This window comes from Anastrepha ludens, chromosome 3, assembly GCF_028408465.1.
Source record: "Anastrepha ludens isolate Willacy chromosome 3, idAnaLude1.1, whole genome shotgun sequence".
NCBI classification, from domain to species: domain Eukaryota; kingdom Metazoa; phylum Arthropoda; class Insecta; order Diptera; family Tephritidae; genus Anastrepha; species Anastrepha ludens.
Genome location: NC_071499.1, coordinates 34760120 through 34978481, shown reverse-complemented (window position 1 = coordinate 34978481; position 218362 = coordinate 34760120). Strand labels below are relative to the sequence as shown.

The 218362-nt window shown below is 37.4% G+C and overlaps 8 protein-coding genes across 11 annotated transcripts; 6 read left to right on the top strand and 2 right to left on the bottom strand.

Annotated features, from left to right (window-relative positions):
- Positions 1–5296: 5296 nt before the first annotated feature.
- On the bottom strand, positions 5297–78932 carry LOC128857393 (carboxypeptidase M). 4 transcript variants are annotated; one of them, XM_054093135.1, is made up of 10 exons: positions 78627–78932; positions 75443–75581; positions 23659–23912; positions 17349–17681; positions 17098–17285; positions 16771–16800; positions 16318–16613; positions 16072–16248; positions 12826–12918; positions 5297–6186 (listed from the first exon to the last, which is right to left on the bottom strand). In XM_054093135.1, the coding sequence occupies exons 3-10, from the start codon at positions 23829–23831 to the stop codon at positions 6037–6039; spliced, it is 1440 nt and encodes a 479-aa protein (XP_053949110.1). In that variant the 5' UTR covers positions 23832–23912; positions 75443–75581; positions 78627–78932; the 3' UTR covers positions 5297–6036. The 4 variants fall into 4 exon arrangements, with proteins under 4 accessions (XP_053949110.1, XP_053949111.1, XP_053949112.1 ...); XM_054093138.1 differs by lacking the exon at positions 5297–6186 and adding an exon at positions 10723–12480; XM_054093136.1 differs by lacking the exon at positions 16771–16800 and having other exon boundaries at positions 5298–6186; positions 16318–16628.
- Positions 31493–32684, bottom strand: LOC128857397 (serine protease SP24D-like). The gene is made up of 2 exons (XM_054093141.1): positions 32408–32684; positions 31493–32323 (listed from the first exon to the last, which is right to left on the bottom strand). Exons 1-2 carry the CDS (start codon positions 32641–32643, stop codon positions 31798–31800), a joined length of 762 nt encoding a protein of 253 aa, XP_053949116.1. The 5' UTR covers positions 32644–32684; the 3' UTR covers positions 31493–31797.
- On the top strand, positions 39740–40751 carry LOC128857394 (trypsin epsilon). Its single transcript, XM_054093139.1, has 2 exons — positions 39740–40025; positions 40121–40751. The coding sequence occupies exons 1-2, from the start codon at positions 39793–39795 to the stop codon at positions 40662–40664; spliced, it is 777 nt and encodes a 258-aa protein (XP_053949114.1). The 5' UTR covers positions 39740–39792; the 3' UTR covers positions 40665–40751.
- Positions 44223–45752, top strand: LOC128857399 (trypsin alpha). The gene is made up of 2 exons (XM_054093143.1): positions 44223–44528; positions 44710–45752. The coding sequence occupies exons 1-2, from the start codon at positions 44305–44307 to the stop codon at positions 45233–45235; spliced, it is 750 nt and encodes a 249-aa protein (XP_053949118.1). The 5' UTR covers positions 44223–44304; the 3' UTR covers positions 45236–45752.
- Positions 50799–51744, top strand: LOC128857398 (serine protease SP24D-like). Its single transcript, XM_054093142.1, has 2 exons — positions 50799–51044; positions 51135–51744. Exons 1-2 carry the CDS (start codon positions 50812–50814, stop codon positions 51658–51660), a joined length of 759 nt encoding a protein of 252 aa, XP_053949117.1. The 5' UTR covers positions 50799–50811; the 3' UTR covers positions 51661–51744.
- On the top strand, positions 58989–60044 carry LOC128857395 (serine protease SP24D-like). The gene is made up of 2 exons (XM_054093140.1): positions 58989–59264; positions 59334–60044. Exons 1-2 carry the CDS (start codon positions 59029–59031, stop codon positions 59857–59859), a joined length of 762 nt encoding a protein of 253 aa, XP_053949115.1. The 5' UTR covers positions 58989–59028; the 3' UTR covers positions 59860–60044.
- Positions 78933–103028: 24096 nt separating the features above from the next.
- Positions 103029–104054, top strand: LOC128856353 (serine protease SP24D-like). The gene is made up of 2 exons (XM_054091651.1): positions 103029–103929; positions 103987–104054. The coding sequence occupies exon 1, from the start codon at positions 103069–103071 to the stop codon at positions 103891–103893; it is 825 nt and encodes a 274-aa protein (XP_053947626.1). The 5' UTR covers positions 103029–103068; the 3' UTR covers positions 103894–103929; positions 103987–104054.
- Positions 104055–169248: 65194 nt separating this feature from the next.
- LOC128857392 (septin-2) lies at positions 169249–179308 on the top strand. Its single transcript, XM_054093134.1, has 4 exons — positions 169249–169474; positions 176181–176539; positions 176604–176704; positions 176772–179308. The coding sequence occupies exons 1-4, from the start codon at positions 169471–169473 to the stop codon at positions 177433–177435; spliced, it is 1128 nt and encodes a 375-aa protein (XP_053949109.1). The 5' UTR covers positions 169249–169470; the 3' UTR covers positions 177436–179308.
- The last annotated feature ends 39054 nt before the right edge of the window (positions 179309–218362 follow it).

Below are 218362 nucleotides of genomic sequence, written 5' to 3'. Positions count from 1 at the left end.
TAACAGTAGGATCGGAATATAGCCATTTGGCACTTCGCGGTTGGTCTTTTGGTCTTCGTTAATAATTTTTTTGACAGAGAAACCCCATCCCAGGCGCTTAAGGTGCTTAATATTGTTTAGAAGGCGTATTGACCGGATAATTCGCTGTTCTCGTGTTTGCTCCGACATAAACTATCTTCTGTGATTAACGTAGGATTTATACCAAAAATCTTCATGGACAGCTCGACGGATAAGACCATTAGAAATATTAAGCTCGCTCGGAAGACCCCTCATTGATTTTGAAGGATTCTCATCATTGATCGCTTCTTCTTAGTTAAAAAATTCTGCAGATCGGACAGTGTCCGCACGTTCCGCACGTTCCGCGTGTTTTTTGCGTTTTGTAACAGAATCTGCATCGCCGTCTGATGCTTCCAACTCACGGCGAAAATTATGAACGAATGAACGGTTGCACAGAAGAAACTTAGAGTTTCCTAAATCGGTATGATTTGCACATATAGCGATTATAGGTTAGGTTAGGTTGAAGCGGTTGTCCACTGTGGGACGCACTCAGGCTCATGGCCCATTGTAATCTCGCGTGGGAAACTAGCCCTTATCCCTCCTAAAATCAATGTGTACTTTTGAAAAATTTTGTAAGATCCTTAATTTCGACAGAGCCGAGATCTTCCAATTCATTAAGGGATTGTATTCCCAAAATCACGAATCTACGTCTGGATAGAGCAGGACAGTGGCACAGAAGGTGCGGGATCGACTATTTCTCGTCTAGACAACTTCTGCAGAAGTCATGTGTTTGCGCACAATTTCTCTGGGCGTGCCTGCCGATTATACAGTACCCGGTTATAACTGAAATCAGTGTGTTAAGACTGTGCTTATCTCTTCTTAGTAGAATTCCGTGCGTTTAGCATTGAGAGTCGGCCACAGCTGTCGGGCGATTTTGCAAGTGTCTTCATTACGCCATCTTTCATTCGCTACTCTTACAATTCCTTCGAGGATACGTAGTGGGCATGTTTGCAAGGATATACCTATATCATTGTCTATGTACACATCAGTCAATTTGGTACCGATTTTCGCTAGTTCATCGGCTCTTCAGTTCCCTTCAATGTTACAATGGCCAGGTACCCATATTATCCTTAAGCGAAATGACTCAGCCGTCTCGTTAAGAGATGCGCGGCATTTCATGGCTACCTCGGAGGTTGTGAACTGCTTTGTGATGGATTTTATCGCCGCCTGGCTATCAGTGAAAATGTAGATATCATCTCCAGGTATCGCATCACACTGTACCAGTGTGACGGCATTCATTATTGCCATCAGTTCAGCGTGAAACCCACTACAGTAGTGGGGAAGCCGAAAACTAAAGGATATCCCCAGATACTCGGAATATACACCTACGCCCACCCTGCGCTCGAGCTTTGAGCCATCTGTGTACACAAGGATGGACTCGCCCTGTCTTATATGGCGATAATAACTGTATATGACTTTATTTATTCAATTAAGTTGTAGTCCGTCAGGCCTTATCTGAAAAATTGCATAAAGAAAAGTAATCGGGTTTCTGGAAGTTATCGTCACATACGTCCTCAACTAGCGCATGCATCTTATTGTGGTTTTTAGGGGGATACCGAATTAAGATATCGCGGCATATAGGCAAAAATTCAGACAAGAAGTTTGAAAACGAGGCTATTCAGATATTTTTTCCTGGATTCCTTTAGAATATTCCTTACTTGTTGTCTATATATACCTACGAAATGAGACTTTTTTCAATTTTAAACGTTTATTAACAAAAAATGGTTACAAATTTAATCTTCGAAATAATAGCCATCGCTAGCGACACATTTTTCCCATCTCTCAGGCAATTTGTGGTCTCAGGTTTGTGGTCGTAAACCAATCATCGAGCCATTTTTTGGGTTCTTCGTGAGAATTGAAGCGCTGCTCGGAAAGTGCGTGGCCCAACGATGCAAACAAATGATAATCGGAAGGCGCCAAGTCTGGTGAGTAAGCCGCATGCGCCAGCCGTTCCCAATCGTACGTCTCCATAAATTCCCGGGTCCCTCTTGTTCGATGTGGCGGTGCATTGTCATCAAGAAAAATTACTTTCTGACGCCGTCTGTTTATGCGACACCGACCTTCCGGCTTCCGACCTTTAAAATCATACCCTTGTCTTTCAAACGTTTGGAAATCGCTTTTTGGGTCACTCCCAACTGCTCTACCATCATTTCTTGCGTTTCACCATCATCTTCATCCAACAATGCAGGCAATTCGGCGTCCTCAAACTTATTCGGTGGCCGGCCACGGTCCTCATTCTCCACGCTAAAATAACCGCTTCGGAAACCACTTGAAGCACTGTGCTCTACTTAGAGCATGGCCACCATAAGCTTCTATAAGCATTTGATGAGCTTGAGAACCACTTTTCTTCAATTGATAAAAGAAAATCAACAATGCCCGCAAATCGTAGTTTGAAGGCTCGAAATTCGACATTTTTAAGAGCGACAAAACTGTATTGTTGTATGAAACGTAACAAATAATGAACTGAATATTGTTGACAGATGACAGACGAAAAAAACAAGACATTTGGGAAGGTTTAAGGTTTATAGAGTGTTATGCATGATGCTTGACGTCGCTCCACAATAAAATCGCCAAAATTAAAGTAGCGGCTTTCGGAAGGCGGCTTCTTCTGTATTCGCTATAAATTATAAAATATTTATTTCATAACAAAAGGATTTACAATAATCGTGTAAGCTTAGCAAAGCTAGCAGTCGTAGTCATCTCCCAGCTGGTCCATTTGTAAAGAACTCCCACTAACCAATTCTAATCGGATGAAGGTGAACTTCACACTTAATTGCTCTTTACTGTTAACTGCTCTGTTCGCTCTCACAGCAGCCGATTCACACTTGCATAACAACTGCGGGCGATGCGAATGATGTTCGCTGTTAACTGCACTCGCTCCCACAGCAGCCGACGCACACTTGCCTTGTAACTACATGGGATGCTTTAGAGTCGTATGTGTACGGTTTTCGCTAGTTGGACAGCAGAGAGCATGTTCGTTTACGTAGGTGACCAGCAGTTATTTCTGCTTAACCTACAGTTAGTAACAGAAGTAAGTATACACCGGACACGATTTCAATTTTCCCCCAATCGATTCCTTCAAACAACCTTAGTTATAATAAAATTGTGTTTTATTTACATGAATGATATACAAAAATCATATTTGATCCAAATAATGACAAAATTTTAAAAAGGAACAAAATTATAGCTTTTTATATTAAACTTTATAAAAACTCATGTCTCAAAAGTAAGTATACAGTTCATCATACTAATAATTTGTGAAATCAAAAACATAATTAAAATCAAATCCTAGTATTTGGTAGGAGAACCATTGGACTTTAAAGTCACTTTAAGTCGTGATGGCATTGAATTCAACAAGTTTTCAGTTACAGCTGGTGGTATTTTATTCCATTCCTCTTGATGGACGTTTTTCAGTTGTTCCTTATTTCTAATCGGATGTTTACGTATTTGCCGCTTTAAATGTTCCCATAAATGTCCGATTAGGTTGGTATCCGGGGACTGTGGCGGTGTTTTCAGCTGTTTTCGCACATTGTATAACAGCCACTCTCGTACAATGTTGGATGTATTGGATGATTATTTTTCAAAATATTTAAATAACCATATCGGTCCATAATATTTTCGATAAATACCAAGTTTCCAACCCCGTTCGCAGCCATACATTCGCAAACCATCACAGAGCCCTCTCCATGCTTCACAGTGCCGGTCATTTTGTTTGGATCCAATTTCGTGTTAACTTTTCTCCAAACTTTTTCACGGCCATCAAATCCACATATACTGAATTTACACTCATCAGAAAATATGACTTGGTTTCAAAACTTTTGGTTATATTTTTCATGATCTTTTGCGAATGAAATCCGTTTACTCCCATTGACACTACTCACGAAGGGCTTTTTCCTAACGTTGCGCCCATGATAACCAGCACTATGCAAAACCCGGCAAATAGTTTGGGTGCCAAATTGTTTTCCAGTCTCATTTTCAATTTCAGATTTCAATTTAGGGGCACTTATTTTGGGGTTTGTCCTGATTTTCGGTACGACTGAGCTTTTTTATCTGGGACTTAAGCGGCGGGCGCCTACAACGCTCTTTATTAGTGGTGTTTCCCGCACTTTTATATTTATTCACAATCTTTTGAACTGTAGCAAAACCCATATCTATCAAACGACCGATTTCTCGCAATGATTTATGTTCCTTGTGATATTTTATAATCAGTTTTTTTAAATCATCAGAAAGGTCTTTTCCTCTTGGTGCCATTACTAAAAATGTAGCAAAAAGTAATACAAAACGTACTTCCCTAAATTTTTGTACTCACTTTAATTATTTCCTTTTAATAGCATTAACTTTTTTAATCAATACGTAAAAAAAATGTTATGCTAACTGAACAATCGTTTGCTGTATACTGACTTTTGTGACATAAATTTCGCTGGCATCAAAGACAGAGCAAAGCGTGGATAACGGTACCTAAAATTTACAGCTAAATTAAGGCGCATATGAAAGCTTATCCCAGTACACAAATAAAGAATATTGTCAAATATTTTGATTACATTTTAAGGAAAGCGTTAGCGTCAAACACTTCTATAAATCAGACTCCTGTATACTTATTTATGTTACTAACAGTATACAGGGTTGCCAATATTCAACGGACTTATCTGGCAACCCTGTACCTTTTGACAGAGACGTCAGATCGCTTAATGACATACCGCGTTGGAAGTGTCAGTCCAAGCTTATTTTTACCATGGAACAGTACACGCCACGCGAGCGCTCCTAAATTGTCGACATTTACATTCAACAAAAGAAGTCAATTGTGAAAACTCAACGTGCGTATAAAAAATGAAATAATGTGAAAAGTGCGCCTTCTAAGAGCACCTTTAAACGTTTGTACCAAAGGTTTTCGACTGGTGATGCTCTTTCTAATCCAAAGAGGCCAAATCAAAACCGTCCAAGGCGATCGGATGAGATCGCAAAGGACATCCCAAAATCGCCGTTCTCAGCAGTTGGGCATTGCTCGGACCACTTTACAACGAATTATCCGCATTGATTTGATTTTATTCCCGTATAAGATTCAATTGATGCAAAGATTGCTGCCTGGAGACAAGAATCGTCGATTGGAATGGGCCCAAAGAGTCATCGGGTCCGTCGAATATGGGCAACCCTATATATTGGTTCTAAACCTATTTTTCCTTCTGGGCACCAGTTGTTTAAGGTTGTCTGAGTAAAAGAAAATACCAAAAACGAATGTGTCTTTTTTTTGTAATAAATAAAAAAGATGTCACTTTATTATTCGGAATATCTGTTAATACTTTTTATAAAACTACATATTTACGTAAAATAACAACAGTGAATTGAAAGTAGTTCATAATTCCTACAAATGGTAGAGATGTACGAAAAATCTTGTCACTAAACTAATATTAAATCTTTTAAACGCTATGTGCTGGATGCAATAAATATAAATATAATGCTTTGAAATTCAGTTATTGTCGCTTATGAGTACCTATATAAATACGCACACTACTAAAATAAGAATTTCCAGCTCGCATAAATTGTTTTTGCGCATACTTGTAATTTTGAGATTTAGTCGAACGGCTTTCAAACTATTTAATAATACATACAAACATACATATGCATGTCCATATGTATCATCTCCATTTTATGAAAATATTATTAGCTATTGCTCCTTTGAACAAGTGAAGTATGTACGTTAGAACGCAGATAACCTTATTTATTCTTTACACTTTATGTAGGCAGTGTTTTTTCTTTCGCCGTTTATTCTCACAATTTGTACGCTACTACTACCCCTACAAGTTATAGACTGCTCAGGCCGCCGCATCTCTTTCGTATTTTTCTCTCTTTGCGCCCCTTACATTATGGTCAGTCGAAATCCGCACGGCTAGCAATATGAATGATGGTGATAATGATGAAGAACGTCAACAACAGAAAAGCCAATTTCATATCGATGAAGAGAGCAAGTCAAGAGAGCAAAGATCAGCCGAAAATATTTGAGTACAAACTGTTAAGGCCATTGCTGATGGTGGAGAAAATGCCGCTATCACTGTATGTGGGGCTAGCGGGACGATAGTGTTGCTGTGGTATCGGCAGAGGGCGATAGAAGGGTAAGCTGGTGCCTTCGATGCGCTGTGAAGAGGTGAAGAGGGCGAAAATCATTCGTTACTTAGGTGGACAAAACAAGCTTAGTGCCAAATGAAATGTGTGTGTGTGTGGGATGGATATTGGATGATTTGAGTCGCGCTGTGTGCACACAGCGCCCCAAGGTATGCAATACTTTATATGCTTAGCGCTCAAATGTACACGGTGAAAAATGATTGCTTAGTTTTATGTGCGTTGGTGAAATTAGTATTTTTGCTGTTAAGTTAATAAAATTTTAAGTAAAATAACATTTTTATAAAAAAAAAAAAATATATTTACTCTAAAACAGTGGCATTTACGATATCTAGTGCAAATTTTGTATACCAATACCCGGTTTCGATATACAAATTTAAAATTTTATCTGCTGTTAAAAAACACAAAAAACAAAGTCTCGTATTGAAATTTTACAACTTTAAGCTAATAAATTTTAAAATTGATTGGTGAAATCAGGCTTAATCTACAGTGCACTCTCTCCTAACAGACACCTCCCATAAGCCAACACTTTCTTCAGTACCAAAAAACCCTTAAGAATTTTTAAAAGTATTTTTCTCTTCAGCGGACAACCCTCCAACTCCCATAACATATTATCAACTTTTTTTACACTTTTCTCATAAACGGACACCTCCCAAAAGTGAACCAATTTTTCAGTCCCTTAGCTGCCCGCTTAAGAGAGAGTACACTGTAATTAAATTGTGAAGTTTTAAGTTTTTGGACTATTTTTAGTATGTATTTAGCATAAATGCAGGTGTAAAATATATGTTTTTTAGTGTGTTAATAAAAATGCTAGATATTAAGAATAAAAGGTTATTCAATGATTATGAAAATTCTTTAAAAAATGTTCAGTTAAATTGAAAAAAGTAAACTATACAAAGAATAAATTGACTATTCGCAAAATTTATATTTCTACAATACTTACTCATAAGAACTACAATTGCAAACGAGTATTTTGAGGGGGGCGTGTTCAAGCAGTATATCCAGTACCAGCGTAGGGCAAACAAAATTCGTTTAACAGTGGTTTTTTGTTTACAAAAAAAGTTAAATTTAATCTCAGGCAGAGAATGTTAATGAAATTGTACTAAAAATAATTACCAGTAACATTTTGCGCCCGCTCATTCCGTTAACATTCTCTGCTTATACTTATAACTAAAAGCATTTTGATATGAGGGGAGTTCGAAAATTGTTGATAAATCAAAATTTAAAAAAAATAAAAACAAAACTAAAATAAAATAAAATAAAATAAAATAAAGGAATTTAAAAAAATATTAAAAATAAAATGAAAGTAAAACAGATAAAATAAAGGAAAGAAAAATTTAAATATGCTCAACTAAGTCAAAATAAAATAAAATTACATCGGAGTAAATAAAAAAATTTAAATAAATTAAATAATATAAAATAAAATAAAAATAAAGGAAAAAAATTAAGTACGAAAATATAATAAAACTAATATACAAAAAAGTTAAATCAAATAAAGTACAAGAAAAAAAATAAAAAATAAAATCGAACAAAATAAATAAAAAAAGAAAAATATTAAAAACAAAAAAAAGTGAAATAAAATAAACAAAAAAATAAAATAAAAATAAATAAAAAAAGAAATAAAATAAAATTAAGATAGGGGGAGTGAGTAAGAGGTGAGTTCGGATTTGTTTTATAATTCAAAATTTCAAAAAGTATAAAAAATAAAATAAAATAAAACTAAAAACATAATACCAAAAAAATTAAATAAATAAAAAAATGAAATAAAAATAAATAAAAATAAAATAAAAATTAATAAGAAATAAACTACCTTACAAAAAAAAAAAAATTATTAATTTTAAATTATTAAAAAAATAAAAATAAAAAATAAATTAAATTAAAAAAAAAACAAAAACTTATTATGTATAAATTCAAACACACAAAATATAATAAAATTCAACAGTGGAATAAAGTAAATTATATAAAATACAACAAAAATAAACTAAAAAGTAAGTATATAAATCAAAATCGAAAAAAATTATAAAAAAAACTAAAATAAAACCAAGTTAAATACAGTAAAATGTAGCAATTAAAAAAAGTATTAAAAATTAAATCTAATTAAAAAAGATAAAATAAAACAAACAAAAAAATTAAATATAATAAATGAAGTCAAAATAAAACCAAATTACATAGAAGTAAATGAAAAAAAAATTTAAATACATAAATTAGTACGATATAAAAAAGTAAAATGAAATTAAACAAAATAAAAGCAAATAAAATATAATGAAACTCAGAGAAAAAAAAATAAATCAAATAAAGTACAATGAAAAAAAGAAAAATAAATGAGAAAATTAAATTAAAAATAAATAAAATACGATACCAAACAAAAAATTAAATTAAATTAAATCAAACAAAATAAATAAAATAAAAACAAAAAAAGTAAAATAAAATCAACCAAAATAAATAGAAAAAAATAATAATTTAAAAGTGAGTGAGTAAGAGGTGAGTTCGAAGTTGTTTTATAATTCAAAATTTCAAAAAGTATAAAAAATAAAATAAAATAAAACTAAAAACATAATACCAAAAAAATTAAATAAATAAAAAAATGAAATAAAAATAAATAAAAATAAAATAAAAATTAATAAGAAATAAACTACCTTACAAAAAAAAAAAAAATTATTAATTTTAAATTATTAAAAAAATAAAAATAAAAAATAAATTAAATTAAAAAAAAAACAAAAACTTATTATGTATAAATTCAAACACACAAAATATAATAAAATTCAACAGTGGAATAAAGTAAATTATATAAAATACAACAAAAATAAACTAAAAAGTAAGTATATAAATCAAAATCGAAAAAAATTATAAAAAAAACTAAAATAAAACCAAGTTAAATACAGTAAAATGTAGCAATTAAAAAAAGTATTAAAAATTAAATCAAATTAAAAAAGATAAAATAAAACAAACAAAAAAATTAAATATAATAAATGAAGTCAAAATAAAACCAAATTACATAGAAGTAAATGAAAAAAAAATTTAAATACATAAATTAGTACGATATAAAAAAGTAAAATGAAATTAAACAAAATAAAAGCAAATAAAATATAATGAAACTCAGAGAAAAAAAAATAAATCAAATAAAGTACAATGAAAAAAAGAAAAATAAATGAGAAAATTAAATTAAAAATAAATAAAATACGATACCAAACAAAAAATTAAATTAAATTAAATCAAACAAAATAAATAAAATAAAAACAAAAAAAGTAAAATAAAATCAACCAAAATAAATAGAAAAAAATAATAATTTAAAAGTGAGTGAGTAAGAGGTGAGTTCGAAGTTGTTTTATAAATCAAAATTTCAAAAAGTTATAAAAAAATATAAAAAGAAAAATAAAATAAAACTAAAAACATAATAATAATAAAATAAAATAAAAAAATGTAATAAAAATAAATATAAATAAAATATAAACTACCTTACAAAAAAAAAAAAAAATAATAAAAATCAAACAAATAAAATATAATATAATAAAATTCAACTTAAAAAATTGTATCAAATAAAGTGCAATAAAGTAAAATAAAGCACGAATTAGGACTCTGAACAGTCACAAACAAGAAATAGACTATTCTACTCCTAGACTCACCTTCGACAAGCTCTTCAAGACAAGTATACCGTCAAGAAGGGAGTGGTAGACACCAAGGCCATGGAGAAGGGGGGAACTAAATTTTTATACAGATGGTTCCAAGCTAGTCGATAAAGTTGGCTATGGAGTATTTTCGAAAGAATTAGGACTTGAACTATCCATTCGACTACCAGACTACTGCAGCGTCTATCAGGCAGAGGTTCCAGCCATTAAAGAAGTGGTTACATAGCTAAGTGCATGCCGTAAAAAAAACGACTATAAATATATTCTCGGATAGCCAGCGGCCATTAAATCAAGGAATGCGGCTATACTAAGATCAAAGGTTGCACAGGAATGCCGAGCAGCCCTAAATGATATTAGCGTCGTATTCAAGGTCAGCCTTATTTGTGTTCCGGGACACAGAGATATTGAGGGAAACTGTAGAGCTGATGAGCTAGCCAGAAAAGGTACTGCTCTTCAACTGATCTGTGATAAAAGTACCATTGGAATACCTTTGGCCACGAGCGGGGTCACCCTTAAACCAACCAACCATCCATAATAAAATTGAACAAAGAAAGAAGTAAATTAAATTATAAATAATAAAACAAAAATAAATGAAAAAAATTTCAAATTCCAAATTATTTAATAAAATCAAACAAAAAATAAACAAAATAAATCAAATCAGTAAATAAAATAAAAATAAATATAATATAAACAGTAAAGTATAATAAAATGCAAGAAGAAAATAAAGTAGATCAAAATAAAATAAAATAAAAATAAATGAAAAAAAATACAAAAAAGAATTACCCTACAAAATATATGTAAGTTCAAAAAAAAAAAAAAACAAAGAAAACAAAAAAAAGACAAATAAATAAAATTGAAAAAAAATTTAATAAAAACATCGAAAGAAAACAAAAACAAACAGAAAATATAATAAAACTCAACTAAAAAAATGTTTTACCCTAAATTAAGGGTATTGAAATTTTTTTATTTAAAATACTCTGATCATCAGTATGAAGCTTCAAACCCTTAGAGGTGAGATTCAGATAATTGACATGCAAAATGTTCAATACAGATTCAAAAGAATTTTGTACAAAAAAGTGTTTGCCGATAAGTTTAATAAATCTTGTTTTATTTTTTTTTTTTTATTAAGAATAGGAGAGTATATTTTACGTTATCCAGAGGTATCTACGCATGTAGATCTCTCTTCGATCATAAAATTTACAACTTAAAAAATTACATATTCGGTGAAGTACTAAGCCCTGGGATTGATTGATTAGGGGGACCCGGTGGTCTAGAAATTTCTAGAAAAATTGATTGTTTTTTTTGATATTTCGAAAGTATAGTATCTTAAGAATATACTGTGAAATTTTCATGCGGAAATTCTCAATATTGTAGCTTCTACAGCCCACTAACTAGGTAGAGAGCGGCCAGCGTGCTCCTGTACCTCAAACCTTTAAACTCATTTATCTGCTGTTGTCCTAAAAAAAAACAAAAAAACTACTATTCAACTGAATCGAATTTTAATGAAATATTAAAATGTTGTTCACAACATCAATGGCTATCGCCCATACTAGAATCATATTATTATTTCAATCATTTCTTATTTTTTGTATAGGGTTATTCAATAGGTGCGCTTCAACTTTTTTCCGATAGGGAGGGCGAACGACGCAATATTTTTTATTTTTCGCTTGTCATTTGTAAACTTCATTAGTATACATTTCATCATGGAACGCTACACACTTGAGCAACGATTGCAAATCGTGCAAATTTTTTATGAAAATAATCGTTCTGTTGCTGCTACTTTAAGAGCATTACGGCCATTTTACGGTCCATGTAACAAGCCGCCCCGTTTTGGGGTTATGTGAAGTCATTGGTCTACAGTAACAAGCCGGCGACGATTTGTGAGCTCAGAGCCAATATTGAACGCGAAATTGCTGGAATTTCGGCCGATTTATGCAAAAGAGTGATCGAAAATTGGGTTCAACGATTGGACTTCGTAAAACGTGCACGCGTTGGTCATGCAAAAGAAATCGAATTTCATACTCAAATGTATATGTTCAAACTCGATAACAAAAAAAAAAAAAAATTAGTTAAAAAAGTCAAACCGTTTTATTCTAGTACGGGACATAGGTACAGTCAGACAGATTAATAATTTTTTTGGTTTTGTGTTTCAGATAAATAGAAGAGTTAAAATGGACAACAGCGTCCAGTTCCAATTTTTCGAGAGGGTCTACTTCACCGAAATTTTTAAATTTATTAAAATTAAAAAAAAAATTGTTTCAGTTTTCTAAGTAAAAGAAGTTAAGTGAAAAACCTAAAAATTTAAATATCATTTTTAATTTTTTCATTATAAAAAAATTCTGAAAATACCCTACATTTTCGAGCTCTAGACCACCGGGACCCCTTAAGTTAAATATAAAATAAAAGAGCTTTTGAGCTTAATGATATGTACATATATATTTACACTTACAACTTTTAGGCAAAAAAAAGCCTATGTACAGCTACTACTTTAGGAAAAATTTAAGTAGCGTTTTTTGATTATTTTCTAATTTTAGTAACTGGTTATTTTTGGAAATTTTTCTAATGTTAAAAGCTATTAGTTACTAAGGAAAATTATCCTATCATTCCCAATCCTGTGGTTGCTCTCAACTGTTGTTATTTTACTTGTTGTGGTTGTTGTAATTGTTGTTGTTGTAACAAGCAGCTGAAATCGCAATATATACACACAAATATAGTAGAAAATCCAACAAAAAAGGGGGGAAAAAATAAATATTGGTAAAAGATTAAACCAGTGACGAAGAAATAGAGAAATTTGCATACAAAAGAAATAGAATAAATATATAAAAAGAGAAGAATATAATAGAATAAAAATGTGTGCTTGATAAAAAGTAGAAAATTCAGGTTAGATATTTAGTTTTTTGTGTCTATTACTTCAGTGCAGCATGCGGCTATTTTTCTTTTGTTGTTGCGGAATATATATTTACAAAGCGGAAAGGGTTCTTTGGCATTTAAAAGAGACGATAAAAATGAAAGCGAATTAGTTACCAACCTTTGATGGCGTCAGTGTGACATTTAGCAGCGTTGGATGCTGCTCGACGACAATGAATTCCACTTCACGTGGAGCAAAGCTTTCGGCGAATACCTGAAATGTAAAATAAAAAATTATTAAAATTTCTAAAACAATAAATAAAGTAAATCAAAAAAAAAAAAAATAAATAAATAAAATGAAAAAAATTAAATCAAGTCAAATAAAATGAAATAATAAGAAATAAAAAAAAATAATAATAATACAAAAATTAAGGAAAAAAATAAAGTACGATACAAAAAAGACGTAAAATAAAATCAAACAAAATAAAAGCAAATAAAATATAATAAAACGTGAAACAAAATTAATCCAAATCAGTAAAATAAATGAGAACATAAATACGATATAAAAACGCAAAAAAAGAAGTAAATAAAATACAATAAAAATCCAGAAAACCAAAAAAAGAAAGTACATCAAAATACAATAAAATAAAACTAAATGAAAAAATACAAATATGAATTACCGTACAAAACAAAAAAATTATAATTATTCCACAAACAATAATTTTTAGCAATCATTTGTTCTAACCTTACTCTTCTGGCGGATTTTTTTTATAAAAAACTATAAATAATAATAAAATAAGTGATAACACAAAAAAAAAATGCGAAACATAATATATAAAGGGTATTCCAATCAGAGCTGTTATTTTGATATTCAAAGAAAAATGCTATTTTTTAATATAAATGATCGAATATTTATTTCATTATAAAGAGGAAGGTATGCCGTTAATAGTGGAAAATAACATTAGGCAAATGACCACCACGCTTACAGGACAATATCCTTTTCATGAAATTTTCCATAACCGAAATGCAAAGTGGCTGCGCTATGTCCTCGATAGCCTCACGAATTCCATCTTTGAGGTTTTGAATCGACCCTGGGCTGTTGGCGTAGACCTTCTCTTTTACGTGATCCCAAGGAAAAAAGTCACAAGGTTTTAAATCACAAGATCTCGGTGGCCAGTTGTGATCACCTCTTCGAGAGATAACACGGTCCGGAAACTTTTCCCATAAAAGATCAATGATTTCGTTGCTTGTGTCGGCCGTAGAGCCGTCTTGTTGAAAATAAACGTTGTCCAGAACAATACCATCCAATTCCGGTCATAAAAAACCGCTAATCATCTCTCGATAGCGATAGATAAAACCTGTTATTGGAAAACCCTTTATATATAATTGCCGCTTACACTCTTTTTTGGATGTGTGGCCGACCTCCTCCTTCTACATATTTGTGGCGTGCGTCTTGATGTTGTTCCACAAATGGAATGACCTATAGTTTCATGCCGACTCCGAATGGCAGATATTTTTTATGAGGAGCTTTTTCATGGCAGACATACACTCGGAGGTTTGCCATTGCCTGCCGCTATTAGAAAAATGTTTTCCTTAATTTTGGTGTTACACCGAGATTCGAACCTATGTTCTCTGTGAATTCCGAATGGTAGTCACGCAACAACCCATTCCGTTCCGGCGGCCGCAATATAATAACAGAGGAAAATAACTCGGCACCTTAATTATATAAGGAAATCGAATTGCAGAAACCCAAGTTAGCTTGCAGGGATCCTCATTTATGACAGAATCTGAATTTTAGAGTGCCACATTTACCCTCAGGTGAATATCGGAAATGGCTTATTAAATGATTTTAATATTGAAATCCAGTCAACCTTTTCAGAGCTACTCTAAGGATAATTAAAAACAAAGTTAGCGGGAAGACATTTAATCCACCGAATGGCTGAGGAACACAAATATAAAGTTAGATGCGATAATTTTCGTAAGTTAGAAGCCAGTTGCAATAATCTGAAGGTATTCTAGTGACGCTTCCGTAGCCAAATTACAAGATTTATTTCTTTTTATACAAGCGAGCGCCGAAAGGTTCCCTAAGTGAGTTTTTTTCACAAGCCGCTATCCGCCTATCGATCGAAATTTTCATGAAAGGCTTCTCTGGATGAGCTATTTAAATTTTCAGGATTTTAATCAGCTGTAATATCCAGAAATTACAGCATAAGAAATACCACATTGATCAAAAAGTACCCGGAGCATATTTAAAGAATTCAATAAACAATTTTATTCCTCAAACGTGAATAATCTTCAATGGCAATAATCTTTAAAGTACCCCCTTCAGTTGCAATGCACTTGTGCCAGCGTTTGATCCAGTTCTACAAACATTTCTTGAACTCTATCTGCGGTATAGCCATTCGCAGAGACGTCTTCGATTTTCACATTACTTACTTTTAGCAGTTGAAATGCGTTCTTTGTAGTGTTTTTTGACTCAATCAAACAGAAAAGGCTCGCAAGGAGCCATATCAGGTGAGTGCGACGGCTGTTGTATGGTATAGGGTGGGCGATGTAAAATTTGCTTTTTGAATCGGCTATAAAAAAAAAAACCTAATCAATATCTTTTCAAACTTTTTTTTTTATTTTGAAGATTGAGCATTGTCATTTATGAATGAAAAATAATATCGTTCAAATTACTGCCACGACTGGCTTTACAGTAGGCCATTCGATCAATCCAATTTTTAAGCACATTTTCGATTGTTTGGGCTCCAATTTCATGAATGGCAACTTCGATTTCGTGTTTTAAAGCATCAATCGTCTCTGGATGGTTCGCATAGCATTTGTCCTTAACGACTCCCCACACAAAATAGTCCAACGGGCTTAAATCATAGCTCCGAGGCGGCCAATTGATATCGGAATTCAAAAACGGTAGCCAAAAGTTCGAGTGTAACTTTGGCAGTGTGACAAGTTGCACCGTCCTGTTGAAACCAAATGTCGTCCATGTCATCCTCTTCAATTTTTGGAAACAAAAACTCGTTGAGCATGTTACGGTAACGCTCGCCATTTACTGTAACCGCGGAAGAAGAAGAAGACTCAAACAGAATAAAAACTAACAACACTCAAATCAGTTTACTTGGAGCGTCTCCTGGCGGTTATTCCGACAACTTTTTGATCAAGGTGTTATGTTCTTTAACTAATGAAAAAAAAAAACGCAATTCACATATCAATTTTATGCATTTTCGGTTACGTCAGATGGTCTACTGGCCATATCTAAGCAAATTACATTATTAGTTATTAGTTTCACTTCGAAGAAATGCACTTTAGAGCTACCAGCATCAGGAAAAATTTGATTACATTTGAGAAAGTTTGCTTTAATAATGAATGCCCTGGGTCATCCTCATGCACTAAATGATTACACAATTACTTTCTCATTTTGTTCACTCACCTCCAGTTTGTAGTATCCCGGCAGCAGTATTCTCCAGAACTCACCATGCTTCGTCGTCTGAAAACCAACATCACGTCCCTTGATTTTCAGCGAAGCGCGCTCAATTGGTGCGCCGGTGGGATCCAGCACGAAACCTTGTACACCACGATGCGCCTCGGCCAAGAATTTAATCATGGACTGAAGGGTAGACAAAAAAGTTTTTTTTGAGCAAAATCTGAAATTATTTATTTGCAGCTCTCCACTCACCAATTGATTATCCTCCCAATACTTTTTCAATTCATAGGCGGGCGGATATTTGCAACATGAAATTTCCAGCGTCACCTCCATGCAGCCATACCAAACGTAATTGTAATCTTGCATGCCCCCGGTGAGTGGATACCAGGCAGCGCCATTTGTAATGCCGTTCTCGAAAGCGGGCGTCGCCGATTTACAAGCTACGCCACGTGACATCTTCGCATGATTTTTCGCGTAAACGAGTGACAAATGCTTGAAGACATCATCGTCGGGCGTGAGCGAAGGAGCGGCCGAATAGGTTTGGAACACTGCGCCCAAGGGACATGTTGGCGGCAAAAAAAGGGGGGGACAAAAGAAAAAAGAGTTGAAAATGTGTGTACGGATTGGTGTTTATGTGAATAAATTGCTGTGTTTGTAGGAATGGTAAGGCGCCTGCAAATCAGCACCGCTGCAAAAGCTACTCACTCGCGCATAAAGCCGATGATCTACATATTCCTTTGAGCAGCCATGTTGTCGGTAGGAAATGGGAAAGGAAGTCGGTAATACAAGCTTATAGATCGGCTAGTTTTGTACAATAACAGCAATACGATGAGAATGTGTGGGTGACTTTGGGAGTGTATGTGTGAATATAATGAAATGAGAGCGCTATTGGGGCATATGGGATATGATTTCGGTTGACAAAAGGATGTTGTAATGACCGCGACTTTTATTTGATGAAAGACGATCTGTGATGCCTTTTCATGGTATTTAAGGTTTCTTATGAGTTTTTGTTACCTTTTTATATATACTTACTAGAGTTGGGCGTATTGTCGTAAGGATAACTCGCCACCAAGGCGCCACCATGCAGACTGCCGCTCAACACAAACTGTATTTTCGATATCCAATCCTTGACGGCATCTGTTTCGGGTTGTCCCCGCTTGTTGTTCTGCTTAAAGTAGTCTGGAAAATTGCGATTCAAATCGAAACCGCGTGCATTGTATCTGAAGAGTGTGCCAAAAAAAGTATGAGTATAACTCTGAGAACTTAATTAACGCTTTTCTCACCTGCCCTGCCCACCATCACAGGCGCCTTCTTTGGACACCGCATAGCCATCCGGATTCATTGATGGCATAATGTGTATGCGTGTATTGTCCAACAACCATTTGACATATTGATCGCTATTGTAGCTAGTCACGAAGTACTGTATGAGATGTAGCAGCAGTTCACGACCCACCGGCTCATTGCCATGTATGTTTCCCACATACTTGACATCCGGCTTACCAACCATATGCTCGTAGGGGGATGACGAGACTACCATGACCCAAAGATCGCGTCCTTGTATGGATTTACCAATGGAGTAAAGCGCGGTTAGGTTGGGGTAACGTGCGCTGGTGGATCTGGAATAAGGATAAAAGTTGAAATGAGGTGTACTAAGAAGAATATAAGGTATTGATGGTAGTGGGTATTTTCCTCCATGCCCATGTAGGCAAAATGTCGAGCATTCGTCAGCGAAAAATGGTTTTCAAAAAGCCACTTCAAATTTGCATATCTAGAAAAATTGCAGAAATCTGGTTCAAAAGTTGAAAGTTGTGCTGAAATTTTGCAACATTTTTTACAAAAGTTGATGTTACGCGGACTTTGTTGCAGTATTCACTATAGTTTTTGTAAGAAAATAGTGGTGTGCTTATAATTTTCTAAAAGGGTGCATACGAGGTTTGTTTAAAAAATAAGGTAAATTTTCAAATTTCGCGGGCTACGTATATTCGACTTTCGATTATCAATATATTATATATTATGTTGGTTCAATCGTCTAGGTTCTATGTTCACGGTTTTAGCAATATAGTCTGTTTAGTTTGTTTGTGGGAAGCATAAATAAGACAAGTGTTTTGCGCGTTCGGCGATTTTCTGCTATCGACTTTGGCTCTCCTGGACTCTTCCATATGGACGATTGGACTTTGGTTTCACTTTCATAACCATATACCCATGATTCGTTGCCAGTTATGCCCCTCTTAAGTAAAGCTGGATCATCGTTGACGTCATTCAGTAATTCCTGAGCTCATGCGGCGCTGTTTTTGGTAAAAATTCAGCAATTTTGGAATGAATTTCGCTGCCACGCTTCATGCCAAAAATTGCCGAAAAGATTGCATAGAATGAGACAAACCCAGCAACTTCTCTAATTGTGATTCGACGATTCTCCATAACAATTTTCTTTACTTTCTCAACATTTTCTTCGGTTGTTAATGTGCTGGAGCGTCCAGAGCGAACGTCATCATTCACATTATCTCGACCTTCTGTGAAAAGCTTGTACCTCTTTTAAACATTTTTTTGGCTCAAGTACTCTCACCGTATGCCACTGTCAACATTTCAAGTGTTTTTAGCATTTCATTCTATTTTTTACACAAAATTTGATGTAACTTCTTTGATCCATTTTTTTCGATACTCATCTTATTTATGCCTCTCACAAACAAACTAAACGGGCTATATTGCTAAAACCGTGAACATATTTTCGAGTCGAATGTACCAACATAAAAAAAAAAAATAATCAAAAGTCGCATGAGCGTAGCCCTCAAAATTTGCAAATTTACCTTATTTTTTAAACAAACTTCGTATGAGAAGAAATCGAAATCCCAAGCGAGGGGTGCGCCTATTTTAGAACTATTTAATTTTTGAATTAATTGAATTCTACTTCTTATTTGAGTAAAATATATTTATATTATATTTTTTATATATTGCCCGCCCATGAGAAGCTCGCAGTCCTCGAATGGGTTGGTGCGTGATTACCTTTCGGAGTTCATCGAGAACGTAGGTTCGAATTTCGGGGAAATGAAGAAAAAGTTTTTTCTAATAATGGTCGCCCCTCGCGCAGGCAATGGCAAACCTCCGAGTGTTTTTCTGTTATGAAAAAGTTCCTCATAAAAAATATCTGCTGTTCGGAGTCGGCTTGAAACTGAAGGTATATGTGTAACAACATCAAACGCATGCCACAAATAGGAGGAGGACATTCAGTTGAGGAGTTCGCGTCCGCTCAACAGAGGGGTTTGTTTGATTTATTATGAAAAAAAATCTCAGCGTGTCAGTGTCCGCTTTAGAAAGAGTAATTTGTTCTGAAATTTTTATAAGTAATTAAAACTTGGTATAGGAAGAAATGTCCGCCCAAGGGAGATGCCCGTCTAATAGAGGTGTCCGTTAGGAGAGGTTTCACAGCATTTTTGTATGTATGTATTAGGTAAGGTGAGTTTTGTTGAGATGAGGGGACTCACGGTGAGGTGTGACGTTTTGAGTTCTTAGATCTGTCTAAGTTTTGTTTCTGAGGGAAAAAATAACGCGCGAGAAATGAGTTTTATTTGCGATTAAAAATATAAAACTCAAAAATAATATTTATTTTTGATGAAAAATTTAAAATTCGAAAAACTACAATATTATTATTTTTTATCAAAAACACAAATCCCTAAAGAGTTACCCTAAATAACTCTAGAAAATGAAGTCTTATTGTAATTTTGATGAAAAAATATAAAAAAATACCTGATTATATTTATTTTCTGGACGACTAAATAAAAATCGAAATGTGATGCTTAATATTTTTTTTATATTATAGAGTTTTTTTTCTTGTCCACTCTTCTCGGGAGCACAAGGCCTCGACAAGACATTTGTCTTGCGTTGGTTCCGTTAATCTACTTGATTTCTGACAGGGTAGGTGATTAGCCTGTCGCTCAAAATATCGCTCAAAAATGTTTCAATCGTAAAAAAAAAAGTTTTTGGTCGCTGCTAAAAATAAACTAGAAGTCTTACCCTTCTATGTCTATTGTGAGCGATTACTATTAGAAATCACGAAGTTTCTTATTCAAATGAAATCCGGGGTCGATCGTATCATATCTTATGTTTATATCAGCGCGCTTGTGCAAAAGGGCATTCTAATTTTTTTCAGATAATTTTCACATTATTTGTGACAGTATAAAGGAATATCCACTAAGCAGTTAGTAAAAATGTTCTAACAGTCAAGAAAGTAAATATTTACTCCGACAGCCAAGCGGCAATAAGGGCCCTCGGGTCTATGGCGGTGCATTCGGAACTGTTCAAGGAATGCTTGACCTCACTTTCGACTGCGTCCGAATTCTTTGACATGAGCCTCATCTGGGTTCCTGGTCACAGCGACATTGCAGGTCACACCGACAACTGTGAGGCCGATGAACTGGCCAGACAAGGGACATGTGAGGTGATTTCTCCGCGAAGGGAGAGAATTGGCATCCCCCTGACTACCTGCGGTCTGCTACTGGAAAGATCAACGAGCGCTGGGCAAGTACACAAACGTGTAAGGTCGCGAAATCCTTCTGGTCACGTGTGGACTGGAGGCGCTCGGGCGATCTTCTGAGGCTGACAAAATATCAGCTCTCTAATCTCATGGGTTCTCTTACAGGTCACAATGCGCGAGGAATGCATGCTGTGAGACTTGGAATCACCTCGAGTCCTTTTTGCGCTGGATTTATGGAGGATGAAGTGGAATCATCTCAGCACCTTCTCCTTAGCTGCCCTGCTCTCACGGGGCTAAGATTCAGACATCTCGGCTCTTACTTCTTTGCCACGCCTGCTGATATAGCTGGCGCTGACATTAATAATCTAATGAATTGAATCAGCAGCGCAAAGCGGTTGACGCAAACACAGCATAGTCATCGTTCGTAATCCACACGCTCCTGACCATCCCAGCACCACCTCTCCCCGCCTTCTCCCTGCATCCCATCGGTCTTTTTCCCTTTCACCTCACCTCCTTCATAATGGTATCACAAAGGGCGAATCCTTTTCTTCGTCCAAGGATGCTCATTCCTTGGACAACCATACCAACCTAACCTAACCTAGTAAAGATGTTACTTTTAGCAATTAGTTTTTTCTTCTATCTTACTAGTTCCAAAAATAGTAAATGTTTCCCCATTCTGCCTGAATGGGTCACTATGCGCTTGATCTAAGTTTAGTTCGAAAACTTTCTAATCCCGAAGTTTTTTGTTGGATGAGATTCTGTGGCATCCTAGGAACACTTTTTCGCCAAAATCCACATCGGTAACGGTCCCATTGCGAGAAAATTTGATTTTATTATTGGTGACGTATTACATATGGTCGAAATTCTTTCAAACAACCAATCTGACCAAAAATTCGCGGTTAGAAAGCTTTCAAATTAAACTTGGTTTAGGCACACTTTGGGATGGCGTGTCAAATTAGCGCCCGTAGCGCTTTTAGACTATACATTATAGTTCAGATTTGCCTGCGGTAAGAAAAATCAAGAGACAAAATGGTTTTTGCTACTAAAACTTCTTTGGTCTCTCTAAAAACATAAATTACTGCATTATCTACATTCGTGCAGAAATATCTACTCTGATCTTCAGAGTTCGTTGTTTTTAATGTAGCCGCTTATCAAGCGCTGCCGGGTGCGTCACCGATGGTTATCGCCAATCTCATCTAACAGTAGGCACAAAAAAATCATGTTGGAGACTTTTCATAAGCCCCATAAGCTGCGAATATCATTAAAGAGCTCCCTTAAAAATCCTAGCATGTCGGGTCTCTGCGTCAGATGTTTGGTCGAGCTTCTCCTCCAATTTGAGTTGAGCCTACTGATGTTGTCTTACAAATGGAAGCGCCTTAATATAGTTTTATGTCGCCTCCGAATGGCAGATGTTTTTTTATTAGGCGGTTTTTCATGACAAAACATACACGCGGAGAGTTTTGTCATTCACAGGGGCGAGCTGATCGTTATTTGAAATTTTTTTTTCGATAATTTCGTGTTTCATACTTTCACACTCGGCTTCTAGCAAACAATAACTAACACACGTGGAATAATAGTAACAATTTTAATAATTGATTCATGAAGAGGTATTTCTTGCTCTTTTTGTTGATATGGCTACGCAAATGTGGCTAAGTGTACTCGCACGGTGCCATTCGCGCGTGTTAAGCCGAAGATATTTTCCATACACAGGCAGTTTTTGATATAAAGGGTGGTTAAATTTGGGCCGATGTTGAATGTGAACCACACCTAAACGTCAAGCTTCTTCTGCATTTTATTTGACATTTTTTAATTTCAGACTAAGTCAATTTGAACCATGGAAAGATACATAATCAAGCAACGCCTTAAAGTTATTCAGGCTTATTATGAAAACGGGAGTTCAAATCAAAATGCATATCGCGCACTTCGTGATTTTTTCGATCAATTTAATCGTCCAAATGTGCGTACAATCGGAAAAATTGTGCCAAAGTTTGAGCAAACAGGGTCTGTAGGAGATGTGAAAACACCAGTGCATGCTCGTACAGCTCGAGCTGCAGAAAATATTGCTGCTGTTCGCGATAGTGAGGTGGAAGAGCCGTCCACTTCAACTCGTCGTCGAGCCCAACAATATGCATAAAGACTTGCATTTACACCCTTACAAGGTGCAATTGACTCAAGAACTAAAGCCTCTTGACCATTTCAAGCGTCGTCAATGGTCAGAATGGTGGCAGGAAATGGCAACAGTGAATGACCAATTTTCGAAGAAAATCATCTTCAGTGAGGAGGCACATTTTCACCTCAGTGGATTCGTCAATAAGCAGAATTGCCGCGTTTGGGCGAATGATAATCCAAGAGTGATTGCCGAAAAACCAATGCAGTCACAAAGAGTGACTGTTTGGTGCGGTTTATGGGTTTTTTCCAAAATGAGGTCGGTCAGGCAGTTACTGTGAATGGTGTTCGCTATCATGAGATGATAACGAACTTTTTATGGCCCGAATTGGAAGGTTTGGATGTGGACGTTATGTGGTTTCAACAGGATGGTGCCACTTGTCACACAGCTAACGAAACAATGGCTCTTTTGCGCGAAAAATTTGATGGCCGAATAATCTCAGGTCGCGGCGATGCCAATTGACCGCCAAGGTCATGTGATTTGACACCGTTGGACTTCTTTCTTTGGGATTATTTGAAAGAAAAGGTGTACGTCGATAAGCCAGCAACAATTCAATGAGACAATTCGGCACATTAACGGCATAGAACCTCAATTATCCTCAGGGTCATCGAAAATTTAGACCATTGGATGGAGGTGTGCCGCCGAGGCCGCTGCGGCCATTTGGCCAATATTTTGTTTTGTATGTAATTGAGCTGTATAAATATTATCATAATAAAGAGAAATGACAATATTTTTTAAGAAAAAGTGTATTTTATTCAAAATCAACACCGGCCCTTAAAACTTAACCACCCTTTATTTGCCATAGCCACGGGTGAGGCAATCGACATCTGATTCCATATCTAAGTTTCAGTATGAACACTACATATTTTCGATTTATTGTTGTAATAAAAACAATTTCTTACTGCTACTCACTCATTACTGCTACTCACTCACTCACTTTCACTAATACTTAACTTACCTGAGGAATCTTGTCAATTCATCATGGTCGTGATAAACAAAGTCCAGAAACTGTGAATCAGGTATATAAGCACGTGGTTCTGGCAGTGCTGCATCGAGTTCATTGGTCGACTGAGCGAGGCAATGATAAGTGTACAGCAGGAAAACTGAAATGAATGCGGTTCGCAGAATCATGTTGAGTATTATGACGTTACTTTCCCAATGTTGTCGAGAAGTGCTCTTGAGTAGTCGCTCTCACTGATTAATGAATGGGTGCTGCAAAAGAAATGGAAATTTATGTTTGGTTTTATTTAGAAAATTGTCCATATACGAGTGTCATCTACTAATCTGAATACGAACACGTAAAACACAGTGCAACAACCGTGAAAGATCATTTTGTTATATAAACAAGGCAAGCAAGCGATCGCAACCACAATCAACGTAACAACTTGGCTTTGTGGCTTCATAATTTTCTAATTTATTTGCAGCCATTGATTGGAAAATGACTTTTGTTAAGCTTAAGACGTGATCCAATTGCGATTTTCCTCTACTTAGTGTGAAGAAAGCAAACCATAAATGATAATTATGAGCCAATGTGATTAAAAAAAAATCGAAAATCCAAAAATGAAAAATGAAAAGACTGCAATTTATTACTATTATAAAACATGAAAACATAGCGGGACATTGCACTTTATAAGCAGCTAAAAATAACTTCAATTAGTGAAAATTTTCGACTTACTCGCGCAAGTAAAAATATAGAAAGAATAAAAATATATGGAAAGAGGATGGGTTTAGTATAGTTTCGAAGATGATGAACGATGGCTGTGTTGCGGTTGCACTAAAAATTGTATGCTGCTGATGACCTTAGTACCTTAGCGCTTTTCACTAGGAAACGCAATATGGAAGGACTGTTACTACCCACATTGAAAGGGGTAACACTGCAACTGTCTTCTGATTTTAAATATTTAGGACTTATCTGATTTTAAATATTTAGGACTTATCCTAGATAGTAAGCTTACCTGGAAGAAGCATGTCGAGCAGAAGGTCTCTCGAACAGTAAAAGTCTTCTGGCAGTGTAAGCGAACCTTTGGCAAGACATGGGTTCTAAGACCGGCGATAGTACACTGGCTGTACATCGCCCTGATTAGACCCATTATTATATACGCTTCTATAGTTTGGTGGAAAACCACAATGGTTAATTCCAGAGTAAAACCCCTAAACAGGCTACAGAGAAGTGTGTGCCATGAGCACAACATCTGGTGATGCCCTTAATGCCATTCTGAACTTGCAACCTCTAGATCTTCAAATTCTACAGGAAGCAATGAAGGCGGCGTACAGGCTCAAGTTAAACGGATTCTGGGGAAATGAAGTAAGCACTGGCCACTGTCAGATATACCACCAGTTGCCGGAGCGGTGCGCACTGTTCTCGATGCCGGCGGACAATCGGGTGCCTGTCGTTGGCTTCGGTAGGAAGTATGATGTTTTGATCCCAGATAGAGACCAATGGTTAAGTCCAGAGAACCTATTAACGGGATATCAGCACTATTTCTACACCGATGGATTCAAAACCAGTGACAGTAGCTGATCTGGATGGTACTTAGAGGAAGACACTAAGTACTCCTATGCCACAGGACAGATGGCCACGGTATTCCTTACGGAGGTCTATGCCATCTTGAATATGGCGGCTGGCTGGAATACTGGCTAATTGAGAAAAAGTGGCGGGGCAACAGTATTGGAATTTGTAGTGACAGTCAAGCTGCACTGAAAGCCCATGCTAACCCACGCTGCTCTGCGAAGTTAGTCGGGAATGTAAGACAAAGCTGAGCAGTGTTGCAAAACACAACAAAATTAGTCTTATTTGGGTGTTTGGACATTGTGGTATTACAGGGAACGAGTTAGCCGATAAATTGGATAAATTGGACAAAGTTCATACTCTTCCTCTTTCGTATTTCTTAAAATTCATCAATGAATACAAGAGATTTGTGGAAGAGTGACCTCAAACTAATTTATCCGTTTTACCATCCACTTTTTATCTTTCCTATCTCTATTCTTTCTACTGATATCTATCCGGGTGTAGTACAATGGTCTACTGACTGAGTACTTAGACTTGTCTAACCCCCCACAAATCTAATCTAATCTAATTTTATGCTGCTGATGAAGTTCAACAGATTTTTAATATCAAGGCTAGCTATATCAGCAGGATTAGCAAAGAAGTAAGAGGCAAGATGTCTAAATCTTAGCCCCGCGAGAACAGAGTAGCTAAGAAGCAGTTGCTGAGATGATTCCACCTCATCTTTCATACAGTTGACGCAAAAAGGACTCAGGGCAAGTCAAAGTCTCGCAGTATGTACACCTCGCGGATAGTGTCTTGTGAGAACACCCACGAAGTTCTCAAGCTGAGACTTTGTCAATCTCAGAATATCGCTCGAACACCTCCGAGCCACACGTGACCAGAAGGATTTCGCGTCCTTACAAGTTTGTGTACTTGCCATCCAGAAGCAGACCGTAGTTGATCAAGGGGATTCCAATCCTCGTCATTCTGTTGAAACTGTTGCTTCTCCGCAGTTGTACTGTATGAGTTTATTTTTCGATTACATATCGAAGGATATGACTACCGAATAGCAAAAATTAAATTCTGCGCATGAAAATAAAAATTATTAGTATTTTATCAATACAGCAGCCCCATTTGATATTTCTTTAGACTTAATGTATCGTGAAGTACTCTTCCGCCTTCTCTATTTATGTACGAAGAAAATATTTTAGACCAATAATCTAAACTCGCGAGGTCTCTTATTTTCTGAAAGTCATATTCAGAATCGTGCAAGTTTCGTTGCAATAAAACTTACATACCCTATGAACAGAAATTACTGGGAATGTGACTCGTCTGAAGCAACACACATGTGCCAATGTTTAACCCAGTCCTTCATGCACCCCTTCTAGGCCAACGAAGGGATGACCTTCAGCTTCTTCGTCGCATTCTCTTTGATCTCCTCTATCGACTGAAATCTCCTTCCACGAAGTGGTAACTTTAACTTGGAAAACAAAACGAAGTCGCACGGGGCCATATCAGGTGAATACGGTACTTGCACGATGGTATTTACTTAGTGTTTGGTCAAATAATCCAGCACAATTCGGGCTCGGTGCGATGGCGCGTTATTATCATGCAAAATCCAAGAATTGTTTGTCCACATTTCCGGCCGTTTGCGACGTATAGCATTTCTCAAACGCTTCAAAACGGGTAAATAGTGACAGATGTGTGTCTTACACTCCTACCAACATAAGAAAAAAATATGGGCCGGTTCCCACGTGCGCGGTTCGCTTAAATTAAACATTCCCGGTACTTTTTAATAGTACGGTATAAAGGACTAGCAACCCGGGCCATGCTTCGCAGCGCCTCAATCTACTACTATTAAAGGAAAATAAAGTACGAGGGTTAGAAGGTAGGGCTTGGGCGAGCATAAATGCGGCTTGAGACCAGCGGGATTTGCAATATACTAAGTTTTTTCCTCAAACACAATCTAGGGAAATGCTATGAATACGGTTTGGAGGTTCATATGCGGTTTTAGATATCAAGCCAGCTTGTGACAGTTTCGTTTGAGAAAAAATCCCACAGGTATTTACTGCGCTTGGAGTCAACAGAAAGTTTGCTAGACTCGCAATGGCGTCCGTAATGGAAACAAAAGCAAACGTCGCAATTCAGCTGGAATGAAGTTAAATATTCAGCATCAGCACCGAATAGAGGCAAGGAGATCGCTTATCCGCAGTAATCTTTAGCTTACGTCCATGCAATTAAAAACTTCACCACATCCGGAATCGTACTCCATCGGTCAGATCTAATAATTCCCTATGTGGACGACGATTTATTCGAAAACATAGAGACCAAAGCAGGGAGCAGCTAACTGAGCCCAACGGTCAACCGACAAAAAGCTAAGTATTTAGAAGCATTGAGAGAAGAAAGTCCATGACGGGTTCGGAAAGAAGAGTCTCTCAGAATCCTTGAGAGAAATATACTTAGGAGGATATATGGTCTCAGGCTAAGCGAGATACGCCAGATTATATGGTACGAACAAGCGAAGAGTCACATTCATCAAAGCACAAAGGCTAAGGTAATAATGCTGCACAAACCTTTGATAATGAGAAGTAAAGGTCACCCGCGTAGGGGACTAATGGATTGCATAGAAGAAAGCCTACGAACGCCTGAAGTAACCAACTGGGAATATCTAGCGAGAGACAGAGAGGCCTGGAGGAATATGGTAGAGAAGGCTAAAACCAACCCCGGGTTGTAACGCTGAAAAATGATGATGATGAAGTACGAGGATTGCTATAGATTTTTCTAAACTTGGGTACTTCTAGTTTGGTCAGGGGCCATCTGACGTTTCTTTTGGAATGTTGGGCATATTTTATTAAAAACGCACTCAGAACATTTTGATGTATGAACTCATCTCGGTAAAAAAAAGGAATTAAATCGCGAACATTTTTCCGCGATTATTTTCCACAATTTTCGACTTGGATTAACACCACAAGAATGCATTGATGAACTAAAATCATGCGGCCAGCAAGCACCATCTTTTCTCTTCTTCTTAATTGGCGCTATAACCGCTTACGCGATTTTGGCCGAGTTTAGCAAAGCGCGCCAGTCGTTTCTTTCTCGTGCTAACCGGCGCCAGTTGGACACACCAAGTGAAGCCAAGTCCTTCTCCACCTGATCTTTCCAACGCAGAGGAGGCCGCCCCCTTCCTCTGCTACCACCAGCTGGTACCGCATCGAATACTTTCAAAGCCGGAGCGTTTGTATCCATTCGAACGACATGACCCAGCCAACGTAGCCGCTGGATCTTTATTCGCTGCGCTATGTCTATGTCGTCGTAAAGCTCATACAGCTCATCGTTCCATCGTCTGCGATATTCGCCATTGCCAACGTGCAAAGGTCCAAAAATCTTACGCAGAATCTTTCTCTCGAACACTCCAAGCGTCGCTTCATCGGATGTTGTCATCGTCCACGCTTCTGCACCATCTTTTAGCACCATAAAAAACTGATACAATTAATTTTCCCGTGGTCGCTGTTCACTCAACAACAAATTCCAGTAAGGTCGTCTAAGATCACTTGCCTCACGAGAAAATATCGATGTTGTACGTAAACTGAATGAAATCGTCAAATCCCATACGGACATTTGTATGGGTGTGAAGTGCACCAAAAAAATTTTGCGTGATCTTCTTATAGTAAAACAATGTGTTCGCGCTACATTCCACACAATTAAAAAAAGACGCCTTGGAAACGAAAAAGCCGTCTTTCACAAATTGTTTCAAAAGAATGGGCAAATGCATTGATCATCTCGGAGAATATTTTGGAACACAATTATGCTTTTTCCAACCCACAATATTATTTTATTAGTCAGAAAACAAAAATAGCAACAATCGTAAAAGCATTCCAGTACATAAAATCGTCAAGAAAACCTTGTTATTGATGTTGTAACAGCATAAAAAAAGTAATACTGGTTTGACAGTTCCTCCTGGATATAAATCCGATTCGTTCAGGTGGTGTACAAGAAAATAATATTTTTTTGTTTTGTAAAAAGAAAAATCTATCCAAAATAAAATAAAAAGCTCTCCGCAAGCCTTTGATCAGGGGCTGAAGAAGGAAAACGAAAATGAAGCACTAAGTTCAACTGTCTATTCCATTCCATTTCCCAATGCAATGCTTCACATAAAAATATTTGTCTTTTATTGTAAAGCTATAGTTTCACTAAATTTTCTGTTTGCTCGTTTTTGGAATAATATGAAATTCGGATAGTGTACTGCCTCTGGAGCAGGCGAATAATGTTTTGAAATTGAATAAAATCGGACCTTAAATACGAATTTTAGAGTTTTCTCGGCCATAGCGCCATCTGAAAATATAGCAATTTTCTTCTAACTCTCTTGACAGCAAACATGTCCTCTGATTTTGAGCTCAAACGACTGGCTACTTTTTCGGTTTAGCGGTCATAACCTATGCGGAAAATCGGCTTTTGGAGTTTAAGTTTTTACGACCAGTATTTCAAATTTTACAGTAAACCATAAAAATATTTTAAAGTAACTTTCTTCGAGTACTTATTTTGCATGTTTCGCTTATTCCAAGTTAAAATAATTCCAAAAGACCACAGCGTTGATGAAAAGTATTTCGGACCGAGTAAAGTTGTTTATCGCTGAGCAGAAACGGTTAGAAATAAAACTGGTAGTTCGATATTTTAGAAAATGATGCCCCTTTTGTTTGCTTGCTTCTACATTAGAAAAAATGGTGTGAAAACGCAACTGGACAAGGACCTTCAAAGCTCCAAAGATTCGAATCTCCGTGCATGAAACAGTAAAATTATATTAGGTGCGCAACTACGTTCCCGCTGTTGGTCAATAGATGCCGCCAGCAGTGTGTGCTAGTCGATTCTAACATAACCTAAACATCATAAACCAAGCTTAGACATATCGTAAACAAACTGCTTCAACATATTAGTGATTTTACTTTGGTATCATTTACTTTTGGCTTTGTGAAAATGTCTAATTCTGTGCCGAATAATCGTCATTTGCGGGAAGAGTTGATTTTCCTCTTTCGCTCGAAAAAAACGGGTGAAGGGCATCGATAGCTACAAAAAGTTTATGGAGATGCTGCTTTACGTGAAACAACGTGCCGAGATTGGTTCCGTCGCTTCAAAGACGGTGATTTTAATGTTGACGATCGTCCCGTCCGCGTAAAGGAAGGCGAAATACCTTCGAAGACGCTGAATTGGAGACATTGCCCAATGAGGATCCGTGTCAAACGCAAGAATCAGAATTAGGAGTTACCCGCCAATCCATTTCCAAGCGATTGCATGCTTTGGGAATGATTCAGAAACCGGGGACTTGGGTTCCTTATGAGTTAAAATCAAGGGATGTTGAACGTCGTTTTTTCGCCTTTGAACAACTGCCACTGCTCCAGCGGCAAAAAAAGGAAGGGGTTTCTTCATCGCATCGTGACGGGTGATAAAAGATGGATTCATAACAGCAATCCAAAACAAAGAAAGTCATGGGAACTGCCCGGTCATGCTTCTACGTTATCGCCTCGGCCGAATATTCACGCTGCGAAGGTTATGCTATGTATTTGGTGGGATCAAGTTGGTGTTATTTATTATGAACTGTTAAAACCAAGTGAACTCATCACTGGGGAACTGTTCGACTTCAATCGATGCAATTGAGCCGAGCACTGCGCGAGAAGCGGGCGCAATACGCGGAGAGGCATAAAGAAGTGATTCTACCGCATGACAACGCTCGGCCTAACGCGCCCAAACCCGTTAAAACCTACCTGGAAACACTGAAATGGAAAGTCCTTCCCCACCCGCCATATTTTCCAGATATTGCGCCGTCCGATTATCACCTGTTCCAATCTATGGCTCATGGTCTAGCTGACCAGCAAATCCATTCATATGAAGACATCAAAAAATGGCTTGATTCGTGGACAGCCTCAAAAGATGAACAGTTTTACCGCGACGGTATACGAAGTCTACCAGAAAGATAGGGAAAAGTAGTAGCCAGCGATGGGCAATAGTTTCAATGATTCACTTGTAACCATTTTTTTAGAATAAAGTTGTATTTTCATCAAAACAACAGCGAGGACTTAGTTGCGCACCTAATAGAAACAGTTTTTTCTAATAGTGGTCGCCCCTCGGTAGACAATCGCAAACCTCCGAGAGTTTTTTTGCTATAAAAAAGCTCCTCATCAAAAATATCTGCCGTTCGGAGTCGGCTTGAAACTGTAGGTCCCTCCATTTGTGGAAACCCATCAAGACGCACACCAAAAATTGGAAGAAAAGCTCGGCCAAACATTTTATTTTTTTATTTATTTATATTAGTCGACCAGATCGTCAGACTTTTTCTTTTGAGGGCTTGCTGGAATTTCGCACAATAAGCCACAAATTTTGTAAGTTGCTGGTCTTCAAAGCCAGTATTGAAGAAGAAATCATCAACTCACAGCCTATAAATTTGCCTACATACGAGTATTTTTGCTTTATTCTCAAAGATATAACACAAATTTTTAGAGGTCAATCAATTCTTGGACTTGAAGTTGCTATCACCCCATGGAGTTTTCAAAAAGCATTTATACATTAATTTTTTCATTTGCTCTTTTTTTTAGTTTACATGGTCTTCCTCCCACTATTTTATGCGCCAATATAAGATCTGATCCAATCGCGATGATAGGCCACTTTAGCATACCCGTCTGGATAAGTGCTTCCACAACCATTCACCACAAAACCGGCTACACCCACCAATTTACCCTCGTAGGTGGCTGGGCCGCCAGAGTCACCATTGCAAGCGCCGTTGTCAGCTTGATGGGCTAGACAAATTATAGAATCATGTCCCATCTGAATTGATGCGTCGCATTCCTCGGTATTCAACGCCTTCAGTGTGTTAAATTGCAGACGATGTGGAATTGGGCCGCCAGTGTATAAACGTCCCCAACCCGAGATACCAACATCTTCACCAGAGGGCACTTCCTCACTGGCCATTTCGATAGCTTTTATATTATCGGTGAAGACCAATGGTTGCTCCAGTTCCAAAAGTGCTACGTCATTCAAGAAATTGCCGTATGTCTTGTTGACGATGATGCGCTTCAATTGTAATAATTTTCCACCGGCTGCACGTTGAATGCTGCCGACGCGCACTTGGAAGTACCTGGCGGGGTAGCTGCATGTGAATGTATAGAGAAAATATCCATTTAAATATATGTATATGAATTTGTGCATTGTGAAATATCTTTCGGCCACTTACGGTTCAATGCCATTACCAACAACAACACAATGAGCTGCTGTTAGAATGAAATTTTCGCTTATGATAGAACCGCCGCAGGTGTGTGATCCATCTTCACGTTGCAGGGAGACCTGATGGGGAAATTGGCCTATATTGGCATCCGTGCCACCAACAATGCGTCCATTCGGAGCTGCACTGCCGCTGCTAATAGAAGACAGAGTCAGGAAGGCAAAAATTAGAACGAGGCGCGCCAACATTATTCTTACGACATTCGGTATCGGGTAAAAACTGAACTGACTGAAATTGCTACTTAGATTATGGGGTGGTTTTATAGCCCAAATTTTATATGGCTATATAGGTATGTGTGTATGTGTATAGGTTGGTACTTGAATAGTTTTATTATAAATTAAGCGATTTACAATAGTAATGATATGGTGACCGCCACAATCGAGTGGATTTGTGTGTGAGTACAATTCGCTTGGTTCCGAGTTCGATGCCCATTTCGAGCATAAAACACAAAATGATGGAAAAAGTATTTTTTAATGGCACTTGGTCCGCGTTAGGTAATGTAAAATCACTGTGTATTTCCGCAATGAATAAACTTCTCAAGAAAACCATCTGCCATTCGTAATCGGCATAAGATTCTAGGTCCCTCCATTTGTGGAACAATAGGTATATGTAAAACCACAGACCACAAATTGGAGTAGAAGCACGGCCTAAGATCTAATTAGGAAGCGATGCGTCCATTATAGGCATATATGTAGCTGATAACAGCTCGGCCATATTTAACTTCTTCTGCGTGATACACCGGTTAAGATTAGTGTTGGGAAATTTATGGGAGCAAGAAATTTGTAAAGAACTACTGATTATTGCAGAGATAAGTGTGTTAACTTATATTTAGAGGGTACGAAAACAAAAATTAGGAGCAGCCGGACCTTAAATTTTCCAAATGAGCCACAGAGAAGTAAACTGAAGTTACTATATTTAGTTCGATTTATTCAACTATCGTTTGTCCTTTCCGTTTAAATTAATAATTATTTGGAGAAGTTCGAGTTTCAGGCAGTAACTTTGACAGCATATAAAGTGGTACCGCGGAAGTCATTCTACAGACATAAAAATTCTGATTTATAATTTTTGATTAGATAATTTCTGAGTAATTGGTTATATATTAAATGACGCGATCTAACCGTTTTCGAGATATCCGATTTTAAAGATTATTTAAAAAAAAATGTTTTGATTTTGCTGTACGTGCACTATTTTTGAAAGCTAATTGAAGGGCTCGTGTAGGGGAACTTTCAGAGAAGAAGGCTGTTGGGTTCGGCAAATCTCTGTCCGGGTTCGACAGTTCGACGATTAAGGTCACTGGATGCTTCTTTCTTCGACAGTCTGGGGCAGTGATCCAACCTAAATCCCATCAACCTTCTCCACTATATCAACAGCTCTGGTTGGCTGCAGACATCTGCCTGTTAGAAACGCAAAACGGAGCTTTAGTGCTACTTGGGGAGGGCCAGACAGGTACTTCAACCATTTCCCCTACCTGAAGGCTTCGACTCTTATTCTGGTTCAAAAGAAAAGGTATATCAATTAGTAAAAATCAGCAATTAAATTTGAATCAGGCCTCGACAGTTAAAAATAGCTGCTTAATAAAGTTTGAAACTTCTGATTTTTCACAAGTGTTTCATACTTAAAAAAATGTTGGATGAAAACTGTTGTATAAAGTATTAAAAATTTGGTACGTTTATTAGTATCTGGTATGTTTTTTTGCTATTCAAAACAGTGTAATACTCATACTCTAAGAATACTGTAATTGAATAGATTCAGCGGCTTGTCCAACGTAACGAAACATCGATTCCAAACACTTCGTGCTTAGTACCTGGCATAATTTTGACAATCCTAAAAGGTAGGGAAAATATTTTTTTTACAGTCGGGAGATCCTGTATGTATGCGCGCGTTAGTGTTATTTTGTGCTCTGTGGCACTAGCGGCATCATCACCATCATCATTCCTTGGTTTCCGTCGCGGAGCATAGGGCCAAAGTAAAATTTTTCTATTTTGTGCGATTCCCGGATATATTTTTCTCTTTCTACCAGGTCATTGTTTTGTCCACGGCTTTCTATTCCTCTTCGATGCAGCGTCGCCAAGAGCCCCTAGGTTTGCCTCTTCTGCGCTGTCCTTGGGCGTTCCAGTCCAGCGCTTGTTTGCTGATTTCAGTGCCACCTTTCCGTAGGGTATGGCCTAGCCGTCATTTACGTTCTCTTACTTCAGTTGCGATTGGTTTTTAATGGCATCGTCGATGCAATTCGGTGTTAGATATTCAGTTGTCTGGCCATCAGATACGTAGAATGCGTCTCAAGCAGCGGTTCACGAACACTTGAAGCTTCTGTACAATTTCCGCAGACAGACACCATGTTTAACAGGCGTAGAGTAGAACTGATTTAATATTCGAGTTGAAAATCCGTAATTTTGTTGTAATGTGCATTTGCTTGGACAAAATGGTGAGAGTAACTTCGTGTCTGCCTCGTCATCGGGTACTCGGTAGCAGAATTCTGTCCACACATTTTACACGAATTCTCACACTCGTCCAATCAGTCGTTGCTCAGACGACTACGAAGCAATAAGAGCGGAGGCTGTGTTAATTCTTTTTGTATATCACTAACACAATCTTAGTTTTTTCGAAAACAAACCTATATAATATTCTTTCAATTTCGCTGAGAGCTAATTAACATTATGATGCTGACCATAACACCGTATCCTGTACATCATGAGGGAAATCATGGATCTAGCAAAATTTTTGAAAATTTAACACTAAAGATTAGCTCCCCAAGAAACATCACCATGAGCCTGAGTGTGTCCATAGTGTACAACAGCTACAACTTAGCCTAACCGAATGATTGGAGGCTCTCGGGCCTATTAAGCTAACGCTATGTGATTTTGGTATATATTTCTTTTTAATGTGTTTAAAAAAAATTTTATTAATTTTCGGTATATTTATTTTTAAATTAGTGTCGTTCGATATAAGTGACCTGTAAGAAACAACTGTTATTCAAAGGTGTAATAAAGGACACTCCGAAAGAAAACGAAATAAGCACGAAATACTCGAAACAATGTAGACTCTAACACGAAATACCTCTCATAAAATATCTTGCAGCTTGCATACGGTTCTGAAGACATTGGAAGAACTGGTTGATTCTGCTATAGCAGTTGGGTCTAGCTATGTTACAAAAACAATTGGATCTACATCTGCTCAACGACCGCCATTTTAAAAACATTGTTGAAAATGTTATCATTTTGGATCTACTTGTTCGCATTTTGAATTTACTTCTTCGCATTTTGAATTTACTTTTACGCATTTTGAATTTACTTTTCTTCCTTTTGAATTCGTATTTATTCGTATTTTGAATTTACTTTTTCTAATTTTGAATTCACCTTTTTTCATTCTGAATTCACCTTTTCTCATTTCGAATTTACCTTTTCTCATTTTAATCTACACTTCTCAATACTAACTTATATCTTCCCAATACAATTTAAAACTCTCTCATTTTGCATTACATTTTCTTATTATGAATTTACAGTTCTGAATTTAAATTTACATATTCTCATTTACATTTACACACTCTTAATATAATCTTACATTTTCTCATTATGTACTTGAAAAGGTGTAATGCTCTTGGTGAGCACTTTTCAACAAGGATCTCACGATACAGTCAATGCGTTGCCCATTCAATAGTTTATCCATTTTTTCAACAAGGCGACTCTCCTGAACTATGGCAGCACAAATTCCGCCTTTGCCTTGGCGCTACTAAAGAAGTAATTCAATTTCATAGGACAGGAGAAAATAACTTTTCTAAAGCAAATTCCGCAATACAACATAAGGAAAGCAAATCAGCTAACGTTCGAAAAGCGCCAAAAATTCAAGCTGAATTTAGGTTGCCTGAAGAAAATTCAAAATGCTAAAGGCTAAATTATGGTATCTGAGATCTGTAGCACAAATTTGTCAGAATAGTGAACCAAGAAAATACGAAGAGCCTAACTACCAAGCAGGATCGAGTTCACTTTACTCGATTATAATGAAGCGCCATGAGGCGAGGAGCGACTAAAGAACAACAGCAAAAATCGGATAGACTGCTGCACAGTGCATGACCGCCATGCACGAACAGGCGTGACGTGACTAAAGCACCGCAGCTTAGTGGAAAGTTTTAACAATTTTTTTTATAGTTCATAAGGGGTTTTCCCATAAGAGGTGTTATTTTGGTAAAAGATCAATAGTTTCGTTGCTTGTGTAGCACGTAGCGCCGTCTTGTCGAAAATAAACGTTGTCCAGATCAATACCATACAATTCTGGCCATAAAAAATCAAAAATAATCTCTCGATAGCGCAATCAATTCACCGTAACTGTTGCTCCAGCTTCATTGTCCAAAAAGTAAGGCCCAATGACTCCGTCGGACTATAAACCGCACCAAACAGTCACACGTTGAGAATAGAGAGGCTTTTCAACAATAACTCTTGGATTTTCTGAACCCCAGATACGGCTATATTGTTTGGCGACGAAGGCACTGAGGTGGAAATGGGCCTCATCACTCAAGATGATTCTTTGAAGGAATTCTGGACCATTTTCATTCATTTCAACGACCCAATCAGCAAAGACACGATGTTGTTGATGATCGGCCGGCTAGAGTCCTTGTGTTAACTGGACTTCATAAGCTTTAAGACCCAAATCTTTATGCAAAATATGGTGTAATGACGTTTGTGGAATGCCTAATTCCAAAAAACGACGAAGAATGGACAAACCTGGGGTTTGTTCAACACTTTCGGCTTCTTGAGCGACGTGCACGGGTTTTAGCCTTCACATCACTAACTTGTCCCAACAGCTCGAATTTATTCACCAATTTCTGTATTGCGGTCCGACAAGTTGCTTCACGATTACCCGAAAATGTTCGAGTTTTACGAACCGTCTTTGCCAAATTTTCGTCATTTTTATAGTGAATTTTAATAATTTGTAATCCTGCGTATTCTGAATTGATCTAAAAGTTCTGGAACAACTTTTTTAAATTTTAAGATAATTTTATTCATTACTTTATTTATTTTTAAATTTGCAGAAAGTTTGTAATGTGGACTTATAAGGCTTTTATAGCAGAATGAACTATATTTATATACATTTTTTTATAATTAAATGAGAAGCAAATAAATTGTCAAATTTTGCAATAAATCCCTTGCTACAGTTATGAAACGCACTCCAGATGTGGTCGAAAAGTGATGAAATTTGAGCAAGTTGGAAGCCTCATAATTTTGAAAGGAATTTCTATAACTGAAAAAAAATTGCCAAAAATAGATTTGTATAACAAAACTAATGGATAAGGAAGTTGGATTTCAAAACTTATTGAACTCGAGAACGATGAGGTTATAAACAAAAAATTAATCATCCAATGTTGCTTTTTAACTAAATAAATGATTTTGTTTGATGAAAATCTTTATTTTGGCCTTTACGCGTCCCATTGCTTGTCTCTTTCTATGCTGCATCTGTTTAGTTCACAAGTGTGAAATATTATTGACACCATTTGCAATAAATATACAACTTTCGATAAGGAAGACTTAGACATTGAAGCCTCGTTGTATTTAGAACATTGTCGTCAATTCTTTCAAAAATAGGTTTGTTTGTAGGCTTCAGTATAATAAGAGGTAAATTGACAAAGCTTAGAAAATTTTTTAAATAATTTATTGGTGAAAGTCTTTATATAGTTTTTTAAAGGGAAATATTTGAATAATTTTGTTAGGAAATTGGTTTATTTATAAGCTCGATTGTACTAGAAAACCTAAAAAAAAGTTTTGAAAAAATTTAAAATTTTTGAAATTTATTCAGTGGTGAAAGGTTTGGTATAGCCTTTTTAAAGTAAAATATTTTAATAGCGCGAATCCCAAAATTTTTCTGAAAACTGGTTTGTTTGAAAACAGGCTTGAATACAATAAGTGCTAAATTGAAAAAAAAAATGCAAAATTTAAGTTATTTTGAGATTTGTTCAAAAGCTTCCCCAGCTTATCAAACGAGCTATCCCTTCCTGTTTAGCAATGTTTTATAGGTTGATAGTTACAGCATGAAAGGCTCCACTCAACTAAAGACACTGTCCTTTCATCGCTTTGGCAATACATAATTGCCCCAGGGTGCCAAAAGAGGTGAGTATGGCAAATGGCGCAAAGAAATAGTTTGCCTTTTTGTAAGAAATTCACTCACAACTTGTGAATGATCGATACATTTTTTTGTCTTTGCTCAGTTTGAATGGAAAATAAATTGAATTGAGCTTAGGCAGATTAGAAGTCTTGGTCGAAAATGTTATATGTAGTTGCCTGAGGAGACATAGCGCGGCGAATAAAGGTCCAGCGGCTCTGAAAGTCTTCGATGTGGCACCAGCTGGTGGTAGCAGGGGAAGAGGAAGGCCTTCTCTACGTCAGAAAGATCAGTTGGTGATGGACTTGGCTTCACTTGGAGTGTCCTACTAGCGCTGGTTAGCACGAGAAAGAAACAATCAGGACGCGCCAATCAAGAAGAAGAAGAAGTTGTCTGAGGACTCTCCAATAAAGCTTAAAAGTTTTGCATACAAAACTTAAAAATTTTATTAACGAAATAAAAGTAATTAAATTTTTGAAGCAATTTTTCATTTTGGGATTGCTTTGATAGAATTAAGGGGGAATAATGCAAACATTTTCGCTACAAGATTTCCTGGAAGTAGCCGTAGCAGAATGCGTTGGTGCGTAACTACCATTTAGGAGGGCATAGGTACGAATCTTAGTGCATGAAACCGCAAAATGGTAGAAAAAGTTTTTTCTCCTCATAAAAACATAAACATTTTGCGTTCGGAGTCGGCTTAAAATCGTAGGTTCCTCCATTTGTGGAGCAACATCAAGACGCAAGCCACCAATAGGAGGTGGAGCTCGGCCAAACACCTAACAGAAGTGTTTGCGTAAATTTTGTTTTATTTCCTTTTGTAATGTACAGTTAAAAAAATGGTACTGACTGCCAATTTTTCCCATATAAACTATCCCAATAAATGCAGATGTTTAGCTTTACTGACCTCATTATTTTTCACCCAACTGTACATACGTACATAGCGCCTGGTCTAGTAATAAACGATAAGACTAATAACGAAGTTTTATGGCCCGTTACTCCACACGTCTCCAGCCCGATTGATTAGTTAGCGGCTAAAAAAAATTTCGTCTAATCAAGTGAACTTGACTTTATTTCCTACCGAACGTGGGTATCAGCAGCAATATTCAGATATTATATTTTCACCATCTGCGGCGTTCTGATAAGTAAGTTTTATGTTGATGGCTTCAACTTTGTAGTTGAAATAATAAATTCATTAGTTTCTTGAAGACGTCAGTTCTTCTGTCGTGGACAGTAATAATTTCGTCGTCATGGCATTTACACGCATCAGCGCTCTAGCCACTATTTTGGTCATCTTCTACGTTTGTGCCACTGCTGCCTCACCCAGCGGGCGCATTCTGAACGGTGATGATACTGCAACCGGTCAATTACCTTGGGTAGCCTCGGTGCGTGTGGACAATGCTCACATTGCTGTGGGCAACATCATCAGCTCAAACAGTGTTCTAACCTCAGCACATGGCCTTTCCGCATTGGCCACTACAGCGTGAGTAAATCGAGAATATACTCGCCCCATATGCGAGATAGCTTAGTAACTAAATACGACTAATTTTGCTTTCCACTTCTCTCTTGTGCAATTAGTATTGATGCTTCGCGTGTGTCGGTGCGTGTGGGCAGTATTAATCAATATGCTGGCGGTCAAATTGTCAGCGTCAAATCCATCTTAATTCACCCATCGTTTGGCAATTTCCTCCACGATATCGCCATCATCACTTTGGAGCAGTCATTGAGTTTCACCGACAAAATTGCAGCGATTACTTTGGCCACTAGCGAAATAGATGGAAATTTAACCGTGGGCACAAATGTTTCGCTGGCCGGTTGGGGTCTACAGCAATCGGGTGCATCGCCCTACAAATTACAACAGACTACATTGAAAGTGTTGAGCCCGAGTCTATGTGAATATGAGGCTGGTTATGGCTACGATTCGGTCTTGTGCTTGCAACATCCGGTCAATCAGGGCATCTCGCGTGGTGATGACGGTGCTGGTGTAGTAGCTAACAACACATTGGTGGGCGTGGCAAGCTTTTTCTTTGGCGCCGGTGGCACCAAATTCCCCGATGTGAGCAGCAGAGTGGCTTACTATAGTGAATGGATCGCGGCCAATACTGCCACATCGAGCGCATAAGAAAATAAAAAGAGTTTTTGAATATTTTAATATAAGACAAATGTGTGTTTTTGAAGAGATAAGCAAATAAATGCATTGACTTTGCAACTAGGGTTTACAATAATAAAACCGCTAGAATGGCAGCCTCGCATTATGACTCATATAGGAGCTGTAGAGATGAGGTAGAAATAAAGTATATTCAACACTTTCCAGCACTACAAAGAACCAAGGTACCATTTTTCAACAATCACTTCTTCATCAATTTCATCAGTTTAAATTACAGTTTTTGGAGGAGCTATAATATTTTTTAAGAACACATTTTTCATGAATCTTGGATACGTAGATATAATTCTGCTTGACTACTTAAGAGGGCCGCTCCTCCAGACAACGAGTTTTTCAGTCATATTTTGCGTAAAACCAAGAGTATTTATTATCTTAAAATAAAGTACATAATTCATAAATTCATGCTTATGTGAATATACAAAAAATGTTTGAAAAAAAAAAAAATGGTGGTTGCTCAAACGTGGATCCTTTCATTTGCGCCGTGGAACGTACAGCCTCTAGCAATCAACCAGACACATATTTTTTTATTAAAATAAGATATTCCGCTGTGCTCTTACCTATTTTTAACAAAAAAAAAAAAAAAATAAAAAATAAAAATTAAAGTTTGAAGTGAAGAGGAAAAAAATTACACTTTTTTTATAAACAAATTGATCAAAACAATATTTTTAGTGATAATTAATAGAAAATTTGAGATAAATGCAAAGGCCAATATGATAAAGAATATCCCTGTAAAGTTTTAAGTTGATATCTTCATTACTTTTTGAATTATATTTGACAGCGCGAAAACAAACAGATTTCGAGAAAAATGCGATTAAAGTTTTCGTTCTCATTCATCTTTTGTTCGGCGCTCATTACTTCACTGGCTGTATAAGGACTTTTAAGACTTCCTATTAAGTTTAAAACATTGAAAAGATATTCTTTATATTCTTATAATCGATTGTAAGAGAATTTTTGAAACAAAAAAAAAAGGAAAATGTTTAAGTGCTGGAGGAGTTACTTCCTTTAAGAGTGTAATAGTGTTCCTTTTTTAAACGAATTGCAGTGGATTTTTATGTTCATTGAATCCCCAATTTTTCGAAGAGTTGAAAAGCTTTAGATATCCCATCTTTCGGGTGCTTAGTGTCGTAGACCTTACTGGATTTGCCAAAAATCGAGGTGATTTTGAGGTGCGTAAGGTTAGGGTTGTTCACGTCACTGGTCGTTATGATTTCGAGGTTGTAAGAGACTTCGTTTATCCAGGAACCAGCATTAACACCGATAACAATGTCAGCCTGGAAATCCAACGGAGAATCTGAGAATTGCCAACAAATACTACTTTGGACTAAGTAGGCAATTGAGTAGTAAATAAAGTCCTCTCTCGACGAACAAAACTAACACTCTAAAATGCTCTCATCATGCCCGTCCTAACGTATGGCGCAGAAGCTTGAACAATGGCAATATCCGATGTAAAGGAAAGGAACGTCTCTTGGAGTGTTTGAGAGAAAGATTCTGCGCAAGATTTTTGGACCTTTGTACGTTGGTGACGGCGACTATTGCAGGCGATGGAACAATGAGATGTATGAGCTTTACGGCGATATAGACGGAGTGCAGCGAATAAAGGTTCAGCGGCTACGTTGGACTCAGTCCCGTCGTCCGAATGGAAACAAACGCTCCGGTCATGCAAGTATTGGTTACGTTATTTATTATATTATTTATAGCATAAGAATACACAGATGGCTCAAAGCTCGATGGCATGGTCGGCGGAGGTGTGTATTCCGAGCATCTGGGGATCTGTTTCAGTTTTCGGCTTCCCGACTACTGTAGTGTCTTTCACACTGAACTGATGGCAATAATGAAAGCCGTGACACTGGTACAGTGTGATGCGATACCTGGAGATGATATCTACATTTTCACTGATAGCCAGGCGGCGATAAAATCCCTAACAAAACAGTCGACAACCTCCAAGGTAGCCATGAAATGCCGCGCATCTCTTAATGAGAAGGCTGAGTCATTTCGCCTAATGATAGCAAGGGTTCCTGGCCATTGCGACATTGAGGAGAATTGCAGAGCCGATGACCTAGCGAAAATCGGTACCAAATTGACTGATACATGATGACAGTACATAGACAATGATATAGGTATACCTTGCAAACATGTAAACTACGTATCCGCGAGGAAATTGTAAGAGTAGCGAATGAAAGATGGCGTAATGCAAAATAGCCCGGCCGACTCTCAATGCTAAACGCACGGAACTTCTACTAAGAAGAGATAAGCATAGTCACACTGATTACAGTTATTACGGGACACTGACTAATCGGTAGGCACGCCCAGAGAATGGGTGTGCAAACACATGACTTCTGCAGAAGTTGTCTAGACGAGGAAGAGACGATCCCGCACCTTCTGTGCCACTGTTATGCCCTATCCAGACGTAGACTCGGCATTTTGGGCGGACATTTTTTCAACGAATTAGAAGACCACGGCTCTGTCGAAATTAAGGATCTTGCGAAATTTTTGAATATCACAATGGCTCTCAATGGCTTTCTGCCATGAATAAGCCATCTGCTATTTGAAGGCGGCATTAAATTAACCCTCTGTTGCAGACCTTTTTTTAAAAATTTCCGTTAGGCGCACTGGCCTGATTTTTTTCGCCCTGTTCGATTATATTTTTTTAAAGGATAGAAAATTAAATTTAAGGAAGCTACCGGGAAGCTCAAGTCGTTAGCTATATTAAAAATATGTTTTATTCACATCCAAAGTCGAAAAAGACTGGCCAGATCCGGGTGCGGAGCGTTAAGATGCCAACCAAAAATTGGAGGAGGAGCTCAACCAAACACACAAATAAACACCTTTTCTAATATCGTTTGCTCCTCGACAAAGAATCGTAAAGCTCTGAAGAAATTTGTCCTGTTAGAGAAAGCTTCTCATGAAAATTGGCTGCTCTTCAGAGGGACAAACAATTGTAAGATCTTTCATTTGAGGGGCAACATTAAAAATTAGCGAAGAAATTGGTATATGCCAATAACCTTAAAAAGAGCTACGAATATAAAGAAAAAAATGTATGTATTAAAATATTCTTAGTATGTTAATTTTTTTGCCCTCAGAAGGAAGCAAATTTTCAATCCAAAATAATTTATAATTTCTTTCACAATTAATGCGTAAATCTACACCTCATTTTCTTGGAAAGTAATAAAATATATATATCAAAATCGTCGATGTGAGTAATTAAAATTGAATTCTTATCCTTGATACTTTTTTTTTAATTACCGTACTTTATCATGCAGCAACCTTTAGCTACCATACACGTATACGATAAGATTAGTCAGTCGACGAAAATACTCACATTCTCCATAAAAAGTAAGCACCAATATATGTATGTATGTATGTAAACACGTACGTATGCACGTAGGAAAACAATAAGCGATTATTTGATACTACTGTTCGACCATGCCTGTACTTCCATAAAAGTGGGTCATAAATTCACCACTTCAACGATTCAAAAACAAATTCACCGTGATCTCAATACCAGTACGTATCGATATTCATATCAGCCTGGATTTCAAGAGCGAGTATACAATTTAATTCAGTTCACACAGTTCATTTCAGTATTAGCACAAACGCAATGCATTCAACAGTTATTTTTGTGCTCCTCGCTATTGTCGTTGGCACCAGCCGCGCCATGCCGCCTTCCGGGCGCATTTTGGGCGGCGAGGATGCTGTGTCTGGTCAGTTTACTTTCGCCGCTTCAGTGCGTGTGGATCACACGCATATTTGTGGTGGCAGCATTATAGGCAAGCAGCAGATATTAACTGCAGCGCACTGCGTCGTCGATGACAACAACAAAGTGTGAGTAAGATAAAAAGTGAAATACTTTTACTGCTTAAAAATGGTAATTACTTTATTTTACCTATACAAATACCCGCTCATAAACAAAAAAAAAAAAGTGAAACACTTTTACTGCTTTTTACTTAAATTCACTCTCTTTCTTTCTCTCTCTCTTTCTCCTCTTAATTTCGTTTGTTTTCAGTGTCTCAAGTGATAAAGTCTCTGTGCGTGTTGGCAGCATCAATCAGTTTGCCGGCGGTAAGATCGTTTCTGTCTCCGCCATTACGGTACATCCCTCCTACGAATACATTCTTAATGATGTTGCTGTGTTGACGCTACAGAGTGAGCTTGAAGTGAGCGATAAACTCTCTATAATTGAGCTGGCGAGTAGTGCTGCGCAGCAACCAGCGGTTGGCACCAATGTCACAGTTGCCGGCTGGGGTGAGCAATCATCTGGTGCCACACCCTATAAATTGCAATCGACGACTTTCACTGTGGCCAGCGATGCGGTGTGCACCAATGGCTATGCCAATCATGACGAGACGACATTCTGCCTGGCGCATAGCCTCAAGCAGGGCAGCTGCACTGGTGATGCCGGAAATGGCGCTGTCTACAATGATGTTTTGGTTGGCATCAGCAGTTTTGTAGTGGGCGCTTGCGGATCGCGTTATCCAGATGTATTTGTGAATGTCACACACTTTGCGTCATGGATTGAGAGCCAATTTTGAGTTGGAGAAGTGGAAGTGGAAAATAAAGAGCAAGTTGATCATGGAGTAAATGTTTTTTTTTTAATAAATTATTACGGCATAAGGAAAAATTTCAATAAAGGTGGTAGGGTTGTCGAATAAATTGGGCAAGCTTTTTGAATAAATGTATAAACAAGGTGGCGCAAAATGAATCGCCCAGTTCTGTTTTAACTTCTTTACTAAACAAAATAAAAACAAAGACTTTGAGTGTGAGATTTTGAGTTAAATATGATTGACGCCACCTTGTATATATACTGAATCATTAAATTTTGCTTTAATTTTTTTAATAAACAAAAAAAATGACTTTGAGTGTGAGATTTTGAGTTAAATATGATTGACGCCACCTTGTATATATACTGAATCATTAAATTTTGCTTTAATTTTTTTACTAAACAAAAAAATGTTTTGAGTGTGAGATTTTGAGTTAAATATGATTGACGCCACCTTGTAAATGTAATTAATCATTAAATTTTGTTTTAACTTTACTGCTAAACAAATAAAAATACTTTGAGTGTGAGATTTTGAGTTAAATATATATATATATATATATATATATATATATGTATACTGAGTCCTTAAATTTTTCTTTTACTTTTTTACTAAATAAAAAAATAAAAATTGTAGTGTGAGTTTTTGAGTCAAATATGATTTGACGCCACCTTGTATCTTTGCTGATACTTGTATATTTGTAGGTATGTATGCATGCTCCAAGGAGTAGGCCAAACCGATGGGCATAGGACATATACATGTACATATATGTATGTAGTTGGCGCGTATACCCTTTTGGGTGTTTCGCCGAGCTTCCCCTCCTATTTACGGCGTGCGTCTTCACATTGTTTCACAAGTGGAGGGACCTACAAGTTCAAGCCAACTCCGAACGGCAGATCTTTTTTATGAGCAGCTTTTTTCATATCGAAGAAACATTCGGAGGTTTGCCATTGTCTACCGATGGGCGACCGCTATTAAAGGGTTGTTAAATTTCAAGGGCCGATGTTGAATGTGAACCACACCTAAACGTCAACGACACCGTTGGACTTCTGTCTTTGAGATTATTTGAAATTAAAGGTGTACGTCGATAAGCCTGCAACAATTCAAGAGCGGCCATTTGGCCGATATTTTGTCCCATACGTAATTGAGCCATACCAATATTATCATAATAAAGAGAAATTATAATAATTTTCTAAAAAAATTGTATTTTATTCTAAATTAATACCGGCCCTTGAGAAAAAACTTTTTCTTCATTTTCGTCTTTCACCGAGATTCGATTTTACGTTCTCTCTGAATTCCGAATGGTAGTCACACACCAACTCATTCGGCTATGGCGGCCGCCAAGAGCATAGTCGAATGAAATTTTGGCGTAGTGTCGTCATACCACTCGTATTTTTTGTTGATGGGGTGCATAAAAGTTGGCTAATGCAAGGAAATGTGATGATAGAACGGCAGATTAGGTGCATGAGAAAACATAATACCCTACCATACTTAGAAAAAAATGTGTTTTTCTTGATACTGATTGGTTACAGAGATCTCCCACCCGGTCGTCGGCAACACCCTGACTGTTGTTATAGGGGAATTGCACAACTTATTTCTCACGAAAGCACCGATGAGATGGCGCTCCATTTTTTCGTGTGGTCTTTCGGAAGTGCTATGGCCCCAGTACAATAGACGAAGGACGCAGATAGTGCAGGGGACCCCAAGCCTTCAATTTCCAAACTTGTAGCTGTGCTTACCGAGCTAGGTTTACCATTTAATCCCCATTGCAGAATTTGTGGGAATCTTTCAGAAAAGGAGACTGTTGAGCACTTTCTTTGTAGATGTCAGGGTTTGGCAGCCAGACTATTAAGATCATTGGGTGCTCCATTCTATGACAGCCTGGGCAGTGCTCCAAACTAAATCCCATCAACCTTCTTCATTACATCAACAACTCTGGTTGGTTGTAGATATCTGCCCACTGAAGGTCTCAAAATAGTATTAAAAAGGAGCTTCAGTGCTACTTGGGAGTTCCAGTCTGCTACTGGCAAAAAAAAAGAAGTTTCTGCGCTGCCGGCGCACAGTGCGGCCGATTCCCAAAAAGCTGGCCAAAAGTCGAAAAAAAAGTTTCTAGATAGAGTTTTTTTGTCTTTGGGTTGGCTACAGTAATGCCTTGAGTAGTGAAAACCGTTCATAGCAACGTCCTGTACCCTAAGTATCCTCTGTATTTTCAGTCGCAACGTGGCTTTCGTTTGAGCATCGTATTACTGTCGATGAATAGTGAAAGTTGTACACATTTGAAAGATTTTGTAATGGAGTAAATTGAACAAAACCAAATGGAATCATCTTCGGAAGGTTAGTAAAATACGAGAAATCTTTAGTACATATCAATACCTCGACACAAAATTTTTAGCTGCAGCAATACGTAGATACATTTTTTGGAATTTTTTTTATAAAATTTGAGTTTTCAAACTGTATAGTAATACAACGCCGTCATATGCTGCTTTGAAACCTATTAAAGGTTACTCAAAAAAGTAATGGTTACTGAATAAAACAAGATTCAGCTGCTACCACTTGCTACCTTGCGACCCCGAAAACATATAAATTTACATGCATCTTGATTATGTTCTTGAATATACGCTATTTCACGTGAGGGGGTGGCCAATAGGGGTGGAAGGGGGTGGATTTTCCAAATTTTAAGATCAAATTCGTAATCAGCTACCCCGACAACCCCCGAGTAAGAAATTTTGAATCAATTACTTAATTTTTTGAGTTTTGGCCAGCTTTTCGGGAATCGGCCACACTGTGCGGCGCGCTGAAAATTACCCTTGAATTTACATAGGGAAAAAACCTCCTTTCCGTAAATTTCATATCGAATGATCGATATTATTTAATGCTCTCTTTTAATTCCTCTTCAGAAATGTCGAATAAAATAAATGAGAAGTAAAAAAAACCGAAATAAATGAAAATTAAAAAAACAAAACGAAATAAATACTTTTGGTTTGTTTTCGTTTAAAAAGAAAACGAAATAAATACATATTTTCCTTTTTTTATTTTGAATTTTTTTTTTTGCAAAAGGAGACAATCGATTTATACTTTGTTACAAATTACTTTTATAAATCAATATCTTTTCTTTTTTGAACCTTTCATTTTATTGCTAATGAAATTTCGAGAAATACCTGCCTTAACCTCTATTAATTCGTACCCCTACGATTTCTTCTCACATATACCCCATTGTAAAATTATATACACACCTTATGTGTTTTTATAAAACTATAGTTCATACTACAAAAAAAACCATAAAACGCAAAGTTTAGGATAACATTTTTAAAAACTTCGAATCTTCAAAACTTTCAACTGTATAACCAGAATTTTTCGAGGTATGCAATTGCAGTAGTGTCAGTTTAAAGTGTCTAAGAAATACTGTTAATTTGTAGCAGTTTTTTTGTTTGCTGACGGTGCTGGGCTCTCTTTTCCATGCAAAAATATTCGAACATGTACACGGGGTCCAGTGGCAGAATTAGGAATTAAAAGCTAATTTTAAAAAAGAATTACTGTTTATTTTTTAACTTGTTTGCTCTAAGTGCTGACCGTTACGTAGGATACACTCTTAGAATCTGGCCTCCGTACTCCGTGCCAGTCGCTGAGGAAGTGATGTCGGAATTACATGAACTTTTTCTTTTCTTTTAGTGCTGAGATGATCGCCGGGTTTGTTTCATAGACTTTACTTTCGATGCACCACCACAGAAAGAAGTCCATAGTGGCAAGATCGGGAAACCTGCGTTGGCCAGAATATGTTATCGAAACGGCGGATCAGTTTGTTAGGGAAGAAATTACGCATTATCGCCATGGTCTCTTTGGCCGTTTGCCACGTGGCTGAAACCATGTGAGTGTACTGAAGAAAGAATATTCTCTCAATATTGGCAAAAAATAATCGTTCAGCATACACCGTTAAGGGGCACCGTACACAGATTTTCAAAAACTTTTGGTCCAATTATTTCCCTGCTTGACAATGCGCATAAACCGTAAGTTCTGTCCTGTAGGTGACCAATGGCGCAAATTTTGCTTATTTCCACTTGCATTTATATGAAAATGGTGCTCAAAGGGGAAGCTCTTGTGATTTCGGAAGAAACCAAGTACTTGGGACTAACCATAGATAGGAAATTGACTTGGAAGTCAAACATCATGGAAAGAGTTAGGAAAGCGAGCCTACCCTTTTATGCCTGTAAGAGAGCTTTAGGTAAGACCTGGGGAATTAAACCTAAGGTTGCTCATTGGCTTTATACTGCTGTCGTCAGACTGAAAAAACCTGTTATAATTTATTAAATAATCTGCAGAGTTAAGCGGAATTTCCAATATATAGCGTTATTAAAACCACGCCATCCATGGCTTTGGACATAATATTACATCTGCCTTCCCCTGCCGGCATGTTCTGCTTTAAGGCTCAGAGCGAGCTCACAATGGAAGATTGTTGGACATGGACATTCAACCACCTTATATCCTATACGGATATACCCAGTGATTGTGATAATCACCCTCCCATTCTCTGTTTTGAAAGGAATTTCTCAATGAAAATCCCTTCTAGACTGGAATGGCTTCAAGAAGATCCATCACCCAACACACCCGTTAAGATCTACACGAACGGATGACTTTAAACTACCGGATGACTGTAGTGTTTTTCAAGCGGAAATAAACGCTATTCATGAGGTCTAAAGATGGTTACGTCTGTCCGGGAATATTGTAAAATGAGTAGACTTCAAATTAGGACCTTAGTAGGGGCCCTAACAGGGCATTATCTCATAGGAAAGCACGCAAACAGATTAGGCCTTTACATGCAGGATTTCTGTCGTAGCTGCAGGAATGAGGAGGAGTCGGAAACAATTCAATACCCTTTTTGCACATGCCCGGCTCTAGCCAGAAGCAGGTATCGATATTTAAGATCCTACTTCTTTAAGAATATAGATTATCTATACACTTTACGCTTTAACCAAAGCTCAGGATAGTTCAATATGGAAGGGGAAATGCAGCCCAGCTCCTGCGGCTCACAACAGACAAATTTCGTGGTTTAAGTGGCATCGCTGTGTCTATGTGCGATGCGGCTGCCAAACCTAACTTAACCTATTGTCCGGAGGGTAAAGACCTTATTTGTTTTGACATCTTTGGTGTCTTTTGGTGGTTATAGATTTGGCAACTTTACTGCCTACCTGCTACTGAATATAAGCGAAACTCTAGAAAGGCGCGTGGAAGGTAATTTCGTCTTTAATCGCTATGTCTGCGTATTATATGGTCGCTACACGTAACCGGCAGTGGAGTGATACAAGTTTAGTCATAAGGGGAAGAATGTCGCTGAAGAGTCGCTTTAATATTTCATTGACAGTAGTCGCAAATCTTACTGAGTTAGATAAGCAAATACTACAAAGATTAGCAAAAACTAAGTAAAACCAACAACTTGACAATTCCGATTATCCTTATACTGATTGATTTATACCAGTCATTGATAAAGTTGGCCAAATCTATGCAAGTCACTTTGAATATAAAATTATGAAATCTATCGCCATTAGCTTTATTCTCCTTTGGTTACCCGTCTTGGCATGTGCTCACTAATGGCTTGCTTGTATTTTTTAGCATTTTTCGCAGTCGCTTTGGTGACTGTCACGGCAAATCCTACAGGTCGTGTGGTGGGTGGCTATGACGCTGTACCAGCAGAGTTTCCGCATCAAATTTCACTGCGCATGGAGCACCGACATATTTGCGGCGGTTCGATCATTAAATCCAATTACATATTAACTGCAGCGCATTGTGTGGTGGAGACGGGCACAACACCGTGAGTACTTATCAAGAAGTTAAAATATTATATTTGGCATTATTTATACTTATATTAAAAACGTATCCTTCATTTTACACTACACTGCAGTTATGCCGCTGAGCATTTCACTATTCGCGCTGGCACACACAATCGCATCGCCGGCGGTGTAATCGTCCAGGTGAAGCGTGTTGTGGTCCACCAAGGCTATAGTTCATACACAAACGATTTGGCTGTGTTGGAATTAGCGGAACATTTGACTTTCTCTGCAAAAATTCAACCTATTCCGTTGGCGTCTGCGGAAGTGCCTGCCGGCTCCGAAGTAATCATTTCCGGCTGGGGTCTCCTCAAAACTAACGGTGACACTTTACCTATTATATTGCAATGGAACCGCGTAGAGGCGCTTAGCAAGAGTCAATGTCTGCGTAAGATTTTAATATCTTCAGATGCTTTGATTTGCTTAGACCACCCCAGTGGTGCTGGTGCATGTAATGGCGACTCAGGTGGCCCGGCAACATACAATGGCGAGCTAGTAGGCGTTGCTGGATTTGTAGTGATTGGCTGTGGAACTTCGCGTCCCGATGGTTATGCTAAAGTATTCTATAACCTCGACTGGATTCAAGAGAACATGGTATGAAGCGTATAAGTATAATATGTGCGAAATCGGCAGAAAATTAATGTTTCAACTAACAAAACAAAAAAAAAAAAACAATCAATAAATGAAAGCAAAAAAAAAATCTTGTACGTCGAGAATTTAATTTGAATGAAGGAAAGATATAAGTCTAGATTGTTGATACTGTTAACCTCTACTTGAGTTAGTCGTTAGCGATGGCACCAAAGCGCCGTGGGAATCCGGCTTGAAGGAGAATGATGTGCACAGTGAGAGTTGGGGATCCAGGTAGAGAGGAGGGAGAGAGACAGAGAGTGTGGTGAATTGAGTATAGAAGGTTGCGTCTTCCCAGAGCAGTTACTTTATTTTTCGCAGTTTTTATAAGTCTGACGTCAGGTCCCTTACCAATACAAAAGAACCGAACCAAACAAACAAACTGAGGAGAAACTAAGCAAACTAATGAAAACAAAGTGCCGCGTGTTAAATTGTGAAAGCACAAATTAATATAAGGCTTTGAAATGCGTTTTTATGCGGAAGACGCCGTGGCAAGATAGTATGCGTGTGTGTGTGTGTGCGTATAATTTCTTGTGCTTGTTTCTTTCAATTGCTTTCGCCCACTCTCCGTCTTCACAAACAAGTAATTCCTCTTCTTTTTGTTCGTTTACTCATGACCGCTGACGGCACAGGGAATTCGGAAGACGCAACCTTGTATTAGGTTGAGGTATGGAAGTTAATATGCTACGTGTTACTTGCTTACTCACTTTACATTTAAAGTGTGAGAGGCCTGTAGCACACACAGCAAAGAGAATACAGAAGAAGGTGGCGATATCAGCCAGCTGTTCTCCTGCTCTCTCAGTGAATTTGACAGCATCTGCTGATTTTATGACGTAATAATCTAATAATAGTTTTCATTTTATTGCTGTATTGTTTTTAATTGTTTTATTTTTATTAATAAGCGAATTTCCTCCACTGTTATTTACTTTACTGTTTATTCAATAGCTAAAAATACTCTTGCGGAGGTCACAAACTTGTAATTTATCATTTTTGGTTAGCGCAGTCTAATTTGGTGCCGCCAACTAACATATCTCGAATGTATTTGACCTTACGTCTTGGAGGGCTCTCGAGAGGAGTCTTGTTCTTATGGGGCTGAGCGTGAAGTGTCATATAAAGCGTTTTTCAGTAAGAGCGCTTCAACTTTTTTTTTGAATAAAACACAAACGGTTTGACTTTTTTTACTAATTTTTTTTTTATTATCGAGCTTGAACATATACATTTGAGTATAAAATTCGATTTCTTTTGCATGACCACCGCATGCACGTTTTACGAAGTCCAATCGTTGAACGCAATTTTCGACTGCTCTTTTGCATAAATCGGCCGAAATTCCAGCAATTTCGCTTTCAATATTGGCTCTGAGCTCACAAATCGTCGCCGGCTTGTTACTGTAGACCAATGACTTCACATAACCCCAAAGAAAATAGTATAGAGGCGTCAAATCACACGAGCGCGGCGGCCATTCGATCGGTCCATTTCTGGAAATAATGCGCTCATCGAACTTACTCTTCAACAAATCAATTGTAGTGTGTGCTGTGTGGCTTGTGGACCCATCCTGTTGAAACCACATGTCGTCTAAGTCCATACCATTCAATTGCGGCCAAAAATAATCGTTTATCATGTCGCGGAATCGATTTCCATTCACAGTAACGTGGCGATCGTTCTCGTCAACGAAAAAATATGGGCCAATTACGCCGCCGGCATGGAAACCGCACCAAACAGTGATTTTTTCGGGATGCAACGGTGCCTCATGAATCACGTGTGGATTGCTTTCTGCCCAGTAACGCATATTTTGCTTGTTGACAAAGCCATTGAGCCAAAAGTGAGCTTCATCACTGAAGATGATTTTTTGGAAAAAATCTGGATTATTTTTTTTTTTCTGGACGATTAATTTCATAAAAAATTTGCACGATTTGCAATCATTGCTCAAGTGTGTAGCGTTCCATGATGAAATGTATACTAATGAAGTTTACAAATGACAAGCGAAAAATAAAAAATATTGCGTCGTTCGCCTTCCCTATCGGAAAAAAGTTGAAGCGCACCTATTGAAAAACGCTATATAGCTTATGGGTTCGACAGGAAATTGCGCCGCTGCGCCCCACGTACTAGCCTACGGCAGCCCTTACGTAAATTCCAAATATATATATACTTGGCGCTTACACCCTTTTTGGGTGCTTGGCCGAGCTCCTCCTCCTATTTGGGGCGTGCGTCTTGATGTTATTTTACAAATGAAGGAACCTATAGTTTCAAGCCGACTCCGAACGGCAGATATTTTTTTTAGGAGGAACTTTTTCATGGCAAAAATTCACTCGGAGGTTTGCCTGCCGCTAATAGAAAGAATTTTTTCTTCACTTTCGAGATTTGAACCTACGTTCTCCGAATGTCGAATTGTAGTCACACACCAACTCATTCAGCTACGTTGGCCGCCTAATGAGTTGTAATAAAGTTAGTGTCGAGAAAGCCGCATTAATTCGAACTCTTTTTCGTTTTATATTTGAATTAGGACCAATTTACAGTTTCCCAGATTTAAAATTCAAAAAATAGTTCATTAAACTTTTAGAAGCTCATAGATTTTGGAGAAGTTGTGATGCTATAATTGAATAATGGAAACTCCATATTATTAGCAAAATTGTAAAGAATTGTGTTTAGCTTAGGTGAAGCTGAGGTGACTTTAAGCAAACACCTTAAAGGAATCGTGGCAGATCGCTAGGAAATTTTAATCATGAGACTAAATGTTTAAAACGGCGTCGCGGAGCTCATGTGAAAGAAGTCATGTACTAAGGGGCAAAGTTAAAAAGTTTGCGGAATGAAGAGAGAGAGAGAGAGAGAGTTGTGAAATTTGATATGATTCGATTTTCCCTTTTCTAGATGTTATCCTGCAAGCTGGACACACTTCTTCAGATCTTTATTTATACCGTCCGAAAATATTTTTCTGCAAAATCTTTAAAGTAGGTAAAAATAGCCAATTTCATTGCATAATATAGTTGAAACTTTATCTGCGTCCCAAAACACCGTTGTTGGTTGAGGGCGGGAAGTATTTAGGTGATGGCAGTGCGTAGGCTCTTGTTTTTACTGTTTATAGATGCATAGCATTGAATCTCTCTTTCACCCCCAGGAAGGGATTCAGGCCATAAATGTAACTTGTAATCGGTACACAGGCATGGATATTCGTTCCGCTGTTGCTTCTAAGCCGGGCATCTATATTACAGTTGATCTTAAATATGGCAAGATGGCCGTGGATGATATCCAATAGTCATTCAGTCCAAACATTCGTCCAACAAATTTTTTTATCCAAGTGGATCATTCAGAACAAATTCTTCGATCTATGCAACCTCAGAGATTGCCTGTCTGCCTAACCTGACAGCTAGTCCATTGCTCGGCAAAAGTGCCGCAATAGGTCGCAACTTTTCTTTAATGATCTGCACAGGTTTTTGCTTAGTAAGAAACTTAATCGCGTCACGAAACTCAGGTTTATCATAGTTGATATTTTCTTCTCGACTGACTGATTTATCTTCGGCATAATCCTAAAGGTTAATCGATTTCTATGATACCTAGTATTTGCAGTTGCACTGGGTCATCAACTGTACTAAGTGCTGTGTTAAGAAAAAAAAACTCATCCTACCTTCTACTACCTACCTTCAATTCGACAAGCTTTTACAGCTTCCCTCGTATTTTTCGCAATGAAAACCCGTTAATATCTAGCACTGAAAGTAACACTGTGTCTAAACACTTCGTTGCTTTTTGAGTTAAAAGATGCGATAAGTTTGTTTCCAGTTGAGTTACCCTTATAAACAAATTTCATAAATCTTCAATCAATGAAGGACCAAAAAGATCTTACAAGATGAAGCTAGGAGGCTTTTAAATATGTTCTACAAAAACAAAAAGATGAAAGGAATAAATGTATGCACAATATTTCAAAAAAATAAATAAATAAATGGAGAAAGAGTCCGATCTATTTCGGATTTTTTTCTTATACTTCAGATCAGATATTTATTTCTTTAATAATTGAGTCGAAAAAAATTATTAATAGTCTAAAAAATACAGTATTTCATACAGACTATGAAAACAGATTAATGCTAAATAAATTAATTAAAGTAAAATTAATCTTATAATTAACTGGTTTTAACTGTAATGAGTGAAAGAAAAAGATAACATTTCTTATAATTTACAGCAGAGGATTATTAGATAATACTAAGAATTTAGTTCAACAATTCATTTGGTACCAATTTTAAGTGTTTTTTTGTGGAAGAAAAATCTCCTTAAGTTCTAGAAATCAGAGCATTGGGAACATAATTAGTTCTTACCATCACCATCATGATTCCCTAAACTGCGCTGAGGAATATTGAAATTGACTTTCTCAAGTAGCAATGGGGATTTAATAACTCCGTTTATTAAATCGAAAAGGAAAGTAATGGAGAGAATAGTCCTTACAATATCTAGCGATTTTAGATTTATGAGCAAGCACCGACTTTTAAAGGATGGAATTGGATCAGTGAAATTTAAAGAACGCAAACCACAACGCACAAAGGCTTTCTAGACACATTCGAGCTTACAAAAATGACAAGCTTGATAGGGTCGCCAATAAAGACGTCGTATTCCAACTTCGAACGCACCAGAGACTTATATAACAACTGTAGAGTATGTGGATCAACAGGGTCTGAACTAAAACGTCGAATACATACGCAAGTACGGAAAAGGACTTTGAAATGGTGTAATTTAAATGCCTTTGAAAAGAGAATTTAGAATCAAATACCACACCAAGATCAATAATTTCACTTCGATTGGATAAACTAGATGCACAAATGTGGGAGAAAGTGGGTATAAGAGAACAAGATTTAGAATAGGAAACATAAAATGACTTGCTTATATTTAAATTAAACTTATTTCTATTACACCAAGCAACAGTGTTAGCTAAATCATATTAATGGTTTAAGGAGTCCACTGTACTTGCTATCCCCGAGTATATCTTTAAATCATCGGCACACAAGAGATTTATGTAAATGATAATATTACATTAATAACTGCATTGAAGCCATTTTTTGCCTGTTAACAAGAAACAAATTTTCTAAGAAAATATCAAATACTTTAATATTAAAATTTGAGCAAATCTGGGTTAAGTGCACAAACAAAAAAAATTTAATAGCCCAAAAATTTCAGCTCAAGCCCACTGTAACCAAAAACAAAAAAGAAAAATTGTGATGGGATAGCGCAAAATACACTTTGAGTTTGGTTCTGACCCAAGAATGTCGGCTCTAGGCAAAATTATACCTTTATGAAGGAAATGTGGCACTCTGGGTATTTCCAAAATATTTGTCTCATTCCGAAATTTAACTGGAACTGATATTTTTCAAGTACTTGATAGTGTTTGAAGTAGTAACAGTAAAATATTTACCATGCGTTGTGTTGATACAGAGTTTCTTATCGCCTTTACGTTTTCTTCTTAAGTAATAAATCTATTGTAACGGGTTTTTTGAACAGGGTAGTCGTTAGTGACGACAAACGAATGGATACAAACGCTCTGGCTCTGAAAGTATTCGATGTGGTACCAGCTGGCGGAAGCAGAGGAAGAGAAGGGCCTCCTATGCGTTGAAAAGATCAGGTGGAGAAGGACTTGGATCCACTTGGTGTGTCCAACTGGCGCCGGTTAGCACTGACGCACTTTGTTAAACTCGGCCAAAATCGCGAAAGCGGTTATCGCGCCAATTAAGAAGAAGAAAAAGGCGTTAGAGGCTGGCTGGATTATATTTGACTTTCTGCTAAAACAACTTTGAGCAAAATCCTTTTGCTGTTTAGCTACATTTCATGGGTATTAATGATTAGAATTAGTTTTGACTGATACCCTAAACAATAATCTTTAAATGGTTCTAACGTGTTACGAGGGTTGCCGCTAATATTTTATGCCCAATAATGAAAATGGCTTTATTGCTTTCCAAAATATTCTCTTTCTATGTCAATACTCTTCTGCATTTGCTTGAACCAATTTTCAAAGAATCTACTTTTGCAACTAAGAAGTGAATGGCTCCAAAACAAGCAGTTTAAAGCCTTCAAAAGCTTCTTCAGGCGTTGCAAAACATTGACCACGTAATTTAATTTTGATGTTCGTGAACAAAAAGATATCATTAGCTATATGTAAATCAGGCCTGTAGGGCGGATGACCCATTAATTCGGTCTTTTGAGTGCTTAAAACTCTCTTGTTTGAGCCGCTAAGTAAGAGCACTCGTATTCTCTTGGTGATAATTCTGGTGAAAAAATGGTTGCGTATCACTCAAAATTGACTGTTTTAAGTTTCTCTAGTGGTACAGTTGCAACATAACCAGATTTTCTGAAGAATCAGGTGATCGATTGCTTTGAGTTGCTTTTTAGGTGAATATCTTTTGTTGGATTAAGCTCGTCTAGGAACCGTACTATTGATTATTGCTTCATTATCACGTAATATGCATACTATAGATCCAAGATTCATCACGTGTTAAGATGTCATAGACGGCCAGCGTGGCTGATTTTCTTCAACATTTCTTTACATCAACCGACACGAGTCCTTTTTTAGGCAAATGTCAAATGATGTGGAATCCAACGGGAAAAAGTCTTGACTACTAAATGTTCATGCAATATTGAATGTACGCTGGCTTCACTAACGTCCAAGTGTGTCTCTATCTCGCGTTATGCCAAATGACAACCTATCGTCATCAATTGACGCACCTCACCGATTGTCTCTGGCGGAACCATCGTTTCTGGACGGTTTTTGCGAAATTCATCAAGGGAGGATCGACGGCCACATTGGAGCTCGTTGTACCAGCGCCTCATAGTGGCTAAGTATAGATCTTCAACGCCAAAAGTCCACGTAAGTTGATCAATGCACTTCTGTCTCGAAAATCGTAATGAATCATCGCACGAAAATTCTCAAGAGTTAATCCCATCTTTGTAACGAGATGAATTTTTCAACTGAAGTGAAAACGGAATATGTAAGTTTATGCAAGAAAACATCAAATTTTTCGATAAAAATATCGAATTAGAGCTCGTCACACTTAGTGTTGCAAACAGTGCGCAAAACATATGAGCCAACCCACGTATCGAGTAATAGTGTCAAACTATACTTGTTCATCTACCGCGTACCTACGTATTCGACATTGTAAATAACTGTATAATTTTTCTAATATCGCTCCATTTTTACTATCATGCGGCATCTTATCTCACGCATTGGCCATTGCAATAAATTAAAATAAAATTAGTTATCAAACTGTTTCGCATTAAAAGCTTTAAACTCGCTTATCTCAAGACAGTTTATTCCGATTGCTGAATACGTCAAAGTTTAATTCAATATTGAACTTCCTTGTGTGACGGTCCAACATGTCGAAATTCGTGCTCTTCACTTTGGTGTGCTCAATTTGTGCTGTGATCGGTCAAGCTGGTCCCACGGGACGTGTTGTAGGCGGCATCGATGCCTATGAGGGTCAGTTTCCCTTCCAGATCTCGTTACGACGCAACGGTTCTCTTACTTGTGGTGGATCGATCATCAGTCGGAATTTCGTGTTGACCGCAGCGCATTGTGTAGGCACCACCAACTCCACAGGCGACTATTACACGTAAGTTCTTCCTGCAAGTTTCTCATACACAAATGCATATGTAGATATATAATTTCTTATAACCTTTAGTTACGATCCCTCCGTTTTCACTGTGCGCGCCGGTTCAAACGATCGTTTCCAAGGCGGTGTGGTGGTCAATGTTCAAGAGATTATCACCCATGAGGATTATGGGAATTTCTTGAACGATGTTGCGCTGCTTCGCTTAAGTCAACCATTAATCTTTTCAACTAATATTCAACCTATTGAATTGGCAGATAAAGAATTACCCAGCGGCACGTCGGTCATCATCTCCGGTTGGGGTCGCCTAAAGGCAGGTGGTGATTTGCCACAAAAGTTGCAGTGGAATACATTGACAGTCATTTCGCAAGCTGAGTGCAGAGCAGCCATAAATTGGGATAGTGATACGCTCATCTGCTTGGCTCACGCGGCTAATAATGGCGCTTGTAACGGGGACTCAGGTGGTCCAGCCACATACGACGGCAAAGTGGTGGGCATAGCTGGATTCGTTCATGGCGGTTGCGGCAATATCTATCCAGATGGCTATGCTAAGGTCTATTATCATGTGGAGTGGATCAAGAAACATGCTGGCTTGTAGGATGATATTTTAGCGGAAATGGAGCCACGTTATTTTGGTTTAGAATAATAATGCGCGTTCGATAAATGAAATGTGGTACTAAATTAGGTTTTTATTTTTGGTTATCAAATGCGGGTCAAATATCCAAAGTCTCATCGGCATATGCAAAACAAAAACCCAACAAAATATAGAAAGATTTTAATTTACGTTCACACTTTGTTTTTCTAAACCTTCTCCCTCCTACATATATTTTATGTTAGAAGTATGTTCGAAATTTTAAGTCGAATGTAATACAAGGGCTGCTATTTATACAATATGTCAAACTTTGCAATGGAAACATCAGATGGGGACTGACAGCACTAGGAATGCCAGAAAACAAGGGAATTTCAAAAGAGACGCCTAGATGTCAGTAGTGAATAATTCCTAGACCCGATACGCTTGCGTTGCTGGGACATTACATTAGCCTTTAGACATTTCTGAATTGGCTGTTTGGCAGATTTTATCTGCGGACGTGCTCACGGTGGACATTTAAAAAATGTAATTTTCGCATATTTTGTCAAAAGGTATAGGTATATCTTTAAATTTTCTTTGCTGGAATGTTGGTACAACTGCCCTCTATAATATCGCAGAGTTTGAGCGTCATCTGTCCATTAGCTTGTTTTTGGCATTTAATTATATCAGTCAACCGCAGGTGTGCTCTGCGATTTTCACTATGAATAAAAATATCGAACAAAGAATTTGTCTTAAACCTTGTTTTTGAACTGGATTTCGTGTGCCGAATCGTTCAAAATATTGCAGAAAGCCTATGGCGAGCGTGCTTTATCAAAAACACAAGTCTACGAGTGGTATAAGGCTTTTGCAGAGGGCCGAGAAGTCGTGGAAGATTTGCCCCCATATGGTCGCCCATCGTCGGGTCGTCTTCAACGCTTGAAAACGTCGACAAAGTCAAGGAAATGGTGCCGGAAAACCATTATATAAGTTTAAGGGAGGTAGCTCCTGACCTTAGCGTGTCTCACGAATCAATTCGCAACATTTTACGCCATCAATTGGCCACGAGATGCGTGGCTGCTCGACTCGTTCCAAGGGAGTTGAATTTCTTTCAAAAAATTCATCGGAAGAAGGTGGCTGAAGACATGCTTGAGCAAGTGAATTCGGACCCAACGTTCATCCAGCGCAACATAACAGGTTGTGACACGTAGGTATATGAGTTGGACATGCAAACCAGTCAACGGACGGTTGAATGGCGCTATCCAGATGAACCGAAACCCAAAAAACTACGTAAAAGTCGGTCAAAAGTGAAAATCATGCTACTCGATTTCTTTGATTATCATGGTTTTGTGTACTTGGAATTCGCTCCAAATGGTTTTATGGTAGATGAAGAATATTATTTAGAAGTTATTCAGCATTTGAGAGAGAATGTGCATAGGAAAGGGTCTAATTTGTGGACAGAAAGCTGATGGCTCTTGCACCATAATAACGCACCGTCTCATAAGATTCATATTGTGAACACTTTTTTGACCAAACACTCGACAAATATCATCCAACAACCACCGTATTCGCCGAATTTAGGCACTGTGACTTTTTCCTTTTCTCAAAACTTCAATTGCCAATCCGCTTTGAGTCGATAGAGGCCATTAAGGAGAATTCGCTGAAGGAGCTGAAGAAGATCTCTTCAAACGCGTTTAAAAAATGCTTTGATGGCTGGACTAATCGTTGGCATATGTGTATTGATTTGAATAGAGCCTTGAACTTTTCTGGCCGTGGACATTTTTTGTGTTTCCAGGCTCCATCTGAGGTTTCCATTGCAAAGTTGAAAATGCTTTACTATATTATTATTATTATTGGGCTACTGCGCACTGCGACCAAAAGAGATCTATTGTGCAAAGCCTGCTGTGGTACCCTATATTTTAAGGCTTTAAAATTTTTTTATCACATTCTGGGGTTTATTGTTGCATAGCTTATATGAATGCGCGACTCTACCACTAAGGTAGTGTAGCCGTTTTCTGCCTAGTAGGGGACATTTACAAAGAATGAGTTCTGAATTTTTAATGTCCTTTTCACAGATGATGATGTACTCAGAGAGACCAATTTTGTTTAAATGGCATCTCAGGCCATAGTGGCCTGTAAAGTAACCAGTTGAAAATCTTAAGGGCACTCTGTTGAGTGAAATTTGCTTAACAGAAATTTCTCTCCCCGGCGTTTTCGCTGACCGATAGAATTTTGTCAGTGTTTAACGAATTTCCTCTCTTCTCACTTTCTGATAATTTCGTTAGTGTGACCTTTTGTAAGTCCATAAAAATATCCTGAGCATTTTTTTGCTAGCCATTTCCTCATATCCCTCATGTCCAGAAACCCATCCTAATAATACTGTGTTGAAGTTCCCTAGCAAGTTGAAAAGGTTCATACAGTCATATACCATTTTTCAGGTGATTACAGTTAACAGAAGGGATTTTAAAGCCGTCTTATTATCTGAAAGTATGTATGTAAATGTGGGTTCATCTCATTTTTCTATGGATACATTTCCTTAACATAAATTGTTAGCCCTAAACTGATAATAAAAATATAAGAACTCTGTTATATCCATACAACAACGTACTTCCGAGTAGATGCAGTTCAATAAGCTTATAAGCACACATACATACGCATAATAGGTATTTACACACCCTGTGATTGCGGGCGCATTACCGCTCGTTGGTGTCAAAGTAAATAGAGCGTGGGAGTGATTTAACATTAACGGTCTGTTGAGGCATAATTTTATGAGGTTTTAAAATTACACTTTTTGTTGTCGTGTTTCGTTCAGGTAAATTAATTTTTTTATGTTGTTGGAATACATTTTATTTTGTTTTTTTTTCTTGCTCTTATTAACTTTTATAGTTTTTTTTAGACAATTTCACCAAAATGTAACAAAAAAGTTAGCTGATGTCTGTATTTACCAGTTTAATAAAGGGTGGTTAAATTTCAAAGGCCGATGTTGAATGTGAACCACACCTAAACGTCAAGTTTTTTTCTGCATTTCATTTGACATTTTTCAATTTCAGACGAACTCAATTTGAACTATGGAAAGATACACAATCGAGCAACGCTTTAAAGTTATTCAGGCTTATTATGAAAACGGGCGTTCAAATCAAAATGCATATCGTGCAATTTTCGAAGAAAATCATCTTCAGTGATGAGGCACATTTTCACCTCAGTGGATTCGTCAATAAGCAGAATTGTTGCATTTGGGCGAATGATAATCCAAGAGTGATTGCCGAAAAATGCCGAAAGAGAAATGACAATAATTTCCTAAAAAAATTGTATTTTATTCAAAATCAACACCGGCCCTTGAAACTTAACCACGCTTTATATGAATGAAGGTTACGTTGTTAAAGAAAAAGTGAAATTTCAGCAATTGGATTTGTCAAAATATTCCTCTACGGATGGTAAAAAAGCGTAGTGAAATGAATGTAAAATATGTTCAAGCAATTAAGTTTACATTCAACTTTACATTCGTTGAGCTATGATTCAAAGTTTTCAGCAGCTGCCTCTCTCCATTGCAAGAGGAATTCAGATTGGTTTCTCCCCTTAACTTGCTTTCGTTACTCACCCAGGCATGCCATATTGAAAAAAATAGTTTCAAGCCAATGCGTCAAAGGCCTAAAACTTCAACTTGATTTAAAAAGTTCGCCCATGACCTGCATAACCTAAAATAACAACTGCCGTAAATATGCGGACGCAAGATATACTTTCTTTTTAGCATAAATCCCAACTAGTGAAATGAGTGGTTCAACTCTGACCCGATTTTTCTAATTGCAAACGACTCGCTACTAGCTCTTTTTTTCCAATCCAGGAGTTGGATATGGAATGAAGAGACGACAAACATTCTAAAAAAATAAAGTCTGAGAGCTTTTCAAGTTTAGCAACAAAGAATAATTCTCGTTAGTAAGCACCGATGTATAACACATGTTGAGCTAAGAGTTTCTGAAGTCTAGATTGCGGTTTGAGTATTTAAGCGAGTTTTTTGGAAAAAATGTCTGATTCACTATGACCAAAAATTTGCAGTGTGGTGGTGCAGACCCTCAACTATTACGCTCATCATGACTGTAAGCCTCTAAAAGACACAAGCAGATGGACGAGATGCGGCAGTCGTTGCTAATGGTAGCGAGATGAAGATGCGTGCATAATTTGAAAGTTCTTAAAGTATAAAAAAATAAATAAAGTTTTCTTATTTTGTATTCAGTTTATAGAAAACTTACTGCAAAATTTCTATAGACCCCCTGAGATGGCTTCACAAGCCAAAGTTAGGTGGCGATTGCGCTCCAAAGAGAACCCTTATATAGAAGAAGGTGGAACTGGATACTGACTCACTTGTGAGAATACTGACTGACTTTTTTATATGATTTAAATAACTACAATCAATTGGTATAATTTTTCTGTCTGGATTTATGCTTCGCTCGCCTCTTCAGTAAAGTCAGGTATAAGGCCTTTGGAACGAACAACTCATCTTCCTCCCTCAAACAATCTACTCAAATTTACTTGTTATTTAGAAGGATTTGAACCAAATAGATATATATTTATAGTGAAGGTCTCTGCACCTTATTTTCATCAAATTAATCAAGTGAGAAAAGTGCCCGTTCACACATTTTTTTCTCCAAGATTTGATAAAAATAAATCGTTTTTTCAATGCATGACAAGCTGGGAGAAAAAATCCTCAGTAATGTAGGTAAGCCGTAGACCGGCAGCCGCCGTAGCCGAATGGGTTGGTGCGTGACTACCATTCGGAATTATAAAATAATCGAATTTCGGTGAAACATCAAAATTAAGAAAAAGTTTTTTCTAATAGCGGTCGCCCCTCGTCAGGCAATGGCAAACCTCCGAGTGTATTTCTGCCATGAAAAAGCTCTTCATGAAAAGCATCTACATATATAATGTCGGTAAGCATAAGGAGCTGTTCTCATTAATTTTAAACTTAGGTTATATTAGGTTAAGTTTCCTAAAGTTTTTCCTAAAACCAATGTGAACTTCTACAAAGCTTTAAAAGATCCCTGACGGTCACAGTACTGAGATTTTCCAACTCATTAAAAAATGTCTGCCCAACCCTTTGTCTACCGCAAATAAACTGCTATAGCATTAACCTACCATTCGGATGGTAGTTCCCCCAGAAGGTTTGTATTAGCAATACCAATTTTTAAAGAAAAAAAATAGTTTTATTAGAATATTACGACATAGAAATAAGGCAAGTAGTGGTTGAAGTACTAGTTTGGCACTCCCCAAGTAAAACTGAAGCGCTGTTTTGATACCATTTTGGGACCTCCAACGGGCATTTACCTACAGCCATCCATAGCTGTTGATGGAGTGTAGAAGGTTGATGGGATTTAGTCTGTATTACTGCCCTGGGCTGCCGAAGAAAGGATTACCCATTGACCTTAATTGTGTAGCAGCCAAACCCGAATATTTACAGAGAAAGAGCTCATAAGTCTCCTTCTCTGAAAGGTCACCACAGCTTCAGCAATGGGGATTAAGTGGTAAACCTAGCTTTTCTGTGTGTGTGCCGATCAGCCAATGAACGGTAAACACAGCGACGATTTGGAAAATTAAGTGGCTTAGAGTCCCCAGAGCTTGATGTGCCCTGCGTCTATTGTACTGTGGCCAAATGATTTTCGAAGTGAAAAGAAATAAAGCGACAAAGTTGCAGAGTTTAGAAGTATCAGATATTGATATGGAAATATAATAAAACCGTCTTCGGGTTAATTGAGCCCGGATAGTGATAAGGAGATAAGTGGGGAATCTTCGTTTGGATAGAGCAGCACAGTGGCCGTATTTTCTTCTTCTTCTGCTTCATCCAGACTGCTTCTACAAAAGTCATGTGTCTTCGCGCCTTTATCTGGACGTGTTTGCTTACTAGACAGTGTCCAGTTATAACCGAAATCAGTGTGCTAAGACTATGTTTTTTTTGGCTCAAAAAATATTCTGTGCATTTAGCATTGAAAGCCGACCACAATTGTCGGGTGGTCCTGCATTTGGGTTCGTTCGACCATCTTTCGTTCGTTATTCTTACGAATTCCTCAAAATAAGTAGTCTACCTGTTTTTGAGGAATATCTACATCATTGTTTATGCACTCGTTAGGCCGTTTGATGCCGAGTCTTCTTAGTTTATTTGCCCCACAATAACCCTCAATGTCGCAATGTCTATGAACCTATGTTCCATTGGAGAGAAATAGCTCAGCCACCACGTTAAGAGATGCAATCTTAGAGATTGCCGAGTGCTTTGTGAAAGACTTAGACAATATCTCCAGGTATTGCATCAAACTGATGAGTTTCACGATCTAATTATTGAACTTAAAGCTCAACAAAAAATTATTCTTTACATATTTCGGCCCAACTAATTAAGAAGCTCTTGAGAACGAATATGTGTTTAACGGCTATGATAAAATGAGCTTTACTATTAGCGTCTAGTTGAGAAAAGCGCCTTTAGACAACAAGCACGTAAGGGTTAATGGTATCTAAGTTTGAAATCGATTAAATAGTGATTGCGCATTCCCAAGGGTCGTGACGTCAGTATAGAAAATAGGCAAACGAAAAGTAGTAGAAGAAGAAGCGAAAGTAAGTGGAAAGCCCTGAAAGATAAAATAAATCGGGCATACGTACACGAAGGCTTGTTTATTCTTGTATTGATGTCACCTAAAATAGTAGCGTTTTTGGCATGGCGTCAACGTTGTATTATTTGTATCGTGACATTGAATGATAATAAATATTTAAAATTCCTCCCATTTTTATTGTAGAACTGTTGGGAAATCACTTAATTACTGATAGATTTACATAGGTAGGTATGTATGTGCATACATCAATCTTGAAAATGTTAAAGTCACGAGCGATTTGGCAACAGTTGCCTGTCTGAGCTGTCGGTTATTCATTTCTAGCCGTTCTAAGGCCGCACCTATTGTTTGGCAATGCATAAGCAATAAATTAAGTTTACGCTTTGCTGGAGCTGCATACACAAGGTGGCGCACAATGCATCACTCTGTTGGAAGATGCTTAGAGTTTTCACTTTGGCAGTTAATATAACTGGCTGATTTTCCATTTGATTGCTGTCATTTACGGAACTTATTGCGTTTCAACAGAATGCAAAAAAGTAATTTCAATACTTTACAGAATAGTTCGTCAGTTGTGCGATTCCATACCAACTGATTGGACGTGGCCTAACATTATTCTGAAAATTGGGTTTTTTACGCAAACCTAGTTTTAAACGAAAAAATTTCGAAAGAAATTTAATGATTTTGAAAATTATTCAATTTTGAAAATATGAACTGATATCCAGTTTTTTAAAGTTAAGGTGTTACATACATCCAGCAGCACCAAAAATGCGCTAAAAGCAAAACTGTTTTTAGAAGGGATAACAATAGAAATAAATATAACAAAATTTTATACATTGTTTGTTAGTACTTAAACTTTATAAAAAAAATGTATTTTAATTTTTTTTACAACAATTACTATATAAAAAATCACGTGACCCAAAGTGCAATGAAAAAAAAAAGTTGCTTCACGGTCTGCATCATTTCTCCTTGAAATGTTGATGGATCTGTAAAAAGTAAAATTTTTGTAAAATAAAGTTGTAGTTATAGTCTGTCGAGCCGCATTTTTGAATTTCGAAAAATTTTGCAATTTACGGCATTAAAAAAATGCGTTTTACGTGATAAATGTCACAAATTTAATTATGTTTATAAAATTTTTAAATAAAAATATCAAAAATTCGGCTAGACAGATTATAGAGAAAACACTTTCGAATATTACAAACAAAAACCGCATCAAAAAATATTAAAACTGTATGAGTTATCCTGCAGACCGTGCCGGAAAAAGTATTAGGCGCGCAACTAAGTTCTCGCTGTTTGTCAATAGATGCTGCCAGCAGTGTGTGCTAGTCGATTCTAACATAACCTAAACATCATAAACCGAGCCTAGACATATGGTAAACAAACAGCTTCGGCACATTAGTGATTTTGTTTTGGTATCATTTACTTTTGGTTTTGTGAAAATGTCTGATTTTGTGCCGAATAATCGTCATTTGCGGGAAGTGTTGATCTTCCTCTTTCATTCGAAAAAACCGGCGGCTGAAGCGCATCGAGAGCTACAAAAAGTTTATGGAGATGCTGCTTTAAGTGAAACAAAGTGCCGAAATTGGTTCCGTCGCTTCAAAGACGGTGATTTTAATGTTGACGATCGTCTCATCCGCGTGAAGGAAGGCGAAAAACCTTCGAAGACGCTGAATTGGAGGCATTGCCCAATGAGGATCCGTGTCAAATGCAAGAAGAGCTTGCTTCAGTATTAGGAATTACCCGCCAATCCATTTCCAAGCGATTGCATGCTTTGGGAATGATTCAGAAACAGGGGACTTGGGTTCCTTATGAGTTAAAACCAAGGGATGTTGAACCTCATTTTTTCGCCTGTGAACAACTGCCACTGCTCCAGCGGCAAAAAAGGAAGGGTTTTCTTCATCGCATCGTGACGGGTGATGAAAAATGGATTCATTACAGCATAACAAAGAAAGGAAAGTCATGGGAACTGCCCGGTCATGCTTCTATGTCGTCGCTTCGGCCGAATATTCACGCTGCGAAGGTTATGCTATGTATTTGGTGGGACCAAGTTGGTGTTATTTATTATGAACTGGTTCACCAAGCAAAACCATCACTGGGGATCGGTACCGACTTTAATTGATGCGATTTAGCCGAGCACTGCGCGAGAAGCGGCTGCAATACGCGGAGAGGCATGAAAAAGTGTTTCCTCAGCATGACAACACTCGGTCTCACGGTCTCCAAACCCATTAGAATCTATCTGGAAACACTGAAATGGGAAATCCTATCCCACCCGCCATATTCTCCAGATATTGCGCCGTCCCATTATCACCTGTTCCGATCGATGGCACATGGTCTAGTTGACCAACACTTCCATTCATATGAAGACATCAAAAAACGGCTTGATCCATGGATAGCCTCAAAAGATGAACAGTTTTACCGCGACGGTATACGAGATCTACCAGAAAGATGGGGAAAAGTAGTAGCCAGCGATGGGCAATACTTTCAATGATTCACTTGTAACCATTTTTTCAGACTAAAATTCTATTTTAATCAAAAAAGCAGCGAGAACTTACCTGTGCACCTAATAGTTTCGAGAAGAACGAGTTTAAACTTTCCAGTGCGCATCAAACTGTCGTCGCGCAGTTACATTTTCTTTTGTATCTATGGGAAATTTTTACAATCCACTTCCACAGAAATACGCCGTAAACTAAAGGGTTTTTCAATTGGCGCGGGTCGATTTTGGCGCCCTGTGGCAGCCATTTTGTTTTGGTGACATCTGTTAAATCTTTTGTTTATTATTCAGTTGTTTATGCCAAATCATTATGGCAAGTTACACGATTGAACAGCACATTCAAATGATAAAATGTTATTATCAAAATGAGTGTTCATTAACGCAAACGTTGCGCGCATTGCGCCCATTTTTCGGTAGACGTGGTGGCCCTTCCAATTTCTTATGGCCCATATTGAACCATATGGACCTAGACGACATGTGGTTCCAGCAGGACGGCGCTACGTGCCACACGGCAAACGCCATTTTATTCCGTTTCAACATCTACCCGCCCTTATTGAAAAACCCTATATAAAGAAAGTCTGTAAAAAAATCGACTTTTTGAAAATGTTTTTTATTTAACTTGATCCAGACCTTGCTTGAGGGTGCAGTGATGTCTTGGCGGAAATTACTGATTTGAGAAGTATAAAAAAACATAATTTTATGTAATATAGCTGTATTTATTTGGTCGGCTGATATTTGTGCCTCAGTCTGAAGCCATCTATCATTCAGTCTGGACGACTGGAATTACAGCAAAAGTAAGTGAGATGATACTTTTTGCGCCACCTTGTATATTTTTATGTACTTATATATATGTAAAATTAAAAACAAACAATGAGCCATATAAATGCAAGCTGAAAAAAAATTTAATTACATACTTTGAGGGAATTTTTATAAGACGCGCTTAAACGAGCAAAGTACAATTTTATGAATAAACCAGAATTGACTAAACTCGAAACGACTTGAGCACTTTTTCAATTGTACTTTTGTTGTTGTTCGTTTTTTAAAGCCGTTAATACTGATAAGCATTTTGCAACAACACTTTGACCAATGACAAATGAGTCGATTAACATCTTCTACAAGCAGATCTCGAAGATCGGCACACAGAACAAGTACCAACAATAATTAGCTGCACAGTTAACTGGTAAGCGCAAACTCTAGGTCACTGGGTTAAATTCTGCTCTGAATCACAAGAAATCTACACCACACCAACAATAAAAAGACAAAAGAAAAACACAACAACAAACACAAACAACTGAAAAGTTGTGAATCGCCTCAGAAGTGGTTAAGTGGCATTTGCTTGAGGAATATAAATATTAAATACTTTGTGCCATAGAGGAGTAGCCGCAATTGTAAGAGGCGGCCTAAAATGACAGATCGGCTGTCGTCAAACATATGTAGGTACATAACTGTGAATAAATGCGTGCATTTGTGTGTATGTAAGCACTGACAAACTGCTAGGCAACCAGTGGCTGATGAGCATTTGTTGTTGATACGAGTAAACGTTTAGCGTTTGGAAAACTCGTTCGCGTTGCACGCTACCAACTCAACCAGTTTTTCTTCTGTGAAATTACTTTCCATGGAAATAGAAATGAGAAAAAACGTACGGCTACAATACATGCCGGCGAAGGCGGGCAACTAATGGTTTGCAGCTACAAAGCCATCGGGGGAAAGGCAAGTGAAAATGTGTGAAATTGTGCAAAATTAATATGTTAACAGCAATGATGGCTTTTATGTTAATATGACAGCCATGAAACGCGATATTGTTGTTGGAAAAATTTGTATATTACTTATCTATGCAAGGACAAAATGAATGCGCAGCAACGATGCCGGTATTTGAAACACAGAAAACAAATAAAAAATCTAAATTTTGGTGGTACGAAATTTTGTATACCCAATTCACAACATCTGCTTCTTCCTGAAAAGGAGAGCATCCACTTAAGCGACATTAGACGGGTTTAGGTTAGGTTAGGTTAGGCAGGGCTTGGCTGATCCTGTAGATCGCACATTGAACAGAAATTAATACATAGTGGTACCAAGTATTTATGTGCCGGGTTTAACAAATGACGTTTCTCACTTTTGGTGCTAATAGGCGCCTATAAGGAGTTGGTTGGTTGGTTAAAGTAATGATTCATTCGGCATCCAACTACCCCCTCCGCACCATTCTCTTTACAAACTTGTTTAACGGTTATTTGAGGCATGACTATATCCAGGCTGCCGTTTTTAAGAAGTTTATTAGGTTGTTCGAGAATATCAATCAGTGGTTTTCCCAGGGTTGACATTCTCGCCTTCCATAAGGTAGGCATTCACAGAGGAAGTGAAAGATAGTTTCCTTTTTCTTCTTCTTTGTAAGTAATGGCCATTTTGGCTGCCAGCTCTCCTATACACCAGAACCCAGTTATGACTGCTGTGAGTCCCCAGGCATCCAGTCGTTCCATGTTTATCAACGTTGAGGTTTGTTTGAGGATGCAGGTGGGCCATAACGTGCTGCTAATTTTGCACATCGCCCGGTCTCTCCATCTACAAGCCGCGCTCTGGAGGTATTTCGAGGGAATTGTATTCTTCATGGCAGATCTGCCTTATGCCAGTTCGTCCGCTTTTTCGTTTCTTTCAATGTTCCGATGTCCCGGCATCCAAATTAAGGTAACTTTATGGTTTCCACTTCAGGCGGTAAAGTTATTCCTACTTTGTTCCACGAGTTTAGAGGTTGTTGTAATCCAGTGCCTCGATTGCAGCTTAACTATCCGAAAGAATATCGAAGTTGCCATAAAAAAAGAGAAATCTACTTTTGTGAACCTACAAGCATCCCAAATTGCTAGTACGAGTATTTTCGCCTCGAAGCCACTGCAGACAGTTGACACTGACGTACCGATTGCTCAATTTTGAGCCTATGAGGATATATACCTGCTCCAACGCCACAATCCATTTTATAGCCATCTGAATAGGCAGTAGCGTCGAAGTTGTTTAGTGCGAATCCCTTACTCCATTCTTTCTGAGATGGAAAGAGAGTGTCAAAGTTCTTATTGAATGTTACCGTCGGGACGACGTAATCAGTCCTCTCCAAGGTGTACTGAGTTTGTCGGAGTAATATATTTGCATGTTAAAAAGTTTCATCTTTCCCGTGGACCAAGAATATATTATTCATATATTAGTGGAAAAATCTACAGTTTTATGGCAAGTTTTCCTAATAGCAGACGATTTTTTATGAGGAGTTTTTCATTCCGGAAATTCACACACAGAGTTACCGGTGTATACAGAGTAGAGAACGCTATTAGAAAACATGTTTATCATATCATTTGGTGGATTAGGATTTCATAGTCATTATTTTAATAAAGTGTTGGAAGAAGAAGAAGAAGAAGAATAAAGTGTTAGTGCGGCTTGCTTTCCTTACCTTGGGTGGAGGCGTCTTCTTCATCTTCTTCGTCTACTGGGTATTTCAGGTGAATAACCTCAAACCATAGTTCATAAACCACCCGCCCTCGAAAAAGTCTTGGGTTTCTTCCGAGAATTTGTTTTGTTTTTCAATGTAAGTTGGCTTACGTGACACATCCCACGCATAGCGCATAACTTTTTCTGGGGTAATTGTTACAATTAACATTAGAGTGGTAATTAAAAGTGATTAAAATGACATTGGGAATTGCATCCCGAACTAGCCTCTATTTTTCAACTCTTTGAATGCATCATTAAAGAAAAGCTTTATTCTTCTGAAAAACAACTGATTAGTACCAAATCAGCAAAGGTCGGAAGATGGGTGCCGCATGAACTGACAATGTGACAATGCACCGCCACATCGAACAAGAGCGACCCGGGAATGGGTGGAGACGTACGATTGGGAACCGCTGGGGTATGCGGTTTACTCACCAGACTTGGCGCCTTCCGATGATCATTTGTTTGCATCGATAGGCCACGCACTTTCCGAGCAGCGCTTCAATTCTCACGAAGAAGCCAAAAAATGGCGGCCAAAGACGGCCAATTTTTGTGACGCGGCATCCACAAATTGCCTGAGAGATGGGAAAATGTGTCGCTAGCGATGCCTATTATTGTGAAGATTAAATTTGTAACCATTTTTTGTTAATAAAGGTTTGTAATTGAAAAAAGTCTCATTTCATAGGTATATACCTTACTTCTCTACAGCTTTTGATTTCTCTAAAGCTTCTCATACAATTTCCCACAATTTAGTTGCTAAATGGGAAAATTTTGGTTTTCATTCTATCTTTCTGGATTGGATTGAATCGTATGTTGTCAAGAGGAGTTCTAGTGTTGTTATTTATAGTATAATATTTCATCGAAACCATTTAGCGGCTTCACAGGCGTTCTCCAGGATGGCTTCTTAGGCCCATTATTTTTTATTCTCTTCCACAACGCCGTTAAGAAGAAGTCTTCGCAGCTTCGATACTTTTCGTAAAGGTTTACTAGCAACTCATCAGATTTTCCTACCGCTACTCTAGACTTTAGATTAGAATTTAAGGTAAAGTTCGCCATGCGAAAGGTATGGGATTTGAATTCAGTAGTCAAAGTGAATACTCGTGCAACTGCACTTTACACTGACGAATCCAAGATGGACTGCAGCGGTGGCGCCGGTGTATATTCGAAAGACCTCGAAACTTCCAAGTTTTTTCGCCTGGGTAATTGAAATAATATCTTCCAAGCAGAAGTTCTCGGGGTAAGGGAAACTTGCAGTATAATTAGAAACCATCCGCAACAGCTATCCAAAGTATGTATTTTTTTAAGCTAGTCAAGTCGCTGTCATAGCTTTAAAGTGCTTGGCGCGCACTGCGATCATCGCACTATTATTGAAACAGGCCGTTAACAGATGGACTAACGCGGATACCTGCAAAATAACTAAACAAACGTAGCCCAATTTCAAGAAATCCAGAACTGGCAAGTTCTTAAGAAAGCCACGAGCAGACATATTCAGAATGACGTCTCCAATAACCGCCCCATGAAGAAGCTGCAATCAACAAGAATCTAAGGAGACATTCTTTCACTATCTTTGTGAGTACCCAAGTCTGGGTGCAGGAAAAAAAATAGACAACATAGTCAAAGTCAAATCAAGACAATATTTGTTTTGAATAATTTTTTTAATAAACTTTCTAAATAAAAAAAAATTTAGTAATGAAAATCTTTATTTGGATCTTTGCGCGTTCCCTTCCTTGTCCATTTGTATACAGCAGCTGTCTAATTCACAAGTGTCAAATATTATATGATAGACGTACGACGTTATTTGCTAAAATTATAAATCTTCCTATAGAGTGATTAATTTTGCGCCACCCTGTTTTGAGAGACATTTCTTCGAAGCGTTGACTCTAATTTTAGCAAAATTCTGATGTTATAGAAAATTTTTATAAAAAAAGGGTAAGGAAATTCTAGTCATATTCAAAATAAAGGGTGGTTAAATTTCAAGGGCCGATGTGGAATGTGAACCACACCTAAACGTCAGTGACACCGTTGGACTTCTTTCTTTGGGGTTATTTGAAAGAAAAGATGTACGTCGATAAGCCAGCAATAATTCAAGAGCTAAAGGATGAAATAATTCGGCACATTAACGGAATAGAACCTCAATTATGCCTCAGCGTCATCGAAAATTTGGACCATCGGATGGCAGATATTTTATTTCATTCGTAATTGAGCCATATCAATATTATCATAATAAAGAGAAATGACAATAATTTCCTAATTATATTTTATTCAAAATCTACACCGGCCCTTGAAACTTAACCACCCTTACACTTTTCACAGGATAAAGTTTTATATAACAAGTTCCAGGGTAACTCTTTCCTAAATATTGTAAGTCTGATTAATTGTGGGATGCACCTAATATAAAGCTGACTGTAAAAAGCTCCCCAGGCGTTTAAGCTTTTCTGTAGCTTTCTAAGCACTCACCTAGAAGTATAAGAGAAGACAAGTGGCTTGTTAATTAGAGCGATGCATAGAGCAAAAAGAGCGCAATATGCAGTGATTTTTTGTGTGTGTTTTTTTTTTTTTTTGAGGCATGCGCACAGCACCCATTTCTATTCTGAAAAAATTGTTGTATGTAAACAATGAAAGTTAGTGTTTTATTTTTAATTAAAATTTACGAATTGGCTGTCTATATTTCAAAACATAAAAATGTCTTCGAAAATTCAACATTAAATTGGAATCTGTTTTGGCGTCCAAATCTAAAAACTTCTGTTTTCATATCGTTTTTATACGATGTTTCCCCTTTGCAAATTGCATATAAGTTTGGGGCAACAACAATTCACACTATCACTCACACTCTTCTCTCATTGCATTGCTTGCCGTACACATCCACTCCCACCTGTACGCTGTTCACCTTCACCTTGACTGCATGCAACTGGCCGATGAACAAGCGTGCGAGCGAGCGCATCAATCTGCACATCCTTGCCATTGACATTGGCCGTGAATGCTGCAATCGCATCTGTGTTTTATTACACTTTGCACTTTAAATTTCATGGCATTTAGATAAGAGAAATAAAATTGTGGAAAATTATTGACATCGACTTACCCTTCTAATGTATTGAGTGTTGTGAGCAGCTATAAAATTAATCTATTGTATAATCCTCTCTTTTATGATTAATTTTACTGGTTGTTTTGCTCAATGCTTCATTTGTATATAGTCGATTTAATGGGCGTTTATGTTTTCACTGTAAACAAAAATCAAAACAAAATAAAAATTAGATTGCTGAATGTAATGCACGCATAGCTTATCATTAAATGTTCATAGGAAGCGTAGAGTTAATCAGCATCACTGCAGAGATTCTGTTTTAGTTATTATTTCTTTGGTTTTCCGCTTTTGCCGGGAATTTCTATTGTGCGTTAAATATTTGGTTTACATAACTGAATATGAAGTGAAAGAAAAAGCTACATACATATGTACAGTGAGTGATATAATAATAAGGTCTCCATATATGTATAAAATTTTGACTATATTTTTTCCCAATTTATTTTTGTTAACCTTACAACCTTAAAATATGATGTAAATTCTTAAACATTCATCCTATTCCCATAAAAATTTCATATTTTTCAGAACTTTTACAAAATTTTTGGGTATACAGTCTTACAGCCTATTTAATTCTATTATATAACGTGCAAGTTTGAAAAACCTCAAAATTCTGCTTGATTTTTCATAAATTTATATAATATATAACGAATACAATAATCTTTCGTTTACATAGGGAAAATAGGTACACAACACCGTCACGAAAAAAATGACCCAAAAACACGAAAATATTAGGTGCGCAACTAAGCTCTCGCTATTTGTCAATAAATGCCGCCAGCAGTTTGTGCTAGTCGATTTTAACATAACCTAAACATCATAAACCAAGCTTAGACATATGATAAACAAACTGCTTCGACACATTAGTGATTTTGTTTTGGTGTCATATACTTTTGGTTTTGTGAAAATGTCTGATTTGGTGCCGAATAATCGTCATTTGCGGGAAGTGTTGATTTTCCTCTTTCATTCGAAAAAAACGCCGGCTCAAGCGCATCGAGAGCTACAAAAAGTTTATGGAGATGCTGCTTTAGGTGAAACAATGTGCCGACATTGGTTTCGTCGCTTCAAAGACGGTAATTTTAATGTTGACGACCGTTCGCGTGAAGGAAGGCCAAAAACCGCCGAAGACGCTGAATTGGAGGTATTGCTCAATGAGGATCCGTGACAAACGCAAGAAGAGCTTGCTTCAGTATTAGGAATTACCCGCCAATCCATTGCCAACCGATTGCATGCTTTGGGAATGATGCAGAAATAGGGGACTAGGGTTTCTTATGAGTTAAAACCAAGGGATGTTGTCGTTTTTTCGCCTGTGAACAACTGTCACTGCTCCAGCGGCTAAAAGGAAGGGTTTTCTTCACCGCATCGTAACGGATGATGAAAAATGGATTCATTACAGCAATCCAAAGAAAAGAAAGTTATGGGGACTGTCCGGTCATGCTTCTACGTCGTCGCCTCGGCCGAATATTCACGCTGTGAAGGTTATGCTGTGTATTTGGTGGGACCAAGTTGGTGTTATTTATTATGAACTGGTTCACCAAGCAAACCCATAACTGGGGATCGATATCGACTTCAATTGATGCGATTTAGCCGAGCACTGCGCGAGAAGCGGCCGCAATACGCGGAGAGGCATGAAAAAGTGATTCTACAGCATGACAACGCTCGGACTCACGTTGCCAAACCAACCTGGAAACACTGAAATGGGAAATCCTACCCCACCCGCCATATTCTCTAGATATTGCGCCGTCCGATTATCACCTGTTCCAATCGATGGCACATGGTCTAGTTGACCAGCACTTCCATTCATAGAAGACATCAAAAAATGGCTTGATCCATGGATAGCCTCAAAGGATGGACAGTTTTACCGCGACGGTATACCAGAAAGATGGGAAAAAGTAGTAGCCAGCGATGGGCAATATTTTCAATGATTCACTTGTAACCATTTTTACAGAATAAAGTTCCATTTTCATAAAAAAAACAGCGAGAACTTAGTTGCGCACCCAATAATATTTACGAGATTTGTTGAACTAAAGGTCGAAAAAATCCACATGGGTAAGAAATATTCCAGAAGTTTGTTAAGCATTTAGTGAGAAGGGAGAAGTCTCGTTCTTTTTGATGGTAGAAAGCGGGTCCGATGCCTTGGCATAAGAACCAATAAATTCCTGTATAAAAGCATATCAAAACCATTCATGCAACGTTGCCTATTTTTTAATGTATGGATAGGTAAATGTCAGGATAATAAATAGGATAGCCATGGCACTCAGCGATTCGTACTTCTTCCAAAAGAACTAGCAATGACATAATTGTTAACCGAGACAACAACTTCTTGTGGTCTAAACTAAGTGATATGGATGCAAACAACACAATTTGAAGCTATGCACCTTCAGTCCGAAAATTGGGCTTCATCAAACCGTGACCACCAAAGAAAACCACAAAGGGGCATTTGAATGATGTGGCTTTCGACACTTTCTGCCACAAAATGTTCTTGTGTGGGATACACTCAACCGAATCATTTAAACAGCGAGCATTCTTATTAAAATACCCTTTATAATGAGGAGGCATAAAAGTTAATAAAGAATACATTTTCACAGCCCTTTCAAGGCAAACGCTGACCTGTAAATTTCTCTAACCGCACTAAAGTGAAGTAAATATGAAGAAGGCACGCATACAACAAATATTTATTCATTAACAAAAATAAAAGTATAAACAAAGCGAAAAAGCAAGAAACACTAAGTAAATTTTAGTCCACTCTCAAGCAGTTCAGGGCTGCGCGTTAGGGAGTTAAGCACATTCACGCGATTTTTTTGCACTTTTAGTTAATTTGTGTATATGTATGTAAGGGTGTTTGTATGGTCGAGTGTATGTTTTCAACAATGCTTTTCTCATAGTTGTTGGCCTGCTGTAAATTGTTTGGCTTTTGTATCATTTTTGCATCTTATGACTTGAACTTTGGCTGCTGCCTGTCTGTAAAGGTTTTTACATGCACATACATACAGACATATTATTATATTTATTTATTTTTTTTATGTGACCAAACTAAAGATAAATATTCAACTCTCCGACTTTGAGCTGCTCTGAGGTTTTACTAATTGACTTTTTTCGAGCTTTTGACGCTTACGAATACTTGTCTGCTTATACATACATATTTACTATACTTTCTTTATTAACACATTTCTGCAATTATGCTTGAATATACCTTTGACAATACTCGCGTTCGACATATACGAGTATGTATGTATACGGGGGCACACACGTACACTTTTCAAGTCACACAAATTGTGTCGCCGTCGAAATTCACTGTCATTACCAATGTCTCCTTTCTGATTATTAAATATTTATTTCTCTTTATTTTTTACTTTCTTTTGGTAAAGTATTTTCAGTTTATATGCTTTAACGCTACCGTATCACAGAGTCGTCTGCGAGCATCAGCACAAGCACATGTACACGCACGAAATCGAAACGAAAGCGCAGTGATTTGGAACCGAACCGTTTGGTTGTAACGTTGCAGCTCAACTGAAAGCTGAAAGCAATTTTCACTATGCTTTGACTGCGTGCAGCACTGAACTCGACTCCAACGAAGTGGGTGTGTTGTGTGGTGCGTTGGAACTGGTGTTGTTGTTGATGTTGATGTACATGCATGTTGTTAACATGAGCGCGGACGCTGTCGCTACTGCTACATATTTCTGTTGCGTTAAAATCATTCCGTCAATGCTGCTACTTGTTATTATTTGTTTTTAATGCTTGTCGTTGGTCATTGCTACTGATGTGACTTGTCACTACGAGTGTAATGAAGTACAGTGTGATTGGAAGTGCAATTATTTTGTGCATATTTTTTCCTACATATTTTTCATGTGGTAGTATGAGCACATAGCTTTAAAAAAATTGTAAAATTTGCTAAATAGACTAAAATTTTAATATTGGTAAATAAGCACAAATATTATAATTAAGTTACAGGCATCAAAGGAACACGTAGGGTAAGGATAAGCTTCAGTGGTATCTCAATGGAACTGCGAAAGGTCTTATTGTGTCTTTATGACAACCACCCTACCTACCTACAGGCATCTTGGAGAGTAACAATAAAAAAATAGCTGAGCTTGTTGATGTTGATGTTCTTTATTTAATATTAAATTCAAATAATTACAATGGCATAATAATAAATAACAGAACGTACGACTGTAACATAAGGCGTTAGGCGTAGCCAGAATTTTCAAAAGCTTGCACTCTTTTTTTTGCACTTTCTTAAAGTATAATACCTTAAAAATATTGTGTGAAAATTTTAAGTGATTCCGACAAATACTTTTCGAGTTATTTAACAATTAACAAAGGGTGCTTGGGCGCGCCGGAGCTTTCGAGAGCAAGTAGCTAAACCTTGAATGCGTTTTTCTCCAAACTATGTTTCTTGAACTGGTGATCACTGTAACTTAAAAACCACTTGGTAGATTTCAATAAAATTTATACCGATTTTGATTTTTCGTGCCTGAACGAAGGATTTTTTTTTCAAAAATTTCAATTTTTTGTTAACAATTATTCGTCGGTTTTTTTCTCGAAAACCTGAATATTTTCTGAGGCCGCCACATTGTTAATTTTGCGAGACACAAGATTATCTATTAACAAAACTTATTTCTCTTGTCCGACGGATTTTAGATGAATCTCCAAGGGCTTGTGATGATCACCGCAAGAGACTTGTGGAGAAACGGGCTCCACACAAACAGCGATAACTTTTACAATTATTATTTTTTTTCGACATTTAGCTAAAGCCAAGTCGAAACATGATGTATTAATACTGTTTTTATTTTTGTAAAATAAAGCAATTGACTAGTAACCTCGAGCCTCTAACAACCCCTAATCCCATAAGTTGTCATTCGGGGGTATAATAAATAAAAATAATCCTAAAATGAAAATATAAATTAGTCAGTGCACAACAAATAACAAGCAAATTACGAGAATTCATTAAGAAAAAGCTCTCTGTATTTTAGGCAGCAGGATAAGAATTTGTACAGAGTACGTTTGTGCGTTGATAATCACAACGAAAATTATATAGATACGATAGGTACCCATGACGCGCTGAATATTTGCTGAGACATCCAAGTTACAAACTGGACAAGCGGCAGAAGTTACTTTTTAAAAGGCTTTGAATTGATAAGCCCTCTCCTTTGGACGAAAGATCAAACTTATAGCATAAGCAGGCAAGACAAATAGTTGATGTTTGTAAGTGACAGACCAGGAGGATATAAATCGTTAGATGTAGATTTTTTGGCTGACTTTAAAAGTACTCAGAATTCTTTGACATATAGTTTTTCTATAAACTGCGGAATATATGCCCTTAAGGAAGAAGAAGAAAATACATTTAGGAGACATGGACGCATATTCACAGTCTGCGATAAATCTTTCACCCTTTCCATCAAATCGATTTTTTAACCCAGTGTACACCAGGACGCACAGACTCTTTAGCAAGGATATACGGAGTCTGTCATTGGGCAGAGAAAAACAGTGCAAAAGATAATAAAAATGAGCTTAAGAGTATGTAAATATTGCGAAAGAAGATTGGTTTCGATGTGAATCAGGTAATTCGACATGTTTGCAGGCAAAAATATCAGTTTTCGAATAAAAAAACGCAAAAGTCTCCCTACTGGTTCATATTTTTCTTCACCCTTCCAAACCTGTGCACCATTAAACAAAATATTTATATTCAATGACAGCCTCTATATTTTCATCGCCAAGCTTCCAACTGCTACGAAGCAAGAATTCTGCTGGACTTTAGAGCCTCAACAAAAGCTGTAATCTCGTATTGCATCGATGATATCTTGCAACACGGGCGGAGACTCGGACAGAAGCCGTACATTGGAAGCTTAAGGTGGAATTTTCAAAAATCGATTTTTTTTTTGATATTTCTAAAGTATATTCCTAAAAATACTGTCAAATTTTTGGAAGGATATTCCCAGTATTTTCGATTCTACAACCATTTTAGCAGGTAGAGTCAGATCAGTCACGCGGCACTCTCAAAATTTTAAACTCAATTATATCAAAACTATTTTTTTCGGCCTGATGTTGTAAAAAAAAACTATTTAACCGAATCGTCTGAAATTTTCAATGGCTATCGCCCGTACTAAAATCATATTGTAATTTCAATTATTGCGTATTTTGTTTTATTATTAAAAAAGTGAAAATAAACCAAGTTTTATAGTGTCAAATTCAAAACTGGTCATTTTGACAAAGTTTTTTTTTTATTTTAGTACATAGGGACATAGCTATAGTCATACTGATTAATAAGTTTTTTGGTTGTTGCGTTTCAGATAAATAGAAAAGCCAAAATGGACAACACCGTCCAGGTCAAATTTTTTGGGAGGGTCAACTTCAACGCCATTTTTTAAATTATTAAAATTAAAATACATTTTTATATGAGTATAAAGTTAAATTAAATATCGTTTTTAAATTAAATTAAAATATCTTTGTTAATTTTTTTTATTGTTAAAAAAATTACTGAAAATACCCTAAATTTTTGAGCTCTAGACCCCACCCCTTAATGCAACGATTAGCCTCATATATTCCATCCGGTAGAAATTCGTTCAAATCATTTAAGACAGACAAAACAATATCGAACTTAACAGACAACCTTGCCCAACTCCTTGACAAAAATACAAAATATCCTGTTTACTTTTTTGAAATAAAAAAATAAATAAAAGAGATGTACTAACTCAACTTAACTGGTATAGCGGTGCCAGAGGCAAATTTAAATTATAAAAATTCAAAAGCTTATTTCGCACAAAATGCACTTCAAAAAATTGTTTAGTGCTGCCAAAGGCGTTACCAGTAATCCTGAATACAATAAAATTGGTAATCAAGGTTCTACAACACTCACCTTTGACCGAAGTCTGTTTTCACCAGACCAAGCCAGATATGCTACATCACTCCGAAATCCGCATTAAATGACCACTAACGGCCACCACTAAGTTATACGAATAGGTTCAATAATACCCGTGTTAGGTTAGAAATGAAGACACCATTTTTCAATTTTTTATTGTTTTTCAACGTATTCCTCTTTTTGAAAGATACACTTCTCCCAACGCTCCGGCCATTTTTTCACCCCTCTAAAAAATAGAATTTGTCGAACTTTCCAAAATACGCCTCTGCTTTGGCGATGACTTTGCTTTGGCATGTGTTTGAACTAAATTTTTTTCCCGCGAGCAATTTCTTCATGTTAGGGAACAAGAAAAAGTTGCAGGGAGCTTGATAGGCGGAATACGGGATATGCGGCAGCAGTTCATAACACAATTCATGCAGTTTGACGGCGACAACTCCGGTTGAAAGTGCTGGTGCGTTGTCGTGGAGAAGTAGCACCTTTTCTTCCGCCAAATGCGGTCGTGTCTGCTTAATTTTTTTGTGAAAGCGGTCCAATATCTCACTGTAGTATTGCCTAGTGATCGTTCTTCCCTTTTCTAAAAAATCCGTTCGCATCGCAAAAAATCGTCACCATGACCTTTCCGACCAATGGGACTGTCTTCGCCTTCTTTGGAGCAGATTTACCGGGAGAAATCCATTGTTTTGATTGTTGCTTGCTTTCTGGTGTGTAATGCTGAATCCAGGTTTTATCAACGGTGACAACTTGACCCCAATATTCCTTCGGATCTCTCTTAAATTGCTCCAAATACTTCTTCGAACTTAACAGCCGCATCCGCTTGTGAGCAATCGCGGCACCCAAAGGCCCGACAATTTTTTCATCGCCAATTTATCATGTAAAATATTAATTACCGTTCAGGTCGATACACCTATGATCTCTGTTACTTCGTGTGCTTTCGTTCGTCGATCAGCAGGAATCATGTCCTGGACTTTTGGAATGACTTCCTCTGTAACCACGTCTGCCGGGGATCCGGTCGCTCCTCATCAAAAACGGATGTTCGCCCACATTGAAATTCGTTGAACCAACATCTAACTGTGGTCATAGATGGCGAAACGTCCCCATATACAGCATCCAGCTTTACTTTTATCTCCTCGCATTTTTTCCCATCCAAAAAAAAAAAAGTGAGTTACCGAACGATACTGTTTTTCTTCCATCTTAGCGAACATCACGAAACACGTTTTACTCGAATAGCTGCCAAATCCAAACTAACCTATCAATCAGTCTGAAATGTGTTTTGCCGTCTTTTGATAGATGACAGCACACGATGCTAACAGCAACTTCCCTCAGGAATGCCCTCTGACATCAAACACGGCTACTTATTGAATCGCCTTCGTAAATGAAGTAATATATGAATCTATCTATCTATTTAATAGCGATTCTAAGTTGCCGCCCAGGAGCTGCGTTTAGATTCCGCTACATTCCTACTTTTAAGGAGAAAATTGGACGAGCCAAGAAATAGAGCCCGAAACCGTCAATATAAAGTGTTTTCCAATAAGAGGTGTGATTTTGATATTCAAAGAAAAAATGCTATTTTTTTTATAAATGATCGGATGTTTATTTCATTATAAAGAGGAAGGTATGCCATTAATAGTGGAAAAGTACACGACCACCCTTACAGGACAATATCCTTTTCATGAAATTTTCCATAACCGAATTGCAAAGTGACTGCCCTATGTCCTCGATAGCCTCACGAATTCCATCTTTGAGGTCTTGAATCGCCCCTGGGCTGTTGGCGTAGACCTTCTCTTACACGTGGCCCCAAAGAAAACAGTCAGAAGGTGTTAAATCACAAGATCTCGGTGGCCAATTGTGATCACCTCTTCGAGAGATAACACGGTTCGGAAACTTTTCCCGCAAAAGATCAATGGTTTCGTTGCTTGTGTGGCACATAGCACCGTCTTCCAATCATTCCATCCAATCATATATATATATAATTGGCGCGTACACCCTTTATGGGTGTTTGGCCGAGCTCCTCCTCCTATTTGTGGCGTGCGTCTTGATGTTGTTCCACAAATGGAGGGGCCTACAGTTTTAAGCCAATTCCGAGCGGCAGATATTTTTTATGAGGAGCTTTTTTCATGACAGAAATACACTCGGAGGTTGTGCCATTGCCTGCCGAAGGGCGACCGCTATTAGAAAAATGTTTTTCTTCATTTTAGTGTCTCACCGAGATTCTAACCAACGTTCTCTCTGTTAATTCCGAATGGTAGTCACGCATCAACCCATTCGGCTACGGCTGCCGCCATCCAGTTCCGGCCATAAAAAGCCGTTAATGATCTCTCGATAGCGCAATCCATTCCAAAATAACACCTGTTATTGGAAAACCCTTTAGTTTTTAAATATTAATGCGAATGACAAGACGAGTCAGTTATTTTTGTGAAATTATTTTCCACGATTGCATCAAAGATTTACTCTTTTTAGTAAAGTCAAAATTATTGCAAAATACTTAACGGTGATATATATAAAAAATGATTCCACGAAAAAGTACCCTTTTAATGTGCTAAGTTGTCGGCATTTTCTAGCCTAAAACACCAATTCTAAATTGCTCCTGCGATTATCCGGGGTTATAAACGAGATTATAACAATAACTATCATCGATGCAGCTCAATTATTTTTTAACAAATAAATCGTCACACTATTTGCTGCATGAAAGTACGCAGTGCAGCAAAACGTACAGCAAAACCACTTCAATGCATTTACATATGTAACAAATAACAGTGGCAGCAGCGTCACTGGAATTAACCGAACTCTGTTAGAAAAGCAATTTCCATTCCGCGCAGCTCAGCCAGAAAATGTTAATGCAGAGAATGTCCATGAATGAATGTTTTCCGGTTAGTGCTTATTAACATTATCTGGTACAGCGATAAAAAGTTATCAACAGCTGTTAAGTGCCTTCGATTTACATAAATGTTATTGTATATAACTTTTAACAGCTCAATTTGGTGTAGTGTGAAAATATTTCATATGATTGCAGTAAATCATTTAGTTGTATGCAGTTACCAGTTTTTATTTTTATTTTGGCTTCGCAACACACAGGTTTCTAAGCGTTTTGCTCTTTTATTTTTTATATTTTTTGTTTATTTATTAATTACCATAAAACGAATGCACAGCATACATATTTTTTATTTATTGGTTGCCATAAACTGTGGCCAATGTCAAGTTTATTGTCCTGAAACTGTGGTTTCCTGCTCCAGGCTATTAGTTACGCTTAACAGTTGAGTTTTCAACATGTCATTAAATTTTGACTTTAAGTACTTCCTTGTATAAATATATATACAAGTAAATATGTAGTATGGTATTCCCAGATGATTGAGTGGCTACAGAGTGCGTGCAGTTCATTTACACGTTGCTGCACTCAGCTATTGGTGATTGGTGGGTAATCAGTTAAATCGATAATTGATTATTGATTGATTTTTTTTTAAAGCAGTTCTTGTTTTTTAAGCAGGAAGACTTACATATGGATGTGATCCAACAGAAAAAAATATTAGGATGACGATTGGAAATAAAATTTATAATTGTAAAAATAAGAGGAGCCAACTTTGCAACTCGGAAATTTGAAGGCATGAATGAACTTCCTGATAATTGCGAAATGCGCTGAGGGGTACATAAAAATTTTAAAATTCAGAACAAAAATTCCAAAAGTTTCTCTTGTCTTAACGAAGGCATTTTCCCAAAGATGTGGAAGATGCAAGCCATTGTGCTATTACCGAAGGGTATCACCCAAGGGTAATATCACAATGGTCGCCGTACCCGAATGAGTTGATGAGGTCGCCTCTTGGCAGGCAATGGAAAGCCTCCGAGTGCATTTCTGCCATAAAAAAGCCTCTCATAAAAATATTTGTAGGTCCCTCCACAGCTTGTGGAAACAACATTAAGACGCAGGCCACAAATACGAGGATGAGCTCGGCCAAACACCCAAAAAGACTGCACGCGCCAATTATATATGCAGGGTTGCCTATATTCGACGGACCCATCTGACAACCCTGTATCTTTTGACAGAGACGTCAGATCGCGTTGGAAGCGTCAGTCCAAGTAGATCTTTACCATGGAACAGTTCACGCCACGCGAGCGCTCCCAAGTTGTTGAAATTTACATTCAACAAAAGAAGTCAATTGTGAAAACTCAACGTGCGTATAAAAAATTAAATACTGTGAAAAGTGCGCCTTCTAAGAACACCATTAAACGTTTGGACGAAAGGTTTTCGACTGGTGATGCTCTTTCTAATCCAAAGAGGCCAAATCAAAACCGACCAAGGCGTTCGGATGAGATCGCCTCACGAAATTCAAGAGCAGTGGCGGCGCTAGGCGTCGGCGACGTCGGCCACCGCCGACGGCCTCGCGTCTGAGGGGGCCTCGCAGATAAGAGTTACCTATTTATTTTCGTTTCGCCAATCATCCTGGCTTTGCCTTTATGAGCGTTTTCACACACACTGCCCGACACGATATCTTTATTGGGTGAAAATATTTGTAAGTAATGTGTATGGAATTTATCATTTATTTATTGATTGAATTCATGGGTGCAGCTAAACCTATGAATGCAATAAATAAATCAGTTATACGTGCAAAAGATCTTAGTTTAGCATATATACAAACATAATGTGTGTGTGTCCTCTTCATTATGAGCGTCCAATGCCAATATCGAGCGCTCGATTTCGCGCACGCCGCACGAGACTCTGGACGGGGAGTCCCCGTGTTGTTTAGTTTATTTATCTGTATTTCATTTGTCTGTGAGAGTAGTTTTCTTCATACGGCAACTGGCAGACTCGCAAGCGCAAAGTTTCTTTTTATTGTATTGTAAAGTCATCACCCCGACGTTCTAGTGGATAAAAGTTTTACGGTATTTGTTATTAATTTCATACCTTATGTTAAGGTAAGTCAACATCAACTTTTTAACGACTTTAACGATAGTATCTTACAACCCAAGGCCAGAAAGTTGGATTTCCTGGCGGGTGTGAGATGGTGGCCGAGAAGAAGCCGAGCCGGTCACGAAAGTCTTGTAATCCGCTAGAGCGCGCTGCAGCTCGAGCAGGCCTCAAAAGTCGCTCTTCCTGGAGTCAAATGCGGCCAGACACACCGTACTTTCGGCAGAGTGATCAAGAAAAATTATTTCGTCAAAATCAATAGTTACCTATACCTTTTATAAGTCGTAAATACTCGTAATATTAGTAAAGAAATAGATTCATATTTATATTTACCTAGATAAGTAAAGTACCTACCTCCTTATTTTTAAACTTGCGCTAGTGTTTTTTCTCGAAATAATAGAAATATTTCGTCTCCCGACCAATGCCTTCAAGTATATTTTGTATGCGTCAAAATTCGTAACAATTATTTTCACAGAGTTCTTTTTTCATACATACCTACATCTCTTGCGGTGTTCCTACAATAAGTACAAAATCATATGAATGAATAGGTACCTACAACGAATTATTTCACTTCTCCATAGAAAGACCTTGCTTATAATAAGTTTCTTCTGCATTACGTATTCAAAAAAATAAGTAGGTTGGTGCTACTTACCTTTGCCTTCTTAATAATATAATATATAATAATATAATAAAAAAATAATAAAAAAATAAAAAATATTCGATCTGTGGCATGTACGTACATACATATGCAGGGTGGACATGGATAAAGTGCAAATACCATTGAGACCATAGGCCCGCGACTGATCAAGGTGGCGCTCTTAGGGGAGGCCAATATCCAGCAGTAGATGCCTACCGGTTGAGATGATGATGATACAAATTGGCAGCTGACTCGTAAATTTTGTATAGTCGTTTTCTTTTCATTTTCGACAAAAAGTTTGACAAAAAATGTTCCGGGTATGTATCGTAATCCATGGTTTTCGAATTTTCACTTTATCCAGGACCTCCCTGTGTAATAATCATCAACCAACTCTTATAATCTGTATCCTGTAACATTGCGTTCTTACCAAACTGAACTAAAAAATATTTAAGGTTATCATGTCTGGAGGACCCTCTAGAGACAGAGATGTAGGGAGAAAATGGAAATCCGGTGCGTCAAAAAGAAAAAGAAAGGCTCAAACGGTTGTATCCAACCAAGCTCTGAGTTCCAGTATGATGATATTTCTTAAAAAGCCCTCTTCAGGTGCCACTGCTTCAGAGTCACGTGATGAATCTGTATTTTCTGAACCAGAATCAGCTACATAGTTCAATGAAACCTTTAGTCAAATTTCTGATACAACTATACCTTCAACATCGAGTGAATCTGCTGTGACCCAAATTTCTGTATGAGTCAGAAAATCAAGAGCAAGAAGTTCATTTAAGCGAACCATTAATAGACCTAGATCCGGGGAAGTGGGTATTGCCACTAAATGATGCGCAGCGCCATCTCTTAATTTAAAAGGGTCCCGATCAAGACCTAGAGAAATCTGATGAAAATTACCCAAAAGACCAAAGTAAAAGACATTTTTCTAAATTTCATTATACTAGAAAATTGAGTAACGGCGAAACGCAACATCGCAGATGGTTAACTTACTCCATGTCTCAAGATAAAGTTTATTGCTTACCATGTAGACTTTTTTCACATTTGCAGACACAGATAGTAAAAGAAGGTGTTGTGATTGGAAGGATCTGAGTCGGATACTGCAAAGACATGAACAAAGTCAAGGACACATGGAGTGAAGAATCAAACACGGTAAAACAATAGATAAGGATGACGAGAGATTGATTAGGGAATCCCAAAAGCATTGGTATAATTTGTTTGAAAGATTGATAGATATAATAAACTACTTGGCCTAACACAATTTGGCATTTAGAGTTCATCGAGAATCCTTGAAATTGAACAATAGTAAAATTTGTGGCAATTTTCTAGACTTAGTTAAGTTGTTATCTAAATATGATCCGACATTACGGGAGCATATGCAACGTATTAATAAAAAACAACTTAATCAACATTATCTGAGCCACGATATCCAAAACGAGTTAATTACTTTAATGTCTAAATAAGTTATTAACGATACACAGGGTTAAACAAGCAAAATACTACGCCATCTTGCTCGATTCTACCAGGGACGTAAGGCGTGTTGAACAAATGTCAATAATATTAAGATTTTGCAATTTGTCTACTGGCGCTGTAGAAGAACATTTCATTGGGTTTATTGACGTCGCAGAAACAACAGGAGAGTATTTAACAAAATCAATATTGCAAGAACTGGAAAGAAATGATCTAGATCTCCAAAACTGTCGAGAACAGGGATATGATAATGGCGCCAATATGGTCGGAATTAGAAAAGGTATCAGAACAAGAATACTCAATATAAATCCAAGAGCATTCTTCACACCATGCGGATGCCATAATTGGAATTTACTTTTGATAGATGCAGTTAACTCTTCAACGACAGCCAAAACATTTTTCGGCTTTATCAATAAAATCTATGTGCTGTTTTCAAAGTCAAGGAAGCGTTGGGCGATAGTAAAAAGTAAATTAAAATTGACTTTACAAACTCTGTCTGAAACGAGGTGGGAGAGTAGAATCGGAGCAGTAAAAGCAATATTTTTTCAATTTAATGATGTCATCGAATTTGTGAATGAACTGAAAAATAAAACTGATGATTCCGAAACTCTAAGCGACTGTGAAGCAGTCCTAAAGGAAATGTTATCTTTTGATTTTATTGTTGCATTACACGTGTGGTATGAGGTTTTGCTACGTGTAAATAATATAAGTAAACTATGGCAATCGGTTCAAGTCAACTTGCAAGTCGCTATTGATACTTTACGTTCATTTTGTAGCTAGATTCAAGAATTTGAATCAGGATTTGAAAAAAGCGTAACAGAAGCTAGATTATTTGTGGAGAAAAGTACTTATGAAATTCAGTCTCAATTTAAGGAAAAAAGAATAGCCAGGAAAAAATGAATGCTTAGTTACGAACATACTGATGAACCAGTTGAATCTCCTGAAATACAGTTCAGAGTTATTTATTTTAACACAATGGTATAATATGCTATAATAGTCTATACCGAATGTCGATTTACAGCGCTCAATGAATATTTTGAACAATTTGGTTTTATTTATGATATCAATTATTTGAAATCTATGCCAAAAGAGGATCTTCTCAAACATTTGACTGATTTAGGTGCAACACTTCGGGAAGACGAAAACAGTGATATACAGCCTTTTGAACTATAAGAAGAGCTTCAGCTTTTAAAAACTAATTCACTAGACTCTATCAACGACGCGAAACAACTCATCCAATACATTTTAGAAGAAATATATCCAAATGCTTATATTACAATTAGAATCTTGCTCACAGCTTCCGCTGACAGAAGTTTCTCAAAGTTGAAATTGATAAAAACCTATTTGAGAAGCACAATGAGCCAAGACAGACTATCCGCGTTATCAGTTCTGTCAATCGCAGCTGAAATAGCGGCTAAAAGCCGAAAAGTTCGACTATTTTAATTTTTTTGTGTAATTATTTTTTGTCATCATTTTATTAACAATAAAACTCGTTAAACTCATAAATTGTTTTATAATTTGGCTCACTTAATTTAACGGTTTTTTTCATTGCGAAGTAAAGAGGCCTCGCGAAGTTGATGTCGCCGACGTACACATTTGGTCTAGCGCCGCCACTGTTCAAGAGGTACCTCTTTACGACGAAAAAGTCACTGTTTAGTGCGGCGTTAGTGCGAAAACGATTATTGGGCCGTTTTTCTTCGAAAATGAAGATCGTCAAGCTGTTACCGTCAATCAGGAGCGTTATCGCGATATGATAACCACTTTTGTGTTGCCAATTATTCGTCGAAAGCGTATGAGGCAGTTCTGATTTCAACAAGACGGTGCTCCTCCACGCACCACAATCGATTTTTTGAAGAAATTGTTTCCTCGTCGTTTGATGTCGAAAAATGGCGTTTTGACTGGCTACCGCGTTCGCGTTCTTGTGGAGATATTTAAAATCAAAGGTTTATATTAATAAGCCAAAGACCATAAAGAGCTCAAGAATAACATCCGTGAGGAAATATCCGCTATTCCAGCCGAAATGTTAGCTAAAACTATGGAAAATGCTGCAAAACGGGCACAATACGTCGTGCAGGCTCAATGTGGTCATTTGAGAGATATCATATTCAAAAAGTGATGTCAACATGTCTATTTGAACCAAATAAAATGATTATTATCGTCAACATCAAAAAAATTGTGTTTTTCTTTGATTTAAAAAAAACACATGGGTCCGTCGAAATGGGCAACCCAGTATATATATAACAAAAGGCCTGGTGAAGCCAAGTCTTACCGACCGCTATGCTTACTGGATACGACGGGAAAATTTTTTGAGTGAACTAGATATTTTGGCCAGGCTATCATCTTTTGCAGAAAGTTAACGTATTTTATTCACATACCCTTTCGCCTTCAGAAAATCCCGCTCAACAGAGTATGCTATCAAATGCGTGGCGGAGTCAGCAACAAAAGCCATTGAGGGCAAGAGATGGTTTGACGGGAAACAAGATTACTGCGCTGTGGACGCCCTGGACATTAAAAACGGTTTTAACAGCATATTCTAGAAGCTCTCACTAAAATAGGACATCTACATAGTAATATTACCAGAATAATTGGGATCTTTTTCACGCACCGTAAACTAAGGCTTAGAATCGACAAAGGCGTTAAAGAGTTCAACTCATCAGCATAGGTCCCCCAGTTTTTGGCCCACCACTATGGATCTTTATATACGACGGAATTCTAAGACTGAATATGTCTCCTAGAAGCAAAATCATTGGATTCGCGGTTGACATCGCGCTGGTAATGGTGGGAAATATTTTCAAAATCTTGTAAGGATCGCCAGCGGATCAAGGCGTGGTCGACGTCCATGAACCTGGAATTAGTTGAACACAAAAGTGATGTGGTTCCAATAAGCAGCAGAAAGTCAGTAGAATTTGTGAAGATAAATGTTGGGTGGCCGCCGTAGCCGAATGGGTTGGTACGTGACTACCATTCGGGTGTGTGTAGGCTCGAGTTTCCGCAAAATGATAGAAAAAGTTTTTTCTTATAGCAGTCGCTCCTCGGCGTTCGCCAAATCTTGGAAAATACCCACGAAAAGAGCATCGACACACACCATCTTTTCGTCAATTTCAAAGCTGTATTTATTCGCAAAAAGTTCCGGATAACGTCAATCATATAGGGCCCGGCACTGAAAGCTGTCTGTTAGTTGGCTGAATGGCAGCCCGGAGTATTGTTTACAAGCGCGCAGAAGCATTTTTCCGAGAGTAAACGCGAAACAAGAAAATCAGTAATAGGTTTAAAATGTAATAGCGTGATTGCATTATATTTGGCTGAAAAATCACAACAGGCGATTGTTCGTGAGCTCGAGCACCTCAGAAGAAATAAAGTTTTTGTTTATCGCACCATTACTCGTTACAACCACACTGGTAGCATCGCGAAACGTCATGGAGGTGGTCATCAAAAGACTGCAACGCCGCGTGAAATAGGTCAAAAAGTGAAGAAGCGACTTGAGCGAAATCCCCGACGAAGCGCCAATTAAAAGGCGAAAGAACTTAGAATATCTGACCGTAGCATTCGCCGCATACCGGAAAATGATCTCAAAGTCAAGCCGTACAAGATCCCAAAGGCGCATGATCTCACACCACAGCAGCAACAAGTCGGACTTGAGAGGAGTTTCTACGCTTGGCTGAAAGCGGTCAATTTCCGTGTTCCGAACATTGTGTTTTCTGACGAGAAAGTTTTTCGAATTGAGCAATTCGTAAACTCCAAAAACGATAGGGTTTATTTGATCGACCGTTCATACGAGAATTTGAGTCATCGATTGAGCACCCGCCACAGACAATGGTTTGGGTCGTTGTAACCGCAGATGTGCGCTCTCCAATCATTTTCATCGAGCCTGGCGTCAAGCTAAATCCGAAATATTATCGGGAAAGTATTCTGGAGGTTACTTTGAAGCCGTGAGCAGACAAATATTTCGGCGGCAGACCATGGACGTTTCAACAGGACTCGGCACCGTCTCACAAAGCTCGACTGAACCAATAATGACTGAAAAACAACGTTCCGAACTTCATAACATCCAAACAGTGGCTCTTAAATTCACCAAATGGGAGTCCGATGGATTATTCTCTTTGGACCATTTTGGAGAGCAAGGCCCGAACTAAATATAAAAAAAACATTCACTATTCTCGAGGCGCTAAAAAAAAGCCATTGTCCGCGAGTGGGACAAAATACCTGCAAGTCACATTCGGGCAGTTTGCGATTCGTTTCTGGACCGTCTCAAGGTCATTGTCAAGGCACAAGGTGGTCATATCGAGCAAAAGTAAATTTATTCTTAATTTTGTTTAGTTTTCACCCATTTTTTACTTTGAATTGACTAAAAGTAATTTTCCAAACTAAATTTATGGCCATTTTAATTGGTAATTTTACATTTCGAATGCCGGACCCTGTATTATTGGCTGTACAACTAATTAATTTCATTTTTTTTTTGTTAAAAATACCATTTATTTACGTATAAAAGAGAAAAAATATTTTATTCAAAATATTTTACATGGGAAGCGACAACTTTTTCCCATCTTTCAGGCAATTTATGGATTCCATCCCAAAAAAATTTCTCATCTTTTGCGCCGAGAAAGTCATCAAGCCATTTTTTAATACCTTCAACATTGGTGAACTGTATTCCAGAAAGGTGATTCTGCATCGACCGAAACATTTTGATAATTTTTAATAGGACTATGAATAAGTTCGTGCGGTTTTACAACAGATGGCGTAACTTGATTATTATTCCATCGATCCACATTTCCAAACATTCATTGGAGAGCTACTGTCGTAAGGCACAAACGTCAGTATAAGTTTTTTATTTGAAGCGTAAACAACAATATTTTTACCACACTTGAAAATGTCGAATTTCGTGCCAAATAATGTGTTTTTGCGGGGAATTCTTCTTCATTATTTTAATATGAAGAAAAAAGCAGCCGAAAGTCATCGTATCTTGGTGGAAGTTTATGGTGAGCATGCTCTATCTGAGCGAACGTGCCAGAAGTGGTTTGCACGCTTTAAAAGTGGTGATTTTGGCTTGGAAGACGAAGAACGCGAGGGTGCGCCGCCAAAGTTCATGGATACCGAATTGGAGGAATTGCTCGATCAAGATCCGGCTCAAACGCAAGAAGAGGTTGCAAAAACTTTGGGAGTTGATCAATCAACCATTTCCAAACGTTTAAAAGCCATGGGAATGATCCGAAAGGTAGGCCATTGGGTGCCGTATGAATTGAAGCCAAGAGACGTTGAACGCCGTTTTATGGCATGCGAACAACTGCTTCAACGGCACAAAAGAAAGGGTTTTTTGCATCGAATTGTGACTGGCGATGAAAAGTGGGTCCATTACGACAATCCAAAACGTCGGGCAACGTATGGATACCCTGGCCATGCTTCAACATCGACGTCGGCGCAGAATATTCATGGCCTGAAGGTTATGCTGTGTATCTGGTGGGACCAGCTGGGTGTTGTGTATTATGAGCTACTGAAACCGAATGAAACGATTACGGGGGATGTCTACCGACGACAATTGATGCGTTTGAGCCGAGCACTGCGAGAAAAACGGCCGCAATACGCCGATAGACACGACAAAGTTATTTTGCAACATGACAATGCTCGGCCACATGTTGCACAAGTGGTCAAAACATACTTAGAAACGCTCAAATGGGATGTCCTACCCCACCCGCCGTATAGTCCAGACCTTGCGCCATCCGATTACTATCTCTTCCGATCGATGCAACATGGCCTGGCTGACCAGCACTTCCGTAATTACGATGAAGTCAAAAAATGGATCGATTCGTGGATTGCGGCAAAACCGACCGAATTTTTCACAAAGGGAATCCGTGAATTGCCAGAAAGATGGGAAAAAGTAGTAGTAAGCGATGGACAATATTTTGAATATTAAATTTGTAACCATTTTACGTCAATAAAGTTTCAAATTTCGAAAAAAACCGCACGAACTTATTCATAGTCCTATTACACTGTGCTCGGCTTGGTTGTCTACCTTCGGAACCGCGGTATTTACAGGTTGGCGACTGTGAGAGTTCATCGTGTGCCAAACTGCAGGTTCTTCTGATGCTGCTACACTTGCAACAAAAATGTTATAAAAAAATGTTATTAACTCTATTTTTGTCTAGGCTTGATGGTAAATTGTGTATCTTGTTCAATTGAATATTGATTAAATGCACAACAATACAACAACAATATTGCAATTACAGAGATATTTGAAACATTTTCGTTTGCGGATGTTTTTTTGGCTGCAGTGCTTAGTTTCCAGTTATGGTTGACAATTTCGAAATGTTTTAGGCTTTTACAAATAGAGTTGGATGTATACATACTTGTATGTGTATGAAATGGAAACGAAAAAGCGAAGCGACACATATGAAAACATCAAAGAAATGGAAGCGCAGGGAATAACTCGTACAACTGGTACGTTACGTTTAAGTCGACAAGTTTCGGTGGCTGTGGTTCAATGTCAAGTGGACAGTGCAACGACATGAAAATATGTATAATGAAAAGCAACGTTGTTAGATAGCAGCAATGCATACAAATACATATGCCTACACATATCTCATATATATGTACATACAAATACAAGTATCCCAGCTAAAAGAGGTGGAATGAAAGGCGCTTTAAGGAAAATCAAAGTGGCTGATTCCTACATCGACCACTTCGAGGGAAGTGAAATTTTATGGTTTTTAAAATGTGGCAGAGGTGGTAAAAATGCAATAATTGTGTAATTAAAGCACCTTGTAAACAGTTTTGAAAAAAGTCAGCAAATTTTTTGTAAAGTTCAATGTTTTCGTTTTCAATCAAATAGGAAGAACTGGGCATTGCTTTTTTGATATTTCAGTGAAATGAACTTTGCACGCTAGGCAGATTTTAAAGACTCTCAAGCACACTGTTTCTTTGCATTTAATGCCAAAGAGAGGCATAAATGGAATAGAAAAGTGGTGAATCAAAGTATGGGACATGCCCATCCTCCATATAGGTGAGGTTGGAACGGTTGCCCAAGGAATGAGCTCTCTGGAATGAAGATAAACGGATTCGTCCTTTGTGATACTATTATGAAGGAGGTGAGGTGAGGTGAAAGAGAAAACAACGATGGGATGAAATGAGAGGGGGGAGAGAGGTGGTGGTGGGATGGGTAGGAAGATGGGTTTAGAGTGTGTGGATTATGAACGATGACGCTTTGTGCTGCTGATGAAATTCATGAGATTTTTAATGTCAACGCCAGCTTTATCAGCAGGCATAGCAAAGAAGTAAGAGCCCAGATATCTGGCTGGTGGGGGAGAATGATCGTTGGACCTTCGCTTTCCACAAGAAACCGGTCCCAGTTCGCTGGCAACAGCGGTGCAGTCAACATCGCTCCGCGCGTGAAAGCTGTTTTAAAAGTGTTTTAGGATTTTGCAGTGGCGAAAATGCAGCGATCGTTGGAACAACGTTACTCGATTAAATTTTGCGTAAAACTAAACCAAACGAGTACTGAAACCATTGGCCTACTCAAGGATGCTTACGGGGACCAATCTCTGTCCAGTGTCCAGGTAAAACGGTGGCACAAGTCGTTCAAGGAAGTCCGGGAGGACGTCGAAGACGAACAGCGATCTGAAAGACTCTCGACGTCGCAAACAGACGAAGATGTGAACCGGGTTCATGAATTTTTGAACATTGACCGTCGTGCTAGTCTACGTGAGATCAGTGAAGAGTTAAATTTAACTTATTACAATGTGCGGGAAATCGTGACCGGAAAACTTGAGACGCGACTCCATCGAGGCGATCAAAAAAACTGTGACAGCCGAATTGAACGCGATTCCGGCGGATGAGTTTAAAATATGTTTCCTGCAGTCGAAGGACCGTTACCAGCGGTGTATTGACGCTCAAGGGTCCTATTTTGAAGAATATTAGTTGTATAAGCCAAAAGGTTTAATGAAACTGCTTAAAAAAAATAAGGCTCATTACTTTTCAACCAAACCCTGTAAGTCTCACAGCACGCATTCCTCGCGCATTGTGTCCTGTGAGAAAACCCACGAGATTCGAGAGCTGATATCTTGTCAACCTCAGAAGCTCGCCCGAACGCCCCCAATCCACATTTGGCCAGAAGGATTTCGCGACCTTACAAGTTTGTGTACTTGCCAACGCTCGCTGAGTTGGCGCGAGGCCCATCTTGCCAGGAGCAGGCCGCAGGTAGTCAGGGGGATCCTAAATTTCTCTCTTTGCGGGGAAATCACCTCACATGCCCCATGTCTGGCCAGCTCATCCGCTTCACAGTTTTCCGCAATGTCGCTGTGACCAGGAACCCAGAAGAGGCTTATGTCAAAGAATTCGGACGCAATCGAAAGTGAGGCCAGGCATTCCCTGATCAGTTTCGAATGCACCGTCACTGACCCGAGGGCCCTTATTGCCGCTTGGCTGTCGGAGTAAATATTTACTTTCTTGATTGTTAGTACGCATGTGAGCAGCCAATAGCTGCTTCCTTGATTGCGGCTTCTTCTACCTGGAACACATTGCAGTAGTCCGATAACCTGATTTTGGGTCTGATGGGGAGCTCCTCGCAAAAATAACCCCTCCGCCAAACTTTCTTTCCAACTTCAATCCATCCGTGAACAAGTTCACCAGGCCGTGCCCCCAAGTGTAGCCCCCCCACTCTTCCCTTGATGGAATATGAGTGGAGAAAGTTCCAGTTGGACCAAGCGAGGCGATGTTGACCTCCAGTCCGACAGTGCCTGCCAGCCCGACTAGTTTTTCGCTTGCATGCCAGACAGTTTGTGAGAGAGGAGGCAGATGTCATCGGCGAAGTTCAGGTCTTCAAAAGTCTGGTGAAACTCCATACGATGAACGCCTTCTTAAAGTCTACGAACAGTATGTAGAGCGGGGAGTGCCACTCAACTAATTGTTCTACTATAATTCGAAGTGGGTTGACTTGGTCAACACTGCTTTCGGTGAGGGCGAAAACCAGCTTGCTCGTCTCTTAAAGGCGTTCGATATCTTTGAGTTTGCTTTGTATGATTACGGCTACAATTTTATAGATGGTATTAAGTAGGGTTATTCCTCGCCAGTTGCCGCAATCACGCAGGTCGCCTTTCTTGGGCAGCTTCACTATGATGCCTTTTATCCAGGACGGAGGCAGCTTTGCATTGCTCGAGACGGCGGTAATGTGTGTATGAAGAATTTGCGTTAATATTTGCGGGTCGGCAGTCATTAGTTCAGGCTGTGTGCCATCTTCGCCCGCAGCTTTGTTGAGCTTCAGCTTCTTAATTGCATCCTTAATTTCCGCTAGACTGCGGAAGGATGTTGTTATTTTATTGCTGGTTGTTGTGCTGCCCTCTTCAAAGTCAGGTTTACTGCTAAGAGCAGAGTTGCTAGGTGCTTCAAAGTGTTCCTTCCATCTGCGGATCTGGTCTTCAATGGAAGTCTGCAAAGCACCATTCAGATCTCTGATCGGCTGGTTGCTGTTACTCCGCTGGTTAGTTAGGCGGCCAACTATGCGCTACAGCTGTCTCATGCTGTTTACTTCTGCTGCCGCTTCGACATCGCTAGAAAGGTCTTCAACGAACTCTCTCTTTTCGTTTCTGGCCGATTTCTTTACTTGCTTCGCCATCCCTCTGTAGGTTGCCCGAGGGGAGCTATCGCTGATAAGTTGCCTTTTAAGTTCGTCGATTGTCATTTAGTCTAATAATTTTTTTTTTTTCAGATAAGTGCGCAAATCACCATAAGCTGCTGTTTTAAATTCATTCAACAAATTCATGACGATTTCTGTTAACAGTGGCTCATTAGAAGAAAATATGTCTTTACTCTTACTTAGGGAGGCCTGGTCAATTGAACACTTTGAAGCCGTTTTCCCATAATTTTTTTTTTTTTTTGAGTTAAGACACTTTTGAAGTAGATGAATGATATGTACGGTAGCGCTACACTCACATACATATACACATGCATCTTAGTGCTACCATTTACATATATATTACAAACGACAATGACAAATAACTATTTCTTTGCATATTTTTTGGCGCTTATTCAAAAAGAATTCGCTGCCAAAAATTGTGAACACAAAAGCAAAACAAAAACCACTGCATCTGCAGGTACAGGTACAGACGCGCGCACTCACAGCGCCAATGTTTTATAAATCCTTTGACGTCACAGCTGAGTACAGCTTATATTCACCACACTACTACTACTATACACTAAGGTTCACTATTCCTTATCTCAGTGAAGGAAACGGCAGAGAAATGCTTGCTTATTTACAGATTTGGTTGGTTTTCCTAGCTGCTTGTATATATACACACATATACATATATGTGTGTAGGTGTGTATTTTACAAAAAATAGACTGCCTTGAAATTGAAACGTGATGCGAGTTCAATGTCATGTGCTCGGTGTTCGAAATTAGCCTAGAGTGAAGAGGAAATTAAACAGGGAATAAAGCCTGCACACAATTAGAGAGCACAAAGGTGAAGCGGAAGGTGATTAAGAAGTAAATTGAAAATATCCCAAATAGTTTGAGTATTCAGGAGCTGAAGAAAACTGAGTGAAAAAATAAAAGTAAATGGATTTACTAAATGCGGTAATTAAAAGAAACTAAACATAATAAATTATTTAACATTTTTTAGAATATTTCAATTTTTTTAATTTAAATTGCTTTTTTTTTATTTTTATTTAAATTGTATGCTTTTATTTAAATTAAAAAAAAAATTTTTTTTTTTTATTTTTCTTAATATCCCCAATACCACTTTCTGCGTATTTCATTTAACGCTCATGCCACTTTAACTTATTCCTCTGCACCGTAAACTTCCATGAAATTTTTATTGAAATGCAGCAATTAAATTACATTCAACTTCCACACTCAGCCATTTCATATTACACTTCCCTCGTAAAATTCAAGATCAAAGGACATTAAAACTACGGAAACTCATAAGGTTTGAAGGTGAGATGGCAAAAACAACAAAAAGACTCATCATCAAACTCGCCAAGGACAAACTTTGAGGATGAAGTCGATGTACGCACCAACTATCCTTAGCGGCATAACTATAAATTTCCTGTAGAATGAGCAAAATTTCGCTACTTAAGCGACCAAAGCGAGAGAGAAAGCTGCGCTCGGTACTCTTAGAAAATTACGCTTTTGTGCAGAAAAGCGGCAAATGAATGAATTTCCTTAACATTCTTTGGTTTGTGTTTAGAACATAACGGGTGTGTGTGCTTTTTTGAGAGCTTTTTCCAGCTTCGACAATTTGAACTTTTGATTGGTAACTTCACTAAATATTCCATAGTCGATTTACATGATTTTATTGGCCTCAGTGGCCTCCAAATATTTAGTTTCGTTATTTTTATTTAACAGCACCAGAAATAAAGGCTTGCCAACTACTTCAAGATTTGCATTTTGTCAATCAAAGTTGAAATAATAATAAAAATTAGTTGCTATAGCTTCAGTTTTCAGCCGTCGCCTTGACTAGAAACCACGTCATTTTAACTCCCGTGGCGCTGATTTCATCAATAAGACTGCGCCTCAAAGAGCCTCGAGGTCGTCCACTTCTACGCGATCCGCTTTTATTCCAATCGAGGGTCATTCTCCTGATTTCGGAAGCAGGTTTCTGTGGCGTAAGGACTATCCATCTCCATTTGGGATCTAAGTTTTCCAAATTAATCGGTTGTTGTTTACTGCGCCTGAACAATTATTGGTTTGACACCCAAGTACTTGGCCACCAAATACGAAGAATGACTCAGAGACATCAATTGATGAATTTTTGAAGTTTTCTGGAGCTTTCAGCTGACATGTTTCATGTTTCGCTCATGTAAATAAAGGGTGGTTAAGTTTCAAGGGCCGGTGTTGATTTTGAATAAAATACAATTTTTTTAGGAAATTATTGTCATATCCCTTTATTATGATAATACTGGTATAGCTCAATTACGCATGAAACAAAATATCGCCTAAATAGTCGCCGCGGCCTCGGCGGCATACCTCCATCCGATTGTCCAAATTTTCGATGACGCTGAGGCATAATTAAGGTTCTATGCCGTTAATGTGGCGATTTATCTCATCCTTTAGCTCTTCAATTGTTGCTGGCTTATCGAGGTACACCTTTTCTTTCAAATAACTTCGAAGGAAGAAGTCCAACAGTGTCAAATCTCATGATCTTGGCGGCCAATTGACATCGCCGCGACGTGAGATTATTCAGCCATCAAATTTTTCACGCAAAAGAGCCATTGTTTCGTTAGCTGTGTGACAAGTGGCACCGTCCTGTTGAAACCACATATCGTCCACAACCATATCTTCCAATTCGGGCTATAAAAAGTTTGTTATCATCTCACGATGGCGAACACTATTCACAGTAACTGCCTGACCGGCCTCATTTTGGAAAAAATACGGCCCAATGATGCCGCCGGCCCATAAACCGCACCAAACAGTCATTCTTTGTGGGTGCATTGGTTTTTCGGCAATCACTCTTGGATTATCATTCGCCCAAATGTGGCAATTCTGCTTATTGGCGAATCCACGGAGGTAAAAATGTGCCTCATCACTGAAGATGATTTTCTTGACGAAGTGCGCGATATGCATTTTGATTTGAACTCCCGTTTTCATAATAAGCCTGAATAACTTTAACGCGTTGTTCGATTGTATATATTGCCATGGTTCAAATTGAGTTGGTCTGAAATTGAAAAATGTCAACCCAGGAGTATTGTTTTTAAGTCACTGCTGGGTGGGCTGGGGCGGGAGCTTGCTGGATAATCTCACGCTCCCCATTGAAGAGAGTACTGCTTAACTGCTTCACCACGACCTCTTAGAAATCCTCTTGGTACACTTTTGCCCTGGCCTTAACCTCGTTTTGGCAGAAATGAAGGGATGTAACGCCTTTACAAGACACTTCCCACCAAACCATTACGGAGGCTGGATGGTGGCCACGCTGAACCCTTGGAAACCTTGGCGGCTACCGTAGCTGAAGGGGTTGGTGCGTGACTACCATTCGGGAGAGCTCGAGTCTCGGGCATGAAAATAAAAGAAGTTGTTTCTAATACCCTCCTAGTGTATTTCTGCAGTGAGAAAGCTCCTGATAAAAAAAATGTCACGCTCGGAGTCGGCTTAAAACAGTAGGTCCCTCTATTTGAGGAACAAGGTCAAGACACACGTCACAAATAGGAGGTGAACCTTAGCCAATTGTAGCCAAGAGATTGTAGAACTACGATAGGAGTGCCAACGGGACATAGCCCAGTAGCGGCGTATGCTTATAAGACAGGAATCTCGGACAGCGAGGAATGTAGAAAGTGTAGGCAGCAGGACTCAAGGGGAACCGTAGAGCATATCTGAGGGCACCACAGTTTGACGGATTGGAAGAGATCTCAGCAGTGGGGTGAAATAGAAACAGGCATCATGCGGGTGGACCCATATAACTAATGAACTCCATCTGGACCGAACCGGTCTATGCGCGACTGCAAGTCAACCAGTTCAGCCTAACCTAACCTAAATCAGTACTTTATTATTTTACCTATATATCTCATAAACGTTGTTCTTATTCCAGTGAAACGTACTGTATGAGTGCATCACACATTGTAGTTACTTTCAATTACAAGTCTGGTTCAATTAAAGTAAAGAATTCCGAGCACTTACTCTTATCTCACTTTGCAATAGAAATAAGCAAAGCCGATGTTGGCAATAAATATTCAGGGCCAGCACTTTGAATTCTTTCATGAATATGTATTTACACGTTCTCGTAGATAAATGAAAGTGTTTGGAAGAAAATTACCATAATTCCAGTTTGTTTTCTTCACGAACTCTACTTGAGCATGAAAACTAGAAATGTCTCCAACAAACCGACTGCCATTATTTGGTCATTAGCTGTCTTAATAGCAGCCGTAGCGCTCATCACAGCCGATTTGAATGCAGCTGAGACCAGTGCAGCTGCTACTCCTCATGGACAACTTCAAACTCGCATTTTTGGTGGCCGAACGGCAGCAAAAGGACAATTTCCATATCAGGTGGTGGTGATTTGTGATCGAACAATTTTCGTGCAACTTTGCGGTGGCTCAATCATTTCCCCAAACTATGTTTTAACGGCCGGGCATTGCGTTGACGACAGCGCTTACGAACCATGGCTAATAAGCATTCGTGCGGGTACAACCGTTTTCAATCTAGGTGGGGTTGTAAAGTACGCTTCCGCGGTGATAATCCATCCTCAGTATTTACTCACTGGGCTTGCTAGTGATATCGCTCTACTGAAACTGGAGAGCTCACTACAGTTCAACGACGTAATCAATTCCATTCCACTTCGTAAAAAGGAGATACCTGAAGGCGGCGCAGTCATCGTCAGCGGTTGGGGTCGCGTATCCGAGAGCAGAACAACTTATCTATTGAAATTCAAGTTTGAGTTCGCTATAAGCTATGACAAATGTATTCGAAGAGTAGGTCCATTGCCAGACTCAATGAGATGTTTAAACAAGACTGTGGGCAGTGGCTTGTGCTTGGGCGATTCTGGTGGTCCGGCCGTGTACAATGGCCAATTAGTCGGTGTAGCTTCATATGTGGTAAATGGTTGTGGTAGCGAATTTCCGGACGTATACACGGATGTGGTTGCAAAAAGGAGTTGGATACTGAAAAATATGAAGGAGTAGTTAAATTTGTTCACTTTAAGACTGCTAAACATTCATGTAAGTGCCTTATAAATAAATAATTGAAATTAGTAAACTTAGGTGAATCATTCGCAGTCACCGAAATGTGGATGGAAATAACTGCAGAAGCTTTACTTAAAGATTAAAGCATCAAATAATACAGTGTTTTTCAAAAAAGTTGGTATCATTGCTTTCAATTTAAAAACTATTGAATACTTAGAAATCTTCATTGGCTTTGTTCATCTTCTTCTTCTTGATTGGCGCAATAACCGCTTACGCGATTTTGGTCCAGTTTAACAAAGCGCGCCAGTTGTTTCTTTCTCGTGCCATCCGATGTCGGTTAGACACATCAAATGAAGCCAAGTCCTTCTGCACCTCATCTTTCCAACACAGAGAGGACCTTCCTCTTCATTTGCTACCACCAGCTGGTACTGTATCGAATACTTTCCGATCCCGAGCGTGTGTATTCATTCGCACGATATCACCCATCCAATGATGCCGCTGTATATTTATTCAATGCGCTATGTCTATGTCGTTGTAAAGTTCTTACAGCTTATTGTTTCATCGCCATCACCAACATGCAAAAGTCCAAAAATCTTTCGCAGGATCCAAGGGACGCCTCATCGGATGTTGCTAGGGCGAGCATGACGGGAGCCAACGGGTTAATTGCAGCGAAATCAGACTGAATTCTTACCTGCCCTAGAAATATTTCACTAAACTCGCCATCACCGACATGCAAAGGTTCAGAAATCTTTTGCAGAATCCAAGGGATGCCTCACCGGATGTTGTTAGGACGAGCATAACGGGAGCCGAAGGGTTATTTGCAGCGAAATCAGACTGAATTCTTGCCTACTCTGGAAATATTTCACGATACTCGCCATCACCAGCATGCAAAGGCCCAGAAATCTTTCGCAGGATCCAAGGGACGCCTCATCGGATGTTGCTAGGGCGAGCATGACGGGAGCCAACGAGTTAATTGCAGCGAAATCAGACTGAATTCTTACCTACCCTAGAAATATTTCACGATACTCGCCATCACCAACATGCAAAGGTCCCGAAAACTTTCGCAGGATCCAAGGGACGCCTCATCGGATGTTGTTAGGACGAACATGACGGGAGCCGACGGGCTAATTGCAACGAAATCAAACTGAATTCTTGCCTACCCTAGAAATATTATATTTAAGATTTGGACACTCGAAAATTAATCGCACCCTTTCGGGTACGCACTGGCTTACACCATTCACAATTTTGTTTTGAACATAATTTCTTCACACGAATCCCAGAAAGATGTGAATGGGATAACCCAGGTTTGGTGGCCATCTTTACTGACGGCTAAAGACTAAACAATAAGTCCAGGAGTGGCATGCACTGTGCCTAACTACTAAATCTAAGTCAACGGCTACCTGCCTACTGCAGCGTCTTTCAAGTTGAATTAATTGCCATAAAAGAGGCTGCATTGTGGGTTAGGAACTAGTCTGTTACAGCCCAAGCGATCACTATCTACTCTGACAGTCAAGCTGCCATAATACTTCTCCCAAAGTAGCAATGGAATTTAGAGCTATTCTTAAGGGCGCATCGCGAACGGTGTCTGGATTCCCGGAAATTGCGCAGCGGATGAGCCGGTTAGGAGGGAACTGAACTTCAATTAGTTAATGTTGCCCACTATGCGGGCATCTTTTTATCTCTAAGCAAGCTCTGGGTCAAGTCGGTCTGGATCATGCAAACGGACTATAAGTCCACTTGTGGGGTAACTAGACAGGTTTCGGCTTAGAAGGAATGAGCACAGAACTAGATCTCTAATCACCCTATAAAGACTTTACATTAACCTTAGCTAACCTAAGACATTTCGAAATGGTTGGTATCATCTTCGGACATAGCATAGTGAGAATGGATGTGAAACGTATGGGAATTCCCGTAATTGTTTTCTGTCGCAGCTGCAGGAACGAGGAATAGGTGGAGAGCGTTAAATACTTTCTCTGACCCGTTCTTGCCAGAATGCGATATCGCTGTATAAACTCTTACATCTTTGGATATCTCGCAGGCACAGATTCGGCGGTCATGCACAGTATTTTATCGTTTATTCGAAAGACACATTGGGAATTAGTTGTCAAAAGGGCGAAAGACCAAAATGAAGAAAAAGTTTTTTCTAATAGCGGTCGCCCCTCGGCAGGCATAGGCAAACCTCCGAGTGTATTTCTGCTATGAAGAAGCTCTTCATAAAAAATATCTGCCGTCCGGACTGGGGACCGAGTGCGGAACCCTGTATATATACAAGGTGGCGCAAGTAACCTTGCGATGTTTTTTGGCTGTAATTTAAAAAAAAATGAAAAACTTTGATTCTTCTTGTGGATTATTTTTATTTGGTCTTTTAATTTTTTTTACATCAAGTCGAGAATATGCTGCCATGTAAATGGCCGTCGCCACAGTTGATTGCCATTTGAGCCCTTTTTATGGTATTTTCCATCACTTTGGCCAAAACTTCCCGCGATAGGTCCTTACATTCTTGACGGATATTGTCTTTAAGAGCTGCAAGAGTCTGAGGCTTGTTGGCATAAACCCGCGACTTCAAAAAGCCCCACAAAAAGAAGTCTGGAGCGGTCAAATCAGGCGATCTTGCTGGCCAGTGCAAATCACAAAACTGGAGATTAGGCGCCCGGGAAATGCATCCTTCAGCATATCGGTTGTGGCACGTGCAGTGTGCGCTGTTGCACCGTCCTGTTGGAACCACATGCTTTCCAATCCCAATTCATCAAATTGCGGCAAAAAGAACTCGTTGATCATTGCTCTGTAGCGCTCACCATTCACAGTAACCGTTTGGCCCGCGACGTCTTCGAAGAAAAAAGGTCCGATGACTCCTCCAGCGAAAACAGCACACCATACAGTGACTTTGAGCGGGTGTAATGGCTCTTCGTGGGTTACACGCGGATTTTCAGTGCCCCAGAAGCGTAAATTTTGCTTTATTTGCCCGCTAAGATGGAAATGGGCCTCATCACTCATGATTATTTTTGTCCAAAATTCGGTGTAAAGACCGTCGACTGATACCCATTTGCGTGGCACGTCGTCTGGTCGATGTCGACGGCGCTTCCATGACATCCTCGGCTACAGCAGCAATATTCTCTGCAGAACGGCTACTCCGGGGTCTGCCACGCCTGGCAGTATCTCGTGTTGTGCCAGTCTCTTCGAGGCGAGCGGCTAAACGTCGCAGTGTTTCACCAGTAGGCGTTGGACAGCGAGGGAATCTGCGACGAAATTCACGTTGTGCCAAAGTCACCGACCGATTATTGGTCAAATAAATAGTCAGGAATATTCCGCGTTCTGGAGCAGTGTAGTGTAACATTGTTTATTAACGTGTATTTCGCATGTGTTTACTACACAAATGTTAAAACAGAACTGACATTAAGGGCCAATCGCAAAATTTATAGCATTTTCTGATAGGAGGATTACTTTAGCGCCACCTGTTATAATTATTTTTTAATTGAGCTTTTAATTTCTAATTTCGTCATCGCACACACTGTGTCATACCTACGTACAACAATCTTTGAACTTCAACTCGTCCCCTTGGACTCTGCCGTGTACATACGTATGTATGTATGTATAAGAAACTCGCATTTCATCTGTATGTCTGCCAGTCCATCGAAATCGCGAAACCAACAAAATTTGCAATTGCGCACTTCACATTGACGCTGCAATTGCAACATTTTCCAGGCGCCATATAAATAGGTCACTGGTGTGTACATACATGATGCACTAATACACACACGCACGCATATGTACTTGTATATGTAAGCATTGTCAAATATAGTGCACATCCGGTGGATACATCCAATCCAGCGAACGCGCCATGAAAAGTGCAATGGAAATTTGTGAGCGTGAAATGGCGTTGAAGAGATGGCGAAGCTACTGGTACACATACGAGTCCACTCGTTCGGGAGCAACAAATATGGGTCAGCATTTACAACAATAAGTATTCCCTCAATTAAAAGTAAGAAAAACAATATCAGAAATTCGCTCAATTAATAATATTTGTCGTGCCATTATTGACAAGACAAGAATGCATCGTTGAACTAAAATCACAGTACAGCGAGTAAGAAACGTCCTTTAGTACCGTAAACAACTGGTACAATAAATTTTCTCGTGACCAGAAACCTTTGTAGGCGTTGAACAAATTTTTAAATTTAAATGTTTTCAATGTTGCTGGAATTCATAGTAAAGTGAAAGTTAAACTCACATACAAAATATTAAAGCATCTGGAATCACTGAAAGACATCCTTCCAAATATAGATTTACTTGTGAAAAATGAAAATAAAAACATTTTAGAAATTATGCACATAATATTTGATTGAATAAAATTTTCTTTACTGAGCTATTGAAATGCTATACATTTTTGAGGTCCAGTGTGCTAACTATGAAAAGTTAGGGGCATGAAAACACGGATAGACAGGAGGTGGAATAATCTAGCCACTTGTAAAACCGCGAAAATCATGTGTACGCAGAATGCAGAATACGCCAGATTCGTGCTAGCTCTGTCTCGAAAGGAAAGTAGAACTATCGTATACTGACCGGCCACAATTTATTAGCGGCGCACGCATACAAGATGGGAATTGCAAACATGAATAGCAATGAACTAGAAGAGAGAGAAACTCTTGAACACCTTCTATGTTCTTGCCGTGCATTGGCTAGAAGCCGAAGGAAATGTTTAGGAGCTCTACACTATGAGAGGTTAGAATGTCTCTCGGTGTTAGAGCTTCAGAGCATACTGAGATTCGCAAAAGGCCTATTACAAGAAGCCTCCTACAGAGAAACGTAAGGGTCTAGCTCCATTTGGTACCGCAAAGGACCAATAAGTGTATGTGATGGCTTTCAGCCAGCCGGGCCAACCTAACCTAACCTAATGTAAGAGGCTATATTTAATATATAACATGCTTTATATTTCCGCAAATGCACATAAATTACTCCGGAGATGAAAATGCTTGCGCCTAAGAGTATGCAATACTCGTTTTTGGGCTCCCAAATGGCCATAGAGGCACCGATGTGTATACCGACTGTACTACCACAACGACAATAGGTTAAGTATACATACGTATATAATATACAATAGTTTTTTTGTCAAATGAAAGGTGGCACAAAATTAATCACCCTATCAAAAGATCTATAATAATAGCAAAAGTCCACTCATATTTGACACTTATAAACGAAACAGCTACAGTACAAGCAGACAAGCAATGGAGCACGTAGAGAGCAAAATAGAGATTTCCATCACTCAAAAGAATTTTATTTTTTATTTAGTAAAGAAGTTATTCAAAAACAAAATTGATGATTCATTTTGCCCCACCTTGTAAATATATATTTTAAGACTGTTAACACTGTTGGGAAGAAACGGAAAAGGCACGAAGAGCATACTAGTACAGAACTATCGAATTTCGTACTAGTTTCGAACCATAGAATTTCGTACTACTTTCGAATTACCGAATTTTGCACTAGTCTCCAAATATCGCGTTTCATACTAGTTTCGAAAAATCGCATTTCATACTAGTTTCGAACTATCGAATTTTGTCCTAGTTTCGAATTACCGCATTTCGTACTAGTTTAGAAGTATGGAATTTCGTACTAGTTTCGAAATATTGAATTTCATACTAGTTTCGAGTTATAGAATTTTGTACTAGTTCCGAACTATCAAATTTCGTAGTAGTTTCGAACTATCGAATTTCATACTATTTGCGAACTATCGAATTTGGTACTAGTTTCGAACTATCGAATTTCATACTAGTTGCGAACTATCGAATTTCGTGCTACTTTCGAACTATCGAATTTGGTACTAGTTTCGAACTAGCGAATTTCATACTAATTGCGAAATATCGAATTTCATACTAGTTTCGAGCTATCGAATTTCATACTAGTTTCGAACTATCGAATTTCGTACAAGGTTCGAATTATCGAATTTCATACTAGTTGCGAACTATCGAATTTCGTGCTACTTTCGAACTATCGAATTTGGTAGAGTAACTGCGGGTATTGTGGTATACCCATTTTATTTTCGTCTATAAAATCGTTAAATTTGATTTGATTTGAATGAAAATTTATCAATAATATGCTACCGTTATTAAGTTCAAATAAACCTAGCTTCAAAATCCTTAGAGCCGCGAGTTTCAGAAATATTTAAGAAAGTACTGCAAAAAACGGAAACAAGCCCTTGAAGAAATTGGCGGGTAATGTGGTATACCTTATTCTGGTAATGTGGTATAGTATACCACATTACCCGCATATGATGCTTTTAATAATAAGTCAGTTACTTTTGATTGATAACTAAAATTTTATTGCGAACCATTTAAAAAAGGAATATGAACTGAATTAAAACATATTGAACAAAAATATTTTAAGCTTCAATTGACAAAAAACGCAACAATAAAATTCATAGCACTTGTAAGAGTATTACTTACAATATTACTTACAAGAATCGCAAAGAAAAATAGCACTTCGATTGGGAATACACTTTTCGTGGGCCCAAATTTGTTCGCATTGCAGACAAGAGGTCCAAGGCTTCATTATTATATCCTGCCCATAAATTTTGCCACAGTAGTTGCAAGACGATTCTTTTGTTGGTGGAACATCTGGAAACTCCTCTTCACTGTCACTTGAATGCGAGTCAACAAACGATTTGGTAGAAATATTTTTTTTATTAGAGGGTTTTGGGGATGGCTTAATGTTAATGCTTTCAATGCTCTGTAACAAATTACACTTATAAGGCGAAGTTGTTAAAACAGTTGCCTTTGTTTTCCGGCCTTTCCGATTAGGTGGTGGATCTCGTAGCTTTGGTGGTGGAGATATTTCCCAGGAAGTAACGAGTCTTCGGCTTGTGCTTGCTTCTATAAACAAATTAAATAGCGTTCCTAAAATTTCCATAGATTTTATTTCGAAACTTACGAATTTCAGGCTCAATTTCCATGGCTGATGCGCTTGGGGTTTCTTCTGTCGTTGAATTTATAGTTTCAACTGGATCCTCTGAGAAGACAATATATCTAGCAAGATTTTTTATATTTAAAACTGAATTGTACCTGATGATGATGAGTTCCCAGCTATAAAATCTGCATCTGTGAAAATATGTTTATCAAACGGATAAATTCCCGTGGCTTTAAAACCATTTATTGCAATTTGTCCAGTTTGAACCCTCAAATAAGCCTTAGTAAATAGTCCTGTGATATCAAAATGTGTAACTTTTCTGCCCTGTTCACGCATAAATCGTCTTATTTCGTCATTATAGTATTTCTTAAAAGGTCCTATAAAAGCCTGATCCAACGGTTGAAGTTTGTGTGTTGAATGGGGCACAAAGAAAGTATAGTCACATTGTGTTCGCGAGCTAGATCAATAACTTCTATATTGCGTGTGTGGCTATAATGCCCATCTAATATAAGAAGCAGAGGTTCAGACGGAGATGGTTTCGTTACGCTTAAAAAATGCCTGAACCATTTCGTGAAGATGGGAATCTGAACCCATCCAGACAAATGGCACGCCGAGCTTGAGCCAGGGGGAGCGTCTTTCATTAGAAGAGGGTTATGGTTTTTTCGTGGAAAGATGAAAAATGGTGGTACGAAACCACCTCCTGCGCTAATGCAAGTGATGACTGTAACAAGCGATCCTCGCTCAGCTGAAGTCATTGTTCCAATCTGTTTTTTTCCTTTCGGAGCGATTATTTGTGCCTGTTGCGAAGGAACTACTGATATTCCGGTTTCGTCAACGTTCCAGATACGAGAAGGCGGAAAATTATGTTTTGCAATTTGAAAAATATATCAACATTTTCTCGAGAAAAACCACGTGCACGGTCGACGCTTGTTCCAGTTGGCTTTCGAAAACTCAAAACATTTCGGTGTCGGTTACAGAAGCCTTTTAGCCAATCCTTGCCAGTGCACTCTTTAATAACGGAGAACTTATTGGGAATGTTGTTCCTTGCGGCAATTTGATAACACAATGACCGCATGTCTGCGCGTGTTAGTCCCCAGTACCTTGACTCCATTTCTAGTAAATATTTAACTAAGTCATTTTCAATTTCCGCTGTTAAAATCGGAGCCCGGCCAAGTTTAGTTGTCAACAGCTCCTCGATGGATTTCTCGATTCTTCCCATGCGCTGCAGAGTGGAATGGGGGACACTAAATGTCTTGGAAGCCAAGAGAATACCCATTTCACCTTTTCCAACCGCTTGGACAGCTTTTTTTCATATCCTCTGCTTCCCATTTTCGTATTTCACCTTTCCTCGGCATTTTTTTGATCGAGAGGGGTATATGGTACACTATACCACTTTAGCCGCCTCTACCTATACCACAATAGCCGCATTAGAGTTTGAACAAATTAATTTTGAATAATTAAATATCGACCAAATATACAAAAATATTGCTTATATGCTTCACTAGTATTAAACTCACTTATTACTTCCCGATGGATAAATGCAGTTTAAAGCACAGGATTTTAATTTGCCAGAAATTTTCCACTGAGCACAAAAAAATGTCAACCACACGACCACGCGATTTTTTTACAACTGACTCATTGTATGCCTTGCAAAACACAAATCAAATCACGCGTTCTTAAGATTCTGAGAATGCCGAAATATCTAACTTGGTCCCGTTATTTCCACGACTTTAGTTTTCGAATAAAGCTGCTATACCACATTACCCGCCTATACCACAATACCCGCAGTTACCCTACTAGTTTCGAACTAGCGAATTTCATACTAGTTGCGAAATATCGAATTTCATACTAGTTTCAAACTATCGAATTTGGTACTAGTTTTGAACTATCGAATTTCGTCCTAGTTTCAAACCAATGAATTTGGTACTAGTTTCAAACCATTGAATTTGGTACTAGTTTCGAACTATCGAATTTCACACCAGTTTCGAACTATCGCATTTCATATTAGTTTCCAACCATCGAATTTCATGCTAGTTTCGAACTATCAAATTTCGTACTAGTTTCAAACTATCAAATTTCTTACTGGTTTCGAACTATCGAATTTCGTACTAGTTTCAAACTACCGAATTTCGTACTAGTTTCGAACTATAGAATTTCATACTATTTTCGAACTATAGAATTTCATACTAGTTTGGAAATATCGAATTTCGTACTAGTTTCGAATTATTTTATTTTGTACTAATTTCGTACCATCGAACTTTGTACTAGTTCTGTAGCATCAAATTTTGTACTAGTTTCGAATTAAGACTTTTTCCGAGCCCGAGAAAAGAGAAGATATCCAAGACATGGTTCCAAACTCATTCGAAACGCACCACTTTCATACAATATGGCTGATTTCCCTTTGGGGAAGGGCCAACCGTATACCAATAAGCATGATTATTAATAAATTTGTTTACTAATAAAGAATTGATGGAAGCGCCAAGAATGGTCATTGTAGCGGAAGTGGCAGCCAAACGAATTAACGGGTTTCAAATTCAATTAGACAAAACATCCGAAACATACATGGATCCGATATGTTTATACACATGAAATGTGTTGAAATTTTGATACCCAATACGAACATACGTAGTTGCATTACATTACACACCTACACACACGTACTTCCATATATACAAACAAAAGAGTGCGCAGTCACTTTTATGCTGCACCTACACAAAAAACTGAAAAGCTGCACAAAGCCTAAGCAACTTTCCGTCTGTTTACTTTGTATTTGTTTTTGTGTTCAATTGCACAAGTATGCAGGCCACGGACCCTTTCAATGTAAACAAAATTAACGCCGGCATTAACATCAGCAAATCTGGTCTTTTGTTTATCTTTTCATAATTCTTGTTAATATGTTTAGTCAGGAGTTCGATGATCTTTTCAAATGAATTGAGTGGCGATTACCTCCCGCATATTAAATAAATTTTTAATTGTAGAAGAATTATGTAAGAATAGAAAATTATGTGAATTAAATATTGAACAGAACGGGTAACGGAATTGAAAATTCAAACTCAGATTATCTTAACCGCAATTCTCTTTTGAAAAAACTTAATTTTAAACAGAGAAAAGAAATCTATTTGGGGACAAAACATTCTTAAGCTTAGCAATAATATAAGAGTTAGCATAGCATTTTTGTTTTTCAAAATGTTCGCCTTTGAAGTCAATAAACTTTTGTATTTGCTTGAACCAATTTTCAAAGCACTTTTACCACTCAGAAGTGGTTACCTCCAAAAAGAGCTGTTTAAAGACTTCAACAGCATCTTCAGGCGTTGAAAAACGTTGACCTCGTATTTTATTTTTGATGTTTGGGAACAAAAAGAAATCATTTGGTACCAAATGACGGTTGTAAGGCTGATGATCCATTAATTCTATCTATTGAGTGCTCAAAAGCTGTATTGTGCGAGTCGATACGTGAGAGCTCGAATTGCCTCCGGCATGTGAAGGCACCCCGCACGACACTAACCACCTTTTCACATGCCCCATCAAACCCACTCATCTAACACCCCTATCCCTACGGACCCAACCTGTCGAAACAGCAAGCAAGTGAGCGCTTTGAACGCTGTAAGATACTTCGTAAGGGAAAAAGGAAAGAGAGATGTTAGCCATATTCAATAATACAAAATACATTTTTGAATCATGATTTCAACTATAAGCTGGGAAAACATAGTGCGATTTTTTCATTTAATAATAAAAATGTACAAGATAAGATGCCAATCACACCAACGACGCAAGTATTGGATGCGCGAATTATATTTAATATATATAAATATATCGACAAAAACATGGGCACTTTCACCTTTGCGCAAGCTTGCAAGAGATGAGCAACAGTTCAAGAATGATATATACATACATCTATGCTTTTCAAAGGTATTTATTAAATTTTTTTTTCAAAAATGTTTGAGAAACAAATGTAAATAAACAATCTCTCTAATCTCTAAAATCGACAAATGCAGCTAAACCAAATCAAATTAAATGACAGACAGGGGTGTTCAGTTCCTAATGTGGAAAGCGCTGCAAATATAACATTGAGCTATTTGAAACTTCGCCGCTATTTGAAGCGCTTTAAGCAAAGTTGCCATTTCGTCGCATTTCATACATTTCAGTATTTAATTTTTGACAGTCATCGAAGCCAAGCAAGCAAAGCCAGCCTGCATTGGGCCAGCACTTTTATACACTTGTGAGAACCAATTTTATTAGCCACCGCTGTACTTCGAATATTGCTCAAATACTCAACATCGCTAATTGTGCCGCTCTTTACTCTCTTTTTCTCCATGCATTTTCCAATGTTTTCCCATAAGCTTTCTGATGCATTTTCCGCGATGTTTACTCGTTTCTGTTTTGAACGCTGCATTCGTTGGTACATTATTGTGGTTGAAAATATCATACATACATATCACACACATATGTATGTATATCACAAACATACGAGTATATGTATATATGTATGTACATATGTACGAGCATTGCAATTATTTTGTTGCACGAGCATTAGTGGAGCTCGTGCGCCTTCTAAATATGTGCTCGTGCCAATGTTTGCCATACTCTTATTGCTGCCCACTGCTGCGCCGGTGATGGAGTTGTGTGGTGGACTACAATGACGCCCCCTATTGCTTTATCGCTGATGCATTGACGATTCATCGACTTCGTTTCTCAACGGCGGCGCTCTACTATTCGTATGCTCAGTTGGCAGCTGCTGCTGCTGTTGCTGCGGCTACTGAGCATTTTGCTGTTCGTCTATTGTGCTGGTTGGCGCAGTGGCCTCAGTTGATTCGGTATTGTTGAGTTGTTTACACGTGTTTATTTAACTTGCTCTGTTACTTACTGGCGGAGAGGTAAAGTACTCATCATTGCTCGGTTATACTCGCACTACAACTCAGCGCTTACTCACTCCATGATAGAGAATACAACAACTTCATCTAATTGTAACGTATTGCCACCCTTTAGGCCGGTTTAAATCCCGTAATATTGTTGATGGTAGTGATGGTGCAACGCATATTGTGACAACGACAACAACAACAAGCAAACAACCCCTAGTAATATTTATTTTGCAGTTGCTTTTTTGGTGGCAGCGTATCGTGATATGCGAAATCGTGAAATTCGTACTCATCCATCGCACATTTGCTAGTCAAGCACTAGACTGGGGTAGGCCAAGGTGAGCCATCAACGTTTCGCGTGAAAAATGCGTTAGTGTGAATAGTGCTTATAAAAAAAAAGTAATAAATAATTAATAATAATTACAAAAAAGTGAAAATAAATAACATCTCAAGTGTTTAAGCGAGTAAAAAAAAAATAAAAAGTAGTTAAATAAATACATACATGCAAATCAAATATCATCAATCTGGTCATAGTGTTGTTGTTTCCTCTTCATTTATTGTTTGACAGCTGTTTGGCTCAAGTAAATAAGAGAAGGCGTATAAAATATCGCCATAGATAATTTTTATTATTTATTTAGTGTTATTGTGTGACTAGCATACATACATACATACATGCATACATAAGGAAAAATATATTTGTGCAAGTGTAAAAGTGCTCAAGTCACAGTTCTTTTGAGTTAATGCGACTATGGATCTTTCCGCATACATATGCGCATAAAAGCTGTGTGTGTGTGTGTGCGTTGGATATGTGCATGTGACAGGCTAGTGATGCATCCTGCAAGTGGAATATTTGAGTCTCCTATTGCACTTACAAATATACATACATACATTCATATATACATAAATTCATACACAGATATGCATCACATGACTATTGTTAAGATGTGTGCGCAGCTTTCAAGGACATTTGGGTGCTTCATAGCATGCAGATATGTATGTGTGTGCTTGCAACATACACGCAATACGTAAATACTGTTATGCAAAGTGCACACTTGCCATATGTTGACTGCAGAAAATTTAAATTGCGAATGAAGATTTTGGAAAACTATGAAAAGTTTTCTTTGTACTCAAGTGTTAAAAGTTACTCGAAAACTGCTTGTGTACTTACTAAAGCTCTTCAAAAGTAGGTTACGGCTTCTTTAAATAATTACTAGTGTCTGTATAAGTACATAATTTACGGCCAGGGGATTTTTCAGTATGGGCACCTTACTTTTATTTAGATAACTGCTAGTTTGCTGGCTAAAGTGGGCGTGGCGAGTCACATGCGTATACATCACAGACATAGATTTACATATGTATGTATGTATGCACATACATATACATACAACCTAGAACCTAAGGTAGCGGTCTCCCCTGCTTGACAATAACCTCAGTCGAATTATGCAAAGTAAATCATAAAAAAAAATGTTTTTGGGAGTAACCGCGTATTTGCTTCAAGCTATATAAGGTTTTCCAATAACAGGTGTTATTTTGATAATCAGAGAAAAATGTTATTTTTTTTTATATACAGGGTGATATGAAGTGTTACCTATTTAAAACACCATCACTTTTTTGTGCGAAATTAATTTTTATTGATTTCAAAGACGAAATTGTTCAAAAATGATTACAATTTTAACATCTATTCATTTTAGCTCGATATGACCACCTTTTGCCTTGACTATAGCCTGCAAACGGTAAAAAAATGAGTTGCATGCTGCACGAATGTGATCTTGAGATATTTTGGCCTATTCTCGTATAATCGCTTTTTTCCTCACCTTGCTCTCCACAATGGACCAGATGGAATAGTCCATCGGATTTGCGGCTGGCGCATTCGAAAGCCATTGTGTGCACGAAATAAAGTGTGGAACATGATTTTTTAAGCATTCTTGGTTCACACTAGCTTTATGAGACGATGCCGAGTCCTGTTGGAACGCCCATGGTCTACGGCCGAAAAGTTTGCGTGTCCACGGCTCTAAAGCAGCTTCTAAAACATTTTCCCGATAATAAGTCGCACTCACTTTGACACCAGGCTCGATAAAAACGATTTGAGAGCATCCATCAGCGGTCACTGTGGCCCAAACCATTACTTGCGATGGGAAATTGCTTCGAGTGGCCATACGTAGGCTCAAATTCTCGTATGAGCGCTCGGTCAAGTAAACACGATTGTTTTGAGTGTTTATGAACTGCTCAATTGGGAAATTTCTTTCATCAGAAAATATAATGTTAGGAAATTCGCCACGTTCGTGCAAGCGCAACAACTCCTTTGCTCTTTCGCCCCGAACTTTGTTTTGCTGTGGTGAAAGATCGTGTGCTTTTTGGAACTTGTGAGCCTTGACCTTGAGCTCATTTTTAAATATGCGTCGAATGCTGTCTTGCGATAGTTTCAGTTCTTTGGCCATTTTTCTTCCACTTCGACGTGGATTTCGTTCAAGTCGAGCCTTCACTTTCCGAACCGTTTCTGGGATCGTTGTTCCCCTTTTTTTGGCCAACCTCCATAGCGTTTTGCAATGCTACCAGTATCATTGTACCGTTTTATAGTGCGCTACACAAACATTTTATTCACTTCGAGGTGACTGGGCTCACGAACAATGGCTGGTTGTGATTTTCCAGCCAAGTATAACGCAATCACACTATTACGTTTGAATTCCATCACAGAAAAAAAATCAACAAAACTGAGACGCAAATGCTTTTGATGGCTTATAAACCATATATTGAACTGTGATTAGAACAATTTTGATATTGATGTTATGAGCTGGTTTACAGATACAAGCAATTTGAAGTTGGTAACACTTCATATCGTTCCCCCTGTAAATGATCGGATGTTTATTTCATTATAAAGAGGCAGGTATGCCGTTAATAGTGGAAAATAACATCAGGCAAATGACTACCACGATCACGCTTACAGGACTATATACTTTTCATGAAATTTTCCATAACCGAATTGCAAAGTGGCTGCCTTTTGTCCTCGATAGCCTCACGAATTCCATCTTTGAGGTCTTGAATCGACCCTGGTCTGTTGGTGTAGACCTTCTCTTTCACGTGGACCTAAAGAAAAAAGTCACAAGGTGTTAAATCACAAGATCTCGGTGGCTAATTGTGATCGCTTCTTCAATAAGTGATCAATGGTTTCATTGCTTGTGTGGCACGTAGCGCCGTCATGCTGAAAATAAACGTTGTCCAGATCAATACCATCCAATTCCGGCCATACAAATCGTTAATCATCTCTCGATAGCTCAATCCATTCACCTTTACTGTTATTCCAGGTCGAATGGCTCCGCCTAACCATAAACAGTCACACGTTGAGGATAGAGAGGCTTTTCAACAATAACTCTTGGATTTTCTGAACCCCAGGTCCGACAATTTTGCTTAGCAACAAACCGAGGTGGAGAAGGACCTCATCAGTCAAGACGATTTTTCGATGGAGTTTCGGATCATTTTCATGAATTTCAACAATCCAATCAGCAAAGACACGACGTTGTTGATGATCGGCCGGCTTGAGTTCTTGTGTTAACTGGACTTTATAAGCCTTAAGACACAAATCTTTATGCAAAATACGGTGAAATGACGTTTGTGGAATGCCTAATTCCAAAAAACGATAAGGAATGGACAAACCTGCAATATTTTCGGCTGTACTTTAGCGACTTGCACCCGTTTTTTTCTTCACATCACTAACTTGCCTCAACAGCTCGAATTTTTTCACCAAGTTCTGTATTGCGGTCCGACAAGGTGCTTCACGATGACCCAAAAATGTTTGAGGTTTACGAACCGTCTCTGCCAAATTTTCACCATTTTTATAGTGAATTTTAATAATTTCAATGCATTGTTAAGACGTGTATCGTTCCAATGTTTTATTAATGGCGTAGTTTCTACTTGTCAAATATCAAAAAATGTCAGTTTCAAAAGTGACATCTACCGAAATAGCGGGGTATTCAAAATAACACCTGTTATTGGAAAAGCCTTTAGTATGAACTATATTATTACAAAAACAAAATAATTTAAATTACAAAATAAATAAATAGTCTAGGTTTGAAGTGACAACGAATAGATACTCCTAGAGGGTATATGATTTTTAAGCCTTCAAAACTAAACCTACCGAAATAGATTAATCCTAGATTTGCGCGATTTCTTAATTTGCACATTTTTGTTTAGTAGCTTTGCATGCCTTGCAAGACCGCATTTTCGTGCGTTTGGAAGTCGTTGAAGCCTTAAAAGCCAAATACGAAAATAGCGTGACTATTTGTAGTTCTGCTTGTGAAGAATGGACATGAATGGCAAAACTTACATACGCAATTTACTACTTTGAGTTTCACAAAATTACGCAGTTGAAGAGGCAAAAATGTTGTTTGACTGAATGCGATTGCGACCAAAAAAGGGCGTAAACCGAAACTAAAATAAAAAGTGGACGAGCAGATAAATAAATACAAATCGAAAAGCAAGATAAAGCAGCTTATCAACAAGAAAAAGAAAGAAAAAGAAACTAAAAAAAACACAAAAAATAAAAATTTAGCCGCATTTTTTATTAGATATAGCCTGGGCGTTTAACTTCTTTGGAAATTTATGATGTGTGATTTTTTTCATATATATGAACAATAAGGCCGCCGTAGCCGAATGGGTTGGTGCGTGATTACCATTCGGAATTCACAGAGAGAACGTCGGTTCGAATCTCGGTGGAACACCAAAAATAAGAAAAACTTTTTTCTAATAGCGGTCGCCCCTCGGCAGGCAATGGCAAACCTCCGAGTGTATTTCTGCCATGAAAAAGCTCCTCACAAAAATATCTGCCGTTCGGAGTCGGCTTAAAACTGTAGGTCCCTCCATTTGTGGAGAAACATCAAGACGCACACCATAAATAAGAGGAGGAGCTCGGCCAAACACCCAAAAAGGGTGTACGCGCCACTTATATATATGTATATATATATGAACAATAAGTTATTGCGTACCAGAGAACTGCACCGGCTCAGTGTAAAACATTCATACGCTTCGCTTGAACAAAAAAACAGGCCTTTGCGTTCAAACGATCGAACTTGTTCAAATAAGTTATTGTCATTGTTTATTTCAGCTCAATCAAATCATGTGCTGCGTTTTAGCTCTCCGATGTTATCACCAATCGTCTTCATAGCAGCCGTTTCGGGTATTTGCTCGTTCGGCTATACATTCATTTTTTTGAGCAAGAATAAAAGGGCTATAGCGCCAAATGAGCCGGTTTGAACACGTATGATCCCGCATGAGTTTTTGCTTGTAACTAACGATAGCAAAGTAAAAGCAAAATTTTAAAGCAAAAACACTATATTTTCATATTTGTTTTTTTCTTAAAACTTATAATAAAACACGAAAGAAAATAATGTAAATAAGGAAACATTGCTGAAACCAACTAATCCTTTCAAATACGAAACGCAATTTACAGCGTACATTGTACGCCAACGCTCGAACATGTGCTATTTACAATAATGACAATTACTTCTTTGAACAAGTTTGATCGTTTGAACGCAAAGGCCGATGCTATTTTCATTCAATCCTGCTTTTTGTTCAATGATTAGATTTGAGCCGAAGACATTAGATCATACGTGTTGACAGAGCTGAACTACGCGTTCGCCTGCATGAGCTGACTGCACTTGACCAAATATTTTGGTTCAGTTGACTGAATGTGAGCAAGAAATTTAGCGTATGAACAACTCAAGAAAACAGTGAGCCATGCAGGTCTCTGTTGCGTGCACGATCACTCTGAGAGTTCGCATATCTCGATCGCATATTTGCTCCCAAGTTTCGTGGCGTATTCATTGCATTTTACCTTTAGGGGTAGGCCCGAGAACCTTATCAGCACAAGTTTTCATAGCGGCTTTGATTGCGCTCTACTGCGACGGCACTAGTTCATCTGCACTGCTTGCATCTCGTTGCGAAATTGTTCTCTTACTGCGGGCAGCGTGGGATGCTCTAAGGGGTGGTTAAGTTTCAAGGGCCGGCCGTGGCCTCGGCGGCACACCTCCATCCGATGGTCCAAATTTTCGATGACGCTGAGGCATAATTAAGGTTCTATGCCATTAATGTGCCGAATTATCTCATCCTTTAGCTCTTGAATTGTTGCTGGCTTATCGATGTACACCTTTTCTTTCAAATAACCCCAGAGAAAGAAGTCCAACGGTGTCAAATCACATGATCTTGGCGGCCAATTGACATCGCCGCGACGTGAGATTATTCAGCCATCAAATTTTTCACGCAAAAGAGCCATTGTTTCGTTAGCTGTGTGACAAGTGGCACCGTCCTGTTGAAACCACATATCGTCCACATCCATATCTTCCGCCGGTCTATAAACCGCACCAAACAGTCACTCTTTGTGGATGCTTTGGTTTTTTGGCAATCACTCTTGGATTATCATTCGCCCAAATGCGGCAATTGTGCTTAGTGGCGAATCCACTGAGGTGAAAATGTGCCTCATCACTGAAGATGATTTTCTTCGAAAATTGGTCATTCACTGTTGCCATTTCCTGCCACCATTCTGACCATTGACGACGCTTGAAATGGTCAAGAGGCTTTAGTTCTTGAGTCAATTGCACCTTGTAAGCGTGTAAATGCAAGTGTAAATGCTTAATGTTCATCAACAACGAGCGTGAGAGGTGCAATTGTTGGGCACGATGACGAGTTGAGGTGGACGGCTCTTCAACCACACTATGGCGAACAGCAGCAATATTTTCTGCAGCACGAGCTGTACGAGAATGCACTGGTGTTTTCACATCTCCTACAGACCCGGTTTACTCAAACTTTTGCACAAGTTTTCCGATTGTACGCACATTTGGACGATTAAATTGACCGAAAAAATCACGAAGTGCGCGATATGCATTTTGATCTGAACGCCCTTTTTCATAATAAGCCTGAATAACTTTAACGCATTGCTCGATTGTGCATCTTTCCATGGTTCAAATTCAATTAATCTGAAATTGAAAAATGTCAATAAAATGCAGAAAAAAACTTGACGCTTAGGTGTGGTTCTCATTCAACATCGGCCCTTGAAATTTAACCACCCTCTATATGGTATTTTCAAGCGGCCTGTTTTTTCGATGCTTGCGGGGCATAGGCGTATTGTTGCCATGACAAGATGGTGATCGCGAACAAGACCTGTACCTGCGTCTCCTCTGTTTTGCACATGAAGAGCTATTAGTGAAACGCAAAGGTGTCAAAATACACTTTTTGGTCGAAATACATTTACACGAAATGATGGTAGAAGTAGTGTTAAAAACATTATTTCTTTTTACTAAGAATGATCTTGAAAGAATAAAAAACTGTAACTCTTTCTATTTTTGAACTGAGAATTAGTAACGGTTAGCCGTTGGCTCTATTAGTATATAGAAGACGAGCGGTTAGTAAAACACGAGCGGTTGGTCGTACGTGCACGAGTATACCCACTACTCGTTTATCAAGCGACAACAAATTTGCAATTCGATTATTCCAATATGCCAATATAGTGGTTGTTGTTATTAGCTCTTCGAGTATGTGATAGGCTATGATAAAATTGCAAGTGCTGCCTAACTGTCCTTGAGAGGTGATATAAATCTACACGCTACTCGCAGCTTTTTTTGAGGCGTGGGAGACGTTAGTTTTGAAAGAGAGAACGGGTTGAGTATTTTAATTTTACTGAATATAAGGCGCAGTATTCCAATGAATTTGAAATATTGACATACATAACTGCAATAAAAGTAAGAAAGTAAAAAATGCAAAATATGATATTACTTTAAGTTCTAAGAAAAGTAGCATAACCGAAAAAGTGGAATTCATATGAAAACTTCCGCAATTGGTTACAGATTTAAAGCACAAAAAATGAGAGATTGGAAAGAAAAAAGAAGAACGGAAACCAACTTCAAAAGATTAGTGTGAAATAGTGAATTTAATGCGAAATTCAGCAAATTGCGAACAACGCATACAGAATAGGTATTAAGCGGCGACACTGAAGTGGTAATAAATATACCAAGAGAACACACACATGCATTTATGCACTAATGTATAACTATGTACATATATATTCGCACAAAACTAGGCAAACATATGCACATACATACCTAGTAATCGGAATTGGTAAACAGATCCGCGAACAAATGTGAATTAACTGTTGCTGCTGTTGGAAATTTAATGAGCTGTAGAGTTTAGCGATACGTAAAGCAAACCAAGTAAAAAAATTAAGTAAATGAAAACAAAACAAAAAAAAGCAAATATTAATAAAAATAAAAACAACAACAACAACCAGAAACAAGCTGTTAACACAAGAGCAACGTAAATATTTAATTGCAGTCATTCGAAAAAAAGCAAAAAAATAATAAAAACAACTATACAATATAAAGCAAGTACGAATAAAATAAACACAAATGTGTAAATAAAAAAGTGCAAATAATTTGTAAACAACAACAATAACAACAAGACGTGCATTAAAAAATCGCGCAAAATCAAAATCAAACACACAATTCCAGTAAAAATCAGTAATCAGAAATCTGTTGCGCACCACAATCGCCTACAACAACATCGACAACATCAACAACAACAACATAAGCAAGAAAGAACGATAACAACATCCCTACCCGCAGCACATCAACAAAACGGCTTTCCTACAGCAGCGACGCCTCTTCGGTGGCGGTGCCTTGGCATCGTCGCCGTCGACTGGCGGCAGCAGCAGCAGCACAGTCACCGAGTCGGTATTGCACCGCTCACAATCGCAACAACAGCCATCGGAGAGGAGCAGCAATTTCAGCTTGAGTAGTCATCACAGCAACAGCGTTGGCAGTGCTGGTAGTGGTGGCAGCAACGGTGGCGTCGGCGACAGAGGCAACAATGGTGCCAATGCCACATTGACCAACGGCAATAACAACATCGCCAACATTATCAACAGCATAAATAGTAATAATAGTAACATCAGCAATAGTGGCAGTGCTGGCAGTCATAATTTTATTAACAACGGCAACAACAATTGCAATGGCATCAACGGTGTAAACATTGGCAGCAGTAGCGGCGGTAGTGGCCGATATCGACCGCCACTATTTCCTAAACGTGAGTACTCAGAGAAAGACGAAGGTGAATGTGTGTTTTGAATTTTTCTTTAATACACTCAAATACTTTTTATAAAATTTTTTGTTCTAAAGACATTTCAAACTCCTTATAAATACCTTGAAAAAAGGTTATTGATATTTGGAATGCATTTTGAAGAAAGTATTTAGGAATTGAATGAGGAAGCAGCAAATGCAGCCTCAGAGGTCTCAAGTTACTGGATTTTATTCTGTCGACAGATTTGGTTTAGAACTTTGGTTCTCACAGTATTCTTGAATACGCTATCTTAGCGGAATCCATTGTTTCTGACACCTAAGGACGTCTTATGCCCATAGCTTCATTTAGAAGGAAATTTGATGTCGAATTTCCATGAAACGATCAGTGTCGTAATCTAGAGTGTATCGTATTTAAAAAATTTTGATATTTTTTTGGATATTTTCTTTACCGATGGGCCAATGAATGAAATAAATTCTGGAGCCGAATGGTAATTAAACGATAGAGATAAGTATCATTACGCTATGGGAGGAATGGCAAACTTTTTCAAACGGAACTTTTTGTTTTTCTGAAAGTAGCAGAGTGGATAATTAAGATGACATGGAGCGGGAAACAGATTAGTGTCTTTTGTAATAGTCAAACTGCACTGAGAGCCATGGAGAATGCGAAGAAAACCTCAAAGATTGTTGAGGAATGTAAGAAGAAGCTTAATTCTGTTGCAAGACAGAGCAGGCTTGTACTTACATACAGTATGTCAATTAATTGTTTGCAACATGATAAAAGCTTCTTAAATATGTTTTAATAACTTTATTTTACCAACTTAAATAACATTTTCGAAATTTTAAATACACATTATTTTTGTCACTTTTATTTTTAACATATTTAAGGCAGCAAAACTCAAAACTTCAGGACAATAAGTAAGAAAAAACATAAAACTCTGTAAAAAAGTAAATTCTGTGCTGTCAATTAATTGTTTACATTTTCAAATATTATGTGACTTTTGTAAGGAAAATAAAGGTGTGTGATTTTAACATTTAGTGTGACGGCCTTTAGCTTCCATTACAGAATGCAGACGACGGGGCATGGAATGTATAAGGTTCTTCAGGTCGTAAGTCTCTGGTATTGTCTGCCATTCAACCTGAATTGCGTTGATGAGAGCGGTTTTATTAGATGGACTGTGTTTGCTCACTTTCTTCTTTAAGTACGCCCACAAATTCTCTATAGGGTTCAAGTCGGGACTCTGGGGCGGAGTATCAATGACTTTACTGCAATTATAAAGTAGCCAGGTCCTGCAAAGCAACGACTTGTGTTTAGGGTCGTTATCCTGGTATAACTTGTATTTTAGTTTATTAGGGTTTTCTGGGTCAACGAATCCAAACTTCATCGCGCTTCTTGTCAACTCATTTTTGAGAACGTCAAGGTAATACTCCTTTGTCATTATATCATTAAAAATTCGCAGCTCACCCACACCATTCGACGAGATGCAACCCCATACCATCACTGAAAGTTTGCCAAATTTTACTGTGGGTATTATATTTTGTTGTTGCAGAGCTGTGCTTGGCTTTCTCCAAACTTTACTGGGTCCATCATGACTATACAGCATAATTTTTGTCTCGTCACAAAAAATTACGTCATCCCAATATTCCAATGGCTTGTCTATATGGGCAACAGAAAAACTAAGCCGCTTTTCTATATTAACTGAGGACAGTAATGGTTTTTTTCTGGCTTTTGCGAAGAATATTTGTGCAGTCTTAAAACTTTCCGGACAGTCTCATGACTTACAGTTTTTCCACAGTCATTTTTTATATCAGATGTCAACTGCCTCAGACTCGTTTGAGGGGATTCGCTGATCTTTTTTAAAATTTTTGAGTGATCTCGTCTAGAAAGCTTTGGTGGTCTGCCTCCTGAGTGCTTTAATTCAAGCCTGTTTTCTTTTTCTGCGCGTTCAATAATATTATAAATAGTTCTGAGCTTAATTGAAAACATTTCCGCCAACTCTTTAGCCGACTTCCCCTTATAATAGTTAAAATAAACTAACTGAATAACATTTTCATTAATTCGTTTGGCCGGCATTGCTTAACTGATTAAAATGTTCACTTTTTAAAAGCATAAGTCATACTAAATGTGTGCTAATAATGAACGACTACGACACGCGTTTATTTGCGTTCAAAATAAAAGTACCGTTAGCTAGCTTCAGTTTAATTTCAAGTTGTGTTTGCATTTTGTAAAGAATTAATTGACAACACAATATTTGCCGAATTGTAATGCTGCTTGTTTATTTTACTGTTATATTTTGGTTTTTGTATATGTTGTACGTAAAACGGGTAACGAATATTGCCTTTATTAATATTGTAAAAAAATTGTCTAAGAAAAAACATTTTAGATGAAAAGGCGTAAGCCTAAATATGAGCTTATAGAATTTTTTTCATTTTGCAAACAATTAATTGACATACTGTATATGGGCTCCAGGACACCACCATGTTCAGGGAAATAAAATTGCCGATGAATTGGCCAACTGCTGATCAGCAAGTCATGCCTTCAGCATATGACTACCATTGGAGTCATCCGGATAGCATTGAGCATTTTCTCTGTGAGTGTTGTGCCTTTGCTAGAGCAAGACAACGAATTTTGGGCTCCTATGTCATGAGAATGAGTAATATTTTTTCTCTCAAACTGGAAGATATTTTCAGATTTGCCAAATAATTCTTACAAGACTAGATATCACTGTCTCTGTCCCTCTCTCTATTCTATTCTATCTCTTTCTCTGATACTTTTCTCCCTTACTCCTTGACTATCTACCCTTTTATTTTCCAGATTTACGTGTTTTAGGTTTTACCAACCTCTCGGTGCTTCTTGGCTCGCCTTTTTCAAATATTTAGAATATAATAAGTGTCGAATTGCCTTCTGTTTCACAATTTTTACGGTTAAATAAATGTTTAGAGGACTTATGATTACAATTAACTGGTTTAGCTCTGTGAAAATCTGCAATTTTTAAACAGTTAAAATGCATTCCGAGCAGACTCCAAATCGGGCAAAAAATAACAATTTAAGGAAAATATCGACTCCAGCGCCATCTATCGTGTAATTTTTTTCCTAAAGTATTTCTTGTTTTCCAAGTTAATAATATTCCGAGTAGGTAACAAATCGTACCATAAATTCGAGTTCTGTAATTGTATCGATCACAGTGCCACCTATCTAGCCAAAACAAACTTGTTAACCCTCCACATGCTCACAGCAACTATGCAAGTTAACATTTTTAAGTAAAATTATTTAAATTATGCAGCCATTATTAGGTCTCTTAATGAAATTAATAGAATTCTTTATAGTCTCGATCTCGATTTTGCCCTACCCAGATCTCCACTTATATCTAAACTGGAATCAAAAAGTGTTTATGTCTAAGCCATTTTGCACCCCTAGTCTAAAAGTTTTTGTTACCATAGTCGTAATAAATGATATACCATAAAATTAGCTGGCAAAACTTGTCTATAAACTTATTCTAATATAATAATTGAAAAAGTATAAGGTTCCTACGGTATTGCTTGCATCGCTTCAGAAATAGTTTAGAATGCATCATTTCTGCTTTCTTGAAGTCCAAAATAAGCAATATTGAGCTAAAATAGAAACGGCAGGAGCTTTGTTCTGATAATTTCGAGTTTATTTATTCAGAGGGGACTATTTCCTCTGGCCTCGATACACTATTTTGCACGATCTAAAACCTTCAGGATGTCGACAAAAGCCGTTTGGATGGCCTCTGCGGACGCAAAACGTTTTCTTTTCATGCCAAATGCAATTTTCCGAATAAGTAGAGGTCACAGGGAGCCATATCAGGTGAATACGGTGAGGGGTTGATGGTTAAAATGCGATTTCTAGCCAAAAAATAAGTCACAAGAGTGGATTGATGAGATCATCCATTACGATGCAAAAAGCGCCAGCTTTCTCCTTCGCGGTATTCAGGGCGAATTCGACGAATGCGATGCAACAAACGCTTAAAAATGCCAAGATAGAAAAGTTAATTGACGGTTTGGCCCATTGGCACGAACTCCTTGTGGAAAATTCCCTTGGAACCAACCCTTGTAAAAGCATCGACTTGATTTTTGACTTCTCCAAACGCGATTTTTTGGGTGGTCGCTCATCTGGGGTCTTCCATTCGGCACTTTGACGCTTAGTGCTTAGTTTCAGGTTCATGTTGGGAACACCACGTTGCATCACCAGTTCCAATGTTGTAATGGAAGTTCTCGTCTTTTCTCGCCTCTTTAATGAGGTCTTTCGAATGTTGAATTCTGAGCAATTTGGGATCCTCAGTGCGGAATGAAATGTAACCTTTCGGAAGCCCAAATGATCAATTAAAATGCGATAAATCGATGTTTTGGAGATATTCAACACCGATTTCATGAATTTCTTTTATGATTTCGGTTCATTTTTGATAAATTTACCAACAACTTCGATGGTTATGATAAATATACCTACAATTTCGGTGATTACTGATTTTGTTCATGGTCATTTATGGCCTCACAACCATCTCTGAAACATGTAAAGCACTCATGAACTCTGGCACGAGATAGACAATCATTGCCATCAACTTTTTTCATCAATTCAAAACTTGCGACAAACGTTTTACCGATTTTAAAACAAAATTTGATATTAGCTCTTTGTTCGAAACTCATTTTTGTACCGATGACACAAATACACTGACCCTTTAGACGCAATAACTTCGCTTCCACTGAACCGAATGTCACCAAGCTTTCCCTGGAAATTTGAAAATTCCCGCGAAATTTGAAAAGCCACCTTATTATTTGACCACATCTAGTACATGCATAGTAAAGGGTCTTTCAAAAGTGGCACTCAGATGTTAGTAGTGAATAATTCCTAAACGGCCCCTTTTTTTTAATGACATCTTTGACATTTGTCAAGTAGAAAGGCATATAATTTTAAACGGTGATCAACGCGTTAAAATTATTGAAACTTATTGGCGAAATAGCCAAGGAACAACCTATCGTAAAATTTGTGATTTTTTTGGTGGAAATAATCGTCCGAATGACTTGACAACTCAAAGGTTGGAGAAAGAATTTCAGAAACTGGTGTTGTCGAGGATAGAAAAAGGACTGGCAGACGCAAAGTGCTGCTGAACAGGCTTTAACTTAAACTTCCTCTCAACGTTCTCAAAAATTAGGCATTCATGAAGCGATTGTTTGGCGGATTTTACCTGTAGACGTACTCATGCTAGACATTTAAATGATGTAATTTTCCACATAAACTTGAAAGAATCCAAATTTCTGCATGTTTTGGTTTAACACAACATCTGCGCGCATTGTAGTCGAATTGATTGGTGCGTGATTCCCATTCGAGAGTGTGTAGGCAATCCTCTGAATGTATTTCTGCAGAAAAAAACCATTTGCCGTTCGAATCGATTACAGTTTGTGTCAGAAAAAAGGAACCGCGATTATTCATGAAGTATAAAAGATATATATTTAAAAAGTGTTTTACATGAAAGTATGTACACAACTATGAGTCGCAATTATTCAATAAGCCGTGTAGTCTTCAAAGTTTGTCGAGGATAACCTGTCATTTTCGTTATGCTTTGAACCAGCTTTTCTGCGTAGCTCGTCGACAAACAGGACTAGATTTTGCGAACTTGACGCACGAGTTGCTTTATCACGTACTGGCCTTCCAGCAAGATGCGTTTTCATAGTTCCCCACACCTTTTCAATGGCGTTGGCGTCTGGAGACTGGGAAGGCCAGTCCAATACTGAGACGCCATTTTCTTGTTTTGTTGTTTCTCAATGTGTTTTTCTGAGAGCAGTGGTTTTGATATGGTTTGGATATGTTCGCCTCCTTCAGTCGACGTTCGATGGTGTTCATACTCACATCTATGCCCTTTTTAGCAAGAACTGATCGTGCTTGGCGTATTCACAAAGAAGGGTCCCGCTTAAAAAGTTGGACGATCACACGATCACACTTTATCTTGCTTTTACTCGTTACCCGCTCCAAGCCGCGCTCGGTAAAGTCATCAACATTGTACACCTTATACCGCTGATTCGACATCACACAAAACTTTTTTGATTTTTTAATCACTTTTGCAGCCGCTGCGTAAGATAAATTCGGCCCTTTCGAATGCGTGCAGAAACGTTTCGGCTCTTTCGGAACGCTTCGCTTACTTCTCACTCATATTTGTTTGGTTCCGTTTACGGGAAAGTTTCGAACGACACTAACCTGAGTTAACGCTGGCGTCGTAGCCCTTGAGTGGGACTATTATGCGGCAAAAAGCAGAACGAAATACATTTTGAAGTTACAAGAAAAAACCGGTTCTTTTCTTTGACACAGACTGTAAAACTGTAGGTCCCTCCATTTGTAGAACAACATAAAGACGCCCGCTACAAATACCAGGTATATACCTATGAAGTGAGACTTTCAGCTATTAGTCCATAGATGTCGCTAGGAGTATTTTTAAACCTTCCCAAACCTTCTTCTGTCATCTGTCAACAATATTCAGTTCATTGTTTGTTACGATTCATATAACAATGCATTTTTGTCGCTCTTAAAAATGTCGAATTTCGTGCCTTCAAACTACGATTTGCGGACATCGAAAAACCGCTTGTGAAAAGCTGTTCTCCCGGTTCAAAAGGAAGTCTGTTTTGCATCGAATCGTTACGGGTGATGAAAAATGGGTGTATTTCTCCAATCCTAAGCGTAAACGATCGTATGGTCCGCCCGGCCACAAGCCAAAAACAAAGGCCAAACCAAATCGCTTCGGACGCAAGGCAATGCTGTGTGTTTTCTGGAATCAGCGGGGTATGATTTGGTACAAGCTATTAAAACAAGGTGAAACAGTTGACGGTGCACGCTACCAACGACAATTGGCCGATTTGAACAGCGCTATACACCGAAAACGCCCAGAATATGCTGATCGGCGTCACAAAGTAATTTTTCTTGATGACAATGCACCGCCAGATGGAACAAGAGCGACCCGGGTGGAGACGTACGATTGGGAACCGCTGGACGTACGATTGGGAACCACTGATGCACGTGGCTTACTCACCAGACTTGGCGCCTTCCGGTTATCATTTGTTTGCATCGATGGACCACGCACTTTCCGAGCAGCGCTTCAATTATCACGTAGAAGCCAGAAAATGGCTCGATGATTGGTTTGCGGCCAAAGACGACCAATTTTTTTGGCGCGGCATCCACAAATTGCCTGAGAGATGGGAAAAATGTATCGCTAGCAATGGCTGTTATTTTGAAGATGAAATTTGTAGCCATTTTTTGTTAATAAACGTTTGAAAAAAGTCTCATTTCATAAGTATATACCTGGTAATAGGAGGAGATCTGTAAAGCACCTAACAGAAATCTACGCGCCAATTACTTGTTTATTAACTTTTTATTTATCTAGACGCGGCTTTTGAAAGACCCTTTATAATACGATGTGTTCTTCCATCACTAAGTAAACAAAGATTTCCCTGCAACAGTCGCTGGTTACTTTGTCTGTTTGATTTCCCTTTTTTGCACAAAGCTACTTTTTATTAATTCCGTTTTTTGCTGCTTTTGTTTTTGTTGTTGTTGCAGATTTTTTTTTCCATTTTTCCTGCTTGTTGCTATTGTTGGTGTTCTCACATTTGAACACATAAATGCCTTTCAGCGCTTTCCTCTGCACGAATCGGCCATACATCGTTCACCGCCATTGGCAGCCGCAAAACCTGCCAACAACATAATTTAGCCACGGATGTGCGACGACCAACAATAACAGTAGTTGACATGTCGTTAACGTTCGCAGAACATTTACGAGAATGTATGTCGACAGCAATGGCACTCGTATAGACGAGTAGTTAGAAGTTGAAGTAACAATAACAAAAACAAAACAAAACGATTTTTCCTAAGGTAACAATCGCTGAAGCAAAAGTTGCAATCATTTAGCGGTGCTGGTGGTGGTGGTGGTGCTGCTGCTACAAGTCCGTAAATGGAAGAGGCCGTTGTCGTGGCTTGCATTTGCTTTTTTCTAGCCATAGTTGCTCCGCAACAACACTTCTATTATTACCTTTCATATATTCATATTACAGGAGAGAGGGCGAGCGGCGGTGGTTTGGGGCGCACATAGTATTTATTTTAGTCAGCTGTGGCTTTTGAAGCGCCTCTACAAGCGCTAGCCTTCCATATGACCTGGAGCTATATGCGGTTACTAATGTGTTTGTAATGAGCTGCCACAACCATAAAAACAATAAAAAGCTATAAACTAAGCCAAACAGCAAAGGAAAATAGAAATTAATGCAATGTTCAATTGGAGAATAGAAAATAGGCTGCCAGTCAACCAGCCAGCGAACTATTGGCGCTGCGGTGGAAAGAGAAACCTAGACCAAGGTACTTCGGAGCTGACTGATTCAGAAATTGTGCGGCTGTAGGGAGGAGTATTGGCGCGAAAGTGCGGCCTTAGCAATAGGTTTGCACTTTTTTCATTTAAAATTATGTGGGGTTTATTCAATATTCTGCGGTTTTTGTGGGGAAAAATAGTCAAAGCGAAAAAAAATGGCCAGCCATAAGCCACTAACCAACAGATCATGATTCATCACGTTTTTCTATGCCCGCACACTGTTTTATGTTTTTTAATTTTTGTGCTTGCAAAACTTGTGAGAAAAGAAATTATCTGCTAATTTGCTGTACTGCAAAGTGAGTGGCGATATTGGCAAAAATAAGCAAGAGGCAGAAATGAAAGGGCGTGGAGTGAGTGGAGTTATTGCACTGCTCGCATACTTTGCGAAGAAGAGTTCAACTTTTCTGTTTTCCAATAAATCTTAGACACTCGTGCTTCATTGCGAAGTTAAAATGTCAATTGTGATAAAGTTTTATTTTACTTGTCTTTAAATAGCGCATTTCTCCAGCTTTCTGGGTCATTGTAACACAGTTATAAGTACGATCCAAGCCATGCAGAGTAACTATGATAGGTGGGTTGCCACTTAAATTTTGAGATATGGCAACCTCAGTGCGAATATGTTAAATCTCTTCTGCAAGAGTGCCGCTCATTTAATGATCGGTAAACACAGCTACAAATTTGAATCCCATGGGGTCCCCAGAACTCTAAGTCCTCCGTCTATTGTACGGGGGCCATAGGACTTTCGAAATAGCACACGAAGAAATGGAGTTTTAACTCATGTGTGCTTTCCTGAAAAATAAGTTGTGCAATTCCACTTTAATTTTTGATTGCATTTTTATTTACTTTTTGTTTTTTTGGCAAACGATCTTGCTGGAGTAAAGCGCGAAAAGCTGCCGATTAAAAAGAAAAATAAAAAATAAATAAAATAAAACATTTAAATTAACGCAATTTTGTAGCCGCTTAAAACTTGGGCTCATCCACTCGATCACAAAATGGTGAATATAAACTTTTTATTTATACTTGTAACTACAATTATGCCAAAAATGAAAGCAGCAACGCAGCTACGGATAATCAGACATTGGTTTACATTCGCTCTGCCATTAGGATCTCAAAACAAAACAACAACATTAGATAGGACAAGCTGAAAACACCGTATTCAGTTCCTGTGTAAGCTTCATTATCGATACTTGAAATAAATTTGATAGTTTAGCATTAAAGGCCAGTTACTGCAAGTTGTTTAGCCTGGAGCTTTCTCTTTAGAATGCAGTACATCTCGCATCTTGCTAACAAACCAAAAGACATGGACTTCGTTCACATTAGAGTTTTTGTTTTGGCAGAGTTTTTGGAAAAATGTTCATTATGATCATAACAATTATAGCTCGGGGTGAGCCAATCCGCCCGCGTTCTTGGTGGCCGTCTGCACTTTCTGCTGCACTCTCGCAGTCATCTTTGAAATTCTGTACAGGAACAAAAATTCTCCTCAAAGTTTTACGCTCAAAATGTAAGAGATAGTGCTGTATATTAGTAGTCAGCCACGTTTCACATCCGCACGTTGCTATTGGCCTTATAAAGGGTCCTATAGATCTGTATCTTACATTTCCCTATCATTATCTTTATCTCAGTTTGAGATATGCGCTTGCAGTCTGTCGTTTATACAGGTTTTTGGGTTAACGAAGGTTTCTATTTTTTGAAATACTTAGAGTCCGACTTACAGTTTACCGTTACGACCCTTGCTTCGCGATCTAACCAAGTATTTAGTCTTTTCGATATTGACTTCTAGACCAACTAGTTTGGCATTGTTAATTAGAACGACAGTATAGCCACAGATCTGGACGCTCCTCCAGAAAATAGTCGCGTCGTTGATACAAAACTAAGTTAAAAATTACGGCGAACATTGAAAGGGTCAACGGTTTTTTCTGATACCATCACCTTAGATGCTGTGCCTGTTAGAGTCATAGTAACTAGTGAGGCGAGCAACCACTTTTTTGAAGTAAAGGGTAAGTTTCAAGGGCCGGTGTTGATTTTGAATATAATACATTTTTTTTAGGAAATTATTGTCATTTCTCTTTATTACGATAATATTAGTATGGATCAATTACGCATAAAACAAAATATAGGCCAAATGGCCGCGCGGCTTCACACCTCCATCCGATGGTCCAAATTTTCGATGACGCTGAGGCTTAATTGAGGTTCTATGCCGTTAATGTGCCGAATTAGCTCATCCATTAGCTCTTGAATTATTGCTGGCTTATCGACGTACACCTTTTTTTTTCAAATAATCCCAAAGAAAGAAGTCCAACGGTGTCAAATCTCATGATCTTGGCGGCCAATTGACATCGCCGCGACGTGAGATTATTCGGCCATCAAATTTTTCACGCAAGAGCCATTGTTTCGTTAGCTATGTGACAAGTGGTACCGTCCTGTTGAAACCACATATCGTCCACATCCATATCTTCCATTCGGGCCATAAAAAGTGCGTTATCGTGTCACGATAGCCCACGGCCCACTCTTTGTGGGTGCATTGGTTTTTTGGCAATCACTTTTGGATTATCATTCGCCCAAATGCGGCAATTCTACTTGTTGACGAATCCACTGAGGTGAAAATGTACCTCATCACTGAAGATGATTTTCTTCGAAAATTGGTCATTCACTGTTGCCATTTCCTGCCACCATTCTGACCATTGACGACGCTTGAAATGGTCAAGAGGCTTTAGTTCTTGAGTCAATTGCACCTTGTAAGCGTGTAAATGCAAGTCTTTATGCAAAATGTTCATCAACGACGAGTGTGAGAGGTGCAATTATTGGGCATGACGACGAGTTGAGGTGGACGGCTCTTCAACCACACTATCGCGAACAGCAGCAATATTTTCTGCAGTACGAGCTGTACGAGCATGCACTGGTGTTTTCCCATCTCCTACAGACTCGGTTTGCTCAAACTTTTGGACAATTTTTCCGCACTGTTGTACGCACATTTGGGCGATTAAATTGACCGAAGTGCGCGATATGCATTTGATTGTGTAGCTTTCCATGGTTCAAATTGAGTTAGTCTGAAATTGAAAAATGTCAATGAAATCTAAAAAAGGCTTGTCGTTTAGATGTGGTTCACATTCAACATCGGCCCTTAAAATTCAACCACCCTTTATATAAAAATACAGCGAATATCGAGTCCACACTCATTGAAATTTTCAAGAAATTGTCAATTTACGAAGCATTGTTGATCTATTGGTTCTTAATGGTGTTAATCGTGGTGGATACAATTATCCAGTTTGGATGACAACAAGTTCGTAAAAATATTTATTTGTACTTTCACCATGGAAATGAGCCCAACTGATTTGAAAGGTTAGAATCATGATTTCTTCTTCTGATTTGGAAATTTTCGCGGGAGCCCAAAAGCCCAAATACGTAAATCAATATTCATAGCAAAATCATTATACTAATATTTCGTTTTTTCGAACAAATTGTGCAGCTTTCCTGGGTTCCTGAAGGTCGATATACTAGTTAGCATTACCACATTCACGTTCTGACTGAATCTCGGGGGAGAAATATGAAAAAGCGACACTAGGTTAGGTTAGGTTATGGTGGTAGTCGGTCCGTATGACCAACTCACTTAGACCACACAGATCCATTGTAATATCACTGTGCGATACGGAAACCTTGTTTATTTACTTTTATAAAACCATTTTGAGGCTCTTATGAAGCGCAGGATTGGTCTAATCCCCGCGCCAGATAGTTCTGTAAGAGAATTGAAAAAGTGTTTGCCTTTGCAACCTGTTCTGTTTTAGATAAGGCTGGACAATTGCTACTGTTTCTTCCTCTTCCTCATCTTTACAGATTCTACAATATTCATGGGAGAATATTCCTAGTCTCAAGAAATGCCTTCCAAATAGCCAGTGGTGACACAAGCCACGACCTTCGAGATATCTTCTAAGCAATTCCTTTGGCTTTTTCTTGTTTATTTGCGGCCATAGTAGCCTAGCAGTACCTTTTCTTGCTTGCTCATCAGCTCTACAGTTCCCCTTAATATCTCTGTATCCCGGAACCCAAATAAGACTTGGATACTACGCTAACATAATTTAGGGCTGCTCAGCATACCTGTGCAACCTTTGATCTTAGTACAGCCGCTTGGTTATCCGAGAATATATTTATAGCCGTTTTTGTTACGGCATGCATATTTAGGTATGTAGCCACTTCTTTTATGGGTAGAACCTCTGCCTAATAGACGCTACAGTAGTCTGGTAGTCGAACGGATAGTTTCAGTCCTAATTCTTTCGAAAATACTCCATAGCCAACTTTATCGACTAGCTTGGAACCATCTGTATAAAGATTTAATTCCCTCCTTCTCCATGGCCTTGGAGTCTGCCACTCCCTTCTTGACGGTATACTTGTCTTGAAGAGCTTGTCGAAGGTAAGTCTAGGAGTAGAATAGTCTATTACTTGTTTGTGACTGTTCAGAGTGTGCAAAATACAGCCAAACCGCTGTTCTTTCCATAGCGCCATACTTTTGAGTGTTAGCGCCGAGGCGGCGGCCACGTGTTTCCCTACCAGATTTAGGGCAGGTAATTTGATTAGCACTTCCAGCGCTTTGTTTGGGGTAGTCCTTACAGCACCAGAGATGCATAAAAGAGCTGTTCTTTGGACCTTACTCATGATTGTTAGGTAACTCGTCTTTAGAGCAGATGGCCACGATACAAGTATTCCATATATTAAGATTGGTCTAACTACCGAAGTATACAGCCAATGAGTAACGCGAGGTGTTAACCCTCATTTAATACCAACCGCTCTTTTGCAAGTATATAATGCAACGTTGGCCTTTTTTACTCTTTCCTCAATATTAGGTTTCCATGTGAGTTTCCTATCTAATATGAGTCCTAATTACTTGACATTCTCTTTTATAGGAAGCCTATGTTTATTTGTGAAAATAATTATTTCAATTCTTGCGGGATTTATAGCGAGCCCCTACTCTCCAGCCAGCTCCTAAGCGTGACCATGTTAGAGCGCAGAATGTCCACGAGGGTGCTAGGATATCTGCCTTTAACAGCAATTGCTAGGTCATCTGCGTATGCAGTGACGTGGCAACCCCTCTTTCCAGGGTCAGCAATAGCGAGTTTACCACCAAAATCCAGAGGAGTGGGGAGAGGATACCATCTTGAGGTGTGCCTCTGCCGTTCTGTCTGCTTAGAGTAGTGTTGTCTAAATTTGCCGTTACCTTCCTTCTGACGAATATTGCTTCTATCAGGGCAACAACGTGTGGTTCAACTCCAAAGTCTTCTAAAGCATCTACTATAGCGCTCGCGTTTATATTGTTGAAGGAGCCTTCTATATCTACGAAGGCAATCATGGCAAACTTTTTATCTGATAAACATTTTTCCACCAACCCGACAAGCGAGTGTAAGGCGGTCTCTGTAGATTTCCCCTTAGTGTAGGCATGCTGCGCCGAGGAGAACTTATTTATTGGTACTTTTCAATCAAACCCTGTATGTCTCTCTCCATCCTAGCGGAATGTAGCCCATGTTAAGACAACTTCTAATGATAACTTTAATAAACGGTGGGGCAATATCCCGTGATTTCTGCAATTCCACAAAAGCGACGCCAGCTGTAGAAGAATTCGTGCTAGGCCGTCCGCTCTTTTCGTCGCATCTTGCATTTTGGGACTTCTATAGTACAATAATTATCCAATTTTATTTTTGAATAACTTTTGTACTAAATAAAAAACGATTTTGAGTGTTGGAAACCTTTATTTTGGCTTTTATGCGCTCCATTGCTTGCCTGTTTATGTACTGCAGCTTTCTAATTCATAAGTGTCAAATAGTGTTGCAACTATGTGTGTATGTATGTGACTAATCCCATGGCCACGTTTTAAAGCTACAGTTTTACGATTGTTTTGAAAGCAAGCATCGCCATGAAGTCATCAACGAATTCGTCGCTGTTATTGCAAATTAACCGCAACTTATTGTAGTCATCAGCAGGTGGTGCGTTGAAAATAATTCTTGTTTTAGTATTACGAGTACGCCGTCTGAGCGTGTTGAGTGAAGACAATTAAGATAAGCAAACATGTTTTAATTAATTTTTTTCATAAAACAAACTACAACTTAAAATATAACGAAATATTCTTAATTTTTTTTCTATTTGTGTTTAGCCAAAGCTGAATTGTCGCTTTTGTAATGAAATCCGAAAGTTAATGGCACTTGGCCACATTCCTAACGTGTTTTATGTACTTGCCGCCATTTAAGGTAAAACAGAAAATTATTTTTTCAACCATAAAAAACCATAAATAAATATGTATGGATGTACATACATACAAACATGCATACATAAGTACGTCGCAACAAGTGGGAAAAGAAATTATGCGCCCAAGTACAGTAAGAACGTGATGTCCGTTGTGGCGCTTTACATAATCGCATAATCGGAAAATGAGTCCCAGACAAATGGGACAGCTCACATGCACAAATACATAAGTAAATACTTATAGTGTATAGTATAGCCAGTAAGTAAGCAGCGATGGGAGGAACTGGAGGCTCTACAAATTTATTTTATTTATGCAGAAAGTGACATCAATACAAATGGAATAGGTGACTGAGCGTGAAATAGCAAATTATTCCGATGAGTTGGGAATTGTCAAGGGTCTGGGGAGAACAAACTTAAATGTGCTTGAACTAGGGAAGGGCCGGTAAACACGTGCTCGGCTAAATATTTGACGATTTAATGGAAAATAAATTTGTGTACTTCATAAAAAATTGTATGCATTTAAGTATTATTGGTTTTTAAAATTAAGAACTCTAAAATCTGTTGAGGGAGGGAGAAGAGAGTTAAATTTATCAAAAGTACAGACTGAGGCGTGAGAAGCAAACTGTTTCAATGCAAATCGAACTGAAGTGCCACTCCCGGTGGTCATGAAAACATTTTGGCAACAACAACCCTATTCTGCTCCTCTTTTTCTTCATTGGCGAAATAACCGATTAAGTAGTTTTCAAGCCAGGTGTCAATTCTCGTTCTGTGTAAAGGTGAAGTGGCTGACTTCCAGTGAAAGCTTGGTGACATTCGAGTCAGTGGAAGCGAAGTTATGGGCCGCCCAAAATCAGTAATCACCGAAAACTCTATAGAAATGGTTCATAAATTTATCAAATGAACCGAAATAATGGTTGAAATTCATGAAATCGGACTTGAATATCTCCAAAGCATCGATTTATCGGATTTTAACTGATCATTTGGGCTTACGAAAGGTCTGTGCACGTTTCTTTCCGCACAAGTTAACTGAGGACTAAAAATTGCTCAGAATTCAACATTCGAAAGACCTCATTAAAGAGGCGAGAACTTCCTTTACACCACTGTATCAGATGGTGTTTCCAACATGAACCTGAAACTAACCACTGAGCGTCAAAGTGCCAAATGTGCCAGATGAACCACCACCCAAAGAATCGCGTTTGGAGAAGTCAAAAATCAAATCGATGCTCATTTGTTTTCACGATTCCAAGGGAATTGTCCACAAGAAGTTCGTGCCCATGGGTCAAATCGGCAATGCGATTTTCTGTCTTGGCGTTTTGAAGCGTTTGCTGCCCTGAATACCGCGAAGGAGGAAGCTGGCGCTTCATGCGCGATAATGCACCACCTCATCGATCCACTCTTGTTTTGACCAGAAATCGCATTTTAACCATCAATTACTCGCCGTATTCGCCTGATATGGCTCCCTGTGACTTCCACCTATTCGGAAAATTGCACTTGGTCATGAAAAGAAAACGTTCGGTGGGACATTCCCAATGTCAAAACAAATGTCAAGCTAGGCAAAAGAGTTCGCGATGAAAAAGGGTAAGATAATAATTTTTAGTAAATTTAATCCTATTTCGATAGTAACGTAATATTTATAGGAGTTTGTTGAGAGTGCTGAGACGCTCACTTCGAAATCCCTTTGAAATCACCATCAACGATGCAGTTTGTTTAGAGGACTTTGAGGAACCCGAAGCGCATGTTGGTTCCCTTATTAATATTTCAAGTTATGATATTTTGAATATTGCAAAAAGACAACGTTGCAAATAGTGGAAGATGTTTTTACATTTGGCTCAAAACTTTGTGCTACCAAATCATAGTAAAAAAAAATATAATTTCCAGTGACTCCTGCATTTCAATCGCCTCTTCAGCTATATTACGTATTGTTGCAATGTGGTTGACTGTCGTGTGTGTGTCTTATTTGGTCTGAATCCAGGTTGGTGCATGCGGAGAATGCGCAACAAAATGATTTTAAATAAAACTTGTAGAAATGTGCTTAAAAGTACTGGGTATAGTCTTAGTTATTAATGACAAAAATAAGAAAAGGAACTGAGGGTTGTGTTTTTCACAAAATACAATACAAACAATAAAAAAATTTTCTAAAAATTTTGGAAGAATAATTTTATTTAAAACCTGAGGTTTGCGTTTTTTTTTGCAATTTTGAAAACACATTTTTGTTTCTAATTGGTTTTTCAAAATGTTTTCCTTTTATTTTGTAAAAAATATTGCAAGAAAATTAAAGAAAAATTAGTTTTTGCAAAGTTTTTAAAAAAGTTGTTTTTGTTTTGTATTGAAAAAAAGGTTCTCAAAATTTTGCATAAAGAAGTGTTTTTAATTTTCCTTCCATTTTCCGCAATATTTTTGGAATTTTTTTTTTGTTTCTTATTATTTTCATACATTTTTTTGTTTTAATAAAAGGTACTAAACAAAAAAGATTGTCTAAAAATTTTGGAAAAACATCTTTTTTTAAAAAAAAAATTGGTTTTGCTAAATTTTTAGAAAATTTGTTTTGTTTTGTATTGAAAAAAAAAATCTCAAACAAAAAAACAAAATTCCAAAAATATTGAAAGAATATTAAAAAAAATTGTTTTTGCAAAGTGTTTAGAAAAGTTTTCTTTGTTTCGTATTAAAAAAAATTTTCTCAGAAACAACTGTTTTTAATTTTCTTGCAATTTTTTGCAATATTTTTCGATTTTTTTTGTTTTGTTTTACATATTTTGATACATTTTTTAAGAATTTTTTTGTTTTAATTGAAAGTACTAAACAAAAAAAAGGGTCCAAAAAATTTTGCACAAGCATTTTTTTGTGTCTTTATATTTTTCAAAAAAATTGGGTTTTGCTAAATTTTTAGAAATTGAGAGAAAACAAATATTCTAAACATTTTGTAAAAACAATTTTTTTATGTTCATACAATATTTTGTGAAAAAAACGCAAATCTTCAGGTGCTTTTCTTATTTTTGTCTTTAATCACTAAGAATGCATTCAGTAATCCCTGAAAGTTTCGTAGTGGTATTCCATTAACATTCCAAACCCGGAGCTTTGTTTTTAGAGAAATAAAATTTTTTTTTTAAAAAGTGCATATATACATAACCTAAAAATTTTAAAAAATTTTAAAAAAACTTAAAAAAACCGAAGATATAACAAAATTTTCAACATTGAATAAATTTCAAAATTATAAAATTTTTAACTCAAACCTACAAATAAACGAATTCCTAGAAGAATTGACGATAGTACCCAGAATACGTTGATCACTTGCCATGGCATCGTTCGCTTGCCACTTAAGATTTGTCACCTGGTGCACATCCGCAGCGACGTCATTTTTCCAGTAAACGAAGTTTCGAAGATAACAAAGTTTTTATAAACTCCATTTGTTCCAATTGATTCTCAGCAGTTATTGGGGTCACAGCTTTTTCTCTGGTTTTCCCTCAATAAATGCTGGCCGCGCTCTAACTAACTAAATAACAGACATGTAGCTGAAACGTAGCTCAAATAAGTAACGTCCCGCCCAGTTCCGTACTCCGATTGACAGACTTTTTTATTCAAATGCTATTTCCAATATACTCCTATATTCATTTGAGGGTACTTTAAACCTTAAGTTTCCCTGCATAAACACAATTCATTGGCCGTTGAAGGGCTAGCATCCCATCACAGACGCATTTGTATCGCCATAATTTGAAAAAAAAAAAAAAACCACAACAAAGTGGCAGAAAATTGTAGCTGCCTGCCACAAATTCTCAAGTTGAATGAATGCAGCTATAGAACTAAGCTAACAATAGCAAATGAAAACAGCAACAAGGCGAGCAACCGAAACTCTTAGTGCACAAAAGTGTGGCACAAAAAAATGGAAATGAAAACAAAAAAAAAAACAGCAAGCGAACGAAGGAAACATTTTAATACAAACATATTTTTAGTTAAAATATCAGAAAATATGAGAGTGCGGGGACTAGTTGAAAGAGATGTCAGGGAGCACTTAACGCTCACTCTATCTCGGGAGCGTTACAGCCCACAAGCGCACCCATGACCGGCGAAGGGAGGGAAGAGCGCAGCATGGCAAGATGTGGGGCGGTGTGGTGAATGTGATGAATGCATTTGTATGTGACATGAGGAAGCGAATTTGTTGGAAAATATGTCAACGGTGTGCTAGCACAGATTTTTCATTGCAGTTTAGTTGGTTAAGTGCTCTGTGTCCCTCACTCGGCGACGTGCCGCCGTCATCACTTCTCCACTCGCTTTGTCATTGCCGCCTTGGTGGTTGCTGTGATTTATGTTGATGGAATTTGGTTGTGATGCTCGCTTTGTTTTTGAGGTAGTTTCCATTTTTTTAATGCTTTGCTTATGCTTTTTGTTGGTTTAGTTTTGCAAAGCTATTGGTTTTTTGTAGTTTTCTGCTTTTATGCTGCTCAAATTTGTGCGATAAACTGCAACCAACACAAGGGAGATGAGTTGTTGTGGAGTTGAAACTATTTTTCGTTTTTTTTTTTGTGAGCGCTGCTAGATAGTTTTATGGCAAACTGTGATTAGTTTGTGTTCCAGTTTTTATTGCTGCAACTAATTGATGTTAACCTAGAGTGTTGGCGGGTGCAATGAAATATGTGGGTGATGTTGCAACCTGTGAAAAATTGTAAGAGTATGGCTTTTATTTTTTGCTATATCAATGCAATTTACGTTTGAGTGGAAAAGGATTAAATTTGTGGCCAGAAATTTTCTGTTAATAAGAGAATTCGCTACTAAATTCTTGGAAAATGCAACGAACGGAAATTGCAGGAACCGGTATCCTTTCCGGGGAGGTCATCAGAAATTTTATTTATCTCTAGATTCCTATGTCCTAGAACTCAGATCAGAGAAATTCTACCTCACGGCTAGCTTCCATCTGCACCATGGCGTTGTCGGAGTCTTGTGTCTAGTTTTTCTTATTAGCTGCTCATATTGGTCATGACTATTGTCGAAGAAACCTGATCAATTACGCCGCTCAGCACAAAAAGAGTGGCAATCTACAGAGTCTTGACTACAGTAGACACACCCCACAAAATTGTAATACGAGGCTTGTTTTTAAAGTAAAAAAAAACAATACTTTACTCTACTTTTCTCCATAATTCCTATTACTATTGAGGCATTTATAATATCTTGGAACCAGCTTTGTGCCATCGTCAAAGAAGATTGTCGCCTGATTAGACAACCACTGCTTCAAAGTCGTTTTCACTTCGTCATCATCGGAATGGCGCTGCCCCGCCAGATGCTTCTTCAAGTGCATAAACAAATAGTAGTCGCTCGGCGTTAGATCGGGACTGTATGGAGGGTAGTCCAATTGTTCCCAGCCAAAAGAAGTGATAAGGCCTTGCGTTCGATTTGGTGTGTGTGGACGGGCATTATCGTGGAGCAAAACGACACCTATGCTCAGCATGCCACGCCTTTTGTTTTGAATTGTGCGGCACAGTTTTTGTAAAGTCGCGCAGTACGCTGCTGCATTGATTGTGTCGCCGTGAGTCAAAAAATCGACCAGCAACACACCCTAAACAAAAAAAACAAAAACAATCAGAATTGTGAAAAGACAAACCATGCATTCCCTAACCATCTCATTCCATATTGGACAGTACTCAGAAAGAAAAGAATAGCCCCGCGCTTGGAAAATATGAAGAAAACTGCTCATATTAATTTTATTCATAATAATATCGAGCAAAACCTAAGATAGACATCGCGAGCAGAAGTGTATGCTTCCACTCATATAAAAGTAAATGGCTAAGCAAGAAAAAAGTATATGTTTCAAAGCGGTTGAGTTAAGTCAGTAGCAGACTCATCTCGGTTTTAAGAGGTTGTATTATCCGCTTCTCAGTACGATGGCAAATGCTGTGAGTTACATACACTTGCGAACTGGCTATGAGTCCTCTAGTGCCTAATTTATATTGGAGATGATTTTTCTGTAAAAAAATCTCTTGCTGTTTGCAGGGCAGAAAATGTTACTATGATACTTATGTTTATGCTAAGAGCTCCTATTTAAAAATTTTCAAATGCTAGCAACAACAACCGAAGTGACCTGCGGTCTTGCCATGTGCTGTTGCCTCTGCTATTCGTTTCGTTCAAAGCTCTCCTGTTCAGTCACCTGTTCGTGCTGTTGTTACTATTTTGTTTTTAAAGCCAAAGCACAGACCAAAGAACTACTCCTGAAAATATTAAAATAAAACGATCATAGCAAAACGTAGGACTAACTGAACTTGTTAACTATTTTATATATTTGAGAGCTATAGAACACCGAACCAATTTATCCATGCCATTGCTACTCTCCACCTAACTAACCTTTTTCACATTTAATGCCAATTTTACGGAAAAGTGATTTTTTCCCATGTGAATTCATAGTTAATTTCGTGTGAAAATAATACTTACATATATACTAGAGACGGTTCAGAAACGAATCACAAGCTGCCCGACTGAGACTTGCAGTTATTTTGGCCCACTCGCGGGCAATGGCTTTTTTCAGCGCCTGGAGACTAGGGAGTCTTTTAGATCGGACCTTGTTCTCCAAAATGGCCCACGGACTTGATGAATTTAAGAGCCACTGTGTTGACGTTATGCAATTCGGAATGTTGTTTTTTAGCCTTTTTTGGTTCACTGGAGCTTTGTGAGATGGGGCCGAGTCCTGTTGAAACGTGTATGGTCTGTCGCCAAATGTTTGTCCGCCCACGGCTTCAAAGAAACCTCCAGAGTACTTTCCCGATAATATTTGGCATTTATCTTGACAGCAGGCTCGTTGAAAACGATTGGAGAGCGCTCATCAGCGGTTACGGCTGCCCAAACCATTACCTGTGGAGGGTGCTGCATCGTGCTGGCTAATCGATGACTCAAATTCTCATATGAACGGTCGGTCAAATAAACCCTATCGTTTTGAGAGTTTACGAATTGTTCAATTTGAAAAATTTTCTCGTCAGAAAACACAATGTTTGTAAATTGACCGCTTTCAGCCAAGCGTAGAAACTCCTTCACTCTCTCAAGTCCGACTTGTTGCTGCTTTGGTGTGAGATCATGCACCTTGTGGATCATGTAAGGCTTGGCTTTGAGATCATTTTTCAGTATGCGGCGGATGCTACGGACAGATATTTTCAGTTCTTCCGCCATTTGATTGTCACATCGTCGGAGATTTCGCTCAAGTTGCGTCTTCGCTTTTTGAATCATTTGACGTGACGTTGCAGTCTGACAGAGGTGGTCATCCTCCATGACGTTTCGCGATGTTACCAGTATCGTTGTAACGAGTAATGGTGCGATAAACAAAAACTTTATTTTCTTTAAGGTGCTAGAGCTTACGAACAACGGTTGTGTTTTCCAGCCAAATATAATGCAATCAGACTATTGCGTTTGAAATCCATTACTGATTTTCCTTCTTCGCGTTTACTCTCGGCAAAATGCTTCCGCGCGCTTGTAAACAATACTCTGGTCTGTCATTTAGTCAACTAACAGACAGCTGATGCCCGTGGATCAGCTGCGCGAGCGGTCTGAAGTTGGTTTCACTTCGGGTTCTGAACCCTGTAATATATATTTTATAAATCTTTTTTATAATAGTCCAAAGCAGAAAAATACACTTCAATTCTCAAACTCAGGCATAACCAGAATTGCATTCGAGGAGGCATGCAGCACAGCTAAGTCGGTGAAATTAAATGTGATTTTATTTTAATTGAATTCGGTAAATTTTATTTGTATACACTTTTTATGAGCAAACAATCTTTCAGCACATTTCAGCCTCCTGTAAACCGCTGGGTTCACTATTACCAACTCCTGCTAGTGGCCTCCATTCCATGCGCATTATGCCAGCAACAGCTGATTTATTTTCAATGACAGTGAAATGTCAACACTGAATGCTCAGCCAATGGAAATTCCCATGGAAATTCTAAAACGTCAATTGAATTGCATTGAGACTCAGATGGGACCACATGTCCGTGCAAAAAATACACACACAAACGCCAGCACATACACATACACATACAGCTACCCATGCTAAGAAAACTATGCGACTAAAAACTATTTATGGCGAACAGATATCTTTTCAACTTCCACCAAAGGTATTCTGTGTCAATGGCAACACATCTTGCTGGCAACAACAAATTGTGGGCACCAGTAAACGCAACGATTGTTATTGCATTGAGAAAAGCATTGAAGCAATAAGAAAAAGAAATTCTGCCTAGATGGGAGAATAAGTTGCCCCAAAAGGCTACAGCGAACGCAAATACTTGCATACAATTGCTGCTGCAGAGGAAGCTGGCATGGAAGGAAATGGTTATCGCTTGGAAAAGTGTTGGCTGGGTTGTTGTTCCTGGGTTGTTGTTCCTCTGCTGTTTGTTTGTTTGGTGCTACCTTCCTTCCTCACTTCGTAAGCGCATTTGCAGATCATTGCGATCGTCTATCGGTAGCTGGTGCTACTGTGTTGAGAGGTGGTTGTTGTTGCTGCTGCTGGTGTTATTGGAAAAACCCTGTGTTCTTGCTTTTTGTTAACAATAGGTTTGAGTACAATAACAAAAAACCCCGTAGGCGATCCATTTGCTAAAGAAACCATGTAGAAGTGAAATCATTCGAATGGTTTTCATGCCGTTTCTTTTTCAACTCTTCGCTGATCACTTTGTTGACAGGTTCGTTGTCGATAATCGTATTTGTTTACATCAATGCACAGTAGTCGGTTTCACGAAAAGCTTTAGCAAAATAATTCTGGCTTCAATTTTATTTAGTTTTTTGGGAACTCAAATGTAGATATCCACTCGATGACACTGAACCGTAATCGAATTTGCAGTTTTTGAGATAAAATTTTAAATTGTTTGGCTAATCAGAAGCAATAGAATGATTAGCAAATATATGTATATATTTTTTATCTATTTATTTATATAATCCACGAAATATTGTCGTTGGCTACTAAGATAGCTTTAGCTAAAAGATATTTAATTTTCGTAAGGAAAGAAATGAAAAAGCAGAAATCGATTTATAGAAAATTATTTCTATAAAATGACTTTAACTTCTTTTATTTTCTCAAATTTTGTGAAGATTTAGTTTTTTCCCAGCACCTAAATATTCCATGTGAGCTATTCTAAGTCAAATGATCTACGTATTTTGCACATTGACGTAATTTTTTTTTTTTGAAAATTTGTGTGTTTACAGCCTTAAGTATAAACAGAAATAAACTGGAGACATTTAGGAAAAAATTATTAATTTTTATATATATTTAATATTGAAAATTTTTGTATGAAGTTTTCAAAGTGAAATATCTTCGCTTCTTTTTAACATATAAAAATAATTTATTTTAATTTTCAAATCATTGTTTTTTAATTTTCAAATGATTTTTTTTTATTTTTTATGATAAAACTTTTAATTTTTTCTATGATAAAAAATAATATTAAAAAAAAAATCAGAAAAAATTATATAAACATACTATTTTATTTTGTTTTTTTAATTTTCGGGAAAATAGGGTTTTTGTTGTAATATATATAAGTTTAGTAACTTTTAAATTTTGTTTTGAATTTTTTAAGATAAGAAAATTAAAAAAAAAAATTTGAACTTTTAATTTTTTAGGATAAAATATAATACAAAAAACAAAAATTTGGACAAAACTAAAATTTGTTTGTTAAAAAATTTTGGAAAAATTTTAATTTGGAATTTAAAAAAAATTTTTTTTTTAGATTTTGAAATACAAAAATAGGATTATTTTTTTTTGTTAATGTCTATAAATTGGTTTTTTAGTTTTTGATAAACAAATTTGAGGATTTTCTTTTTGTTTCATTAATAGTTGTGACTGTTTTCACTGGTTTTATTGTAGGTATCTGAATACAACTTGAAAAGTTATGGGAAACTCACTATGAAATTTTCAAAAAGTATTGATCTTTTTCTCAGCTATTAGTAAAAAGAAAAATATGAGAAGAATCTGAAGGGGAATGTTTTTCTAAAATTAAAAATTATTTTATTCTCACAAATTTTTAGCATAAAAACATAATTTTTTTATAATAAAAGATAATATTTCCAAAAAAAATTCGGAGAAAATTATGCATTATTTTTGTAATTCACGAGAAAATTGTTTTTTTCTTTTACTTTTCCATGACGTTTAATGTAATTAATTTAATATTTTTGTTTTATTTTTTAGGATAAAATGTAATATTGTATAAAATTTTTTTTTTGGCCAAAATTAAATTTGTTTGTTAAAAATGTTTGGAGGTTTTTTTTTCAATTTTAGGATGTTTTTTTTTTTAGTTTTTGAATATACCTACTCCTAGAGAATTTTCTTGTTTTTATATTAATAGCCGATACTCTTCTCACTGCTTCGCTAAATACAACCCAAAAGTTTATATGAATCCCGCTATGAAACTTTTAGGAGTTACTGAGCAAAGTCTCAACTATTAATAATAGAAATAAGAAACAAATTTTTGGGGGTGTATTTTTACCAAATGACAAAAAATATTTTTTCCCAAAAAAAATTCCAATATTCCAAAAAAAAATTTTTCCAAAAAAATTTCCCCAAAGAGAAATTCCAATTTTCCAAAAAAAAACCAAATTGTTTTCATTTTTACTTTTCCAATAAACATTATTTAAGTATCTGTGGGGGTTGTAGTTTGAAAAAATGACAAAAAATATTTTCCCTAAAAAACTGTTCAAAAAAAAATTCCAATTTTCAAAAAAAAACTATTTATTTAGCTGTGGGAGTCTCAAAAATGGCAAAAAACGCTTTTCCCAAAAAAAAATTTTTTTTAAATATATTTTATGCTAAAAAAGTAAAAAGAAAAAAATTTAAAAATGTTAAACATAATCGAAGACATTTCATTTTAAAAAGTAATTCGAAAATTCTCAACATTGACTAAACCTCAAAATTTTCAATTTTTCTTCAAAAACTTTCTTCTTATAATATTTAAGTCCACAAATAAACCAATTGTCAGAAAAATTTGCGAGAATGTCCAAAATACTTCAATGGAATCGCTCATGTGTCGCTTTACAGTGAATTTCTCAAGTTGTTATTGCTTGCATTAACGTATTTTTGTATTGTTGTTGCGCTTATGAAATACGATTCCTATCGCTTTTATTATTAGTCATCTTGTCATGCTGTGATTTGCTGTACTCTGAGCATCTGCTGTTGTCGCTGCTGGGATTCGCTTTATTGATTGTTCGCATTGTTGCAGTTGTTGCAGTTGTTGCAATAGGCCATTGTTCTTTTGAACGCAATAAAATCTAAATTGAACTTAATTGAAGCGTAGCATTTCGAAAGCAGTCGCAGTAGCATCAACAGCAGCGGCATATTTTGCAAGCGTAAACTCAACGATTAATGATGCGGATGATGCTGTTGAAGGCAAATATCTATAATAGCTACAAATACAGTAACTGCTCACTGAAGTAGGACCCATGTAAAAACTGAGAAATGTTTACTTTGCAATTTAACTATTCATGTGCTCGTCTTCGTTTATGGTAGCCTTTATTTACAACTTCAAGGCATTCACACTCTCTTTTAATATCGGCTTCGGTTGACAGCGCTGTATGAAACCATGGGAATTGCTCCTTGAGATAATTTGGACTCTAGATTATTTGTGTTTTTAAAACTTAGTGTACTGATCCGAGCCCGTTGTTTCAACCAGGAAACAAATTTTCTCAATAGATTCAATGGTCAGACTGCTCCAGATCAATGCTACGGTTGGGTTTTCTTCTCTCCCCTTTTCTCTTCAGCATGTTATTGTTGATATTCGTTATTTCTTTTCGGCAGTATTTATCACTAAATCTTATCTAATTTCCTTGAAATTTTTTTTTCCAGAGCACATTTCGATTCTGCAAAGCCTCCCGTGTTTTAAACAGTCTCTTGGTGTGGCTTTTCATATATCGACAGTTGGGTTTTTTTACTTATATATTCTACATCTTTATTTTTTAGCGCTACGATGAGATTTCAGATGAAGTTTCAAGATAGACTGGTAAAAGTAAATATTTATAATTGCAACTGATTTTTTTGTTTTTAAAAATATTGTCCAATGAGATCAATATTATTAGTCGACATCATTTCGTTCTTACGGATGTTTTGCCTGCGTTCCGTCAAGCTCCACAACCTACGCCCCATACCGCGTTAAGGCCACAGCTACTCTCGAAGTCGGCCAGGTATTCGAGAGGGAAACTCCGTTAGCAATGCACATATTTTGATTCCTTACACCATTCAGTCCTCGGCGCGATTCTAGGCACACTTTGACTTGGGAATTGGTTGCATTTTAGTGTTCGAAATCTCTCCAAAGATCTATCCAATATAGCTGAACCTGAGATGGCATAGCTCCTTGGTTCATTGACCCTACTTAAGCCCTTTCGCCGCGTCAAGGTGGGCAGCCGTCGAAAGGGGAGATCAATATACTTTTGTGCGCATTTAGCACCATGTTTCAATTTCTGTAGGAGCTGTAGAAATGTGAAATAGGCAAGTCCGAACACCCTGTAACTCGAGAAGTGCTCATCAGATGTGCATGGTTTAAGGATATGCAGCGATAGGATGAGGAAAATCTTTGATTGGCGCTACAATGAACATTTTTGGTCATCGAGTGAACTCTCTTTAAGAGTAGGGTGTCTTATCTAAGGTTGCAGACAGAGTGTATGCAAAGCCGAATACAAAGACGAAGATGAAGGCGAAGCCGAGGAAGAAAAACAGTACAGTAGCAAACATATAAAAGTGATCAGAATGCAAGCGAAGACGAAGATGGAGACATTGCACAACCGGTAAACTTGAAACTGTGCGGTACTATTTTAAAAGATGAATCGCTTGCTGTAGAGAATTGTTTACACTTCATTTAATTGTTGGCAGATTTGATATAAACGCGAGTTACTTTTAGGAAATGTATAAATGACAATTTAATTAATTAAAATAAACTATTCCGGATTTAAAAAGTACTGCGTCTGTACTGTCTTATTTTCAAATGGGTCCAAAGGAGGAATCACGTGGCGGAAGCGTTACTTTTCTTAAAGTTAGGATACTGCTTTTATGTGCTTCCTTCCGCCAACTACCCGAAAAGCTGTTGAGAAATATGTCAAAATTTTCCATTCGGATATCTTCCTTAAAGTCACAAACATTCGTTCAGCAACTATGATTGGGATTTTATTGAGATTTTTCCAATGTTTCTCAATAAATGGCTCAATTTTTGGCAAAATGTAACGGTGAAGCTTAAGGGATTTGCAATTATTTCTGTAACAAGAGGGTTTGAGTGCGATTGGAGTCGGGTGTTGAGTGATGTGGCATATTTTTTTATTTCTTCAATTATTCTGGGTACTTCGAGATTACGTGAATTTGGGCGGTTTGAGATCACTCAAGGGTTGCCGACTGGAATCTTTAAGATGTTTCGATATTGGAGTTAGCTGCAGTGCCCCAAGGTTGAATGCCATATGCCCATATTGGTTTCAAGATAGCTGAGTAAAGTGAGAGCTTACATTCGAGAGAAATATGGGGATTTCGATGCAGCAACCAATTCAACCTTCTGAGTTTTATTCCTAGAGCCTTCCGTGTAGTGAAAATATGGGTTTTCCATGGGAGTTTCCTATCAAGGTGCATGTCGAGATATTTCGGGTCGTTTCTTTGGGTATAATTGTATTATTGAGCTTAACGGGTGGGCAAGTTTTTCGATTTAGTATATAAGTGACTTGAGAAGATTTTGTCTCGTTTGGCTTAATGCGCCATTTTTTAAACCAATGAGTTATTTCATCAAGTTCTTTCTGAAGTTTGGGAGGCCACACGAGGGTGGGAGTCAATTGTGAGTACTGCGGTGTAATCCGCGAACGTTCCAACTATAGTTTCTTCAGAAGCTGGTAGATCGTATGTGTATAGCAATTGCTTATCTGAAGACGAATCACTTTTAACTGTTTTTGCATCGCGTTCGTCTTCCACTGTGAACACTCGCCAGTTTGGCAGCAACGCAAGCAATTCGTCTTCGGCTCGTCTTCCACTCGCTCTGCAACCTAACTCCTGCTATATTTAATTCAACTGCTAATCAATTAGTTTTCATAGCCATAGCCCCTCTCCTTTCTGCTTTCAAAAGTGCGTGTACAAAAAAATGTAATAATTAAATAGAAAAACAATAAGGAACATATTTCAGTGGCCAGTGACTGTATCTATATGGATACTACTGCGTCTCACTGCTGGCGGATATGGCAGACATATTGACGCAGTAATGCGTGGCAGCAACGTGCACGTATAAAAATGGCACAAAAGGTGCGGGATGCGCGAGCCACGTACATTAGGATGGCGAAAAAAAATGTTCTTTCTTGAATTTGTTGAATGGCTAAAAAAGTTAAATACATATTTTTTATATCTTATTTGATTAATATTTAGCCATGCCGGGTGTTTCTTGAAAATTACCATTGAGTTTCCATGGAAAAATGCAATAAATTTGGTATAATCTTTGGTATATCCCTTTAAACCATTTTTAATTTCCCTTTATAAATGTGGAAAAAATACTATCAAAACTAAAGGGTGGTTAAATTTCAAGGGCCGATGTTGAATGTGAACCACGGCATAGAACCTCAATTATGCCTCAGCGTCATCGAAAATTTGGACCATCGGATGGAGGTATGCCGCCCAGGCCGCGGTGGCCATTTGGCCTATGGCCATTTTGTTCCATACGTAATTGAGCCATACCAATATTATCATAATAAAGAGAAATGAGAAAAATTTCCTAAAAAAATTGTATTTTATTCAAAATCAAAAAAAAAACCTTATTCATATTTTCGGTTTTTGTTTTTATTTTTAATATTTCTTTAATTAAAAACAACAAAAATATTTTTTTGTTGTTATTTTCAGTATAAGTTTTTTGTATTTTTGATATAATTTTTGTGCAATTAACAAGGGACAAGGCAAACTTAACGCGGATATTAAACAACATCGATCTGTAAACATTTTATAGGAAGCAGCATCAACAAAAAAATTTTTTTGCGCTATCCTAATGTATTCAGATACCCATACATCTGCCTACTTCAGTTCTCCAATAGTGTTGCGTTAGATCGCCTAGCAGCCTACACATGCAGCTGGTTGTGCTGATTGCTGCCGACCCAACCTCAAACCAGCGCCAGCCGAGAGTCACCCACTGCCGGTCATCAACTTTTTAACGCATCCACTTTGCGCTTTAGGTCATTGAGATGTGCTAATAAAGTTATTAGAAATTACAAATCGAGCGCTGCAACAGACACGAGCGAAGTTTGCAATAAAGCACATTTGTAGAAGAAGAAGAAGTAGAAGAAGATCACGTACATACAAAAACTCATATTGGCGGCAGCACAGCCCTCGTTTGCATCATTGAAGTGTCGAAAGCAGGTCAACACTTAAGCCATTCCGGCATGGGAAAGGTTAGCCAAATGAAGGCAGCGCATGCAAATGAGGCGAACGAGAAGAAAACACTTTAAATTCATAATTTCATTGTATGTGGCAATTTGTATGAATAATTTCTGGTAGATAAGTTTACGTAGACGTGCCAGCTTAGCGTTAAATTCGCAGTGTTAATTTATTGCTCGCTTCGACTTTCTGTACAACTACACAAATTTAGCACAATTCTACTAGAACTGCGATCAAGGCGTTGTGCACTTGACTGTAGCTCATATCTTAGCCACAGAGATACATACACGTGGACGCACATTTATATATAAACACATACGTACATACATGCATACAGACAGATGTGTGTAATAAAAAACCTTGCTGCAAGTGACTAATTCCAACGCTATCTTATCGGCTTTATTATTATAAGAAATTTTTGTGAAATCGCTTAAGCGTAAATTGTCTATAGAAGTAGATTTTCTTCATTTACTAGTTATGATGGAATATTTTTAGTTCGATTTACTGGCGCAATCTCACTTACAAACCCCAGCGAAAAAGTGGTGATAACAAATTTTTAATTGGTGAACAATGCGTGCTAATTGTTACGGTTGGAGTTACTAGTATAAACACGCCTATACATACATATAAATGCACATATACATATAAATATACATGCACATATACATGTATGTCTATTATTCACGAATATATGCTGAGTTTTACAACACAAAAGTCGGTATCCAGACGTTAGATTCCGGTCGTGACCAATAAATAAATTTATATTGAACCAGCTGGCGCTCACGGCTTCACTTGCGTGTAAAATGAAATACTTAACGCTTAACTGCCGGGAGCTTTTTTGTACGAATAATACTCGCCCATAAGACGACGAAAGGTTATGTGAAATTCTAAAACGTTTAAAAGGTCGAAAACTTTAACTAAACATTTAAACAGATTTATTTATGTAGATATGAATTCAATATATTTACTTGATTTATAATAGGACTATGAATAAGTTCGTGCGGTTTTTTTTCGAAATTTGAAACTTTATTGACGTAAAATGGTTACAAATTTAATATTCAAAATATTGTCCATCGCTTACTACTACTTTTTCCCATATTTCTGGCAATTCACGGATTCCCTTTGTGAAAAATTCGGTCGGTTTTGCCGCAATCCACGAATCGATCCATTTTTTGACTTCATCGTAATTACGGAAGTGCTGGTCAGCCAGGCCATGTTGCATCGATCGGAAGAGATAGTAATCGGATGGCGCAAGGTCTGGACCATACGGCGGGTGGGGTAGGACATCCCATTTGAGCGTTTCTAAGTATGTTTTGACCACTTGTGCAACATGTGGCCGAGCATTGTCATGTTGCAAAATAACTTTGTCGTGTCTATCGGCGTATTGCGGCCGTTTTTCTCGCAGTGCTCGGCTCAAACGCATCAATTGTCGTCGGTAGACATCCCCCGTAATCGTTTCATTCGGTTTCAGTAGCTCATAATACACAACACCCAGCTGGTCCCACCAGATACACAGCATAACCTTCAGGCCATGAATATTCTGCGCCGACGTCGATGTTGAAGCATGGCCAGGGTATCCATACGTTGCCCGACGTTTTGGATTGTCGTAATGGACCCACTTTTCATCGCCAGTCACAATTCGATGCAAAAAACCCTTTCTTTTGTGCCGTTGAAGCAGTTGTTCGCATGCCATAAAACGGCGTTCAACGTCTCTTGGCTTCAATTCATACGGCACCCAATGGCCTACCTTTCGGATCATTCCCATGGCTTTTAAACGTTTGGAAATGGTTGATTGATCAACTCCCAAAGTTTTTGCAACCTCTTCTTGCGTTTGAGCCGGATCTTGATCGAGCAATTCCTCCAATTCGGTATCCATGAACTTTGGCGGCGCACCCTCGCGTTCTTCGTCTTCCAAGCCAAAATCACCACTTTTAAAGCGTGCAAACCACTTCTGGCACGTTCGCTCAGATAGAGCATGCTCACCATAAACTTCCACCAAGATACGATGACTTTCGGCTGCTTTTTTCTTCATATTAAAATAATGAAGAAGAATTCCCCGCAAAAACACATTATTTGGCACGAAATTCGACATTTTCAAGTGTGGTAAAAATATTGTTGTTTACGCTTCAAATAAAAAACTTATACTGACGTTTGTGCCTTACGACAGTAGCTCTCCAATGAATGTTTGGAAATGTGGATCGATGGAATAATAATCAAGTTACGCCATCTGTTGTAAAACCGCACGAACTTATAAATAGACCTATTAATTTTATAAATGAAATAAATTTTTATAATTTTTAAAAGTATGATATTTTTCGAAGCAATTGCCAATGTGTAGTGATGGAGTTGCGGGTCATGTTAAATAATATGTGGTTGTTCGTTTACGCCCGCCTTTAATCTTTCTATCGGAACATACTCGACAGTTTTTGTTACTTCCAAACCGAGGAATATACAATTTCCCATCAAGTCGATTTTCAGTTTCAGAGGTATTACATTTCCCTTGGGGTTGAACTGTTCTTCGAAAATCTCCTCTTAGTTGAAGAATTAACTTTTTAATAAACTGTAGATGAGTCATGGGCTTCTCATTTCTTTGTACTTCAGTATCTTTATAAATAATGTATGCATTTACTACGGATACTTCCAATTGCCAAAAGAAAAGTTTACGCCACCATTTAAGACTTTTCCTCATAAACAGATAAGAAGCTGCATAGTGATCTGCTCGATCGACACCACTCATATTTTTGGTATAATCTAAATCTATGGTGGGTTTTTGAATAGCCTGAACATTATCACCGCGATTTATTCTCGTAACAGTATGCATCGTCGCCTATTTCCAAGTGTTGAGCGCAGTGACTTGTCTTTTATTCCAGGCATTAGGTAATAAATTATTTTTACGGAAAAAAACAGATTTTCTAGAAGTAGGAAATTTGGTTTTTTTATTGCTGCAGGTATCCCCTTCCTATTACATTTTATTGTACCATTTAGATAACATTTATTCTTCAACAATTCTTCTGCCAATGGTTTACTTGGGTAATACCTATTAGTATATATAAATATTAATAAATAAATTATATTTAAATTTTACGACAGATTCATCGACACTGATATGTTGATTTGGTATAAAAAAATGGAAAATTTTTCATCTAAATATTCTAGATGTAAGCGCATTCTGTAAGCGCATTCTCAAAGATTTGGCAGCGGTTCGTATTTGTTTTAAGTGAAGTGTCCAAAAAATCATGTAAAGGTATTCGCATAAAATGGAATATGACTTGCTTCAGTAGTGGACCAATATTCGTCTAAATTGCATAATGGCATACCCTTTAGAATGGTTGCTATGAAAGCAAGAAATTCAAGTACCTCCTGTCTTCAAATAAGCAGTCGGTGCATTCGCATATCGGCACCCACGTCACTGTTGATAGTTATGATTTCGTGGATGTAAAAGACTTCGTTTATTTAGGAACCAGCATTGACAAGGATAATAATACCCGCCTTGAAATACAACGTAGAATCTCTCTTGCTAGTAGGTAATTGAGTAGTAAAGTCCTCTCTGGACGAACAAAACTAACACTCTACAAGGAAGGCTCTCATCTGACCTGACACAACGTATGACGCAGAAGCTTGGACAATGACAATATTCGATGAGGCGTCTCTTGGAATGTTTGAGAGAAAGATTCTGCGGAAGATTTTTGGAGGTTTGCATGTTGGTGATGGCGAGAATCGTAGGCGATGAAGCAATGAGCTGTAAGAACTTTACACCGACTTAGACATAGCGCATTGAATAAATATAAAGCCGTTTCATTGAATGGGTGATATCGTCCGAATGGATACAAACGCTCCGGATCTGAAAGTATTCGATGCAGTACCAAGATGAAGAGGAAGACCTCCTCTGCGTTGGAAAGATCAGGTGCGGAAGGACTTGGTGTATTTAACTAGCGCCGGTTAGCACGAGAAAGAAACGACTGACGCGCTTTATTAAACTCGGCCAAAATCGCGTAAGCGGTTATCGGGCCAATCAAGAAGAAGAAGATGCATTTACTCAATTTTTTTTTTCGTTTTGTAAAATTCATAAGTCAATGCATAGAATCCACTCATGAAAGGTTAGAAAGCATTTCTAGTTACTTATAAAATTAAACAATTGATTTCCATATGCGATGGTGTGCGTGTGTGTATTTGTTCAAAGTATTTTGTATGCAAAAATTCCTCGCATATTTCAAGTGTAGAAGTAAGGCAATGGCATTTTAACTCTGTTATGCTTTGAAATCAATTTTTGCTTTTTCCTTCTGGCAGTCCTTTGCACCCTTTTATGAGTATTGAAATTTACATTGTAACAACACTTCGCAAAAACACTTTAAGTGGGGCGTTCAAACAAAAAATGAAAAAAAAAAAATTAAATCGAGGGAATTTCGCTCTAAAACACTGAAGAGGTTTCAACATTCCATTTTACTGCTGATGCTTGATTTTGAAATTCCTTCCCCTCAGCTACTGTTTGTTTGTTGTTGCACTTGCAGGCCATGTCATGCCACGGCACTTGGGTGTGCGTGCTTTTGCAACGAGAAAAGGAGGCGAAAAACACTTGAGAAACACTTCGCAGCTTTTGAGCGAATGACTGAGCGACTGAGTGGCTGGTGGCGTCACTGGCAGTGTAATGCTTATGTGTTGGTGGTTGGTGGTTGACCCTCGCGTGGCAGACAGGTGATATGACGATATGTGCGGTCATATTGCCATTCCTTGTGCAGCTAAAAAAATGCCTGCCAGGCGATCAGCCCGTCAAATGCTGTTTGTGTACTTGCAACCGATACGATATTTAGTTGGGCTTGCTCATAAATATTTTTATTCACTTTGCTATACATAAAAGTTAAAAAAAAAAAAAATTCCAATAAATCTGTCATTGCACACATGCAGCGTATTCGCGTTGGTGGAAATTCTTTTCAAACACAAAATAGAGTAAATTTTTGTATATAAAGCAAACCCTATTAAATACAATCAGCGCTTTGATTTAATTCATATAAACGCTATCTGCATTGTTGTTGCGGTTGTGCAGGCATTTCTGTGAATGTAGGTTAATCGTTGATAATATTTAAACCAAATGAAAGAGCAAATAAAGTGGAAGAGTGGAGGATAGAAAAGTAGAAAAAAAGTAATGAAATTCTAAATTTAATATCGAGCAATTTGAGCTGAGTTCTGCTTTCGACTTTGTTGTTGCTGTCGCTCCACGCGAGTATATTGAGCCATACCCGTTGAGGAACATGAGATTTCCGCTGAGTTCACTTCGTTGTTGCCCACTTGCAGCAGATAGGTAGAATAGGGCATCGCTTGCCACAGAGCAATATTTGCACCCACGCTCATATCAGCGACTCATTCGTTGCCGGCATGGCTTAGCGTAGCGTTGTTGGCACTCACTTAATAACGATACGGCCGCCTTTCCACCTTCACTTTTTCTTCTTTCGTTTTGATTTTCCGTTTGCATCTCAATTTACTCGCTACCATCTGGAGGATTATGTTCCGCGTCGCGTAGTAGAGGTAGCGGTGAAAAATTTCCAAGTGTTTGCTGAGTTGTGTGTATATAATGAGTTATACGAGTGCATATCTATGTATGTGTAACGATACGTGAGGTCCATAAATCTACATTAGAATTTATTGCGATGAGTGTTAGCTGAAAATTTTTAAATAAAAAAGGTCATTCAAGTCACTAGAGACATTTCTAGGCTTCAAGTCAGCAGCGCCGTATTATAATTATTTCATTAACCGAGCGCAAAAGTCTGCAAGCTCAACAGAAGTATTTATTAAAGCATATCCCTACCAAACATTGAACTGAAACATACCATAGGTAGGCAGGTAGGTTAGATGGCAAGAGTACCCCACTATAAGCAGCACTCACGTGCCGTTTTGATACCATAATGTGGGCCACTACTTGCGAAAAGATTTAGGGAAGAGAAAACCATCTACAGCCATCCAGTGCTGTTGATGTAGTGGAGCAGAAGAAAGGGATCTAGGCTAGAGAGTTTCCTCAAGTCATCTCCAAAGGGCACGCTAAGGAATCTCAAGCGCCTAGCCGCCAGAGCCGGAGATTTGCAAAGAAAGTGTTCAACAGTCTCTTTCTCTACAGGATCCCCACAGCTTCTGCAATAGGGGTTGTATGGAATTCCAAGCTTCTCCGCAGTGACCAGTGAATACCGCAATGAGTTGGAAATTAAATGTCGGGGAATTTCCACCACCTTAAGCGTCCTGTTTCTATTATAGTGCCATAGTGTTTTCAAAATAGCACACGATGAGACAGACCTCCATCTGGTTTGCGCTTTTTGTAGAAAGAAATTGTGCAGTTTCCCTTTAACAACGGTCAAGGGGACACCAATGTCTGAGAAGGGGACAACTGAAACCGGTTCTGTCGACCCCTTCCTGGCAAGCTCTTGGGGAATTTCATTTCCCTTTATATTCCTGTGCCAAGGAACCCACATAAGGGACATGTTTCCTGCGCGTTCGAGACGTTTGAGTACTTCCTTACAAGAGTTTACCAGAAGAGAGCTGCAATACGGCAACGAAAAAAAATTTTTAACAACCCATTTAAAACCGGCTGAAATTTTTTTTGTGTATTGTTGACATTTAGTAGAATACAAAAAAATAGTCAGCTGCGCCGTAGAGAGGGGGAAATACGTCAGCTGAACGCAATGATACATTCTTGCTTCGGCTGACGGTCTTTCCACCGCTATAAACGCATCAGACCATAATTATGGAAAACAAATTTCTATCGGCATAAAGTAGTTTTACTTTACAATTTTTTGTACAAGTTCACCTGTTCATCTGACGTGTCTTCCCCCCTCTACCGCGCAGCTGAATATTTTTTTTATTCTACTAAATGTCAACAATACACAAAAAAAATTTCAGCCGGTATAAAATGACTTGGTAGAAATTTTTTTTCGACACGTTTCGTATCCTCCCACAATCACATCCACCGCGGGTGCACCAGCTGACGTTCACTTTCGTTATTCATGAAAGCTAAATCACAAGTATAGTCAAGAATTTAGCGGTATAAAAACGCAGTCCAAAATCGACCCCTGGCTCCCGGACTATAATAGCGGTTGCCCCTCGGCAGGCAATGGCAAACCTCCGAGTGTATTTCTGCCATGAAAAAAGCTCCTCATAAAAATATCTGCCGTTCGGAGTCGGCTTGAAACTGTAGGTCCCTCCATTTGTGGAACAACAACAAGTTGCGTGCCACAAATAGGACGAGGAGCTTGGCCAAACACCCAAAAAGGGTGTACGCGCCAATTATATATACATATATAAGCCAGGTGAAGCTTTTTCGTCACTTTTTAATGGAAGGGACATCAAGCGCAGGTAAGCAAAGCTTTTTCAACACCTGAAGAAGCTGTTGAAGTCTTTGAAGTAAAAAGTGCTTCAAAATTGGTTCAAGAATGTTTTTGAAAAACAAAAAAGCCATTTTCGTTATTATTTACTATGTTTTCATTATTGAGCGCAAAATATAAAAGGCAACCATCATAAGAACTCTCAATTCGCATTAGTCGCTTTGGTATCTATAGGAAAAAACTTCTAGTGTCAGCGCCAAAGTGATTGCGCTTAAGAAGAGGCGCCTAAAATATTGCTTTAACCTGTTAACCGGGGAATTAGCTATTGCTCAACTCGTTTCAGAATGGGGACTTTTTCTTCGCAGCGATAAGTAATATCACACCTCAAATAATAAAGGAATATCGTTTTTAACTTATGCTTTTTATTTATAATATTTTGATAAAAATTTTATAATTCAAATGTATTCAATATATATAACCACTTTAAGATTTAATAGATAAGAACAACGTAGAACGTAATGCGTTCAATATATTACGATAAATTTCCATGACGAAAAATTTCGTCATGCCCATTGCAGAAGGCTTTTATGTATGACGAAATATTTCGTCATACCCAGCTAACAGGTTAATGAAATTAAATAAAGGATGATTCACAATGTCGAATTCCTTGTTTAACCATGAAACTAAAGGCATAATATAGAAAGCCTAATACGCATGAAGACATAATTGGCAACTAATAGGCTCAAGAACGTAAAGCCATTTATTAAAGCCGTTTAAAAAAATGTCCACTGTATCAACTTACTTCTACTTTCGACATAATATCCTTAAATATGTACTTTCAACTGCCTTGCGAGCATGTGTCGTCCCCCTGATATGTAATTTAATAAACTCCAGCTATTGAGGGAGTCAAAATGACTTACAATGCAAATTTAACACTTGTTTTGAAATGGATTATCCCCCTTAGCACTCGTTCCTAATCAAAAAAACTTCATAAAATTGCTATGCAAAACAGATATACCACCACATTTCAAAAGGGTGTCTCATTCTGGTCACATGTTTTGACTTTGGTATCATAAAGAAATACATGAAATTGTGGAATTTTGCAGCGATGGTTCGAAGATGTCATTGCATCGCGTCAGTGCTTTCTGGTAAGCTTCAGTGCTAAGTGACCAAGTTTCTTTGCATTACCAAACTGGCTGATACGCAGTAAATATTTCATATTATAAGACAGATGGGACTAGAAATTTTTAATTCTATTTTTCGCCGCAGGTAGTATTGTTCACTTACATGGAATGAAGAGAATTAGCTAAATTAAAATAGTAAAAAGGCGATGCATCTACATAAAACATTACCCAATTTACATCTTTATTTATTTATTGTTTTAAATTTATTAATTTAATTTCTATATTTAAAATAAAAGTACTTAAAAACTCATACAATTAAAAACACCCATAATTTATGTACATAAAAATGTGGAATATTTTAGCATCAAAAATTTTGCCTCAGGCAGACAGAACGTGCTTTAATTAAATACACATAATTAGAATCGCACCCTCTTGCGCAAAATGTGCATATATTTCTTTGCCCACACATATTTCTTTACACAACATAAACGTACTAACCACCCCCATTTAAATTGTAAACGAATAACTGTAACCATTCCATTGCAATTGCATTCAAAACGTATAGGTCACCCTCAACACTGTGCTCACATTTACACATAACAATATTCACACACACACACACACACAAGCAAACATGTAGATGGAAGAATAAAAATATACGAAAAGCTGAAAATCCCATGCGTGCCAAATGGCATTCGGGTTTAACGTCAAAAACCTCAAGCAGCTCAGAATAGTCGACCTTCTGATTCTTTGTCATCTCCACCCTTTTGTTATCGATAACTTTCAACCAGCGAGAGAGTGGCAGTGAGAGCGCAGTGCCGGTGTGACTTAAACTGCCTCGTAGGAAAGGAAAACAACTCGAAAGTCAATATTTGCATTAAAACGAGAGAGTGAGGAACTTTTTCAAATCGTTTGTTTCCTTTCGCTTCATTGGAAGTTCTCGAAGCTATACACCCATTGGAAGCTACACATTCGAAGCTATAAATTGAAAATCGGTTGCTGACTTCCGCATAACTTTCTACTCTTGCAAATCTATCTATAATGATTCAAGCCACAGGTCGTTCTCTGGTTTAGTGGGAAGCTCTTTGGAAGAGCTAATAATATCACTAAATTGGGGAGAGCGCAAAGCACTGCTTGTATTGGCTTGAATCTTATCCATATTCAGTACATCGTAATCCAACAGCCTAAGTCTGAAAAACGCCGGAAAACATCGGAAAGCCACAGAAAAAATGATCTGCATTATAGTCAATCTAAAGTCAGGATAGACATACTGGGTCGCCCATGATTCCCATGGTAGCCATAAGCTGACCACAAACGTTGTGCCCTATGAATAAACCCACCACTAGTATCAGGTCCTTCCTACTAAGTTTTAAGAGAAAGGTCGCTAATTTCCTGTGTGCTTCTTTCATAAAGCACTCCATTCTGCAGGAGCCCAACTCAGACAAACGCCTTCTACGGATAGACCTCATGAAGGCGCCAATCCATAGTTGAATAGATGCAGAATTGACACCTCGAAAGGGCTCAGCACCAAGAGGCATACTTGCAGAGCCTTCATTAGCCAGTTATCAGCTAACTCGTTCCCTGCAATACCAAAATGTCCAGGCGCCCAAATAAGACTAACTTTGCTGTGTTTCGCAACACTGTTCAGTTTTGTCTTACATTCACCGACTAAGGCCAACAAATTCCAAAACTACTACCCCGCCACTTTTTCTCAATTAGCCAGTATTGAAGATGACATATACTTGCGTTAAGAAAACCGTAGTTATCTGTCCGGTAGAGTAAGGGTATTTAGTGTCTTCGTCGAAGTACCTGCCAGATGCACTACCATCACTAGTTTTAGATTCGTCAGTGTAGAAAGTGCCCCAAAATCCTGTTAATAGGTTCTCTGGGCTCTTTTGTTGGTATGTTTGCATTTTTTATTTAAAGCATTGTTAGCCAAGACTTAGTTTTGACTTAATTTTTATAGAAATTTAGAAACTTACGAGTATTTATTCAGCACATTATCTCAAATACACCTGTGATATTTTTCACTGCCATATTTTCTTGGCAATGTAGTGGCACAAATTCTTCCACTATGATCAATTGAAAAGAATTGTAAAAAAAAAAAAAAAAATAATTACTGATTATATATATATAATTGGTGCGTACAGCCTTTTTTTTTTTTGGGTGTTTGGCCGAGCTCCTCCTCCTATTTGTGGTGTGCGTCTTGATGTTGTTCCACAAATGGAGGGACCTACAGTTTCAAGCCAACTCCGAACGGCAGATATTTTTATGAGGAGCTTTTTTATGGCAGAAATACACTCGGAGGTTTGCCATTGCCTGCCGAGGGGCGACTGCTAATAAAAAAATGTTTTTATTAATTTTGGTTTCACCGAGATTCGAACCAACGTTCTCTCTGTGAATTCCGAATGGTAATCACGCACCAACCCATTCGGCTACTGATTAACCGTCTAAAAATATTTGCATTGCATTTTTATTCCAATTTATTCCTTGTAACGAGGACAACCCGGCTACGCTTTTTTCTAAAACAAATATCTTTTCTTTTTTTTAAAAGCTTGAGAACTTGAAACGATAATACAAAAAGAAATAGTGCTGGAATAATTTTTTTGTTGTTATAACCTGGCAGATGGCATTTAATTTTTGAATATGATATCCGGCATATGTACGCTGCGGGTCCTTCCTCATTTCGAAAGAAATAAGAACCGTGAATGCCGCCAGTGCTCTATGAATTCCGCGAATAGATTTATTTTTTCAAAGTAAGTTTCCATAATTTGTGGTGTTGCGTTGTTCTAGGATTAAAAAATTCATTACGTCTTGCCAAACTTTTCTGAACAGAAATGTCAACTCAGTTTGCAACCTCACCTGTGAAACTATAATTATCGATATATATCCGATATAACAAAATATTTCAAAAGAAATGTAAGATTGAAGCCTTTGCCTCCGATTTGCGTATTATATTATAATTTTTAACTAAAATGAAAACTAAGGAACTTCAGAATTCATTTTAAAGGAATGATTTCATGGACATTTTTCTTAAGAGCTACCAGACAATGAAAACAAATTTGGCCCGCCCTACTGTACAAGTATCTGCTTGGAGGGAGGTTATGTGAGTTTTGAGTTTTAACTTTGTAACACATGGACCGACAAGTTCCGCGCCTAATAAATAGATGGCACTAGTTTTATTGCATTCACCTCTTTTTTCAGTTAGTACTAACCTCAAAAAGACAGCTGTTAAAATTTCATGATATTTCATTCATTAGTTCGTGAGTTATTATGGCAAGAGTCACGCTATTTTTGTTATTTTCAAAACAATGGATCAAAAAGGTTTTCGTGTTTTAATTTTAGAAGTATTTTAGAGACTCCTCTCCATCACCAACAACAATAAAACGATGGTTTGCTGACTTCATAAGTGGTCGTACAGGTGGTAACACCAAAAAACATCAAGCAAATCCAACAAATCAGACCTTAAAAATGCTTGTCGGTAAGAAACTGAGGTCTATTTTGAAGCAAAGCATAAATCGTACAAAAGTTGTATTGAAAAGCTTGGACGGCGCTGGAATGATTGCGTTGGAGTGATTGTGGATGGAAATTACATTGATGAATAAGCTAATTTTGAAAAAAAAATCGTGTTTTCTTTCCTTGGCTCGGCACTTTTCAGCCTATGTGTTATATATCTGACAAAGTTAAAGCCCAAAGCTATGAATTTTATGACTAAAAACTGTTTCCTTGATTTTTGATTGGTCGGAAAACTTTAAGCGATTCCATGACAAGTAATCCAAGTATTTTGGGCATTTTCGTCGAAATATAATAAGAAATAAAAGTGAAAGACGTAAAAACAATTAATACTTTTAAGATTTATGCGATGTTGTGACGTATTTTCGGTACTTTTCAACACTTTTAGAACTTTTTCTTAACTTTAGAGGATAAAATATACTTAAAAAAATGTTTTCAAAGAATCAAAAAAAAAAAATTTCCAAACAATTGAAAAAAATGTTTTTTCAACAAATGTTAGGGAATTAAATTTTCTGGAATTTTTTTGGGAATTTCCTTTTTTCAATATTTTCATAACTTTTTCTTAAATTTTAAGAATAAAATATACCTAAAAAATTGTTTCTGGGATTTTTAGGAAGAAAAAATTTTCAACATTTTCGTAACATTTTAAGATAAAATATGTATTTTCCGGAAATTAAAAAAAAAATGTTTTCTGGAAATTTTCGTGGGAAATAAAAAAAATGTTTTCTGAAAATTGTCGCGGAAACAAATTCTTTTTCTGTCATTTTGAAGAACAGCCAGCAAATAATTTTTTTTCAAAAAAAAAAATCTATAGGGAATTAAATAACAAAAAATTTTGTGTAACTTTTTGGGGAAATTTTTTTCCAAAGTTTTCGTAACTTTTTCTAACTTCTAAGGATGAAATATTCTAAAAAAGTTTTTTGGGGAATTTTTTAGGGAAACATTTTTTTTCAACATTTTCATAACTTTTTCTTAATATTTTTAATAGAAAATATACTTCAAATTTGTTTTTTCTATAAAAAAATGTTTTCTGGGAAATTGTCGTTGGAAAAAATAAGCGTTTTCTGTCATTTTTGAAAAACAGCCAGAAAATAAATTTTTTTCAAAAAATTAAAAAAAAAATCTTTAGGGAATTAAATAACAAAAAATTTTGTGGGATTTTTTGGGGAAATTTTTTTCCATATTTTCGTAACTTTTTCTAACTTTCAAGGATAAAATATTTTTATTTATTTTTATAACTTTTTCTTCATTTTTTTAATATAAAATATACTTCAAATTTGTTGTTTCTAAAAAAAATGTTTTCTGGAAATTTTCGTTGGAAATAATAAGTGTTTTCTGTCATTTTCGACCTCAGATTTTTTCTTATTTCTTTTATTAATGGCTCAGTAATTAATGCACGTTTCATAATGAGATTTCCATAACTTTTTGAGTTATATATTGAAATTCGCCGAATGTCAGGGGCGGCTTATTTTTTTTAATGTTGTCTTCTTTAGGGGCATTTGTATATATTAAGGGAGCAATTTTGCTTTTGTCTTCAAAATACAATTTCTTTGCAACCGTCTTTTTTCTTAAATTTTTAGTTTGAATTTAAGTTTTATGAAGAAATGCTACACGCATCTGGGAAATGGAATTTATTTGTGAAGAAAAAATGCAAAGCGCCAAAGTCACGCTGAGCAAATTGCACGAAAACGTGAACTGCTTAAGTTCTTAGTCTATTCCGTAATATTTCAATTCTGCCAGAATAATTTCTGGCACTACCAAACTTATCCAAGAAATTATTAAGCCACAGCCATCAAGTAGACCTTCCAATATATGCAAAAAAAGTACAGGGTGCATTTTCGCATAACGGCTTTAAATAAACGTATAAGTAATAAGTAAAAGGTGTAATTGATTAACCTTTAAAAATTTGTATTAGTTTCGAAAAATGTTGTGTGGAAGTAATATTTTTGGTTTCTATATTTCTTAGCCATTTTTTAGCCACAAGTTAATTTTTTTTCTGAGTTGGAAGTTATTTACTTAGTCCTGGTCAAATATTTGCAGCTCTAAAGCCTCATAAAAACAGTGAGAGCATGAACGTGTTCAAGCAGGGAGTTCAAAAACAACAAAAATAAGCGCATGCGCCGAATCCATAACAATTGTGATAACAACCCGAAAGAGGAACATAAGGCATTGCACAAGAAAAGCAGAAATGTAAAGTGAGCGACAAATGAAAATTCAACAAATTAGCAGCAAAAATAGCAAGACATTTTAGTATTTCTGTTTTAATGTGGAACGATAAAAAATAATTATTTTAAATAATTAAATTTGAAACGTTTGTTTACGCCACTCGTGCAACTTTCCATTAAAAAAAGCGAATACTTTAATTACCCAAGAAAAAACAAAGCAGAAAATGTGAAGTGAACGCAAGGCAAAAAAGTGAAATACGCAAACAGATGCAAATCGAGCACAAAAGCAACAAATACGACGTCGATAGTAGCAAATTGTGTGGAGTACATTGACTCCACGAAAATTTCGCACAATCATAATTTCAAAATTAACAATAATCACCGATTACGCAACACAATCTAACCAAAAAGTGTAAAGTACAAGAAGACAATAATTTACAAAATTACAAAAAAAAAATATTAAAATAAAATAAACACAAAAAGGCCAAAAGCCACAGAGAAGGCCAAAAATATAATCAATTACTCTGCGTGCATAGGACCTTTGCAGGCACTTTGCCAGGATACACACAGCGGGTACCACCCGAATAAGTTCATAGCGAAAAAACTGCCAACTAAGAAATTGCCGCTAGGCTGCTCACTGACAACTCAGCGAGGGGCTCATCAGACATTCAGCAAACAGAAACGTTTTTTGTTTTGTTTTTGCAGTATTTTAATGTAAATAACGAATAACGAACGCAAAAATTCTACTCTAAACAATGTGTAAGTGGTTTTGTTGCTTTGTGTGTTTCATTTCTTTCGTTTTTTCGTTTTAATTTGGCGGTGGCTCTTGAGGGCAGTGTAAAGAAATGCGCCCACACATACATATGCATACAAGTACAGCATTCCGTCGCCAAATTGTGTAACATACTTTGAGGCGCTGCACCCACAACAAACCGCCGACTGTTTTGGCATTCACTAACGATTTCCGCTTTGGGACAAAAAAGTTTCGAAGGAAACGACACACTTCCTGCACTTAACCTCCTTCTCGAGCACAACAGACACAAGGATTTGCATATGTGATATTATATTCGAAGTATTATTGTTGTTGTGTGCTTGAGTGTGTGCAGACACACACTTGGTGTAGTGGAAACAAAACAGGCAAAAAAATGTTTACTAACCCCAGCGCAATGCTATTTATTTTCCAACACGCATCTGCATTGCTGCATGCAACTAATTAGGGGTTTTTGAAAAACAAAAAGAAATGTGTAAATTTTTATGCTCTACAATTATGCTTGACAGAAAGAGAAACAAAAGCAGCAAAGGGGTGCGGTTGTCACACGTCACACCTCACCTATTTTTTTGGGCTTTGGGGGGAGATCAGCACTCAGAAAAAAATAGAGTAAAATTAAAATTTTTTAGCCAGATCTCGCGTGCTAATTAAAAAAAAAGTTACAGGATGGTTGGAAAGTAAGAACGCAAAAACAAGAGATGTGAATGTTTATTATTTTAAAGGGTTTTCCAATAACTGGTGTTATGAATGAATGGATTGCGCTATCGAGAAATGTTTAATGATTTTTATGGCTAGAATTGGATGGTATTAATCTGGACAACGTTTATTTTCAACAAGACGGCGCTACGTGCCACACATGCAACGAAACCATTGATCCTTCACGGGAAAAGTTTCCGGACCGGGTTATCTCTCGAAGAGGTGATCACAATTGACCACCGAGATCTTGTGATTTAACACCTTGTGACGTTTTTCTTTGGGGCCAAGACCTCAACCTCAAGACCTCAAAGATGGAATTCGTGAGACTATCGAGGACATAGGGCAGCCACTGTGCAATTCGGTTATGGAAAATTTCATGAAAAGGTTATTGTCCTGTAAGCGTGGTCGTGGTGGTCATTTGCCTGATGTTATTTTCCACTATTAACGGCATACCTTCCTCTTTGTAATGAAATAAGCATCCGATCATCTATATTAAAAAACAGCATTTTTCTTTGAATATCAAAATAACACCTCTTATTGGAAAACCCTTTATTAAAAGACAGTCCTTAGCAAAATTTTAGCAGAATAGCTTTAAAACCGAGTGAGTTATTCGCAAAAAAATTTAAATTTAACATTTTGTTAAGCAAAATATCAAAAATAAAAAGAAAATATTAGAATATATATAAAAAAATCCATTTCGCATCGCATGTTATGTACACATTATGATTTAAATGGTTTTCTCATTTCAAAAAATTTGAAATGGTTCTTTCTAAATGAGCTTTAGGGTGATTTGAAAAGTGTGTCAGAGAAAAAGGTTATGTTTAGTTAGTAGCATCTCTTGGAAGAACACACACCAAGTTTCAGCCAGTTCGGCCTGTTTCTTTGTGTTTGGCATTCGTTTCAATCGAGAAATTCAAGTGATTTTCCTTTTCCATCACTTTAACCCTACAGATGGCCTAGAAATATCTGACATATCTACCCACGAGGGCAGTTCAATAAGTACCTGTTTTAGGAATGAAGACACCACTTTTTCAAAATATTTCTTTTTTTCAATATAGTCCCCTTTTAGAATGATAAACTTCTTCCAACGCTTCGCACCATTTTTTCACCCCTCACAAAAATAGGATTTGCCGAACTCTCCAAAATTCGCCTCTGCCTCGTTTGTATTAAATTTTTCTCCCGCGAGCCATTTCTTCATCTTAGGGAACAAGAAAAAGTAGCAGAGAGCCAGATCGGATGAATACGGCGAAACGGCAGCAATTCTTAATGCAATTCATGCAGTTTGGTGGCGACAACTCCGGATTAAAGTGCTGGTGCGTTATCGTGGTAAAACAGCACCTTCTATTTCGTCAAATACGGCCGTGCCTCATTTAACTTTTTGTGAAAGCGATCTAATAACTCACTGTAGTATTGTCCAGAGATCGTTCTTACTTTTTCTAAAAAATCAATGAGGACGACGCCGTTCGCATCCCAAAAAAGTCTATCCCCTGCACTTCCTTTTCTTTGGAGCAGATTCACCGGGAGAAATCCATTGTTTTAATTCTTGCTTACTTTCTGGTGTTTAAAGATGAAACCAGGTTTCATCAACGGTAACAACTCGACAAAAAAATTCCTTCGGAACGCGCTTAAATTGCTCTAAACATTGCTTCGAAGTTAACAGCCGTATCCGCTTGTTGTTGCTTGTGAGCAATCGCGGTAACCATCGGGCCCACAATTTTTTCATCGCCAACTTATCACGTAAAATATTAATTGCCATTCCGGTCGACACACCTACGACCTCTGGTACTTCACGCACTTTCGTTCGTCGATCAGCGATCGACTTTTTGGACTTTTTGAATGATTTCTTGGGTAACCACGTCTGTCGGGCGTTCGGGTCGCTCTTCATCAACCACGTTTAAATTCGTTGAACTAATGTCTAACTGTGATCATTATTCCTTTTATCTCCTCGTATTTTTCCCCATCCAAAAACAAAAAGCGAATTACCGAACGATACTCTTCTTTTTCCATCTTAGCGAAAATCCCGAAACACGTCTTACTCGAATAGCTGCCAAATCCAAATCTTCTCAATCAGTCCTAAATTTGTTTTTCCGTCGTTTGATAAATGGCCGCACACGATGCTAACACCAACTTCCCTCAGGAACGCCCTCTATCATCAAACACGGGTACTTATTGAACCGCCCTCGTATGCTGATGGTAGCATTTTTGGTCTAGTCCGTAATAAACATGCACGCTTCTTATCAAGTTGCAACGAATAGTTGAAAAACTGGTTTTATTAATCATTTCAGTTTCAATTTTTGTATGTTTTTTATTTATGGATTAAATTTTCACTGTACATTAATTTAAATATTTTTTTGTCATAAAAATAAATTGTTTGTGTTTTATAAATCCTTTTGTAATATGGATTCCATTCTTACTACTTTTCTACGGTTTTTGGGGAAAATATTTTAAGTTTTTTCATATTACACAATTTTTTTTAAAGCTGTGGAACATAATTTGGTGACCATAAGGTCGTTTATTTGCATTTCTTTTGTTAAAGCTTTAAATTGAAAATAAATAAAAAATATGCCTGCAAATTTTTGAATACTTCTTGACAAATAGTAAAAATATTCTGGATAAAAAGTAGAAACAAAGAGTCGGATGAAGGTGGCTGCTCTAGGGGCCGCTGAAAGAAATGCCACTTTCGAACAATCCATAACAGTTTTTGAGCTAAGTCGAGATGCAACAGAGGAGACCATACTGAAAATCGGGAAGATTAAGTTTATAAATGGGTAATTGGGTGATATATAAGCACTTTGCCAAATCGGTTTTACCAAAATCTAAAAATTCGTATCTCCTTTGACAAGTGCACTAATAATGTCAATAATGCCAGGCAGTCCTGTTGACTAAAGGCGACAATTTCCAGCTGGATATTTACTGCAATATTTTTTTTCCGTGTATTGTGTGTGGATAGATTTCTTTTGTTTTTGGTTTTTTACTTTTCTCTGTTCTCGTCGCCATAAAATCTATTGTAAACATAACACACAATCAAATGTAGGCAATTCTATGTAGGCTCGTAGTATATCATCGGGCTGTGTCCTTCGAGGACATTCTTTGATTGTGTGATTGCAATGCGGTATTTTTGAGATTTTTGAGCAATGTGTGGTAATTTTGGTTTTATGTACAAATCGTACAAGGTGTGACTGAAGGATGATTTTTGTCTTAAATGAGTGCTTTTGAGTGCTAGCATTGTGTGGCGAGAAGTCAATCAAGCTATAACATAGTATTTACTTATAATATTTTGTCTGCAACTTTATTCAAACCTTTTCTTAAACTCAACTACTTTGTGGATTTAGAAGCAAGGGTTTTTGAATTGATTCATGAATCAATCTTATGCAGAGCTTCCTAAATTTGTTGTACAGTCGGATTAGACAGATTTTCTTTGGTAATACAAATGACTGTCTCTTTATCTTCTTCAGTTATTCTTCTTCTTTGTTGGCGCAGTTACTGTCTAAGCGATTTGTTTCAAGCTCAATGAGGAGCGCTAGTCGTTTCCTTCTCGTACTAGGTAGATAAGTTAAATGGCTGAAGTACCGGTCTGGCATTCCCCAAGTAGCACTAAAGTGCCGTTTTGATACCATTTTGAGACCTGTAACGGGCAGATATCTATAGCCAACTACAGCTGTTGCTTGGAGCAATGCCCCAGGCTGTCGAAGAAAGGAGCACCCAGCGACCTCAATTGTCTAACTGCCAAATACGAACACGTAGAGAGAAAGTGCTCAACAGTCTCCTTCTCTGAGAGGTCTAAACAGCTTCTGCAACGGGGATCTCTGCATGTGCGTCGACCGCCCAATGTACGGTAAACACGAGTTTGGAAATTGAATGGTGAGGTGTCCCCAGAACTTTTTGCATCCTTAGTCTATTGTACTGGAAGCATAGGATTTTGAAAACCACACGAAGAAATGTAACTCCATCTTTTCTGAGAAATAAGTTGCGCCATTCCTCTTTAACAACAATGAAGGGGATGACAATGTGTACGTGAGGCTACTGAGACCAATTCAGTCAACCCTTATCTGTCAAGTTCATCAGCAATTTCACTTATTTCTATGTTCCTACGTCCTGGAACCCAGTTGAGGAAAATGCTACCTGCACAACCAAGAGATTTGATCTCCTCCTTACAGTAGTTGACCAGTTTGGATTGGCACCATGCCGTCATCAGTGCTTTGATCGCAGCGTGACTATCGTAAAAAATGTTGATATCTCCTGCGCTCTCGCTTCTCTAAGCATTCTGCATGCCTGCAGGATGGCAAGGACTTCTGCCGGAAAAACACTAGCGATATTCGGCAGTTTTAAAGAAATGCATAAATTGCTCTTGCTCCGACTCCCAATTCCATTTTGGAGTCGTCAGTGAAGGCACCAGTTTCCCTCACGACCCTCAAGTTCCGGTTTGCGGATCGAGATATCTGTCCGAACTTCAGAGAAGTACGGTGTTAACTGCTCAAGAATGCTGCCATGCCGTTTGAGAGATCGTCTCCAGCGACCAACCTTCTTTAATCTGATTGCAGTTTGAACAGCGATGGAAATAACGTAAAAGTCGATGGGAAGTAAGTGCAAAACGACATTCATGGCAGCATTGGGACAGGTTCTACATCATCCGATAATGCCAATATAAGCAGTCCTTTGCACCCTACCTAATTTAGTGATATTATAGCCCTTTCGAAGGGTCCTCCAACCAAACCAGGCATCCATAAGTTAAATATGGCAGAACCACTTCGTTGTACATACAAAGAGCAACTTGTGGACATCCATTTTTTGATGAACATAGGTTTGTAGGAGTAGAAAGCTATGCTGGCCTTCTTCACCTGATTTTCAATGAGTAGCTTCTAATGGAGTTTGGAGTCAAGTATCAATCCAAGATACTTAACTTGCGATGAAAGCGAGAAAGTCTAAAGTGCTAAATGATGGCAATTAAAAACGCCAAATCAAGCCAAGTTTTGATCCACGCCGTCTTTCCATACAGAGGAGACTTTTCTTCGACTTGGCCTAGCCAGTGAACCTCCTAGATTTTTGTCGATTTACACAGCTAGCTAACGTTAAACTAAACTTTTACAGCTAAACGTTTTCTCGTCTGGATATTTGCCTTCACCAATGAATAAGGAATTATAAAATCTCAGCGCAATCGTTATTTTGCCTCCACCCTCGACTCTCACTTCTAAAAATCGAGCAATGTAGAACCCTCCAATGATAGATTATTCTATCGTCACCTTTTGCAGAACAGAACACATGGAGCTAATGTGAACTGAAACTCAGATTGAGCACTTTACTGTTTAGAGCTCCATTTTAATTATACGAACAATATAAGAGCCACACCTTTTATTAGGGTTTTGGTTCAGCTGCTTTTCCTATTTATGGTGGGCGTATTGATGTTGTTCCAAAAATAGTAGAACGTACAGTTTGAAGCCGAGCTCGAACAGCAAATGATTTTTAATGAAGAGATTGTTCATTGTCATTGCCTGCCGAGGGGCCACCGCTATTAGAAAAGAAATTTACATAGTTTGATGTTCATGCACGACGATTCGAACCTCTGCACTTCCGAATAATAGGCACGCACCAAGCAACTCGGCTACTAATAGCGCCTTTATAATCTTTTTACAATATCCGAAAGCATTCTCTGCGGTTAGATGACTTAAAACTATCAAGTACGGCAGAGAAAAACATTTAACCCCCTGGTCTCTGATGATGAGGAATTGGTATACCATTCCGTTGAGTACCTTTGCTCTTCAGCTATACAACTTTAATTCCTCTGTCTTCTTCGGTATATACCTACTGTCCTAAAAGTGGGTTTCCCAGACCGTGTCGTCCTTATGAGTCCTTTGTAGGGATTATAAAGCTAATCTAATGTTCCCCGAGATCTAGATTTAAGTTAACTTCCGACTATGGTTAAACATCTTTCATACGAACTTTCTTAATATTTTATGCCATGAGAAGCTGCTAAAAATCACACACTCCTCTCTCTAATTTCAGCTAAAACACCATCATTCGACAAAGATCGCGATTACATCGGTTTTGCAACGCTGCCCGAGCAAGTGCACAGGAAGTCGGTGAAACGTGGCTTCGACTTCACGCTCATGGTGGTCGGTGAATCTGGACTGGGCAAGTCAACACTGATCAATAGTCTCTTTCTGGGTGATCTATACAAGAATCGATTTATACCAAATGTCGAAGAGCGACTCGAGAAGACGACGCGCATTGAAAAGAAAACTATGGATATAGAGGAGCGGGGCGTGCGTCTGCGATTGACAGTAGTGGATACACCAGGTTTCGGTGATGGCATCAACTGTGAAGATAGTTGGCGCGTATGTACCGCATACATCGATGAACAGGTGAGCGCACTGGCGAGAGATACAACTGAAGAAAACATTAATGACTGCTCTATTACTTTTTCAGTTTCGCCAATATTTTACAGACGAGAGCGGACTGAATCGACGTAACATACAGGATAATCGTGTGCATTGTTGTTTGTATTTCGTGCCGCCATGGGGTCACAGGTGGGTAGTCACAGGTGTTGTTTTTTTTTCTTCATTTACTTTATTGCTCAATTTTTCGTCTTTGCAGTCTACGTCAAATGGATCTGGATCTAATTAGGCGACTGCATCGCAAAGTCAATATTGTGCTGGTCATCGCCAAAGCGGATTGTTTGACCAAAAATGAGGTGCGTAAGCTCAAAGAACGCATACTGCAAGATTTGGAAGATAACAAGATACAGTTATATCAATTTCCCGAATGTGATTCGGATGAAGATGATGATTTCAAACAACAAGATCGCGATCTAAAGGCCTCGATACCATTTGCGGTCGTCGGCAGCAATACGATACTTGAGGTGGCGGGCAAGAAAGTGCGCGGACGTCAATACCCATGGGGTGTGGTTGATGTCGAAGATCCCGAACATAGCGATTTCAATAAGTTACGCACCTTCCTCATTTCCACACACATGCAAGATCTGAAGGACACCACACAGGATGTACACTATGAGAATTTCCGAGCACAATGCATCTCACAGATATCGCAACATGCGCTACGGGAGCGAGGCAAATTGAAGCGGGACTCAATCAGTTCGGTAAATGGCTTCGATGCGGCCATTTCGGAGACCGACCGATTGTTGTTGCAGAAGGATGAAGAGATACGACGCATGCAGGATATGCTAACACAAATGCAAGAGAAGCTCAAGCAGACACATTTGATGGAGATGAAGAAGAATGATAGTGTTATCGATGTTTAAGAGCGGAGAGTGGGTGTGAAATATTAAATTATTAAAATACATGGAAAGTGCACTAAGCCAGTGTGAGTGGAGATTTAATGCATGGAAAAGGGTTCGCAGCATAAAATACTTAGAGTGACACGAAGAAATTACCCCACAATTTTGCGCACAACATTGGACAACATTTAGTATTTATTTGGAAATTAGCCTCGTGGAGCTGATAGAAAGCACACATACGCCCACGCAAATCTACATGCTAATATTAAAATATTCTTACAGGAAGTGAATTGATTACCAAACGTTGAGTTTTTAGTGGATTTGAAAGCTAGTCGCTATCAAGCAACTGCAAAATTTTTCACACCGTTACCAAGAGAGGTGTCAAGTGGTCTCTTTAAACTAGATTTGGGCCACTTTCAACGAAATATTTCTGGTTCCTCCACTAGTAGGGGTAGTAGGCAATTTTCTAGTACAGAATTAATAGTTTCCCCAGCACAAAGAATTTATCCCGTGGTAGAATTCACACACAAATATCAGTGCATACCAAAAACGCAAACAAACGAACAAAAAAGAAACCATATATAAAATTATACGAAAAATAACGATCAGCTGAAGAAACAAAATTTCGATTTGAAGAATTTTGAGTACTTCAAAATTCAGACAAACACATTCTAGGCCCACCATTTTAAAAATAAAATAAAATATTTTATGTGAAACGAAAAATCTGGTGTTCGATAGCGGTTTATAAAAGTGTTAAATAGCCACTTACTAATCGATTGCATATTAGAAGCGATCATTTAAAAGTATTTTCGAAAATTATTCAAAATGATATAATTAAAAATTTTTACATAAAAACAGTTCAAATTAAATAACGAAGTTGAGCAGTGCACACATCCATACATGCATTCAAACAGTCTGTGTAATAATTGTGCCGCGAAAGCGGATTAGGCGATGAATCGATTATGGCTGCTTAGAAAAATTATCAAATTCGAAATTAACAAAAAGAAAAGTTAAAATTTGGTGTGTTTGGACTCCTTTATTTAGGTTAGGTTAGGTTACGCTATGGTGGTAGTCGGTCTGCACGACCAACTCACTTAGACCTTACAGCTCCCTTGTGATACCACTGTGCTGCACGGGAACCTCATTTACCTTCCTTCGTGGAACCATATTGTGGCTCTTATGAAACGTAGTATTGATCCCAACCCCACGCCAGCCAGCTCTGTAAGAGAATTAAAAAAGTATTTACCTAGACAACCTGCTCTGATCTTAGCTAGGGCTGGACAATTTCAAATGAAGTGCTCAACTATTTCTTCCTCTTCCTTATCTCTGCAACTTCTGCAATAATTATGGGAGAAAACTCCTAGTGTTAAGGAATGCCTGCCAAATAGCCAGTGACTGGTTAAACAAGCCACGACCTTCGAGATGCTATCTCTTGAGAGACTAAGCAGTTCCTTTGTTTTTTTCTTGTTTATTTGCGGCAATAGTAGTCTTGCTGGAACCCAAATAAGGCTAATCTTGAATACGACACTAATATCATTTAGGGATGCCCGGCATTCCTGTGCAACCTTCGATTTGAGTATAATAACTTACTAAGCAGTAGCTTAAAGATAAAGAATTTGAATTTTTTTTTCTGAAAAAATATTTATATGGATAAGATGCACACTTTTTGAATTTCGGATTCCAATGAATAATATCCGCTTTTAAGGAATTACTCACATTTTTCTTATTTGTTTCTTAAGAATGGCTTAACAGAATGGGCAAACTTCTAAGCTTATTTGAAATAAAAATTTTACCGAAAAATTTTTTTTTGTAATTTGAAATTTTTTATTAAAAATTATTAATTAATCGTTTTTTATTACTTTTAAAATTTTCTGCTTTTCTTATTAATTATTTTTTTTTTAATATAAAATTTGATCAAAGACCAAATAAGTTGCAAAAACTAAGCTTTAAGCACTTTTTTCGAAATAAAATAAAGTTTTAAAAGTAATTAAAATAAAATTTTAAAAGTATTTTTTTTATTTTAATTAAATTTTTTAGTTTGAATCTTATTTTTTAATTTTATTTATTTACTTTTCTTATATTGAGCCTTTCTTATTTAAAATTGTTTCTGTTCTATTTGCTGGTACAATTTTTTAAAAGGCCAAAAAATTTGCAAAACTGTGTTTTAAGTACTGTTTTTGAATTGAAATAAAATTTTAGAAGGAAAGTTTTTATAATTTTTGATTTTAAATGTAATTTTTTATTAAAAATTACTAGTTTTAAAAATATTTTTTTTTCTTTGTTCTTTTTTTTAAGAAAGTTTTTATCTTTTTTAATTTTAAATGTAATTTTTCAGTAAAAATAATTACTTTTAAACATATTTTTTTCTTTATTCCTTTCAACTTTTTTTTAATTTTCTGCTTTTTTAATTTATAATTTTTTTTTTTACTATTTGTTGGTAAAATTTTGTAAAAAACCAAATAAATTACAAAAGCTGGGTTTTAAGTACTCTTTTTGAATTGATATAAAATTTTAAAAGTTAATTTTTGTTTTCAATTTTAACTCAACTTTATTAAATAATTAGATAATTATTAATTTTAATCATATTTTTCATTTTCTTAATTTTTTTTTTGAGCTTTAGTACCTTTTTTGCAACAAGCTTTGTTTTAGTTCAATTTAGTTTAAGTTTAATTTTAATTTACATTTTTCATTAAAACCTATAAATTTTAATCCGGTTTTTCTTATTTCTCATTTTGGTTATTCCTTTAATTATTTATTAATTTTTCAGTATTCTTGGCTTGTCAAATTTTATATAAACAAAAACTAAACAAATGGCAAAAACTGTCTTCTGAGTCAGGACTTAACTTTGCTGGCGAATAAGAAATTATTTTTCAAAAACTAATATTTTTGTTAAATCTTTTGAAACATTTTTATTTATGTTTTGTATGTGTTACCAAGCTTAAATTATTCTATAATTTTTTTTTTATTTTTTTATGTATTATAAAAACTATTTTTTTTTTTTGTTAATCTCTTTCAAATTAATTTGGAAATATGTATCAAGAAATATTTTTCATTTGAAAACAAAATTTTTTTTTAAATTTGATATAAGAATTTCGTAATAAATTTGTTGATTTTGGGTTCGATTTATTTTATTGTTGGAGTTCTAGTCGCACTCGCGTATTAAATGTTTGCTGTCAATTAAGAATTTATTTTTGAAAAACTAATATTTTGGAATTTTTTTTAATCCTCCTTTCTTTTTAAATGTTAAATTTAATGTTTTATTAAAATTTAAATTCTTATTTAAAGCACTAAAACGAAAATTAACTATAATTAATTGAAGTTTTTAAATTTTAAATAAAATTTTAATTAAAAGACTTGAATTGAGTAGAAAAGGTAGAATATAGAAGCTTCAATATATATTTTTAATTAAAATATAAAAAAAAATTTAATTCAACTTTAAAAATATAAATAAAATAAAACTTTTAACTTATTAAAAAAATTTACTTTTAATTATTTTAAACTTTTCTTGTATAAATAAAATAAAAATTTTAACTAATTAAGTTATTTTTTTTTTACTTTTTTTGTTATTAAAATATTTTTAGTTATTATTTTTCATTTTAAATTTATTTTTAAAATATTTAATTTTATTAATTTATTTCATTTATGAAATAAAAATTATAATTAATTAAAGTTAAATTTTTTAATTATTATTTTTAGTTTCAAATATATTTTTGAAGTATTTTATAAATTAATTTTATGTATACAATTAAAATTTTAATTAATTAAATTAAATTTTTTTTTATTAAAAATATTTTTAAGTCGAATTGAAGTTCCTATATTCTTTTTTTTCTTAATTCAAGTTCTTTAATGCAATGAATTGTAAAAATAGTTTTTTATTTTAATACAGCATATCTTTAATCAATTTTTTATTTTTGTATTCCAAATTTCTTGAGTTATTGGCCACATTCCAGCAGTAAAATTGCGGATAGTTAGGAATTTACTTTTCAAAAACTAAAATATCGCTAATTTTTGTTAAATTTTTTGTTTTGTGATTTTCAAAGTATTTAATGTTTAGTCTTATTGAAAGAGTATTTTTTATTTTGAGTTAACATTTTTACGTTCTGACACTTTTGTTTTGCTAAAATCAAGTTTTTTCACTGTGAAAAACTGAACATTTTCCTATTAAATCTGTTTATTGATAGTTTTTAAATTAATTTAGAGACATCTCTAATGAAATCTTAATTCAAAAATTTGATAACTTCTGAAATATTTTTTTATTCAATTAAATTTTATTAAATAATTTTCTTTTTAAAATTTTCAGTAGCGAATTCTTAAAATTTCTATAATATAAACTCTGATTTTTTTCGCTTTGTTAGAGTAAATGACAACATTCCGGAATTATGGTTTTGCAAATGTAGTAATTTTTGAAAATATGCTCGTGCGTACTTTCTCTTAACTCTATTTTTCTCGCCATAATCGATCACCGCCGCACTCTGCTAGGAAATTTTTCTAATAAACGAAAACATCTCAACATGCATACAATCCAAAACGAAATTAAAAATACTTGTATGCATATATACATATGTTCTACATATATATATACATATATATAATATGATATATATATTCAAATCATTTCATTACATTAACAAATTAAAATAAAGAAAAACGAAAAATTTTCGAAAATTGTACGAGACATTGAAGAAAAATCATACCAAAGCAGTGAGCGTATCAGCATTAAATGTGTTTTTGTTTACAATTCACAAAAAAAAAAAATGCAGAAAAAACAACTAAAACATAAATCATAATATGCCGCACAGAAGCGAGGAAAACTTATTTAAAAGAAACAAAAAATTAATCATATAAAATACAAAATATGAATTTAAATCTAATTAAAAATAAATGCAATTAATTTTAAAGGAAATTTTTATAAATCGTCGCCCGCTTATAGTTCAATTAAATCTTGTATTTATATTTTTTGAATAAGTTTTCTATGCAACGACGCCAAATGCGTTTACTTTATGCGAAACTCTATTTATAAATGTGTGTGTGTAACTACTCAACTACATACACACAAATTCAAACACAACTACGAAATGGCTATACTTTTGTATTATATTTTAATAATTTAAGCTATAACGAACTAAAATATACTCACACACACACACACAAACACACACGTGCACACCGATTATCAAGAACTGTAAATTGCATTGAATTCGCTTCGGTTCATTGCAGTGAATTGGCAATTTGAAGCTTAACTAATTAACGGCTCTCACTCGACAGTCCTACATACATACAAACACGACTCTCTCTCCTGTCTCATTGACAAACAAACTCTTGTATGCTAAGTTTGAATTGCGTTATAGGTGACTTTGTTGTTTGCTGATCGTTCCATGTTATGCAGAGAAAGCACCAAAATCTGGTGTCAAATTTTCCTTGGTTAAATGAATGAAGTTTATATATACAGACATATACATATATTTTTGAAAAGAAAACCGAAAACACACATAGGTAAACACAGACTACATACAATTACATTTATGTATGTATGAGTTATTATATATTTTTATTATTGTATTATTGCATTTTATGATTATCCTATTTGTGTAAGAGCGATACGATTTAATTAGTATTTTAGAATTTTAAGATTGAAAGCTCATAATAAATTATTAACTGATGACATACGAAAAATAATTACTGAATTGTTTGTGTTTTTTCTTGATTGAGAGTGCATATCGGTAGATAATCGATGGAGTTTTTTGTCTGACAAATTATTAAAATCTTTAAAATTTTATCTCCGACAAATTTACGTCAGCTCCCTTCACAATACAAAACAAACAAAAGAAGGAGAAATTATATGTTTGTGAAAATTCAGTGAATGGATTGGTAATATTGTGATTTGTGAGATTAAAACTAAACAAAATAATGCAAACAAAGCACCGCGTGTTAAATTGTTGAAGCACAAATTAATATAAAGCCTCCAAATGCAGTTTTTTGCATTGTTATGCGGAAGACACCGTCGCAAGGAAGTGTGGCGCGTCAGCGAACCGTTCTCCTTGTTTATTGATGGACTCTTACGTCACGGCGAATTCGGAGGGCGCAATCTGTGTCTCAACACCTCTTCTATTCGCCATTTCCCCCTCGCTATCTCCATGCTCGATTAACTGCATGAAAAATTTGCATGCGAAAGTAACAACAAAGTTATCGAATAAGATCCGCCGCTAGCGAGTATGGCTATAGCACTGCCTTACTAGCACATGCAATTTAAGGCAGCTCTCTTCCCGCATTGCCGACATATTTTCATTTGTACCAGTTGCTTCATCTATTCGCCACTTGCTAAGTCTTGGCGAAAAGAGAGGCTTCTATCACTCTCCAGTAAAAAAGTTATTTCTCCGCTTTATAAAGTTAACCTCCAATTTCGACATTTCAACCTTCGAAGTTCGGAATAGGGGCTTAGAAATTTATTTAAGGGATCCTGGTGGTCTAGAACTCGAAAATTTAGGGTATTATTTTTACAATAAGAAAAATGAGAAACGATATTTATATTTTTAGGTTTTTTATTTCACTTCTTTTAAATACAAAAATGAAAAAAAATTTTTTTAATTTTAATAATCTAAAAAATGGCGCTTAAGTTGACCCTCCTGAAAAATTGGACCTGGACGGTATTGCCCATTTTGGCTCTTCTACCTATTTATTGAAATACAATAACCAAAAAAATTATTAATCAGTATGACTGTAGTTGTGTCCCGTACTAGAGTAAAAAAAAAACATTTGACAAAATGGAGCGGTTTTGAATTTGACACTCCAAAAATCGGGGTTTTTTTCAGTTTCTTAATCAAAAAATACGAAATAATTGAAATAATAATATGATCCTAGTACGAACGATAGCTATTGATGTTGGGAACAACATATTAAAATTTCACACAATTCGGTTAAATAGTTTGTTTTGACAACACCGGGTCGAAAAAAGTCGTTTCGAGATAAATCAGTTTAAAGTTTGATGTACAGGAGCGCCCGGACCGCTGACTACATAGTTAATGGGCTGTAGAAGCTACAATATTGGGAATTTCCGCATGAAAATTTCACAGTATATTCTTAAGATACTATACTTTCGAAATATCGAGAAATAAAAAAATCGATTTTTTGAAATTTCTAGACCACCGGGTCCCCTTAAAATTAGTGTAAATAACTAAAAAAATTATGGTCATGATCCGCTTTTCCCATCTATTTAAATAGGATACCACTTTTTTCGCACAAAATTTTATTACAGGTGCTATTAGGGATTGAAGATCAGATTTTCGAAAAATTAAAAGTGTATATTTTAAAAAAATTTTGACTGATTTTTAAAAATCCGATTGGTGTTGTTGTAAAGGTGTATAAATATATTCATAATTATAAAAAAATTAAATTTAAAATTTAAAACTTATAAAAAAATTGTTTACAAAAAAGAATTTAACTAATTAAAGTAATACTATTGAGCGTTTTATTACTTTTTTACTTGTGACTTAATCTTAAAAATATTGGTTTGATACCCAACCGAGTGCTGTGCGCTGATCACGTCGAATATTTTATAGTGAACTGAAAGTTGAAAAAATACCTGTTTTGCCATTTCCACATTAATTTTCGCAAATTTGTGAAGTCATGTGACATTTGTTCCACCGCATTCGTAATCGAAACGAAAACTGCCATAAGAATCATCATCATGTGCTCTGGTCAGGGTTGAGCATTTTGCACTACCAGTAATTTTTTAATAAGGGTTTCATTATCACTAAATCTCCAGTTGTACAATGTTTTAACTATCCGCTTATTGCATTAATTATATAGTAGAGTATGCCTAACCCTGCTACTGGTTTACAAATTTTGTCAAGCAATGGTGAATAGCACTCACATACCGTTATCTTTTTCCTTCCTTTTTATTGTTAACGTTTCGAACACAATTTTCGAAAGTAGTTTAGTAGCAGAGACACCGACCAAGTGCGACACTGCCGATAATGCAGGTCTCGCAAGTGTAGAACGTAGCATGGTTTTAGGCTTACGTGGAGAATCTGCAGTTCAATATAGTTTCGCAGAGAAAAAATAAAGCTATGATACACACACACATTCATATATTAAGAAATTGAGGAAATTCTTTGCTTTACCTAACCGGAAATGATTGCCCTGAGGGTGATTTATAAATTTTGCTCATGCGACTTATCCGAATTCGATTTCGATTTTACTTTGTATCGGTTTGAAGCAAAATACTACAGAATTTTTTTGGTTCTTATTGAATAATTAAAAGTAGCTTTAAAGGGATGCTAAATTTTTTTCTTTCGTGTTCATTACGGAAGATGAATGGAAGATGTATAGGTATTATTTATTTTATTTCTACCGGTAAGGGCTACTGAGTGAAAACAATAAATTTTTTTATGAAAGTTGTGGAGTTTTCAACCAAATAATTTTAAATTAGTGTTACAGAAAGGCAAAATTTTTACATTTAATGATCTCAAAATAAAAATTTATTTTTGAAGAATAAAATATTTTTTGGTGAGTTTCTATTGAGATCAAGGATTTTTAGAGGAAAGATAAATTTGCTCGCCTCTTTTAAATAGAATTGGCGGTTCTTTTCGAACCAGTATCGAAAGGTATTACTACATTTTGGTTTTAAAATGATTTTTCTTTCGTTCAACCACGACTTTAGATCAGATCCCACTGTGAATCTAGGTTTCACAAAGAGCATTCTTATGAAAATTGAACTGATGATATTTTACAAGCCTTGTACATGTATACAGTTAGTAACATAAATACAGAAGCCTGATTTATGGAATTGTTTGACGCTAACGCTTTCCTTAAAATGTAATCAAAATATTTTACAATATCATTTATGTATTTGTGTACTGGGATAAGCTTTCATAAGCTCATCAAGCTATGTAAATTTTAGGTACTGTTATCCACGCTTTGCTTTGTCTGTGATGCCAGCGAAGTTTATGTCACAAAAGTTAGTATACAGCAAACGATTGTTCAGTTAAAACTATTGAAAGTAAATAATTAAAGTGAGAAAATTTAGGGAAGTACGTTTTGTATTAATTTTTGCGACATTTTTAGTAATGGCTCCAAGAGGATAAGAGCTTTCGGATGATTTAAAAAAACTGAGTATAAAATATCACAGCGAGAAATCGCTCGTTTAATAGATAGGAGTTTAGCTACAGTTCAAAAGGCTGTGAATAATAAAGAGCCGTTGTAGGCGTCCGCTGCTCTTAAGTCCCAGAGAAAAAAGCTTAGTCATAAAATCAGGACAAACCCCAAAATAAGTGCCCCCAAATTAAAATCTGAAGTTGAAAATGAGACTGGAAAACGATGTAGCACCCAAACTATTCACCGGGCTTTGCATAGTGCTGGTTATCATGGGCGTAACGTTAGGAAAAAGCCCTTCGAGAGTAGTGTCAATCGGAGTAAACGGATTTCATTCGCAAAAGATCATGAAAAATATAACCAAACGTTTTGAAACCAAGTCATATTTTCTGCTGAGTGTAAGTTCAATACCTGTGGATCTGATGGCCGTGAAAAAGTTTGGAGAAAAGGTAACGCGAAATTGGATCCAAACAATATGACCGGCACGGTGAAGCATGGAGGGGGCGGCTCTGTGATGGTTTGGGGATGTATGGCTGCGAACGGAGGATATTGACCCCAAGCACACATCCAACATTGTGCGAGAGTGGCTGTTATACAATGTGCGAAAACAGCTGAAAACACCGCCACAGTCCCCGGACACCAACCCAATCGAACATTTATGGGAACATTTAAAGCGGCAAATACGTAAACATCCGATTAGAAATAAGGAACAACTGAAAAACGTCCTTCAAGAGGAGTGGAATAAAATACCACCAGCTGTAACTGAAAACTTGGTGAAATCAATACCATCCCGACTTAAAGCGATTGTAAAGTCCAATGGTTATCCTACCAAATACTAGGATTTGACTTTAATTATGTTTTTGATTTCACAAATTAATAAAATGATGAACTGTATACTTACTTTTGAGACAAGAATTTTTATAAAGTTTAATATAAAAAGTTATAATTTTATTCCTTTTTAAAATTTTGTTATTATTTGGATTAAATATGATTTTTGTATTTCATTCATGTAAATAAAACACAATTTTGTTATTACTTCGGTTGTTTGAAGGAATCAATTGGGAGAAAATTGAAAACGTGTCCGGTGTATACTTACTTCTGTTACTAACTGTACATATGTTCGGATCATTATAAGACGGCAAATATTTTTATGAGGAGCTTTTTCATGGCAGAAATACGCTCAAAGGTTTGTCATTGCCTGCCGAAAGTGACTGAATATCCCACGATCCCCGCCTCACTCATACGCTCAGAGTTTAGGAAGAAACTCTAAATTTAGAACCTAATTATGTCACCAGATAGACCTGCACATGTGTCAGGCGAATGAAATTTAAATCAGCACACCTAATAATTTGCATTTCCTCTAATCTTCATTTTTCCATTGGAAGCCACACATTGAAAATCAGTTAAAGAAGACACTCCTGCAAATCTATGTTCGCCAAGAAATGTGGGATCAAACCACAGGTATTTCTTTGGATGTGCAACATAGTGGTTCTGCCAATTAAAACATATGGATTCCTGGTTCGATGGGAAGCTCTTCAGAAGGGCTATAATACCACTAAATTGGGGAGGGTGCAAAGGACTGCTTGTATTGGTATAAAGCATATAAAACTTGCCCTAGTGCTGTCCTGAATGTCGTTTTGCACTTATTTCCCATCGACTTTTACGTTATTTCCATCGCTGCTCAAAGAGCAATCAGGTTGAAGGAGGTTGGCCTCTGCAGACAACCTCTCAAGGGACATGGTAGCATTTCTGGGCAGTTAACATCGTATTTCTCTGAACTTCGTATGAAATCCGCACACTGGAGTTTGAGGATCGTGGCAGCGCGATCTTTCCACGTAGGCAGGATTGGAATGAGGGCAAAATCCGTACTCACGCGCCGCTGATGGTACCTTTGTCTTCAGTGACGACTCCAAGATGGAATCGGGAATCGGGAGTCGAAGCAGGAGCAATTTATTTATTTCCTTAAAACTGCCGAATACTGCTAGTGACTACTTTCGGATCCTGCAAGCATGCAAAATGCTTAGGGACGCGAGAGCGCAGGAGATATCAACATTTTTTACGATAGTCAAGGCACTGATGACGCCATGGTGCAGACGCAAACTGGTCAACTATGTACTGTAAGGAGGAGATCAATTCTCTTGGGTGTGTAGGTAGCATTTCTCTGATCTGGGTTCCAGGACATAGGAACATAGAGGGAAATGAAATTACTAATGAGCTTGCCAGAAAGGGGACTAAATTGATCTCAGAGACCTCCTACCCGGTTATCGGCATCCCACTGACAGTTGTTTAAGGAGAATTACCCAACTTATTACTCAGGAAAGCGCAGAAAAGCGGAGATCCATTTCTTCATGTGCTATTTCCAAAACCCTTTGACCCCAGTACAATAGGCGGAGAGAGTCCTGGGGACTTCACGGCATTCAATTTCCAAAGTTGGATGATCGCCATTTACACAGGAGGCTGGGCTTAATATTTAATCCCCATTGTAGAAGCTGTGGGGACCTCTCAGAGAAGGAGATATTCTCTGTAAGCGTCCGGGCTTGGCAGCTAGACGACTAAGGTCACTGGGCGCTCCTTTCTTCGACAGCCTGGGGCAGAGCGCCAACCTAAATCCCATCAATCTTCTCCATTACATCAACAGCTCTGGCTGGTTGTAGATATCTGCCCGTTGTAGGACTCCAAATGGTATCAAATCGACGCTTTGGCGCTACTTGGAGAGTGCCAGACTGGTGCGTCAACCATTTCCCCTACCTATTTGTCATTTTGCGTTCATCTCAATTATAAGATCTGGGAGTTTTTGATAGGCTCTTTTTATCCTAAAATGAGGAACATTTTTTCCTGCCTTCTGGCAAATTCATTAATTTTGTAGATAAATATTTTTCTATTACGGAGTCGAACGCAGTTCGCATTTCTCAATGGCTCTGCCGAAAGAAAATTTTGGTTTTTTGTATTCTTTGTGAAGCTTCATTACGCTACTCAAGTCATAACCCAAAAAATTTGAAATTAAAAAAAAAAAAAGAAAACGTCTTAACTTTGGAATCCAAGCAAATTTGATACATTTTTCTAATGGGATGGAGTAATAGGTACAGCTGCAAAATTTCTCTATGACACAAAGTAATTAACCATAGTAATTTCTGCATATTTAACTAAAAAAATGTATTTGAATTATGACGTTCTTCCAACAAATGAGCAACGTGCATTTCTTATGTCTAATATTTTTTATTTATACAGTAGACTCGTGGTTGAGGGAACTAATTCGTGCAAGGGCTATTCCCCTCAACCCAGACTTTCCCTTCAATTGAGATTGAAATTATACATCTACAGAAGTGGGCGGATTATAAATATTTTATTAATACTGTTGTATGTAAGGTAGAGGTACATAGTTTGTGCAGTGAGTATATTTACTTCATATAATAAAAACATATTATTTAAAGAAGTCCAATACAGTACTTTGTTTTTTCTTAGCTTCCAGTGATTTTTTCACTGCAATATCCCTGATATTGTTGAGAAAAATGATGTGTTCGAGCGAGTTGGTATTGTGTTCGGTCCAATGGGTCAACGTCAACAGGTTGATTAACATCATCGATAACGCCCTCAGTACCATTAGCGCAATTGTCATATATTCCTGTCGATATTCTTAGTTCGTTGACACTTAGGTTGGACTGAAATAAAAAAATTATGGCATGTTAAGTGCACGTGTAACTGTAATGATTGTGTTTTTTGCCTGTGGAAATGCAGTTTCAGTTAAATTGAGTAATTCTTCAAATTCGGAATGTTGTTGTGCAACTATCTGCTGTCTTCAAACACTGAGAGGCACATCATCCTCGATGCACTCATTGTCTATCGGATGTTTATAGTCAAGTAATGGACACCAACATTTTTTAATAACGTCGGCATCGACTTTTTGCCATGCTTGGGTCAAAAGGCAAATGGCATCTTTCAAAGTAATTTTTTTTTTAAAGTCGGCTATTTCGTCTTTACCAATAGCTGATTTTAATAAATTTGTTCCATAGTGCAACTTGGTTAACCTTAGTACATTCTGGTCCATCGGCTGGAGAAGGCGTGTTACATTTGGTGGCATATATATAACGAAAATTGAACCACGTTCTGCTTTTAATAACTCTTGTTTTTGATGGCACGGTGCATTATCTAAGATCAAAACAGTTCCCTGAATCCGGGGTTCCCTCAATCGCGAGTCTACTGTATAATTTTATTATACCTTCACACACGCCCTATGCTCCAGAAGGAGTTCAAGGAAAACGTATACGTAAATATTTTTCGTAAACAATTTAAAATGTAAAAATTAATATAAACACCCACCTCCCCCGCTCTCGTTGCCATTTTATAGTCTTAGTTTTTTTGTTTTATTAATTCTCACTTAATTGTTATAAAGCGCAAAAGATTTTGGTAATTCATGTTACCGTTATCAGTTGCAACACATCGCTATGCTCAAATAATACAGCATAAATAACTCCTTCATTCATTTAGCACCGCTTTTTTGTTGCCTTGTCTTTTCGGGCGAACACACCTGCAATGCCGCTAAGCGAAGGCGACCGACGGCTGCGACACTGAGGAATGCCAGTGGCGTGTGCTGGTTAGTGAATATGTGTGCGTGTAGGCAATATGTGGCGTTATTTGCTGAGTTGCCACTGCGGTAGACTTCTGGCAATATATTAAACATTTTAAGCTTCCAATTTCCCTAATCGGTGGGTTAGGATATCGATGGGTACTACTGTCGATATGAAATCGAGAAAGGCTTTAAACTGCTAATAGCAAACCTCCAAGTCAGCATAAAACAGACACGCATCAAAATTTCGGCCTTGGGGTCATACTGTAAGTTTTTGATGCTGCTGAAACCGGGTCCGAGGTTGGCTTAAGTTGTTGCATACCTCTAGAATTTTCAAAAAAATGATTTTTTTTTCGATAATTTTCATGCGGAAATTCCCAATATTATAGCTTCTACAGCCCATTAACTAGGTAGGGAGCTCTCCTGAACCTCAAACTTTAAACTCGTTTTTCTCTACACTACTTTTTCCGGCACGGTCTGCATGATAACTCATACAGTTTTTAATATTTTTTGATGCGGTTTTCTTTTTAATATTCGAAAGTGTTTTCTCTATAGTCCGTTGAGCCGGATTTTTGATATTTTTATTAAAAATTTTATAAACATAATTAAATTGTGACATTTATGACGTAAAACGCATATTTTTTAAAATGCCGTAAAATTTTTCGAAATTCAAAAATCCCGCTCGACAGACTATAACTACAACTTTATTTTACAAGATTTGTTTTTACTTTTTACAGATCCATCAAAATTTCAAGGAGAAATGATGCAGACCGTGGAGCACCTTTTTTTCATTGTACTTTGGGTCACGTGATTTTATTATATACAGGGTGCGTCATCTTTTATGTCTGTATGTAAACGTTGAACTACTTTGACATCGACCAACCGATTGACTTCAACATACATGTTTTCGATACGTCAATTCAGCACAATTTCAACCATGGATCGCTTTACCCCGAGACAATGCGCTGAAATAGTGACGCCCATACATCGAAAATAGTTGTTCTATTGTTCTAACTCAACGCGTATATCGCAAAGGGTATCGCGGCAAACAGGTACCGTCTGGCAATACTATTCGTCGTTTGGTGTCGAATTTTTTTTGAGCACGGGACAGAAGGAGATCGTCAACATGCCGTTCCTCAACGACCAAGACGTTCCAATGAACTTGTTGAAGGAGTGAGGGAGAGCGTTGCCCAGGAGCCAACAGTGTCGTATCGTCGTCGCGCTCAGCATTTTGGCGTCAGGAAACCACAATGCGGCACATTTTAAAGGATGATTTGTTTCCGTATAAAGTGCAATTGACACAAAGAATATTGCCGAAAAACCATTCACGTCGTTTGGAATACGGCCAAACAGTCGCTCGAATGGTTGACACTGAACTCAATTTTTGGAAGCAAATTTTAATGGCAGACGAGACACATTTTAACCCCTCCGGCAGTGTGAATAAACAAAATTGCCGCATTTGGGGAACTGAGAATCCACACGAGATCCATGAAACGCCATTGCATGACCGGAAAGTAACTGTTTGGGCTGGCATTTGCGGACATATTTTTACCGAGAAAAGGAAACGGTCGATGGAAACCGATATCGGTGAATGTGTTTGCTCATTATGTCTGCCCGCAAATGCGTGAGAAAGGTTTAGACGGTTACTGGTTTAAACAAGACGGTGCGCCATACCGCACTGCGAATTCAACAATTGAATGCCAGCAACGAAAATTCGCGGGACGTCTAGTGTCAAAAAGAGGTGACATTGACTGGCCCCTCATATCACCTGATTTAACCCAACCCGGACTCCTTTTTGTGGGGTTATCTGAAAAGTAAAGTTAACGCCAACAAGCCGCAGGCTATTGACCAGCTTAGGGCAAACATTCGTGCCGAAATCGACGCTATAAAACCCGAAATGCTTGACAAGGTGATGCCAAACGCAGAAAAAAGATAGCATTTTGTGATTGCTAATAAAGGTGGCCACTTGATTGATATCATATTCACAAAATAGTATTAATAAATTGTAAATAACCAAACCAAATAAAAACACCTCACTTATACCAATCAGTTGATTTTTTTTTTCAAACTTATTCAATGTTTTCATACCGACATAAAAGATGGCGCACCCTGTACTAATTTTTGTAAAGAAAAATTAAAATACATTTTTTTATAAAGTTGAAGTACTAATAAACCATGTATAACATTTTTTATATTTATTTCTATTGTTATCCCTTCTAAAAACAGTTTTTCTTTTAGCGCATTTTTCACGCTGCTGAACGTAGGTAAACCCTTAATCTGAGCACGTCTGGGTTTGCTCATAATCTCAAAAAACACAACGAAATCCATAAAAACCGTCACACCCGATAAACCTGAAAAACTCGGTAACCCATCGACTCTTCAACTAAATTCACAACCACTAACCCTATCACCTTTCGGCTGAGACTACATAAACTGACATATCATCATAGTCTCATAAATCTAAATCTCTTTTCCCGTGTGTCTGAATTCAGAGTACTTCGTAGTGATTGGTGGTAACAGATCAAATTCGTGAAGCGGCAGTGCCCTGTTGTTGTTAATACTCAACCACTATTCCTGCTAAAATATTCGTAATTAGCGACTCGCGCCGTTTTATTACCACTTTTCGCGTGTGATGATACCTTTTGTTCAAGTCAGATCCATTTTGTTAAAATGCCCATAGTTTGGTATTACTAGATAATTTTTCGAGCGCCATTTATAGCTAAGCTTTCTGAATGCTGTCTGTGCTTACTTTATTTGCTCTTTAATATCTCCACTGGATCCTCCATTCGCCACGATAATACTGCCAAGGTAAGCAAAGGAGTTTACTTCTTCAATCGGAGATCCGTTTAGGGTGAAGTAGGCAGAGTTATACGTCATAACTTTCATAGTCTTGGGTTTTTCGACATTTATTTTCATATACGATGTCATTTCATATGTTGGTCTGCAGCCATTGCACAGACGAATTTTCTTATACACATAAGACATAAGAATTTTTTTATACAACACAAATATTTATGGCCGCTTATTGTCGCGCTGAGGATTTTTTTAAGCGCACTAACTTCGTTCCCTCTGTGTTGGTCGTGCGGATGTGCTTGATGTTGACTATAATTGAGGATGATGCGATGGTGTCTGTAATAAAAAGGTAGAATTATCAATTAATTTTTTATTTTTTATGATTATCTGCTTACAAAAACATTAAATTTCGCCATAGTTTGACTATTACAAGGTCGCGCAAAACTAATCATCTAATCTTGTTTTTATTAAAAAAAATGAGTCTAAGTGACGGGTATCTTTATTTTGACATTTACGCGCACCATTGCTAGACTGTTTGTATACAGCAGCTGTCTAGTGTCATGGTTCTCAATTATGGTTAACGTACGACCATTCGCAAAAATTATAAATCTCCCGATATTATTATTTGCTAGAGAGCCGGCCCGAGCGCATTGTCGAAACAAATAAGTTCCATTGTGGTCGATTTGCAGCTTTTAATTTTATTTGTGGCTACATGAGCGAAACGTCAACAGTCGTGATTTCAATAAATAGGCTTGGCTTCTATGTTCTTTTTGCTTGTTCTCTATGACGAAAACCTTGCGTGTTCCAGTCCAACGACATTCTGCCGGTGTCAGTAGCAGGGGTGAACATTCCATTTCCATTTTTGTTCGCGAATCTCAATTTCAATTGGTATTTGACCACTTCGAGTAAGAAGCTCGTCTTTCGATATCCAGTTATCAAGTTACCAGATACGCAGAATGGCTCTAAGACAGCGATTTTTAAAAGTTTGAATTATTTTTGTGGTTGAGACCGCCACAGACTAGGTTTCACAGCTACATAATAGTTAAAAATCCATTCACAGACTCAACATTTAAGTTAAAAATCCTCAGCTCTGTTCTGGTAGTAAACTGCTTAAAGTTCCATATGCTTTCAAGTGTGGCGAAAGACAGCCTGGCTTTGAACACAAGTGTGCCATCTGGGCTGACTTGGCTACCTTAGTAGGTTAATTTATATATTTATATTTCAATAGGTTGACCATACCGCGGGAAAGCGCCAGGCTGTGTATCATTAATGGCCTTTTTCTTTGGTGGTGAGGTTGGGCTTAAAATTGCTTCGCTCCATATAGTAACCGTCGTTACTGCGTGTGTGGCGATTCCACTAAATACTCCTCCTCTTCTCTTGGACTTTGTCCTCAACCCCGGGACTACTTCCGCGTTGCTTCGAGGCAGAGGTCCAAGACGGCGTCCTTAGAAGGACACTTATTTACTTACCCCTATTTTGAAAAACATATACTTAATTCTCTTCAGCAAAAGCTTCCATTTCACGCCTCTTTTTTTGAACGGCATATTCATCTAAAGAACCTCCTGATATTTGTTTAGGGAAATGCCCTGGGAAATGCTCGAAAAGAATGCCACGGTCAACAAGGAGCTCTATATTGCCCAGCTACACCGCGTGAATGAGGCTAGTGGACTGAAAAGATCTGATCGACCTGGTCAAACCCTACTCCTTCACCACAACGCCAGATTCAATGTTGCACAAGTCGTCAAAGCCGCACTCCAAAAGCTCAAATGAGAAATTCTTCAGCATCCGCCGTATTCTTTGGACCTTGCACCAACCTATTACCATATTTTCCGCTCCCTGTCAAACCATATGAAGGCTGTTACCTTCGATAACAAAGAGGCCCTTAAAAACTGGTCCAACAAATTCTTTGACACCAGAACGGGCGATTTTTGGCGCAACGGCATCAACAAATTGGTCGAGAGGTAGGAAGAGGTTGTAAACAGCAGCGGCGAATATATAATTGATAACTTATTGATAAAATATTTATTTTTCGTTTAAATAAAAGTCTTCTTATTCCCCAACCCAATAGATGCACCGACCGTAATTGAATTTTACTAAGAAATTTAATTATAATCTCTTTCAAGAGCTTTTCCTTATTTTTTTGTACATACATACATGTCAGAAAACTTGTGTTTTGATTGGCAACCCTGGTTGGCTAGTTGCCGAACAACCGCAGCCACAGCACCTGCAACCGCTGAAGCAACGGCACTTCACGAAACACTCCCAGTTGCTGGCAACTACTGCGGTGATGTTACAACGAAAGCCATAAAATTATACAAAAAACATTCATTTATAAAATAAATAAATATATGACTGCGTATGTGGATGTAGCATGCGAAGGCAGGCGATGAGGTGGGCCGCATGCGTACCTGATAATGTGGCTGCGAAGGTGCAGAAAATTAAGTGCGACTGGTGTTGTAACAACTGTCACTTTGTCAAGCAAACAATTTCACTTCAAACGAGACAATAAGTTAAATAATAAACAACAAAAAAAAAAACAAAATCAATACAAATTTGTTCGACACCTTCTGAATGGATGATGACTGAGGCCGGGAGCGAAATTGTGAGTGTCGAATTGCAAACAAATCAAATTCGGAAGATGAATGAATCAGAAAGCGAAATGTAGGAGGGTAGGCAAGGTGGGGGAAAGACAACTAAGACAACAATTGTGAGCAGGTGCGCGACATTTCTATGAAATTTGAAGTCTGTAAACATTTTGCATTTACCCCTTGTTTTTGCTCTTTTTCCAATGAGAAACGCCCCCACAAATGCGCATTCCACATTTATCTGTCAATTTCTTATAATTTTCCATTTCAATTGTCGGCTCACATCATCGCTGCTTGCAATTATCACCGCACCAACAATGCGCATTGTTTGGATTTCATTTGCTTTGCTTAGCTTCTGGCCGCTTCCGCCACTTTCTTGCGAAATTTGGGCACCCCTCTCTTATATGGTAGGTAGCATCATTTGGTTTTTAATTTAACTTTTGGCTTAAGTGCCGCCAGCACAGCTTAATTGCATGGTTGTGTGGTTGCGCGAACAATTCGTAAATAATGCGGATTTCGGGTCATTTATTGAGGCTTAACTGTTTTTGAAACTACTAAAAAACTATTACTTTTTTGTTTGGTATTGAATGAAATCGAATTATCGTGAGTGAAATTTTTGCATGCGTACAAGCCCCTAAATGGATCTGCATGAATATGTAGGTGTCAGGCAATTAATGGTTGCCTGCTGGTCTAACCCAGAAATGAGTAAACAATTGCGAACAACTACAATTGTGTCATTTAAGCTGCATACATACATACATAGATATGTATGTAAAGAAATGATTTTATGTGGAATTTTTAATTTTCATATAAACGGCGTAAGTTCGCAAATTATATTTTTTGAATGTCCCATTAGAGCGATTTTATGTCAAGTGATCCAGGTATTTTGGACAAGGTTTTCAATATTTCGGCAAATTGATTTATTTGTAGGCTTGAGTACAATAAGAAGTCATGGTTCAATTACTAAACGTTTGCTCAGTAAGCAGCTTTCTCGTTCCCTCTTGACAAATCGGCTCCTTTAGCAAGAAACTGTGTTGCTAACTCTAGAAATTTTTAGTTGAAGTGGCGGTAAAATAAAATTTGCAAAACAAATATATCCGTTGACATCAGTGCTATTCGGATTTTTTTTTTTCGCAGGCATTTGAATTTCTGAATGCGTGAATTTGAGTAAGTTTTGAGTCGGGGGATAAGTTCATAGCACTTTTATATTTTCTTTATATTTATTTTATAACGATTTGTTTGCTGTTTGGCAAAGGGTAAGTATTCATGCGATAGAGCTCTTTCTGCTCTACTAAACCATGTTAATTGTGTTTTCGAATTACTTAATTTCTTATAAGTTTTGAGGTTCAGAAATGGAATACCCAGGAGGCAAAAGTCAACATTTTCGATACCTTCTCTTCTTTGCTTTTCACCGAGGTCAAAAAGCTGGCGAAGCAGCCCGGGACATTTTGCGAGTGTCATAGGTGAGTCTACAGCACGGAAATGGTTTTCAAAGTTCAAAAACGGCGACTTTGGCGTCGATGGCACGTCCCGCAGCGTGAGGCCTTCTGAAGACGATGAAAAACGTCTCAAATAAATTTTGACGGAGAACGGTTGCCAAACTAGTCGTGAATGGGCGGAAAAAATGAACTGCGATAATAAAACGATTCTCAATGACCTTCACTCAATGAGATTTACCGAAAAATTGCGAGCCTGAATGCCTCACGGGCTCATTGAAAGCCGCATTCGAAGTGCTTCTCAACATCTCGCTCGCCATTGAGTAACACGCGATCATAAACAGCGATTTTTGTGCCGAATTGTCACCGAAGATGAAAAACGGTACCTATACATCTATACATTCTGTCAAAAAAGTACCGGGAATTGTTCAATAAAACACAAAGTAAATATTTAATCAACAAAATTTATTTTGTCGCCTTCAAAATAGGCTCCATTCGAAGCAATACACATATGCCAACGACAAGTCTAGTCACCAAAGCACCTTTTAAACGCGTTTGAAGAGATCTTTTTCAGCTCCTTCAGCGAATTCCCCTTAATGGCCTCTATCGACTCAAAGCGGCGTCCGTGGAGTGGCAATTTAAGTTTTGGTAAAGGGAAAAAGTCACAGGGGCTAAATCCTATAAATATGGTGGTTGTTCGATGATATTTGTCGAGTTTTTGGGCCAAAAAGTGTTTAGAATATGAGCCTTGTGAGACGGTACGTTATGATGGTGCAAGGCCATCAGCTTCCATTCCCCAAATTGGGCCGTTACCTACGCATATTCTCTCTCAAACGTCGCATAACTTCCAAATAGTATTCTTTATTTACCGCAGAACCATTTGGAACAAATTCCGAGTACACAACTCCATGATAATCAAAGAAATCGAGTAGCATGACTTTCACTTTTGACCGACTTTGACGTAGTTTTTTTGGTTTCGGTTCATCTGGATACCGCCATTCAGTCGACTGCTTACTGTTGACTGGTTTGCATATCAAACTCATATACCCACGTCTCATCACCTGTTATGTTGCGCTGGATAAACGTTGCTCAAGCACGACTTCAGCCACTTTCTTCCGTTGAATTTTTTGAAAGAAACTCAACTCTCTTGGAACGAGTCGAGCAGCCACGCAACTCATGCCCAATTGATGGTGTAAAATGTTACGAATTGCTTCGTGAGACACACTAAGGTCGCGAGCTACCTCCCTTAAACGTAAATGGTGGTTTGATGGTTTTCCAGCACCTTTTCCTTGACGACCAGACGATGGGCGACCAGTTCGGGGCAAATCTTCCCAAAAAATGTTAAAAACAACTGAATAAATTTAAAAATTATTGTATATTATAAAATTTGTTCGAACAGTTTTTAGTTTACTTCTTATTATACTCAGTCCCACAAATTAATCAATATCCTGAAAAATTTATGACCATATCCAAAATGTGTAAATCACTTAAGAGGGAGTCGCTCATTAGTAAATTGTTGTAAGCTTCCCGCTCATAGCTGCTTTGTATGTTAAAAATCACACTGATTTTTGAGAATTTTTTCGGATACGATATTTTGCATGTTCTCTATTTAACGCCAATTCCACATTTTTTTGTATGGAAGAAACCACTCAACACCGTCAACAGAAAAAATTAAAAAAAAATCAATGCAATTTTTTGAACCACCTGAAATTTGCATTTTATTATCACAAAATTCAATGGTCTATAAAACTGCATACCCGAAATTTTTTTAAAAATTCGGAGTAAAAACTTTGAAATATTTCATGCAAAATTAATTTCCGAATTTTTACAAAAACTTAATATCTTATCAAATTTTAAATAAACTTTTTTCATATGGCTTTTTTTGTAGTATGAATTATATTTTTATAAAAAAATAATTCAAATTACAAAATAAATAAATAGTCAAAACCTATGAATATGAATACGAAAACGAATATACGAGTATAACGCCGCTGTGGGTTGATTACTGCATTCGAAAAAGTAGCCCTTAATCTAACCAGCTGGCGGTCGCTGGTTATTGGTTCATGCATATTCCTGCCAAAGAAGCATCAGTTATTTAATGGCCACACCTCGTACAAATATTTCTACATTGCAACTTCAGCGTTCGTTGCTACCGTTATGAATCAAGGAAATGAATAACTGTCGTTTAGGTATTTGTGCAATATGCCATATCAGTTGGTTTCGATCTGAGAAATTTGTGTGGGTATGAACCCATGTATGTATGTATGTAGGCATACCACATACTCCATATGATTTCCACTAATTGCATAGTTCAGATTTGCAGCAGTCGCATAACGTACGCAGGGCGAAATGCATAAAAGCACACTCGCGCACACAAACACCCACAAATTTTAGGAAGAAAAGCCAAACACATGCAATTGTTTTAATTTTAATCAAAGCAATCGCATATTGTAAACAGTTGCAAGAAAAAAAAAATTAATATTAAAACAGAGTAATGGCAAAAATCATAACGAAAAAAACTCAGCAGCGACTGCCGCAGCGACAGCGAAAGCAGTGTTTGATGAAAATTGCGAATAAAACATTTCCCTCACGTAAAAAAATTAAAAAGCGCAACACGCTCCAGTAACTGTGCTGGAAAAGTCGCAGTTAGTTATTTGCTCGCACGGCTACTGCATTTTGTTCGATGTGAATCGCTCAACTTGGCTTGGCTTCTGAAGATGGTCTGGCTTTGACGTTCACGTTGACGTTGATTTTGGCTCTGGTGGCTCTGCATCAGTGCAGTTGGCAGTGGCAGACTGGGTAGATAGGCGGTAAACAGTAAAAGGTAGCTGAATCAGTGTTGCATGCAACTTGCACACTTGTCACACTGCCAACTGCAGTAATAACATCTCCTGCATACAAACATACATACAGACATAAGCCAGAAGGCAGTGTTGCACGTGCGTGTTGCTGGATTCGATAAAATGGAAAGGTAATAAATATTGTAAAATAACCCAAAAGCAATCGGTAATCGCTAATCGAATACCAAACGTCTAATGCCAAACTTCGATCACCTGCAAATTCGTACTCGCATTCGCATTTGATTTTGAATTTGTATTTTCTAGTGAATATTTTATTGGCATTCACTTCGCACCGTCAAGCGCTTTTTTCTGCAATTTTCATGGCTGAGGTTACTGCGATTAACTGCATTTGTCGTTTACAGTTTTACACATATTTCAACTTATTATGCATTTTGCAAATTTCTTAGTAATTTCTTGTTATTGTGCCAAGAATCCAGCTGCTCATATAATGCTGGGGGGCTTTCATCAATGTCAATGTGAAAGCAAAGTCTATTATTTTGATATTATCGCTGCGGTGAGGAGTACGCGATAAACGGCATTTGCCAAGACTGAAAATTGGAAAATGCTTAGTGATATGTGCAGTCGTTGGCTTTGATTGATTGACGAGAGAGGTTCCTGTATGTAATTGCAAGCGGCGGTGCCTTAAGTTCAGTATTTGTTGTTGACAGAAATCATTTTTAAGTAAAGAGGATTTCCTTCTAACGTCTGTCACTGTGGACTAAAGTTTCGAGACATATCTATAATGCAGGTTTTTCGAAGGTTACTACATTTTCTGCCTAAACTATGCCTGAGCCAATTCGCAGTAAGGCGACCAAAACACATCTAGAAACACTAGGAGGCGAATTTTGCTGTAAAAGTAACATGAAATTACTTTCAGGTTATTGACGGATTGCCTTAAACTCAACAATAATTTGGGTTTTGATTTTACCATTGATTGTTTGGTATATACACCGATATTGAATTTATTTTAAGATATGCCAAAATTTCTATCTTAAAATAAATTCAATATCGGTCGAAAATCGCATTAAAATAAATAGAATTAACTATGAAAATTATGCATCTGTGCTCATTTAAGATCGCTATTAAGAATTTGGTCGATAAATTTGAGTCGACTGGTTCGGCATATAATATATTAAGCTGATACCGGATAAGTTGGCGTGTTTGAAGCGCCGTAGTCGCATGGGTTTTGTGCGCAACTAGGATGTGCACAGGATCGAATCTCCATGTTTGAATCACAAATTGATAAAAACGTTTTATCTAATAGTGATCGCTCCTTGGTAGACAATCTCAAAGCTCCTAGTGTATTTCTGCTAAGAAAAGGCTGCTCATAAAAACCAAATCATTTGGAGGCGGCACAAAACTGTAGGTCCAAAGTCAAACATGGTGGAGGAAAATTAAAATTATGGGTCCGCTTTTCTGCATTCGGTCCAATATTTTGATTGAAGGCTAGATGTACGGCACTGTCTACATAAATATTTTAAATATAGCCATACTTCCATTGGCTAGAGAAGAGATGCCTGTAAAGTGGCAGTTTATGCACGATATGAATCGATGCACGGTATTCGACAGCGGTTGTTAAGGCATCGATGAGTCATAATAGGTTGTGCATCGACCTTCTCAGTCACCATATCTTAACACTATAGAACTTCTATGAGGGAATACTAAAAATAAGGATATAGTGCGAAACCAGCAAGAATTTTGGAAAAGGATTACGAGAGAGTGGCATTCTAAAGGGTTTTCCAATAACAGGTTTGGATGGTATTGATCTGGACAACGTTTATGTTCAACAAGACGGCGCTACGTGCCACACAAGCAACGAAGCCATTGATCTTTCTGATCTCTCGAAGAAGTGATCACAATTGGCCACCGAGATCTTGTGATTTAACACCTTGTGACTTTTTTCTTTGCGGCCACGTAAAAGAGAAGGTCTACGCCAACAGCCCAGAGTCGATTCAAGACCTCAAAGATAGAATTCGTGAGGCTATCGAGGACATAGGGCATCCACTTTGTAAATCGGATATAGAAAATTTCAAACCCATATAAATCTTAAAACTGGTGCTAAGTTCGTCAATCCCTTGCGTAGGAGATGCTTGGAAGTAATAAAATATAAAGGTTTAAGTACCAAATATTAATACATTTTCACGATTGTTCTTTTCCTTCATTCTTTGTTTGTTTCTACAATATTATATTTTCCAACTAGCTTACTAGAACTGAATACTATTTCTTTAAGTTGTTTATGTTAATTTGTGGTTAGCTCATTTTTTAATTGCTAATATATATACAGGGTTGCCCATACTCGACGGACCCGACGGATTTCGATGACTCTTTGGGCCCATTCCAATCGATGAGGCTTGTCCGCGTGCAACAATCTTTGCGTCAATTGAATCTTATACGGGAATAAATGCAAATCAATGCGGATAATTCGTTGTGAAGTTGTCCGAGCAATGCCCAACTGCTGAGAACGGCGATTTTGGGATGTCCTTGGCGACGTCTCAACACTGGCCCGTACAAGAGCAATATTCTCAACCGATGGCCTCTATCGATTAGAAAGAGCATCCTTTGTACCTTTCGTACAAACGTTTCATGGTGTTCTTAAAAGGCGCACTTTTTCACATTATTTAATTTTTTATACGCACGTTGAGTTTTCACAATTGACTTCTTTTGTTGAATGTAAATTTCAACAATTTGGGAGCGCTCGCGTGGCGTGTAATGTTCCATGGTAAAGATCTGCTTGGACTGACGCTTCCAACGCGGTATGTCATTAAGCGATCTGATGTCTCTGGCAAAAGATACTGGGTTGTCAGATGGGTCCGTCGAATATTGGCAGCCCTTTATATATATACATATAATTGGCGCTAACACCCTTTTTGTGTGTTTGGCTGAGCTCCTCCTCCTATTTGTAGTGTGCGTCTTGCTGTTGTTCCACAAATGGAGGGATCTACAGTTTCAAGCCAACTCCGAACGGCAGATATTTTTATGAGGAGCTTTTTCATGGCAGAAATACACTCGGAGGTTTGCCATTGCCTACCAAGAGGCGACCGCTATTAGAAAAATGTTTTTCTTAATTTTGGTGTTTCACCGAGATTCGAACCAACGTTCTCTCTGTGAATTCCGAATGGTAATCACGCACCAACCCATTCGGCTACGGCGGCCGCTAATACGTTCATAGTTTACGGCTGATTTGAATATTAAAAAAAAAAAGAAATAAGAAATTGCTATTATTTTTTCAGCAGTGTCTATTTTAACTTTCGATATATTTTACCAGATCCATGCGCTAATCGCTTTTCTCAGCACTTCAAAGTTTATTTCACAGGAAAATTTGTAGTCCAGTTTAAAAACAAAGAATTTTCCAACATTTATACATTCCCTAAGTGATGGAGTTTTGAAGTTGTAAAACTGCCTACTTAGTATCCTCTCATGCACATGACTAATTCGAGTTTGTAGTGCTTGACGCCCTGGCCATTCCTTCTTCGCCCCTTGGTAAGATCATTTAATGTGAATTGCAGTAATTTACTGATGCTACCGAAGTGAGCCAGATGACAACTTTAAAAAGTGAAAAAAAAATTGTTTTGGAACCTTTATATTTAGTATTTATTAAATAATTGGTATGGGATCACTCTTCTCTATGTAGCGGCCTACAACATCTCATATTGCATTACAAAATATTAGGAATCGTAAACGCTTGGAAAGTTAACTAACAACAGTGTCTCATTGGCAATAACAAAAAAAAAAAAACAAAAAACTAACAGCAACACTATTTAAACAATGCAGCCTCTGTCTAAAACTTGAATTTGAACAAAAAATTGAACAGATTGAGAAATACGCCAATACCGGCAATAATTCATGGAAGCGTCAGACACGCAAAGTGGCTCAGTTAAGCAAAACAAAAGAAGTTGTTGCAAAATAATGCAGGTGACAAAATCCAAACTCCTCCAACACCAAATAAAAAAACATAACACAATAACAATGTAGAGTAGAGGAGAAAAATTATGAGTGGCGAATATTTGGGAAGAAGAAATATGAAAATGATGCAGGGTAGAAATATGCCGTACAGGTGGCTGGTGGCTTACTGCTGCGCGATGATGCAGAATTTGCGACACCACACACTGAAACACATGACAATGCGGTCTGTAGCAGCAGCAAAAACAAAACAAACAACAACGACTTTCACTTGTTGTGCACCATTATTTACTGTTGACTCTTCGTTACTTCGTTTGCGGCTGCCGCGCGATTTGGCCACAAAGATAACAAGCCAATTGTGAGAAGCCAAGCAAACTAAAAAAAATGTTCGTAACAGACAAAGAGGAGGAAGCGACGTCAAAGTGAAATAGAAATCACAAAGCAAAGACGATAAGGCAAAGGTAAGCGGCACGCGGTAAGAGGTGAAATAGTCGCTTGAAGTTGTGACGACAATTGACGTGACAGCTGACAAGAGACACATAAACAAGTGGTGCAATAATACTTAGTACGAGTGCAGCAACAACAATGAAAACTATCAAAGCCAATTGCCTCAAAAATGAGTAGCAGCAGCAGCAATTTTCGAAATCAGAACAATGAGACCACTTACCAAATGAAGAAATAGAGACACACATACACACACGCATGACGCATGTATGTATGTATGTATGTGCTTATATGCATGCATTCACAATGAAGTAGCAGTGTAGCCGCGGAAAGAAATGAAAATAAAAACGGAAAGAAATAAAATAAAGAGGAAAAATAAAAATCGTCAACCAACAGACGCGTATTTATGAGAAATTAAAGAAAGTGATTTTGTGTAAGTAAGAAAAGCAAAAGTTTTACTGCTTTTTGTTAAAATTTTTATCCATACGCGCTTGGATTCTACTTTTTATTGCTCTAATTACTCAAACCAAGTGAAGAAGAAAAGAAATTAAAATTAAAAAAAAAAAAATTATTTTAAATTATTTATTTACGTTGCCTTCACTAATTTTCCTACTCACAGCCAGTTATCTTTTGCCGAAACGAAGCGTCAAATGAGTCAATCAAAGTGAAATGGTGATCGCTTTACTTACATACACACACATATCGACAAACCCATAAGCACCGCTGAAACTCACATAAGCTTGACTAAGTGCAGCCGCTTCAGTTCTTCTCTGTTGATTGCATTGTCTAAAGTTGTTTCAGGCCTTTTTTCATCGAAATACTAGGTTAAATGACTGTATAAAAGTGAAATTATTAGAATAATAGTATAATTGAGGTGATCAGTGCACAAGCATGACATTTACCTGTATTGACAAATATCGCAGCGGGACATATTATAAAGTTTTGAAAGGCGAGGTGGGAGGTTCAGCGCAATAGACTGCGCTAGTTTACTGGTGCGGCAGGCCTTGGTCGGGAGAAGCGCGAGTCATTCCGGTACGTAGAACCGGCTGGGGAGGGCTGCAGTGTTAGATCTTCATTGTGACTCCCATAGTGTTATAGTTTCAAGTATTTTTTTTACAGCTTCCGTCTACGACCACCATATCAACTCGCCGAAATGAGGCTTGGAAATGTAGTCATATTTACAGTGAATCAATTCAAAGTTTAATTTCCCAAGATCTACTGAAGAATTAAACAACCAATAGATGTAAATAAACTTCTGTTAATACTGGAATCGGTGGGCTGTAAGGTGATAGCGATGATGTTGTTATTGCTATCTGTGGTAAATTTGTATCTACATTGAGAGACCTAATACAAAATACTCTAGAAAAGTGTGGTCTAGGAATCAACCCAGACAAAACACAACTCATATTGTTCACTAGGAAACACAGAATCCCTCAACTTTGCCCAATTATGCTCAAAAAGGGGAAGCTCTTGTGATTTCGGAAGAAACCAAGTACTTGGGACTAAACATAGATAGGAAACTGACTTGGAAGTCGAACATCTTAGAAAGAGTCAGGAAAGCGAACCTAGCTTTTTATGCCTGTAAAAGAGCTTTAGGTAAGACCTGGGGAATTAAACCTAAGGTTGCTCATTGCCTTTACACTGCTGCCGGTGCAGAGATCAGCGGAATAAGCAATATGTGGCGTCATGAAAACCACACTATCCATCCATGGCTTTGGATATCATACTACATCTGCCCCCTCTAGATCTCTTCTACAAATACTCAGTGGCCTGCTCCGCTTTAAGGCTACAAGCGAGCTCACAATGGAGGATTGCCACACATGGACATTCAACTATCTTAGACTTCTACACGGATATACCCAGTGACTGTGATTACCACCCACCCATTTCCTAATGAAAATCCCTTCTAGACTGTAATGTTTTGAAGAAGATCCAACACCCAACAGACCCATTAAGATCTGCACGGACGGATCTAAAATGGACACCGGTGTAGGATCAGGGTTATTTTGTGAAGAGCTTTCTATTAGTGAATCCTTTAAATTACCGGATTACTGTAGCGTTTTTCAAGCGGAAATAAACGCTATTCATGAAGCCTTAAATGGTTAAAGATAAAGAGAATATCATCAACGGATATCTGCATTCAATCAGACAGCCAAGCTACCCTACGAGCCCTGGGTGCATACCAAACGACACCAAGGAGTGTCTTACGTTGTCGCCAATCTCTAAATGAGATGGCCAAGCAATATCGTATTATCTTATGCTGGGTTCCAGGCCACAGAGATATACCAGGGAACTGTAGTGCAGACCAACTTGCAAGAGAAGGTACCTGTATGCCAAACATAAGTAATTTTATGGAGATACCTCTCGCAACTTGTAAGCTTCTCATTAAGGCCGCACTAATCAGTTCTACAAATCAAAGATGGATTAGCGTCAATACCATTGAAATTGCTAGGCAAACATGGCCAAGGCTAAATCTACGTCTGTCCAAGAGTATTATAAAATTGAGTATACTTAAGACCTCAGCAGGGGCCCTCACAGGACATTGTCTCATGGGAAATCATGCAATGAGATTAGGCGTTTCACGCATGATTTCTGTCGTAGCTGCAGAAATGAGGTGGAGTTATAAACATTTCAACACCTTTTTCACACATAGCCAGAAGCAGGAACCGATTTCTAAAATGCTATATTACTTCTTAACGAATATAGATAATCTATACACTTTAGGTATCAACAACCGTTTACGCTTTGTCAAAAGCTCAGGAGGGTTCAATATGGAGAGGGAAATGTAGCCCAGCCCCCGCTGCTCACAACGGACTCATTTCGTGGTCTAAGTAGCATCTCTGTCTCTATGCCACGATGTTAAGTTTCTCATTAATTTAATAAAAAATTGGACTGGAAAGCCATATTCTGTAAGATCATTAATTGTAAATTGTTTCCTAATTGTGGTGCTCTGTATCTAACCAATAATCTTAAAGTAAGGCCAGAGCTGTGTGAGTGCGTTTTCCTTTCTAAAAGGCGTACCGGCTCAATACAATAGTATAGACAATCGGTGTGGGAGCAGGCATCTATGTCCTTTTGCAAGAGCAGCCGAGGAGGAGGAATGTTATAGTGTTAGTGGGAGCATGCCCCACATACCACTGGTGCGCCTTTGATGATGTTTCTAACATTTTGATTTTAACCTCCTACCCAAAAAAAAAAACAGGGGGTATGTTTTGGGCCAGGAGACTGATAAGGCCAGGGTAACTACTTTTACCCTTTTTGCTGTTATAATTCTAGACGCTCTCTTCCAGCTTTTCGGCTCAGCTCAGCGCATTCGAGCGCCAATCTTTTGTACTGAGACTACTTTAACCTCTCTTCTTCTGAAGAACCGGCTTTCCTCCGAATCGGGGGCGGGATCCGAGACTTAAAAACGCATTGAGCTGAGTTGGACGCTAATACGCTTCATGTGGTAACATAAGTTCATCCATGATCCGATCTTTGTCACTTTGATGTGCTTCTTGTATTCTCTACACATCGCCGCATAGAGAATACAGTTGATAAACCAAGTGAAAAGATTGGCGCGGTTCGTTTCCACGACAGTCGGTTCTACGTTACCGAAACGACCCGGATTTATATCCGGCCAAAGACTGCCCTTCAGCAGCATTCCCCGTATGTAAATATGTTGCTGTTTTTCCCATCTTTAAAAAGCTGCTCAGCTGGTAGGCGGCTACCATTTTCTTGATCACAGCCTTATCCAGAGCTCTTCTATCATAGGATCCGCTCACGCTCTACGGGCAACAGTACCGTAAAGCGGCTCTCTGAGTCGGCCCGTATGCTTTACATTGCGTTGCATTGCTCTTAGTGAGGTTCTGCCCGAAACCGGTGTGATATGATGCAAGTCAGAGTCTGCTTCTTACACTTCCCGTTTTGATCGATTACCACTGTACTCAACGCGGCAGCTGCGCTGTCAATCACACTATCACTTTCTATAACCCGCAACGAAACTATAGCACATCAGCATTTGGACCAGTTTTGCCTGTTTTTGTTTTGTTTTTTAATGTCCATTCTTTTCATATAAAAGCACAGTTCATTGATTTTCAAATTTTAGATAAAAACTATTGTAGAAAAACTCCACAAACTTTCTTTTCCGATTTTACGGTTTTTAATTAGAATTTCTAGGAAGATTTTTGGTGTGCAGTTTTTAAGCTTATTAAATTTTACTACAAGAAAGTGCAAGTTTGTAGTTGCGGGAAAGTACCGTTAATTTTTTATAATATTTTTTTATTGAATGTGCTGCGCATTTGCTTCGTATGCGCTATCGTGTAATGCGTGTAAAATCGTTGCCTGTGTTGCATCGTTCCCTAAGGGTACCCTTAAGCTTCTGCTGGGAACTCTTGCATGGAATTATTCACTATTGGATCTTTATTAGATCCTTATTAGATTTTATGGCATTATTTATAGCTACCAGAAGTCTATTAGAAATTTTACAATGTCTCTAGCTTTTCGCCGTAGCGTTTTAGATATTTGTTTATCATTGATTTTACATTTTTTTTCTTCAAGTGAAATAAAAAAATACCAAAATTTCTCACAGCCCATTCACATAATTTCATTGAAGCTGAAAGGTTCGTAAATCATAAGCCCTTCAAAAAAATTTACCTTACGTAACTAATTGTGAGCAGGCAAAAAATTTCACGGTAATAAAAACTTACAAAGATTCTCAGGCGCCTATGGGAATGGCGCTTAATTGGCGGCAGATTCGAGCGGTTAAAGCTGACAAAGAAAGCAATAAAGAAGTGAATTTGAATGAAAAATTAAATCAACGAAAATAAAAGTGTAAAAGCTTGACCAAAACAAAAAAACTAAATAAAAATGGTTAAAATGCTGCAGTGAAAATTTGTGAAGTAAATGGAAAATATAAAAATTTACAGAAAATTAAAAAATGCAAACAGACGAAAACCAAAGGACACCACTAAACGAAATTTATTGCATTATTAATTATTTTGCTGTGCTATGAAAGCATCTTTGTTCAAACTTTTTACTAATTATTTACACTTTTCTTTTCGTTGAATTCACAAAAATAACAGAAGCAGTAAAAATGGAGATCAAAATGAATGAATGCCTAATGAAATATGAGAATTAAAATGGAAATTAAAAAGAAAATTAAAATATGCATTTAACCTGGTTTGTGTGTATGTGTGGCTTACATAATTTGACTATACTTATTTTATATTTCCGTGTGTGTGTGTGCTTTTGAAGACTTCCGCGACAATTAGCAAATAACTACAGCTACTTAACAACAACAGTTTTCCAAGTACAAAGAATGCCCGCTTCTGAAGATGCTGCACCTTTTTAAATTTCCTATTTGGCTGCTTTATTACTTTCTGCTTGCTTCTTCTGCGCATTCATTCACTTTCTTCGCCTCGACAAAGTGTAAAGTGCTTTTTTCTTGCTCTTCAATAAATTCATTAATTTAACCAAAACCAGTTATTTGTTGTAACAACAACATTCTCTTGCTCGCGGCACAAAGATGCTGCATTCATCGTTAGCGGGCCGCAGTAGACAGAAATTATTTTCGTCCAACGATTACGTGGCAATAACAACAACAAAGAAACAAAAATAAAGGAACAGAAATAAAGCGAAGCAAAAAAAACAATGCGTGAAATGCCACCGGCCGCTTGAGGAATGAAATTATAATATTTTTTTTTATATTAATTTCGGCTGCTCTTGCTTGCGATGACTCAAAAGAAAGTGAAATTTTTGAATCGCCATGCGTCAGCCAATGAAAAAACAACCATATTTTCGAATAAAAAATACAGGGTGGCCCATAAAGCGGTTGGAACTTGAACCATTGATTTTTTTGGCTTTGGTAGCTAAAATAATATTCAGAATATACGCGATACGGTACATTCATCCGTTAGCGGGGGCCAATTAGAAGGCAAAAAAGAAATGGGGAAGTGAATTTGAGTGACAAATTAAATCAACGAAAATAAAAGTGTAAAAATTTGAGCCATACAAAAAAAAAAACTAAAAAAAAACATTAAGAATATTACAATGAAAACTTGTTAAGCAAATGAAGAAGCAACTGGCATAACATAAATAAGCAGACATTGGCAGCACTACGTAAAAGCTGCCAAAAATGGCATTTACTTGGAAGCACTTAATGAGTATTAACAACAAAAGTTGCCGTGTTTCAAAACAGTCTTAAATCTTACGAAATGGATCTGACTCAAAAAAACAAAAAAAAAGCCAGCCGCACTATGTGCGCATATTTGAAGAGAAACTTCTTAATTTCTGGATTAAATTTAAATATTTTAATGAGCATTGAAATGATTTTTTTTAAATTACATACAATAATTGTGGATAACATTATTATTCATTTATTTCTGAAATTTGTACATTAGTCGGTGCTTCAATAGCCTGTACATTTTGTATTGATGGTGCAATAGCAGCAGTGGATACAATCGGTTTGTGGTAACTGAAATAGGATATATATGTTCTTGGCTCGATTGTGTCGATATAGCGAGAAAATACGGCATCTATCGTTGTTCCTGATTTTGTTGCTGAAATATAGCGGTCATTACTCATTTGTAAATTCAGTTGATGTTCTAAGAATTCTATTAATTTCATGGAAGTGTCCGATGCAAAATGTACAATGATATCTCCAGTTAATATGAGAGGTTTCAGGTCGTCGCGTTGAGGAAGAAGTTGACCACCATCACGAGTGTATCTTAATAAAAAACCATGTAAAAATGCGATAATGTCGTTGATATGTGAATTCGGAGTTATGTAGACACCCACAATTACTATGTTTTGTCCATTTATCGCACGGCACACAGAAATACAAATATCACCGACATCTTCTGCTATAGCTGCAATTTGATGTTGACTGTACAGCGGTAAATCTTAAGTGTAGTGTGAGGATATCTACGGTATCAATTTTGTTATGGTAGATAGCGACTCCTCCGGTTCGAACATTACTTCTTTTACACTGGATGATGCAGTTCAAATTCGGTAAACTGATTTCCTCGTCTTCGCGCAACCAAGTCTTATGAAAAACTACCACATTGCATTTTTCGATAACTGGATTCAATACGTCAGTAGCATGAGGTCGTAGACTTTGACAGTTAAAAGAGTATATCGACAATCCTTCTGTTTGTTGTATAAATTGAATTATTTGTTAATCAAGACTTTCCAAACAATTCATCGACAGTCTTCGAAATTCTGTTTGCAATGATGTCATTGTTGTTGGTGGTATCCGGCCAATCCATCAAAGGAATAACACGAGACAGTGCGACATACACTAGCGATTGTGACTGCATTTTATCGAATTCATAGACTATTTCAGAATATGTACCGCCCTGAGATTTGTGTATGGCACTGGCACATGCACAAACTACAGGAAAATGTGTATGTTTTGCATTTATAGTTTTATGGAGAATTAATGGTATTGTAGCTCATCGTCTAGCTATCGGTACTGCTGTTTTACTAATATTGTTAGCTATCATATGTGCACTGCAATTCGTTCTTTTATGCCTAGGAAGCACCGCACAAAGGGGAGAAAGAGAATAGCTTGTATGCCGTAGGCTTATACATTTCGTAACGGTTTTTCGTAACGCTAGCACATGTGTCGCGGCCTTGAAATTATAGTCTGACGCGCGTAAAGAAGTTTTCACTTAAAAAATAGTCGCTACTTCAGTTTGATTGCTTCAGTAGAAATACTCAACTACTTCAACAGCGACAGCACAGTCTTATCAGATTTGCCGAACATCAGTACAGAGAGATGGTAGCATTGAAAATAGTGAACTATAGTATACCAGTTTATCAGTTTCGAAGCCCAAATATAGCGATCAGAGAAATACTGAATCGAAGACGCTTAGTTTGACATTAACAAAATGGAATGCTTTTCGCTTCAACAAAGTTTTACTAATGAACTGAAAAGCATTTCGTTGGAGATGAACATTTTTTTAACGAAAAATTATATTTGCAGATGAAGCTCATTTTCAACTCTGTGCTTATGTGAACCAACAGAACTGAGAAGTTGAAAAAATACATGTCATTTCTAATAAGGTACTACAAAGTGAAACAGAGTTTAACGATCTTGGAGTTTTATTCGATAAGAAATTTTTCTTCAGTGGTTATATAAATTTTATTTTTTCAAAATTATATTCCGTTCTAGGCTCCACTTGTCGCAATACATCCAAATCTTCTGATCAGTTTACCTGTAAACTATTGTTTTCGGCTATTGTTCGTTCCCTCTTGTAATTTGGAGACCTTTCGACCAACTTTCGATAAAGAGAATTGAGCGCGTTAAAAAAAAATTTTCTTAAACAGACATTACGTTCCCTACTCCGCTAAAGCTAATTAATTTAAAATTTCTAGAAAAGAGAAGAACAGTCTTTTCACTTTCGTTTATTCTTTGTGTTGTTAATGGCAGCTGATGGCAGCCGATGAGCGGATAAGATTTATTGTTCCACAAAGAAGTCTTGACAATTTTTACAATTTTGATGTGGAAAGTTTTAAGACTAAATTTGCGAGTAATGTGCCCATTGCTCGCGCACTTAGACACTATAATTTATTATTCAGTTCCAGCCTGCTTGATTCTACTTTATCTAGATCTAATTTTTGTTTAATTTTAAATATTGTTACTTAAGGGATCCAGGTGGTCTAGAGCTCGAAAATTAAGGGTACTTTCAGGAATTTTTTTTGCAATAAAAAAATGAAAAACGATATTTAAATATTTTAGGCTTTTTATTTAACTTATTTTACATACAAATATGAAAACACATTTTTTTTTTAATTTTAATTTTTTTTAAAATGGCGCTGAAGTTGACCCTCTCGAAAAATTGGTTCTGGACGCTGCAGTCCATTTTGGGTCTTCTATTTATCTGAAACACAAAAACCAAAAAAATTATTAATCAGTATGACTGTACTAGAATAAGAAAAATGTCAAAACGTCGCGGTTTTGAATTTGACACTCTAAAAATCGGTTTTTTTTATGTTTTTTAACCAAAAAAATACGAAATAATTGAAATAATAATATAATTCTAGTACGGGCGATAGCCATTAATGTTGTGAACAACATTATAAACTTTCAGACGATTCGGTTCAATAGTTTGTTTTGACAACACTAGGCCGAAAAAAGTCGTTTCGAGATAAAAGAGTTCAAAGTTTGAGGTACAGGAGCGCGCGGACTGCTCTTTACCTAGTTAATGGGCTGTAGAAGCTACAATATTGAGAATTTCCGCATGTATATTTCACAGTATATTCTTAAGATACTATTATTTCGAAATATCGGAAAAACAAAAAATCAATTTTTTGAAATTTCTAGACCACCGGGTCCCCTTAATATCGAATTTCTATTGATTGCTAGTATTGTAGCTGCCAAACTTGGCTTGTTTGAATTAATATTTTTGTCTAGTCTGTAAGGAAATTTGTACTGTAGTTTATTAAGAAAAATATATTAAAATAATAATATAATAAAAGTGCTTCTCGTCTGCCTATAAAATTTAGTGGCAGATATCGAAACTTATCTTTGAGGAACACATGCTTTCAACCAATTTGATATAAACCCTTTGTACAATGTGATTGATTTATTGGATAAAAATATACGAGCTAAAATTTAAGGTGCGGCAATGACTGCAAAGCTCACATTCAGAATCAAACTTTTACTTGCCAGCATAGCCTGCATCCAAACATCTTCTTCTTTCATTCATCAGATTTTTTCTTTTGTTGCTCTCTCGTCGGTGGTTCACGTCTCTGCCAAAAACCACTCACTCCACTCAAAAGGAAAAAAAATAATAATATATTAAATAAAAAAAACATCTAAAAAACAACCACAACGAGTCGCGTTTTCTGCGTTAGCCTATCAATCTCAAAACCACGCCAATCCGAGCGGCTGTTTGAACTTTTTATTGCTGGCCACTAAATCATTGCACGCACACCAGCTCATAAGCGTCGAAACTGAAATTAGCCATCAATAAAAGTAATAAAAGTAGAAAATTCCAATAAAACCAGAAACAAATTAATAAAAAAGTGCGAAGGTGCGATGAAGATGCTTATTTTTTATGGCTGTCAGCAGCAGTGCTGCGCATCGCCCGCGCATGCGTAGATCAGAAATAGCTGCCAGCAACGCATTTAACAACTTTTATTGAACTTGCATCTGAACGAAAGTGAAAGGCAGCGTTGCGAATGACGTGCCACTGCAGGCAAAGGGCAGCAGGGGAGTAGGTGAGTAGAAGACGTCAGATAGGAAAAAGTTGTTTAATCTTTAATATTTGGCTAAATATTTTTCAGCTGAATGTGTGGCTCACTGCGTTGAAGTAATATATAAATACAGTGAGTATCAAAGAAAATGATACAACTAAATTTTTACTATTTATTTAATTATTTTTTTCGTAAAGAAAAAAACCAATTAAATAAAGTATAATACCCAAGTTTTTTTGGAAAATTTATAAAAAATTACAAAAAATTAATAAAACTTCATAAAAGCTTAAGAAAAATTTCATAAAATGTGTTTGGACAGTCTTATATTTTCTTCATTAAGAAAAAAATTATATAAATTCTTTGTAGAAAATGCTGAGCCTTATATCTAGTAACTAATAAACAGTCGATAGGAGCTATATTCTGTCAAAAAAGTACCGGAAATCGATCAATTAAAAAGCCGTTTGGAGGATTTGACGGAATTGTTGCCAGAAGGTAAATAGAGCAAATTTTTTAAGGCGAAAAGTGCGTCCAAGCCTTTCAAAGTTAGAAAAACTCCATGGACATTTCACTACTACAAAATATAATCGATCAACCACTTTAATCATCTGATATGGCTTAGGTTGACAGAAAACTAAAATTTAGAATTGAATTACTTAGAATTAAAATCTAAAGTATAACACTTCGAAGCACCCGCTAACAGTCACTAAAGGCCCTAAAAGAGTATTTACGAATCTGATATTGATTTCGGAAAATAAAAAAAAATCAAATTAAAAAAATATAATAAATAAAATAAATAAATTATAAATTTATTATAAATTAATAAATTAAATCATTGCAAAGAAATACTTGTACGATTTTCAGTGACACCAACTGTACATGAAAATAAGAGCATACCATCGCACATATTTGTGTATGTATCAAATTGTTCAGTCATCTTGCATGTGTGCAAAAGTCCATCCGACCTTTCTGTTAATTTGCTGTTAGTCATGTTTTCCCCGTAAGGCAACAAAATCCATCGAAAGCTTGGGAGAAGTTGGCAAAAAAGGAAGAAAAAGTTACGAAAGTAAAAAACGACAACATAAATAAATAAACAAAAGTTCATATTCCAATGAAATGTTTGTATGTACAAAAGTGTAAACAAACAAACAAAAAGTTGTTAGTAAAGTAAAAAACCTCAAACAAATAACAGCTTTGTTCAAAAAATTGGCACAACAAAAACCACGAAAGCGACTTTATTTATTTACACAAGTACGTGTGAATTCACAAAGTTTTGAGCGAAATCTTCGAAAAAAAATTTAGTTAAAAAAAGTAAGCGGGAGGCGTGAATTTTGCCAACAAATACGTAAACTTAATTGGTTATTCACTTAAACTAAAAAAAGAGCAAATTGTGAATTTTAATAAATGTTTTTTTTTGCTCTTTTTACTTAAATTTTTCATGTACCTATGCAGCTTCTGAGTGGCTTATTGGCTATTACTTGGTCTGAAGTTTTTGGTGCGGATGTCAACTTTCCTGCCATGAAGCAAAAAACTCGTTGGCAATAGATTTTTACAAAGCGATCCCTTGCCGGAGTGCAACCTCGAGTAGAGAGCTTTGTGCAGGTGTGGAAAATTTCGGATAGAAGATAAGAACCCAAAACAATTATTCTGCACTTTTTCTAGTAGCTCACAACTTCTTACGACTTTAATCAATTTCCTTGTTATTAAGGCAGTACTGAAGCCAATAGAGTGTAAAGAAACATTTTCAAGGCGAGCTGTTCAAGAGTACCACAAATCTAGCATTGAATAAAGGAAAGGGTGAATTTTCTGAACAAAAATATTGGGTATGGGAATAAGTTTCCGTCCTTCTTAGCCAAAATTACGAGTTATTTAAACAATTAAATAATACATGATATTATGTGAAGTGTATGGCATTGGAAGCTACAATTTTACTCCATCTTTCAGGCCCCTGACGACAAATGTGGGTTCTTTTGACTTGATCCATTCAGCGAGCCAGTTTGCGATGCTCTGTAAGAAGCGAACCGCTTTCTAATAAGGGCTGACTACATTGATAGAAACAGATGGTAATCTGAAGGTGCAATTTCTGGGGAATACGGCGGGGGTAGGCAAAATTTCCCAATTCAGTCCCTGTAAATATTTCTAGACCGATTAAGCAACTTGTGACCTGACGTCCACCGTCCCATTCCGGTCATGTTTTTTTGAGAGCTCGATTCAAACGCATTAGCTGCACTCGGTAACGATTGCCAGTGATGGTTTCAGATAGTTTAAGGAGTTCATAATAGATGACATCATTCTGATCCCACCAGATGAGCAACATAACGTTTGAAGCATGAATATTTTTTCTCGCTGTCGATGAACCTGTTTCAACTCGCAGGCGTCAACGCTTCGGGTTATCATAATAGAATAGAATAATAATAGAAAACCTTTCCTTTTCCGCCGCTCAAGGAGCATCTCACACGTCACCAAACGTCACTCGATTGTGAGACCCAGTTACCTGATTTCTGGACCATTCCAATCGCGTACAATCGTTTACCGACGGTTGATCTGTCAACATCCAACTCTTTAGACATATCATCAAGGAAGGGTTCAATATGCGTATTCATCCAATAATTGTTGTAGTTGAGTATCTTCGAATTTTTTCGGTGCATTTTCGCGGTCTTTATCACTCACGTCGAAATGGCCACTTTGGAAGCGTCAAAACCACTCTTTCCAAGTTGTATTCGATGAAGCGTGAGTACCGTAAATATTGATCAATATACGACTCGCTTCAGCTGCACTTTTCTTTAAAAGGTAATAATGAAGCATAACTTCCCGCAAATGCTGTTTATTTGAAACGATCGTAGACATTTTTGACGTGAGATAAAAGATGATATTTACGTCTCAAGCGAATGTCAACTACTGCGAACGAGACCTCTCATATACACCTTTAAATCACCAGTATATTACTAGGGCGAACACAAAAATAGTATGAGCAGCGACACCTCTTTTACGAGGGTAGAAACATATTCCCAAACCCATTAAAAAACACATGCAAATGTATGAGTACTCACTGAAAGAAAAACTAATAGTGAACAAGTTATATGAAAGCTTATGTTAAGAAATACCAAACTTTTCAATAAA

What these genes read in the sequence shown, in the direction of transcription:
- LOC128857392 (XM_054093134.1), top strand. An exon ending in CCGCATACATCGATGAACAG is followed by an intron (nt 176,540 to 176,603) that starts GTGAGCGCACTG and finishes TTACTTTTTCAG; the next exon opens with TTTCGCCAATATTTTACAGA. An exon ending in GTGCCGCCATGGGGTCACAG is followed by an intron (nt 176,705 to 176,771) that starts GTGGGTAGTCAC and finishes TCGTCTTTGCAG; the next exon opens with TCTACGTCAAATGGATCTGG.
- LOC128857393 (XM_054093135.1), bottom strand. Translation starts at nt 23,831, where the DNA reads ATGATTCTGCGAACCGCATTCATTTCAGTTTTCCTGCTGTACACTTAT. An exon ending in CGACAATACGCCCAACTCTA is followed by an intron (nt 16,801 to 17,097) that starts GTAAGTATATAT and finishes GGCTGCTCAAAG; the next exon opens with GAATATGTAGATCATCGGCT. An exon ending in TCACACTGACGCCATCAAAG is followed by an intron (nt 6,187 to 12,825) that starts GTTGGTAACTAA and finishes ACCTCTTCACAG; the next exon opens with CGCATCGAAGGCACCAGCTT.
- LOC128856353 (XM_054091651.1), top strand. Translation starts at nt 103,069, where the DNA reads ATGAAAACTAGAAATGTCTCCAACAAACCGACTGCCATTATTTGGTCA.
- LOC128857399 (XM_054093143.1), top strand. Translation starts at nt 44,305, where the DNA reads ATGCATTCAACAGTTATTTTTGTGCTCCTCGCTATTGTCGTTGGCACC. An exon ending in GTCGATGACAACAACAAAGT is followed by an intron (nt 44,529 to 44,709) that starts GTGAGTAAGATA and finishes GTTTGTTTTCAG; the next exon opens with TGTCTCAAGTGATAAAGTCT.
- LOC128857398 (XM_054093142.1), top strand. Translation starts at nt 50,812, where the DNA reads ATGTGCTCACTAATGGCTTGCTTGTATTTTTTAGCATTTTTCGCAGTC. An exon ending in GTGGAGACGGGCACAACACC is followed by an intron (nt 51,045 to 51,134) that starts GTGAGTACTTAT and finishes ACTACACTGCAG; the next exon opens with TTATGCCGCTGAGCATTTCA.
- LOC128857394 (XM_054093139.1), top strand. Translation starts at nt 39,793, where the DNA reads ATGGCATTTACACGCATCAGCGCTCTAGCCACTATTTTGGTCATCTTC. An exon ending in TCCGCATTGGCCACTACAGC is followed by an intron (nt 40,026 to 40,120) that starts GTGAGTAAATCG and finishes TTGTGCAATTAG; the next exon opens with TATTGATGCTTCGCGTGTGT.
- LOC128857397 (XM_054093141.1), bottom strand. Translation starts at nt 32,643, where the DNA reads ATGTTGGCGCGCCTCGTTCTAATTTTTGCCTTCCTGACTCTGTCTTCT. An exon ending in GTTGGTAATGGCATTGAACC is followed by an intron (nt 32,324 to 32,407) that starts GTAAGTGGCCGA and finishes ATTCACATGCAG; the next exon opens with CTACCCCGCCAGGTACTTCC.
- LOC128857395 (XM_054093140.1), top strand. Translation starts at nt 59,029, where the DNA reads ATGTCGAAATTCGTGCTCTTCACTTTGGTGTGCTCAATTTGTGCTGTG. An exon ending in TCCACAGGCGACTATTACAC is followed by an intron (nt 59,265 to 59,333) that starts GTAAGTTCTTCC and finishes TATAACCTTTAG; the next exon opens with TTACGATCCCTCCGTTTTCA.